At 45.8% G+C, this 212,331-nt stretch overlaps 4 protein-coding genes and 1 long non-coding RNA gene across 12 annotated transcripts; 4 read left to right on the forward strand and 1 right to left on the reverse strand.

Moving 5' to 3' along the window:
- Window positions 1–7,946: 7,946 nt before the first annotated feature.
- LOC139046705 (protein-cysteine N-palmitoyltransferase Rasp-like) lies at window positions 7,947–51,271 on the forward strand. Of its 5 annotated transcripts, none has more exons than XM_070522293.1 (11): window positions 7,947–8,071; window positions 8,218–8,309; window positions 16,623–16,690; window positions 20,106–20,216; window positions 24,097–24,291; window positions 26,109–26,339; window positions 30,897–31,012; window positions 36,021–36,227; window positions 39,558–39,593; window positions 44,780–44,924; window positions 51,005–51,143. In XM_070522293.1, the coding sequence occupies exons 1-10, from the start codon at window positions 8,001–8,003 to the stop codon at window positions 44,898–44,900; spliced, it is 1,248 nt and encodes a 415-aa protein (XP_070378394.1). In that variant the 5' UTR covers window positions 7,947–8,000; the 3' UTR covers window positions 44,901–44,924; window positions 51,005–51,143. The 5 variants fall into 5 exon arrangements, with proteins under 5 accessions (XP_070378394.1, XP_070378395.1, XP_070378397.1 ...); XM_070522294.1 differs by lacking the exon at window positions 51,005–51,143 and adding an exon at window positions 47,222–47,318; XM_070522296.1 differs by lacking the exon at window positions 51,005–51,143 and adding an exon at window positions 42,476–42,601 and having other exon boundaries at window positions 44,780–44,908.
- Window positions 47,925–174,411, reverse strand: LOC139048003 (uncharacterized). Its single transcript, XR_011507424.1, has 4 exons — window positions 174,364–174,411; window positions 132,028–132,067; window positions 55,500–55,573; window positions 47,925–48,813 (listed from the first exon to the last, which is right to left on the reverse strand). It is a non-coding gene; the product is annotated as an uncharacterized lncRNA (long non-coding RNA).
- On the forward strand, window positions 53,784–118,469 carry LOC135904777 (protein-cysteine N-palmitoyltransferase HHAT-like). The gene is made up of 12 exons (XM_070522291.1): window positions 53,784–54,135; window positions 54,255–54,346; window positions 63,135–63,202; window positions 67,502–67,612; window positions 69,621–69,815; window positions 79,522–79,749; window positions 85,462–85,577; window positions 90,332–90,538; window positions 92,134–92,169; window positions 95,663–95,864; window positions 113,450–113,594; window positions 118,275–118,469. Exons 1-12 carry the CDS (start codon window positions 54,062–54,064, stop codon window positions 118,394–118,396), a joined length of 1,596 nt encoding a protein of 531 aa, XP_070378392.1. The 5' UTR covers window positions 53,784–54,061; the 3' UTR covers window positions 118,397–118,469.
- On the forward strand, window positions 119,822–154,117 carry LOC135904778 (protein-cysteine N-palmitoyltransferase Rasp-like). Of its 4 annotated transcripts, none has more exons than XM_070522288.1 (13): window positions 119,822–119,878; window positions 122,192–122,251; window positions 130,613–130,740; window positions 136,212–136,279; window positions 140,466–140,576; window positions 141,322–141,516; window positions 142,798–143,028; window positions 144,427–144,542; window positions 146,151–146,357; window positions 147,146–147,181; window positions 148,144–148,345; window positions 150,597–150,741; window positions 153,455–154,117. In XM_070522288.1, exons 2-13 carry the CDS (start codon window positions 122,208–122,210, stop codon window positions 153,571–153,573), a joined length of 1,602 nt encoding a protein of 533 aa, XP_070378389.1. In that variant the 5' UTR covers window positions 119,822–119,878; window positions 122,192–122,207; the 3' UTR covers window positions 153,574–154,117. The 4 variants fall into 4 exon arrangements, with proteins under 4 accessions (XP_070378389.1, XP_070378391.1, XP_070378390.1 ...); XM_070522289.1 differs by lacking the exon at window positions 119,822–119,878 and adding an exon at window positions 121,972–122,062; XM_070522290.1 differs by lacking the exon at window positions 122,192–122,251 and having other exon boundaries at window positions 119,830–119,878.
- LOC135904779 (protein-cysteine N-palmitoyltransferase Rasp-like) lies at window positions 167,098–204,712 on the forward strand. The gene is made up of 12 exons (XM_065435759.2): window positions 167,098–167,363; window positions 169,660–169,751; window positions 175,184–175,251; window positions 177,111–177,221; window positions 181,313–181,507; window positions 185,965–186,198; window positions 188,069–188,184; window positions 191,121–191,327; window positions 192,489–192,524; window positions 198,372–198,573; window positions 200,332–200,476; window positions 204,009–204,712. Exons 1-12 carry the CDS (start codon window positions 167,284–167,286, stop codon window positions 204,149–204,151), a joined length of 1,629 nt encoding a protein of 542 aa, XP_065291831.2. The 5' UTR covers window positions 167,098–167,283; the 3' UTR covers window positions 204,152–204,712.
- Window positions 204,713–212,331: the final 7,619 nt, after the last annotated feature.

The following is a 212,331-nucleotide window of genomic DNA, read 5'->3' on the forward strand; positions in this document are numbered from 1 at the left end:
CTACAGAATTCGATTGTCCGCTTGACGAAATATTTGTGTGTACTCTGTATAACATTCATTCGGTGATAAGTCCCAAACATCAATCATTTCCTAAACTGTCAACAGGTTGTCGCAATCGCAATCGCCTGGTAACGAGCTTGGCAGTTTGTTTTCTCTTGCTAAAACGTAGAAGTGGGAGTGGGGGGCGGAGGGGGGGGGGGGGGTTATGGGCTGTTGAAAGCGAACATGCCGCTGGTCTAGGTAGACTGTAGAGAGGAGAAATGACGCGTTAGAGTTGTTTCACCCTTGAAAAACTGGGCGATGACTGCGATTACAAGCGGATGAAAATTCATTTTATATCGACAAAGTGCGCGAGAAAGACGTAGACGAGAAAGAGGGAAAGGCAAACGTGGGCGCTACACGCAACTAACAGTTACTTTCAATGAAACATGGTAAGCAAAAAACTCGGCTGAAAGGAGAACCACCCTTTCAAGTGTGCACGAGAAAACCAAGATAATATACATGTGGCAATAGCAAAGCTTGCTAATCAAGAATCGATTGGCACAAACTCCCGAAGGTAAAGACTTCTGCCTCAGACATAGCTATCGACTGTTGACTAATGCATGTGTCACCCACGAAAAACATGTAAAAGGATTCATTACTTCCCCTGTTTTTTTGCGCTCTCTGCCTGTACGAAATCTCAGTTTTATCAAAAACGGGTATACACATTCTTAAGCAGCTTTAAACTGCTTACTGACTGAATGTCCGAAACGACCGAATGCCGTTTCTCTGTTTTTCGTCTCCGTCTTCTTTTGCACACTTTTTCCGGTAACATGGAACCCCACCAACTCGCCCAGCTCTAATTTTTGATGCGGAAAAGAAATTTCTTGCTTCTTGCGCCTTGGGGAGGAAAGAAGACACGTTGGAAATGTGTCGTTTGACTAAGAGGAGTATTTGCGAATATGCAACCAATTCCTTGACTAATCACTCAAAGTTGGTAGGGTGAGCAAACGGAGAAGAAGGTGAGAGCAGGAGCCATTGTTTCGACAAGTGGACTTGTCTTTTTCATGGCGACATATGCTCTCCTCAACATAGGGATTTTCCTACGCGCATCGGCAACTCCACCAACCGGGACTCGACACCCGACTTCGCGTTTGTCAGGAACGTTGAGAACGTGGGCTGGGAGAACACCGCCATGGAGTTCCGCAGCGACCACTACATTCTCGAGACCAACTTCAACGTGTCTCGGAGTAGGATCAACGAATTCACGTTCATCGATTGGGACCACTTTCGCAAGAGTCGCGAACAACCCGGCAGAGCCAGGGCACCCGCCACTTTCGAAGAATGGTGCGAAGGCGTCCGGAACGACGCTTCCGTGACTACCAATAAAGTGGAAACCGATCTCCACGTCGAGCGGATGGACAGCAGACTTTCCCACCGGCTCGAGGCCAAAAACGCCTTGCTCCGCCGATGGAAGGGTCAAAGGCTCAATCGTAGGCTCCGAAAAAAGATCTCGGGGCTCAACAAGGTCATAGATGACCACTGCAAAACGCTGTGCCAGCAGCAGTGGGATGAGCTCTGCGAATCCATCGACGGACAGACACGCAACGGCAAATCCTGGGCTGCAACAGGATTTATATTGGACAAACGCGACGTGCTTCAACTATCGTGTGAGTGAGCAGCCGTTGGCTGTCAACAGCGACATGGACGTACACCTGGCAGACCACTGCATGCGATTTGGTTGTGTGCCACTCCTGGACCAAACGACCTTTCTGAGGAAAGCACGAAACCGCAGTGAAAAAGGCAGATACTCGAGGCCTTCTTAATAAAAAGTGCAGGCACTGAGTGCTTTAGCATGGCGACAGTACATAAAGTGACAAAGAAATGTCATTCGTAAAAGATAAGCCGTAATCGCCGCCAAGATTACAGCGTGCAGTTGCGCTATTTGGTTTGCTCCTCGGATTGCGCCTGTAATGCACTCGTGTTCGATAGTTCAGTTCAGTCACTGCAATTACACTATTATGCCGTTACACTCTGATAATCACTGGCTTACGAGAAGTTGCCAGATCCTATTATACTGGTTATGTTATCTTTCCTCTGATTACTTTGCACTTAGGTATTATGCATAAAATGACATGGTTTCCGGTGAAGAAACAGTTGGAAGTAGTTGTTGCCTCAGAACATGGAAGGTGGAGCCCGCATATGTAGTTTGCGTCTCGCTTCGTCCTCGTCTGCTCACCACCATCCCTTTTGTACTTAAGGATTCTAATTTTATCTGCCGCAATATATTCCAGTAAATATTCATTTACTTAGAAAAAAAAAAGAATAATATCACGCGTGTACAGGCAGACATGAGCAGATCTCATTCAGTGACCGCGAACACCCGCTGGCGTGGTGAAGAGCGACAGCAGCGAGGTGGAATAGGCGAACCAAAATACAGCACACACTACGGCATCAGCCATCCCAGGTCGCCTACACTTTGCAACCGCAGCAGCCTACCTACAAGCGAGAGCGCTTGCGGCAGCGCTGAGCCGCATCATGCGCAGCCGCGGCCTGAGTAGGAGGAGAGACGCGCGCTAACCTGCCCCCTTCCCCTCCTCCACTTGGCGCGCCCTCCTCTCCCCTCCCAACCTCGCGCGCGAGAGAAGACGCCGCGCATCGAGCCACCTTCCTTCTCGACTCGTCCTCGCACGAGTTTCCTCGCACCTAAAACACACTTTATAGGCGACCTGAAGATGACCGCGACGCCGATGGTGGTAATTCGACAGGAGTGCCCGTAAAGTCCCGAATGAATTAGGGTAGGAGTGACGACTAAGTCCGGTACTAGTGCTCATTTGCTAAGAACTGCTGACCGAAAGCAGGCCTGGGCGTTCTTTGATGGCCCAGACCATACATGGGGCTCAGCTTATAAAGTACCTGTGTGCCAAAAAAGCGGAGACCCAACAGATGGTATTTTAAGGTCATTATTGGTTCATATCTTACGAAACAACACACACATAAAACTGTAATTAGTTGTACAGAGGACGTCAGAAAGTTTCGCCGGTCTGCTCAAGACCGTTTAGGAGCTTTCAGTGAGCGTTGCGCAAGTGGTAAAAAACGGTTGCGACGCTCCTTCTGAAAACGTTTGTCGCACAGGGGGAACAAGCTCGAAAAATGCCCGAGATGAGAGAAAAGCAAAAAGCGAGAGCGAAAGAAAGATATAAGGTTTTAAAGAATGAGGCGGAAGAAGTGCCAATAGTACAAATGGTGATAAAGCGAAATGCGATTGATCGTAATGAAGAAATCCATAGTTTACGCAAGCAAATAAGATTTTCAGCTAAACGAACGACACCGAATACAGCAAGAAATTTTAAATATTATTCACCTCTAATTCAGGGAATCAGAATGGTAATATTTTTTCCGATGGTGGTAGTCATAAGTATTTATTTTAAACGTTCCTGTGACTGAAATGCAACGTGTAGGCCAGGAAGCAAACGAAGATTACAAGAAATCTTCAAGGAATACTTATTTATGTCACACTCTTGGATCGTGAAGCGGCAGCAGATCAAACAGAATTAATGAATTCCGGTTTATTTCAAAATAGCATAGACAGGAAGGCACCAGACCAGCGACCCTCTGACGTAAAACTATTCCAGCCTGTTTCTATTACAATATCCTGACGTCAAACTTACGCAACCGCCGATGGAAGCATTCGGCTTTCCCCCGCAGCGTTGTTTCCAGTCGAGCGCTATCCCCGTTTATAGGATACCACTTTTGTTTGCTTTCAAAGCGAATAGCATTGCCCATCTTGCAGGGTTTTTTTTATCTCATTGGCTGACAATAGGGGAGGAATACGCAAGAGTGGAGAGGGTTTCGGTGGGCACGAGCTAGCGCAGCGAAAGTATAGATAAGCGCATTGGGTGCATGATGCAGGCGTCTGATATTTGCCTGCTTCACCTTGCTTAGCTCGCGGTGGCTGATCGAAAATCGCGGCGGCGTGCAACGGAAAGTTCAAAATAGTGCTACAACAGATTCTCGGCGAAGACGTGTTTGCAGAGCGATGTCGTAAATTTGCCGAAAGGGCCCGACAACGTTATACTGCCGCGCACGAATGGTTATTATACGCAAATAAATTCATGCTCCTCGGCAGCTCCATGCAGCCAGTGTCTGCGTGATCGATGGGCAGACATGTATTCATTTAAGAAAGAGGTAGTCTCCGGCTATTACGAAAATAATATTCACCAGTGTTCGGAATATCAATCCATTTTTAATAAGCGGATAGCTTATGGCAAACACGATGTAGAATCGAAAATAATCATTTTTGTTTTGATTGGTTTAATGATGCATAATCAGTGTGTTTGTGACATATCAGATGGGGAGTTGTTGCGGTTTTCGTGACTTCGCATGACAGAAATGCGAAGTGAGGGCGAAGGGTGCACGAAAACTTTAAGCCAACCATGGCGGACTGATTGCAGAAATGTAATAGAAACAATTTAGAATAGCTTTAGACCTCTGACACACGCATAAAAGTAACGTACTTGGCTCTAAACCCCTTTTGCTATTCTGGGAGATCTTTTGCTGAAAGGAGTTGCGTCGATGACACACGGACCCGCACTAACCTCTATGGTGGATCCGCAGATGAACGCTGAGGCAAAAAAAGAAAGAAGAGTTAACGCTGCTTGCTAGGGCAGCAGGAGAAAAAACATTTAAAGAAAAGCTGGGTATGTATGTCACTTTAGCGATTCTAGAACCTAAAATCATTTTTTTCTATCGTTGATGGCTTTTAATGTACATATTCCCTTACTTTCATGACTTTGCGTTCTTAGCAGCAATTTAGGTTGGCCCAGGAACTATGGACGGTCGGGGTTTTACTGTGCATGCTGTTTATTATGGTATACTGCCCACGTTTCTGGCGCCCTTTTGCACTTTTTTGTTGGGATACGAACGGCGGGATGCCAGCGTCTGAGAATATGGCTAGAGTACATTTTCATCGTTGGACAAATCGCATTGCCGCTAAAAATTGAAACATTTTCGCAAGGTAAGAAACATACCTATGGGTCACCGTAGTTTTGTGGGACAAGTTTCTTTCTTCTGTCGACGAGCTGTGCACGCTGTGTGCCAGAGTACCACCCTTTCCGTTCGAAAAGTAGATGCACGATCTCCCTTCCGGCAAATCAACCTTGGCGTAAGGGAGGCACTCCTTGATCATGTGTCATTGAGCTTGAAGGCCTTTCCAGTAGATGTCCCCTTACCTAAAGCACTTTAGAGTGCCCGCATGTCCGAGGTAATGCGTTATGGCGCCCCAGGGCTTTAGTTCATGAAGCTTTTCGCTCCTAAATGCTGTTCGTCATTTGCCAGTCGTCTTTGCTGACGATATTTCTAGCATCACGATTGGCTAGAATCCACTAATTACGAACAACTGCAGCGTAAGATTGTTTTGTGAACATTATTCGAACATTTGGGTTTGCTGAATTTTACTGTCACAGGCCGAGGCCTGTGCGAGTAAAGATTCAATAAAAGAATAAAGGCAGCACAATTTAGTGAAATAACTTCAGAGTTTGCCTCGGACACAACATTGGTAATTACACTTATAAAACTAGCCGTGAAAGTGGTACGTTGATAGAGTGGCGCTTTAAAGAGTCTTGGGAGAGTGAAAATTTTTCTTAGCAGCGCTGACGCAGTACGGGGTTGAACGCGCGTGAAACCACTAAAAACCTCACGAGTCCTTCCTTTCTTTTTTCTTTCATGACTGATTGAGAATGGATTGGCGGAACGTAATATACTGCGTAAAGTGGATAGCCGCTGGCCTATTATTGAACGGATAAACTCGAATGGTGGCAGTTCCGTTAGAAGCTGAAATGGGGCTAGGAAATTTGTTATTAACGGAACACCTTCTGTAGCATGGACTTCTACAACGAGAATGCACCTTTACGCATTGTGAGCACTAAAGAACATGGGTGGAATCTTGATTAACATACGATCTGCTGCAAGTCACTAGCTAAATCTTAAAAGCTTAAGTAGTGCAGTGTTTTCACTTGGGTAATTGTGCGTTGAAAGGATTGGATGCGCATTTGGCAGGTAAAGATGTTGCGCTTCTACGTGCGTATTGCTCGAAGATGCGGACATTGCATCGCATGACAAGCGGTGACAAGCATTCAGGCATTAAACTGCTAAGTACTTTAAATTGCAAATATATTTTTAAAACAGGCAACGCAGTAATTATTTATGGTACGTGTTAGAATCCAGAATTCAAACCCCTCCCTCCCGGCTTTTCTGAAGGCGTGTCCATTGAGCAAGAATGCTAACACCATAGTACCGGTTTCAACATATCCGTTTCCCAAAATATTACGCGAGAGACATTCGCGTAAAGCCCCGGCCCCACTAGAGAAAGAACGCGCGCCGCGAAAACCCCCGCACCGCAGCGATTTGGTGCCCCGTGAGGGATCGGTCTTGTACTCATTCTACGAGGCCTGCTACGCGCTGCGGACAAAGGAAACCAATCAGAGCGAGCCCTTCGGTGACGTGCACGCGGCAGCCTGCTGTCACGTGACTGCTCGATTCGCATTCACCTTTGGTGTCAGCCCGAACGACTAGTTTCGCACTGTCGTCTGCTCGCGTCAGCTCTTGTTCGCGCTTCGTTTTAGTTGGTTTGGTTCGGTCTCATATTTTACGCGCTTCCTTTCGGTTGTGATGATTTGCGATTGTTTTTTGCAGTGACGAATCGACACCGATAGGCTAGGATGGAAAGGGTTCTTTTTGGACACAATGCACCATATCCGAGTCTGTACGACAAGACGGACCCCGAATACGAGGACGCGGAGGCGACACCTAGCAAGTCACTATCCTTGTCTCGTAAACCACGGTGACGCCGCAGCAGAAGGAAGCGCGCCGACATGATTGTGATCGCAGTGACAACGGCCTTGTCAACATCGTCTGGAATGACGCGCGTTAAGGAAGAAATTCGAAGAACATAAACACAGCGCCGATCCGTCAACAGACGAAAGAAACGGCGCGCGACATCTGGTATCTACCTACCTACCTCTCCTACAATAAAGGTTTTTTTTCTCTCTCTCTCTCACCCTAGCATAAAACTAAAAGATAGGAGGTGAAATTTTGACGCTGTCACGTGACTGCCGCGTCAGCGTTTTACCGTCGGTGACGCACCGCGTTCGTGTTTCCTCCGGTGTGACCTGGGTGTGACGTGGGTGTGACCTGGGTGTGACCTGGGTGTGACGTGCTTTACATTCAGTGTTGGCACGTAGTGTGCGATGTAAGCTTTATGGGAGAATGTCGAGCACATCCTGAAAACAGCTCACGTTTTCGACCTGCTGTACACGCAGTGACAAAGTAAGATCACTGAAGTTCGTTTCATCTCTGACATTTCTGGCTCCGCTCTCGAACGTCAGCTCGAAAGCGCTTTCAGCTTATAGCGGAACAGAGCGAGAAGCTGTTCAAGTGTAAACGAGCGCTCACTACAGCATGAGTTTAGATTTTAACAAAATAGCTTATTGAGACCGGAAAAGACACTTCCACTGACGATATGCATATTCTTGGAGTCTTCAATGTGCTTCTCGCGATGCGTGATAACCATTGTCTACTGCTACTACCATCAATCTTCACAACGAGTGCATCAGCACGCCATCCCCGACCATCTGACAATTCTTGTTCGTTACTTCCAATTATTTAATTTTTTTGCTTACATATTTTTGCACAGCACTACGAGAAGCACCGGTGTCGAAATCGCGTGATGTCTTCAAACATGGATTGATATGGCTTGACAGATGGCGAGCTAACGCAAAAATATTTCTTCCTTTCTTTCTTTCTTTCTTTCTTTCTTTCTTTCTTTCTTTCTTTCTTTCTTTCTTTCTTTCTTTTTTCACTATGCACTTTCTCTTCCCGATGAAAACAAGGGGCAATAGATTAAAGCCGTGACGTTTACTATAGTGAAATCTCGATCCGCCGAGTTCGAGAGCAACGAGATCCTCTACACCGTCGCAGTTAGAGCCAGGCGACGCGCATGCTGTGTTGGGAACAAAAGAAACATGTCACAAAATGGCGGGGCTGTTGCAGAAAGACCAGACTTAAAACCAGAAGGACAAACTGACGTTGAAAGGTAACGAGGCAAGATGCACATTTCATTCTTGTTAGTGCTGTGCGAATTGGTCAATGGAGCAACATTTTAAATTATTTATCTTCTCATCATCTTAGCTCGTTCGCTCATACTCGGTGTAAGTGAATCGTGAACTACTCCCATCCTAGGTGGAAATGGAACCGGATGAAGGTGTTCCACTGGGTGTTCGTTGCGTCGGCCGTGATCTACGCCATGTGGAGGTTTTCGACGAACGAAGAGAGTAAGTCAATACAGCGAGTATATATCACTTGTATGTTGGAAACTATTGATGGAAAGGCCTAAAGAAACGCTGCACGAAAGATGTGTGGCCAGACTTCCGTTTGCGCCTACCGGCAGCCAACGTAGTTAGCTGAATTTGGCAACCAAATTTCTCGGCACCGGCGTAGGTGGACCTGCAGGCAACGCCCACTGTGTCTGCTCGAACCCTACCCCTTCTCACAGACTCGAACATCTGCTCATCTACATATACAGTTGCCCATGAAATGCACTTATGCTTCTTTAATGCCAGACATATATTTCACGCAGGCATGAAGCTCCTTCGTGTCAGCTTTTTGAATGACGTCACTGCTGGCAGGCGATCCAATCATGTGAAGGGAAAGTGCATGCCTAAATAGTTCATCAGTACGGCCGGATTTGGCACTCTTCGAGCGACGCTTGGCGCCCGTGAATCACCTCGAGGTGTTTTGCAAGAGTTCACCAACCGCGTGCCGCAGTAGGCTTCTTCATGTTCCTGCATCAAACCACGTTATTAGTAGAGACAATCTCAAACACTTCATTGCTCCGTGACGATGGCGCCTGCATGGTGATAACTAAGGGCAAGTGTGGTGCATAGTGTACAGTGAATAGTGAAACTGCGGAAACCTTCAAACAGCGTCAAGTAGCAGCGACTCGACAACTGTCACGCCAGGTCAGTTTGCTCGCCGCAGTAATGACAGGGTATCTGAAACGGGTGCAGTTTTTCGATGGAGTACTACCTACTGCACCCTCGAACGGGTGCAGTATATGTAGGTAGTATATACATTTGTCCTAAGCTTGCTTTAGCATACATTTGCCTCCCTACGAAATCTCTTGTTAGGTATTGACAGTTTATGTACTGTTTGTAGAAACAAATAACTCAGGTGACATTATTTTTTTGCAGACACCCTACAGACGTCAGTTGATAAGCATGAGTGCACCAGTCTACACGTTCTCCACAGACTCGATCTGTATTATTCCACAGAAAAAAGCGTCTGTGGACTATTTATAAAACTTTGCTTAGGTTAGACAGCTCCTCTGAGCACTTCAGTTGTACCACAAGCCTGCCGAAGTCCTGTAAAGCTCATAAAGCTAGAATAAATATCAAAAACTAACAAACAATTGTGTTGAATGACATCAGAAACACATATTGCGACGGAAGTACATCCGCAAAGACTCATTGCCAGCCTCCACATAGGCTATATGTACACTTAATTCTTAAAATAGTAGTCATAACGATAAAAACTTTCAAGAACTAAAATTTGTACGACTTTGTACACAGACATGTTCGCCTTCCGTGAGTTATTAGGATAAAAACTGCTTGTAGCAAGGGGCACAACACTCCCATTCCAGGGCGTTTTTGTGGCCACGCTCCGGCGCTCGCTGAATGTGTGCCACGAGAAACCGTTTGAACCATCCAAGCCGGGCCATGTGGGATGTGGAGCTTTGACTGAGGTACTTGGTTGAGGTGCAGCCGGATAATGGGACATTCTCAAACAAACGCTGAGGTACAGCGACGTTATCGGTGTGCTAAAAATTATAAACCGCCTTATTTTCAAAGTTCCACCAAAATGCCTGTAAACGCATCAACCTTCCAGTTCAAGCCTGGAGTCTTTCAGAAGACACAGCCTTCCTAGACGACTTCAAGAGGATTAGACGTATTTGGGATCTGGGTATCTTGTAATCACTTCTAGAAATAAACGGTCAGTTTGGTGAATTGTAGATGTTATGTGAACATTTACAATGATATTAAATGATACCCCGGAATGCCGAGAATACATAGCAGTAGTCAGCGACTAAGGATATAATGAATAAAGAGGGTAGGTAGTCTAAGAGGGATGGAATGGAATTTCGATGAGGGCGAAATGCGAGAACGCTCGTGTACTTAGAATTAGGTGCCCGTTAAAGAAACCCAGGCGGTCCAAATCTCTGGAGTCCCCCACTACAGCATGCTTCATAATCAGATCGTGGTTTTTGCACGTAAAACCCCATAAAAAATCTTAGCCTCTGTGTCGCTGCCGCCCCCTGCCCTACCGCCACCAAGAGCCATCCAACTTGGCGGCCGTGCTCTCCACCAGATGCCGTGGAGCGTCCGCGTTTAATGGTCATCCATCAGGGAGCCAAATTCAAAACAGTAAATTCAAAATGTCAAGAGCTTCTTTGGTTATCAGGTACAATGAGTGGACAAAAAGTTGGCTTGGCGCAAAGTATTTCTAAACTGGAAATAATTGCATTGATAAGAATCAAGAGTTAGTGGAATGCATAAGTACTCACATTAATGGTTCCGGTAATGATGCCGAAATTACGCTAATACTGAAAAGAACGCCCACATACAGGATCTAGATGGCTATGCCGACAACAACGGGACGTCAATGCTAGATCTTAGTGAGCAACACGATCTCGTTATCGTGAATACCGGGCCTAGTTGTGAAAGGCAGATCACGTGGGAAGTGAGCAACCATCAATCGAGCAGTGATTACTGTCCGATGACGGAAAGAATTCACAATAAGTTGAGAGAAATGGTCATTGACGACGAAGGGTATAGCAGCATAGGGACTGACCATAAACACATCATTTTGAAAATGGGATAAGCAGTGGGGAAAGAGAGAAAAGAGTGCAACATGACCAGTCTTAATTTAAACACTGAACAAATAACAAATATAGTCACAAGAGTCGAGGTAGAGCTCGGCAAATTGTCAAGTAAAGAGCGGGGATATAGTGAGCTTCTAAGTGTAATAACGGCAGAAATACGGAATGAGAAAGAACATGTTCGTTGGCAAGGAAAAAAGAAACCGAAAAGCTGGTAGACCAGGGAGATACGAGAAGCGATCGCCGAACGACAGAAAGCGTCCTGAGAGCCCAGGCAGGCAAAGAAGGCGCAGTTGTCGCAAGATGAAGTAGCCAGAGAATGGGAACTATACCGGGAGGAAACGTATGGTTGAAATACTGGTGCAAGCAAAGGTAAAAGGTGAGACTTAACGTTGGTTTGATTGGTGAAAGTGAGAGTGAACGTTGGTTAGCAGAATGAATTTATGATTTATTGGGGGAGAAAGACAGATTCCACTCGAATAGACCGTTGACCAGTGATAGGCAGGCTACTTCAGTGATAGGCAGGTTATCAATACAGGCAATCAAATTAAACCTGCAAGCATAGCCAAAGAATAATGGCATTATGGGAGAACTTCAGAATGGCTTCAGAATAGGTAGGCGTTTGGATGATAACTCATTTGTTCTTACTCAGTGTATTCAAATATCAAGAGTAGAAAGCAGAACGTTATATGGGGCCTTTTTAGACATTACACGAGCGTATGACAACGTATACGGCAACATGTTGTGGGATATTCTGGAAGGGGGAGGCTTAGGCGACGATTGTCTATAGCTTTTGAGACAGATTTACCTAGAAAATACCATTTGCGTTGAATGGGAAGGGATGAAGAGCGAGGAATAAGTTGATATCAACAGTGGACTGAGGCAGGGGAGCAACTTATCCCTACTGCTCTTTATGATGAACATTAGGAGGATGGAGAGGGCACTAGAAGGAAGTAATGTCGGGTTTAATCTCTCATACAAACAAGCGAGCACAGTAGTGTAGCAGCAGCTTCCAGGTTTATTTTGGGCGGACGACATTGTGTTGCTAGCTAACAAGCAAAGTGATTTGCAACATCTGGCTAATATCTATGGGCGGGAAGGCGAGAGTTTCGGTTTGAAATTTAGCGTTAGAAAATCAGGTGCTATGGTATTCAATGAAAAGATCGAGCATCTAGTGCCAACACAGGGCCAGGAAATGTCTCGCGTAAAAGAATATAAATACCTTGGTATATGCATAAACAAAAGTAATGGCTATATGGAAACACAGGAAAAATACAATAACAGTAAAGGGATAGTTAAGTTCAGCCATAATGAAACACCGTGCGCTATCGGGGTACAATAGGTACGATGTGCTCCGGGGTATGTGGAAAGGTGTAATGGTTCCAGGACATTACATTCGGAAACGCGGTTGTTTGCTTGAGATCAGGAGTACAATCAGGACTCGATGGGAACCAAAGGTTAGTGGGACGCCTCGCATCGGGCGCTCACGGGAAGACTACAAATGAAGCTCTGCAGGGTGATATGGGCTGGACAAGTTTTGAAATGAGGGAAGCTCACAGCAAAATTAATTATGCCGAGTGACTCAAAAATGTGCTCAGACTAATTCGCATGTTGTGAAAGTAATGACGATGACTCTATTATTGTAACCTGCTATTTCCATTGGCATAAGCTGTGAGTGTCGCCCACCGAATGCTGAATGGTGTATCGTGAAAAACGCAAGCCTTTTGTTTTAGTTCTTGCCTTACCATAGATGGCAAGTGAAGGCAAATTAACTATTTTTTCCGAAGAGAAATAAAACTTTATTGTATCCTTGATGGGGTCCAGGGGTGGCGGGGGTTGGCAGACGAACTCCCATTCCCCCCCTTCCTCAGACGATGGCTAGTCCTTGCTTTCTGGCGGCGTCTTTAGCCATCCGGACGGCCCAGAGCTGCTCCTCTCAGTCCAAGCTGAGCAGCCAAGTCTCCCACTGCTCGGCCGTCTTTATGATGCGTGTAGTGTTAAGAGGCTTTGGGCAATTGCCAGATAATGTGATAGAGGTCACCGCGGGCCTCACACGCTTTGCAGTTACTTGTGTGCTTCAGTGCATGAAAGACTTTTGTTAACAAATTAATTGCAACGCCAATGCATTTCTCTGCGAAGTTCGGGAACTTATGGGCTGTATAAGGTAAAACTATACCATTATGTTTTTATTCCAATCTCGTGACATCAAACATGCGTAACCTCTGACGCCAGCATCGGGCGGTCACCCGCAGGGTTGTCTGAACAACCCAATGAAATGCTTCCCTCGTTCATAGGAGATCACTTTTCTTTGCTTGAAAGAGAACATTGCCTGCATTGAGCGGCTTGTCCTATCTAACTGGCTCACAAGAGGCGAGGAGCATGCTCAAGTTGAGAGCGATTCAATGGGGCTGAGTCACTGCACTGAATATAGACAACCGGATGAAGAAGGTGGTGCCGGCGTCTGCGATTAGTCCGCTTTCTCTTACATAGCTTGTGGTGGCTCGCCGACAATCGCGGCAGCGAGCAACGGAAGCTTAAGAATGATGCTAAAACGGGTCTTCAGCAAAGAAGAGTTGGCAGAACGAGGTCGTAAACATGCCGAAAGTTCTCGAAAACGTTACACGACCATGCGAAAAGTTTTATTACACGCAAGTAAACCCATGCTCTCCGGCAGGGGCGAGTAGCCAGTACCTGGGGGATCAGCGGCAGCCATCTTTTATTCATTTCGGGACGGGGCAGACTGCGCCTATTCAGAAGAAAATTCAGTTTTTTTCGGCATATTATAGCATCCTTAACACGTACGCGTCACTTTGACGCGCTAAGTTTTTGCGGTGTTGTGGCGTCTTGTGAGAGGCAGGTGAAGTAGGTGCAGCCCGAAAACTTTTGACCAATAGCCGAGGGATAATGGCAAAGAGGCGCCGAATCAGAAATAACTATTTTTTTGTTCGGTCAAATTATGCATAATCAGTGTGTACACGTCATATCAAGTGGGGAGCTATCATGGTTTTCGTAACGTCGCGTGACAGACAGGATAAGTGGGGGTGGTCCAAAAAAGTTCTTGACCAATCGCGGTGGGCTGATTACAGAATTGTAATAGAAAAGTTTGGAATAGTTTTACGGTATAGCGCCCTATTTCTCGAAAGTGATGTTATCTTTAAAATTTGTTCCAAGTGGATCCACCTTGCGAACTCCACGGATATAATTTGTAAATTGGAATATGGGCCATATTGTAATTAAATAAAAACTTAATCACTTACTGTTTAATAAATAGTCGATTTTGCCTCTCAATTTTTTGTGCAAGTATTGTCCTCCGCTTCGAGTAGACCAGCTCATGAACTAGAATTGTGATATCTGCCACAGGTAACTTTCAAAGATTTTTGGAAGTGTTCGCTGAAACACCCTGCGTTTATATATATGTATGTATGATTATTGTTAAAAAGATCAAAAAAGAGAGCCCGCTACTTATACACATCCTGAAACCACCTAAAGCCACGCACACTTTTTATTCCCCCATTGTTGTTTCTTTAAAGGGGTTGGGACACCAAATTTCGAGGCTATAAAAAGCATGTTGTAGGCTGCTTCCGTATGCAAGGACACCCAGAACGAGGTATTGGACGCTGCAAACATTTCAAAATAATTTTAATTCAGCTCCAAAAAGCCATTAAAAACTCCTTCTCGTAGTCGAGACCCATTGCTAGCGCGGCAGTTACTACGTCACAGAGGAGGAACGAAAATATTGACGTCATAGCACACTAGCACAAAAACGTGACGTATGATGAGTAGCGATGAAATGCCGATTACGGAGCCTGATGAGCCGAGCGACCGAGCATAGCCTCCACTATGACCGAGCTACAGGCATATAAAAATCCTTTCTTAATGCAAAGAAAGGGTAAGGCGTGCAGACACGGACACAAGAGGAAAGAAGTGGACAACACGAACGCCGCACGGCGGCCCGCGAACGGCAAACTGCGTGCGGCGAGTTGCCGTGCGAACGGGCCTTTACACGTTCCAGTGTAACACTAGCCGGCCGACTTCGAAAGGGACCAGGATATGCGGCGTTCGTGTTGTCCGCTTCTCTCCTCGCATAGTCGCATAGTTCGGCAGCTCGGAGCGGTCTCTCGTTCGCTTGGCCTTTCTCATTGTGAGGGCCCGTTCACGTTACCGGCACGGAAACTCGCCGCACGCCGTTTGCCGTTCGCGGGCCCCCGTGCGACGGCGGTTTTGCTCGCGAACGGCGAGGTTTCCTTGCCGTAGAGAGGACGGGCCTGGGACTCATTTGTGCGGCAGCCATACGGTGAAGCGGCCAATCAGTGACCGAGGAGTGGTCACTCTCGCACCGACGGCAGCTTCACCGCCTCTGATCGTTCGGCGCCGCCGATATCGTCGCTAGGCCTTTTCCGGTCCACTTCAAAGCTAAAGCTTACGGCGCTTCGGAATGAATCACCGACTCTCACAAGCCGCAATATTTTCTTACCGTTGTTGTCGCTCTTCGCAATAATGATAATAATCGCGACATGCACTTCGAATCGCCAGTTGTTGACCTTTGCTGGCAGAGCATGCGTATGCGCGAGCAGACGACGCAGCATAGTTTTACGTCACTATTTTTTGTGGCCCACGTGACCAAGCCATGTTGCGTTTCCTCCTCTGTGACGTCATAGCATCCCCGGAGCCCAGAAACCGAAACCGAAATCGCTCGGTATAATAATGCTATTATTAAATTGTTTATCGGATATATATGAATCCCGCTGTGTGTACCGTGCTCCCGAAGCATGACGCAACGTTTGAATCAACAAACGCATGAACAAAAATTTTGATGTCTCCACCCCTTTAATACACTTGGCATACAAGAGCCAATATTGAAGAACAACTTTTAGCAGCACGTTTCCGCCATCACTCCCCAAATTTAGCAGACCGCAGGTACTAACGCTACGCTTACTACAGACACACATGTACCCAAACCCAGCCAAATTACACGTTTTCTATCTCGACGCGCACCCCAGCGACACGTGGTCCTCGTGCGGAGACACAGCGACACTCGCTCACATGCTCTGTCAGTGTAGAAACGCTCACGCCGACTCTACCTCAGACAAGTAGGAGCAGTCCCTCATATGTTCACTACTCGCCGACCAGCAATGGGCTGTCCAGCACGCACGCGAAGCGGCCGCCAGGTACTCCCTGTCGGTCCTTATGCGTGGGAGACGCCCGTTACGCGCTAAGCGCGTCCCCAAGGTCCACAATAACGTTTTCCAGTCCAGTGTAGTAGCGCGACAGAATTTGGCAGCACTAAAGCTTTGGTTCCACGGATTGCAGCTACTGAATCAGCGTAGCTCGCAACCTCCGACGGTTTCGAATTAAACAAGACCCGAAAGATAAAAATACAGAATTATTTTCACGTTGCACACTGATGGGTAGGTTACTTCTGACCGATATCACTTCTGCGGTAAATAAGAAGCACCTCTTTCCTGTTCCCAAGATGAGACAAACGCCTACGGGACTGGAGGACCATTTTAAGAGCTGTGATCAAGAGCGCGTTTGGTCTACACACTTTTCGCTTCATTTCCAGTGATAATAGTGTGCGAGTTTATTTCCTGCAATTACGAGGTGTCATCCTGGCGAGTACACTTATGAACGCAGTGCCACAAAGGACTATGCAAATGAGAGGTCACAGCAGTTCTTTCACAACAGTCTTTCTTCGACATTTGTTTATTAGATGCTTTCCTCCAGCAAGAAAAACGAGGTGGGTTCAGACAGAGCCCGTATGGCCTTCAGCGAAAACAGGTAAGTATACATGCACAATACAATGAGGCACTTAAAACGTAGGTTTGGTCTAGTGGGTGCTCAGTGTAGAGCAGAAAATGAACAAATAGCAGGGGACGAGACACCATGATGAGCGCTAACTTCGAATTGACTTTATTTAATACATGTGCACATATATACATGAAGAAAGGAAAGCGTACACAGAAAAAAACTACACATGAACAGAAGAATACGAAGATTGTAAGAAAAAAACGATGTTTTCCCTGGCAGTTAATTGGGAAACAAGCTGCCACAGAGAACCATGATTTCGCGAGCATACGCGTTCAGGTATTATTATTTCGCTCAATACTCAGATATTGCAATTCCTTGTTTGAAGGTGATACTGTCGATGTCTGGCACATTATTCTTTTGTACATGTAATTTTTACGCTGTCTTCACAGATCTCTTGAGAGATAGAGAGAGGTAAATTTATCTTCAGAAAGGCAGAGAGGTCGGCAAATCTCTCGAGTGCCCTGAACAAAGTAGCTATAAAGGATTGCGCAGTTTTGCATTCTTCTATTGCAGCTACATTTACCACATTGCTCGGCCAAATTCCAGTCGAGCTCTGTAGGCATGCAAAGCATGAAAAATTAATTGTTATAAGCGGAATCTTTATTTTTATTCTCGAGGTGCATATGCAATAATATTGTGGTCAGCATCGCTGTTGGGGTGTTTGTTATATGACGCCGTTGTTCGCATTATCACTTTAAGTTGGTCTTTGCAATCTCGTCATGTTATTTTTACTTGCATATATATGACGACGCAACTTTGTTGTACCTATGTTGTATATTCTTGTATATTAAATGCTGCAGCTCTATTTTGCACCCACTACATGTTCGAGAGCCAAGGATTAGCCGGCACCGTATTTGTTCCCCAACATCTCCTTATGTCATGTCAATAACAAAAAAAAAGATATGTTTTTGCACATTGTGATCATGCTCACGTAGTCAGCCATTGAGGCACCGCTATGTTTCACCATCATATCTGTTTCCGCAGAAAATGAAATATTGCACAACACTCCTGTGCATTTGACAAACAGGTTTCTATATTTTCTCGAGCAAACTTTCCGTTGTGCTCTTACCGAACAAGTTATCGCGCACCGTTTTTGACAGTTTCTCCGGTGCGGGCATTGAAACATCAACGTTCACTTTCTGTCCCAGTTTCTTAAGGTTAGGCAATGACTTTTGAATGGGCAATAGCTTGTTCACATGAGCTCCTTAGCTTAGAGGAAGCTATAGCTTAAGAGCTCACGAATAAATTTTTTTTAATGGAGAAATCGTTTTTCTCAGCGACTACTGCACAGATTTTGTGAAGTTAGTTGTAGTTAAAAGCAAATTAAAAATCCGCTGACTGTAGCAAATAGTTTTTATCTAGGTCGTCAATATTTTATAAAAATTGTAGAAAGTCGTAAACTTTATACAAAGTAGTCTCAAGTACCAAGTTATCTGTGTAAAAAATAACGCCATTATATTTATGTAAACTGTACATATTAACATGTAGAATGGAGGAAATTGATGTATTATATACCACTCTAAAAAATACCACTAATTGGCGAACATGTATTTAGCAATACCCTGTATCCTCGTCATCTGAAGGCTGTCAACAAATTTTTGTGTGACAGCGGACTGGACAAGCGACTTTGAAGAGTCTCGGAGCGTACTAGATTTTCACAACCGTCTTCATCCTCACAATGAACGTATTCTATATTCTCTCTTTCTACAGCCATTCCCCTTCCCAACATTGAATAGCACGTCAGAACATTGATTCAGGCCGACCTCTCACCTTTTCTCTCATAATAAATGCATCTCTCTCTTTGTAAACCCTGTAACAATATCGCACAAGCTGTCAATTCATATGTAAAATATGTCCGCTTTAGGTGCCCTGACGCACCCAATTTACAGAACCACCCTGTCTCTTTTAGTTGCGGAGGTACAGAATTCTAAAGATCGTGCTTGAGCTTTTTAAACATACCAATATTCGGAAGTTCTTGTAAAAAAATAAAATCTAAATGAAAACAATACTTCCGTCAGTCACTACAGCTTTGTCTCAGAAATGAAACGCATTTCACTCAAATTGGTCTCGCAGTTTATTCACCGACTCATTTCTGCGTTTCACACGTATTTCGATGGGGAAATCTTGGTTTGGCCCTAGCGAAAGCTTCCCAGTGTGCCTAATGTATACATATAGTTGACAGGATTGGAAATCCACAGGTCTGAAACTCGGCTTGGATTGTTGTTCACGGGCGGCTTAAATGACCGGCTAAATTAACTGCCTCTGTACACCTTGTGGTCTGGCTCATAGTCCAGTATGACGCATAAATGTTCATTGCAAAGAGGCTGCTGCAACGCATAGCTTTATGTGAGAGAAGGTCCAGTCAGGTATTGTCCCATTTTGCCTTCCTTCCAACTATATAAACTGTCCGACACGAAAAAAAAAACTCCGATTTCACATCCCTTGATAGTCTTGATAGCCCAAACATTGTGATACTGAGCAGCGCATAATACGGGAGCATTCGTTTTCAAGATAACTTGTTCCCTGTCGTTTCCGCGTAAACTCTAGCCAGAAGCAAAACGCTTTCTCGGAAAATGCGGGCCCAAATATCAATTTTAAACAAGTTGGCATTTTAGCTTAAACAATACATTGGAGTGAAAAAAAAAGGAATTGCTTTAGTCACAAAAGGTGCCTTCGAGCAGCACTCAACTCGTTTCACAAGCTCTTAATGCGTAAGTATTTAATATCAGGGTTCATAATCACAAAACTCCCATTCGCAAATATTGTCCGCAGTTGGCCATCACACGTGTGCTCATCTCGTTATCACGGTGTTGATATCACGACTGCCTTGCACTCAAACGCAAACCAGCGAGTAGAAGCGCTTACACAGTGATGCGTTGGAATTACGGGCACAGGTAACTGCGTGGCTTAGCTGTGAAATGAAGAAATACTTTAGGTCGCAAGGAGCGTTTTACCATCGGCTAGTCGACGCTACTTACATTACACTGCGATGCCATGGCGATAAAATTTACTTTTCTGAATACGCGGTGATGGCTCATATTTCAAGCCACGGCAGCTGCAGTCATACGAGAAAGATATCAAAGATGCTATTTGTGTTTGCAGATTCCGAAACACACTATGAAGTCAAGGGGGCCAGAATAAGTTGAGAGTCTCGAGCGATGTCTATGCTACTCCTTGCAATTTTTTGGGGGGTGGGGGGAGTGGTAATTTCAATTATATTTGATAAATCAGCACAGTGGTCAGCGTTCATTCTTGCAAATTATTGCTACGCACTAAGTCCTTTTCAATTACGGTGTTGGAATCCACATATTGCGGCGTTCTTGTTAATTCGACAATGCGTGGATACCACCTACTGACAATCTTTGTCGTGGCTTTTATTGAGCAGGATGACACGAACTGGGATTGGACGACTGTGCGGTCTTTTGTTACGTCGAATTGGAAGTGGTTCATTCTGCACCCTTTGCTGGGCAGGGCAACCGCCGGCATCGCGCCGTCGGTAAGAGAAATACCGAGTTTCTACTTTGCGTACGTAGATGCTTTGTAAAATGCACACGGGCTACGTTGCCTAAGACCGAAAAGCTGTTTACGTCTGTTTAAAGGAATTTTTGTATTTCGTAAGCAGTGCCAATGTCCTTGAGAAAACGATAACTCTCTTATTGACCTTTGAGAGCGCCACGAGAACCGAAGCACATAGCCGAACGAAATGTATGGGCAAGGGAGTAGCCTGTATAGTTTTCACAAAGGCTGTACGCTTACACAAGCACACGTCTACAGACAGAACAGACAGACAGACAGACAGACAGACAGACAGACAGACAGACAGACAGACAGACAGACAGACAGACAAGTAGGTAGGTAGGTAGGTAGGTAGGTAGGTAGGTAGGTAGGTAGGTAGGTAGGTAGGTAGGTAGGTAGGTAGGTAGGTAGGTAGGTAGGTAGGTAGGTAGGTAGGTAGGTAGGTAGGTAGGTAGGTAGGTAGGTAGGTAGGTAGGCAGACAAACAGGCAGGCAGGCAGGCAGGCAAACAGACAGACAGACAGACAGACAGACAGACAGACAGACAGACAGACAGACAGACAGACAGACAGATAGATAGATAGATAGATAGATAGATAGATAGATAGATAGATAGATAGATAGATAGATAGATAGATAGATAGATAGATAGATAGATAGATAGATAGATAGATAGATAGATAGACAGACAGATAGATAGATAGATAGATAGATAGATAGATAGATAGATAGATAGATAGATAGATAGATAGATAGATAGATAGATAGATAGATAGATAGATAGATAGATAGATAGATAGATAGATAGACAGACAGATAGATAGATAGACAGATAGATAGATAGATAGATAGATAAATAGATAGATAGATAGATAGATAGATAGATAGATAGATAGATAGATAGATAGATAGATAGATAGATAGATAGATAGATAGATAGATAGATAGATAGATAGATAGATAGACAGATAGATAGATAGACAGATAGATAGATAGATAGATAGATAGATAGATAGATAGATAGATAGATAGATAAATAGATAGATAGATAGATAGATAGATAGATAGATAGATAGATAGATAGATAGATAGATAGATAGATAGATAGATAGATAGATAGATAGATAGATAGATAGATAGATAGATAGATAGATAGATAGATAGATAGATAGATAGATAGATAGATAGATAGATAGATAGATAGATAGATATCTGTATCGATGTGGAGAGAGCTGTCAATTTGTCTTGACGGTATAAAATGGCATAGCCGTCTCGCTCTAAATTCTTTTATTAGATTTCAATTGTATGGATGCTTCAGGCACACTTTTGCCGTCGTCGTCACCGTGATGTTTTGTATAAAATTCAAGGGCGATAACAACGTCCCCACGCGCCGTATGCTGTATGCGCGAGCGAAAGCGCGCGAGCGTGAGGCGACGATGGCGGCTCAATCTCGCGCACACAAGGGAGGAAAGCGGGTCTTTCGTTGCGCGCAAGCACAGGGAGGGAGGAAAAAATGGGATGAGGGCGTTCTAAATCGGTGGCTGCTGCGTATGACGCGGCCGTGCGGGCCCTATCTTGAAAGCGATCTGCGATGGGGACAGAGAGCCCCGAGTGCTGATAGCTTCGTGTGCACTAGCGTTTTCGCGTATTAGTTCGCGTTGAAGCGAGAGGCAGCACGAAAGTTGATTCCCTGGCTAACGCTACCACGCTTCCTAGCTCCAGTGTTCTGACAGCGAGTTTCCGTGGTTATCGAGTAACATGTGTTCATGTTCACTTCTGCGCGTGAAACGTTGTTTGTTAATTCACTTTGTAAGCAAATGTTTGCAAGCTTACATGGCTATTATCCTTACTTTGTATAGATTTCTACTAATTCGCTGCCGCAATCAGTGATTTGCCTTTGGGGCGAAACTGCGACTGCTTCGTTTATTTCGGCATTATCCTAGATGCGAAAGACGAGCCATTCTATTGGCTGCGGGGTGGAAAGAAGCACTCAAAGACGGTGTTTAGCAGTTTGCTAATACAGCAATAACATTGCGTGAGAAAAAAGATTCATACGCATAGCCTCATATCATGTCTGCTGGAGTATAGTGTTTCGCGGCCCAGGTTTTTCCCTTTTCTTTTACTGATAGATTCGTGTGCTCTACCGTTTTCGCCTATTAGTTCGCATTGAAGCGAGAGGCAGCACGAAAGTTAATTCCCTCGCTGCTGCTGCTGCCGCGCTTCCTCACTCCAGCGTTCTGACAGCGAGTTTCCGCGGTCATCGAGTAAGAGGTGTTCATGTTCACTTCTGCGCGCGTGACACCAGGTTTGTTACTTTACTTAGTAAGCGCATGTATGCGAGCTTACGTAGCCGATAACGCTATGATCCTAACTTTGCATACCTTTTTTACTAATTTGCTACCGCAATCGGTGATTTGCCTTTCGAGGGAAACTGCGACCGGATTTTTTGTGGGGGGGGGGGGGGGGAGGGCACTATCTTAGATACCAAAGACGAGCCATTCTACTGGCTGCGAGATGGAAAGAAGCAGTCCAACATGGTGTTTAGCGGTTTTATAATACAGTGATAACATTGGGTAAGAAACAGATTCATACGCATAGCCCAAGATCATGTACGTAAGAGTATAGCGTTTCGCGGCCCAGATTTTTCCTCTTCTTTTGGTGTGCGACGCTTGAACTATAGTCGGCTGTGGAATTTGTCAACGTTTGCGCAAGAACATCTATTGATAATCACACACTGCGTTAGCGAGTGTTCTGTATTTTTTCCAACATAACACCTATGGCAGATTTGCGTTTCTAAAATTTTAGGCATGTAAATACTGCTACATAATGTAGCGGAATTGAAAGTCAGACGCCCAAAAATACAGTGGAATTCTCGACACAACATCGATGTAAGGTGATCCGCGGTTCCGGCGCGGAATCGAAAATGAGTGTGGACTTTAATGGTCTCATTTATAAGCTTTACCACTATGCCGAGACATGATGTTGAGAAAGTTACAGAAATGTGATATGCCAGTTGGAGCACATGAAACTTAGCGCGAGTACACAAATAGCAAGACACGCCCCCGTCTGCGGAGCGCTGTGGCGACTGTGTGCGATCGTTCGGTTCTCGGTACTTTTCATGCGTTCTACCAATAAAAGTGACTGAGAGCAATGAGAGCAACTACTAGAATTTCTATGAAGCCATATTATGTACATGCCTAAACTAGTATGATGCTTGTCCTAAGTGTCTTTAGAGCGTGCAGTGGCCTAATTCACAAAGGTTTTTTGGTCGTAAGGCTTGTCCGTCTGACCAGCACTCCTCGCTAATGATATGCGCAGCATCAAGATTGGCAGGCATCTAACCTTACCATCCGTTTTAGCGTTAGTGATTTTCGGTGAATACAGGACAAGGGCCGTATTCACAAGGGAACGTATTCTGCTCTTGGCCATTGGCTGGTTGCCGTCACTAATAACATGCACAGCATCGGGATTGGCTAGAATTTCCACTTAAGATCAAGTCTAGCATAGGTTTCCGTAAATGCGAGATAAAACGCTCTTAGGCGAGAATCGTTAGGAAAAATGAATTTTAGTCGAACATGATGCCAGACATGCGATTACTGAAGGCTATCGGGCAGTGGTAATGGGAACCTACGAACCAAGAGCTTAGTGAATTCGGCCTAATGTCCTACATTCACAGAATACTACTACGTTGTAGAGTTGTTCGTAAGAGCAAGTTGCAGCCAACCATGAAGTCAGTCTTATAGGCAGGTAAGGTGGCTGGCCATCGGCAAAAGAGCAGTTACGAATGAAAAGATTGGCGAATTCTGCCCCAAGTATTTTCGTATTCACCCCTCAAAAACTGATTTCCATTTGTCTTTTCAGCTAGTGCCGGTGTTCTACGCTGTCTACACATCGGTCTTTGTGGCTCTCCGGATAGGCTGGGAAGTGGCACTCGCTTTTCTGGGACAGCACGCTGCATTCTTCGCCTTGTGCGCCTTGCGCGTGCCCGCGTTCTGCTACGTCCTCGCATTTCTCATGATCGTGCAGAAGAATTTCTTTGAGACAACCTTCTTCCACGTAAGCGATTATGCTGAAACTATATGCCGTCTGGCTTATTTCTTTCTATGTTTCAGGTCATCATGATTTTCTCATTGCTGTTCGTGGTGTTGTTGAGCCAAAACTTATTACTGCCACTGTATGAGGCACGAGGTCTTCTAGCTCTATAATTCGAAGGGTGAACGAGGGTGGCGAGCGAAGGAGGGCAAGACACAGAAAGAATGCATAGAGACATCTGAAGAGGGAGCACAGTACAGATAAAACCAAAGTTAACAGCTGCGCTACGGTGCTGTCCTTATTTTATGGTGTTTCTGTTGTTGTAAAGGCGAACTTCTAGGATGGTATGAAGTAATTGTAAATGTTGCGATAAATAACATGAGTGCGAGAGACAATGAAGCTAATTAAAGCAGGAGATAAGGTAACTAGTACTTTAGTTAAAAAGAGAATAATTATGGAAAGGCGAAAGAAAAGTTGACGAATAGAAAACTTGCTTGTCATCGGTAGGAGCGGGCGCGACTGTAGAAAATTATTTCAACCTTAGGCGCCAGGTCGCGCGTGAACGTAGGAGGCGGCAACTACTTCTTTTTATACTATCTATCCTCTCTCCCATCCTGACTTCTATTTCTATCTATCTATCTATCTATCTATCTATCTATCTATCTATCTATCTATCTATCTATCTATCTATCTATCTATCTATCTATCTATCTATCTGGCTGGCTGGCTGGCTGGCTGGCTGGCTGGCTGGCTGGCTGGCTGGCTGGCTGGCTGGCTGGCTGGCTGGCTGGCTGACTTGCTGGCTGGCTGGCTGGCTGGCTGGCTGGCTGGCTGGCTGGCTGGCTGGCTGGCTGGCTGGCTGGCTGGCTGGCTGGCTGGCATGTTTTTTGGCCGACTACATCTAGCAGTGGTTCATAGGTCCACGATAGCGTGCCCAAGTGCATGCGTGGCTACGAAGACATGAAAGGCGGAGCATGTTGCTTTCACTGGTGGTGACGCTTGATCAGCGCAACAACGGGCTGCGAATGCTTTAGGAGCTTTCCTAAGAAAAAATGAAAAAGTATATTTACAATAATATTGTCTCTCTATCACTAATTTTTCTATTGTAGTTTTCATCACTTTCGATAGTTATTCGAACGCGATTTTGTGTTTTTGCGTGTATTTGACTGTAATTATAGTTTTTTTAATTGCAGCACTCTGCAAACCTCTGCAAGTGAATTCTTTGCTTGTTTAAAGGGACTATTCGTGAAGTCGTCATCATCGTTATTTAATAAACCCTTAAAGTCTCAGAAGCCATCAGAAGGACGTAATTCCTGAAATGCCTATGAACGCTTCAAGACTGTTTTATACGTCTATAGCTAAAACTATGTGGCATACTATATATTCATTTACTCGTGCCTTTGTTTCAATTGCGCCTGCCTCGCATTTGCCGGTGAACTGCTAGATGGCTGAGAGGTTGCCTTTCAGTTGTATAATCATTCGGCAATCACTGTACAAAAGCCGGTGACAAGATCTACTTGAACTTGAAAAAGGGGGCACCAGCGAACACACAAAATGACGCGCACGCAAGGAAAAGGCGTTAGGTACGGTCGGACGTTGGCTATACGCCATACTTATTACGCCATACGTATACGCTATACTTGCTGCCAACATCTCGAATACATTACTAGTAAATAAATAAATATATAGATATAAAAATAAAATAGCAGTTTGCTTTTACTGCCTCGGACCTCTCGCCTCAGTTTACATAACAACCAATGGGTCCCTTTATTTGTTACTTGGATTTTAATGTCGCCTGTCTTCTGTGCAAACTAAGGGGCCGCTGTCCTTTTCCTTCGCAGCACATCTACGACAAGTACGGGTACGAGGCTCACATGGTGACCTACATCACCTTCCACTGGAACATACTGCGCTGCCTTAGTTTCAGCGTGGACGTAATCTGCGCTGAGCGAAGCAAGCCCGAGGAGAGTCGCACCAAGTGGCCACCGTACTGGAAGACGTTGGCCTACGTGATCTACATGCCAACGGTGTACCTGGGACCACTTCAAAACTACGATGACTACTCGGCACAGGTGCTGTGGGTTCGTAATAAGCGGCGAAAACATAGCGATGTCGTGTCAATGAGAACAAAAATTCAAGCGTACAGTCGAGCGCAATAGGCAAAAGTCCAGAGTTGCCGCTAAATTTCTTTTTTCTTCTCGGCCTAGACGTAAAGGCCGAAATCCAGTGTACTGCACACGTGCGCCTATTTGACCAGCGCCTTCCTTTTATACAATTTCACGTTGCACGGCAATGATAGTAGCAATTATTTTACTATTTTTGGGTATGCCGTGGTCTGTAGACTTTTGCACTCGACTGTACAAATGTTAATCAAACTTGCCTCGAGGGGCCCAGTGACCGGCTGCGGGCGCGCTGCGTAGCTTGCAGCCAAAACCAGGAACCCTATTAAACAACACGTTCTTGCGTGAAAGCAGTTCGTAAGACAGTTCGTGAGCCAATCGCAATGTTGGAGATATGATTAGTGAAGGCGGTAGGTCAATGGCACAGTGCGCTCACAAACAAACAAGCTTTGCGTCGGCGTCAGCTACTTAGCGGTTGTTTCTGTGTGAAAATGTCTGTGCCCATTCACAAATAGCTCTTAAGCTACAATTGTTCGTAAGAGCTAATCCCAGCCAATCTTGATGTTGCACATCTTATTAACGTAACACTTACGCATAAAAAACCTGAAGACACTTATAAGTGCCTTATATGTCTTGTGAATGCGAAAGCACAAATGTCTAGTTTAAATACCGCTGAGCGATCATTCGAGTTAGGAACTCCTCGCGGGCTGAGACGCTTCGCGCGTTATGATGTGGCCTTAACGAGGCTCAGTTAGAAAGCAGGCGAACGCTTGCACGCACAAGGAACGCGGGGACAACACTGGCTCCCGAGAACGAGAGCGAAGCTGACGTGGCGTCGTGGTGATGCGCTCTCCTCTCAAGCAACGCCTGCCGCGCTATCGAGGCAACACGCGTTTCCTCTCGCCCTCTATGCACCGTCGAGGCGCACTTGCCACGTGGCGTCACAACCAATAGGACTTTAGGTACCGTTTCGCAGGCACAGAACACAGACTTTTCATTAAATGGATCATTTTGCGCTTTAGAATGAAAAACTTTGGCGAGTTCAGCTCCTGCTTGGTATGTAAGGTCTTAGACGGAGCATGAGGTGTGACAATGCGTCATCTTATCGCGGTCCCGGCCCGTAGTATTTTTTCAATTATTTTATTATTATTTTCTTGCAAAAGATGCCGACCAAATCGGCCGGCTGACCACCTTATAGACAAGCGTGATTCACACCTACGTAACAGCATGGTATAGCGCATGGCATATCGTAACAGCATAATATATCGAAACATGGTGTCATCCTGGAGATTAATTTCCAGTGTATACATTTTTTCTAGCTCAGAGGCTACAATTCGTTAACTACACTATGTGCTGGAAAGTAATTAACAAGTTATTTAGTGAATTATTGCTAATAACTTCAATACGTGTTCCGATTTATCGTGCTACTTATGTACGCCTATTTCAGGACTAGTCCAGCTCAAGGAAAAGAATGAGTAGATATGCACAGGAGATATTTTTTTAATTTTCCGGAAAATCACCTCGCATAACGACTCTTTTAGGTTTTGATTCTCTTACTGTTTGTCATTTCATCGCAGAACGCCTCGGCACTGTTATCCCCGCTATTGACCACACGTTACGATGGTAGTTAATAAAAGATGACAATCAATGGAAATATTTTATTACATGATACCGCACCAGAACCAGATTAGGAAACGCTTCCTTTATAGCATAAAAGCAGACTGAATATAAAACAACAATCACCTAAACAGCTAAATGAACTTGGCTTTCGAAAGTGAAACAATGCAGGAAATTAAGGTCAGAGAATTTGGAAATAAGCGTGCTATTAAATATGGTATTTTACGGTAATTTCTGTTTAAAAAAACAAAATAGAAATAAGCCCGCTAGGGAGATGAGGTGGTTGAAAATGTCAGAACGAGTTACGTGTCAAGTCTTTCTTTCTTTGTGTTTACTTGTAGAGGGACTGACTGATTGTCTCATAGGTCTGGCATTCTCACTGTCGTAAGTACATTAGCGCGAAATTGCGAAGAGACATAAGGAAAGAAGAAAACCTACAAGCTCGTTGTACCTTTTTTTCTTTGTCCACCCCTCAGCCATAAAGCGGTTTATGCCAAAGGCAGGCTAACTCTACTACGTGCTGTATGGATGATAAAATTGCGTTGCCAATTCGAAGCCACATTTTATTCGACTTTGCTGTTAGTTACTTGCAATATTATAAATACACGACTGCATCATGGGTGCATTTTGTTGATAAGCGGTTGATATCTAACCAGGAGTGAAGCGTTTAATGTTGCTCTAGGAGAGATAGTCTGTTTGAAACTGCAATCATTTTTTAAGGCATTATAAGCGTTCCAATTATAACTGCTTCGTGCACCCATGAAGTGTCGATGAAGCAAGTGCTGATTTTTTGGCACTTGCCTATGGTGTGAATGAAAAACGATAACTTGCAAACATACTCGCTGTTCATTGTGACATATATGGTCTGGAATGACATCGTGATAGTTCGCTTACAGAAATCACATAAAATGTACTTCAACTATTCAGATGAGGTAGCCATAGTGAAGCGAGTCATCCTATTATAGTAATTGGACATTCTTAAATTAAATACATTGCTTACCGCACTATTATTGACCTAAAGTTTCTTAGGTGCTCTCTGCATATTTGAACGGAGGAAATTTTATTTACCTGGCAGGCATGAAGATTAAAAACCATGAAGGTTTCTCGAAAAGTTTCGCACTTGAAATATTAGTCCTGATCCTAGGACCGAATCTAGAACCAACGCCTTTTTGGGGCAGTCATTCTACCATTTCTGATTACCAAGCTACTAATGATTGCAGAGCGTGAATGAATTATACGACAGTTCGAATCGCAGAGGCACTGAATAGAAAAAAATCACATCTGCTAAAATGCATGGTGCTATTTGGGATTTCTTAGTAGCTTCGTGCTATTGCCGGGCGGACGGCAATTTTCAGTATGAAATACTTTTAGCTCCTGTTTTCGGCAACCTTCAAGGGACCTTCAACCAGTAGCCAGAGCTGCTATCCGGCACTCAAACGAGAACATCCGGGGAACGACTCAAAACTTAAGGAAATGCAGCCTATAACCCTTTGTACAGGACCGCATTAAACACTTTAGTTATAGGCCATACTAGTTACAATAAATATTGCTTCTGAGTTCTTCCTTTTATTTGTCAACAATACCACTGCAGCGGTCACTTCCAGTACGCTAAGGTTTTATTTCTCACTTCCTACATCGGCATTCAAAAAGATGATACAGGGCACCATGCACTTCATTTTCACCTCTTGGCGCTCAAACAGGGTGCCTTCCTGTGTTCTTTGGAACCCAAATGGTCCATGAGTTCCGAGCGGCGCGAGTTTTGCCTCACCTCGAGAGATGCCGCCACGCTGAGTGGCGCCTGCTTCAGGCACTTCCGGTGGATTAGCGGTTATTGTGTTCCGCGGCTAAACACCAGGTCGCGGGATCAAATCGCGGCTGCGACAGCCACATTTCGATGGAGGCGAAAGGCAAAAACACCCATGTCCCGTGCATTGGGGGCGCGTTAGAGATACCGTGGTGGTCAAAATGATCCCGGAGTCCTCCTCTACGGCGTGCCTCACAATAAAATTGTGGTTTTGGCTCGTAAAAGCACAGAATTCAAATAGTTCTTTAATCTGGGCAGTGCGCTCTGTCGCCCTGGCATCTTTCGCTCCCTGTCATGCCACCTTCAGCCGGTTTTAGCTGGGCAGCGTAGATATTAACCAGGGCGCAGTAAGGCGTGGGGTCGTCTGGTGTGGTGTAGTGTGGTGGGGTGTGGTGCAGTGTGATGGGATTTGACGTTGCGAAAGTTGACTACGTCCGTTTTAAGACTGTGGCCACTATTATCTCCAAGCAATCTACTTTGCCTGTTGCTATTTCATGCTTACATCTGCTCCCGATTACGGGAGCGGCAGCAACTATTCTTTTATGCATCCACCACGGTGATTTTCATGTGATTGATAGGCCATATCCTTGCATAATTCAGTCCAGCTTTCTACATGTGGGCGAAGCGAAAAGGGACGGGTTACCACATCTGAGAAGCCATGACAGACGGGCAGACACACACACAGACAGAGAGACAGGCAGACAAATAACTTTAATTAGGTCGTGAGAAGCGCCGCACTTAGAACAGCACCACGGGCCACTCCCACGTGGGGACGGGGAGGCCTAGCCTCCCCGCCACATCATGGCCTCTCTAGACAGCCCGGAGTTGTTGAAGAAACTCGGAACTCTTGATGGCAGAGCTCCAATACTGCTCGATGACTTGATTGGGTCCCCATAATGAGGGGCACCGCCGGAGCATGTGGTCTAAGCTGCTAACCAACCCGCAGTCTGGGCAGGTAGACTAGAAGGTGCGAAATGCCATGTAAAATTAACCGCGTTAGCCTTTCGATGCTTATGCCTTAGATGCGATGGACGCCTAACAGTTCGATGGACCTTTATATTTTTACAAAGCTTTCAAACCTCCAACAGGTAGACAAGCCGAGGCCACCATGCACTCCACGCGAAGTAGGCACCGCCATCTTCGGTGTGCTGCGGAGCGCTGCTCACTTTCTTCTGATGGAATTCATGACCCACTACCTCTACAGGTGCGTTCCATTTTGTGCATTTTTCTTCTGTCTGGGGAATTTACCGATACCTGCACGAGGGAGGGTAAGCAACACATTTACGCCCAAGTGCACATGCCCCGTCATTGAAATTGGCGATTATGTTTGTCGCTGTGCGGGAAACCAGCGCTGAAGCGCAAATGCGCCTGAAGATGAATAGAATATCCGCGTTCGCGTCCTTTCCGTTTGGGTTTCCACCCTGCAATGCTCACTGTGCATGTTCAAGGCATCTCTTATTTGCACGTGAAGCAATATGGGATTTCCCTGTGGCACACTAGGCGTCACCCCATCGAGATCAATATAGCGAACGCGTTCGCGCTCTATCCATTTGTGCTTCGACGCCACGGTGCTCGCTCTGCATGTTCGCGACCTTTCTAATTTGCACGTGATGTCCTTATACAGAGCGTTCAAGCTGGCATAGTTTATGTATATGCATTGTTATATCAAAACCTTTTTGTTGCTTCAGTTTGCAGCAGCGGACATAACCATCTGAACTTCTGAAAACTTCTATGAGGCTTCGGAGCTTCTTCATTTGTTAGGGTGAGGTTTTAGAATGGGCAATCACGATGTCACTTTCCTTTAACTCGAAGCTGGTCTTGTGCCTACGAAATGAGAATATCGTATTTGCAACAGATATCATTTCGCCATCGCTTTCAGAAGTTGTCTGTGCACGAGGAGCTTCAAATAGGCATGTCGATAAAGGGCACCTGCTCGCATCGAGTTGACGATGACTTCAGCAGAATCGTATGGTATGGTAGTGAACGTCGTCCAACAACTATATCGGTAGGCGTCAAAGGGCACGGTCCTGCTTCGTCGGTCTCAATGAAAGTTATAGGAGGCCTTGAGTTGATGACCACTTCGATCTTTGTGAGCATGTCATAATTTTTCAATGTTGACGGAGGCACTGTGAGCATCATACACAGTGGAGCCTTCACTTATCCAACCAGCCAATCCCACGATATATCCCATAATGAAGTATTCTGCACTATAATGTTCCGTTATAACCCGCTGTCGAGAGGTGTCCAGCGCAATGTTCTTTTCCCCTGACATGTGAAAGATCATTTTGAGGTTTGCCGACGTTTTTTGAAAGGTCCGAATATATTTGATAGTCCGAATATATAGCCCCGTAGACGTCACGCTGGAAACGAGCTCCAGGTCAACTGCTCGCGATGCAGCAGGCGTAAAAAGTTCTTGGTTCACCAGATTTTGACTGGAAATTTGGAAATCAAAAAAGGTTTGCGTCAACATGGTGCCAAAACTGCTGACTCCTGAGCAAATGTTGCGGCGAAAACAATATTGCATTAATTCGGAAAAATCGGACGACAGCGATGAACCTTTGCAAAGGATCGTCACGCGGGGTGAAACTTTGCGACATCGAGCTGAAATCGCAGAGCAAACAGGTGAAACAGAAAGTGGAGCCAAAGCAGTAATAAAGTTCAGCAGCATGTTATACTGCTGTTACACGTGAAGGTGAAGGCCTGCTTGACACGTGGTAGTCCATTAGATCATACGATTGGAGGGGTCAGACTTCTTTCAAGACATAACGAGCCACAGTGCAAAACAACCGTATGGCGCTGCAGGTCCACCTCCTCAACTACACATGCGAGCACCTAACGCACAACGCAAAGGTTCTTTCGTTCTCTTTCATTCTTTCTTTCTTTTCTTCTTTCTTTCTTTCCTTTTTTCTTTCTTTCTTTCTTTCTTTCTTTCTTTCTTTCTCTGTACTAGCTATTCTCTTTCGTTCTTTGTGTCTTTCCTTCGTTCCTTTGTTTCTTCATTCACATTTAGCCATTGCATCTTTGCTTGATTACGGGAGCATGAGCCATTCTGATATTTTTTTGTCTCATTGGACTAGTCACCGCTTTCTTGCGGCTGTGAGCCATTCAACAAGGGACTTAAGGCTTTCGCCTTAAAAGGGCAACGTATCATATCGCACTAAAAGCGGGGCGTCCAAGTCCAGACGAACGACTTCGAAAGGGTTTGTCGTTGTTATCCGGTGATTTGACAAACGCGCGGTTGGACCACTTCCTACACTGGCCATGAAATCTTTGCACACATAGCGACGTGGCAGCGGCCCACACGTGTGACGCGCGCTCGAAGTACCTGAATGAAGTTTTACCATACCGTACCATATCGGCTATGTATTACCTTTTTGACTAGAATACGTGCTCGACAAATCCAGTAGTAATCTCTGAGCTTCCAAACACATCACGCATGCCACCATGAAACACGTGGTCGTGAGCTTTCAGGACAAATAGAGTTAAGTAAGGATGATTTGCTGGGAATATTATTCGATGCCCCACTCCTTGCGGTGAATTCGTAAGTGAATTTATTTATTTAATTTATGAGTGCCTAAAATCAGCGATATACGTGACGTGGATTTCGCTGGTCGCGCTCGTGCCATGCTACTGAATTCTGTATAAACTACTGAACTCTACAGAAAGGTCAAGCTTTCGTACGTACTTAATAGAGTATTAAGCACGCAGGATTTCTGTCGCCGTCAGATCGCCTGCTTTTCCGGTGTTGTGCCTGCAACAGTCCGTAGATCTTGACAACCAAGATGCATTTACCCTCGCATATTAGAAAAAAAAAGCTATGATCCTCATCAAGCGCTTAAGCATGCTGAAACGCTCAATGTCTGCGAGTGAACTAGAAATTCTTGCGGCCGTTGCTGCATGAAGTTCTACTGCTTCGTTTCTCACAGCGTCGTGAACGTCCAACAAGTGAACTGCTCTAAATGACACTCGCTGACTGGTCCATGTAGCAGGTTAGGACCACGCCACCGTTTGGCTCTTCAAGCCACTTTGTCAAGTTCTATATTACACGTCATAAAATGAGATATATTCTGGGATCCGAGGCAATATCCCCACTGGCATGGTTCTGTTCTGTGCGAAAACTGCGTAATCCGATTTGCCATAAACTGCTTCCATTTTCTTTCTGCGTCTCCTCTAATCCCCGGTAATCCAATCATAGTCGGTCTACATGGGGTACTCAATATCAATGCTACTAAGTGCACTGGTGCCGCAAGTCCGCAGTCTTGCGTCAACCAAGACGCCTAAAAGCTCCAAACGGGGCAGAGCCATACGTGACTAGGCGATTAGCAAAATTGGTGGTCCAGCCACGTCTGTCACTGCGTAAAATTGCAGCTTCCTACTCGGCTGTTACATACCATTGTTATTTTTGTGTAAGCGCTGCTGGCTGATGAAATATTACAGCGTCATTTTTGTATGTTGGTAATTGAGATTGGAAATAATTGTTTGAGCAGATTACGGCATTGTTTTCAACATGAGGCCTTTGCGCCTCTGACAATAGTTCTCTGGTAGCTTAACGTAGTTGCTCGGTGATTCATAGCATCAAAAGTTAAGGTACGGGCTTGCAGACAAACTTAATTTTTATGCCTTTTTAGATGAGGGGCTTAAACAAGAGGATAACCCTGTCGAAAAAATTGCTAGTAAGCTGCCGGCCTTTTAGACGGTAGCCCCTACCAAACAAAACAAGTCACCTGAATAATATATTTGCTAAAGACAAGGCGCGTTTTAATAAGACATAGTCTTTGCACATAAAATTATTCATATATTAGAGGGCATCCAAATTAGTCACAATATATTGAACAAGAACGGTACTGCTCATTACAACTTAGCCCACATGTCTTGAACGCTAAGAGGTAGCTTTGATAACTTTTCGATAGTTTTATGCGAAGCATATTACGAGGGCTCAACCCAGCTCCTCAGGCGCGGCGGTGACCATGAAATCACGTGACACCGTGACGTCACGACAGAGGAGAAGTGGCTTTGGCTCAACTCTTGCAAGACGGGCTGGGTGGGAATCGAACCAGGGTCTCCGGAGTGTGGGACGGAGACGCTACCACTGAGCCACGAGTACAACGCTTCAAAGCGGTACAAAAGCGCCTCTAGTGAATGCGGTGTTGCCTTAGAAACGCGCTGTTTCTAAGGCGTGCGTCTCTTGCTCAGGCGCACATTTCGTTGCCGCGCCGAACGCTGCTTTGCTCGACGCTCACCGCGTCCAATGCGGGGCGCGTAGTCGCTGCCCTGTAGCCCATTGTCTTACACCCCTTGGCGGGTCGACGGGAACGCTGTCGCGTTCCACTCTTGAAGGCGAAGAAGTAATGCATGAGTTGTTTCTTCGTCTAGCCGAACCAAATATAGCCAAGCAACAGCAGTTCACCAGGCTAAACAGTGGTTCAACAACTAAAATAAAGGCTAGTATGCTTCGCATCCTGGGCTTAACCTTACCTAAGCCACAGCCATTTTTTATCGTACTCATAGAATATGCTGGTTTGAGTGGACACTGTACTTAAGAAATTACAAAGGATCCTTGCGTAAGAGGCATTTCTCACTCGTTGCCTGCTTTCTATAATGTGTTTCTTCTCACCATATGCTGGCGTTTGTTCTTACAAACTTATCCAACTAAAGAAATAATAACTATGCTAAGAATGTTCTTGAGTGGAGAGGTCTTCCAAATGTGATGTCAAACACCTCCTTTAGACCCAACGTGCAGCACAAGATGTAAGAAAGACATTTGCTGCAGCATATGTTGCATCTACTTACGAGTAACAGATCTCCACACCGTATAATCCCCATATGGAAACACAGGAGCACCGCAGGGGAATTCACCGCAGTAACTGCCCTCATTCGACTGACTTGAATGCGCTTAAGAAACGATAAGCTCAACGTAATTTTATAACACAGACAAACAACGCGCATACCTTATTAAGGCCGAAATTCCATTCTGTATATTAATAGAGATTTTGTTTATTGATTCACACATTAGAAAAAGAAGTTACCTCTCTTTGACTCGTCGTTTCGAAGCACACTTCAATTTGCCTTTTTTTTGTTTGTGTGAGGCGATCGGGCGCACTTGGACAGTAAAACGAAGGTTGCATAAGGAGCGTGAAAGCCTTCAAGCAATACAACCTACCACAGGTCGACATACAACAGTAACACCCTGACTTGGTCACTTTAACACGCAGTTCGGCCATGTCCGAGTGGCCCTGGATGGTCGGGAAGCTTGATCCCACCAGCCTCGTCGGCTTCGGCCTTGCCCTGCTGTTCTTCTTCTACGTTCACTACACGTTCGCCTACGGCTTCGCCGGTGCCCTGGCCCGTGCCGAAGGAATCGAGATCCCGCCGCACGCCAAGTGCATAGCGAGGCTGAGCCGATGCTCTCAGTTCTGGAGGTGAGTCTTTGCTAGGCCAGTAAAGAAAAGGCACTAGAGCGTAAAAAAAGTTCATTTGTTCTACTTTGAGCACTTTTCCGAAAGTCTATTTTCACGTATCAAGGGAGCTGGACTTAGTGATTAACAAAGAGAGCGAACGGCAATGATCGCTTGTAACGCAGCGCTACTACATTTGTATAACACCAGAGATTTCAATGGTGTCTCGAATATTTGAGCAGTTGAGGTCAAAAAAACAAAAATGCACTTTTAATTTTTGATTTCTCAAGAAGGCAGTGTATTCACGCTTAACGACAAACTGTTAACTAGTCCCGAGTGGTCATGGTTTAAATCTCGTAACAACACCACGAGCTGGCATTACAACTCCAAACCCGTTTATCGCTTTCGCCTCTTTTCTGGCCTACCAAGACGCCTGTCACAATTCAGCAGTGATTGTTCTGGACTTGTATATCGACTTGTGACTTGGGATCAGACTTGTATATCGCCAGTACAGCTTCACATTTCCCTGATTTCTCTATCAAGGTGTGCTTGTGATCCACATTTGCATGAGAGAAGCAGTGTTGCATCAGTGCGCGTAACCACAAAAAACGTTTTAATCTGTTTCACATGATGCGCATTGCTTGCGGTTTCACACTAGTGAATTCGCAGGCGCGGCGAATGGCGGCCCCTCCGGGGGTAGGATTTTTTGAAGTTCGAAGGCGCGGAACGTCTCGGCAAATTCACACTCAGGGCGTCAATTGGCTCGGAAGTAGAAGGAATGCGCATCGCCAGCTGCGTCACTGTCGTATGCTTGCTTTCTTTTTGATAGAGTGAGGAATGTAAACAGAAAAGAAGCTTCATTAGAGCAGTTTATAATTTTTTTCTTGCGTTGTTTTTTTAATATTACAAACGCGCACTGAATAAACATACGCCAAAAATTACCTGGCATTCTACAAGGCGCTTCGCAGATGCGAAAATTGCAGCTACGATGATTTTGACGTCACCGTTTTCGTCATGCTGGGCTTGACAGTCGAAATTCGGATCGAAGTAGCATGGCGTCATAATCAGAGCTCGCAGGCCTGCAATCTATGAGGCGCTGGTATGGGACGCGTGTGATAGCTTCAGAAGGCAACGAAAAGCGCTGCGGTGATCTCTGAAAGGCAACCGGACTGAGCATACCAGCTGTGGCACAACGCTCAGATTTCTTGTTTGCTCGGTTATGCCAATGCAAAGTACAAAACTCCCGGTTGTCAAAAGTGATCCCCAATCCTGCACAACAGCATCGCTCATAATTCACTGTGCAGTTTAGGGAATATATATACATACATATATATATATATATATATATATATATATATATATATATATATATATATATATATAAACAGCTGTTCACGTCGCGCCAGACGCTATCGGAGCACCGCGTAACTGGCGGACCGCTGGCGTTGTCGTGGTCACGCAAGAAAGCCCAGTTGCTCCCAGAGCACAGAAGCTGCGGGAAAGGGCGCTTTGATGAGTTGACAGCTGCGCCTGTGCCTAGGCGTGCGTCATTAGCAAGCATTTCAGCTGCATAGGCGCGCGCTGACGCCATGCGCGCAACCAATCAGAGCCGGTTCGCTTACGCCGGGGAGGGAAAGGGCAGGAAAAGGTTTCACGCGCGCTGCGCCAGCTTCGTTTCCATTCAGCTCAGTCTCAGAAAACTGATGGGATGGCCACGCGTTATGCGTTCCCCTAGGAATGGGTGGCGTTCAACGAGCGGTCGCGAGAACTCGCCCGTGAAAGGGCTCGCCGTCGGCACACTGATCCAGCCGTCAGAGCCGCCCGAGACCAGGCGATCTGACAGCAACTAGAAGAAGATCCCAAGCTGAGGGAGCGGCAGGCCGAAGCAATCCGGCATCGTTACCGGTGGGTTACGCAACCGTGACAAAGGTCATGGTCAGGCAGGAAAAGATTCGCTTAACCCCATTTCTTGCTGGGGGAAGGGTTGGTCTTTCTTTTGTAACTTGTTCGGCATGTAACTAGAGTAAGTAGTGCTCTCTTGTGAGGTTGCCCAGATATCCTTTCGTTCTCACTACTTGTCCGAATGTTCTCGTTTGAGTGCCTGGATAACGTCTCTGGCTTTTGGCTCAACGTCATTTGAAGGTTGCGGCAACGGGAGCTAAAATCATTTCATGCTCAGAAATTCATCTGTATTAGTAGATTGCCTGCCTACGATACAAAAAGCATCACTCTTATCTGCGGTTAGAGCTTTGCTGAAAACCACAACATCTGCGAAAGTGAATGACTGGAGGCGCGGCCACCTTGATCATGGCACACCAGCCTGCCAACGAGTCATTGATTTTCACAGCATCTGCTTGGGTAAAGTTATTTTTAAACTGGTAAGATAGGTCATAATATAGCCACAGACTGCACTTGACAAGTTGAAAGAATGTTGACTGTGCCACAAGGTTCTAGGTACTAAAAAAATACGTTGAAATGCGCGACGTCGGAGGGATGTATCTGAACAAAATTTGAAAAATATTTCGTTGACTAATTTTTCCTCTTTAATAATCGACTTTCTACCACAATGTTAGCTAAATACTTGGCGAAAGAACATTTTATTAGGGTAAAGAAATTTAATGTCTGCCTTTAGCTTCTTTTTACCGATAGAGTGTTGAACAAAGGAGACCTCCACCTGCGAGCCGCTGTGCTTGCTGAATGTCTCCAGCGCCATGTGAGGTTTTTTGTGTGTGCGTGTGCGTGTGCGTGTGTGCGTGTGTGCGTGTGCGTGTGTGCGTGTGCGTGTGTGCGTGTGCGCGTGTGTGCGTGTGCGCGCGTGCGCGTGTGCGTGTGTGCGCGTGTGTGCGCGTGTGTGCGCGTGCGCGCCGTGTGCGTGTGCGCGTGTGTGTGCGTGTGCGCGTGTGTGCGTGTGTGCGCGTGTGCGCGTGTGCGCGTGTGTGCGCGTGTGTGCGCGCGTGTGCGCGTGTGTGCGCGTGTGTGCACGTGTGTGCGCGTGTGCGCGTGTGTGCGCGTGTGTGCGCGTGTGCGTGCGTGTGCGCGTGTGTGCGCGTGTGCGTGCGTGTGCGCGTGCGTGCGCGTGCGTGCGTGCGTGTGCGTGCGTGTGCGTGCGCGCGCGTGTGCGCGCGTGTGCGCGCGTGCGCGTGCGTGCGCGTGTGTGTGTGCGCGCGTGCGCGTGCGTGCGCGTGTGTGTGTGTGTGTGTGTGTGTGTGTGTGCGTGTGTGTGTGTGTGTGTGTGTGTGTGTGTGTGTGTGTGTGTGTGTGTGTGTGTGTGTGTGTGTGTGTGTGTGTGTGTGTGTGTGTGTCTAATGTCAGAACGTTTTTTGCTAATATTCCCGTGGCCTACATTCATTTTAGGTACTTTGACAGAGGAATGCACCTATTCATTCGAAGGTACGTAAAACTCACTTAAATATTATAGTCAGCTGTTTGTCATTTTAAAACAAAATACCAAGAAAGAATGAAGCTCTATATTGTGACAAGATCTTCCGTGACATGCTAATTTTTGTATCTCTCCAACCTTCTGTTCAAGAATATTCTGAAGTTGACATGAAGAGTTCTTCACTTCACTGTAGGGAGTGAAATAAACGTTCTACACATTTGCGCATAGATTGCCGCGCTATTATGGCAGAGACACCTTCGTTTCATGGCAAAATTCACTCTGTGATATGCGTATGTTTTCTGAACGTCAGAACCCCGCTACCAATCCCAGAGATAATTTACCTTTCGTTCAGATTCAGTTGTGAACACAAATACACACAAGGAGGTTATTCCCTTCTCAACAGTTTGGACCACCTCGAGTTCTCAAAGATCACGTAAAATACTAGAATATGACATTTGTTTCCAGAATGGTTCACGGGACATTGGAAGCACCCTTATATGCACGGCTCCTTGAATTCACTTTAGCATCGTATAATATCTATTTCTAAATGTATGCAAGATCAGCATGGCATTGAAGGAGGAAAAGAAATATGAATAATTTTTCAGATTGCTTTTGAGGGTGAAAAAAAAATGTACAGGAGAAGAAACATATTTAGGTTCTTTCACGAAATTATTGAGTCTAAAGAAAAGCATTGGCAATGTGAGAGGCTGGTGTAGAGGTCTCTCATGTGTCTCATTCATCATGTAGAGGTCTCTCATGAGAGGCTGTGGTAGAGGCCTCTCTCCCATTGCTTACTCATGTTTTTATTGTTGACCCGAATCGAAGAACATCAACATCTTTGCACTTCCTTGCTCGGTAGAATTTTGGGAATCGTGCTCAATGGGGAAAGTCTGGAAACAGAGGAGGAAAGTTGGGTAGATTATGTCGTACAGCTTGAAGGGCGACAAGAAAATTGGATACAAAGCATCAAATCGAAATAACGACAGGCAGTATGCAGGCTTATCTGTACATATTCCGGCTCGTGCCTCTACGCACTGCATCTCGAGCAGGCTTTCTCCTGTACAAAGCGACAAAGGATCCTGAGCTTCCACTGCAGTCACGGTGGCTGAACCACTTTAGGCAGTTTCACGGGCGACACTGCCTACTGACTATACTTGGGCGTTACGGAGCACAATGTTTGCTCCAGCGCCGTTTTCATAGTCGTACCATAGTTTCACGTCTAGCCGAAACTTCCCACCTAGTGTGAGATTGGCCATGGACGGAAAACCAACCAGAAGCTTCTCGCATCGCTGTGCCCGGCAATTTTGCAACAGTGGATAAAGCCAAGCGGACATATCCTCATGAGCATAATTGTAACCATAATCATCATCGTCATCTTCATCAGTCTATCCTATGTCCGCTGCCAAGACGAAGTGCTCTCCCTGCGATCTCCACTAGAACTGCCTTTCGGCGCCAACCGGTTCCAACTAGTGCCCGCGAATTTCCTAATTTCATCGCCCCACCTAGTCTTCTGCCGTCCTCGACTGCGCTTCCCTCCTCTTGGAACTAGAATACGGAAAACGCATCTTAGGCTCATGCATGTACCATCTTCCAGAAGCACAGATGCTCGTGTACTTCGTGTATTTCTTCTTAGTTTGCTTTATTTGTAGATACTGCAGCACTGAAGAAGCGCTAAGGCAGGAGGGGGTACACGATGCACCCTTTTCTTATAAAGCAGCCCCTTTTCCCTTCCACGTAGCTCCTGACATGGTAACCACCAAGAGACGATGTCGTAACCACGTAGAGTAAATAAAAAAATTATAATTGCCACTGATTCGTGTCCTGGCAGGTATTTCTACGAGCCCATGGTAGGCAGCCGCAGAGGCGCTGGGTGGTTACTGCTGGGAGCTGTGGCATCGTTCGCCTTCACCTGGGGCCCTATAACGTAAAACTATTCCAATATGTTTCTATTCCAATTTCCTGACGTCAAATTTGCGTAACCACCGACGCAAGCACCGGGTGGTCACCCATAGGGTTGTCTGAACAGACCAATCAAACGCTCTCCTCGTTCATAGGAGGTCCCTTTTGTTTGCTTTAAAAACGAATAACATTGCCTACACTGAGCGGCTTGTTGTATCTAATTGGCTGACAAGAGGCGAGGAGAACGCTCAAGTGGAGAGGGATTCACTAGGGCAGAGCCAGTTCACTGAAAACCGATAACCGGATGAAGAGGGTGGTGCCGGCGTCTGCGATTGGTCGGCTTTCCCTTACTTAGCTTGTGGTGGCTGGTCGAAAATCGCGGCGGCATGCAACGGAAGCTTAAGAACGACGCTAAAATTGACCCTCAGCAAAGAAGGGTTGGCAGAATGAGGTAGTAAACGTGCTGAAAGTGCTTACAAACGTTACAAGGTCACGCAAGAAGTTTTATTATACGCAAATACACCCATGCTCCCCGGCAGGTGCGAGTAGCCAGCGTCTCAGCGATCCGCGGTAGCTATCTTTTATTCCTTTCAGAACGGGGCAGCCTGCGGCTATTCCGAAAAAAATTCAGTTTTGTTCGGCATATTAATGCATCTTTATCGCGTACACGTCACTTTGACGCGGTGAGTTCGTGCGGTTTTGTGACGTCGCCTGACAGGCAGGTGAAGTGGGTGCAGCCCGAAAACTTTTTACCAATAGCCGAGGGCTAGTGGCGAAAAGGGGTCGAATCAGAAATAACTGTTTTTCTTTTTTTCTGTCAAATCATGCATAATCAGTGTGCACACATCATATCAGATGGGGAGGTATTGCGGTTTTTGTAACGTCGCGTGACAGACAGGTGAAATGGGGGGTGGTCGAAAAAAGTTTTTGACCAATCGCGGAGGGCTGATAGCAGAATTGGAATAGAAAAGTTTGGAATAGTTTTACGTTATAGCGCCCCTGGTTCTGGCACGACATGGAGAAAGCGGACGGAATATTTTGTGCGGTCAGCTTGCTCGGCATCGCCCTGGAGGTCCTAGTAGCCGAGGCCAGGAAATCGGCGTTCGCCAAAGCACTCGAGGTATGTTCTAGACCTTCTCGACTATTCATGGTGCCGAGCCTCGTCTTCTTGTAGCGATTGGCGTGGTTGCACTAACGGTGTACATTAAATCTAACTAACTAACGATGTACACTAACGGTGTAAAAACTAACTAACGGTGTACACTAACATTGCCATGTACGCTAACAGGGCGGTAGTACCCTAAATGATTAAATGTTTGGTGAAAGTCTAGACAGTTGAAACAGGGGAGAAAAACGAAGGATCACCGGATTCACTGGCAGCAATTTTGTTTTTAAGTTCGAAGGTCTCTTTCTTAAGGAAAGCTTTTGGGAGGACCTATACTCGGGGACAACTTTACCTGCTGGTGCAGTGAAAGCTGTGGGACTGAAAATAGGTGCCTGCCTACGTGACACCAATGATGACTCTAAATTTATCTATAGTTTTCACATTTCTCCAGTTTAAATAAGTTCCGCTTGATTTAGTATTACGTTAACATTGACATGCGAAGTAGCACATATTAAAAAAAAACTTGTTTACTTTGGAATAAAATATTTTCAGTTTTTTTTCGTTTCCGTGCTTTTTATTTCGTTTCTCGGACAGCGCACTATGCTTCCTACCGACTTTTTTCTGCAGCCAATATGGCTCATGCTCTCGTGCGATGGAGTTGAGGGGGCACGTTCGTAACCGAACGTCAGCACTAAGTATGTCAGAACAAAAACAAAACCATTTCACAAGAACGTAGTTCTCAGAAACTTGTGATGTTTCAATATTGCACTTGCAACGGTAAAATAAATACTTCAGCGTATTCTACTGAACATTCAGACCTATTCTCGAGGTTGTCAATATAAGCAATGAGTGTGCGCCGCATGTAAGGAAAACCGAAACTCGAACCTAAATCAGCTGCAAGCGGCTGCGCTACTTGGCGGAGTAACGCGGTTTTGCTAAAGCTTTGCCATCCCCCCCTATAACTTCCCTAGCCTTCACCCCACTGGAAAGATAAGTTGTCTCCATGTATAGAAAATCTGTCAATGTTTATCTACGATGTCTTAATATATAGACTGTCTAGTCAACGCAGTCAGCGCAGTGAAACCTTAAAATACAATGTCGTAGGGCGCATAACTGCACTGACGATCTATAAGTTTTGTAGACTACATAAATCTGTCTCATAGGAAACGTTTTCTTCAAGAAAGAAGAAACAGCGCCCAAATGCGGCATCAAAGAAAGCGAAAAGGAAAATGTTTCTTTTTTCTTTCGCTTTCTCGCGATTTCTTTTGTGCTTCCATTTTTGTCACACGACAAAAACCAGTAATTCGTAAGCACACCGCCACACTAAGTGGTCCCTGACAACCACCGGCAGCAGGCTGACGCCCGCTACTTCCCTGATCCATTACCAACGATTCATTTGCAACTAAACTTATCAACCTAGAAGAGAATCATCGCTATTCATTTTTCCCAGCAAGTGCCCTCGCAATGACTTGGCTGTGGTGAATCAAGTGTTGTGGGGAATGAATGGACACCAAACCTAAGCTGATTATAGCGTGTGTGGGAAAACACTTGCGCCGGTGTCAACGAGCACGTCCTTACGCTAAAATTGTTCGTACAAGCCTGTGCCCACCAATCGAGTTGAGAGACGCATTATTAAAGCGAAGCTTTCTTTGCGAAGCCTGCCAGGTCAGGGAAGTCCGGAGTAGGTTAGCAAAGAAATGTGGGCTTTGATAAAGCCTGCCTAACGCCGTAGTTCCAAGCATGCTCAGATTGCGGACAGTGGGCTCACTGTCAAACCACCTAAGACTAGCCGAGTTCCACTTGTCACCTCATGATTCGTTGACAGACACGTTCTGCGTAGCACGGTGACTCAGTGAAGATAGACATTGCATACGCGCCGCCCTCTCTGCGAAACGACATTTTGTTTTGTAAGTGAAACAAGGGGACTACTACGATAATTTTATCAGTGTTTGCTTTTCTCACCATCAATAGAAACACGCAAGCTTCAACGCTCGTATAATCTAGCCTTGCAATTTATACTGACGATGAGCATCACTCATCATCTAATACTGAATTTACAAAATCCCACTTGAGTTTTCTTCCTTTTTTTTTACCAAATGCCGCCCGATTCATGGTCGATCGCCCGTAATGGGTCAAGCCACAGGTATCGGCACCAAACAAAACAAAACCGAACCATTTTGTTTTGGGCGGCAGGGTCGGTACCTGGCGAAGCCTGGACGAATGCGAGAGGCCAGAGCATTGCTGGGCTCCCCGCACTACCTGCTCACCATCTGCGCTTGCATGTTCCACCTGGCTGAAATGGACGTCGTGCTGATCCTCTGCAGAGGAGTTCTTCTTGGTGAGGCAGCAAAGTTTAATACTGCCTTGGGGAGTGGCTTACCGTGGTTGGTAGTCACAGACTTGCCTATTTAACAGGGAAATATACTACCATCTAAGCCAAACAAAAGATGCCGACGAATATGTTGTGGAAAATAATAAACTTTAAATTATTTCTCAATATGCTACCCGTTAATTTAGAATATCGCATTTGACATCCAGGGACGATGTGAATAGAGCTCTGTTCTCTTCTCCCAGCTACAATGATGGTCGCTATAGGGAAAAAAAACTATTCACAAAACATTCTCGTAACAGCGGCCAAGATTTGGTTTGCCTTTATACGGAGTCTATATGGAGTGTGTGGACGTGCTCTTTCTAGCTTCAAATAACGCGGCGAGCATGAGATATCCGTTTCCGAAAAAGAAAGTTTGGCGACTGTGTGCGTCTTTTTCAGGAATCAGATTTTGCACAAATTTACCGCAAATGAATGGCAGGAAAGCATTGGTCACACATCTACAACCATAGACAAGCTTTTTAAAAATTTAGCATTTGACGTTTAATTCTTCAAATATGGCAGGTTTTGCAAGTCGGACTCTAGGGTTGCACGCAGCGTTTTGCAAAACATATAAGACTCAAGTAATACCAAACTCTCAGCACATCGAGCAATACTTCTATCTGAATGAGAAAGGTGGCGCAGTTGTTTTCGTTTCCTCCTTCAGATTTGTTTTCCTAATGCATGTACTCTGTACCGCTGGGAACAACAAGGAACAAGTTGTGGCAAGAATGTCACCAATTAAAGACTCAAACTCATAACAAATCACTAGCGACGCAGCGCAAACAATTGGCCTACACCAGCTTCGGTGTACCTCTCTAAAGATAATCGCTCCACACGGAGTGCATGAACAAAATGAGCACAACAAATGTACCCCACTGTTGATGAAGGGTAGGTGGAACAATCACAGGCACACCCGTGAGCCTGCCCAACATGCATGACTGGCATATGATTGGGCAGTTGTTACTCAAATGCATAAAAATATGGAACAACGGGATGTGCGGGAGAAGTGCATAGCTTTCTTCGACATAGCGTTTTGAGATATTGTGTGACTTATGCTGTTGTTTATATACTACGCACATACATATTGTGTGCTCAAAGGGATCTTTACTCTGGACAAATAACAGTGCACAACACCGACAACAGGTGCACGCGCACCGTCGGATGCGCTCACTGATAATCTATGTGCCTGGACTCAATGATCGACTGGAGCCTGCGACAGCGATATGTAGGTTATCCGGTATCGGACTTAAAATATAATAACTATACTAGCACTAAAGAGTTAACTCTGAAGGCCGCCCAACACCACAATAGCGGCACAAATTGTATGTGGATGCCTGGGATTAAATTGCTTCCTGGAAAACTTGTGAAGTTCTTGTACCTGTTCCAGGAACGCATCATGTAAACTTGCTTCAATAATAATGATAAGAAGAAAAAGAAGAAGTATGTATTCAAGTGCCCAGGAACAATTTCAGCGGTCTTGAAGTTGTTCCTGGGCACTTTGTTGCGCAATGTGCATTGTTTTACCGTGTGCTGGCGCACTCGGCAAAACAATGCACATGAAGAACAGCGCAAGCTCACACACACATACACACGCACAGACACGTAAAAAAAGAATAATAATGTCACGAATAGAGATTTTAGCGGAACATAGAATGTGTACACGAAGAGAATACGAAGCGGAAGTGGAGAAACAGAAAACGGAGATTACAGAATGACCTGACAAACAGCAGATATGAGAGTTTTTTTGCCGTTATTGAAATATCTCTGCAACTCCTTTCAGGAATATATTAAAATTAGGCATAAAGATATTCAGAAACTCTGAATGAGTATTATGTGTAGTCTGTACTCTAGATAGATGGTCACAGAAATCTGGAGGCTGAAAGGCGCGCTGTTTCCTTGTGCCTTTCCGCGGAATGTAAGTGCGCACGGTAAAAAAGCAAGTGCGAGCAGCAGATTTTTTCATTTAATAATTTGTGGAGAGAAAGAAGATCCGGTTGGTTGCGCCTACAGGTGAGGCTAGGTAACCTGAGTGTCTGTGTTAGCTCTATGAAGACTGAAGGCCTATAATAATAATAATAATAATAATAATAATAATAATAATAATAATAATGATGATGATGATGATGATGATGATGATGATGATGATGATGATGATGATAATAATAATAATAATAATAATAATAATAATAATAATAATAATAATAATAATAATAATAATAATAATATATTTCGCACGTTTCGAACATGTACATGTATGAATCAAGCCTGACGAAGATGCTTGTAGGGCACCGTGCGACAGACCGCCCAAGCTGCGCGAGGGACGCAAATGCATGTTGCTGTAAACAAGCAGCAGCAAAAGGTAAGGACCATAGCCGTGTAATAATTACGAATTACTGCGCAGAAATGTAAAGAAAACAATGCAGTTGCAACAGAGAAGGGTCTGTGTAAATTATGTTGAGCTCTCGATGAATAAATCCGAAACAAGGCAAAAGCGACATTATCTTATGGGCCCACCTGGTGAATATAATAAGGGCGATTTAATTGCACCCACGTTACTGTCTAAAGCAAGATAACTCAGCAATATTTCTAAACATAGAATGTCACAATAATGCTGAACATAAACACACGTTACACTAGCAGCATTGTTTCTGCAAACGTCATGCATGCAATTTAATTGATGAAATAGAAGCGTTATAACTGTATTGGATGAATAACCCGCATCAGGTATTCCATCTTATGCTTTGTGTTGGCAAAAGAAAGACACATTGCGTTAGTTTATTCAAGTATGTTCTGACATATTATCAATGAGTTCCCCCGCTTTACCTTGTAGAATAGCGTGCTATGCATTGATCTTGTTTCGGTCGGATTGATCATGATGAGGCATATAGAACTTCGTGTTTATTGGACGAATAATGTACTAACACGATTGCGTTGGCGCAGAGTGAATTAAAGTTAGGCGCCCTAAAACCTTAACAACATCTAAATGAGACGGCAGACCCAAATTATAAGCAATGTTTCTAAACAGTGAACCCAACATGCAGTTATTTGTTTTGTCATCGAACGTAGACTATCAACCCATAACGGTGCGTGCTGTAACCTAATGCATGTGTGATAATTCCGACAGAAAATGGCATATAGTATGTAATTGTGTATCAATTACATGGAACAGAACGAAGTGTTTGGCTATCATTACCTAAATGTGAGTTGCAAAAATTTTAAGCCCAGCATTTACAGACTCAGTCTATTGGAGAGGTTTGAATGTGCATGTCCCACAACTAGATCTATAGAAGTATCAGGGATTGAGAATGACCTTTTTCAGTGGGTTATGTAAACAGATAGTGTTTGTTTTATTCACTTTATTATTGAGTAGATTAACACGAACCAATGCATGTCTTTGTGGGATGCTTCCTCTAGTGCAGACATAGCATTTGAGTAGCGTTTCGATTGAGATAAAAAAACATTGATATCGGCACACTCGAACAACGGGACAGAAACAGCCATACACAGGTTGTTGACAAAATCATTATTTAATAATGGACTTCACCACATACAGAACCGCACCCTACCCAATTCACTCCAACAAGAGGTTGAACGAGCGGTCTCCGCACTGCAACCTTCCACCGTTCTACTCCGATGGGTCCCTGGGCATTCGGGGATTAACGGCAATGAGCTGGCCCATCAGCTCGCCCGTGACGTTTTTAACCGGGCACCATTGATCCCGTGTTCGAGGTCCTCGGAGGATTCTGGGGGACACTCCCTGCGCCGCACTCTCAAGGAAGTTTACATCCAGCTCCGTCTTGACAAGCGCCTCTACCCTCCCTCTGATCCATCACTCACGGTGCCGGAGGCTCGCCATCTGCGGCACATCCAAATGAATGCACTTGGTTACACCTTCCCGCCTCTTTCTCTATCGCTATCGCTCCGACCCCTCCTGTCCTAACTGTGCCTCTACTTATGAAGACCTATCCCATTGGCTATTCTACTGCCCGGCTGCTCAGCAATCAATTTCCTATCCTCCCCCTTAGCTTTCCATCACCACCTGGCTTGGCTGGCTTGGCGCTGAAAGTGACGAACAGCGTCGACTGGCCACCCTGGCGGTCGATATGCTTGGACTGTAATTTTGGGCTGAATAAAAGTCATACTACTACAATAAAGGACTTAACATGGAACCTTGAGGTACGCCTGTCTTTATGCCTAATTGTTTACTGCAATCTTGCACTATAGCAGAAAACTGCGGTCCGTCTGACAGAAAGTTACTCCACAATGACAAAAATGCATAAAATGCACGAATGTTCGAGGTTATTCTATTCTGAATTGTTTTTTTACAGCGAAGCTCACTATGGCTAGAATCTGGCGGATCGCGTCCGCAGTACACCAACAGATTTTCATACGTGGGCCGATCCGAAAAATAGCGTAGTGCCGGGCCCACCAGTGGCGATGGTGAAGCAGGCGTTAAGCACTCCTCAAACGTGGGTCCATTTCGAAGATAGTGCAATACAGGCCCGACACGCTACAGAAGTGCAGTTCGCCACTATGGGGCCCACATACACAGCTTCTTTGGCCATTCTTCTTCAAAGAGTGGAAGGGCACTGAGTTTTTATAGTTTTTTTATTTTACTGTTCCTCTGCAACATTGGCGGTGCAGCGTTGTGTTGGCTGTATACACGGACGGATGGACGGACGGACGGACGGACGGACGGATGGACGGACGGACGGATGGATGGATAGATGGAAGGATGGACGGATGGATGGACGGACGACGGACAGACGGACGGACGGACGGACGGACGGACGGACGGACGGACGGACGGATGGATGGACGGACGGACGGATGGATGGATGAATGGATGAACGGACGGACGGACGGACGGACGGACGGACGGATGGACGGATGGACGGATGGACGGACGGATGGATGGATGGATGGATGGATGGATGGATGGATACCCAAGCAACGTTGCAGAGGAACAGTAAAATAGAAAAGCTTTAAAACTCAGCGCCCTTCCCCTCTTCCATGAATGGATATCTGCCTACTAAATTTCCCACGTCTAGTGAGTTAACTACCAACAACGCTGTTTCCTGAACGATGGTACTAGTACCTAGCAAACAGCCAGCATGTGCCCAGTCCTTTGGTTCAAATATAGCTTTGGTTGGAATGCTGACTCCTGGAAAAATAAGTGACCGAACCTTCCTAAAGCTAGAACGATGAACCAACGACAAGGGGACATAGATATGTACTAACGGGGAATGTGCCTATTATTTTCCAATATGCCGGAATGAATGTGACAATGTAACACAAGGGGTTTGAAGCCCTAAATGTATATGACTATGTGTCGTAATTAACAGTGCCCCAGCACCTCTGTTCCACATTCTTCCCTCCCCAAGCATTATGCACTGCCTTCACATCGACAGCTGTGAGCTACAGGCGACGAGACTGCAGTGCTCGTGTCATCTCATACTGCTTCTACCTCGCTAACTGAAACATACATCGCGTCCTTTAGATTCTAACATTGTGTTGTCTCGGTGCGTTTCCATTACGCTTAGAATTCTTTCGGAACTAGCCACGGTTTCCTTCGACTGTATAATCCGCTTGCGGGCGCAGATCTCGGGAGTAGTGATCTTTAACGCAGCGGTAAAAACCTAACGGTGGTATGGTATCACCGTTGCGTTTTTTTTTCACCTTTGTGACAGCTAGCGCTTTGAGACACTGTCGTTGACATGATTCGCCACTGGTCGATAACTCAGGTGGTGTCACGCTGCTCCTCTGGTCGCATCGGCAAGAGGCTATCGCGTGACGCTGCAGTGGTTCCCTAAAAGGTCCTCGAGTAAATGGCACTTGAAATACTGATTGCCTCCTGCATCCGACTAAGGCACAGTGGCAAGGAACCGTGATACAACATCGACCGTAATGTCCCAAATAACCAGCTCCCAAAGAATGCTAAACGCATGGTTGAGTAGCCGCCAGGGTTGGAGTTTCCTAATTTATTTTCTCTCTCTATCACCAAGCGTACGAAACTTTTGTCAACTCTACTCTTTCCCCTTCTTCAGGTTTTCCCTTCCCACTCGTACCTGTGCTGGTGGTCCTGTACAGCGCCTGCCACATCTCCTTCGACGTTGCAGAGTGGGAAGCAACGGCGAAGGGAAAACAAGCTTAGCCACTACGAGACACTGTGTTCTTCCACGAAATCATGCGCCCGATCACGCCGCTGGAGGGGAAAGCCAGTCTCTTCTTAACCTTTCGTTGCTCATCCCGGATATTGTGGAATTTCTCTCCGTAGCTAGTTTCTTGTTGATTTGCCAATAAAGACAACGTTTATTTGAAACTTAGTATACAGCAAACAAACTAGTTTCTTTGCTGCCTCGTTTACGCTCTGCAGCATCTTTATTTTATTTCATTTTTTTTTGTTGGCAGCCCTACTCTCACTGCAGATCCCGTTTAACCGGCTCGACACCAGAATACTTTGCGATGCGGGAGCTGTGACCACAACCATCGATGGCGCCAAAGGCTGTGCAAGTACTAATGCACTTCCTGCAGCGCCCCTTAATAACCTTTTACACTCCTTCTCGACGTCTTTCTGCAAGGCATGTACTGGTTACTAACTTCTTATTTTCCTCTTTTTGTTTCCTTACGCCTCGCGTAGGTGACGAGCCGGGCACTCGCCTGACTGATTTCATCGCCTTTCCTTCAATAAGGCTTCGACTGGGGCTATTTGTTTCGATGTCTTTCTGCTTACTACACTATACTATTCAGACAAAGGAGAAAAAATCAAACGGACGCACACGTGCACAACACATTGAGCACATGTGTGTAAAACATTTGTATTACACGTGCCTCAGAGCAATTAGACCATGTGCACAAAATGGCTTCACTGGCTGCCCATTGTTCCTGCAGATTTATGCTAACATAAATCTGCAGGAACAATGGGCAGCCAGTGAAGCCATTTTGTGCACATGGTCTAATTGCTCTGAGGCACGTGTAATACAAATGTTTTACACACATGTGCTCAATGTGTTGTGCACGTGTGCGTCCGTTTGATTTTTTCTCCTTTGTCTGAATAGTATAGTGTAGTAAGCAGAAAGACATCGAAACAAGAGATCAGAGACAGAGACAAACAAGAGACATCGAGACCGCTGGGTACACTCCCAATGGGTTCTCTGCAACGGATGCTTTCTGACAGCCATTTTGCTCTACCAGTTCATGCCGTCTGTTCAGAGGAAGAGCCGCAGGTGTCGACATCTCGCTAAGCTTTCCTTAAGCAACGTGCGCAGGAAGTATATTTCAAATATCAAATACGTTAAACTCATCGGCTGGCGTTTCCGTATAAACGTGAGCTGCAAACAAAATATGGCTTATTACATCACCAAGGAAAATCGTGAGAAAAATTAAAGTTCAGAAACTTTGTAGTTGAAAACATTGCTCCGACATGCCGCTACTGTATAATATACCTGTTCATTGCGCCTGCCTGCTCTAGCAGCGTCACCACAAACAGGCAGTTCTCGAGCTTCTCAGGTTTTGTGTCAACTTTTATGAGACATATTTCTGGCTTATGTGAAACTATTCTAGCGTTTTTGTTCGACCTTGTAAAGTAGCCACTTCACTGGTACGACAAAAAAGATATTCAGTAGAGTGTACCTTATCTTGTATTACTCGACGCGACTGCAAGCTCGGTGTTCGCTGCAGTCGCATACGACCGCAGAAACGTTCAAGAACGCAAATCTTAAACAAGGCAGTAATGCCGCAAGTCAAGCTTGACACGACGCCGGCTCACTAAAGGTCGCGCAGAGAAGCAGCTGTGTTCTGCATGCTTGTCGCCAGAGAGATCTCGAGTCTGAAGCGCTTCCACAATGCGGTATTTGACACGTACTTCTGCAGATGTCTAGCGCGTGCCGCCCTGTGACTTTATAACTTGCGCTCTTCGCCCAGCCGAGGTCCTCGAGAACACCCGGCAAAAGTCGATAGTTTTGAGACGCTTGTCTTGCCTCGGCAGCCGACGAGAGAAATAAACATGATGATCTTTAGGTTCTCTACTTTTCTTACATACCGCTTCGCGTGCGTGTAGCTGCCCTCCCCCCCTTTCTTTCCCCGATCACTCACGGAAACGAAAGTCCGCTTTATTAGCTGACGATGAACAACTTTTTTCAATTGCATGTTTACTTTTATTTTAATTTTTTAGGTTTTTATAGGTAAATAATTGTGCAAAAGTCATTTTGCTATCTTCCCATCTCAAATCAACTTGTTAATTAATATACGGCCACGTAAGCGAATGAACAAAACATCGTATGGAATATACTAAGCGATTGCTACCCGTCCTCATCAGCGAAATGAGTCTGCACAAGTTCAACTTCAGGAATCCCTTGCCCGTCTTGAAGTCCGTGCTCATGTTATGTAGCATCGGTTTCTTGGTACAGCACTTCACGGTCGGCGCCTACTGACTGCATTGTGAGGTTTGAGACTATCGATTTAAAGTCTCAATAAGCTACGAATTTTTCTCCTCTACGGTGGCTCTGTAACGGGATCCTGTGGGATATCCTTGTGATGACGTGTCGACGTGAAGTAGTTTTACCAAGAACACGATGGGCTAAAGTTTAGAAATGTACCATTAGTTCCGCACAGCGAACAGCTGCCTTCGCAGCGCTCAACCGACGAACGAAAAATGACGATTAGAATGTAAGACATCGTTGTACTGTCGGCGCGATGCTGACCTTTAACTCAACGCCTAAGCACTCTTTCTTGGCGTTTTTCTTTTCTTTACTACACCTTTCAAAAGGTTATCACATATGGCTCCTATTTGGCCCAGCGACTTCGCCTCGGCAGATTAAACGATATTCTTGACAGCGTTCCATGAAGGCAGCATAGTTTCTATCTGGAATACAAAGCAGTGGATATTTTGGTTTTCCACGCAAGCGATTGAGCGAGTGAATGTTGTGGAGTGGCCGACCAATACGTGTAGATCACTGTGACGCTCGCATTGAGGCAGCAATACATTTCTCATGCAATCGACGTGGACAGCAGAGAGAGAGACAGAGATATAGCTGATTCTCGACAAGAAACGGGCAACGAAAGATGCAGAGCATTTCCGTCGGCTTCGCAGGTGATAACTAAGCATGTCGACTCGTGGCATGACAGAACGACGGAAACAAAAAACCGATACTGACGGCCGATGCGGTGACCCCGAAAGGTAGGAAGTGCAAAAAAATACGCAGCTCAGTCCATTTTTTATGTTCGTCATTTGCGCGGCCATTCAGAGGATTCTATGCGCTCTCAGTAAATTTGAAAAACGTGGTCTCTGCTCTCCAGCTTGAAATGGAACATCGTCAGCCTGCTTCACTGGTTCGTTGCAGTGTCAAGCTTTGCCTACGCCGTTTGGAGTTTCGCCGTCGACGATACACGTAAGTTGAAGATGGCAAACATCCCGAAGTAAGGATATCGGAGACGCCATTGCGGCGAGTTTCACCCAAGAGGGACGTCGTTTCGTGGCCACCTAACTCTAAGTACGCGGACGTTTTTGTATGCCGCCTGTACAGAGGGGTGGCCATAGTGGCCATGGGAGTCAACACTTTAAAAATAGTTTACACACTTTGGGCTATATTTTGTCCCTAAAAAGTAATCGGCATCTGTCTTGTCCGCATTTCCTTTCTTTGACGCTGCGAGCCCGGTACTTTCTAATCACGAACGGCTTGCGCGTTATCAGCTTGACACAGCATTCTCGACAGGAAAGTAGCGAGCGCCAAGTTTTTAACAGAGGAAACGCAAACAAGGCAGATGACAATTATTGTTTGGGGACAAGTCCAAAAGGGTGTAAACTTTTTTGAGTGTGAAGTCCGCAACCAGGAGCCTAGCGGCGGCGTGGTGGCAGGAAAGAAAGTTAGTCATACGAGCTTACTAACGACACAACTTGGATGTGCCTATAAGTGTAACATAATGCAAACGGGGCCGAATACATAAATATTTTCGTTCGTAAGTGTTGTTCCCCATTGACCGACCTCCTATTTTAATTTGTTCAACTTCATGATTGGTTGGCTTCTTCTCTCACAAACAGTTCTATCCTAAGAACATTTTTGCGAATGCAGCCCACATTAACACTTGCTCTACTGCGTTGAAAAACATATTACCTATAGAAACCAGAGGTCATTCCTGTATTACTTGATTGCGGTCAATTCTAGGCGAACGTCATGTTCTATGCCACCATTGATTTGGTCGACGACGCAATAGCTTGCACTCGTCCGCACTCACTCGTCATACTACTGACGCCCAATCACATTCTGAACACTGACTATCATTCATATTCACACTTTCAAGTACCCGCTCCCACAGATATTCCCGTCCACTCACACTCGCAGTCACTCACGTGTATATATATGCTGACGTCCACTCATCTCTTCGCCACTAACTCTTTCTCTATAATGCTAAACGATTGTGGTGTGAAAATTAACCACTGTACTTGTTACTGAGTTTACCGACCTATGACAGCGTATGCCATGGATAAGAGGCATTACATCGGCGATTGAAACATATAATAAAAGGCTGAAACAGCCTGCTTACGAATCTTGAATGAGGAGTCGTGGTGGGTCTCCATTGGCGCGCATGGCTTCCAAGAAAGCCCACACTGCGGCACCCTAGGATGGAAAAGTAAGAAGAGGTTGCGATGAGAAAAATATTATCAATGTTCGGCTTATTAAGAAACACCCCGGAAGTATACCAAGGAGAAGTAGTTTTCTGCATAAGGCGCCGCATCAAAGATAGCAAGATAATTGGTGACGTGTGACTTGCAAATGCAATCGAAAGTATCACGAACTTGTGCTTGCAATTGGCCATCCCGTGCTTACGTTTGCGTTGCGTTCCAAAAAGCCGAACGTGGCACCTAAAATATCTACACGAAAGTCAGCGATTGTATTTTCCTTGCTACTCGTCAGTAGTAGACGCTCAATTATCCGCGAAAGCATCCGAACGAGCACTAAAACAAGTGAAACCATGTTTAATAATGGTGCTAAAAACCTAAAACTAAACTAAAACTGAAAACCAGGCTGGTTGAAGTGACCAGACGTCAGCACTGGTAATGCCAAAAAGGAAAAAAGCCCGCTTTATTTTCTTGGGGCGTTGTTTTTATGCACTCGGTGGGCCGCCGCACGCTGTGTGTATGCTGACGTCACAACACTGATGATTCTTTAAAACCAAATCACAAAGGGGTTTGCCGAATGAAATCAACAAACGCTCATCTAGGCAGGGCTAACTCTTCCAGATACAGTGTAGGCAATTTTCTCTTGAAACCAGCAAAACTGAATTTATAACCAGAAAAAAAAAGAAAGCAATCCAATTGTAAAATGTTGCAACTTTACGCATTTGTCGATTTCTTGCATACGTCCTGTGATTTGCCTGAGTCGTTAGCCTTTTCTGCTAAATTCAGCTCTTCCAATCTTGTGATACCAAATGTATCTGAACTGACCTTCTGCTGATGCGCGATACATGACAAGCTGTCTTGTTTTGTTCTGCTGCCTATAGTAGGCTCACCAGATCATTAAGCTCCCAGCGCAGCTCGTTAGAATCATTTAGCACTTATAAACGGCACGTCGATATGAAGAATTCACAGAACATTGCAGTGACACGTTTCAAATAGCCTGCGCTTTCAAAACACGCGCTTGCATTTTGGTTGGCTTGCTTGGTTTGGCTTGCTACTTGCCCTCAGGAGCCGCGCCTAAGCTCAGAGAGGTGCTCTGAGACTAACCACCGTATGCAGAAATGCCTCTTAGCCCATGCTTGACTTCGTATAAATGTGTATGCGCCGAAGGAAACGTAGTGATCGTACCTGGGTACGTTAATGACAGGCGTCATTTTAATCAAGTCAAGCATGGGCTTCAACTTAAGTTTCATTTCGGAATAGTGGGGGGGGGGGAGGGGGGCAGTTCCTGAGTATGCAAGCGACGTAATAGCGAAAATGAATGCATCTATAAAGGCTACTCAACCAATGCGGCGATACGAAGAGACAATGTTTCAAATTCACCTGATTTCTAAACAAAGCTATAGACTGAGGTGATCTTTTTCCAGAGCCACTTGGGGACCCTCCGCCAAGCACAAGTGCGTTATGCAAGTACGTTAAGTTCTAAACGCAAAATTCCTCATAAAATCCATAAATACGGCTTACACATGACCTACAGACATGATAGCATAAGGTTGTAATTTGGATGTACGAGAAAACACAATTCTCTTACGCGGAAACTCAAACACAAAGCCTCCCGGCGGCCGTTTGTTTTTTGACGATCCGCCTAGCGCAAGTGCGCTAATGAACTAATTGGATTTCTCATAGTAAGATGTGTCTGCAAAAATTGTAAAGTATGACTTAAACTCAACCTTCAGACATAATCCGGACACGGCAGCTTCCAGAACATGCTGCTGCTTCACAATCAAGATCTCTTTACGCAGGTGACAAGGCAGCATGATAATTGTTTTCCATCTAGAAGAAGCCAATGTTTGCTGATGGTTCCATGCCCATTGATGATTCTTGTATCGCATGTGGTACTTGATTCACTCCGATTGCTGTGGTTATTTGAAAGTGATATTGAATCAAATCCTGACCCTGACCTGCCAGAAATGCGAATCAGCTGAAATAAATGGCGTCCGACATCAAATAACTCAAATACATCAGATTATCCGCTATTCATATCATATTGGACGCTCTGGCTATCCTAGAAGAGACAATTTCTTCATGCCAGGACCAGATTGAACGCATGAGAAACACAATCCAGTCACTTGAGGCACGAATTGATGATTTAGAGAACCATAACAGGCAATCCCATTTAATCATTTATGGTCTGCCGGAATCTGAGAAGATACCGAATCACTCAAAAAAGCAGTCAATGAGGGTATTTTCCGGAAATTCCTGAAATTATGACATTGGTATCGAGCGCATTCACAGGTTGGGTGGACCAAACACTAGAAAGTTAAGGCCCGTGACTCTGAAGTAACCGCACTCACGTAATAAAATAAAAATTCTAAAGAAAGGTTATAAACTAAAAAATACTGAATATTGTTTTGGCAAAGATTTCCCGCTTAGAGACCATGAGGTCCGAAGAAAGTTATGGGAAAGCGCAAGAACAAACCGTGAAAAGCATGATAAGGTTTATTTATCTTTTGACAAACTGTATATCAATAACGTGGCCTATGTGTGGAATGAGAACAAAAATGATAAAGTGCTTCTGCAAAAAAAAAACGAGAATGACAATCCAAGCTGCCTTTCGGCGCGAAGTTGCATGCATATGTGCAAAAAACATGAGCCGTAGAATCCAAACCAGCCCTTCATCACGTTTCTACAATGAAACCGTTAGTCATTTAACTCATCCTAAGCGAAAGAAAAAGTACCTTAGATTTTAAATAATAATGCCTGGAGGATTTTAACAAAGATAGTCTAGAATTGATGTTAAGTGAACATGACCGGCACATTTCAGACCTTGCTGAAACTTGGCTGCACAGCGACATCGCAGACGACTGAGTCTGTCTTTCCTTCTTCTTATAAAGCTTTTCGCAGCGACAGAAAAACCAGGGGTGGGAGCGTAGCGATCCTTGTTAAATCTTCAATTAAGGAGCTAGTACAGGACTGCTTCCGCGATCTAGAGTGCGTATGCTTAAGAATATCTTGCTGGGTTCATAGCTTTATCCTTATAGCATGCTACAGGCCACCTGATTCTGCTCCTGATTTCTTAATTAAATTACGAGTGCATGTAATTCTGTCTAAAAGAGAAAGTTTTGCTGCTCGGTGATCTTAATTTACCCAGCGTCGATTGGGACCGCCTGCAAGGAACTAGCAAATTCACCAAAAATATTAATATCCCCTTTGGTATTATGCTCAGTCAGGACCTGGTTCAAATTGTCATACAGCCCACTGGCATCCAAGGTTCAGCTTGCTTGATATTAAATTTGGCGTCGATAAGACGGGATTTCAGAGAACACACTGTTACAGTTGAATTTGTTCCTCATAAAACTAGTAGCATGGGCTATTTGGAGACTAGGAAAAAGCTGATGATGCTTCTGTGATTGCGCATATGGAAAATTGCCTGAGTGACCTTGCTGAAAAGCATGATAATGTATCTTTGTTATAAAAAAATGTTCCTGATACGCGTAATTATTGTTTGACTACGTTCATACCAAGTGCACAAACGTACACCCTGGATAACGCGAAAGATTATTTATTTAAAACGGAAACTAAAATAAGCTAGAAGGTCTGCTCCCAATCCTATCATCATTAATGATATTAAAAACGCTCTCACACGCGCAATTCACAAGTCTCAGGACTTCTTTCCCACAACTTTGCCTAAGTTTATGGAAAATGAACCAAGAAAATTTTGGGATTACTTGAGCGATGCTGACAGGCACGTGACGCAGGTTTCGGTTGATGGTATCTCTGCTACAGATCGACAAGTTATCGCTGCGTATATTAATGATTATTTTACTGGAGTGTTTTCAAAAGCAAGTACAGGTGCGAATCTGCGTCATGGGGCATTTTTAGCATCCCAGGTTGTTTTTATTTCATATCACGGTGCAGTCGCAATGCTGTTTAATCTGAAAACAAAATCGACATGGATCTTGATGGCTTGCTTAATATTTTTCTTCGTCATTGTGCCGAAACTATTGCGAACTTCCTTCTGATTTTGTTTCGATGTTCGCTATTGAGTGCGTGGCTACTGGATGTATGGAAAACAGCTAAAGTTATACCCGTCTATAAAAAAGTTGATCGTTTGTTAATAGAAAATTGTCTCCGAATATCCTTAACATATTTGTCGTAACGTCTTCTTGTTCGGAAGACGTTAAAGCAAAACGCATCATTCAATTTCTCCGGCAAAAATCTATACTATGAAGCTCTCAACGTCAATTTAGAAGAAATTGTTCTACTGCAACACATTTCGTCACGCTAGTACATTCATTTGCAGCATGCATAGATAATAATGGATAAATTGACGCAGTCTTCTTAAATATTATAAAGGCGTTTGACAGAGTTATTTATGAAAATATGTTCGATAAACTCATAAATATTCACCTTTCCGACTTTTTGGTGTCTCAGGTTTCCAATTACCTACATGATCGAACGCAGTTTGTTTCAGTTTATGGTTTTGATTCCTGCAGTCTTCCTGCAACATGACGTGTGCCTAGAGGAAGTGCTCTGGGACCCTTGCTGTTTTTATATATATATATTACATTGTCTCTGTAATTACTCCTGGAACTCAAATTAGCTTATTTGCAGATATTTTTTTATTTCGTGAAATCAGAGGTGTACATGATCACGTTGAGTTGAATTCGAATCTTACTAAAGTATCTAAGTGGTGCACAGATTTTGGCATGACTGTTAATACCAATAAAACTATTTATGCTTGTGTAAGGCTTACGAAAACTCCTCTTAAATATCCTTATAACTTTACATCTCTTCCTTTGAAATAGGTTACCAGTTACAAGTACCTAGCAGTGACAACTACTCATGACCTCCCTTGGAATCTGCACATTGATAGCATTTGCTCGTCAGCTTTTCGCAATTTTTGTTACATAAACTTCATAACATAAACTTCTAAATTCTCCTCCTAAGGTCAAACTTCTTAGTTATTTTACATTCATATGGCGTAAGCTTGAATATTGCTCTATAGTTTGAGATTCTCACACTAAACTTAACATTGAAGAGTTAGAAAGGATTAAGCGAGAAGATGTCAGGTTTATCTATTCTAAATTTAGTTACACTGATTCTCCTTCTGAGCTCAGGCTACAAGATGCATTACGCAGCACGGACCTGGCGGAGCAGCTATGGGCCGTCCAGCGAGCCCACGATGCGGCCAGGGAGTTACACATCCCGGTCCCAACGTGGGAGTAACCCGCTCTATGGGACCTTGCGTCCCGTAGCTCGCAGGACCTCTCATTAAAGTTATTCCATCCATCCATCCATGAAAGCTAACAATATTCAACTGCTTCAATCGAGAAGGAAAAAAGTCTTCTGAATTTTCAAAACTTACTTCTTAACGTCAAAATGACTATTGATGAGACACAGTTTCTTTCGCCTGTGTCTGCAAGGCCTACGCGACATTACCAAACACACTTTCTAACCCCTACTTTGCGAGAATAAATATTTATAAGTCTTCCTTTTCTTCCGCGTTCGGTTGTGTCCGACTGAAATAGCCTAACAAAACCTTATGACGCACTACATTACTAGATGATCGTGCTTTCTTTCTGTGTTCTTTTCTCAGATGCTATCATGTTTCTTTTCTTCTTGTTGTAGTTCTCTTTTTGTGAAATAGAGATATATACTGAATTGTATTGCCCATCCTGCTTGGACGAGATTGGTCTGGAGTATGAAATAAATAAATAAATAAATAAATAAGTAATAGCATGAGAGCGCAGTTCAAATATGCGAGAAAGCACAATTCTGTTACATGGAAACATGCACCTTTTCCAGCGGCTGTTTTTTGGGGGAGCGCCACGAAAAATCACGACCAACTGGAGGCTAGAAGCTTCGCTGTAAAATGATCATGCTTCAGACAATTGTTAGGGCAAATGAAACACCTACTAGTCTTGCTCGCCATCTAGAGCTGTTTCGGCGCTTGAAAAGAGGTTCTATCATCTCCATTTCGCACTATATTGTCAGAATTCCTCCATGAATTGGCGTTTTATAGCAGCCACGTCAACCCTCTCAGCAAAATTGCGCAACACATGCATCACAATCTCGGTGCATCACCAGAACACCGCTTCACCCCTGTATCGTACCTGAGCGCTCGCAAATTACACAGTTTCGGTGTCCTGTAATACTCGATAACTGCAATTATCTGTTTACTTATTACGGGGAACATCACCAAGAGCAAAAGTTTCCGGCATGCTTGGGTTAGTTTAGTTTTCCTTTCCTAATGGTACGCAATGCGATCTCGGGGATTGATCGAACTGCGGTTGGAATTAGAAAAGACATTCTGTTATTACCGAAAGCAACTGACTTTCTTGGGAAGACAAGAGCAAGAGATTACGTAATGAACGAAGAACTTATCAAGGAAATCACCTTGCAACGATTAAAAATTCCTCCACAACTGAGCAAGTCATGAGAGTGTGCAAGACAGCAGGCTACTTGAGGAAGAATGTCCGCAACAGAATAATGTGTACCAAGTGTTCAAAACCGTACCAGAATAAGAAAAACTGATCGATTGTCTCATGATCTCCTACAATTGGGCTCAAGGGGAGCGTGCCACCGCAGCCCAGTAACGATAACTGGTTAAGGCAAGTATGTGACAATGCAATCGTTAGAAATTTACTTGAATTTCGCGGGTGTGAAATAAATGTTTCTGCCAAGGGAATAGGAGATGTCGACGATCCACGAAATTGGCTTTAGCTGGGTTTGAAAAGTACTGAATAAGTGCACGCCTTCTAAGTCCGGCATTGCTTACGTAAGTTCCCATTCCTTGTGGTATAAATTCTTTTTCAAGGCTAGTAGCATTCGTGGCAATGGGAGACCAGTTTGCTTTGCAGCGGTCTATACAACTAGTTAACCAAAAACATAAGCCGATCCCTATGGTAGATCATTCCGTAAATGTCGATCGTTATGCGGGTATATGTGCCACTGGGTGTTTGGTGCTCTTTCATGGATCTATTTGACACCAACTTGGGTTACTGTAGCACGGGCCACTGTGTATGCGTGGACTTTGCGTTGGTGCCGCTAGTTAGCGATGCGTTACCAGAGGGACGCGCTAGAAAGGAGTCCCGCTGCAGTACATGCAGCGTGCATGACGCGCTTCAACAATTTACATACTTGGATAGCCATGGTAAATAAGCTCTACTCGAATTTTGTTATTTTTCTTTATCTGCACTGACTTATCACACACGAGAACACGTCGCGCACATTTCGAGATGTTGATAGACAACAACAAGTGTTACCGGTGGGCAAACTTGCGTAACGCTAAAACTCCATAGTTATCTACGCTTTGACGAAGAGCGCAAAGGTGCCGAAGCAGCTTCTGCTGTGCGTCGTCAGTGTCATTCCTGTCATTTCTCTCTTCATTTTCACGGAGTTATAAACCTACCAACCCAAACGAACACTCTATTATTAACACAACTCTTTTTGGTGTTACCTCTTTGACATACAAACGCGGTCACAAAGAAAAATTGGCGCTAAAACACTTGAAGCCACACACTTTAAAACAACTGTGATTTATTTACTTTGTCCACTAGACCGCCTCCTTCCTCAACAGATGCGGGGTGCCTTCAGACCTAGTGCGTATGGATTGCGGAGGAAGCAGGTGTGTTTCACAAGGCTTTCTTTTTATTCATAATGCTCATCATCATAATCATCATCGTCGTCATTTATTTTCCCTTAAGGACCCCTGTCGAGCACTACATAAACTACATCATGGGGGTTACGGAGGATAAGAATGGAAACAAGGATATGGTTACAGCTTCCTGCAAAACTCACCCTGTAGATTTGCATGAGAAGACAAAATAAATGCTAAGAGGCACACTGAATACAATGCACAAGCAAATCAGCAGAACAGTAACAATGTAAAACGGCAATAGCAAAAGAACGAAAGCACAGTAACCTCATTATAAAGTTAGGGTTTGAGGTGATCAATAAGCAGCTGTTTGAAGATAATGGGGTTACGTTCGTTGACAAATCTATCTGGTAAATTGTTGCAGTCTACGATGGCGCTAGGCAGAAACGATTTATTAGAAGAAAATTTTAAACCATGCAAGCACTCGATGCTGCAAGAGTTAAAAAGGCAACAAGATGTACGAGTTGGAAGGATTAGAAGCTTTCCATATAGTTATACAGTTATAATATAGTCGGTGCAAAAGGCACACCTTTGTAATTTTACGGCGGGACACCAGTGGTTCAAGTCGTAGGGATTATTTAATCACACTGCCAGTTTTTTCCACGGCTGTACCTAAAAGCGGTGAATCAGTGTATTCAAGTTTACTTCGAATGAAAGTTTCATAAGCGAGTTTTTTTGTGAATAAGGCGCACAGGGCACGGGTACGTATGACATAACCAAGTGATTTAGTGGTGTCGGATAGCCAATTTTGGGATATGGCCGGACCAGGTCAACTTGCTGTTAATAGTGACACCGAGATAACAATATCACTCAGTGCTGGATAGGTCGGTCGAGTTTGAAGAGTGCACGTGACTTTTGTTGCAGTGTTTACGAGATACCTGCATAACTTTACATTTCGAGATGTTAAGTTTTAAATGAAGAATTCGAACACCAGGTTTCTATTAGGTGTAAGACTTACTGAAGCATTGCATGGTCGGTTTGGCCTGTAATGCGACGGTAAATTATGCAGGCGTCTGCAAAAAGTCGGATAGAGGATGAAATGCCGTTAGGAAGGCCGTTTATGAAGATGGGAAAGAGAAGGAGGCTGAGAACGGAGTCATGTAATACTCCGGAGAAGACAATAGCATTGGTTGAGTAATGATTTCCGACAGCTGTGTACTGGAAGCGATTAGTAAGAAAGCAACGGATCCATGACAACGCGAGATATTCTAGTTCACAGTAGGCGCTAATTTTTGGCATGGCTCAATCGCGATCGAGTTTCCTTTTGAAATGTTTAAATGTTTTAGACTTTGTTACAGCAGTATTACCTCTGTGTTTGGATGGTTGAGTTCTGCGCTACGAGGTGGCTGGCACAGTTGGAGTGTACGCCTCCGCCCACCTGGCGATTAGCCCAGTCCGCTTGCGTTTCGCGGAGTACTGGACACACTGAAACTATGTAACAAGCCTCCTCCGCCACCATTGTCTTCTTTTGCTTCTCACTTTCACCTCTTCACAAAGCAATTCAACACAGCCCTTCTTAGGCGCAAGAAAAATGTGTTCCAACAAGCTCCTAACGACAACTCTTGCCGGAGCTGCTTAGGGACTGGGGGACTATAAGGATACTGAAGATATTGACGCACAAAAAATAAAGATGGCAATATAGGCTACCGGGAGGTGAAAAAGATACGCGCTTGCTTTGGAGTTTGTTACAGCTTGACTGTTACAAGGGCCAAGGAAAAATTAAGGCAACAACCGCGCTGTTACGCTAAGCAACGATGGAGGCATGTGAGTTTTGGCTATAGGTGTAGCACTCGTAAACGGATGGTCAGCTTAAGAGAACTGTATATCTTCTTGGCATATAGGTGTTAAGGCAGCATAGAAGACTAACGGGAGAAAAGTGTGCCAGCTGGATTTCTCGCTGAATCGATCAGCGGGAGGCGGCACACATATAACGAATCGTCTAGAACATCTATTGGTGACCCGCTTTGTTCTCTACGCAATCAAAACTGGGCTGATCCCGAAGGAAGTGTAATTCGCAGTCGCGTTGGTGACGTGATTCGCCTGCTGGGAATATCTGCATTTTGCCAAGCAGACACGTACTCGCTTTGCCGCACAACGGGGGGCCTAAACACGAACGGTTACATGACTGTTACAGCGAAACCAGATTGCACCGATTTCTAGGATGGGAGAAGAACGTGAACAGCTGCATACGCGTATTTGCAAATGAAATAAAAGTACACCCATCATGCGCCTCACATAGGCGAAAAGTTTTAAGAGTTTGTCAGCACAACACAAAGTGGGTGTGGAATTTTACGACACTGCAGCAGCCAGATTTAAACGTGAAGGCTATTACGGGTAGTCATACTACTGAGAATGTATGTTTCCCTGAGTGGAGCACCATGCAACGCTTTCAACGTCAACCAGAAAAGTGACAGTTAAGTACGAAGTCGTATAGCGTGTGAGCTAATGGCACACTTTATTGACATAAGAGGAGCGGAGGCAAAGATCAGTGAGAAACAGAGCAGGAGTAGCGCAGCGAGAGTGTGGCGGCTTGCTCCCCCATTGAAACGTTCCATGTGCTTTGAAAGCAGGTGCGAGGGTGAAAGTGTGTAACTTGACGCCAAATCCGCGGTGATTAGCAAAAGGACTTCGCTTCTCAGCCGCCATTGCTGCTGCACAATGAAACAAAACGACGGAATCACAACCAAAATAAAGAGGTATACATCGTTTGCACCACGTTACTTTCTTTACACTCCGCTTTTCGAGCAGGAGTAGCTCGAAGTGCTACTGACTGTTCGTGGGATCATCAGAGGTTGCGCCTGCATCATGTTGCAGAGGTTGCTCCTGCTATGCAGCTGGATCAAATCTTCCCTGCTCCTGTTCGCCCGTTCGAACGCCGCTACACTTGCGAGACCACTTTGAGGACGCTTTTCAATGCTCCCAGTTGCCATATGGAATACGTCATGAGTCACATTGTGGGGCAGCAGAGCTTGCAACTGGTACCAGCTAGAGATGGTCAGCGAGACAGAGGACTAGCAAGAAAGACCATCAAAACAGCATTGTGCCTTCTTTGCACCTCTCCTAATGGTCCGCTACTGGAAACAGAACGGCAGACTCTCTGTGAATACATAGCTGCAGTTACACTTCAAAAGTACACTTATCTATCGCATGTTATGTGTGTGTCTAGATGCCCACCGAGGAATGAAGTGTTCATTGTTTGAAATGTTTGTGCTTGAAGCCGCACTGTTTGCTTTGTGTTAGCGCCATTCCCTCGCTGTAACATCAGTAAGCCACAACGAGCAGTATCTGCCATGCTCAACTGTATTAGAATTAAGGTCTAGAGTTAACTACAGGATCAATTAATTGTTTACGACAGCGATTGCTGATCAGTGGAATTGTTGATTGTATACGGCGCAGAGATACGTTTAGCGCATCTTCCTTACTAAAATGTTGGTTAAAGGGACACTAAAGTGAAAAATGGTTTCTTCTACATCAGTAAATTACCTTTCCACAACACCAAAAACACCACTCTTACAACGATAAGATGTTTGGTAGGCCAGAAAAAGCGCAAGAACGAAATACGGGTGGCGACGCCTACTTAAGGTCCCGCACCTGGTGGCTGTGACGTCATGGATTTTTATGGCATCTTCTAGGGCCTACTAATTATATATAGTGGTACAGATTGACTACATTGTGTTCTAAAGGAACCAAATATTCAACGTGGCAAGTTTCGAGAACCTTCACTCAGCCAACGCTGCCCAAATGCGAAAACATTCTTTGGGATCCCTGACGTCACGCTGACGTACCGGCGCTGGGGTTTCGGCGCGAAATTCAAATACTGATACTTGAACCTTTATTTTCTCATCTAATAATCAAACTATCTTTTTGAAATGACTGCCAGCAGGGTTCTGAAACAATGCTTCATTTGTCTAAACTGATTTATTGTTTCACTTTAGTGTCCCTTTAAGCAGTTATTTCTTATACAAATAACTAATATGTGCATGTGAGTTTTTGTCAGTGTTATTGCCTACGTTTCGAAAATTCGAAGAATTTTATTTCGTGTCTTAGGCGATACAATCTTAGTGCATACAATGATGATAACACTTTATTCAATTGCGGCTGCCTCATCGCGAAATTCTAAGAAATGTGCAGCCATTATCAACAGTAGTTCAACACCATACAATGCCAGAATGCCAAATGGCACCTTGTTTTTTTTTTTTCAGCGAGTACACGCAATGTTCGTTAGCACACAATGATAAACTTGAACATTGCTCTGGCGGGTGCACGCAGGACGTGACAAACTTCGGATGGCAAGTCGAGCTCTCATTCGTCGTAGCGTCCTGGAAGTGGCTTCTGCTGCACCCTATCCTAGCTAGGGCGACTGCTTACGCTGCTCCATCGGTAAGCTCCACACTTTGTGAGACAATCACGTCCCATGTGGCATTCTTATTACGTGATCTGAATAGTGCATTCCATCTGACGATCCCCGCACAGTACATGGAAAGATAGTAGTCGCGTACGCTACGTTCCAAAACCAGTTCCACGACCCAAGAAATAGAGAGTAGCTAATCCTTGTGTGATCCTGCCGTTCAGTCGGTTCGTGCACGACGGGATTAAAACCAGATGTTCGATGGAGGGAAGGAAGGAAGGAAGGAAGGAAGGAAGGAAGGAAGGAAGGAAGGAAGGAAGGAAGGAAGGAAGGAAGGAAGGAAGGAAGGAAGGAAGGAAGGAAGGAAGGAAGGAAGGAAGGAGACAGACAGACAGACAGACAGACAGACAGACAGACAGACAGACAGACAGACAGACAGACAGACAGACAGACAGACAGACAGACAGACAGACAGACAGACAGACAGACAGACAGACAGACAGACAGACAGACAGACAGACAGACAGACAGACAGACAGACAGACAGACAGACAGACAGACAGACAGACAGACAGACAGACAGACAGACAGACAGACAGACAGACAGACAGACAGACGGACGGACGGACGGACGGACGGACGGACGGACAGACAGACGGATGGGCGGGCGGACGGACAGACAGACAGACAGACAAACAGACAGACAGACACAGACAGATAGACAGATACAGACAGACAGACAAACAGACAGACAGACAGACAGATAAACAGACCTACAGACACACAGGCGGACGGACGGAGAGACATACGGACGGATGGACGGGCGGACGGACGAACGGACGGACAGGCAGACAGACAGACAAACAAATAAACACTGCTTCGATGTGTGGAAAGACATCTCACCTTACCTGAGGAGGACAAAGAACCATTTCTTGTCGCTTGAATTTTCTTGATATCCTGAGGTGACTATTCTGTCACCTTTGTCATTGAATCCTCCATCGTTATCCTGCATTGCAGTATTTTGATCCCTCAATACCTGGAGCCTGGAATGACACCTATATTTCGTTGTGTTGCACGGTGGTCGGGAAATGGTTTCGTAGAACCCGCAGAGTAGCACTGATGCCATTTTCAGGTTCACTTTTGCTTGCTCAGTGAAAATCCTCAGCACTGATTGACACGTTCTTTGGCAAACATTGATTGGTTCAATATAGAATCAGGCACACGGTGAAGGGTGAAAGAAACGCGAACGGCGAAAAGGGAAACCGAGGGATTTTCATGCGTAATCACTTCAAATGAAGCTTTACCATTTTGAAGCAAAACCGGAAGCTGAACGTGTTTTATAGCCCTCAGAACTATAAGGTCTGGGAACGAATCACAGCACACCGATGAGAATCGGAAACGAAAGATGCGATGCAGTTAGTTTTTATGCAGCTCGTGTTTTGTTTCCGCCTACCTGGGCATACCAGTGGGATAAGCAATCTCAAGTGGAATGATTGCGCTAGCTCCATGTTATCTTCCACTTCTGGGATAGCCAGGTCACAAGCAATCAATATAGTATGGCAGTAACGTTTCAGGAGACTCATGAGTCAGCATATAGGGAAACTTTCTCAACTATTTGAAAACCTCGCAGGAAGGTTCATGTTCCGGCCAACATACCCAAAATTTGTCTACAAAATTCATATTATTCTATCTAGGCTATTCATCGCAAAAACCGACGCATTGTTTCAGAGGAGTTAATTGGCCAAATAGCATGGCACATACGTGCCATTCCTAGTGCTTTCTATATTTGCTCTATGTTTTCTATGATAAAATAGTTGCGTTTATTTAAACAGTCTAGACGAAATTTGTTTCGTAACTTCTTTAACGCGGGAGCGCTGAAGGTGTGACAGGAACTCAATGTCATGCTCGACCAGACGCGGCTACCTTCACGCGTCACCGGCACAAGGACGATGACTCTTCGTTCCTTCATCTGAAATTTGATTCAATCCTACTTTTGTTTTCTCTGTGTCACTGTGCTCTTTCCCGTCCACAAATTTGCAGCTACTGCCAGTATTTTACGCTGGCTACTCGGTGCTATTTGTGGCCTCGCTGCTAGGGGCTGAGGTGGCGATGGTCTTCCTGGGCCAACATGCGCTGTTCTTTGCCGTAGCGAGGCTACGTTCACCAGCACTCTGCTATGGAGCTGGACTGCTGCTCTTACTGCTGAATTTTGCCATCCCCCGAAATTTCTCGCAGGTGAGCAAAGAAATAATAACGACAATTGCATAATAAACACGGCGTTATACATTATGGTCGATGTTCAGAACGAAAGCTACCTAAAGGACAGCTTGAGAAAGCAATCCACTCCTTTTGGTCACTGAGGAGAGAATATTGAGAGAGAAAGTGAGGACCTTAATCAGGAAACTAGTAGTAGTAGTTGTTGTAACGTAGCAGTAATAGTAGAAGTGGTATTAGAAGTAAGGCATAATAGCAGTACTATCCGTAGAAATTGTCCTTAGTACTACTAACATCTAGTCGGCTACACTGGACAGGGACAGGAGAGGACAAAATATAAAGATGAGGGAGAGAGATAGAAAAATACAGTTCCTTGTATACATGTACGCAAATACAAACTGTCACATAGTCAAAACTAATACTAAGAGCCAGTCGAACTTTAAAAAAAATTTGCTAGTGTCCCAAATTTTCAAAGAGCGGACGCGGGAAACAAGGTATAAATATAAGCAGCAATATAAAGCACATTGTCACTAGCATACAGGAGTATTTCCTCGACAAATAAGCTGAAAAGAACTTAGATGTTCTGGACGTCAATTTGGAACTACACACATTAAAAAACACATCTAGGCAAGAAGCAATTCTACAAAGCCGATACCGAATTTTATATCGCCGAAATAGGACATAAATACCAAATCGGCAAGGAATTATAATTTAGGCACCGGAAAATTTTTAACGAGGAAGCTAGAAACGGACCTCAAAGTTATAATATTGATAAGTTTATTGGAAAGAGCATGACGGAAATGCAAATGCTGCTTGTGCAGCTAATTTATTCATTTTAGTGCAGACAGTTTTGAGAAACGAGTAAAGTGAACAAGTATAAATAAAAAGTTATCTTCTTTAGAAATTTCGGGAAAATGGTGTATGCGTGTATTAAAAACCCGAAATAGATCTTATTTCATGACAACTCCACTTGATTTGACACTTTCAGAACCTGTTCTTGAAGTACATTCGTCATGGCTTTGTACCATTATTATGATCCTTTCAAATTTACAGGGGGAAATCTTAGTACAACGACGAACCCTCAACGCGACGCAGCCGATCGCTCATTTAAATCTAGTTAGCCCAAAGTAATATTTCGCCGAAGTTTATCAACAACGTGTCTCTTAAAAAAAAATTCCGATCTGACACAGGGAAATTTATGTAGTGCAGCAAAAACACGTTATTTTACTTAGCTCATTTTCCCCCTCTTTGTCAAGAAACAACGAAAGACCTTTACCGGTTTCAAGAAGGCAAATCTTCGAGGTAAACCTTCGAGGTAAAGAAACGACGCTAGTGCATATTCGCGTCGTCTTTGCTAAATGGACCGTCGTGCACATTTTATTGCGAAAGAATTATATTTCCCATAAGGTTGAAAAGCAACGAGTGATAGCCAAAATAATCATCGCCAGTGACGTTACCAGCGTCTTGTATGACATCAGAAGTAATACAGAAATAAAGTAAGAACAAGTTATTGCAAGGTGACTTAAGGTGGAGTCAAGTAAATTAAGGTCAAGTGAATGAAAGTGAATCAAAATTGATTCAGGCCGATTAAGGTTGGTACAAATCCGTTCAAAGTGGATTGAGGTATAGTTGTGAAGGACGCGTGGAAAATGTGTGACTTCACGTATCCTTAACGTAACCATATAATTAGTGACGTCACTATTCTTTTCCATTCAAATCAGATAAGGATATTAAATGACCGTGAAGCTTTATAGGAGTGCTTTACTCGAAGCTTTGATCAAGTGATTAGTGCGAGACAGCGAGACATCAAGGCGTAAGGGATGTCAGTGATGGATATTTCGGCATTTTTGGCTCGCAGACAAAAGGCACGCTAGTGATAATCACTCGCTGCGATACACGGCCACCATCACCGCTGCCATCGTGCTGCCCCACTATCAAAGGTGCATGCGCCCCCCCCCCCCCGTGGAAGGTTTGAACGCCTTCACAGGTGCCCAATACGTTTGACTGCAAAAAAAAAAGTGTGGAGCGAAGTGGATGGCATCGCCAACACTAGGCGTAGTCTGCTCAGTCGGTCAGGCCAGCATTCTGCATTCAACTGCCGCTTAAATCGTTGTGCGCGTGCGCATTGTAAGCACACTATGCCATTCCTGCTGAGCTGCTGCGTGTATGTACTGGTCGGAATGGAGAGAACAGTATGCGCCACGCTAACCTTACTTAGCATTGCAGCGCCGCCGAATGACGGCGACTCTTTAGCATCAGTCTCACTTAGCGCACGAAAAAGGCGCGATGTCTCCAACGCCAGTGGCGGGGCTCCTCTGCGTGCGCCGGTATTGTGAGACGACAGCTAAAGGTGTCAGGCCGCTGTTCCTCCTCCCCTGCAACACAGTCGCCTCGCTTCGTGTATTGTGTCAACGTGTCGCACACCCGCGCGCACACTTGGAAAAACCGTCCGAGTAGTTCGCGCGCGACGTCAGACCCTCCTGTGGTCACAAAGTGAGCCTTGCAGTCGAAACTGCGCTGCGACTATAAAATGTATTAGAAATGCGTTTGCATGAATCGAGATCTTGGTTTCTGCCAGCTGAGAAGGCGTCTCGAACGTAGAGCGGGCTGATAGGCAGAGGATTGACTGCTCGGAATGGAGAGCGAAAGTTTCTGCGAGCCGCCGACAAACCACGGCCATAACGCTTGTCGGTGGTCAAAATTGATGCGGAGTCCCCCACTATGGCCTGCCTCATAATTGAAGAGTGGTTTTAGTACAAACAACTTCAGAATGTTTCTTCTTTTTGACGTTTGTCGGTGTTATGTTTCATGTCTCAAGTATTCTAGAGGAAATAACTCGTTGATGGAGATTATTCCCATGGCATTCAATTTCTACCGGGCCATTTGTTTCCATATTGAAATAATAATAATAATAATAATAATAATCTTTTTGCCACTTATAGAATTAGTACGTTCTTTCAGGCGTGCCAACGCTATTGAAGGCTTCGGCGGCAGAGCCTGGCAGGCAGTAAAACCATACACGGTACAATGACAGAATAATATTAGGCAGCGAGCTCGTGTAAAGCGTACAAGAAAAAAATGATTAAAATTTGTGCAGCGTTTACGAAATTATTTTCATCGGGCATACTGAAACACACAATCACAGCAATGGCTGTGAACAAAACAACCATGCGATTCTAGATAAGCAAACGCTAACCAAGCTCTCATGGTACGAAGGGCTTGTACATGCGGAAACACAAGCAATAACGGTGTTAAAAACGAAAAAAATTCGCCTTTTCGAATAGATACGCCTTAGCAGTCTCTTTATTTTTTTGTTGTGTTTTTGTACAGAAGGCGCTGGAGTGTAATTTATTGAAGTAAGTTGGAAAATAATGACCGCGCACTTTAGTGTCGTACCTTGTGGAACAACGTGGACTCTAAAAGCGGTCATTGGGCCTTAAACAGGGGGAAGAAACGTATAGAACTAACAGTTCGCTAGACCAGAAGTGTTTTAAAACAGCCATTTGCATCCAAAGATCCTTAAAATTCGGCACCGAAAGTATTCTGAAACTGTCTGCGTGAGCATTCATACTCATATCATAAGAAACTTTCTTCGAGAGGGAGTGCGGTATAACATTTATTCTGTTGTGCCAGTGAACAGCAAAGTGCCCGTCAATTGTCATTCCATATTGCAGGAGACTGCAGACTAAAGCGTTATTTTCCATGCCGATAAGGCCATGTAATATCTTATATTGTACAGACATGATACATCGTGAAGTTTTTCGCGAACGTTAGCAAGGAGGGTGTTCCAAGAAAAGTTGCTGTCAAGATATAAACCCCGATACTTTACGACAGATGAGTACAGTAATGGTCTACCAGAATAAGATGAACAATCTGAACCGTACAAAACAAAAGGGTGCTCAAGGGCTACCTTCGTCAAAAGATTACCGAAACAGAATATTTGTGTCTTAGATATATTTTTATTAATTAGGATATTTCGTGACCAAACCACAGCTTTTGTGGCAGTAGGCTGTAAAGAAGTAATCGCATCACAGTAGCATTCGACAAATGTTAATATCGCCGTGTCATCTGCGCATTGATAAAGAGAAACGGGCATCATGCTATGAAAGTCATTTACAAAAATATTAAATATTAACGGACTGAGTATAGATCCCTGCAGAGCTCGAGCATTAATAGTCGAGAATTTGATACAAGGTGTTAGATATGGAGCTGGTTCCTGCGATTACTTCGAGTTCCCCAGACCACATCGGATTGCAGCACAGCTAATTGAGGAATGCAGAAGCAGGAAAGCGCATTCCAGAGAAGCGGCCGAGCAGACAAGTTTAAGGCAACGAGTTTACATGCCAACAAGTTCGTGCGCCGCCGGGATTAGCAGGTGGGCGTCGGACAATGGAGCAGGTGCAGCCCTCCCCTTCTCCTTGTTCGAAGTGTATTGCCAGTCTGCGATGCAAGACCGCAGCAAGCCGCCAGGTGCGACACCGCGACACGGGCGCCTACCATTGGCTGAAAGTGGCGTCATCGGAGTGGACTCTCCCATTGGTCAAACATGACGTGACTTACAGTGCTCGAAGGGTTTATAAGAAGCCTTCCAGAGAGACCTGAGCATTCTGGGACATGCCCTGATTCCCTGTTTCAACTCTCTCGAACTTCTTGCCGCGGGCCGCAGCGTCCGAGTTGCTGTCGGCCCGTAATGTCTGTACGACTGTTACTGGACGCTCTCGTCCCCTGTATATAATGTAAAATAAATCCCTCCCAAGTTTTGTATTTTCATCCCGAAGCCCGTCCCCCATCCCCTACATCTGGTGGCAGCGGTGGGATCGCCTCCGAATGCATCAGCTGGTGGCAGCGCTACGGATAAACCTTCGTCGAGAGAGATCCTAAGGAACCGGGAAGAGCGAAGAAGAGAGAGCCTTCGTCGGAAGAGGTCCGAAGAAACTGGGAGTAGCGAAGAAGGAGCGAGCCTTCGACCCAGAAAGTCCGGAAGGAACCGGGAACAGCGGACAAATGAACCGGATGGCAGAGTGCTGCAACCGTAAGTGAGCGCGTGGTTTTTTTCCTTATGATTCGCCAGACTCAAAGGTTGTGTGTTCAATTTTGATAGTTCTGGGAATCGGGAGTTTGTTGCATTGTGTGTTTGCACAAATTAATTAAGGAAAACAGTTTTAACCACCTGTCGGGGCAGCTGCCATGGATCTTAGAAGGTTGACGAGGTTAGATTTGTTGTTGGTGTGTGACGATTTGGGAGTTGAGGCGGACGAACGGATGGAAACGCCAGCTATCATAAAGGCGATTAACGATAGTGGCAATGATGAGAAAAGCATTGAGCTTGCTTGGGAAGTGATACAGGAGCCACGGGAGCGTGTGCGTCGTGTACGTTTGCGAGAGCGTCGTGAGCTTAGGAGTGAGCGTCAGCGTGAAGAACGCGAGAATGAACGGAAGCAGGAGCTTCAAGAACTTACTCTTAGGTGTGAGCGTCACAGACGTGAGAATGAACGCGAACGTGAGCGAGAGGAAAAGTATGAGAGAGAGAAGGCAGCACTGATCAAAGAGATACAGTATTGTGATCAGTTATTGGCACAGAGACAACGGCTGTCTGTGAATTCTGTAGGTAGTACAGAGCGAAAGAATGAGGAAGCATTTAGCAGATTTTCGCCAAAAGCCGAGGAAAAGAGTAGTGCCTGTGAGATTGACTGCCGATTAATAAGTGAAGGGAAAAGGCTAGCTGCTAACGATGCCTTAGTGGCAACAGAGGCCGTTAAAGGCCGTAGTGAGAGCGACGAGGTGCTGTGCCAACAGATGACTGTGGAGACAGCTAGGCCAGCTGCGAACAAATTGGCACAGTTACCGAGCGTGTGCGTCGCTGGTAAGGTTAGCGAGGTTGCTAGCGAGGAAAAGGGTACTGTTGACGCGACAGAAGCGAGCACCCATGTAGAGCCAGATGAGCGTGCAGAAGTGAAGTGCGAGCTGAGCGGTGCAGTTGAGGGTAATTCTCAGGATTGCGAGCTGCGTAGCTCAAGAGAATACAACTGCATTGTTCAGGGATCGGTGCGGCTCTCCGCCAGTCTAGGTAGCCTAGAGATGGATGATTTAATTAGGAATCATTCGGACTGTGCGCGTGAGACAGCGATCGATACCGACGGGCTGTGTGCCGATGCACAGCGTGAGCTGGACAATGTAGTAGAGGGCAGTTCGCAAGAGTGCGAGTTGTCTTACTCGAGTAAAGCCTGCTGCATTGTGCCAGAGTCGGTTGAGCTGTCCGCCAGTCGAGGCAGAGCGAGTGTTGATTTAAGTGAGAATCACTCAGACTGTGCGGGTAAGAGACCGATCCGGGCCGACGAAATGTGTACCGGCCAGCACGAGGCACGAGAAGGCGACATGAAAGCGAGTGCAAAGAGAAAGCGCCTTAAAAAGAAGCGCGGTAAAAACCGAAAGTCGGTAATTAATGTAGCGCCGCCAAAGATGGCGAGAAACCCAAAAGGGCAGGGCGCGAGGAAGAAGGTGCGGTCGTCTAGGACGATGTTGACGCATCCAAAATGGTCGAGCCACCGGTCAAAGGGGGACCGCGAAGAATGTTCTGCGCGGACGCGGACAAAGGGCACGGGGCAGTTAAGCTCCTCGTCGTTCCGTAGTTCTTTTTATAGCTCAGCGTGCAGTTCGAAGAAACGCAAGGTGGCAGGACGAGACCAGGTGGGGAGTAGCGACGTGGTCAATCGAGTTCGTGTTGAAAGCGGGGCGCGAGGACGCAAATTGGCAGGAGACCGTAACGTCTTGGGGGAGCTGATAGTTAGTCAGTCCTTTTGTTGTTCCCCGGCAGCCAGAGTAGCTTTCAGACCACGCCCACCCCGGGTACGACTCAAAGTATGAGTCAGACGTAAGCGTTTGGAAAGGGAGGCCAGGAGCCCTTCCGTAGAAATGAAGTGTTTTGTTTTATTTTTGGGCATCGGAAAGTTTTTCGCGAATTGAGACTAGGATTTCTTTCAATATGTAAACGTATGAGCTTTGTTTGTGTTTTCGTTCGAAAGCTCCGAGATTTGAAAGATGAGGTTTATGTAATCATGTAGTCTCGCGAGATGTTCATTAATAAGTAGATAGGCTTTTTGTTGTGTGTGTGAGTAACCTGAGGGTCAAGGTTATCGTTCAGAGGCCTATGGTAAAGCGCGTGTTTTATTTAACCTTCTTTCTTTTTAAGTGTTTTTGAATTTTCTAAGGTTAAGCGCGTAGATTTTCAGTGAGTGCATGAGTTGCACTGAGAGGCGTTCTTAGTTCCATTAGCGCGTGTCCTGTGTGGACGGAAGGAAGCAGACTTTATGACTGGGTTGCTAGTGTGTGTGGAGGGCAGCCGTATTCTGACTTCTTTAGTGAGCGTGCGTGGAAAGAGTTAGTAGAAGACGCATCATTTTAAGAGTTCTGCGGAGTGTGTAAGTCCCGCGAGTTTAATTGTTCGTTTATGTCACGTGTCCTGTAGGGCTTTCAGGGAAGAAACGTGAGTAAGCGTGAATGCAAAGTTTGCCTACAACGCAAGTACGCGTTTTGTTTAGTGACCACAAGGCCAGTGCGCTTGTGATTACGTACTTGTGAGGTTGACCAGATTGTTCAGTGGCACCAATACGTGCGATAAGTACGCCACTGCGATAGATTGGAAACATGCTGTTCGTGTAGTTAGGCCACTTAAGTTATGTTCGGCTGTTTTCATTTGTTGTTTGCATCGTCAACGACCCTTTTGTTTTGCAACAACAATAGTGCTCTGGTCTTGTCGGCATTCGAGGAGAAATGGATGGCTGTTTGGAAGGGTGGTTACAGCTGTTTTGTCAAAATTGGGGAACTAAATGATCAGGGTTGATTTTGACTCAGTAATAGCCTGGCGAGTCAGGGGTGAAGAGCCTGCGCTTACACGTGGGGCAGCGCTGTGTTGTTTTGTTTGTTTGACGTCTGTTCTCCAGGGCCAAGGATCCCGAAGTTCGTCAAACGTGGCTCGACCCCAGTACCCTGCAGCTTCTATCAGCGTTCCTCATGGCCAGCGAATTGAGTTCACCGGCCATTCAGAACTACCGGGGCGAGGACGAGCTGTTAGATATGGAGCTGGTTCCTGCGATTACTTCGAGTTCCCCAGACCACATCGGATTGCAGCACAGCTAATTGAGGAATGCAGAAGCAGGAAAGCGCATTCCAGAGAAGCGGCCGAGCAGACAAGTTTAAGGCAACGAGTTTACATGCCAACAAGTTCGTGCGCCGCCGGGATTAGCAGGTGGGCGTCGGACAATGGAGCAGGTGCAGCCCTCCCCTTCTCCTTGTTCGAAGTGTATTGCCAGTCTGCGATGCAAGACCGCAGCAAGCCGCCAGGTGCGACACCGCGACACGGGCGCCTACCATTGGCTGAAAGTGGCGTCATCGGAGTGGACTCTCCCATTGGTCAAACATGACGTGACTTACAGTGCTCGAAGGGTTTATAAGAAGCCTTCCAGAGAGACCTGAGCATTCTGGGACATGCCCTGATTCCCTGTTTCAACTCTCTCGAACTTCTTGCCGCGGGCCGCAGCGTCCGAGTTGCTGCCGGCCCGTAATGTCTGTACGACTGTTACTGGACGCTCTCGTCCCCTGTATATAATGTAAAATAAATCCCTCCCAAGTTTTGTATTTTCATCCCGAAGCCCGTCCCCCATCCCCTACAAAGGTTACCCAACTCAGGCGAGCTGGCGCCTGTCTGGAAGAGAATTTGCCAGCAACGACCAGAAAGCACCCCAAAATCCTAACAAGAAAAGCTTATTTAACAACAGACCATGATGAACAATGTCGATAGCGTAGCTACAGACTTCATTATTATCGGAAACTACATTTCACTGATAAGCGAAATCTTCCAGAAGGGTTTGAGTGCCTTTCCGCGGCCGGAAACCATGCTGACTAGGATAAAAAAAATGCTGTGGGTTTCCAAAAAACATGTCATCGTTAACGATAAGTGTTTTGCTAGCATTTGAGCAATAGAAGGCATAACTGAAACCGGAAGATAATTTTTATTCTTGTTACGCGCGCAGCTTTTGGGAAGAGGAATAACTATTACTGCCTTCAGTTTTACAGGAATTTCACCACTTGAAATTATGCGATTGAGTAGTGCTATCAGAACCTGTCGGATGTACTCGTATGTTATGCGCAAGTCATTAATGGAAACACCGTGAAATCCCGGAGATATACTTTATTTTAAACTGAAAATGATAGATCCTAGCTCTTCGTCAGAAATTGAAAGCAGATATGCTGATTCACTAATGCTGTAACGCAAACTTCACAAACCTACCAGTAAGTTTATGTTTCTAATTACGCGAGAAAAGTGGCTGTTCCACTCATCAGCAATATTCGGTTTGCCGCTGCATAAACTGGAAGGACAATAATTCATTATATTAGCGCGTGTATTAGTGCCTTCAATACTGTTAATGACTGACCATGTTTTCTTACTACTATAACTAGCAGGTCTAAGCTTGTCTCGAAAATGTGTTGTCTTTGCAGAGAGGAACGGGTCAAAAGCGAGAAACGGCCTCATTGTCCACTTGCGTCGACATACGTGAACTCATATTATCTTCTTGAGCACGAACACACGTACTAGTTTATACTCCATGTTTTTCGACCTTTTTTTCCCAAATCTGAGTAATTCGTTGCACAAACACATTGTAGCTACGCGTTACGCCAGTTACAAAAGATTTTTATCTTAGGGCTCATTTTTTTTTCTTTTAACCATCAGCAACTTTACTTCCGATACGGTGCCATGGGTTACGTGGTCACAATGGCTTGCTTCCAATGGAACCTACTGCGGGGCCTCAGCTTCAGCCTGGACTACGTGCGAGCGCATAGGCTGGCCCCGAAGCAAAGCGACGCCGGGCCGCCGTACTGGAGGACGCTGGCCTACTCGTTCTACCTTCCTCCGCTCTGTCTAGGACCAATGCAGAACTACTGTGACTTCGATACGCAGGTACGAAATAGAACATCGATGGGCCTCTTGCTTTGGGCACGCGCTGCGCACATGGCATACAAATATGCGCTTTGGCTTTTATAGGACGCACGCACCACAGAACGCTTAAGCAAACACTCCCTGATGGCTCTAAGGGGATGCATTCCCTTTGGTGTGCAGTCCTCACGTAAACATTTCCCGTTCAACAGTATATGCCGTATAAGATGCAACTAGCGTTTCTCAGGTAAAAACCACTAATAGTACAGGCGTGAATTTCTATTTATTGAATGCATCCCGGCAGGCACTCCCCGTGACTCTCTTCGCATCCGAGCGGGTTAAGAGCTCATAACATCTGTTACAATAAAATTATTCATGCTCAGGGAACTGAACGCAGTTGGCAGGACAGTTCCCTAACAAGCCTGTCTAGGAATGGCGGGAGCTTTAGGAAGTGACGTTGCAATGAGGCTAGCCAGTAGCAATTTAACCCAGTTGAAAAACACAACAGGAAATTTTCACAGTCTGTCGTATTTTGGGACGTTGTTTCTGTAGTTCTGTTGCCTGTAGTTCTGTTGTCTGTAGTTCTGTTGTCTGTAGTGTGACGTCCTGTAGTAGAAAGTTCTGTAGTTCTTGATCAATATTTAATTAAAAATTGGCAAAGACGTCCGTAAGTTTATGTAAGCTTGTTAGTACAAAAAAGAAAAACGTAAAAGTAAAGAAAATTTAAAAAAAAACGTCGTCGCCTAGGATTCGAACGTGCGACCTCACGATTCCCAGCCCGGCATCTTACCACTGCACCACCCCTGACTTTTTTTTTTCTTTCATGGTATTTATTGCAGCAGCAACAACCCGATATTCACCATTTGTGCATAGTCAGAGAATGGAGAGCACACTGACAGTCACTCAGAGAAAAGGCATCGTTCATACTGTGGGTAGAAATGTGGTTTCACTTTAGAAGGGTGGTAAGTTTAGGCACCTCACCAAAATGGGGTACCAGTCTGGCTGGGTATCAAGTTATCACCACCCCTGACTTTTTTTTCTTTATTCACAAAATGACATACATAAAAACACGTGGACTACTTGGACCAACGTGACAAGCTAAAATTTCTTGAAATTCACTAATTCATCAAGATTACCCAACCAGTCAGGCGGATCTGCCTCTACACGATATATCTCACGTATGAAAATAATGCTTTCAACAAAATTTTCTCGCGCTGGGCGCGCATTCACATCGGCGTGCGTTACCGCCATCCGTGTCTTCCAAAGACTATGGAGGCCCAGGAGCACCACCCCTGACATGCTATCCAAGTGTACGTTTTGGCCATGTGAATAGTACGACGTGCTGATACGCTGGTGTTTACATTTGCATTTTGAGAGGCAAGATCCGCTATCACTCCACCGCGTCAAGTGCCGCATCTCTAGAAGAGCACGAGTGTTCGTACCATTGACAGGTACATCGTGCAGTGCTACAACATCGATTTTGATGTACGATATCCATATTAAATAAGGAATTCAGAAATAGACAACGTTGACTTTTAGGGTTATTACTGCTAGTTTCGACAGTTGTCTCTCGTTCTTTACACTTTTGAGCGCGCATATATTTCGTGTGTTCAATGCAAAATAGCTAGATAAACATTCGTGGATGAGAGTTCTTTCTGACAGCATACTGGCTTCTCACGGCAGCACTGTACCAGATTAATGAGACCCGAGCGAGACAGCTTTTCACGCAACTTTGTGGAACAACCCAAATCTTCTTTTCCGCTTCGCATAAGCTTGTGAAATATTCCTGGGAAATTAACTAATGTGTCAGTGTAACAGCACATGTACGTCCACAGGCCTGTGTGCCACATCTTACAAAAAAAAAACGGGGAAGCAGCCATTCCCGCAGATGGTATGATTTTGTTCAGCGGCCGATTTTGAGGAGGCCGGTAGGGCGTTGCTGGTGCCGCGTCGTCACGGCACAATTATAAGTATTCGCCACGTCGACTTTAATACCGGTGTCGGTGCCATCAACATTGCCGGCTTCAGAGAAGCGCTATTGAATACCGCGCAAGAGAAAAGTACAGTGTACACCACCGATGCGAAAACATACAATTTTAAAGGACCGCGACGGAAAGCGCTTCTGTTGCGACTTCGGAACTCTTGGCCGTCGCGACCGAATGTTTCTGCTGCGACTTCAGAATTGGTGTCGTAACGTCGGAGTCGCTGTCAGGATATAAAGCTGTTGTTCCGACTTCAGAACTCTTGTTGTCGCGACAGAATGCTTCTGTTGCGAAATCAGAATTTCTGTCGTCAGGTCAGAAATGTCTCCCAATTAAGAAATGTCAACAACTTCTTTCGTACAACAGAATTTCTGTAGTTGCGACAGGAATTCCTTTTGTCTTTTTCAACCGGGCACTACAGAAGCTTGTCGCATCACACAATTTCAGTGCACTTCTGTTGTCATCATTGGGTACATGCTGCGGCGATAGGTTTCCGTTGTGGAACAGTTCTCTGTAGTACAACAGAAGTTTGTCCATTACTTCAGGAACACTTCTGTTATGACAACTGGGGGCCTGTTGAAATGATACGTTTCTGTCGTACAACATTTTTATGTAGTACAACAGAAGTTGGTCGCATTACTTCAGGAACACTTCTGTTGTGACAATTGGGGGCCTGTTGCCACAATAGGTTTCTGTAGTATTTCAACAGCTCTCTGTAGCACTACAGAAGTTTTTCGGGTTACTTCAGGAACATTTCTGTTGGGACAACAGGGTGCCTGTAGTGATGACAAATTTTTCTGTAGTACTACAAAAATCTGTTGTAGAGCTTCAGCTTTCTGTTGTAACAACAGACATACAACAGACTGTACTTCTGTAGTAGCACCAACAAATGTCTGTTGTACATCAGAAAAGTCTGTCGCTCCATCAGGAATCTGTAGTTACTACAGAAAAATCCTGTTGTACAACAGAAATTTCTGTAGTACTGAACACAACCTCTGTTGTCATTTTCAACTGGGAAGAGCGAATCAGTAGACAACTTGGAGCACTGGAAGTAATCTCTTCCATCTTTCAGTGATTCAGGATGATCGTAAATCTACTAAAAGTAATAACCGTACCGCTTACAAGACGAACGCTACTAGTGCTCGTAGCGTTGTAGCAGTTTAGCAGTCACGTTCATCTCGCCACCTTTCCTGTGTGCTCCTCACAAGCGCTACGGTTATTACTTTACGAATGAGCCGCTCTAGCACAAGTCCTGCTAAACACACGCCTTTGATCTCGCGCTGTCAGATATAGGAAGTGATGCGAATGCAATGCGCGTACGCAGTGCAGCAATACCTGCATCACCCAGGGCTGCGTGCATTCGTTTGATGTCCTTTTGTTCATATTTATTAACTATGCCTTGAGTTATATCCACTGGAATATATAAACAAAAGTTGCTGAGCTGCAGGTAAGTGTAGTTGCTAGAGCAACTGAATTACGCTCACGTGGCTAAACGCTTCAAGATACAATCTCCGCATTACGGGTTTCATAGGAACTGATGGTTGTTGCACTGCAGAACGCACCGCGCGTGCACGCAGCTACGATTTCAGACGTTGTCGTTCCTTTCGCTAGTTTGGGCACTGTCCTGCAGGCACGCCTATTTAGTGCTCAGCACTGGTAGGCTCAGAACTGGATTACCTCCGCCTACTCTAGATCGTTGCTTTGCCACATTGGCTGGTTGCTACTAAGTCTACTCGTGCTCCCGCCACTCTCATGCAAACAGCTTTCACTGATGTTTTTTTTTAGTCAATGCTAACGCTTTACGCAAGGTGAGTTCAACAGTTACCAACATTCAAAGCAAATAAAGACGTGTGCCTCACTACAGAGTCTTAGCACGTCTCTTATCACGGTGTATACGCAATGCCGTTAGTGTAATACCCGGTGAGCGGATGCGGATAGCGACGTTTCGTCATGCATGACGTATAACCGCAATGCTTTGTAGACACGTTTACGTGTTCACTGTGTTCAAGTCGAAAAAAAGACGTTTCACAAGCCTAGGTGTTCCCGATTGCACTACTGCAGAAAACTTACGCTAGCAGCAAAACAGAATACACATGGGGCCCTATAACGTAAAACTATTCCAATCTGCTCTTATTCCAAACTCCGGACGTCACATTTACGCAATCGCCGACGCAAGTATCGGAAAGTGACCCGCAGCGTGGTCCGAACAGACTTATCAAATGCTTCTCTCGTTTAGAGAAGTTCTCTTTTGTTTGCTTTCAAATCTAATAAAACTGCCTACATTGAACGGTTTTTCTTATCTCATTGCTGACAAGAGGCGAGAAGCACCATCAAGTAGAGCGGGTTGCGATGAGGCCGGGGCAGCGCAGTGAAAATAGATAACCGGATATGGAGGCTTCCCCTTACTTAGCTTGCAGTGGCTGGTCTATAATCGTGGCGTCTTGCAACGTAGGATTAAGAATGCCGCAAGAATGGATCGTCAGCAAAGACGAGTTGGAAGAGCGATGGCGTATACGTGCCGAAGAGGCTCGATAACGTTATACCGCCACGCAAAATTGTTATTATGCGCAAATAAATCCAGGCTCCCTGGTAGGTGCCAAAAGGCAGTGCCTGAGTGATCGGCGGGCAGCCATGTTCTATTCCTTTCGTAACGGGGCAATATCCGGCTATTCCTAAAGAAATACAGTTTTGCTCGGCATATTAATACCTCTTTAACGCGTACAGGTCACTTTGACGAGGTGAGTTTTCGTGCTTTTGGGACGACGCATGACGGACATTCGAAGTGGGCGCAGCCGGAAAGCCTTGAACCAATAGCAGAGGGTTAGTGGCAATAAGGCACCGAATCAAAGTCATTATTTTTTTTTACGTGGTTTATTCAGGCATAATCAGTGTTCACACGTCATATTAGATGGGAAGGTATCGGGGTATTCGTGACGTCGCGTGACAAACAGGTGAAGGTTGGCCAGAACAATTCTGGACCAATCGTGGAGAGAGAGAGAGTAAACTCTATGGAAAAGAGCATGCGAGCGCAGGTGACTCTTCAGCTGTGCATTGGGTGGGGCCCTCAGTCCAGGAGTCCAGAAATATTACCTGCCCTTCTCTATCGGTTGACCGGGTTGATCTGATTCGTCGAGCCGGAGCTGGAGAGTGCTGTCTCCCAACTCCGTGTGATGGGGTGTGTGTGGATGTGAGCTGTGTTGGGCTTGCGCAAGGCCGCACCTTGTGGTACGGCATTACGCACTGATGGCAGTATGGGATTTGTGGGAATGCAGCACAGGATGTATGGCGTGGTAAAAACACGGATGGGTATGTGCGTTTGTTTGGAGTTTTCACGATATTACGGCTTCCTGCCGCGTCAGGCGTTGGTATTGTTCTTCGTGAGTGACGATAGTGTTGTAGGATGTGCGTGCGATGGTTAGCGGAAGAGATTGCTGCAGAATTAAGAACGTATAGTTTTACATTTCATCAGTGGCTTCCGTGTAGCAACCACTCTTAGTAGCGCATTTAACTAAAACAAGCATATAATTTTAAACTCAGATCGTCTGCATGAGCCTTCGATGCCATTTCAAGCAGAAGTGAATGACAAGCAGCATGCGACTTTACCATTCTGGCTGCAATCATCGTTCAGTCTTGAATTAGTGTGAATAACAGTGGTTTCTCTCCTTGAATTCATTTGCATGTCAATCATTGCAGAATCGTACCCGTAATACTGCGCATGTCCAGGTTGGATTAAAAACATTCAAGAGTTTCGCAGGTGGACAAACCGAGAACGAAGTGCACGCCGGCGGAGGTAATGGCAATCCTGGGAACGTTGGCTCGGAGTGGAGTCCATTTCGTACTTGTGGAGTCCTTCACCCACTACTTCTACAGGTCATGTCCGTCTACTCTACAGATGCTATGTATCGCAAAAGGTGTTTCGGCAAAAGAATTAGTTGTTGCAGTGTAGTATCTCATCTGCGTTTGTTAGCGCTGAGCCAGACATTTCTGGCATAAACACTGACGACAACAAAGGGTCGTGACCGTAGCTTTAGCGAATTCTAGCTGCCGCGCTCAGTTTCACGCTGCTTAGATGCGTGAAGCAGAATTATGCATAGTAAATGCAAGCGTCCACTTTTCTAAGTGCATGAACAAGTTCAAGACTGCATTTTCCAATACACTAGTAAAGCGTTAAATGCTTTCTTCGTGTACTACAAAATACAGTCTCTCTGCCTTTGTCATGAAATGCGAGGCCGATTTGCTGTCTGTCGTTTCCTGGGACTGTGCTGCGTAGTTAAGCTCCTGTACGATTCGCTGGTGCGACGACGCTCTGAAGGCTATCAATGAAGCTAGCATCACGGGAAGCGTAATGATTAGACGCCTTACAGGTATTGGGAGAGTGTAGCTGATCTTTCAGAGCTGTCAAAATGAAGAGGTCTTAGACTATCTACACGGGGAATGTGGAAGTAATAGCTTGGTGGCTTTGTCACGCTGCAAAGCAAAATTTATTTCTAACAGTGTTGAAATTTTCCCCAATTGATTCAATTTAGTTTCAAGCTTACGCAGCGCGGAACTGGATGAACTGGCAACTTTTTTCTGGTTTGTTCATTTCTGTGCGTTTTAATGCGAATGCCATTGTTTGCCTACAAGGCCACTTTGAGCCTGTCTGCAGACCTATCTATCTATCTATCTATCTATCTATCTATCTATCTATCTATCTATCTATCTATCTATCTATCTATCTATCTATCTATCTATCTATCTATCTATCTGTCTATCTGTCTGTCTGTCTGTCTGTCTGTCTCTCTATCTATCTGTCTATCTATCTCTCCACCTATCCGTCCATCTATCCGTCCGCCCCTCTATCCGTCCGTCTATCCATCCATCTGCCTATCTATCTATCTATCTATCTATCTATCTATCTATCTATCTATCTATCTATCTATCTATCTATCTATCTATCTATCTATCTATCTATCTATCTATCTATCTATCTATCTATCTGTCTGTCTGTCTGTCTGTCTGTCTGTCTGTCTATCTATCTATCTATCTATCTATCTATCTATCTATCTATCTATCTATCTATCTGTCTGTCTGTCTGTCTATCTATCTATCTATCTGTCTGTCTGTCTATCTATCTATCTATCTATCTATCTATCTATCTATCTATCTATCTGTCTGTCTGTCTGTCTGTCTGTCTGTCTGTCTGTCTGTCTGTCTGTCTGTCTGTCTGTCTGTCTGTCTGTCTGTCTGTCTGTCTGTCTGTCTGTCTGTCGTCCCTCCGTCCGTCCGTCCGCCCAGCCAGCCTCTTACGTTTACTTAGTGGTACAAGCTGTTCGCTAGCTCGGGCCATTAGGTATGTGCTCGTGGTCGTTATGTCAAGGTGGTTTCATCCTCGTCAATCAAGCTTCATCACCGGTGCTCACCATGCCGTTGTCAAGCATTTTTCACTAATTCAGTGGCTCAAGTTGTCTAATGGCAGGGGCCACTTGGTATGCGCTACTGTTTGTGGTGCGATAGTCATCGTTGCTTTGTCGTCATTCCAGCTTTGTCACCCGAGGCTCATCATGGCATCGTTTTCACACCATCGTCGTCACACATTCGTAATGTAATCGTTATCGTGCCGTCATGCCAAAGGTCGCCGGGGTCATTCCATTGTCGTCACTCCATCTACCTCATCCAGTTTTCCTCATTCCTTCGTTGTGATGCCATCATCACCATAAGCTGTCGTTATACTGTCATTGTCACGGCATCGTCGTAATAATCTTATCTTCATTCCAATGTCCTCAAACCATTGTCACGCCATCGTCATCATTGTGTCCTCGTCACGCAGTGGTCGAACATTCATTGCCCTACCGTCGTTCAGAGGCCATCGTGGTCATTCCAATGTAGTCTTTCTAACTTCGTCTTCCTACTCTAGTCAGGCCTTCGTCCTCCAGCCATCGTTTTCACATAGTCGCGATCTCACCAGTGCGGTCATGCCATCGCCGTCAAACTGTAGCTCTTGTCATTGTAATCCCTCTAGAAGCGTCATCTCATGGTCGTCATTCCTTCATCCTTCCATCCACGGCATTCCTGCTTCGCAATTTACAGTAATTGTACTGTCATTCAATGGTCATTCGATGGTCATTATGTCACCACTGTATTCTTGTCAGAAAGTCACCGTATGTATTCGTTGTCATGTCTTCGTCATCATGCCATCGCGATCGTTCCACTGTCGTCATTCCAGCTTCAATTCGGTTGGCGTCATACCTTCGTGTTAACGCCATAGTCATCATACAGTGTTCGTGATACCGTCGTCCTCACCACATCGTCATCATACACTCATCGTCATGCCGTTGCCCTAATCCTGTCGTCTCCTTGCTGTCTTCATCATACCGTCGTTCTAAGTTCACAATCTTGTTTGATTGCGATAGCAGCTAAATGGACACTCCATGCGCATTTATGCGGTCGATGTCGCTATCGCCGTCGGCGATTCTATTTTCTTGGCTTAAAAGAACGAGTGATGCATGCCATTTTGAGTGTTTTCTTGGTTGTTTCATCCCTTGTTAAAAAATATTTGAAGTACGAACTCGTGAAGGCATCACAATATTTTTGCTATTTCTGAAAAGTAACTATAGGTCTATCATCATCCTCATCATCAGTATCAGCAGCAGCCGCCGCGCACGCCGCCCGGGCCGCTGTGTCTTTAAAGACTTCTGCGACGGGGGCACAGTTGGCCGCGCGCTGTGTTTTCGTGGCTTGAATCCTGGTGATGCAAGACGCAACACGAAGGGCGATTCGCTCGCTGCTGCATCCGCGCTTCCTCACTCCAGCGTTCTGACGGCGAGTTTGCGGGATCATAGAGTGACATGTGTTCATGTTTGATGGTGCGCGTCTTTCGGGCGAAACTGCAACGTTTTATTGTGTCATGCCATCGCCATCACACCGCCTTCGTCGATGCATCCATGATATTTTTTGTTCATGATTCCATCATCGCCTCTGTCTCGACGTCAAAAAAAAAAACGCCATCTTACGTCATGTTGATAAGCGATCTTCGCAAGCGATTGGCTTAGAAAACTTGGACGGTATCGGAGACAGTGTATGTCGCATATAGCCGAAACAACAGAAGTCTGGCGGTAATGAAATGTTCAAAAATTGCTTAAATGGTGACCACATTACCGTCGTCATCGTGAGACGAGTTCCATCGAATGTTTTTCATCGCTGTTTACGGCTCAAGTGAATGAGTTAGCTATGACGAAGAGCCACTATGCGTAAGTTTTTCGTTGCATTCATACGACCAACTTCGCGCTTTTGTAAACCTAACCTAAAAAAGAGAAGCTGTAACCAGTCCAAGGTGATTAGGTTCGTTAGCTTAAAAAGAAAAAGCGATGCATATCAATTTCAGTATTTTGCTGATTGTTTCTCCCCTTGCTAAACAAAATATCTGAACAACGAACTTGCAAAACCATCAGAATCCTTTTGCTATTTCTTAAATTTAACTATAGTTATATCATCATCATTATCATCATCAGCAGCAGCAGCCTATTTTTATGGTCACGGCAGGACGAAGTCCTCTCAATGCAATCTCGCATTGAGAGCTGATTTCTTGCGCTGGGTTATTCCAATTTGCGCCCGCAAATTTCATAATTTCAACGCCCCGCTTTATTTCCTGCCGCCTTCGACTGCGCTCATTCTATAATCGTTCTGAACACCCATTTTGCAACGCTAATAGACGACCCGTTGTCTGCGCTTCGCATTACATGGCCTGCCCAGCTCCATGTTTTTTTCTCCGAATGTCAACTAGAAAATAGGTTATGCCCGTTTGCTCCATAAACCACGCAGCTACCTTCCTGTCTTCCAACTTTAGGCCTGATATTTTTCTTTCCGTCGCTATTTGCGCAATCCTTGACTTTTTCTTGTGCTTCTTTATTAACCTCAAAGTGTCTCCCCCATATACTAGCACCGGTAGAGGGCAATGATTGTATACTTTTCTCTTCGACAGAGGGGTAAACGCCCAGTCAGTATTTGGTGATACCTGCCATGTGCACTCCAACCTATTTTTATTCTTCTGTAAGATGTGCTTCTCATAATCAGCCTCTGTTCTAAGTAACTTATACTGATAAGCGCAATGCTGCACAGGCTCTATAAAGGCAAACTGGCGAACAAAAATTCTTGTTTTCTTGCCAGGCTATCAAACATTACTTTTGTTTTCAGCATATCAATCTTCAACCCTAATTTTAGACTTTCTCGGTTAAGGTCCTCACTCATATGTTGTAATTTATGTCCAGTGTTACTGAACAAGGCAATATCATCTGCAAACCAAAGGCTGCTGAGATGTTCACCGCTGGTCCTCAGGTATAAGCCTTCCCAGTCTGATTGCTTGAAAACTCCTAAGCATTCAGTGCATAACATTGGAGAAGTTGTCTCTTTGCCTGACCCCTTTCTTCATAGGTATATTTCTACTTTTCTTATGAAGAATTAAAGTGGCAATGAGGTCTTTGTAGTTATTTATTAAGATATTCCCGTATGCTTCCTGTGCTCCCTCTATCACAAGCGCATTATCCGTGCGTTTAACTTATTCCTGTAAGCGATGTTGTCGCTAGACGCCAACTTCCCTTTGTTTTGGTGCGATCTGTCCAATTCTCCTTATTGGATTGTGCATGCAGTTCGGCGATGTCGAAACTTCTCTGGACCGTCGCGGATCTGGACACAACCAGCCTTCTGGGATACGGCTTGGCTCTCAACTTCTTCTTCTACCTGCGCTACGTGTTCTGCTACGGCTTCGCTGGTGCCCTGGCGCGCGCCGAGGGAATTGTGCTCCCGCCGCACTCCAAGTGCATCGCTAGGCTAACTCGGTGCTCGCAGTTTTGGAGGTAAGTGTGTCGACCAGCTTTATCAGAAATAGCCACTCTTTCGAAGAGACTACAGAGAAAAAGGGAAAGGCAGGGAGCGGAGACCATGAGTTTTCTCAGATTAAAGCCGAGTGATAAAAGCCTTTCTTATTCTTAACTGTCCTATGCACTCAGATCTGGCTTGTTACTCGGCATCGAAGAAAGGGAAGGGGAAAGAGAAAACGGTGGAGAAGGAAGATGAGGAGGAAAATATGCACCAGCGTCGACGATCAGGCGAGATATGCGCGCTACTAAACAAAGCTCCTCCTCCATCATTCAGGTCAAATTTATTCTCGCGTAGAAAAAGCCCGCCCTAATTTTAATTGCCAGATGAGTACATCATCAAGCATGAGTTGTACCCCAAGTTTGACTTTCTTATACATTTTCTTTTTCAGGCCGACAGTTTGTTTTGCTCTATGAAACAGGTGCTGCCTTTCATATACCATACACAATATGTAGCTAGCGCTGACGGATTAACTCGTAACAAAGATATATGATTTGTACTTTTAATCCACTGGTTGTATTCTTGGGGTAGCTTATCCTAGCCTAATTCATGCAGGTAGTAGCCACTTTATGAGCGCAATGCGAGGCCAACATCATAAGAAATAAGTCTGCAGTGTATTGGCGAGGCCAAGAGGGACAGTCCCACTGAAGGGCGGCCGATGGTCCCGACGCTGTACTTGCGCTTGGCCAAGGACGCTGGGACAGTTGGTTTGCTACTCTGCTTTGGTGGAGGGGAATAGCAACAGAAAGAAAAAAAGAGAATACAGTAAATGTACGCTGCATTCACCCACCTGAATGTTAGCTACAGAGTTTGTTACAGGCTTCTTGAAACCCATCAGACATCTGCTTCTGTGTACAGTTGCCCGATTGGTTACTACAACTAATAAACTGTGCGCGCGCTCCATGTCCAGTGTTTTTATTTCAATGGGCTAGAATTTCACATGTCAGCGAGTATCGTGGAGGGAAGTTGTTTTGACATCGTTTAGAGGATACTTGTAGAATAAGCATTACCACTGCTTTCACCACCCCAAGAGCAGCAGATTGCACCAAGTCATTGCGACAAGAATTGGTTTCTTCAAACCGTCATAAAGGCGCCGCAGAGTAGTGTAACTCTGTAGGCATAAAGTGTATTGACCATTAGTACCGGGTTCAGTGTAGATGTGAGCTGCAAGATAAATTCTTTATCATACACTTTTGTGAAAGAACGCTGATGGATGTCTGCCTATGGCACAATTTTCATCAAATATCAGCAGATAGGCTAGATGGACTAAAGAATGATGCAAGCCTGATAGCATAGGCAGATGTTTACGAGTTTTGTGTGGAAGCCACACGGTGTTTCCTGCCAGCTAAATTGAGAAGAAAGAAGCAGAATCGCTGGCAGAATTGTTCAGCCTGCAGGATAAAGCAACCATAAGGTCAATGAAGGCGAGTTCGACAAAGAGGCTGGGGACTCCGGTGCATTCGTAATTGCATATATATATTGGTTAACTTTAAAGCAAGTTGTCCAAATATATTCTCACGTCATTGCATATATAAAATTATATTTATCTTTCCTTGCATTCTTTTACGCTCAGATACTTCGACCGTGGCATGCACCTCTGGATCAAAAGGTAAGTCAAAACAGCAAACAAAGAATCGTAAAACAGCGAAGTCACTGAACCCTAGACTTATGCCACCGGGGCGAAAAGCCTGCGAAACGTATTTGGCGCCCTTGTAGTTGAGATCATCCTAAGTAACATTCGGCAAGCTGAATGATGTTTTACGTGCTTGCAACAGCTTTCTGTGGGCCTTTGAAAGTTGCTTGAATAATCTAAATACCGATCACTTCGTTATTGAATGAGCATTAAATGCAGACAACGAAGGTGTATCAATATCGCCACAGACCGTCATTTTGCACTCTTTGGCGGACGGCCTACTTAAATTATGCTCCAGTCCTGGCTTAAAGATAGCAAAAAGAACACTTTCGAGGAGAGAGCATCGAATTCTATAACGACGCAATCTAATTTGCTCTCCAGCAAGCAGGCGACGTAGGCGACTAGGAGAAAAAATATTTTAAGCTTTAGCTTGGGCTACAGATTGAAGTAAACGAGTGATACAAGTAGGAGCTGCGGGGTGGAGTGGAATCCAGAGAGCGTCATTATTGAAACTTATCATCGAGTTAAAGGAACGTTTACGAGGCGTGCAGTGTTAAAGCAGCGCTAAATAACAACATTAAGCCGAGTCTGATCGGCGCATTATTCGCTCATCGTTTTCTGTGTGCCAATGAATCCCTTTGCTGCGTACAAAATTGGTGCCAAAGTTCCCGTTGCTGCTTTTCAATTTGAACCACCCACACCGTAAGAAAACAGTTAACGTAATCTCCACTTAACCTCCCTTTATGCCACTTTCTGGGAATCAGCCAGTGCTGGCGTAACATGAGGACCACTATAGTCTACTGCAGGTAGCGCCGCTCCAATATTCTTGGTTTCATCATATTTCTCGCTGAATAGAAGCTCTGTTCTCAATATGAATGAGGGATTCGTTATAACAGAAGCCTAATATTTCAGTTTAGCTCAAGTTCATATTTTTCTTTAGCTTCATTTTAAGTGCGCGCGATCTCTATGCAAGAGGCACGTAATGCATAGGGAAACGCAAGTGTCGAAAAAGGATACGTGCTGGTCGTCAAAGTGCAGGAGTATGTAGTTGGTTTGTCACAAATATGAGATATGTTGAGTACCACTGCAGCCTGAAATAAAATGGCAGCGAAGGGTTGCCTATCTCTACGAGCTTCTAAGCAAACAAATATGCAATACACTTTCCCATTGCAGTAAAATCAAAAATACAAGGCCAGGGTGAACTTTGTAAAGGCGCGTGTGCATTCCACAACACTGAAGTAGCCGATAAAGACGCCTAGTTGCACAGCTTGGCTTTCTGGACCGTATGATAACACAGCCCCTAAGAGAGAGACAAGCGCAGAGAAAAGATCAAGCAGAGGAAGATGAATCAAATGCGCGCCCAATATGCTACGCTACCCAGGGGTGAGCATGAAGGCAAGAAATTGTGGCCTTGCAGACATTGCACCTCGATGGGGCCCGACGTGTGACCGAAGAACAGCTGTCGTCGTTTGTCGCCACCCGATGGATAAGAAATATTTAGCTTGATTTTTTCTTATACCAGTGCAAGCACCACGGTGTGGTAAGCATGCAGCTAGTCAGCAGGAGCGATGCAGCGTGTGTGCGCAAAGCTCCCGCCAGCAGCATAAAGCAGAACGCTGCTCTAGCTCCCTCGCAGTGTAGACCAAGCAGAGTGACGGTGCATACCATTGAGTTCGTCACTTTTGCAGCCAAACGCGGAGACTTTCTAATCCTCCAGGCGCAGTTCACGCATACACGACGATAGCGTGACAGCACGACGGCAGTGTTGGCAACGGTTACCCCACGAGTACCCCTCGAGCGTCCGTACGATTGCTATTGTATTGAAGGTAATAAAGGATAGGAAGGTGGGCGGCAGCATTGCTCATACCCCTGTCTGCCCATCACGTTCGCAGTCAGCCACTGACCTAAGTCAATTTCAAACATCTTACAACACCGAGGAGCTACATGGTGAATTGCCCTTTCGGCATTAGAAGGCTGTACGCATTGCGACAACCGTGCAAGATTACCGCGTGGTCCTTCCATGGGCTCGCATGTACCTCCTGGCGCTACAGCACGGGAAAACCATCCAGATTATTCTTGGGCTTGCCGGAGGCCTCGTGCATCGCTGGCATCCTCGTCGCGACAGTGACTTCGCCGCTGTCCTTGCTGCTCCTACATCGTGACCTCCATCACGTTGACAGGCAACATCACACCGCGGATAGCGCGGCTCTGCTCTCAAGGTTGCGGAGGCGACTTTACTTGCACATGGAAATACTGTGTCAGTTGTGCCACGCGGTCTCCGGCCATCCTCCCACGCTAGCCTTCCCGCCACCTCCTCCGCACCATCAGGCACCGGAGGTGCCTACTACGCTGTATGGCCTCACGAAGAAGGCAGCCCCATCCTGTTCCCTGTACCAGGTGTTGACGTTCCAGGGCCAGCTGGATGGATATCTCTACATCTATACGGATGGCGCCGTCCATCCCGACTCCAGATCTGCCACCGCAGCTTGTGTTACCCTTGTCTTGGAGCACTCCAGAGTGTGCCAGCCGCCTTTACCGGCAAGCTCCGCCGCTGCTGAGGGGGTTGGCCTGCATCTGGCAGTGGACCTGCTGGCGGAGCACCCCTGATTCGCCGGTCGTCATCGTTACCGACTCACGACCGCCGTTCATAGCTTTTCAACGACAGGGAACTGCTGGCCTTGCCGTCGCCCTGCTGGCAGAAACTTGTTTCGCGACCTTGTTTAGAGGGGCTTCAGACTGTCGCTACAGTGGCTCTCCTCGCACGTCTGCACCTAGGATAACGGCAAGGCTTAATCCCTGGTAAAGACAGCACACCATGCCACTGCACCTGTGAGCACCGCTGTAACCTTCTTCGACTATGCAAGGCACACGTTGCAGTGGCACCTTACGGCGCTCCAGTTCGATCGGCGCGTAGGCAGTGGAAAACCCTCCCCCGCTCCCCCGTTCCCCCGTCCCCTTCCTGATCGCCTCCTCACAAGGCGAGAGAAGTCTGTTGTGTGGCGCCTCCGGACCAGCTGCTCCCAGAGGTGCAGCAAAGGCTCCATACGAGGCCGCTCAGCGCGTGGGGAGATTGAAACTAAAGGGATTTTAGCTGAAACAATCCAGCATCTTTGTTTTTCGCCGCACTTTCTACAAAGAGAGGGCTTCTCTCTACGCGTCATTTAATCACCTGGAACTCACTGTGGTCTCGGCATTGCAACTGCTGTTCCCCGACCGGCACCACGGCTCCACCTTCAAGCGCATTCTCGCGTTCCTGCAGCACACGGGACTGTTGAGTAACTTGTTAATGTGCCGCCTGGTCGCCACTGAAAGCCAAGGGCTCTTATTTTTCCCTGTATTACCCTCCCCTTCTCGAAAGCACTGTGTCGTCCTCCCCAAAGAATTGCAGAAAATATTGACTTTTCATCATCACGTTCTCTCTCTCTCTCTCTATCTGTACTGTCTTACTATGAAGACACCTTTTTTGCAGATATATCTACGATCCCCTGGTTGGTGATAGAAGAGGGGCAACCTGGATATTACTGGGCGCGGCGTTTGGGTTCAGCTTCAGCTGGCTTTGGCATGGCATGGACAGGCTGTCAACTGTGTGGTCCGTTCTCAGTGTGCTCGGCATCGCAACGGAAGTGCTTGCTGCTGAAGCCCGGAAACTGCGGCCCATCAGGGACTTTGAGGTATGGAAACCGCGCTAGAAGTGACGAGACATTAAGCTGAGGGTCAGTGTAAAATCGAGGCATAAACACTCAGAATTGACCGTGATCCCCTTTACGCCTTATTACACGTACTAAAGTTAGTTGCTGGGCATGTTATTATTTTTAACCTGGGGTGCTATGCAGGATGCGTCGAGTTTGGCGAAACTCGGGATCTTCACGAGCTCTGGCGACACCCCAAGATGAAAGCACGAATGGTACCGAGACACAGTTTATCGTTCGACAAGCCTCCAGTTTCATTGGTTTATCTAGATTCACTCTGGCTGGCTATCATTCCTTGGGCGTTGCCTTCTGGGCGGTCGACAAACTGGGGCTCACGTGATCATACCGGCGGTGCATGGTCGTGCCATCTTTCACTTGTTTGTCGTTCCACCGAGTGCATTACATGCAGAAGCAAGTTGTAAAACAAATGCATTTAGTACAATATTATTAGTTACTTTAACGTGGTTTAGAAGCATTTTGAAGCTTACGAGATGTGCACTGAATGCGTCTTAGACTAATTTGTAATTTAGTACGCTTCGCATTATACCACGAGGGAGCGCTGTAGTGGCGTCATCACATCATGTCACATCCATTCACCGGGCAAGCATGGCGGCTAAGCATCAGAGAGGCCCAGTGTAAACAAACCCGTACAACGAGCTTGCAGTGCGCGACGTAGTGATCAGGCTCGACGAAGGCCACTATTTCTTGGATAGTTCTGTTCCTCCGTGGGCAATCTTCCCGTGCACCCGGTAAGACTGCCAATAGCTTCGGCGATTTTACAGATCGCAACGCGCACCTACTGTTCACGGCGAAGTGCTGAAGAAACAACTTGTTCGGTGCTGCTTCTGCGAGTGCGCTGAGTTCCTCCACTCTGCGTGACTGCGAGCGTCACGAACATTACATAGTGTGGGCAAAAGGTAGACATCCTATATAGCTACGATGCGACGAGGTGGTACCGACGATGGATCTCGCTACCAACACAGTGAAGGAGACTTCGACAAACTGCAGATAAGTATATTTCTACTGTTTCATATTTAGCATAATAATAGTGCACGGATTAAGTCACTTTCGTAGTAACGAACTGAATGTCCAGCAGTTTAAAGAAGGCAGTGAGAACCAATGAGTGTTCGTGCTTTTACGTGCAAGTGGGCCCGCGAAAATATGGAATAGATGAAGGTAACCTTCACTAACTTGGTGAGGCAACAGAAATTCATGAGTGACATTAAGCTAGAAAATTTATGGAAGAGTATCTTTATCCAAGTGAAATATCAATAGCAAGTACTGATATAAAGCAGGAAACTTATACAAAAATTTCATGGGTTAAACAGCACATGGAAGGCATTACCGAATCGTGATCGCCACGTTACCGATATCCTTGAAAACAGTCTAGAATCATTGCATTCCACCGGTTATGCAATATGGGACATAAACCTGGAGGTTAACAAAGAAACTTGAGATGTCAAGGACTGTGTAGAAAGCGAAGTAACAAAAATTGTTGCAGATAGCATTAAGGCAGGAAGACAGTGGCGTAGTAAACCGTGGCAACTGATATGCTAGTTGAGATTAAAAAAGAAAGGAATCGGCAGGCAGGCCATGCACGTATTCGATCACTTGTTGCCAATTCATATCAGGTGATTACATAAGCATTACAGAATGAATGTCAAGGAGAGAGAACTACAGCCAAGGATGGTAGAAAATTGCGTAATGGGACAAGAATATGATGTTTGTAGGCATAGGATGCAATCAGCTCGTATAAGACGGGATCGTAGGGTGAGGCATTTGTTTTGGAGCGAACAAAAATAGGTTTGTGGTGCTGACAGTAGAGACTCGTGAAGGTGCAGGGCCACCTCAGCTGCTGGCACACTAATCAACATGACAATTGGCTCTGAAAAAGAAAACCCCAGTTTTGAAAAATAAAGCAATGTTGTCCCAACGCATTGTTTTACTAAGCATACTACACTAGAGGCTTCCACATTTAAGGGCACTTAGTACTAATAGTGCAACGAGCATTTTTCTTTGAAAATAATGGTTTGTACGTGGCCGATTCATTCCAATACACTTTTTTGCAGCAAAACATTCTGCTGCTGGAGCCACTCAACCGCCTGGTGGCAGTAGGCGAGCGCCAGGCACGTGCTCTTGAGAGTGCGGCAAAGGTCCAGAGGGCTGCTCCGCAACAGTAGTATCGGTGCTTTCACTGCTCTCCTGTCGAGCCCACAGAAGGCACCTTATAAAGGAGCTTTCAGTTTAATATTTTGTTTATTATTCAAGAACATGAATAAAATTATTGCAGTAAACATTGTGCTGTGCATATTAGGAGACTTATTACATGCACTTTGTGTCCCTTCAAAATAGGCAAAAACGTAAGACAACCTGTGCCACTCTTGGACCATGTAAATAAAAAATACACTAATGCAGCTAACACGTCATCATGCTGTTTGTTCTTTCTAGGTGCAAGAATACAGTGCGTGTTCATTAGCCACAATATTGAAACGTGTATTTATATTTATCGGGTGACCAGGTTTCACCGCCTAACAAATCTTATCGCACAGCGCGGGACGCGCTTGCATGTATCCGAAGTTTCTGGAAAGTTATCGATGCTTCTATCCGCAGTCTGTTGTTGCCGAACCTTGTGTTATCTGATTTATTCGCCTGACGCGAAAGATGTAGAACTTTATGGAAGGCACGCGGGTCCCAACGATTAGTCTGGAACATTCGACGATTGTGTATAAAAGCCGACGCGCTTGAACCGCTGATCAGATTTTTCGACGAATCGCCGACCGTGTTCGCCGCTATCGTTGTGCTATAAGTGTAGCCTGTTTTGTGGGCACAGGTTCGCCCAATAAAAGCTAGTTTTGTCTATCACAGTATTGCTACTGTGTTCTTCACGTCACCACCACGTGACATCTGGTGGAGGTGCTTTTGGTCCATGTACCGGACGCCCCCGACAAGCCGTGATCCAAGCCCGGAACGCAAAGACAACACCAACGCAGTCCCGGACCATCGAGCAAGCCGCCGTCTTCAACAACTGCCCCCGGAGCACGGACTTTTGCCCGAGACGACCAGAAAGATTCCCACCAAGTCCACCCCAATGGCAGCACCAGCATCCCCCGTCGTGCTGCAGCAGCCCAGGGAGCCCCCCACGTTCCGCGGTTCAACATTCGAGGACCCGGAAACCTGCCTCGAGACGTACGAGAGGGTCGCTGCATTTAACAGCTGGAACAGCGACGACAAACTGCGACATGTCTTCTTCGCATTGGAAGACGCTGCCAGGACGTGGTTCGAGAACAGAGAAGCCACGTTAACGACCTGGGACCTTTTCCGGAGCGGCTTCCTGCAGACATTCACAAGCGTCGTACGACGAGAACGAGCCCAAGCACTACTGGAAACCCGAGTGCGGCTGCCCAACGAGACCACCACGATTTTTACAGAAGAAATGCGCCGCCTATTCCACCACGCCGACCCGGAAATGTCCGAGGAAAAGAAAGTCCGGCTACTAATGCATGGTGTTAAGGAGGAACTTTTCGCCGGTATGGTACGAAACCCACCGAAGACTGTCGACGAGTTTCTTCGCGAGGCCACTAGCACCGAGAAGACACTCGAGATGCGAAACCGGCAATTCGACCGCCGCACCAACGCTACAAACTATGCCGGAGTTCAATCACTGGCCTCCGAAGACCTGCGCGAGGCTATCAGGGCAGTCGTACGAGAGGAGCTTCAGAAGATCTTCCCTTCGTCGCAGCCTCAAGTGGCCTCGATCGCTGACATCGTCAAAGATGAGGTTCAGCGGTCGCTTGGAGTTCCGAAGGTGCAACCTCAATTACCGCAACCCCAACCCGAAGCGATGACCTACGCCGCCGTCGTACGCCGTCAAGGCCCTCCTCAGCGACCGCGCCAGGGCCCTGTAACGCCGCAATTCCGCCGACCACCGCCGCCGCCGCCGACAGCGCGCCCACCCGTCGCCCAGCGGAGCTACCCGAGGAAGACCGACGTTTGGCGCGCTCCTGACCACCGCCCGCTCTGCTACCACTGCGGGGAAGCGGGTCACGTCTACCGACGATGTCCATACCGGGAAATGGGACTGCGAGGTTTCGCCGTCAACGCTCCGCGCCTGCAGCAAGGTGAACGCCCTCGCGATATCGCTGACTACCTCGCGGCTACTCAGTGGAGCTGTCGACGACCGTCGCGTTCACCATCACCAGGCCGCTACCTGTCGCCGCAGCGCCGACCATACACTGGCCCAGCTCGGGGCCGGTCAGCGAGCCCATATCCGGAAAACTAAAAGCAGCAACCGATGGAGGTGCGGTTGCTGTCCGTCGAACTGTCGAAGATCCTCCGCCGCCGACGAAGACGCCGAAGAAACTACCTCGACGACATAACGACACGCCGCCGTCCCGACGAAGTCTGGAAGGAAAGAATGCGACGACGAAAGACGACTTGACGACGTCACATACCAGCCACAAGTCAACGCGACGCAGTCGTGATCCGACGCCAAAACCTAACTGTAATGCAAGACAAAGAGCCACCGAGCTCGACGTGCTTCTCGACGGCCACGCAGTCACTGCCTTAGTCGACACAGGGGCTGATTACTCCGTCATGAGTGGACACATCGCCGCCCAGTTGAAGAAAGTTAAGACTACGTGGGAAGGCCCTCAAATTCGTACCGCCGGAGGACACCTCATAACGCCGACTGGACTGTGCACGGCAAGAATTACCATTCACGACCGGACTTACCCTGTCACCTTCGTTATCCTCCAACAGTGTTCACGAGACGTCATTCTCGGCATGGACTTCCTCAACCAACACGGCGCAGTCATCGACCTGAAGTCGAAGTCAATATCTCTGTCGGAAGACCATGCGATACCGTCGGAGAACCCTCGTACTCACCACGCCTTGAGTGTGCTCGAAGATCAAGTGAGCATCCCGCCTCGCTCCAGCATTGTTATTTCGGTCGGCACCGTAACACCCGCTGACGTAGAAGGTGTCATCGAAGGCGACCAACGTCTACTGCTAGACCGTGAAATTTGCGTCGCAAGAGGGATCGCTCGACTGCACGGAGGAAACACGAAAGTGTTGCTGACAAACTTCAGCCAGGAGTTCAAGCACATCAACAAGGGCACGACGATCGCATACATCGAGGAAATTCTGGAAAACAGCAATGCGTTTGTCCTCTCGGAATCCGCCGCATCTACCCCGACGACCATGGTTGCCGAACCAGACTACGACATTAATCCAAGTCTCCCCGTGATTAAGCAAAAGCAGCTCAGAAGTCTGCTCCGGCTTTGTCATCGAGGATTCGACAAACACCAGTCGCCAAGCATCGCATAATCACCGAGCAGTACGCTCGACCACTTCGCCAGAGCCCTTACCGAGTTTCCCCGCGAGAACGTGAAGCTATAAGATAACAAGTCGATGAAATGCTGCGCGACGACATCATCCAGCCGTCGAAAAGCCCGTGGGCATCTCCTGTTGTGCTGGTGAAGAAAAAGGACGGAACCCTTCGTTTCTGCGTCGATTATCGTCGTCTGAACAAGATCACGAAGAAGGACGTATACCCTCTCCCACGGATAGACGACGCATTGGATCGGCTCTGCAACGCTAAATACTTCTCCTCGACGGACCTCAAGTCTGGCTATTGGCAAATAGAAGTCGACGAAAGAGATCGTGAAAAGACCGCCTTCATCACCCCAGACGGCCTCTACGAGTTCAAGGTTATGCCATTTGGACTGTGCTCGGCGCCTGCAACGTTCCAGCGCGTGATGGACACGGTTTTAGCAGGATTGAAGTGGCAGACCTGTCTCGTTTACTTGGATGACGTCGTTGTATTCGCCGAAAGTTTTGACGATCACCTTAGGCGGCTTGCCACAGTACTAGAGGCCATCAAGTCATCAGGGCTCACTTTGAAGCCAGAAAAATGCCGCTTCGCTTACGATGAGCTTCTATTCCTAGGCCACGTCATCAGCAAATCCGGAGTGCGCCCCGACCCGCAGAAAACAGCTGCCATTGCAAAGTTCCCGCAGCCCACCGACAAGAAGGCAGTAGGTAGATTTCTTGGCATGTGTGCCTACTACAGGCGAATTGTCAAGGATTTTTCACGCATCGCTGAGCCGCTGACACAGCTAACTAAATATGACGTCGAGTTCAAGTGGGAAACGCCACAGGTCGACGCATTTAAAGAACTCAAACGACGCATGCAGTCGCCGCCCGTACTTGCGCACTTCGACGAGCACGCCGATACCGAAATACACACTGACGCCAGTAGCCTAGGCCTCGGTGCCGTCCTAGTCCAGAGAAAAGATGGACATGAACACGTGATAGCTTACGCTAGCCGATCATTGTCGAAAGCAGAAGGCAATTATTCTACAACCGAAAAGGAATGCCTCGCCATCGTTTGGGCCACAGCGAAATTTCGCCCTTACCTATATGGCAGGCCATTCAAGGTAGTCAGCGATCATCACGCGTTGTGTTGGCTAGCCAACCTAAAAGACCCTTCAGGACGGCTGGCACGGTGGAGCCTCAGGCTACAAGAATACGACATCACTGTAACCTACAAGTCCGGAAGAAAACGCTCAGATGCCGATTGCCTAGCCCGCGCCCCCATTGACCCGCCGCCGCAAGATGACGAGGATGACGACGCCTTCCTTGGAATAATAAGCGCGGAAGACTTCGCCGAACAGCAACGAGGTGACTCGGAGCTAAAAGCCCTAATCGAGCACTTGGAAGGGCACACCGACGTTGTCCCAAGGGCATTTAAGCGTGGATTATCATCGTTCACGCTTCAAAACAACCTACTCGTGAAGAAGAACTTCTCACCAGTCCGCGCCAACTACCTTCTTGTTCCGTCGGCGCTACGTCCAGAAGTACTGCACGCCCTACATGACGATCCGACCACTGGGCACCTCGGTTTCTCCCGGACGCTATCGAGGATACAAGAAAGGTATTACTGGCCGCGCCTAACCGCCGATGTCGCCCGTTACGTCAAGACATGCCGCGACTGTCAGCGACGCAAGACGCCGCCGACAAGGCCAGCCGGATTACTACAGCCAATCAAGCCTCCTAGCCGACCATTCCAGCAGATCGGGATGGACTTGCTGGGACCCTTTCCGACGTCAACAACCGGAAATAAGTGGATCGTCGTGGCGACGGACTACCTCACCCGCTTCGCTGAAACTAAAGCACTGCCGAAAGGTAGCGCAGCCGAAGTGGCGAAATTCTTTGTCGAAAACATCCTGCTGCGACATGGCGCCCCAGAAGTCCTCATCACCGACAGAGGAACGGCCTTTACAGCGGAGCTCACTCAAGCCATTCTGAACTACAGTCAGACAAGGCACAGGAGGACAACGGCCTACCACCCGCAGACGAATGGTCTTACATAGCGGCTGAATAAGACCCTCGCCGACATGCTAGCGATGTACGTCGACGTCGAACACAAGACGTGGGATGCCATCCTGCCATACGTAACATTCGCTTACAACACGGCGGTGCAAGAAACAACACAGATCACGCCGTTTAAGCTGGTTTACGGCAGGAATCCGACGACGACGCTCGACGCCATGCTGCCCCACGTCACTGACGAGGAAAATCTCGACGTCGCTAGCTATCTCCAGCGCGCCGAAGAAGCCCGACAGCTCGCCCGCCTGCGGATCAAGAACCAGCAGAGGACCGACAGCCGACACTACAACCTCCGACGACGCTTTGTCGAGTACCAGCCCGGTGACCGTGTTTGGGTTTGGACCCCTATACGCCGACGAGGACTGAGCGAGAAGCTTTTGCGTCGATATTTTGGACCGTACAAGATCATCCGACGTATTGGTGCACTGGACTACGAGGTCGTGCCCGACGGCATTTCGCTGTCACAGCGGCGCCGCTCACGACCTGAAATTGTCCACGTTGTGCGGCTCAAGCCGTACCACCAGCGTTGACGAACTTTGGGACTTCGCGTAACTGACCTTTGGACTTTATTTCTTTTCGTTGTTTTGTTACTTATGTTTAATAAGTGTCCCTTTGTGTTTCGCTCTCTTTGTAGCATCGGGACGATGCTTTTTAAGAGGGGGGTATTGACACGTGTATTTATATTTATCGAGCGACCAGGTTTCACCGCCTAACAAATCTTATCGCACAGCGCGGGACGCGCTTGCATGTATCCGAAGTTTCTGGAAAGTTATCGATGCTTCTATCCGCAGTCTGTTGTTGCCGAACCTTGTGTTATCTGATTTATTCGCCTGACGCGAAAGATGTAGAACTTTATGGAAGGCACGCGGGTCCCAACGATTAGTCTGGAACATTCGACGATTGTGTATAAAAGCCGACACGCTTGAACCGCTGATCAGATTTTTCGACGAATCGCCGACCGTGTTCGCCGCTATCGTTGTGCTATAAGTGTAGCCTGTTTTGTGGGCACAGGTTCGCCCAATAAAAGCTAGTTTTGTCTATCACAGTATTGCTACTGTGTTCTTCACGTCACCACCACGTGACAATATGAACGGTGTGTGCAATTCACAATGAAGAAAGGAAACAGCAGGAGCTTAATAATGCTATCACCTATAGACTGTGCATATGACTGCAACACTCCCCGATTCAAATGTGCCATTACATGCATGTTCGATACCACATATTCTTTAACATTGTCTTATAATTGCATGTACCATATTTCACACATCTTAAGCCCTTGCATAGCACACTTCTGATGTATCCATTTCATAGGCCAAATAATTGTACACTTTGTCCTTTTGTGTTGTATGAAAAGCAGCATCCTTTACAGTCGGATAAAACTTCAGAAGACAGGAGAGGCCCCACCCAGATGACCAAAGCGCAGCAGCCGATTGCCTACACGTCTAAAGAAATAGTCCCTCTCCAACGAGCAATATTAGTCTGTCTGGCGGCACGATATCAGTCTCGAGTGCGTGCCCATTGGTGCAGGCTTGTGTTCACCTGCCTTAAAGTGCAGATTCCGCAGCCTCCTAAAGTTGTATCCGACTATAGAAACACGTAATGCCTTGCACCAGTTGCATAGACTTCTGCAATTTGATAGCACACAATGATCAGGAGCAGAAATCTATAAAGGCATCCAAGCAAAGCTGGCTGACAACACTTCCATTATGAGGGGCTGAAAAAGGTCTCGCCAAATATTCCCATGACGTCCTTGAAAAAGAGGTGGTGTTTGGCACTTCTTTAGAATCAAAAACAGATTACACTGAATGTTGTGTAGCACGTCAAAACAAACTGAGCTTGGTTATTTGCACAGCATGTAATGGGAGGTCGAGCTTCACATAGGAAACAAACTGCTCTGTCCAGTACAATTTTGAGGCCGGTATGGCACCTATTATGGCACCGGTATGGCACCTATTATGTCAACAGTGTCTATATACAAATTACACTTTTCACAGGCCATTGATTTCACCATTATTTTTGTGTGATGGTTCTTTCAATCAGCGCTTGTATTACATGAGCAGGTGGATTTGAAAGCAAAGCTTTGTTTGCAAACCTTCCGACTTCCATATGTGTGTGGCAAGGCACTGGCATGTTGTCGAATAGCTCACACTTCCTCGGTCCTGCACCAAAGAAGCCCAATGCTCTATTTTAAGTTGGATCGCACAACAATTCAACGGCACACAAAGAAGTGTAATACACACAGCAAAGCATTCTGCTGTGTGTATTTCTCTTTGTGTCCCGTCGAATTGTTGTGCAATTAAACTTCAAGCTTCTATACCAATACACCGTCTTCAACCTCACCAATGCTCTAGTTATTAGGCCACAATGGTGCACATCTTTGAAATTTCCCAACACAAATTAGTTCTCAGAAAAATCACAAATGTTAAATTTTGCAGCACAGCTGTATGTATGAACGTGCCATATTCTTTACCACTAAACTCACAGGAATCAAAGAGGCAAGCATTAACCAGCCTTGCTGCTGCCGTTACCATTATCATCATGACACCAATGGAAAGGCAGTGCCACGTTTCAGTAAAGGGAGTGCTGGAGGGAAAGATGTGACAGCGAGGGCTTACAATAAAAATAACAGTTACGAGACATGTTCAATGCCAATATATGCTGCATGTCGCTCAGCCTACTTTGGCAATGCGGCAAGTGTTTACTCGTTTGGGCATATCACGTTTTGTGTAATCGTTGCTCTAAAGCTGTACAAATGGTCTATTTGCTCTGCAAGTTTTATTTTTATCATGGTAGGTTAAAGACCCACTTTTCATTGGCATCTGCACCACATTTCTCCCGATATGTAATAATGCCTTGGTGGTTCATGACATCTTCACGTACAGAGAGTTCTGCAGAGTATCGGATGTGCATTGTTCTAATGCTTAAGAATTAGAGCCCCATTATGAGACGAAAATATACAATTTATCCATCCAGAATAACGCCGCCCCCCCCCCCAAAAAAAAAGAAGATGCACTGAACCTCTGGCACATGCATCGACAGTGAACAGAGCGAACAATCTGAAGTATTTTCTTCATGCAAGCCAACACACTAAGATTCTCAATGCATTTTCATTTCGCCACAAATGCATAGGCACAACCGGCTTGGCGCAACATCCACATCTCGCGCTGCAACAAATTGTGCAATGCCTCGCTGTTTCATAGTGCGGCCGATAGATTACGCATGACCAAAATTCAGCATTGTGCATAATTAGTAACTTCACCAATGAAGAACCCCAAGTTGTTTATGAGATTAGGATTCATAGGTTACTTCACACAATTAGTGATATCCATTTATCTATTTATACTTAACCCCTTTCCCAAGAAAGTGAGCCATTTGGAAGGCACCCTGACAGATATGTAGAACAATCAACAAAAAGTGATCAACCAGCGAAAAAGTCTGTTAATCACAGTAACGCTGACATTGAAGGCGCCTTAATTCCTACGTACGTTCCGTCGACACACCCGACTACGTTCGTAATGTTCCCACGAAGTGGGAAGCATTCTTTTATATATGCCCGCTCCGCCGCAGTATTCTGGAAAGCTAGCCGCCGCTTACGCACTGCATCGATAAGCGCGTCAGACACATCTCTGACACAGCGGCTAACAGTAGTTTGATGGCGTCCGATGTAACGCTCGGCGACGACGCTTCCCTCAAAAATCCCAGTCCCGTAGAAACGGAGGGCACAGATGACTTGCTCTACGACGGTGAGCGAATGAAGCCCGCCACACTGTCTCCGCAGACGAGAGTCTTCGCCTAGCTCGTCACACAGCCAGCACACTGATGTCTTCGACAGGCGAAAATGACGCTGAAACTCCCCGTCGGTCATGCAGGTGAACGGGTCCGGACGGTCATACTGACGCTTGCTGCCGCTGGATGCAATGAAACAGGCTGCTGCTGCCGCCGCCATGTTCCCGAGTTGAACTCGGAGGGGGTTTCGCGATGTACGAGTTTAGCACGAGTTCGCCTGTCAATCAAAACCAGAGGTCACGCCCCGCGCGAGGCATGTAACTATTGCGCGCGCACCCACTACAGTTGGGCCACGCCCAACTTATCTTCCGGCAACAGCGACGCGGTGTCGAGCTGAGAGGCATCAACAATCTTGACCGCCGACATAAAACACGCACAACGCACTGTCATCGGTGATGTACTGAGCACCACTATCGAAAACAAAGCGTTGACTGTCGCTGGCATACATCTTCTCGGGCTGAGATGGCCGCACAACACGGTTTCATTGCCTGCATTGTGGCGCGTAGCGCACAGTAAATAATTATCGGCACGTCACTGTAGGTGCTTGCAAGGCGTCGAGGCGTCGAGGGGGACGACGGTGCTGAGGAGTGCTTATTGCAGCAGTCGTTTCAGATGGCTGCTCTGTCATCGGTGATGAAACGGAGCCACAACGTCGTAAACACGATCAGCGTCCGAGAATCGCTCGCTCTTCTAGGCCCAGTGCAATGGCATTTCTTCATCACAAGCACTGCGCACCCAACAGTTCCAACACCTCTCTCCGTTCGAAATCTGATTTCATAACTGCACACAAGAGCCTTCACCTGACAAAATGCGAGTGCTGCGGTGTCGTTACGATATCCACCTGCGATCGCTGCTGGCTCCAGCAGAGGTAATCCGCAAGCACCTTCGACTGCACAACACACTCATATACTGCGTACATGCGCTCAGAGGCGCCTTCACTGGGCAAGCGATGACAAGCGATGAATTCTGTCGCTGGGGAAGCACGCACGTTTCGCAATGTATCGCAGAGGCTTCGCGCACAAAGATAAACTGGTACATTTTCACTGAACTGCGTCACTACGCACTCTAAAATAACATACCGCCATTTTACAGCGACAGCTGTTGTGTCGTTTTTAGTTGGTAAAGCGGGGGCCTTAATTGCCTAGTGAAGCGCCTGCGATAAACAGCCGTACCACGGCGCTGCGTTTCTATTCCCCTAATAGAGAAAGAGTGGCCATGACTCTTCATGGATCATGACCGACTTTATTGAGAATAGCACTGCAGCGCCCCTAGGCGACTTATCACCGTATGAACGCCCTCGTGCGTGCGACCCGCTTCAATGTACCGCTTCTAAGCCTTCGCCTCCCTGTCGCCACTCACGGCAAGAAGTGCAAAAATTAATAATTTGCTGGATCTCCATTTGTCATCACAAATTTCTAGCATTGAAAACGAAAAACTGATACCTAAAGAAATAAAAATGTGCGTTATTTTATTTGTCGTATTTTAACGTATTCGTTTGAGTGAAAGTCTAGGTGCAAGAATGCGCCGCATGTACCCCGTTCGCATTCGATGGAGGATAGATAGATAGCGCCCGAAAGATGGGGCACGCCCTTGACGCGCCCGGGAAGGCGTGGCAAACGGCTCACAGCAAGTGTGCTGACAGACAGCGAGGTAGTCACGGTATCGCTAAGTTGCGATAATCCGTTGATAACAATACGCGGCGCTGGCGCGTTTCGTTGTGCAGCCTTCTGCGCTTGAAACGTGGAAGCAACGTGCCGCGCAGGGTGCGCTCATGTTGTCATACGCGACTTTTTGTCTACATATTTTTTTGCCTGCACCTTCGGCCCGTTCCGCGCTATCTCCGTTCACTGACTGCCGTCGAGCAAACTCGGGCAAAACTCGGGTGAACGAGAAACTCGGCGCATCCTGCATAGCACCCCTGGTATATAAAAAGCAGCACGCATAGAACAGGACAGGTTAAGCGCTAACCACCAACGACGCACATAAAGCACAGTGTGATATAAAGTCTGTTTCATTTGTCTGAGAAGTAAGCTAAGAAAGAAATTTGAACGGATCCAATATACTTGTAGGAATTAACGTCGGGTGAAGCTTTCTTCAGCCGTTCTAATTAACTTCTACACAAGGAAGCACATGATGTCTGCTTACTTCAAAGTTGTGTATTTCTTTATCCGCACACTAGCTGTACGGGAGACCTCCTGCTACGACGACTCGGTGCGACAGCGAAGCCGAAACGAAATACACAATGAAACTCAGTCTGATTGCTACACCTGAGAGGCTGTATTGCGATATTACTAAGATAGCAAAGCATCCAGGACCGTCTCGTATTAAAAATTGCGTTAAAGCCCTTTTAAATACACGCGGTATGCGTTAGTAGGAGTATCAGCCCCACAAAACCCACATTTTATTACGCAGTCTCTGGGTTCGATAGACCTGGATTTAATTACTGTATATGAAGGTTCAATCCAGTTTATAATTACACGGTCGCACTAAAAATGTGTACACAATCAGAAACCTAATAGCATCCACACCAAACATCGAGGTGGGAGACAAAGTTTCGCTCTTAAATGGCCGTTTTTTTTTTTTCACATCCAGCTGTGGCCAGCCCCATCACATATCGTGCTGCCAGTGCGTCCTTAAAGGAGAGCTTTCATGCCTGCTACCTTGTTAGCACGCTAGTATCAGGCTTACGACCGGTAATTTGCGTACATATTTCTATGTATTTGACTTTCGACCCCAGCATCTTTCAGTGACTAATCTAGGGATCAACGTCGAAGCAACATCGAACCAACACCGTTCCTGCCTCGTGACTAATGACAACCTTTGGACACTTGTGTTTGTTTTGAGAACCACTCACAACACAAAAGTTCTCGCACACAACAGCGAGAAAATGCTAACATTGGATAGATAAGATATGGGGCACAGGTACCATGTCGTCATTTGCATCAACCGAAACTACAATAAGTGACTCAATGGGGATCACTAGGCATATGTAGGGTTTGGTCACTAGTGAATATTAATCACTTTTTCTACTACCGCTTTGAGTAGCCTTCAATCGGACATGTCGTCATTGACAGCATTCACATTCTCATAGAATTAGCAATTAACTGTATGGCAAACCTGATAGGGGGCGTACTGACAAGTGAGCAAGAGTTACTTATTGTACTCACTGTAGCGTTAGCACTCTTTCAAACCCTAGAACGTCATGAATATCAAATGAAATGTCATAAAACACATGATTTTACTACATCTATTAAAACTGTTGCCCTTTAGTCACTAGTCGTTATGAATGACCTCTTTTCTCTAAGAGTTGCAGTTTTCATTCCTCCATGTCGTCAATGCTATCAAGTAAACGTCATAAAATGAGCTTTTCATTATTATTGCCAAATGGTAACACCACGTGATGAGTGATCACTAGTGATCCGCTCTGTTTGGCGCTCTCCCACTTTCACTCAGCATAGGGTCATGGTGGTCGAAGGCAGTATTTTAGAAAATTAAATCATGATCGTTCATTGATGCTTAGATTGAGTCACTAGTGATCATGTACCACTATCTTCAGATTGGCATTGGTAGCCTTCATTCATAGATGCCCACCACCATTAGTATCAAGCTGTCGTAAAATGAGCACTTTTGATATCATTACTAAATAATAACGCCGAGTCATTAGGAATCACTAGTGATGCACTCAGTCCGCTGTTCTTGTACTTTATTGCAACATAGCATCATGGATGTCAAATAAAAACTAGTTTAAGTAACGATTCAACTGCGATAACTAGGAGGCGCTAGGGTGTAGTCACTAGTGATCACGGATAGCTTTACAGTTGTAGCCATCCTTTGGGTAAGTCATCACTGGTATCTGTCAAAACGTCATTAAATTAGCTTTTTTCTGCTACCAACAATAAGTGAAAAGCATAACTTTAGTGTACACTAAATGTGATGAAGGCGAAGGCTTGCGCATTCATCAGACATTAATTATGTTCTTGACATTATCATTCTAATGCCCTTTTGCTTCTTGTTGTTTTATCACACCAAAGGTAGTGGGTTCGAGTGACTTAATAAACTCCACTTCAATTACCTCCACCTTAATTAACTCAACCATAATTCACACCAAACGTCCTGGGTTCAACTCCCGCCAAAGGCCGAGGGTTCAACTGCCAATTTCGGTGCCATAGTAACTTTGGTCTCATTACGCCGTACTGTAAAATTTTAGTTCTATGAGCAACTGAGGCTTACGCCTTAATAATTCAAAGTCATTGTTTATGACTATAGTAATGAGCTCCGCTTGGTGTTATTGTACTTTCATACAGCACAGGTTCATAGTAATGAAATAAAATGGTATTCAAACAGCAATTCAAATTTAATAGTTCGGAGATGCTAGGATTAAGTCATTGTTGATCATGAATTTCTCTGTATTGTGAGTTAGCAGTGGTAGCAGAAAAAATGCTAATTCACTGCCATTTTGAAAGATATCAATGACGATGTGTACCAATGGTGGCTACCACTGCCATAGAGATCAAGTCATCCGTGGTCACTAGTGACTAATCCCTATCCACTCCTAGTTACAATAATTTGATCACTGTTTAAAAGAATTTTCGTTTGACCTCCTTGATACTATGCTGCATAAAAATACAAGAACACAGGAGTGAGCACATTACTGGTGGTCCCTAACAACTCGACTTTATCAATTAACAATGATGCGAAAAATCCTCATTAAGCGACAACCTAATTCATACCTATGACGAGATGCCGGCATGAAAGCTACCACTCTCATGCTGAATGACCATGACCACTAGTGACCACTAGTGACTCAATCCGAGCGTCTTTGAATTATCTTAATTGAATAGTCGTTTGAATAAACTTTAATTTGATATACATGATGATATGCTGCATGAAAGTAGGAGAGAACCGAACCGAGCGCCGACGCTATCATTTGGCGCTGACACAAAAAATGTTTAGTTAATGACCATTTGATTGATGCCATTGACGACATGTCCGAATCAAAGCTACCACTGTCATAGAACATAAATTATTCATCATCACTAGTTACTTAAGCAGAGCAGTTCATAATAGGTATTGTTGAGTATCTTGTTTTATGATATTCAATTTATATCCTTGACGCTATAGTGCTTACCAGCGATAACACTGAACTGAGCCTGGTAACTTGTGCGCACTGGTGAGTTTACCCTGTCAGTTAGGTGCATCATGTACTTAATTGCTAATGTCAGGAGCATGGTGTCGGTGACGAAATATTCAATTGCAAGCTACCAGTAGTGGCAGCACAAAACGTTATTCGTATTCAGTATAGTGACCATGGCCTACCAGTGCCTAGTGATTATCGCTGAGTCACTCTATGGTGTTTTACTTGATACCCAAGACGACATCGCACCTGCATCACTAACTTTGTTAGTGATCCAATGCTGACATTTCCGCGCACTTGTCTGCGAGAATTTGTCTTCTGAGTCGCTCTCAAAACACGAAGTTGTTGTCGTTAGTCCCACGGATGGAACGATATTTATTCGCCACCTTACCCTTTCATTTTTAAACAAATATAACAACCCCTAAGCTGTGAAAATTGAATGTTCTTGTAAGACGCAATGCTCGGATTAACTTCGCTGGCGTTTGGAATAATTAGGCTTCCGTTTGGATTAAATTAATGGATATAGGGCTAAATTGATTGGCGCTTAGATTAAGATGACTGGCAGTTGGAATAATTTGACTTCCGCCAGGATTAAATTGACTGGCACTTGAAATAAATTGAGAGGGAAAACCTGTAGTCAGTATATTCGACGCACTGTAGGTGAGCGACCATCCGAGGAGCTTCAGCGTTGCGCTAAACCCTGTTCTTTTTTTTTTGGTGTCCTTGGTGCAAATACACGCTGTCACAGCTCTTCATGATTTTCTGACAGATCGCGAGTTCATGTAGTCTTTTGAAAGACAATGGATGCTGGACGCCCTCGCTAGCTGATTTTGTGCATGTTGATGTGAACTTGTACTACTTGTATGAGCTTTATTTTTCTCTGTGTAGCTTTTTATGCCGTGACTGTTCTGATCGAGGCTGTTTTTATAACGCTCACTGTCGCTGGACGCTCGCATGTCGCCACTACTGCGTGCTCTCCATTGTTTAGCAGGCTACACATGAGTGAAGTCATACCCTACTCTCCGCCACATTTCCTTCCTTACTTTGCTTCTCCCTTTTTTCGCTTGCATTTCCCTTGTATCTCATACATTCCTGAATTTGTGGAGTTTACTTCGGATGACTTGGATATCTGGTCCTCAGGTGGACTATTTTGCTATTGACTATCATTTATTCACTGAAAACAACAATTGCAGCTTTCAGAGCGTCTCTCTTCCTGCTAAACTGCAGAATTGTTTTTACGTCATTTACACCGTAACAGGCGCGACACCTAACCACACCTGAGCGGCTTCGGGTGGCACGGGCTGTGCTAGGCTCCCCAAACTACCTGCTGACCATATGTGCCTGCATCTTCCACCTTGCCGACTTCGACATCTGCCTAATCCTTTGTAAGAGGATACTTCTCGGTATGTAATTCCTTCCCAGTTTCGCGTGTTGAATGTAAAAGCATTCGTTCCTGTGTCATGAAAGATTCCATATAGATAAAATGGTTTCCAGACGAGATCGCCACGTCATGAAATCACAAGCCAGCAACGCTTGCTGGAAGCACCTGGGTAGATTGACGATATAACGTAAAATTAGGCCCAATAATGTTTCCAGATGCACAAATGTTGCCGCAGTGCATTGTGCCGCAGTGTCGCAAACGGTGGTTGTGAACGCGACAGCATACAGTCATCTACGCATAGTAACCCTTGTAAGTTTTTTTTAAAACGCTGCGTTCTGCATGTCATTGTTTTCATAGAGTACATAGCGAAAAAACGAACGATGCAGGTCAGGTTTTTATTGACTAGGTGAGCACTGTAATTCATGTAGAGTTTAATTGAAAGCAAGTGGATTATGTATACAAGGCATGCGGTCTAATATGAACGAAGATTTCTTTAAAAAGTGGCTTATTCCTTACAAATACGGCCAAGCGAATATTATTTAGAGTCTCGTTAAGAACACACCAGTAAATATATAGTTCCTTGCATCCAATTATTTGAGTAAAAGCAATTATATAAATGTTCACTTGTTTTCATTGTCAAGGTATTCATTCTAGGGTAGTAGAGAATCATAAGATACGACAAAATCAGGTGTTTCCACCAATGTACACGTCATGTGTATAATCCTTTTGTGAAGAAAAAAAATACAACACCCGCGAAATTTGAAAAAATATCATGTGAATATGCACTTGCGCGCGGTACAGTTCAGTGACTATAGCACACATAATTTCGCAGCAGCATCAAACACTACCAGTGGCAAAGCAAGCCGTTCATTGTTAACTTCCAGGATCCCCTAGGCCCTTTAGTATATCCCTTAGTATTCCAGGATACTAAGGATAGCTCGGCTGTTCGCGGTAATGCATTTCTAAGGATTTGCCTACACCTGTGAACCTGTTGCTAATGTCCATTCGTTTCCTCAGTCAAGTACTCCTTCGTACGCGACTGAGCGTCGAAAAAGTTGCATTCTATCAGTGAAGAAAAAAAAACTTTTTTTGTAAGACTATTCTTGTGCTAATGTTCCGCAGTAATGTTACTGAGTTACTCAAAATAAGTCATACTACTAAATGGCGCAAACAACGAATCTTAGAGCGGGCTGTATGGCATAAAGATCCGTGAAGATGCAATGCGTGATAAATTTAACTGTACTTTCTTTTTTCTCAACGAGCGGGTGTCATGTAGATAAGGAGCTGCGATTCCCACCCACATCATCCATGCTTTGTTTAGACTTATACGGATGCATAAACGCGTTGCCTTGTTCAATTACGTATTTCGCGACGCTCCGGCGTTTACTGTGACTTGTATGACTAGGCGAAAACCATCAGCCGGCATTACCGCTGCTGCCAAATTCACCAGCGCAGTATGTTTTATTCGAAAGGGTATCTTGGAATTGTGGTAAGTCATTTAGTTGGCTCAGCAAGTGGCATGATTGCACAGCGAACGATCCTGCAAGTGCGCACACATTTCGGTTAATTTTGCCTTCTTTAATCCTTATTTCTCCTCTAGTACAGGGCAGCAGCCTAGTTAACCTCCCTCCGTATATCTCACTCTCTCGCTCTAGCCTGAAAGGCATATATATATATATATATATATATATATATATATATATATATATATATATATATATATATATATATATATATATATATATATATATTTATATAAAGGGGGAGAGAGAGAGAGAGTTGTCGGAAATTAAACTGAGTGTTGGCTAACGCACTCCACTCTATTTACACTGCAGAAGGTAGAACGACAAAACACACGTCCAAGCTAACACACACTCATTAAGCCCTCTGTCGCCCACTTTATCGCCCAAATATCACGAACAAGTGAGTGGAATCAACGCGCAGAGGCGTGGATGACGACAACACCAAGAACCCATGAATATTCGAAACAGAACGTTTCGTGATGGTCCAAAGAGTACGCGAGTGACCAGCGATAATGCTTTGCTACAAGCTATCACAATGTACAGAGCATACATGGTTTCCCACGGAACTTGAGCCAAACAATTGAAATATGCAAATGCAACCTAGCTGAACAGAACCAAGGTAATGCTGTCTGCTGTCGCTTGGGTATGCTCAGATTATGCTTTTCAGTCCACCTAATTAGATAAGTAATCCAAAATAATTAATCAGCTTCTCAAACTTAATAATTAGGTAAGATGTGTCAATGATAAAATTGCAGAGCAACATGAAAACTCCCGATACATCTTTCTGTTGCTCGATACGTGCCACATAAGTGTGTTTTTCCGAGTGTGAAAGATTTAATTTCCAGAGATACAAGAGTTCCGGTGGATATCATATGCTAAAAGCTGTCAGAAAAACAGCATGGCTATGCCGATGGTTCGTTACAAGGCATACAAGGTGGCTGCATCAAAAAATGGGAACATTGTTTGGCACGCCGAATCAATTAATTAGCTCAATAATGCACAATAACAAGACCAGAAATAGTAAAGAGATTAAGATAAAACATATTTGGTACACCAGAAAAAAGAAATGCATGTGTGTAAGGGTCACAAAATAGTAAAGAAATTGGCTCTAACGAACGATAAAACAGTCAGTGATCACACGTTTACAATATGCATTCGAAGTTCCTTGGATTAGGAAATATATGTACCTTGATTTATTTGAAATATATGGTAGCTTATGTTGTAATGACTGCAGGCTCTATTTATTATGAAACCACGGATCATACCACGTATCACTATTTCTCGTACTGGCACAATGAATTTTAGGATCAAAGATGAAGTAGGCACTAGGAAATTTTTGCAGGCAGTATTTGAGCAGTAAAAAGAATTTAGAAGGCGAAAAGCGTAGAAACATTCTATTTTGAAAATGTTATGCTTTAAGGAAGCTAGCCGCGTTGTCTCACGGAAACCTATGTTATCTATGTGCCGAATTATCTTATTTTGCAAAGAAAGGATTTTCTTAATATTCCTATTTCCTGTAGTCGTCCACACTAAGCTACAGTAACTTAAATTGGAAGAAAATAAGGCGTACTAAATGTTAAGTTTTCCTTTGGGTGGAAGAAGACACCGACATCGAGTGAGAACACATGTGATATCAGACAGTTCTTTGCAGATACTTTCAATATGTTTATCCCAAGTAAGGTGCGAAGAAAAAATTACGTCTAATATTCAATGTTATTCAACAATTTCCAGTTCTTTACCTGCGCACACTAAGGTTTGGTTACTAATAAGAGCTTTATTTTTTGCGCAAAGTAATGTTAGTTTTCGTAGGGTTTATTTTTAGGCAATTAGCTATTGAACATTCAGATAGCTTTGTGCGTGGATCATGATATTTTCCATTATTACTTGCGAATTTGCTCAAGAAATAGGAAGAGTTGTGTCATCGGCGTACGCAATAAATTTTACCGTTGTATCGATATTAGTCATGTCGTTATAGCAGAGGTCAAAAAGCATAGGACCTAATGCGTTCCCGTGTTGCACGTAATTTAGTAAAGGAAGAAAACATGACTTCTCGCATTTGATGCATACTGATTGTTTCCGATCAGTAAGGTAAGTCCAACAATCTTAATGGAGTGCCTCTAACGCCATTCTGTGATAATTTCCACTGCAATATTGCATAACTTATACAATCGAACGCCTTGTTGAAATCAATGAATAGTGCCAATGTGAAGAGATTTCTTTCTGTGTTCTTTAGTACATGCTGCTTGAGTGTGAGCAGTGCAGTTTTCGTTGACCTGCCTTTACGAAAGCCGAACTGAGCGCTAGATAGAATGTTTTCTCTGTCGATAAAAATTTTACACGCGAGAAAAAAAATAATCTTTTCTAATGCTTTGTAAAATACTGCAATTATTGAGATTGGTCTGTAATTTCACACTTCGTTTCTGTTGCCTCCTTTGAAAAGTACGCTTGCCCTACTCAGAAGCCCGCGAATACACACAAAGTGCCTCCAGCGGCCAGTCTCGCTCCAATGTAGCATGCGGCCAATCACCCGCATGCGCAGGCCGGCTTCCCCCCTTAACTCCCAACTCTTGCGGGACGGCGGTGCCATCAGGGAGTGATGGCTCACACCTACTACGCGCGCAGCAGCAGAAGGTAGAGGGGGGAAGCCGGCTTGCGCATGAGGGTCGTTGGCCGCTTGTGGAGAGGGTGACGGAGCCGCAACCGAGAGAGCCGACATGAGATGGCAGAGAGGGAACCTGAGCAGTAGCCTCACGTTGCGCATGCGCTGCAGCGCCGGCAACCGAGTGGACGGTCGCACTTGCGCCTCCTAGGGTAGGTAGGGTACCCTAAAGAAATGGCGCAGAAAGGTACGTCTGCTCCTACTTGAGCGCCAGAGTACCGGAGTGGCTACCATGAACACATGTGATTAATCGTTATGTTGCACATATGTGTTTTGCTCACAAAGCATTGCATTCCCTCTGTAATAGGCCCTGAGTAAAGCGTTCTATTTCACTTCGAACTCGCATTGAATAGACACAAACACGTATTCCAGCACTCCTTATGCCTTTACCGAAACATTCGCTCTGTACAGATTTCAACAGGGCACACTGAATTTGGTGCATTTCTTACGTTGAGGTTTCTCTCTCTCTCTCTCTCTCTCTCTCTCTCTCTCTCTCAGTCCTTGTTTTTTTTTTCTACAGGTTTCCCGTTCCCTCTTGTTCCTGTGCTGGTCGTGCTCTACACAGCGTGCTACATGCAGCACGATGTTGTCAAGTGGGAGACGTCTGCAAGATTAGGGCGAAAAAAAGAAACTTCTTCTTGACAACTGATAGCACGACAATATTGTGTCAAAAATAACGCAATCATATTGGAATAATAAACTGAACTTCTCTATATTTAAGTTGTTTCTGCTACACAACATCGATGTGGTCCTTGTAATTAACCATTGATGGAAATACACTTATTAAGAAGGTTTTCTGAATGCCTGACACCTGTAGAGAAGGAGAGGGAGCCCCACCGACCCCCACCCCTCCCTAAGGAAACGGAAGTCTCTGACAACCAGCAAATACACAGGCTCGGGTTGCCAATTGCCGAGAACTTCTGGACTGGCGTCGCGGAAAAATTCAACGCATACTTCAACATAAAAAAGGGTCACGATTCCCATTGCAACTTTTCTCTAAATAAGAAAACTGTGGCATGGCGCAACTGTACACCTCCTATATAGGCAAATGATTTGTGCGTAAATCCAAAAGCTAACGAAAGTTTTACCAAGGGTATAACGTCAATCAATCGTAACTAGCACAAAATTACAACATTGGTACATGCATATTGCGTATTTCTTGCGGTCGATGCACGTGGGCACCCCGACGAAGACGACGAACGCTCTCTGGCTCTCGAGCCAGAAAGCGTTAGCCAGAGAGCATTCGTTGTCGCCGGTTTTCTTTTACGCGACGTGATTCTGCATGGCACTCCACACCAACTGCTCACTGACCATGGTTGCAGATTTCTTTCTAAAGTCATCGCGGATATCCTGCAGTCCTGCTCAACCAAGCACGAGCTGACTACGTCTTATCATCCACAGACTGATGGTCTCACGGACCCTCGGAGTCCTTACACACATGCTTGCAAAGTATGTCTCATCCGACCATACTGATTGCGACCTTGCCCCACCCTGTGTCACTTTTGCATATATGTCTTCGCATTATGACACTGCCGGTTATTCCCCGTTCTTTCTGCTTTTCGGCCGAGAACTCGCATTGCCACTGGAGGCATCCCTTCCATCCGCCGCATCAGCGACCAGCGAGTACGCACTTGACGCCATCACCAGGGCAGCCCGAGCACGCGATATTACCCGCGCTCGCCTCCTGTCCTTGCAAGAGAAGCAACGGCGTTTGCACGATCGCCACCACAAAGACGGCCACTTTTCGCCTGGATCTCTGGTACTCGTGTGGTCGCCGACTCATCACGTTGGCCTGTCAGTAACTCCTGTCTCGGTACACAGGCTCATATCGAGTGCTGCGTGCCGTGACTCCAGTTACGTACGAAATCGCCCCAGTCAGTACCAATGCCTCATCTGCCCCGAGTTCCACTGACGATGTGCATGTCGCAAGCCTCAAGCCATATTACTCTCCTGTTATCAGCGATATTTAGACGCATCGGGATGGTGCTTGCACTGCCGGGGATAATGGTCCATGCATATTGCGTGTTTCTTGAGGACGATGCACGCGGTAGCAGCAACGAAGACGACGAACGCTCTCTGGCTCTAGAGTTGTCGGCTGAACTGGCCGGCGCTGCATTATCCTTTGTAAGTACACTTTGTATGTAGTCTCTAGTCCTTAATCCTTCGTTCGCGCAACAATATAAAAGAAAGCAGCGACCTGGGTTAGAGAATTGGATACGCGGATGCAAAATTCGTCCTTATCAGGGACATTCCTGTCGCAAATAGAAAAATAAGGCACGTTTCTGGCATATCATCATCATGCAGAAGAAAGAAAGAAAGTTCGGGAAAACCATGCGGCCGGTCTCTGTTGTTTATTATTGGTGCCGACAGCCAACACTGTGACTGCGGCGTCTACTGTGACCGAAGCTGGTATATGTAAGATTGACGAGGTTGGACGCGTTGTCTGGAGGATAGCTATAGGGGCTTGTCGGTGCGGCATATTTTGTTTTGTTGTAGCGCTGTGTGTGTAAGATCTGACTTTGTGTTGTCCTTGTCGTTCAGCGCTGTGTTTGTCAGATGTGCTTTTCTGTTGTCCTTGTCGTTCAGCTTGGGCTACAACAAAATATGTTGTCGGGAGATTAGCGAGGCAGGAACACCTTCTGTTTGCTTCCGCTGTTGTCTGCAGTCACCCTTCAGCACAACAGCTCGAGGTTGGAAAGGGTATGATGCCGATGGAGATAAGCGAAGTACGTCCTGTCAGCCAAGCCCTCAGATCAGCCAGTGCCATGCCAGTACTTTTGTAGAGGGTAGGAACTAGGTGGATTTCTTCTGTTGACGACCAGGTATCATGGCAGCGTCCATGGGTCTGGTCTCTCGCGCCCCCTGGTGACTGAAAGGACTGAAGGCTAGGACACAAAGCACCTGAGTGAACCAGAGAGCTCCCTTAGTGCGGACGTTAAAGGACTAAAAAAGGGAATAAATATCATTTCTTTGCCTCACCGACAACTGGCAAGATCAAGAAACATCTGCGCATCCATGCAGTCGCTATCAGTCATATACCCATCTACAGCTTCGCTGTAGGTGCATGATAGTGGCAGCCTAATTTTGTTAGAAATTGCAAGTTGGCTAGTTTCGTGCGCTAGCTTGATTTGATACGTTCAACCATTTCGTCGCTCCTTGCCAAGGCCGTGTCTCAATTGCAAATACAGAATCCCCATACCACATTTCGACACGTATTGTGATCGGCACACACACATACACACACACACACACACACGCACATACCTACACGCACACCTACACGCGCGCACACACGCACAGACACACGCACACACACGCGCACACATGCACACACACACACACGCACACACAAAGACACACTCGTGCATGCATTGTGTAGCGATACCTCCTCTGGGTACATGCAATGGTGAGAATTGTAAATGTTCTTCCATTTCCACCTTTCATAACGGTCCCCCTTTAGAAGGCCTTTAAATCTAAACAGCTATGGACGATGGTGATGATAACTTCCAGGATGCTTCGGTTTTCTGGCGCACTATCAACATGACTTTGTTTTCTTTTACCCGAAGAAGTCAATCGCGAACAAAGTTTCGGGCGAAAACTCACAGTGATATTGTAATGAGTGACACGCACTGTTTAAATAAGTATGCTTTTTTTAACTTTTATTTAGAACATACTGCAAATCCCATGACGGATTAATGCAGGAGCGTCACAAGGTCGAACAATAAACTTAATGAAGTCATCGTTTTGTCAGCAATTAGTATCACGCTGCTGTTTCATTGTTAGTGTTCTTTTTTGTATTGGAGTTACTTTCACGTAATAAATGTCACAGCTGCACACAAAAAAGAAGTCCACGCGAGAAATGTCATTATTGAGGAATAAATTATGAAACGTACTCACTACGAAAGCAGCGTCAATGTTTAAAGGTGACATGTTACAATTTCCACTGGTACATATACCATTTCGGGAAGGCCAACGGAAGTGGTATAAATTGTTTTATGTGAGCTACAAGCGTGAGGACATGATTATGCTGTAGTTGATTCCTGCGGTTCAGAACGCAGCACCGTGTTATTAAACCGCGGTAAGCTTCATCCCTGACGCATCATCTCACATTCAAAATGCCGTTGCAACATAATGCACGCTGACCTTCCGTCCAAAAAAAAAAGAAAACGACACGAACGATCCGAGCTTAGCCACATGCATCTACATTTATGTGGAAGCGGATGTGCGTTTTCAATGCTTCGCTTAGTTTTCTTTTTTTTCAGTTCCAGTTCCGCATACACTTGTTTGTCTAAGCAATTAGACTTCCAGGTGCCTGCCACGTTGACTCGGTGCTGGGTGAGACATATGGGGACAGCATGTGGTCTCGTTAATTATTTGACGCCAGGCTTTAGGGAACGTTGAGATGTTTTAATCAAAGTGTATTGACGACCACGGCAGCGGCGGCGGACCAGCCATGAAAGAGAAGCAGGCGAAGATCGCAAACTCGAAAATCAACAGGTAAGAAATAATATTTAAAAAGAAAGCAACTTGCAGTAGTTGATATGCAAAATGGTGCAAATACAAATAATAATTACAACGAAGGTGCCAAATAAAACAACGTACGAGGGGAGCCGACACGGTCCAAGAGAAAAATAAAGACTGAATTGAATTGATTTGAACCGCGTAGGCGCTATAACCACGTAGGCACAATAATAAGTTGCCCAAAACAAGATGGTTGCCCCCTCCTTCGCTACACCATTGAGCATTGAGCCGGGGGTCGGCTTGCTAAAAGCGAAGATGTAGATAAGGAAGAGATGCCGACTCAAATAGTGACACCAGCTAATGCGATCTTTAGTCATTTCTTCGTAGCGTTATTTTAGTGTTCCAATGAAAGCGAAGTTTAACGCCATGAATACTTGGGCATTTATTTTTTTTATAACCTTACCTGCACTATACAGATACAACATGTTAAAGTTCATCAGGCGTATGTATGATAAAGTTCATCAGGCGTAGCTTTCAGTGTCGCTCGGACTGGGACCTGTTCGGAAGCGCGCAGCCTATTTCATCAGTAATGTCTACGACTAGTAGTGTAGGCAGGATAAAGCTTAGTCAGTGCAAGGAAGTGTAGAAAAGTTCCTCTACGGTAAAGCGCCTCTATCTCTCTCTAACAAACCCATTCCGCATCTGTTCGTCGAGATCATATGCTATGAAGGTTCTCGAGTACTTTCGTCGCACTCATGTGTCAATTTCCTTTTAGAGCGCAGCTCTTGAGCGCCTGTTCCTACGTTGAGCGTCGGTGTGGCTCGTCGAAGGCGATGTCGTCGGCGTAACCGAGCGAATGAGCAGAACGAAAGATGAAAGAGGGAACGCGGAGAGCAGCGGGGGATGAAAAGCGATGAGATCGCGAGGAGGAAAGCGGGTGAGGAGGATACAGTGAACGCATTAGGCGGAAAGTGGAGGAGCAGGAGGAGGAGGAGGAGGAGGATATGGCGAAAGCTGGAGAAGAGAAGCGCAGTGCCGCTCTGCGCCGACGATGGCTACGAGATGGCGCCAGAGTAGCGCGCATGGCATGTTCACCGATCGCGTCGGAAAGCGCGTTCAACGATACTATAAGTGGAAACAAAGCATTGGATAAGCGGAGGTCTCTTTGAGGCGGCTACTGCGAATCACGTCCATGCGTCACCCACGCGCTGCCTCTAGTGATCTTCCGATTAGCGAGGCAGTCGCGCCAGGCTTCGCTTCGTTTGCAAAGTTTACTCCGCCCCAGCCAATATATCGCGAACAAATTAGGTTATTTGCGCCGCACTTTAGCTAAGACCCCCCGCGATACTAAATTTATATAAAACGTCAATTTGCCCTGTTCTAGAATATGCCTCTGTCGATTGGTTCCCCTACAAATTATGTGAAATAAGTTCGCTCAATAACGCTCAAAAATATCCATCCGTTTCATTTGCCAAAATTACAGCCGCAGTTTTTCCCGAACACAGGCTCAACAACCTTTGAACATTGAGCCACTGCTTTCACATTATGGCATTGAAGCCTTAAAACTTTGATGTGCAATTATTATCTCCACCTCTGGTCTTTCTTATTGTAACTATATCACTTTTACTAACTCAAGTTGTGCCCATAGCCTCCACGCCTTGAAATATTACCTACTTATGCTCGTACTAACGCATTCAAATGGTTTTTTTTTTTTTCACGTATGATAGAGCTCTGGAATTCTATATCTTATAACGTTCGTTCACTGGCATGGCATGGCAAGAACTTTATTTTAGTCCAGAGAAACTAGGGTCCGAGGGCACAAGCCCCCGGGCTATGTTGGTGGCTCCGCCCACGTAGGCACCGGTAGGCCAAAGGCTTTCCCGATGTCGTGAGCTCTCCGGACGGCCAGGAGTTGATCTTGGAGGACATCGCTGGATATGCGCCGACTCCAGTCCTCCTCGCTGTTGAGATCCGAAGCCCTTTGGTTGGGGCACAGCCAGAACATATGATCAAATAGACACGGAGTGTGTCCGCAACTTTTACATTCCGCGGGAAAGTCCCGGTCAATTTTGTTAAGCACATAAGGTGTGGGATAAGATTTAGTTTGAATCATTCTTAATGTGACTGCCTGAGCTCGGTTGAGCTTCTGATGGGGGGGAGGAAAAAATCTCCTGCCGTCCCTATAATGTGAGGTGATCTCGTGAAAAGTAGTAAGTGGGTCTTTGTAGGAGCCGCAGTCATCCTGGAGCAGTTCCTGATCTGATGCGCGGCATGTGAGATCTCGCACAGCAGAGTGAGCTTGCTCGTTAGGATTGCAGCCACTGGGGCTGACCGAGTGGCCCTGATGAGCCGGAAACCAGACTAGGTGTGAGCTATCCAGTTGGTCGTAATTATCAGTATTAATACTGTGTTTAAGTAACTTGTGTGCTTCCGCTGAGATGAAGCCGGCTGAGTAATTCCTAATAGCTGTACGGGAATCGGAGAAAATTGTGGAGCCTCTCCTCATTGTAATTGCAAGTGCTATGCTTGCTTCTTCGGCGGCATGAATGGAGCTCGTTCTTAGTGACGCCGCACTTATTAATTTACCGCTCTCATCGACCACGGCAATAGCGTAGCGGTTGCCCGATCCATAACGAGTCGCATCGACAAAAAGAGCTGAGCTGTGTTGTTGGTGCAGTTTACCCAGAATGCATTTGGCCCTGGCGTCTCTTCTGCCTTTGTTGTACACAGGATGAATATTTCTAGGTATGGGGTCCACAACTAATTGTGTCTCCACCTCCTTGGGTATTTTGAGCTTAGAGACGTCTCCTCCTCGAGGCAGTATTCCGACTTCATCTAGAATTTTACACCCTGATTTAGTGTTGGAGAGTCTTGCAATTTGTGACATCGAATGCGCCTCAATGAGCTCATCTATAGTGTTATGTAGTCCTAACTTGTTGAGGAGTTCGGTACTCGTTCCGTGCGGGAGTCCCAGAGCCCTTTTGAGTCCGGAGCGTATAAGTGCGTTTAGCTTAGCCTTCTCTCCTTTTCCCCAGTTCAGGTATGATGCAATGTACGTCACATGACTGATGAAAAATGCATGATATGCTCTGATGAGATTGTCCTCCTTGAGGCCTGCATTTCGGTTTGAAACCCTGCCCAGGAGCTTTAAAGTACTGTTGGCCTGACCTGTGAGACGGTTCAGGGCTGTAGCGTTACAGCTCCTTGCGTCAATGAGAAGACCCAGAATTTTTATTTGCTCTACTCTGGGTATGACCCGTCCTGTGTTGTCTGTGATTTTTATTGGCAGAGTTTCTAAAGGCACAAGGTTTCTAACACCTTGTCTCCCCTGTCTAAAAAGCAGCAGCTCAGATTTACTAGGTGATAGCCTGAGTCCGGTGCCCTTAAGGAAGGATTCTGTGGTGTCTACCGCTGCCTGTAGTGTCTGCTCTACTGCTGCGAGTGACCCCCTTGGGACCCACACTGTGATATCGTCAGCGTATATGACGTGCCCCAAGCTCGGAATTTTGGACAATTCCTCCGAGAGCCTGTGCATGGCAATGTTAAAGAGGAGTGGGGACAATACTGAACCTTGTGGTGTGCCGTTGTTGCCTAAATTGTATGGACCGCCTGTGACTATCCCGAGTTTGACCCGAGCTGTCCGATTAGCTAGAAAGGACCTCACATAATTGTAAAATTGCTTCCCAGGTTCAAGGTTGAGATTTCATGTAGGATATGTTTATGTGCAACCGTATCAAATGCTTTGTTAAGATCCAGACCCAGGATGCCCTTTACGTCCCTGCTAGGGTCGTCAATAATAGCCCGTTTGATCATGAGCATGGCGTCCTGTGTGGATAATGCCTTCCGAAAGCCTATGAGATTGTGCCTGAAAAGCTCCTGGTTTTCTATGTGTTCTATTATCCTGTTATGAATAGCATGTTCGGCTACTTTGCCAATACAGGATGTAAGTGATATGGGCCTGAGGTTCTCCTTTGTTAGTGGTTTCCCGGGTTTCGGTATAAACGTCACCTTGGCCTCCCTCCATTCCGGTGGGACAGTGCCGGATCTCCAGTGACTATTAATTTTGACCGTGATTATGTCTATGGCATCATCATCCAGGTTTCGCAAGAGTTTATTTGTGATGCCATCCAGACCCGGGGCAGATCTCCCATTTAAATTAAAAAGTACATGCCTTACCTCAGCTGCAGTGAAGTCACTGTCCAAGTCCGGTTGCGATATTCCGGAGTAAGGTTCGCTTACTTCTTCTTCGTTTTCATATTCATCTTTAAGTGGCAGGTACATGTGTGCGAGGTCGTTTGCGACCTCTCTTGCTGTCCGCCCTATAGCTATCTGTTTATTGACGAGTCTGTTTATGGCGAGGTTTGTAGTACCTCTGGAGAGCTTGTCATTAAGTAGGCTCTTCAATAGATTCCATTTGCCTCCTCTGCGCAATCTGCCGTCTGTTTCTGAGCAAGTTTCGTCCCATTGTTGACGTGAAAGCTGAGCCGCGTATGTCTCGATATCACGATTAACTTGGGCAACCTTGGCTCTAAGTCTTCTATTGAGTCTGTGACTCTTCCATCTGGTTAGGAGAGAATTTTTCGCTTCCAGCATGTGAGCTAGCTTGGAGTCCATTTTTGGGACTTCGATTTCTGTTGAGACTGCTTTAGTAGCTTTCTTAATCGTTGCCTTTAGTTGATCTAAGAGCTCCTCATAAGATTCGTCATCTATGCTGGTTTCCTTACGCAACTTACGGAAGAGATCCCAGTCCACATACTCATATTTCCTTAGTGGTGGTGGTTGCGTCTGTAAGATGACTTCAATTATGTAATGATCACTTCCTAAATTCTCCTGCAGATTGTCCCATGAGCCTTCAATTCCCCGAAGGAATGTAAGATCGGGGGTTGTATCTCTGGTAGTAGAGGTACCAGTTCTCGTGGGGAAGTTAGCATCTGTAATAAGAGCAAATTTTAATTCACTTGCCGTGGTTGCTAAATTAGTACCCTTGACGCTCTGATGACCATAGCCCCATTCTTTGTTAGGAGCGTTGAAGTCCCCAGCCACTACAAGTGGGGCTGTATCTGCCTTACTGGAAATGCGGCCCAAGAGGGTCTTAAAATCCCTTTTCCTATCTTGCGGAGAGCTATAAACGTTAGCTATATACACGTTAGCTGCTTTTTTGTTCTTCAGAATGAGTTCAATCATTTGTGCTTCTAGACCAACCTTGTACTTGGGAAGCTCGTGAGTTTCATAGGAGGTACCCTTTCGAACCAAAGTCGCTATTCCCCGACCCCCTGGAATGGTCAAGGTTTCGGAGTTGTAACCCGGTAGAGAGATATCCTCCTTAGCTAGTGTTTCCTGTAAGAGAATAACGTGCGGCTTAACTTTGGCCGATCTAATAAGCTGCTGCAGGGGAGCCTTGCGCCTTCGGAAACTCGCACAATTCCACTGCCATATTTTAATGTTATTGTTGTCGTTTGAAGCCATTATGATACCACTGGTTGATTGCCCGAACCCCTAGAGTCCGCGCTCGGGCTGCCGTTTGTGCCTCCGTGGACTGCCGATGCAGCCGCTGCGCTTGCCTTTGCCTTAACTTTGGGCCTTTCTAGTTGACCCACTCGAGCATCTAGATTAGTGATGAGCTCCATGATTTTCGCCAGAGTCCTGTCTATTGTGGCTAACCTTGCGGCTATTCTGACTTTTTTGTTCTTGGGGGGTGCCTCACTCTCTCCCATCTCCTCTGCCTCAGAGGTTTCTAAATCTTCTTCCTCTGTTTCGCTAATGGGAACGGGGTGGGGGGCTTTACGTTTAGGTTTGCCGGCCAAGGGTTTTGGAGCCGTTGTGTCCATCTGACTACGGGGTGTTTCGGACCTTTCTTTAAAGGATTTGAAAGCCTCCCTGAGCTCAGACAGTTCTTGCCTTAATTTCTGGTTTTCTGATTCTAATGCCAATATTCGGGGATTTGACTCACGTTCCGGCTGTGCCCTACCATTAGTACTCCTGGACCTTGCCCTTGTCGGTTGTGCTGGTTTCCCAAGGCCTCCGTTCTTGACTCGATCGGCCCAGGTTGCTCTTGGGGTCGACTGTGAACGGGACCTCGATCTTGACCCAGGTCCTCGGGGTTGCGGGTCAACACCAGAAGATTCTCCAGAGCTGGGTTGTCCTCTGGATCGAGAACGCCCCCTGGAGCGGGAGCGCCCTCGTGAGCTGGAGCGTCCTCTCGTGCGAGAGCGCAAGTTGGCGTCGTTTTCTAGCATGACCCCTTTGCGCTGGGAATTGTTGCTGTCTTCAATGTCTTCGGCCACCTGTGTACAGCGTGCTTGCTGTCGTTGGCGCCTACGACGCCTTTGCCTCACAATGTAAGGCATCTGGAATCTTCGGCTGCATTTTCGGTCCCCAGTTGGGTGTGCGCCACCGCAAATAGCGCACTTGGGATCGCAATGATGATCTTCAGGTGGGGAAGTGATTCCACAGCCCCTACACTTTCTAACACTTGCCGGATTGGGACACACGTCGGATCTATGTCCGATTTCACCACAGCCGTAGCACACATCTATCTGTCGTCGGTAGAGATAACAGGGCATGAGTACGTTACCACAAATAACGTGGTTTGGCACTCTTTGTCCTTCAAAAAGTACCACCACCGTTGTAGTCTGCTTGATCCGACGTACCTCGACGAGGCCCGGATTTCGGTGATTGACGAAAAGGGTTTTCAGTTCCGCGTCGCTAATGTCCAGGTCGATACCGCGAACAACACCCTTACATGTATCTTCTCCTGCTGCGGTGTAGGCCGCCACTTCGAAGGGTCCATCCCTCGTATGGATCTTGCGTACCTTGGCGTAAGCTCTTGCGTTTTCTTCCCGCGGAGTTGATACCACCAAGATGTTCTGACAGCCGTTCGGACAGTACGTGTCCTCCGTCGTGTCTTCCGGCGCTAAGGCTGCTGCCATGGCCAGCGCTCTGGAGAGATGCACCAGGCTGAACTTTTTAACGTCGAGGCCGCCACGGGGGCGGACAATTATCTTGATGTGATCCCTCGGTAGCATCGGGATCCTAGAGGCGGTAGCGACGCGCTTAAGCACGTTCTGCGAGGTGGCCGTGCGGCGACTACCTTTCCCGCCATGGTTGGTATCCTTTATAGCCACGGATTTCCCGCCAGCGGCTAATGCGCGTCTCCTTCGGCGAGTGATGGCTGTCATCCATCCAATATCTTCCTCCGGGGTGATCTCCATGCCTTCAACAGCTGAGCCGGAGGCCATGCCTACACTCCGTCGTGCGCGTGAGGCCTAGGCCTGCAGCGCGAGCCAGGGGCTGGCACCTTTTCTACGTGGCACGCAGAAAACAGTTTCCAACGAAGCGAAAAATGGACCCACCGGTAAAAAATGGGCATCCACGTAATCCTTGTGATACGACGCGTCGATCGCCACCAGGTTCTCAGGGGTGGCACAACAATTCGGCGCAAGAACATTGATCGAAGCGGGAGCCGATGTTTGCACGACCGCACTAGTCGGCTTCTTCTTCTTCTCCGTTCGTTCACTATCAGTAAAAGATTTCATAGCTATGACCGGTAACGAATTGGCTAACATGCAAAGCACTTCTTTTTGACCATTCATCTTTTTGTGCATGTGTGTGTTTTAATGTGTATTGTATAGTAATGTATAATGTTGCCACTCCTGCTACAGCCTTATATTGGGTTGCGGTATATGTAATTGAATAAAATAAAACAATAGACTGAAAACACGCATACAGCTGCCAGCAAATTTCGCATTAAGCAGTATCCTAATGGTGGGTTAATTTTTCGGTAATGCAATAACAATGTTGAACAACTTGCCGCAAGCCGTTCAAGCCTGCTGTACAGCTGACCCATTTTTAGGATTAATTGGTGCGACAGGCGTTGTGCGTTTCCTAGCCTATACATAGCGTATTTACTAGGTATGGAATTCTTGCATGCACTGGTTTCATTGTTAGCTACCCTGTGTTTGGGTATCCCTTTGAAATCTTATACTGACTGCATAGAGTCATTTTATTACATTGTGACGCAAATGTCACGGTCGTCACGGTCGACTTGCATGTCGATCTACCCTGCAATAATGCGGGTTGGCCACCCGCATAACGTTCAGTAAAAAATGAATAATTGAATAGGTAAACAAAAAATGTTTAAAATATATATATATATATATATATATATATATATATATATATATATATATATATATATATATATATATATATATATATATATATATATATATTATGGAGCTGTCTTGGGCAAACCGTATCTGTGGAGAAGCACGCTTGTGTTGGGTCCCTTGTACCTATGGTCATATACCAACGTAATTTTCCAATTTATAAGTCCAATTCCAATTCCAATTTTCCAATTTATATACACCAATTTTCGTAACAACATTCCCCGCGAAGAGACGGTGCGACAGCTGGAACAGATGGACCTCCAGGATGGACGTGGGGACTGGAAAACGTGTACCACTGGACGGTGACTTTCGTAGCCTTCTCGTACATCATGTGGCGGTTCGCGACCAACGAAGAGAGTAAGTGAAACATGGTGAAAATACAATTCCCTCTAATGTAAGGGCGAACGTTCACACAAAGCTCTGGCGCAAGGCGTACTCAGATCTCCCTATGCAAATACGTGTAAAACGCAATAAAAAAAACTGCGATGACACAACCGCTGGGCTGACTTGAATGAAGTTTGTTGCGCTTGAAATATTAAGTGAAATTCTGCTTACTCCACGAACCAAAAGATTTTAACTTAGGGCTTGAAAGCTAATGAAAAGAAACAGTTTTGGAAATTAGCCAATTAAAGAAAATTCTGCCCGAAGTTTAAACATGCGTGACTCTGCAACAAAGTCTCATACCGCAGTTCTGTATGCAGCATCCATTAGAGCTTCTAAGGCGAACAAATTAGAGTTACAAATTCACAGCTTACAATTGCGATCGACAGCTGTATTAAAGGTTTTAGTTGTGATATGTTTTGTTTAGTCCTTTTACAAGTCTGTAACTGATACTTTGGTTTGTTTGTTTGTTTGTTTTTCGATTTTGAATGTTTATCCACCTTTTTAATAGCATTCACCTCGTTCATCCGAAATCGGCTTCTTACCGCCGCTGCAATTTTACCTTTTCCTCTTTAAACGCAACAAACTTCATCAAATTTGGAGCAGTGATCGGTAAAAAGAGAAAGAAGCTATTTCTCCCTACCCGTGCATTTCAATAGGAGCCCCTGAGCCATAGCTTTCTCTCAAGCAAGGCTTAGTTGCAGGCAAACTGGTATGCCGCAATGTGTAGGACGGAAGCGCGAGGGGGGTGGCGGCGATGACAGTGCAGGATTTAGAGCGTGTCCGTGTCTGCCCTGTCGTGTTCCGCTTCGTGCTTTAATCTACTGGTTATTTAAATATATAAGCAACAATTCAGCTGGTATGTTCTAGTTTTAATAAGTCAACGCTTTACTGGCCCCTGTGTCTCAGTGGCTGTGGAGTTGTGCTGCTGAGGAGCACGAAGTGAAAGGTTCGAGTCACGACCACGGAGGCCGCAGTGGGTGCAAAATGCAGCGAACACTCGTGCACCGTTATTTGGTTGCGCGGTAAAGAACTCCAGGTGGTCAAACATTATTTCGGAGCCCTACAACATGGCCTGTGTCATCGCGAGCCTAGAAATTGAGATTCGAGACGTTGAACCTCGTACTTTTGTTAGTCATCATTATAAGTTGTTATATCCGTGGAGATGTGCGTCACTAATGTACCGCACAAACTGCCGTAATACCGCGCTTGTGCATGGGTTTATTATTATTGTGCTACTACTGATTCTGTTACTACTCTCACCTCTATGAAACACCTCCAGAGAGCGTCCTTTGGAGGTAACCTGAAATAAAAATAAATAAAAAATGAATAAATAAATAAATAAATAAATAAATAAATAAATAAATAAATAAATAAATAAATAAATAAATAAATAAATAATGCTTGCAAGAGAAATGCAGCCGTTGCTTCTTCTATACCATGAAGCTTGCAGAAATCGGGGGCACCTGTGTGTTAAATGTTTAGTAGGTACCAACTAATCAAAGTTAAATAAGCTGAGCATCGCAGACATCATGTGGAGGTTGTGCGTTGTACACACTAGCCGATACCTGAACGCTAACTGCTTGATGTGTTTACTTTCAGAGAATCGGTTTTTTTTTTATTCTTTTATTACCATATCGCCACTTCCCGTGCGCAAAATCACTTTTTGAGGAAATATAACTGTTTGCCTAAAAACAAAGTACCCCAGCTCTCCTCACTCGATCAGACCCCAAAGGCGATAGCACTCCTGCTTTAATTATCTCAAGCCTACGCTCCTCCCTCCCCAACAGAGTCCCGTGGTCCCCGTGGATATGGCATTGTATTGCGCACAGTGTGAGGTTGTATATTAGATGTCGGGCCGTTGCCGCCGCATACGGATGAGGCCTGTGGGCGGTCACGCTTTGCGTACGAAGATTCGTACGAAGCGCCGATTAAGTTTCTCACATTCCACGTACGATATGTGGGTCCTCTAAGTTAAACTATCAGTAATTTAAAGAAAAGGCTGTCAAATGCTTCTTGAACAGCTAGATTATGTGCTATGGCAAGCACAATTTTCCCAGACACGTAAAACCTGCAAATATATGCTCGTATGCACAGTTTTCCCATTCGTCTTCTTGTTCGTTTCCATGGAGAAGCGTGCACCACTTAGCTGTTCAGCAACCAGGCAAGAAACGTATTCAGAAACCTTTCAGCGATAACATCACCTGCGACAAGGTTTGGTGAATGCATGCCGCCGACCCTGGGCTAAAATACGTTGTATAAGGGAAGATGCCGAGAAGGGTGTAAATATTAGCCGTGTTCGCCTTGGTGTGACATACAGACACAAAGCGCCTTCTTCAAAAAAAAACAGAACAATAAGCAATCTTGAAAGCTCGGCGTCGTGTTCGTGTGAAGTGGCGTGCGAGGACATAGCCCTCTTGTAGCCACGCTGACCGTTAAACTCACAGCAGCAGTAGCAGCTGCGCTTCAATGTTAACGTTCTGGGTGATCACACATCGTCCCTCGAAATAATATGTGTACCAAGGCCAGTTAGTGGTGATTAAGGAACAGCTTTCGAAACAGTGAAATACTTTTTTTCTAAGTGCGGACATGTGCTTGAAATAGCAAGGACGATTTTGGGTAACGAGCTGCCTTTGTTATGTTTCGCTTGCTTTGTGTTTCACTCTTGTGTGGACGAGTGTGCGCGCGCTAAATGCTATTTTATTATCATTTATTTATTTAATTCATTCATTCATTCATCCATTCATTTTCACGCCATCTTATCATATTTCTTTCCATAAATTTTATATTTTCAACTTGAAGAAATGCCTATTGCAAGGCAAATCCTTTTTGCCTGAAACTTTTAAAGCTTTTCTGTTCGGAGGTGTACATAATCAAATTTGTAACAAAGTAAATTAATTTTACATTCTTAGGCTTGAGTCTCTACGCAAAGGCGAACGCTTCAGGTGTCGAAGACCATTGCGCACAGCACCCTCGTAGAAGCCAGGCGCACTTTGTAAGAGCTCCTACTTTGGGCTGATAAAAATTACGACTGGCTTCTCCGTTTTTTGCTGAAATCACCTGCCTCAACTGTGTCGAGGCCCCTTTGTGGCGAGTCGTCCTCCTCTGAACGTGAAACCAGCGTATTGAGCAAAAAAATTCATGAAAAATATCTCGCAACTCAAATCCTTCAGAAGCTTCCGACCAAATGTTGTTGTCTTCGAATGCGTTTCTCTTGTAGTGGCTCACATAGATGCACGCTGCAATTGCGAAATAAACAAGAAATATGAGCAATAGTTAGGGTGTCTTGACTTCATGTGAACATTGTGTCCACCAAAGCGCATAAACAACGCGTGCGAGCATCATTTCCTTGCACAGCTGGCTTATGCAGAATAGAATAATTGGCATAGCCGAAAGAACGGTCGCAAGTGCCCATAATATAATCTTGTTAAACACTCATAAACAGAACGACCCTCGTTGGCCCTTGTAGAAGAGACTTCCGGCAGGTCACTACAAAACCAGGCATAAGAGGCCACACAGACATTAGCAAGCGGGCTTCGGATGGTCGTACCTACACAAGCAAGTCCAGAGTCGTTCTGTGCACTTATCTACGTCCACGCTGCTCCACAATTGGAATCGTTGTTTGGTCGAGGCCCCCCCACAACATATCTATTTCATGGTCAGTTACGTATGACGATAAATATAGAAGATACTCCACAGCCTCAGTCTGTACGAGATCACCCTTGGAGTCTCCAGGATGTCCCTAAAATGCTATTAAATATAATTTAATGGTATCGTTTCATCGGTCAATGTTTGTGTCAAAAGTTCTTCTATATCGCAAAAAGTATAACCGATTTCTATGCTTGGTATAGAGATCTACCAAGTCAAAAGGAAGCCTTTAATATAGGCTAGTAAATAGACCTTAGCGTTTGTTAAAATTGACCTGGAACGTTGTCCGTACGATTGCGACGACCAGTTTAATCACTTTTGCAGTTTTTTTTTTTCATTTCGCATTTACATTTTATAGAAAACCTCAACAACAAAACTATTGTCTCGTTCCTTTGCTTCTTTGTTATATTATGTGCAAATACGAAAAAATATAATGGCACAATTCCACTTCTGTAGCACCACAATAATTTTATCGCTGTAACTAATATATGGACACTCCAAGCAAATTTTTGTTGTCACCATCAGCGTCGCCGTAAGGCTCCTTATATAATTAGCTATATGACGTAGTAATTGTAGCAATTGCTACAAACGGGTGGATGTCCGATTTTCCCTTTATTCATAATTAGGTATATGTATAATACATGACATGCCATGCTATATGACATGCCGTTGTATTGCCACCCCAGTCTATTAGGAAAGTTGTTCATATAAGGTCTTACATTCTTGACAAAATTATTCCTCAGAGTTTTCCCAGAGTTTTGAGAATGGCAGCCCACAAAGTGACGTTATAAAGCAAAACAACGACAGCGCCCGCCTTTAATCTTAAATTTTGTCAGAGCTAAACATTAAAAGTGCGAAACAATAACAGCGCTCAAGCTTGAAAATGTTGTCATTTTATTAGCGTGGTTGTGGGCTACCTCCAGGATGAGCCCAGGAAAGAGGTATGAAACATACCCGATACGCAAACGCGGTGGTAAAGTCGCTAAGAAAGACATTGCCTTTAACTAATCAACATAAATGACATTGTCTGATGACGTAATTCAAACAAAGGACCTCTAGCACAGCAGCTCCTGTTTACTTTGCCTACTTCAGTTCATACTGCTACGGTAGCTACGAGTCTTACACTTCGTGTAATATTCTAAATGTTGCCATCGCATTCATTGCTTCACCCTCACGACGAAATTGGAATATTTTTTTTCTGGCATTTCCTTCAATTTTTGCTTCTGCTTTAGCTCACAAATTATGTAAGAAGAATAAATTTTTTTCGCCACTTTTATTTCCTTCATGCATAATGTTGAAGCACACTGCCGATGTATGTTTTCCTTGTTCCTCTGTTTTCCGCTGTACCCCGGATTATTAATGCGAAAGCATTATATGCCCCACGAAGCCGAAAATTTCGCGTCCGTTGTTATCATCGGATGCTACCGAAAAACTACGTGATCAAGTGATTATGTCACGTTCCCGGCGCTGGACCAGCTGCCGCTAGTACTGCGAAATCCCACGGTGGACCGTCACGGCATCGGACAGACGCCGTGGCCCACTCAAAAAATTGTATTAAGCTGGATTAAGCTAGATGAAGGTGTAATAAGTTTGGTACAAATCAGAACAAGGTGAATTAAGATGCAGTTTTATAGAAGATGATAACCTGGACAAGTCCTAATGCTTTCGCATTTAAACGATGCACGGGTACTTGAGTGACTGTCATGTTGACAGCTGGGAATAGACTCGAGATCTTGGATTACTGCATAATTTCTTCGGTACTTCAGAATGTTAATGCTTACATTTCGCTTACTCTCTAGAGGCCTTCCTCCTGGTCCAAATGAAACGCGCCTTCATCAAGAGCCCGTATGGTCTTGAACAGAAGCAGGTAAGCCATTGGGTGCTTTAAAACGATAAGCATTTTGAATAGCGAAGCGCGAAGGGTTCCAATGGAATTGAAAAACAACTACGTGCACCTTAGTCAACTGCACCTTACACAATGGGGCAGTTCTTTTCTGACTGGCCAACGCTAGTAAACGTATTAATAAAGGTGTTTGAACGTCAATACCTTTTACATACGAGCATTTATAAATGTATGCTTGGATGTTTTCTAAGCTATTCAGATTACCGCTGTATCCGACAGGACTATAAGAGGAAAGATATTTAATTTTAGAGGAAAGGTGGTTAAAAATTACACCTGAATCGAATTCCATTTCTCGCTGATTTTCTTTGGCAACACATTTTTTTCCATATGTGTAAGGGTATTGCCTTACCGCACTGTTTGATCTTTGACGCCAGCAAACAAGAACCTCCCCATTTTTCATTGGCTTTCGCTGTAATTAACGACTAAGCAGCGGCTACATTAAAACCTACCGTGGGCATGCAGCCTTGGGCGTCACGATATGGGGCAACAGCGACAGCGCGGATTCAGACAAAGTTGAGTGGTTTGGTGAGCGAATATGATATGGTCACATGTCGCCGTCATCACCATCCTTGACCGCCACATACAGCCTGCCAGGGCCATGGCTGCCCATCACGCAAGGATTTGAAAGACGGGTCCTGGGCGGTATAAGGAAAGTGCCGCATCCAGTCTTGACCTTGTCGTGATGACCATTTGGCATAATGGAAACCTGATGACACGCTAACTCGGACGCCTTTTCAAATTTCATTTCCACACATGCCTATCTAAAAATGCGCAGCTTGCAGCTGACCACGCCTGCTAAAGCTTAATGTAGTTGTTCATTCCGGGTACGATACCGGTATTTTAAGCACATAAAGCCGAGTTCTTTATGCATACGGCTACTAAATATACTAACTGAATATTGCGGCACTGGCTTGAGCTGAATAACTTGTAGGAGGGAATGCTTTGCTTCTCTTCGCTATGTGTGCTGCTTAAGATCGGGATGAGCAGGTGATCTCGTAAAAAGTGCGCAGTAAAATAGACCGGCGGACGGACGTAGTAGGCCTGGTTTTCGAGCTCAAAACTGCTGTGGCAGCAAAAGGAAGAATGTAGAGAGGCCAATCAGTAGTGTATATCCTGTTGAGAAAGCGCCAGGGAGAAAAAGAGGGCACGGAAACACGAAAAAAATAAAAGTAACCCCAAACGCTAATCAAATGATGATTTTAACGTCCACAAGCTACACATGGCCAATGAGAAATTTCATTCACCATGAGGTGCCGGGTACCGGCCGTTTAAGGTCAGACTTCGGGCTAAAGCGCGCTGTATGAGCGTGCTTTCCACATCCAACGAAGCGCGCCTGCCGCTGCCGCACTTGGCACTCACAAGTCGCGGCCCATCATGCTCAGAAATAAAAAGCTACATAGCCATCGAGACCCTACCCATGTTCCTGAATACCCATTTGTGGTAGGAAAACACCACTCGATCAAGATAATTCGCAGAAGTGAAATTATTGCAAAGAACACAAGAGTACTTTCATAGCCTTGTAAGCTGCCACACAGTACACGGTGCATTGTCTCTACCACAAAAACTTTGGGTGGGGATGCCTAAATATATAGGAGACAGGTCATGATGCTGCTCATACCTATATTTCGACATTTTTTATGATTCTCGATTCATGAAGCAAGGTCGTGGTGTTGCAGGCACCAAGATACTAAGGGTCAGCAATGTAGTCAAGCAATGTAGTCACACAACATGTTGCGGAAGACACCTTTATTTGAAATTTCCCGTAGTTATCCTTGCATTGCTATTGCTTCCGCTATATGCAACATCATTTCTCTGCAATATCGGACCACTTTGCCAGGCACTCGCTTGTCGTCGTTGGCCGTGAGCATGATGGCATGGCGACGGCGCAGTGACTACGACGGAATGACGAAATAAAAATTCTGTCGATGGAATGACAAAGTCGGCATGTCGTTGATGGCATGACGACACTGAGTTGACGGTTCTGAAATTACAGCGATGGCAGGACCGCGAAGTTAGAATGATGACAGTATGACAAGAAATGACAGCGGCGGCCTGACAATGACAAAATGCCATGACAACGTCGGCATAAGCACTATTCAATAACCACAGCAGGCCGACTTCTCCTCGTTTCTCTTTATTAACATCTACTCCTATAGCAGTATTCAACAGACGAAGAAAAAATTACGAGACGGAATGACGAAGGTGTTATGACGACGAAGACTTCATGACAATGGGGTGACGTTTATGAGGTTGTGATCATGATATCCCGATCCCGATGGCCTGACAACGACGGCGCGACAAGAACCGTATGACAAAGCTTCAATAACGACGATGAAGCGGTTACTTCACGACGAGAGTCGGATGAGAAAGCTGGAGTAATAACGATGGAACGTCCACGGTATCACGACGACGCTATGACAATGAATGAGGAATGTGTGACGACAACGGCCTGAAGACGATGGCATGACGGGAGTCGGATGAAAAAGCTGGAGTAACGACGACAAAACGACCCCAATGGCATCACGATGATGGTACGATAGAGAATGCATGACAACTGTATAACGGCGATGACGTGGGGAAGGACGGAAGGAAGGAACGATGGATGGATGGATGGATGGATGGATGGATGGATGGATGGATGGATGGATGGATGGATGGATGGATGGATGGATGGATGGATGGATGGATGGATGGATGGATGGATGGATGGATGGATGGATGGATGGATGGATGGATGGATGGATGGATGGGTAGATGGATGGATGGGTAGATGGATGGATGGATGGATGGATGGATGGATGGATGGATGGATGGATGGATGGATGGATGGATGGATGGATGGATGGATGGATGGATGGATGGATGGATGGATGGATGGATGGATGGATGGATGGATTGATTAATGGATGGATGGATGGATGGATGGATGGATGGATGGATGGATGGATGGATGGATGGATGGATGGATGGATGGATGGATGGATGGATGGATGGATGGATGGATGGACGGACGGATGGATGGACGGACGGACGGACGGACGGACGGATATATAGATGGATGGATGGATATATGGACGGACGGACGGATATATGGATGGATGGATGGATATATGGACGGACGGACGGACGGACGGACGGACGGACGGACGGACGGACGGACGGACGGACGGACGGACGGACGGACGGACGGACGGACGGACGGACGGACGGACGGACGGACCGACGGACGGGCGGAGAGTTGGTCAAACTTAATCTGGAGTGCCCCACTACAGAGTGCCTCACATTCCTATCGCGGTGCTGGCAGGCAAAACCCCAGCATTTAATTCTAAACGTTCAAGTGTAAGGGGTTGCTGCTTAGTATGCATGCCTTGACAAGGAGGCGGAAATACTGTTCATAAGCTGCATTGGAACTAAGCCAGCCGACTAAAAGTCTTCGCGTGGGCTTATACCTCGTTGTCCAGCACATTCTCCACCAGAAGTGGCAACCGCATTCTTTCTAAGCAACTTTCGCCAAGGAGTATTCCACCCCTCCTGGCCGCAGAGATATTTGCTGGATGATAACTTTGAGAGTAAAGCATCTTTACAAGTGGAAGCAGTAAAGCACTCTCAAGAAGAGTGTTTATTTGAGCGGTAGGTAGTGCGGTGTCCATAGGTGGCTTAGCCAGGGTTCATGTTTAATATAATGACTATTAAGTGGTGTGTGCTGCGTTTGTGCCTCGAAAATTGACTGGAAATGTACCGCAGTAATCGAATTGGGACGACTGGACGATCGGCAGTTGCCTGGGCAGATGCTACTTGAAGACATCGCTCGTCGGCACACAAAGCTAGGAAGGCACTTTTGTTTGTCTTTTTGGAGGGCGACTAGCCTATGTGAACGCCTTTGACTCGCCAGGCTTTCCACGTGCGTGTGCAAGGTCACGACGGCTTTGCTCCCCTCCCCTACCTATCCCTATTTTACCTTTCCATTCTCTCTTCCCGTTCTCCCACAGTAGGGTAGCCAACCAATCGCATTTCGGGTGAACACCCCTGCCTTCTCTCTTTATTTAATCCGCCTCCTTCTCCTCCTACTCCTCCTTCTCCTGCTCCTAATATCCCGCCCCTTCGAATAATCATTCATATTCCGGACATGGTCCTCGTGCCCTGCATGCAGGACACGTCAAACTGGGGCTGGCTGACGACTAGGTACGTCGTGATCAACATGTGGAAGTGGCACCTCTTGCATCCCGTACTGGGTAGGGTGATGGCCCACGTGGCACCGTCGGTAAGCAAGACATTTCTTTCATTTTTATGCTATTCTAACAGCTCAAATAATTTTTTTTTTATCTTTGACACGCAAGCCCAGAAAGGCCAACAAATGAACAAACGAACCAGCAAACGTCCAACAAGGCAAAAAGTAGGCATGGCGCTACCAGAAACTTAAACCAATATTTAAGAACTTATAAAATCTTTACTAAATATACCGGGTGTTATTGCGAACCCTGCAAAAACTTTATATATATATATATATATATATATATATATATATATATATATATATATATATATATATATATATATATTGCCTATGGCAGATAACCCAATATCAGTTCCACATCTGCTGATGTCTCTGCCTGGCTCCAGCCTGAGATATATTTTGTTTGTCCGCTGTTAATCCCTTGCAGCATTAGACAGGTACCAACGATGCTGCATAGAAAAGGCCTTGCCGCATGCATGCTTAGTATAATAATGCATTGAGGCATCACCGTGTATAGAGGTGGTGAAGCAACATTATTCGTGCACCTCTTGCCAAAATAATTGTTTCAATATTGATTGCGGCGATTCCAGAATGCGCTTTCACCAAAAAAAAAAATCACGTCACCAAGCAATAACACCTAATGCGGTAAAAAATATTTCCGGCAGCTTTTCTTTTTGTCTTCTTTTACCTTTTATTGTAAGAGCAGGAGACTGCCGGCTAATTCTTTTGTCCTTCTCCCCCCCCCCCTCACATCTCCGAATTTTTTTTTCAGCTAGTTCCCGTCTTCTGCAGCGCCTACTCGTGCTTATTCATGGCCTTTCATCTGGGCTGGGAGGCGGTTCTTCTGTACCTCGGACAGCACGCCGCCTTCTATGTTGCGGCCGCACTGCGGTTCCCTGCACTGTGCTACGCGGTCGCTGCCGTGATCCACTGCCAAAAGTTCGTGATCCCTTTCGAGCCAGCGCGGGTGAGTCAAGGAGCTCGGAACATCGGAAAGCCGTTATGGCGTCATTGCGTTGCATTGCTGAACGCCGGCTCACGCTCTCAATTCCAGACGATGGCAGCTGCATTTCGATGAAGACATTCTGCAAAAAATAAAGCTGATGTACTTAAATTAGCGCGCACTTTAAAGAATTCCGTGGGGTGAAATTAACGATATTTAGACTCACGTGTATCCACGTTGTAGTTAGACAATATTTTTTGGGCACTGCTGCTATCGCGCATGGGACATTTTTCTAATACGTGCTTGTCAAAGGTAGCATGCTGAAAAGCAAACAAACAGGCCTTTTCTTTAGCTGCGTGAGTATGGATGTAGTTCTGTAGTATTATCGTGTATTGTTTGACCAGGTAATTTAGGGCATTTAGTCGCTAAGGTTTACATTTACACATCGCACCCCTTTTTGCAAGGTCATCGTTATATCCCCTTCTGATTTCACACGCAAACATATTACATTGCAAAGCATGCCCTTTTAGGATAGTTGTAAGGCTACTATGTAGCAAAATCGAACATTGCCGACGTGTACAGACACGCTGCTCGCATCAGTGGCCAAGAAACTCCTTTGCTGTTTACACAGGCTTATTGTTGGTGTGCTGATTTCTCTTGAATTCAAGCCAGTGAAACGCATACCACTCGCATTGTATTTTTTTTTTCCGATGACCGGAATAAGATAAACAAGTACTCATGTCAATATAATACCGTGAGCGGCATTCTTTGTGAGAACTTTGTACCTGAAAACACGATTTACCACAGGTTACTTTTCAATCATTGTAAAGAACGCTCTGGCATGGCAACAGCTGCTGTGCGACATAAAGGGTACTCAGGAACGTAGAAAACATCAACAGTGCAAAGAAGAGTTTCACAAATTTAATTTAGACTGCGCAATATACTTTATACTGCGAAACATATACCGTAACCTGTTTCCCGAGATACCGAAGAACCTGGATGAGGAATAGCACTGTTTGAAGGACAGTGTTTTCACTGTCTCTTGCAATCGGTAGTCATGCCATTGTTGATGCTGTTGAACTAAGCTGCTGAAGCTTAGCTGAGTACAATGTGTCGTACGAAAAGTGTAAGGACGAGTACTACGCTGATTTTTATAAGCGCTGGTCCTTTTTTGCCGTCCTGCATCCCTTCAACTAGATGCTGTCGTATTACCGGGGTTTTTTTCAGTGGACGTGCCACAGGCGATTTGTGCAGCTCGTGGTGCAGTTTGTAACATGGTGCCTGCTTTTCTCTTTTACATCCCAGTACATGTATGAACGATATGGACTCATGCCGTATAGGGTGGCCTACGTCGCCTTCCACTGGAACATCATGCGTGGCCTTAGCTTCAGCCTAGACTTTGTTCGAGCACAGCGCCGGACCCCAGCGAAAAGCCGGTGCCAGTGGCCGCCGTATTGGAAGACGCTCGCCTTCTTCGTCTACCTTCCCACGCTCTATCTTGGACCTCCGCAGATTTACGACGACTTCGAAATCCAGGTATGTTATAGCTATGTAGATATGCACGTCACCAAAGGCATCCGCTCTTCGAAGTGTGGCAGTCGCCTACGGGTACCTTTTTCATGCATCCTCTTCATAATATTCCAGCGTTTCCAAAAGGTGATAGCCATAGTGCAGCCTTGAAAACTGTGGTTTCCGTCGAGTGTATACTACTTGAAAATGTGTGTAAGCACAAAGCAATGTTTTACGCAGATGCTAATATAACGTTCTCGCTCTTTTGTTAATAAGCGCATTCGTGGAGTCGTCCAGAATGTATCATCACGCTGGATTCCCCAACTACCACTAAATTATCTGTAAAAGAATGTTTTGCAAGCACTACCAGAAGGCACAAAAGCTGTACGACTTTGCCATCTAATAATAGTACGTCATCACCGGCAAGCCTTCCACGAGCAGCTCGTCAACTTATGGCAGGCAGCTCTCTTCGGACGGATAAATCAAAGCCTTAGATGCAAATCAGGACTGTAGAATCCGATATCATCACTTGTGAAGAGCAGAGTAATGCCATTGTTTCAAGCAGCGCAAAAAGCACAGAAGTTTTTGGCAATTGAAAGTAAAGTTTCCCTTTACCTAGTCAATGTATCCCAGTGCAAATGTAAGCATTTTCACCCCTTTCAGATAAGAACTGACAATTTGACATGATCTATACCTTTACAGCATGCGTACTTTGACGAGACCAGATCAGTTTATAGTCATGATACGATGTCTCTTGTCATGAGCAGACGCGCTGCTTAATGGCGTAACAATGGGCGTTACCGAAATGAACACCAACAAGGTGATGGGTGGCAATTTGCCTCTGTCCTGCTGCCGTTAACCGGCGCCTTTATGTGCGGTTATGCAGTGCGTTCAGCAGTAATGTTTTCCTAACATGTCCCATCGCAGCAGTACTTGCGTTCCTAACGAACAAGTGTGTACACAGTGCATTAAATAAAGTGCTTTTATTTCGTACTATTGCTTTATTGTCGCCAGAACGTGTCACCTACACAACCTCAGTCTGATAACGGGCCAAATCATCAGCCGAATCAATTCGATGGTTGTACAGGATCGTGGCTGTTTCCTATAAGCATACATAGCGCGTACCTTGCAAGAAAAATGTCTTCTACGACGCTAGCAAGTATATCTATCATTATCAGGATGATCAGCAAGCGTTTCCCTCGAAGTCAGTTTGCTGTGTATGCATGTGTACCATCAAGGTACACATGCATACACAGCTATTGGAAGTACATGTTATGTACTTCCAATCATTCACGTAGTTGTAAACCGCCGCTGAGAAAACATGCATCTACAGTGTACACCAGCGCCACATCTCCCTCTGCGGTTGGTTTTTGAAACTCTGCACTCGTGCAGTTCCTACAGAAGGCATGTTGGCAACCCACGCAGTTGGACAAACCGAGACCCAGTTGCACGCTGCGCGAGATCGCCACCGCCGTGGCGAGGATCCTGCGGAGTGGCGCCCACTTCTTCCTGATGGAACTCATGGCCCACTTCTTCTACAGGTTGGTCTGCGCATTGCATGTGTCCGACGTGTGAAGCCTGCTACTGGCACGTGACTCTATTCACGTCTAGTGAGTTAGGTTTGGCTGTCTGCCCTCGACATAAGAAATGCAGACATACCAAATTATCTGTCAGAACGAAGTAAATCCGATCTGTTTCTTGTCCAACGCAGCGCGTAACAAATACATGCTTATAAAGAATGCGAGACGTAACGGATGTATTTTCGAATCAGATGTGACTTCGGTATAGCGAAGTTTGGCTATACTTCTAACAAGATGGGTCCCTTTTGTGATATCTAAACACGAAGAACATGGGCTTTTCTTGTAGCTGATCACGTTTTGTCCATTTTTACGTGCTAAATATTCAAACGTTTAGGGTTGGCTGTTCGACTAGTGAAATTTCTGAATCGAATAGAACAAGAAAACATTAAAAAAGTGGCCTCAGAATCTAGAATGAAATATCGGCTATTTTATTGCTTTTTAAGAAATTAAAAAAATATATATGTGCAGAGTTCATCCGGTGTGCAAAGAGAGACAGTTATTTAGGTTATTTAGCTATTTTACACTTGCAGGTAAGGCTGAATGTCCTCAAACGAATGTCTTCTTTACTGAGGAACTTGTAAATGAGAAATAGCTGCTTTCATTTATCCAGTACACCTTGACGATGACTCTAACGAAACCAGAAGGCAGCCCGTTAGTACATTCACATGAGTATTGTGTTGGTTAAGAAGATGAGCTTGATAGACAACCACTCATTATTTCAAGGTTACCAAATTGCCCAAGTTAACAGCCTGTTAGGCATTACTTTAAAGGCTGCCAACGCGGCTTTGCTGTTCCAAATAATATATTGCTTTACCTCAATTGAGACATCAGTTTCGCACAATAAGCTTCCTAAAAAGAATGTATTCTTATTTAAAAACTCGAAATTATGTAACTCACTATGTCTATCCCGTGCGCACGCCCAATAACCGATACCGACCGGGACTCATTCAGCAAAATTCCGTAAGGTCGTACCATACATTATTTCTTTCCTCTACACACTCCAATGAATGTTATTATTGCGTCGGCGATGACGGTGGCGATGTTCCGCATAAAGTCCAAGTGTGATAGCATCCCTGCGAGTGTGGGTGCGAGTGTAAGCCTGCAAGGGAGAGCCGAAGAGGTTGCTCAAGTGCGCGCGCGTGGTGGAAGCAAGCCGGGAGGAAGCGTGCCGTCTTCCGTCCCGCGCTAGGCTCCGGGGGAAGCGGAGGGAGCGAAGCGTTCCTCTCTGTCTGTGCACGCGTGACAACGTGCATATTGACTGAGTTAGTAAGCGAATGTTTGCAAATTTACACGGTCAATTGAACTACTGTCGTTACTTCGCATAGCTGCATAATAATTTTCTACAGCAATTGGTGCTTCGCCTTTCAAGCAAAACTGAGGCTTTTTTTTTTGTTATCGTAGGAACGAATATGCCAAAATGTTTCAGAGTGATTTCTCGAATAGAGCATGCATTGAGTAGCAAAGACTGTTCAATCGGTGTTCAGGCTGTTGAGTATTCGAACACTCGAAATAATATTGCGAACTCCACGTCCCACATCGCGCTATAGCGCAATACCTTACCCCTGGCAGCTCGGCCATGTCCAAATGGCCCTGGATGGCCGAGCGACTGGATCTGTACAGCCTGGTGGGCTTCGCCTTTTCCCTGCTGTTCTTCTTCTACGTGCGCTACCTGTTCACCTACGGTGCCGCTGGCGCCCTGGCCCGTGCCGAAGGAATCGAGATTCCGCCGCCCTCCATGTGCATTGCCACAATGTACCGCTGCTCCCACTTCTGGAGGTGAGTAAACGACGTCCGAGTTTCACTCGGCGGGACAGAATCGCCGCATTCGGCTAGCCTACACAACGGCGTTTCGGAATTGCATTGTACATGCTAACTCCTCACGAAAGGTTCTGACTTCTAATCTTGGGTCATGGTATCCGACATCAGTTTAATTAGGTGCACCACACGTCACAGACGACTTCTGCAGTTTTCTGGTTGGCCGCGCTTCACTTCGAGCTAACACACTCCACGCTGGCGCGCTATTCTACCAGGCTTGTCGCTATATGTGCGTGCTCTGAGTGCACCCTATAGGTACAGCGCGGTGCCCACCCAAATTCTGTAATGCTGTTCTCGGTGTCTAGAACACACACGGCCTTTTTGAGCTATATGTAAATTGCGAGGGAAATTCTAGTGACCCGAGCTGCACGAAAAAAAAAGACATATAACTTTTTTTTTTTTTCGCAAACTTGGCTTCAACGCGGAAATGAAGCTATAAAGCTCACAACCACGGAGTTCGACAAATACAAGTGCTCAACCCGCATTCCACGTTTCGCGCCTGTGCCATCGGAAATGTAAGCTTTCTGCTCAGGCACAGAAAGATACTTGACCGGTGCAAATTCCATTAAAAATCTGGAGTTCCTCTGGCATACGCGCGTGTCTGAGGTTAGCTGTTTCTGCTTGTCGGTGATCGCGCGCCTGCTTGCTCACCTTCGCGCGTGGAAGCGCGTGTTTGTGCATGCGGATAGCTGTGGAATGATCGTGACTATAAATAGCGCCTTCTTTTACGTTACTTTTCTTTTTTCTAGGTACTTCGACCGTGGCATGCACCTGTGGATTCGAAGGTACGCAAGTGCGCAATTTGCAGCAACTCCGCATACCAGTGCAGCGTAAACTCAAACTAGGAAGTTTTTGCTGATTAGAACTTATAATTACCTGAAGGCCTTTACGAAGTGTTAATCATACTTCCCGCTATGCGAATGATTGAACGCATGACAAAGCGTCCGTCAAGCCGCAGATGTAGTGTTTTCTTCAATAAACTCTATGGACTGGCCCTAAATAAGAAATAAGCTTCATTAGATAACTTGTACCTAGAATATTTGCAGTGAGTTTTTTTTAGAGCCACTAATTACCTTAGAAATGCATCCACCACTAATGGCACTTTATGCTTGAGTATATTATGTAATACCTACAGGTATCTAAATAAAGAAACACATTTTTCAATGAGACTCGCCTCTAAAATCTGTATACGTTGCACGAATAAACATATAGTAATGCATTGGGTGTCTGAGAAACGTGGAGGAAGTCCATACACTGACTAAATTCTATTTTTATAGGGGCGGTACCTGTGGTTCCCAATAAGCAGACGAATGACACCAAGACACTACTTTTGGAACAGTTCTGTGCGCGCTTGTGTGCCAAATTTGAAATTATTTATCAGTTCTCTATGGCCACTTGAACCTTCGCGGATCCAATCCACAGAGGCAGGCGGTAGCCCTCACCAGAGCATTTTTCGGAATGTTCCAGGTCCTTCGATTGCCCGGATGACTATTTTCATAACCGCATCAGCATTGTCTACAACTGATTTTCTCATTTCTTTTCGCGTACTTATTCAATCGCAAGGTAGCCGTATCACCTTCGTCACAATTGTACGCGCACCGGTCCGTCACAAAGCAAGAACCGCGGACGCCATAGAGCGCGATAGTTAGCCTATGACACGGAGTCTCCAGGTGCGTAGCGCTGGACAATACTGCGGAGACCAATCTTCATTGGAAAGCCGCAATCGTGGCGTTGTCTGCATTCGCAGGTACTTTTACGAGCCAGCGGTGGGTCACAGCAGGAGTGCCTGTCGTCTGCTGTTTGGCACCATCGTGGCGTTCTGTTTTACCTGGATATGGCACAGTATGCACAAAAAGGACGCCATCTGGTGCGTGCTCAGTGTGCTCGGCATCGCCCTCGAGGTGATAATCAACGAACTGCGAAAGCGACCTCCTCTCAAGAACTATGAGGTATGCACAGGCGATCCTCAAAACATTATCGAGCATGGAATAACCCAACAAAGGTTTTTTTTTTGTATTTCACCCCTCAGCAGACGTGGTACATGAGCTTTGTGTCAGTCGGTCTGGGATGGGCCCTCCGCACCATTACAATACACTGGGCGGACACAATGACCGCGAACTAGTTTTCTTCTCAGAACGCAACTTTGGGTTTCAGGGTAGTTCTTTCTGTTTTTCCGCATTGTGGGAGTGTTTGGCTTTTCCAGCATGTGTCGTGGGACCAAATCACATTCACAAAGCCAAGAAAAGAGTCTTACGGGTAAGCAGACATTTGCTATGCTGCAAAAACGTGGTGCTGACTAGGAACAGTTGCATGCTCCTTACCGCAAAGTCAGAGAGCGTCAAGCTTCTGTGATGGGAAAAGAAGGCCAAGAGTATTGTGCGTAAAGTTAAAATTAAACTTAAGGGGCACGCATCACGCGGATTTTCGCATTGCACCTTATTGAAACTCTTGAATAAACTTTTTCTTAGATTCTAACAAGTACGTTGGATTTGTCATCTTTCTTTTCCCCCGGACATAGTGCTGCCTCAATATTTGCGGGCGAGGGGGGGGGGATGTTATTTGAGTTTGCATATTATTATGTGCGTTCGAACCACTGGGCAGTTTAGGAAACAGTGTTCCAAAAAGCAGTAGTGGGTAGGAGGTGCAGAAGTGAAAGTAAGTAGCGTTTTGCCAATCTTGTGCCAGTGTGCTGTTTTCTATTTTGAATTTCTATTCTTTGCTCCGTCATTTGCTAACATTTTCTAACATTTGCCCCGTAGGACAAATGTTAGAAATTCGAGTTTAATTGACCATACGTTCAAACACGAACTTCTAAACGTAGCACAGAAGGACCTGCCACCGATAAACTACTGAGAGGGTCTGGTCGTAAGGAATACCTGTAAACGAACACTCAAAAAGGCTGGTCAAAACAAAATAACACAGTGAAAGATTTGCGCTAAGATGGCGACAGCTAAGACTGCGAAGTTATAGGATTCCCAAGAGAAATAGCACAACTGTGGATTGCTTGCCCATAGTCGATCATTTCTGCATTAATTTAGGTGTGTTTTAATGCTCCGCTATATTTCCGAATGGTCCTGCATCATTCAGTATGTTCCATAGTTTTTCCCCAATGTTTTGTCCTTTTTTGAATCTACATGCATAAGCGAATGGTACCAAGTGTGTTGTACACACTTGGTATTTAAACACTGAATTTGTTCGCGCCATTTCTCTGTGGTCGTTTGACAATGCCATGATACACGAAAGCAAGTGGCAAAATTTTACATTTATAGTTTCATCAAACGTATAGTTTGATAACCAGAATACTGCAGAATTATGATTAATGAGAAATGAACGTTAGAAATGTCACACAGACAACGATTAAATTGAGTAAATTATGGGGTTTTATGCGCTAAAAGCACGATTTGATTATGAGGCATGCCGTAGTGTAGGGGCTCCGGAATAATTTCGCCCACTTGCGATTCTTCAACGTGCACTTAAATCTAAGTGCACGGGTGTTCTCGCGTTTCGCTTCCATCGACACGCGGCCCGCGTGACCGGGATTCGATCCCACGACCTCGTGCTCAGGAGCCCAACACCATAGCAGCCACGGCGGGTCGAGAAAGACTGAGAGGGACAATTACAAAAAAAAAAGGCAGATAGGTCAAGCAGAAAATGTCTGGTTTGCAACCCAGTGAGGGCTAAAAGAGATAAAGAACTTAAGGACATAGGAAGGCGCAAAATTCAAGTGGCACACGTCAATCTCACAGCTGATCTCGAAGGCTCGTACACTACAGGAAGGGTTGACCTAACGGCCATGGCTATCGGATACTCACACTGGCACTGTAACTATATATGGCCAAAAATCGCAGCTTGTTCACGTCAATTAGTGAATAGGAGGCCACGCCAGGTTCATTATTGCACGTGCCCAATTTTGCACTTCACTTGTACGTCACCGTGGGACACAACGCTGCTTGTAAGAGAACGGTAATGGGACTTTCATCGGTAAGTGCAAAAAAATTGCTTGCTTCCATAATTTGCTGGCATTTTCTTTATTCGTGGAAGTACAGTCTGTCCAAATAAGGGAATATGTTTAGGCTTTCCCGCAAGGGCATACGAATACATGACGTTGCTTTTAAACGTCAGTGCAACCAATGTGTATCGCAGATTGGTTTGAAAGTGCAAACTGCGCGTGACCAGCTGTTACATGCTATCCCTTGTCAGAAGCACTACTTGGCGTCAGCTCAGCGGATGCGGGTAGCCAAGGCCTTGCTTGGTTCTCCACACTTCGTGCTTACCATGTGCGCCTGCATCTTCCACCTGGCGGAAGCGGAAGTGTGCCTCATCATGTGCAGAAGGATCTTGACTGGTAAGCACGCGGCTATGAGTGCTGAAGCCTCAACCGCGTTTGTAATCATAATTGCGAAGGCGTCATCAAAGTATTCTGGAGTAACCACAGCGCCCTGACTATGCTAGTTGTTGCACACTGTGTTGCGCCGCTCATGCCTTCTCATGCCTCCTGAGTCTATTCGTGTAATCATCCAGTGTTGACAAAAAGAATACGGATAGGAAGGAAATGCAGGGAAATTAACCACTGCAATTCTAAGTTGGCACTTAGGTAAGAACCAAAAGGAAAATATAATAGAAAGAAAGTCTCAGTTCTGCCAGAAAGCCGAAGCGCTGATTAAGACAGCAAATTAGCAGGCAGCCATATGAAGTAAGGATAGCACTTTTATCTGCCGAATCAACTTGTAAAGCATTCGCTTGCAAACTAAATTCAGAAGCATGCTGTCAGCGTGCACAGCAAACAAGCACACATCACACTCGATGACCGCAGACACTCGCTGCAGAACCACTGGTGTGAGGCAAGCGCTGCAGTAGCACCGAGAGAAGTTACCTTCGTGCTGTTTATCCCTTCAACGCAAACTGAGCACCCGGAACACATAGTACGCACAAAGCACAATGCTACGACCCGTCGACTAACCTAGATTCGGCCCCCTGCACAGATCGCTCTCAAGATACGGCCGCGGGACCGCGTGCAGCCACCGCATACGCAGTTCCAGTCGAAGTAGAATGCTGCCCCCTCCCCTCTCTCCGGTGCCTCGCTATGTCGAGCAATCGCGCGCGACGGAAATTGGCGCCCTTCCTTCCTGCTATCCTCACTTTGTACGGAACATCACGCCGACGCCGACTCTTGCTTTTACGGCGAAGATAGTCTTGTTGCGAAGATGCGCTGTAAAAACAAGACACACTTGTTTTTACAGCGAGGTTGTCTTTGGCTAGGATCCGGAAAAAGAATGAGTCCGAGATGTTGACCAAAACGAATCATCATGTGGGCGGATCCTGGTGATGGTGCAGAAAGGGACCAAGCTCAATGGAACATACCCCTGTCCGCTTGGGGACCTCTAACGCGTCCTTGAAATACCCTTGTCAGACATGGGACCCAAAGACGTCCCAGGCACAAGGGTAAGAACAAATGTTTCAAAAAAAGTATTTTGAACAACTTTTTGAGAAAGAACTTTAGTGGCCTTGCACTCTGTAAAGAAGGACGACAAGCGAAGCTGTGTATTCGGGCTGTTTAATGGCGGACTGCACCTCCGCCATGGGTAGGCCAAGCATTGCACAATCTTCGAGATCGTCCCACGTATGGCGAGTGTTCGCGCCTCTTTCACCTCCACCGGGGGTCGGCCCGGCAATGCACTATCTTCGCGACCAGCCCTCGTATCAGGAGTGCTTAACGCCTGCTTCACCTCCGCCGCGGGTCGTCCCGGAATCGCACTATCTTCGGGATCGGCCCACCTATGGGGAGTTTTTTGCCTAGACACGAACTCGATCCAAGGGGAACTAGCGTGTAACAGCTTCGCTGTATAATTCTCGGCGCCAACCACGCACATGCGCTACTGCCACTGCTCGTGCGTTCGTCATCGTCGTGTTCTTCCACAGTTGGTCTCGTTGCGCAAAAGACTGTCATCATCAGCAATGGCACGATCGTCATCTTCCAGAGCTGGCTAGATTGCCGCTCATCATTCCCGCTTATATTAGATTGTACGCTCCAAGATACTCCTGTGTAGCGCTTCTCGTCCTTCAGTCGCTCCATCGTATGCGATCCTGCCGTTGTCTTGAAAATGTTACCAGGACATCCTGACAAGGGACCATAACTCCGTTGTATGTACTAGAAGTTCACGCCATAGCCAGTGTTGTTAACTTTCTTTATTCCTCTGTTTCTATATACCCATCAGACACAGATATCTACTTCCTATAATTTGCCACAGCTCTACCCGTACCACAATACACGTGCATGCCGCACGTCGGGCGCGGAAACCAGTTTTTAAGCAGCGAACGTTGCTAAACAAAGTAGTGGCAGTAGGTGCATTTTGTTAAGTGTAATAAAACAATAAATTCGTGCATATATTAGCACTGACTCATATAACCAACTCTAAAACATAGAGCTCCTTATGGCATAGTGAATGATATTCCATAATTGTATTCCATAATTCCATATCTAGGATAACTAACGCTAGGGTAACGATGTATGTGCCCATACCTTTCCTATCTTGCATACTGAGTGTGTGCCACTGTGGCTCAAGGAGTACAGCATCCCTAACAGTAACGATTTATGTGCTGTATTTCTATGTCCATACACCCCCATATACATTTTCTTTGCACAAGCGTCTTCCTTCTATTCCAACTCCTATTATGACAGTGTATTGGGACGAAGTCAGTCAGTCGGTCGGTCTGTCGTCCTCGTGACACCACTGCGTCGACGCCTCACAGAATGCAACTGCGTGATACTGTATTTCAGTTTCGGCATACCTTGATAACTGATGAGAGAGCACTGCATGAGATGGCAAGTTGCATTAGATGAAAACGCAACAGTTAAGAAAAGCATAGCTAATCTTCCATGTGGTTTACAATGGTTCCTTGTATGTTGGCTTCATAGCCCATTGTTAAAAAAGTTTTTCCCAATTTTTCGCGTCGAATATCTAGGGCGCGAGCTTTACGCGAGGGGACACTGTGAGAGATCAAATGAGATTTTCCTTCCTCTGAGTGTACCTCTTATCATGTTCATCCCCTGCTTCCAGGTTTTCCCTTTCCACTGGTCTTCGTCTTCTTGGGCATGTACAGCGGCCTGAATGTTGCTCTCGACGTGGAGGAATGGAAAGCAGCGGCGGCGCTGAAGCGGAAGCAAGCATCCTCGTAGACTACTTAATCGCGGCGCTTGGCAGACTCTTCTTAAAGCCGACGCACTTGCGGTAGTTTATTCTTTCGCATTGTTTTATCAGTGGTGTCGGTGTTAATTGAGACACCCGTATATCTTGTACAACAAATAAAAGTTGTCTGTAAAAAAAAGAGAGAAATGTTAGAACTGACTCACGACACGCGAACCACCATATCTAATACTACTGCTGAGTTTTCTCAGCATCTGTTCGAAAGGAATACCGAAAATTATGCCAAAATGACATTGCTGCAAATGACTGATATCGCAACGAAGGAGCCTGTTTAAGTATCCTTACACTCTAGCCACCGAGGCGTCTATACAATGCTTCTGGTATGCGCTTTAATGAAAACCGGATGGTCCGAATTAATCTGAATGCCTTACATGCAGCCTCCCTTGTAAGTAGTGTAGGCACATTAAAGCCCATTATTTACCTTTTTAAAATCACCGATGTGGGTAAATCATCTCGGGATGTCGCTGACACTGTAGCCTTCCCGTTACTTTGATGTCTTTTCTAAATAAAAAGTAAATGAAATGCCTCTGGTTGAGTTTTCTTATTTTGAGACGGCAGTGTAGTTTTGTTCTCGAGTGTTACCAATTTACTATCACCGGCCAACCCTTACTGGGATAGTGGCCAGAAGAAGGTCTTCCAGATGATCGGCTTGGCATTGCAAGCTTTCTTGCCAGTTCACTGCCACTTCTGGCATATGACGCGCTTCTCTCTTTCTTTCTTTCTTTCTCTCTTTCTTTCTTTCTTTCTTTCGTTCTTTTTTAGTGACACATTCTACATTTAAGAAATCTCTGGAGCAGCAGAAATGTGCGTAGCTTGTCTCGATCTTTTTTTCCTCAATATTCGAGCCCAAACAGGTTCCACGGCGATGACACGTTGGAGGGCTTTTGCGGGAGCTAGAAATATACACCTCGCCATCTTTTCACAAAGGATTCCGCAAGACAGTTCTCAGGTATGCGGCCATACGATGAACTCAAGCTAGCTGGCATGCCGGCCCGCGTACGTCCCTCGATGTAAACATGTCAAAAGGGCCAAAAATATTACCTACCACGACATAACCAACACGCAGTCGAAAGCGTTGACCTGCGATCAGATAGACTCTTCGGGCGAACGCCACCATCGCCGCAAGTGTCCTGAGTGCGGCAAGAAAGACGAGCCAATGTGAATGAAGAATAGCTGCAGCCGTCATTCCTTGCACTCCAGTTCGTCTGCTCGTAGCGGCAGGCAAGTTGTGTATTGACAAGAACGGAAAATTATAATAACTGCCTAGTTAGGTGCCTCGTATGATTTCTTCAAATGGTGGCCTCATCTACACATTGTGGCTTACAAATTGTGGCCTCATCTACAATCAGTGAAACTGTATTTGAAGCCAGCGCGAGAAATAAGAAAGTTAAAATGATATGATAGGTAGTGTTCTTGAGGTGAAGTCGGTAAAATGTGGTTAAATTTAGCATTAAGGAAATCAGGCCTCATAGTTCAACAAAAACAACAAACAGACATTGCCAATACAGGGCCAGTAACTACCTCGCCAGGCAAGCAAAAATCAAAGGGGTAGAGGAGTGCGGCCATAATGAAACACAGAGAGCTATGGTGCTACAACAGGCATGAGGTGCACCGGCGTATTCGGAAAGGCGTAATAGTTCCAGGACTTACATTTGGAAATGCGTTTGTTTGCTTGAAGTCAAGGGCACAATCAGAACTCGATGGCAACCAAAGATCAGTAGGACGCCTCGCATTGGGCGCCCACGGGAAGACTACAAATAAGACCTTAAAGGGTTGTATGGGCTGGAAAAGTGTTTAAGTAAGGGAAGCTCGGAGTAAAATTAATGGTATTGTAAAATTGAAGGACTGGAACAATGTATACGTGCATTAGCCATTTGGAGGGTATTTTTGATATTAATAAACAATTGTTAAAACCAAAAACTCCTACTTATATCTATAGTTCATTTCGTAGGTACTAAAATGATTTTACACTTTCTGACCACGCTGGTGGTTGCCTCACCAACACGCGCCAGCCTGCTTTTTTTTTATTCCATGCAGTGAAAACCAGCCAACATTCTGCGTCATGCTGACTGCCGCTTTCTTTTTAAGAAAAGCTCTTTCATGCATTGAAGCACAAAATAACGAGAACACCAATGCATTTGGTTTCGCATGTCGGGAAATAATATTTCGAAACTATTGTCATTCGGGAAATTCATTTCAAGTGCATACGTTGATTCACTAATTCACACAGCAATCTTGCAACCTCACAGGCCAGAGGCCTATGAGATCGCAAGACCGCTGTGTGAATGAGGCCTAACACCTATGAATGAGGCCTGCGTGAATGAGGCCTAACACCTATGAATGAGGCCTGTGTGAATGAGGCCTAAGCACTGTACATTCCAAGAAAAATTTGCATGCTATCTCATCTAGTCTGAATTGTGTATTGCCTGCTTTAGAGAAATGAGTGTTGGTCTAGATGGCTCGCGATTCAAATAAACCACCGCTACCAGATAGTATGAAACCTTTGTGCTGTCTCGTCGTGTCTGGTAGCGCTGTTTCAATCGAATTTTCTGCTTTCGCGTGCACATGTTTGGGCTCCGCCCTCTCCAAGCTGAGTATATGATGTAGCTGTGGGCCCCTGTCTTCGCACTATTTCGGTATGTGTGAGCTACTCAATTGGGGAGTGCTGCTTTAATTCCCTTAATGCGCGGCGAAGGAAGGCAATGCTTTTCGCACAAAACAAGGAAAAGGCAGGTAGGCTTCAGCTTCAGCCCGGCAGAAAACGTTTGTTATCTAACGCAAGAGCGCTGTTGGACTACAATAGTCAGAACCATAACACCTGCTTACTGCGAGTACGTTTTCGCCCTGCTGAAACCAAGGTTTCAAAATGCAACAGTACAGCACCGTCTTCCATATAGGCTGTTCGCATAGACATAGTTATCACGGGAGCGATCAGATATCTTCGTTCGAAACGCGCTTTGTTCAGTTGTTGCAACGTCACAAAGTGGGCACTACGCAAACTTTGTGAGAATGGGAGGGAGAGAGCAACCAATCGGAAGGAAAGTGGTAAACTGCCCGAAAATTTGCGTGCGTCATTTTCCGTCTCTTTTCAGACACTGTGCTACAAAACGAAATGGTTCTCGCCTTCCAATGAATAAAACCTTTAGATAAAAAGGAAATTTTTGTTCATGCCTAAACACGTTCTCAAGCAATAGTATGTTTGACTACTACAATTTATAGCTATTAGTTTCTCTGCGTAGTCGGTAGGTGGGGTCGCGCACAGCGGGAAAGAGGAAAGAAAAGAAACGTCGGCAACAGTGGCGCGCTTTTCAAAAATCAGCGACAACATACCACTGGCTCGCTGGCGCCCAGTGATGAGGCCGGGTTCACCGCACAACCAACGCACTGTTTTTTTTTTCTAGAAATGAAAGAGACGTCGCAATTTACTTTCTCCCATCTCTTCAAACTCATTTCGTACATCTAAGCACTCTGCTTCCTCCTCGAGCAACACCAACCTAGCAACCGGATCTTCCATTGCAAGCGCCACTTGCTCAGACTAGACTATGGATTCGATCCGAACGTGCCATTCCGTAGCCGCAGCTACCGTTTGCATCCAATCCAGCAGACGTGCCATGCGAAGCCGGTGTCGTAACGAGCGCATGACCGCTCGAACTTCACGGCCGCTATTTTGTAGCGATGCCTTATGCCTTATTCTATGCTATTCTTATCATCCACCACACACGGCCGCCTGATCCCGTTGATAATGTGGGCAGACCATCGCTCTGACCACTGGCCAAGAGCGAAAAGCCTGAAAAAGCATAGAATCGGAAAAGGCATCGCTACAAAATACCGGCCCACAGCTCTCGTAGCGTTCTGTTGGGCCGGTATTTTGTAGCGATGCCTTTTCCGATTATATACTTTTTCAGGGTTTTCGCGCTTGGCCAGTGGTCAGAGCGACCGTCTGCTCACATTATCAACGGGATCAGGCGGCCGTGTGTGGTGGATGATAAGAATAGCATAGAATAAGGCATAAGGCATCGCTACAAAATAGCGGCCCTGCTAGTATTCGACGTGCTCGGATTCACAATGTTTGACAGGAGCGTGTCGTGATTTTGACGTCACCACGAGCGAGGCCGCGCCCCACGGCTGATGACGTTGGAGTGGCCTAGGCTGATCGCACGCGGCGTAACCAAATGCGCGCTCCGAACAGCAATATCCGATCGCTCTCCAGGTGCTGCTCCTTGTAAGACCGTCCAAGCAACGTCTGTTTCCGTACTAGAGACCTTTGATGTATGCCGCTGCCGACCGACAGTGCAAACTTTTTAGTAAGCTCTTTCTAGTAAGATCAGCACAACAAATTACGGCAGAACCCAACTCGGGATGAATGTCGACGGTAATGCTATTTGCATTCGAGAAATGCAGTGACATACTGCATTGCTGAAGTCAGGTTCGCTCAACATCTCAGCCTTCAGTTGCATTGGCTACATCCGACGTACACTCTCTCCAGTATCAGCCAACTTTGCTGTTGCACTCACTTGCCAAGGTCGCCCATAATACCATGCGACGATCACTGTATGATGTCGCAGTGACGGCAATGGGATGACGATAAAGCAACGATGTCGATGGAATGACAAAACACGGTATGGCAACGACGATGACATGACGATAATGAGAAGAAGATCCTGAAATGAAAAAAGTGGTATAGAAATGAGAGCATGACTATGCTGGTACAAGGACAATGACAAGACGACGAGTATATATATATAACAATAGCGGGACGATGATCGTACGCTGACAACCGAATGAACAAGCTCGACGGATGATGATGGCATGACCATGACGGCATGTAGACGATAGTGTGAAAACCGATGCATGACAGCGACTGTTTGACAACGATGAAGGCGGTATTGCGACTACGGCTCGAGGGGAATGGGATGACGTTTCTGACGTAATGAAAATTATAAAGCGACAGCTTGACGACAAAGGTGTGACTACGACTGTTAGACGACGATGGTGTGACGATGGTGGCTTGGAAATAGTTGGATGAGAAAGATAGTACGACGTCAATAGAACGACTATGACGCCATCATGACGATAGCATGACCATATGATGACGAGGCAACGACTGTGATAGCATGACAACGGCCATAAGGCCATACGATCACGTCAAGTGTATTACGGCGGCGGCGTGGCGAGGACTGAATCACGAAGACTGTATGACGCCGATGGTGCGAGAAGGACAACATGGCGAAAGTAAAATGAGTAAGCTGAAGTGATGAAAATAGAATCGCCCAGAGAGCCTCATGACGATGGTATGATAGGTAATGTACGGTGGCTGTGTGACGACACTGGGGTGATGACAATGGCGTGATGACATCACATGATGAAGCGGGGATGACAATAACATAACGACGACAACGTCACGACCATGATCCTTTGGCCCAACCTACTGAACAACTTGGGCTTCAGAGTTTTTGAAGAAGTGTTGTGTAGAAAGCTGTGCGTGAGCGCGTGTGGTGTCTGTTGCTTTTTCTACGTCCTTTGTGTTTTTAGCGCTCTAAGTCTTTATTTTATTGTAGACAAGCTAACATCCGGCTGCAGGCGCAATCAAGCTCTCTGTTGCGGTGTTCCTGATAGCCCACAGGTGGCCTCGGGACGTAAAGCACCACAAGCTAATATAACGGCGTACCTGCACATGACTTCACCTAGTACAGCACGAGATGCACTGCAGTTTGTTCGTGAAGGGCAATAGACTTGAGGAGGCATTGAGACGGCTGTCCAACCATGACTTCATGAGCCAGAAGGCTGTTTTAAGCTGGTATGATTCAGTTTCTGACCCTGTTTAGCTGACTGTAATGGCTCCATGCAAGAGAGCTCCGATTCAGACGGGCTGTTATCACTCGTCTGGTTGTGATGATTGGCTTCATCTTGTCACTAAACCCACGCATCTCCCATAAGTGTGTTTCGACGCGCTTCACATGCTGCACAGGCTTGGCCCAGTTGACTTGTGTGACTTTCTCCCCTTCATCAAGGAGAAGGTTGTGCCCATACTTGGTCTTGAATGTGTTGTTCATCGCTGACTGCATTCCTAATCTGTGTCCAAATTAGTTTTATGGGGTTAAACTCATTGTGATTCTCAGGGAACCTGAGAGCAACACAGCCAGCACTTTCAGCAGCCGTATCAATCAAGTACTTCATAAATGAGGCTTGACAGTGGCCAAAGTGTCAAGTAGCTGCTACTTTGCCATGGCGGCATGGCACAGCATCGCTTTCGAGGCCACCCAGTCTTCTATATCCGTCTTCCGCCGTGACAGCGATGGGATTCCCACCACGTGCCTGGAGGGGCAGGACGCATTGTCCATAACAATGATGCTTCGCGGGGGCAGGCTATCGACGACCGAACTGAACCACATATCGAATCGGTTGCCGTCCATTTCCTCGTGGTAGTCCCCTGATTTCTTTCCAGGAAACACATCCAGCCAACCATCAACAAGCCAGTCCTCACTTCCAAATATGAGTCACGATGAGCCGCTGTTTCCCGACGGCTGCTTAGCCCCGTTGTCAAGCCGCATGAGTAGGCGTCACGTGACGACTTGACTGCCTTATCAGTCCAGACCTTACTCATTGTGTGACCAGCAGTTACCCAAGTTTCTTCAAAACAGAATATCTTGCGCCCTTCTTCCTTGTACCGAGCAATCTCGTGAAGGTAATTGTGCTCCCGCCGCAGCAGGTCTTCGCGCTCGATGAGCCAGGAGTTGCTCCCACGTTTCTCCCTCTTGAAGCTGATGTGTACGATGAGGCGGCACGTGGTCCACGGCTGAATGTTCGGCAGATCTTCTGTGTTCGCGGATACTAATTGGGCAGCAATCTTCTGCACTGTTGGGATCTCGTTGCAGCGGAAAAAGCCGAAGACGGCGTTTCTTAGTGTGGTCAGTGTGAAGCTATCATAGGTATGTATGCGGCTCTTACAGCCTTCACTTCTAGACCGCTTCCGTGGAGGCATCCGTTATTCATCGATCACGTTTTTTTTTTTTTTTGCCGTGCGCCTGACATGGAAATCTTTGCGTAAGCTCACACTGGTTAATCCACTCACCCTCTTGCAGATATGAGGGATCGCTGCATTCAGTTGCTCTTTTCGCAGCTTCATGTACACATTCTGCAAGATTCGTTGGGCGCCACTGCAGAGGGAACCCCCACTGCTTTTTCTTCTGAACAACTGGATCGGTGTCGTCGGAGTATTCTGGCACGCCTGAGGATCACCTCATGACGGCGCATTGGATGACGGCGAGCTCGACAAAGCAGAAACGGCAGATGCATAATCGAGCTCAGGTAGAAACGCTTCGGCAGGAGAGACGTCCATGTTGGAAACTGGAGCATGTCTAAACCACGATTCGCTGGGTTCAGACAAAATTTCTATAACACAGTAAACGATAATAATAATTATTATTGGATAGGAACGCTCATTCTAAAACGTTGCAGTATTTGAAATCTTGTACGAAACTGTGGCAAATTGTGCCTTATTGCTTCTTGTGAAGTTGTGTGGTGCACGCCGGGTTATTACGTTGGAAGCGTTTTATTTCATTTCAATAAATAATTAGGTTTTCATCATTTGAATATATTAGACAACCGAAAACATCTAAAATTACGCGCCAACAAATTTGTTTTTGTGTTTACCGCCTTATTTAAGTAACAGGGAAAAGTTAGAAGTACGAATTATTTGCAGCCTCTACCATAGACATGACAGCGGTTGCAGACTAGCTGGAATACTTATGTTGAAGATACCGTACGTTTCTGCTATTTCTGAAAAAAATAAACACCACGTACCGTAGTCAAGCGGACAACTGACCCAAGGCGTGCAGACTCAAATCAGCATTAAACCACATCTGACCGACACGTTGCATCTGGCCGACATCGTAGCAACGTATAGCCTAGGCGTCGCACTAAAATTCAACATTTATGTGCCAGTCGTGGCAGCTTTGCTGCTATGGCATAGCTCGCGTTCGCGGGTTCGACTACGACCCCGGCAGCCGCATTTCGAAAGGGGCGAAATACAAAAACGCTCGTATACTTGGGTTTAATTGCTCGTTAAAAAACCCCACGGGGTCAAAATAGATCCGTAGTCTGCCACAAAGGCATCCCTCATAATCCCCTTGGGGTTTGGCACGTGCAGTCTCATAATTTAAGTGAAGTTTAACCTAATGAAAGCAAGCTAATGGGTATATAATTACTCAATTATTTAACGTCTACGTCCTTATGGATCAGTACAGTGTAGGCATTCTTCAAGTGCTCAGGTCCATTTTAAGTCGAGAGGCATTGCATATAAAGGATCACAAGCTTTTCGAGCACAATATCTCATTGATCATTGATTAAATCAACTGTTATTCCATCTTCTCCTGCCGCTTTTCCCTGTGACATATACCCAGTGTCGAATACCCAGCGATCCAGGTTTGGCTAGCGGTTGGTTTCGAACCCCGTTACCCCAGCACAGCTGGCCTAAGCATCAAACCATGGACTGCCCAGTGGCCCCAAGCTGGCGTGTAAGACGTTAGGCGAGGACAAATGAACATACCTAATGAAAACTGGATGAAGTTCCCCAAGAATCCTAATCAGATTATCATAGAACCCAACTCACAGTGACTGTCCACGGTAATGCGTTAAGCACTCAATCAAAAATATGTGAGGACGCTTCAGCTTGCCCTTCAAACGTGGAACGCGATAGCATTAAAAGATCCTTTACTGCATCTCGTGCTTCCCGGTGACTGCAGCTTATGTAAACGTAGTGTTTTCTTGGGAACACTGGTAGCGAACGCTGAGCAAGAAGGAGCTTTCTGGTTATTTTTTGTCTGGAGTTGCAAGAAACCGAGCGGCTCATGCCACTCCTACTAAAAGAGATCTCAAATGGCAGCTGGGAAAGGGATGTTAGCCTCCAGGTAACAAAAATATGTTTTCTCGTATATTAAAATTGCAATCCGATGCCGTCATGTCTATAGGTTGTGTGTAAGCATTACTTTACGGATTTTCTGACGCATTTTACTTTGATAAATTCAATTAGTTCAGTAACGCGTATTCGCCAGCCGGAGGGCAAGCGTGGTTGTGTATGCGTGGTTGGGGAGGATTTTCTCGGACGCCGACGTCGGATCGCCTTAATAGACACACAACGAATTGCTACCGTCTAATGAGCTGTGTATGAGGCGTGTACTCCAGCGGGACTCCTTTAGTCCTACCCGAAGAACACTTGGCGCCATCTAGCTGGGCCGCCACGAAGTATGGCACTCCGGTGCGTGTGAACGCAGAACGCGTCGTCCGGTAACCGGGCTTCTGTCTCGCGCTTTTTTCTGGGCACGCTGCGCAATCTCTTCCTAGAGAGAGAGGGGGGGGCGAAACACCGATGAAAGAAAAGCAGGGAGGTTAACCAATATTGAGCACGGCTGCCTACCCTATACTGGGGGAAGGGAAAAGGGGACCGAAAGGTTAAGAGAAGAAGAGAAAGTCCACTGTGGATATCGTCGACATGGTAACAGTTTTCTGCTCCATATCACTGACGGTCATCCAGTCCTGATCACAGACGGTTACTCATTCCGGTAGCTTTAAAAAAACCGTAGGAGCGCTTCTGTGGCTTTTTATAGCTGCGATACGCGAGGTCATGGTCCCACGCGATGCCTAGACGTCTGCGCGTGGCCTACGAGACGGGAAGCGCGGGGTGCCGGTGCATACAAAAGTGCTAATCTTTCCGTCGCTTACCGAACACCTAGTGACACGTGCTCAGTGACCCAAGTTGATGAGGTGTTCATTGAATGGCAGCACATGCCTAGTGAATTCATGGCGCAGTTCACTAAAGCGTTGGCGTGAAAGAGGTTCATTGAAAAGCGGCAAATACCCAATGCATTGGAGATCGCAGGGAGAGGACTTCGTACTGCACTGAACATACACAATGATAGACTGATGATGATGATGAACCCAGTGCATTTTTCGCGCAGCATTGCTAAAGCGTCGAGTTGTACTGAGGAACCCTTGGGGCGTGGGTTCGGCACAAGGGTTCTTCAAGGCATTCCCAGTGGCAATTACCCAGTTACCCAAGTTGACGTCAAATGCTTATTAAGGAGCGGAGAACACCAAATGGCACAAACCAAGTGGCCAAAGCTGGCATCAGGTAGGTTCATTGAAGATCAGCACAGACCCTTTGGCTGACACCTAGTATGCCAAGTGGCGTCAAATTGTTTCCAAGGTCAATTCACGTCGTCATGGAGGCGAGGCTGAAATGCCGTTCCAAAACAATGGGCAGCGACGTCAATTACGGTCGTGCCATTGAAGCGCGATTGCATCTCGCGCGACAAAACGCTAGTTGATCAAAATTAGGCCTCCAATACAATACCAGTGGGAGCATTTTAAAACCTACACATAATGTCATTAGAATAAAAAAATGCGAAGCTGTTCATAATAAATAAATAAATAAGTAATGTCACAGGCTGTTGTCTTCCATCCCTGAATAATTATGAGTACTAATCTCTGCAGGCTTTCCTAAGTTTCCATAATTACTTTGTTTGACACAAGAAAGACGACCCCCCCCACCCCCAGGACCAGGTGCTACTCTCAACTGACATCATTTTATTGCGTCACTCCTTTATAGACAGAGAATCCAGAGGAACATGCGCAGTGAGCACCATGTGCAGGAACCTCAACATCCGATCACAAGAGCGCACTGATGCGACAGAATCCAAAAAACCATATTCAGCACTGTACAAGGTTAAAGAAGGCACACTAATGCACTGTGACCCCAATGACTGTACGAAGAAAGCTTCCGATAACTCTCGGGCGATGGTGTCACGGCTCTTTTTCGGAAGAGTTATCGGAAGCTTTCTTCATACAGTCATTGGGGTCACGGTGCATTAGTGTGCCTTCTTTCACCACAAAAAGCCTCGCAAACATCTCCCAATACGAGTTTTTAACTCAAATTAACTGCGCCAGGACCACAGCTATTTTTCGATAACTGCGTCGCAAGTTCAGGTTCCGTGCCGCAAGACTAATTGCTCGAAAGGCGTCGCATATACTGTCAAAGAAAATTTATCACTTTGCCGCAGTCCAATAGTGCAGTGGTGGCGTGTCGAAGCTCAGGAGAAACGAAAGAATACGCCGCGAGCCCAACAAAGCCGGCTAAATATAAAAAAAGAAAAGAAAGACAGGCGGACGGGCAGCCGAACAGGTGGTGGTGGTAACAATTTGATTGAGATTCTGCTCAGCTATCTGGCAGTCCCGAGTCCTAGGATGGCCCCTCACGAGCAGCGACCCTTTCGGCCCAGGCAACGAGGGCTTTTTGTAGTTTTTCATCCGGCGTTCTGACCAGCTCCTCCCCCGTCTGTTGTGAGGAAGCTGGCAGGAGCGACCTGGGGTGGCGTGTCTGACACAAGACGCATGCATCTGGCGCGTCATTAGCCTGTCGCTAGGTAACGCGAGAAAAGTACTTCACAAAGTATAACTTAATTAATATGCGGATACTTTTCATTTTGCCGGGAAATAACAAAAAAAAACTAAAACAATATGTCTGTTAAGTTCACTTTTTTTCTTTTTCGATGCTCGCAGCAGCAAACTGTCTATATTAATACTAGCGTGCTGCATTTCCTGTTGCCACTTTTCGCCGAGTGTCCCCTCTTGTTGAGTTGCTTTCTCTGCGCGTGACGTACGTGGCTTGTGGTGGTGGAGCCTGTGCAACGTTGGCAACAGCTTCGCTGTAAAGCAACATTCTCAGGGTAAAATGGCGGAGGTAGGTTTTTTTTATGTGGGATTCTGTCGGCGTTGTCACGATATGAGGGAACGCGGTGGTTAGCTGCGGCAACTCCGCACTGGCAGGTACTATTATAGCAACCATAGCATTGCCTACCACATGCAGGCAAGCGATGGCGCAAGCCGGCAGGGTCTGCATCGTCGGCCTATAGGCTGTGTTACAATTCGCTCCAGCAAGCAAAGCTGTCTAACCTGAGGTCTTACAACGGAGCCCCTTTTGTGCACCAGTCTGTGCGATTTGAACACGTGCGCGCCTAAACAGATTTTACCACCTGGAGCTCTACTTGTGACGAAAAGGAATAGCATGCAGGTAATCTGAGTAATGTTTTCCGAAAATTTATCGAAAGTCAAGAAATCAGTATTTCTATGTGCAGTTATTAACGACGGCGCAAAATGGCACGGTGTGTTCAAATACCATAGTGGAATGAAACGCGTTGGCATGCACGCGGGAAATTCTTATAGATGTTCTACTTCACCTACTAAGGAATGCGCCCGTGGTGTAATGGTTAAAGCATCGGAGTGATATGCTTAGGGGTCCTCTGTTCGAATCCTACGTTCGGACATCTTTGTCCGTTGTGATGTATATAAATCGGGAACACAGCGGCGACCAGTGGTTTCTTTGGGCACATACTGGCGCCTCCTTGAGGCTGTACTATCTGCAGGCATGGATCCCCGAAGAGACTATAAAAACATACTAGGATACGGGAAACCGGGGGAAACTCACTAAGAAAGGCCTTGTCTCTAAGAATATTTTGTCTTTAAACATAACAATAAATGAGTCGCTAGATTCAGCAACGTGCATTGCTCGTGCCGAGAAACGAAAAGTCGTTTCGCATTTGTCTTCACTCGCCAGCCTCATGGCCAGACGGCGTTGGCCGATCGACGTCATTTTAAACGTTATTCTCGATGCCCTTTCTGGTTGCCGCCGCATGAGCGATGAAAGTTCAGCGCGTGACAATGGCAATTCCTCTGAGCAAGTGCGCGCGCGACGACGTCACTGCATGTTTTCCTCGTCGCCTCCTTCTACAACAGTCGTATCAAATCGTGGCGTGGGCACGCAAAACCACGTCATGGATATATGAAGGTCGTGCGAAAGGCGCTGCAAGCCCTTCGCTTTTCTTTAGCTGCTTCGGTGCTCCCCAACAAGACAAATTTTACTGATCACCGTTACGAGTAAAAAAAAAACGAAAATTCCATAACCGATCTTTTTGTACACAACACTAACAGCTTTGAGGATGAGAGCGACTTACTTGAAAGTTCTCTAAATGCAGTCCGAGGATCTGTAGTAAAAATTACCCTTGTGCTCACGTACCTATCATAGGTTTCGTGACACGTTGCAGAATACCTTGTACGCGGCGGCATGCTCGATAATTTCTCCACCTGTCGCGGTGGCTTAGCGGATATGGTGTTGCGCTTCTAAGCACGACGTCACGGGATCGAATCCCCGCCGCAGCTGCCGCAGTTCGATGGGGGCGAAATGCAAAATAAAAGAAAAGCGCCCGTGTCCCGTTGGTCGCCAGCACGTTAAAGATGCTCTGGTGGTCGTAATTAATCTGGAGTCACTCCCCAGACTACGGCGTTCCTCATAATGAAATCGTGGGTTTTGCTACATGAAACCTCTAAATTCGTCAATTCGTTTCATATTTCTCCGTCTCAAATATCATACGTCATGGGCCGATCGCGGTCGCAGAGCTTCAAGTGTTTCTAGCATTTCACAAGTCGCGACCTTTTCTGTTTTATACGCTCTCCTTAGAGTTCCGCTTGTATGTAAAACATACAATGCGCTGCCGTGTTCGAGCGAAACGGAATGCCTCGCATATGACACGTCGGCTCGGTTGTGTTTTTATGCGCGCCTTGGAAAAAAGAGTGCAGCCGTGGAAAGCAAACCGAAAATAACGGAGCCGTTGTAGTGTCGCAACTTCAAAATGGGCACGCCGGTTCCGCCCTGTGCGAAGATTGATGACCAGAAGGATGCGTCTAGCAAACAAGAAGCAGAAGTGTACAGGTAAGAAACCGAGGAAACGTAATCACTTTTTTATAAGTTGTGAATCCGACAGCATTAATGTCCTGTTGAACTCCGCTGAGCATTCCTTCGGGTTATGGACTCCTCGCAGGAAAGCGAGCGCGTTGAGACACTTATCCACCGCCTCCTAGGTAGCACGAGGCCGGTGACCTTCGATCGTGACGTCATGCTACTTTGCCCGACTGCTACAGAATCTAAAGGGGACGCTTCCGAGTAAGCTGCGGTGATTTTTGACGTCAACGTCTTCGTCCCACCGGACTTGCTATGCAAATTTCGCTCCAAGTAGCATGATGTCACAAAGCAGAATGCACAGGCCTGCTCACTTCGACGTAAGAGTGGACAGTCCAGCAGGCCCGAGAGGGGGCAACGAGGCAAGGCCGTGAAGTCACCTCATGGGAGACCTGAGCGCGGGTTGCTAATCTTTGCCGGATGTAAAATAAAGCTCTTTCCATTCATCCATCCGGGCGTGCTATCTAGGAGGCGTTGGTTTAGCCCAGTGGGTAAGACACCCTTGTTTTGAGCGTGGGGACCTAGACTCGCAACATACTACCACCAGCGCTTTTCATTTCGAGTGTATTTTGTTTCTTATACATTCATTTCGTTATAGCGATTATCAAGGAGAAGTTAGAACACTGGCGAGAGCTTGCGGGGATAAGGTACGTGCGAATAACACAGCCTTCCGAGAGCGAGGACGAGAGTGGCGTAGCGTGGCGGCGGTGCCCTTTCCCCTCCTGCAACACCTGGAGCGCCATGACAACAGCATGTGGTGCCTTTCTCCCCCTCTGCTTCGTCGAGGCGCGCACGTGACGTGGCATCGCAGCCAATCGCAATTCAGATGCTATTTTGCTGCTACAGACGCTGGCTTTTTCGCTCAATGAGCCATTTGATTCTTTTGCATCAATACAGAGACACTAGTCAGGTGTGCCTCGTTTGCCGTGTGTGTGTGCCTATGCTTGTCGGTATGGCTGTGCTCATAGTGCCTGTCATGCATACGCGTACATGTGCTTTTAAATGATTGTGCGGACATGTGTGCAATTGTTAGCATGCTTAGTGGAGATCTATGAAACTATCTATGATCTATGAAACTATGAAACAAGAAAAAGCAATATTATATATATATATATATATAGTATGCCGTCGAGAACACAAAATTAGTTAATGTGCGCCACACGTAAGCATTGTAGCATAAAGCAACGTTTAGACTACGTGTGCAATCAGCATATATTTAGCGAGAGACGCAAGCGAGTACGAAAAGGGCGAACATACTTTGTTCAGACGGCCGTCATCTCCAGCGTGAAATGCGCAGCAGCTTCAAAAGACGTCAATGTATTTGCTGGGAGAGCCGCTACATTTAAGTGTGATCCAGACACGTTTGTTAAGACGGGGCCGAGCAGCGCAGGAGTTTCGGTTTTCATCTTACGTTTACGGGCCCATTCCGGTGCCCATGTTTACGGTAACGCCAGGCTGGCTGAAGGTTTGTGGACTTTCAAAAGCAGTGGCAGTGCTTCTGTTTGTGTTGTCATTTATCTTTATGGGCTGCGGTTTACATTCTATGGCACATGCCCACAACATGGTATCAGCGAAGAAGCGTGTCTACGTGTTGCCTATGATGATGTCCATACCCACAATGAGCGATTGGCCAAGGAGAAGGTGGTACCCATCGTGCCACCAAATAGCTCTTTGAGATGACCGCAGCACGTTTATGATGATCATGCTTTTCTACTATGGCGCATATCCAAGACGAGGGACAGGCCAATAAAAAACGCGTCCGTCTGTTGATAACGATAACGATGATTTCCATACAGTGGCGCATGCAATGACACGTGCCCTTAATAGGAGACTCGCCAAGAAGTGGGTGATACATATTGCGACAACGCCAGCAGCCTACGTGGGATTAGGATTCCCATGCTACGACAAAATCAGAATTGGTTTTTATTGAGATGATTAGAAAGGTTACAAGATGTTAATATACAGAAGGAGGTCCCGAAGTCAAAGAGTGCAATGGGACCTCCTTTATAAAGTAAACGTAATAAAACAAAAATTACAGCAGTTTCAACACATCGTTAAGTGGAAGAAGTACAGGTTTTAGTATGAACAGCATGACTGAAGATTACATTTGCATAAATGGCAATACAATACAGACATATACCCGCAATGAAGTGCGTGCGTGTGTTTGTTCCGGCGTGTTTTTACGTGTGTGCATGTGCATTTTTACAACAGTTAAGCTCGCAAAGAAACGACGTAACTATGAGCATCAAGGCAATTTTCAACTTTCAAGGTGGACATGGACTCCAGGAAAGGTCTACCACTGGGCGATTTCCTTCACACTCGGCCTTTATGCCCTGTGGCGGTACACGACCAACGAAGAGAGTAAGTGGGCCACTTTCGTGTATATTTATGCATTTCCTCGCGCTCTTTTCGAGCCGCGCGTGAACATCGTTTCGTGAATTTGTGGCGTGAAACAGCCGTTCATTAGGACCGGCGTTGGGGGGTCACTTTCCAAAAACCGCACGCAACGAAAACATCCGAGACCGCTACCGCCTATAATCTTTGCAACCGTACTAACCATGCGGTTTACCTTAAGTATCGTTGCCTAGAAGAAGGAAGCCATTACTCGATCATGTGCCACCTTCATGGACAGCGGCATTGTCGCGCCACTCACGACGCAATCGAAGCCGAATGACACTGTCGCGCACGGTGTCGAGTTAGGCGCAGTTTGGCAGTACGCTTGACGATTACAGTGGGAGGGGCCGCATTTGAGAGAGCTCACTCTGCCGTAGTAGGTACAGTCCGTGTAACTGAGGCCCGTGCTCACGACTGGTTACAACAGCTACGAGTGTGCAATCTGTTGTAGAAATTTTACGCGGGCTCGGCTATCGCGCCCACTTCCTTCGAGACTTGCTGTGCATAAGTGGCGTGACTGTACACTCCGGCAGCAAGGCAGAGCGACACTCAAACCCTTTTTTTTAATCTGGGGCGATAAGTGTCCGTCTCCGTCGCCAGTGCAAGCGCAGAAACCCCAACCATCTCGGAGAACCTGGGGCTCGAGTGGCATAGGACAGTCCCGGGCGCCAGCACCAGGGTGACGATTTCCGCACCCTGTTGCCCAAAACACCCTTTGCAAAACGAACGGGCCCCCTTCGAGCAGGGAGGGAGCATGGTTGCAAACTTAAACCGCAAGACCCTCTCTAGCCGTAACGTAAGTTAGGCGTGTAGGGTGTCCAATGCTGTAAACGAACGTAAGTTGTGTATTTGGTTACGTCGTTTCTGTACCCTACGACCCTACACCCTCTCCAGAACGCGCAAAGCATCTATCAGGTCCGCTGTTGCAGCGTCCCTGATAGAGCCTGGCCAATTTATTTCTTAAGGTAAACAAAAAAAATCGGAAGGACAATTAAAACAACTTAACAAGACGGAAAAGTTTATTGTATAGGCAAAAATTTCCAGCGCCTGCTGCTGGTCGCCGCGTTTCATTTAAATGTTGCTATTATTACGATCACGATATTGAAAGTGTGAGCGATGCTTGGGGGATGCGGGAAAGACGCTGGCGCGAACGGCTAACGGCGCGTTGGCGGTCGTCAGTTGCCTGCAATTGCGGATTTTGAAAGTGCTGCAGCCACCTTGTAGCCTCTGGTGGCTCGCAAATGCGTTCTTCGCCACTGTCACTTTTTCGATGGCGTGATTATATACCAGAGATAAGCGAAAGCACCCTGCAGCGTCTCGCATTTTACTGCATTTGCAACGTCGCGAAAATGGGCCAGCTTTTCTTTCTTCCTGCGAAATATGCGAATTTATACCGAATTTTTTGGGGGGGAGCGGGGGGGGGGGGGGGATGGCGAAGGGGTAGTGTCTGAAATAGAATAGACGACATCTTGCGCGCTCTACTTTGTTATTTAAAAGGCGAGAAACATGCTTGTGTCGCAAGCTAACGGTACGCATTGTGCACTGAAAGCGGTGAAGTCGGCGACGTTGAACATTTAGTCTATTCTTGCATATTAGTCCCGCTCGTTCTTAAAGGAGGAGTCATCTGGGTCGCGTGGGTAAACGAAGCTTTACTCACGAAATTGTAGCACACTATAATGGGCGAGGAAGTGTCGCGCATTCTTCTCACGTTTCTGCGAGAGCAGGAACTGGCTGACAGCTGGTGGCAAATTTTCCAAACTTTAGTTTCCCTGTGACTGGCTTCTGGGCCACTTTAGCTAAAGCGATGAAGCTGATAATTTTTCTCGGAAGCTTTAGAAAGTGTTCTCGCAAATTAGAAAGAAAACAGAAGTATGCTGCTGCTCTACGTATTCATTTCATTATAGAATTCCCAAAATGCCAAAATTGCAAAAATAGTGAGAATTACTACAATTTACAGACATTTGAAGAAAAAAAATATACGTCATCGATTCCCATTAAAACTTTATAGAATACCGATCCAGGACTGGCATATCTAGTACTGCAAAAACATGTTCAAATATTTTATTCTAAGTGAGAAAATTAAACTTATGACCCATGTATGGTCATCCCAACGATGCGTCTCGTTCTTATCATAACTCACGCTCACACTGAATTCTGAACTCATTGCTTTTGTTGCAGCAAAGAAGAGTGACTCATGTTGTGTCTTCGTGCCTGTGTTTAGTGACGAAATAAGTTTTGCTTGAGTTTTCAAGGCTTCTGGGTCCGTATTCCTACTACGTACTGGTAGGTTGAGGTAGCAAGCACGCAAGAGCGCGTACAGCGAGTTTTTAAAGACCAGTCGAGGGAACCTATTTCTGGCATTGATCTCGATATATATATTCAATCTAAAACGCTTCTCGCGTGCACAACGACGCACCAACCTAGTCGGAAAGCGCTATGACGCCACTACAGTGGACCAATGGGCTGTGTATGTTCAGATGAGGACAGTTGCAAAACGTCAACCTAAATTTTTTCTTTTATTTTCACCTAATTTTTATATTAGGCATCACAGTCCTTCTACACCGCGGAACTGTGACTGTTTTTCCGACAAACTTTGTTTGTCACACACAAGAAATGTTAACTATATATATATATATATATATATATATATATATATATATATATATATATATATATATATATATATATATATATATATATATATATATATATATATATATATAGAAGACAAGGGGCAAGCATCTCGTTATCCTCTCGCAAAATGTTGGAAGTTTTAAGAGCATGTGGCATAGAGAACGCAGTTGTCTACACGTCAACCCTTTCACCCCATCTCTACACCAGCTTTCAGATGGAGTTAAGGCAAAAGGTTAACGTAAAAGAGGTTGAAGTAAGAACGTTTACGTATAAGAGTAGAAAGCTGCGCTCACTATACCAGGCGTTTTTAAAGTTTGCAACGTTTTGCTAGTTGATAACTAGATTTTTGCCCTGTGTCTCAGTTGAGATTTCTCGTGCGTGAAAGGAATGTATTGTAAGAAAGAATGTAAGAAAGTAGCCGCATTTTTCGTGTGTGTGTTACTGTTAATATTGATCGCATAGAGTGTTGGCGACTTCGTATATATTGCAATGTTTGCTTGTCGCTTTCTTTCAATTTTGCAAGCAATGTACACGTTCCCACAATAATTCCTTCTTGGAGCTGTAGGTAATCCTAATAACTGTTAAGCCAATCTTGTAACCCCCTAACAAGCGAGGAATATTTGTTACATTTTAGTGTCGTATGAACTTCAAGAACGTATTTTTGAAGTTCCCGATTTCAAACCTAGAACCAGATTTCAAAACCTAGAATTAGTCACGGAGTGGGTAATCTTTTCATTGTGCAGGCATAATTATCTCTAATGTAGTCGAAAGTTAACCACATCATCATCAATGCAGTATCTCCTGGAATGGCCCACCTGACCACTGGCTAAATAAAAAAAAAGCTTTGACGTACGCGTGCGTAGAAAAAAAAGTGAATGAAAAAGCTTGACCTTATTCAAATAAATAGATGCTCTGGAAAAAAAGATGTATTACTACTAAAGCCATCTGTCGACTATACATTCACTTACAAGAACGCGCAGAGTATTCTGGATGTACCCGCATGCCGCCGCGCGCATCGAGTTAGCGTGCTTTAGAAGACGTCGTCTTCTCTGCGGTCTTCAAACAGGTTCGGCATGTCGGGCACATGTTTAACTTATAGCCGCTCCCAGGGGAAAAAATAGATCAACCAAGTGTCCACGCTAAACAAGACATGGTCAACGTAATCCCGTGTTAAATATGATACGAGTAAAAAAAAATATAGGGTGCAACGGGCCAAAACCCCTTTGTGATATTGAGGCACGCCGAAGTGGGGGACTCCGGAAATTTGGACCACCCGGGGTTCTTTAACGTGCACCTAAATCTAAGTACACGGGTGTTTTCGCATTTCGCCCCCATCGAAAGGCGGCCGCCGTGGCCGGTATTCGATCGCGCAACCTTGCGCTAAGCAGCCTAACACCATGGCCACTAAGCAACCGCGGTGGGTATGATACGAATAAGATACGGAATCAGTGAATAATGAACCAGTAAAACAAGACAAAAAGGCCATAGACAGTTATATTCAACATATAATCACTTGGTCATTTGAACGGTCATGTACGTCGACTTTGGCTTTCTTTTTATAGCGCGGACATTTGATTACCATTTATTTTTTCATAGGATTTATACTTCCTTGCTCGTAGTCAGTGGTGACAACCGAAAATTCCGTTAGCCCATATGTTTTGCTACTGCTAAGTTCTCTTACACTAGATTACCCAAACACGGTGCTGCATGTCTTATTCGCTCTACCATTCGTTTTGCAGAAATATAAGCACAAACTCTAAAACGCCCCGTGCAAAAGAAAAAAATACGGCCAAAACTCGGAGCTAACGTGGTGCGAAGTATTATATAGTGGCTCCTCATTTGCACGCTTGCGATCTAAACATTCTTGCTTCTCTTGTTCCGTTACATTAGGGCAGCGCTACCTATCCGTGGCTCTCCTGGCGCATGACGTAGAAGCACCACTCACCTTCTTTGTTTCAGGCCTGTTTGCAGCGCTCTTGAGAGCAGGGTAGGTACTCCGTAAGAGCCCACCTAGCGGAATGTCCATTTCCGCCGCTCCTGATTGGCTAGGGCCGCTCGTCTCCTCCTGGCTCGTACAGCTGTAACCAATCAACAGCGGCGCGAAATGGACAGTCCACTAGGTAGACTCTAACATAATACCTCCCCAGGAGTAGCTGCGGATAGGGAGGAGCCTACATGCTAGCTCTGTAACAGTGCTCGCATGTAGGCTCCCTAGCTGCGGAAGGTGGCGAGCGGCACCTGGCGTCTAAACATTGCAAAAATGAGCGCGCGCCTCCGCACCAATTGTGCGGTGGCGGCGCCTCTAGCGCGTGAAGGGGGCGAAGCTTAGAACTGCTGCGGGTCATGTGGTCTTCGTTCCCAAAGGACACATGACCCCTAAATTATCGGGTGGTCACGTGACTCTCCCTAAACGAACGCTTATTATAATACAGATTCGCTATTTTCAAGCCCCTACGTTTGTTTATCACTTCACACTGCTCAAAAAGCAAAGAAATTGAGTTCCGTTTTAAATTTAATTAACTATCTAGTGCATATAACCTCATGATTTTTCGGTAATGTAAACGTTATTAGGTCTAGTTTAAGACTGTTGTATTATTTTGCCGGACGTGTAAGCGAAGAAAACCAATTTGCTAAGGTGAACCAAAAATTTAAAAAAGACTTGCGTGACCTTCCTGAGAGTCTTCTAGATAATTATTCGGATTATTAAAGTATATCTCAATTCTTCGTAACCTTGCGGTGACATGTACATTCTTTTTGATTCTTAGACACATTTCTCTTGGAGGAAATGCGGCATTCTTTCGGAGACAGTCCATATGGTCTTCGGCAAAAGCAAGTACGTTATTAGTTGTTTTATGCAATAAGCATTATGACAACTTTTTCGCGTTTGACAACTATCTACTATGGATGAATTGGGGATGGCGGACCACAGTGTACGTCGTAACCAGCGCGTGGAAGTGGTACCTTTTGCATCCCACCCAACTTTGGCCTGCGAGACGGATACTGCAGTAAAGCAATCCCCTCACAACTTCGCTGACGCATGAAACGATGAGTGTTCTCTGCGTGACCCCCGCACGGGAATTCGTATAAAATTTAAGGCAGAAAGGTAAAAAGACATGTTCCAGCATGTAAGGGAAAACGCGGGAGAAGCACAGGGAAAGAACGCCTGCCCAGCTATCTTTTTTCTCTGTGCTCTGTGATTTTTACGTTTCCTTTCTATTTTTCTTATGCACTGGAACATGCATTTGAGCATACACATCAACTTGCGCAGAACTTGTGATTTCGGAAGATAGTCGCAGAAATGCCGAATATAGGTTTCACGCCTTCAAGCGGCGTGCATGAAGTAGAAGGATCAGGAGACGCCTCACGACTATTCCTCATTTCTTTTTCTTTGGGCGTCCTACGTTTGTCCTTTTCGCCAATGCTGACCTTACGCAATCCCTCCCCGCCAATGAATAACCATGCAAATAGCGAATTAAAGACGAGTCGATCCTTATACGTTATTGTAACAACTGCAATTAACTTTTTTTTCTTGATACAAGGCCGATCAGCTTGTGCAAGGCCTTTCAATCCAGGCATATGCTGGGGGCCCTCACATGCCGAGGGAATCTGGCAAAATACAGTGAACGCGCACGGAATCAATAAAAACAAAGCGCCCTTGAAAAAACCGGCATGACATATCCTACCATGATCGAGCAGCTAATAACTTGGAGCATTAGCCTTCACCATTCTTCGCAAGCTCACTTGCTAAAGATGATGGTACCTGACTGTATGCCGTTAGGGCTGCAACATCTATGTTCAGTATCAGTCGCCTGAACTCGTGTTGCAGTCTTTACGCAAGAGAACAGCGCGACTTCATGCCCTCCTGACAAATCTTGATTCCACTACCACTGCACTTTGTCGATAAAGTTAATTCAATACGATTGTGCTAGTTGCTCAGCGTCTTATGCACTGGTTGGGTTAACCACGTCGTTTAAACTTTGTCGTCACCGATCAAATTTACCTGTAAGTTTATGATCCATTTTTCCAAAGGAATATCGTTGGTGTAGTAAGGCTAAAGCTGCTGTGAGCTTTACGTTGTTCCGGAAAACACATTTGTTATCTACAGCGTATCAGGGCATATCATTTTAACGGCTCTGATGCTGTTGCCAGCTTGCCGGGCGGAAAGTTTCGGAGGGATATGGTTGCTTTAATCTCTAGATTGCGAACATGCCATATGAAGTACGCGAAGCGATACATGTTTCCAATGATGCAAAAGACCTTAAAATGCCTTGCCTTCTTCCACTGCAGTTCTAGCGGTGATGACATATTTATCTTAAGGTATTTCTGTGTGGTTGTTTTCGAGGAAACGTTATATTGATAAAATTTAGCTTAGGGTTATACAAGTCAAAAAAGATATCGCACATATCAAACTAAATCAACTATTACCAGGCGCAGTTCCATGGGCTACCCAGCCAGAATTAAATAGGATGTTTTATTTTGTTTCCTGTAAAGCAAATCACGCACGATGTCATAAGTCTTTCAGAATGTGTTCAATTGCTCACTTTTTATTATTTATGAACATGTCAACACCCATTCAGCAACATATCATTATGAGTATGCGTTATGTGTTTACGCCTTCACCGTGGGATGGCCCGTTTTAACATTAACCGAAATCCATACTCGGCAACAACACTGCTTCCTTCGACCACGCAGGACATGACCAATTGGGGATGGCGGACCACAAAGTACGTCGTGACCACGATGTGGAAGTGGTACCTTTTGCATCCCGTGCTAGGCAGAGCAGCAGCCTACATAGCGCCGTCGGTAAGCACTGTCTTCTTCACCAATGCATTACTGCTTAGCACACCTTATGAAATTCTCGAAATTTTCTCTGTCGAATTTCGTATATTCCTAAAGCCAACAAAGCTACCTGGAGGCTAACACAACCTCCCGCCATAACATATCGCTAAATCTAGTGGGAGAGTAGCAAAACCGCCGATTCAAGGTGCTCAGTATAAAACCCGTTTCAGCTGCAGCCGATTGCAAGCTTTCATTAAGCCGCTCACGCTGTACTATAGCAACATGAGTACACCTAGTGACGTACTGTTGCCCTACCCGAGGCAGAGGGTGCTCGCAAATGGGAGGGCTATGGACACTGCGTCGATGAACGCTCGAAGACGGGACATGAGAAACAAACATTTCCGAGGGGCAGCACGACGTATAGCTCGTGCGGCCCTGTCACATCCCAGCACATGAAACAGGCTTAAGGAGCTGTCGCCGTCAGCGACAAGGTGACACAGCATTATTTGTAAATAATTTGACAGCTTTAGAAACACCCAATCAACTGTAGCTTCATAAAGTGCACAACGATAGCATTCGCACTAGAAATTCTTATGGTTTGTCACGGGACCTCCGGCGCAACATAGTAAAGTGCGTACAGTGCGGGTCACAAACCATGACAGAATATCACATCGGCCTAGGGCGATGCCTCGCTTGCCTACAATTTTGAGTGCTTGAGTGGCACCTAATTGAAGCGTTTCGAAAGCATTCTTCGCTATATGGGACATTAAAGACAATAACTCCGAATACCAAGTGTGTTTTATATGGTTGAATGCCTTAAAACACATTTTTAATGAGTCAAAACATTCAGCGTGATACAAGGTCATGTCGGTAAGAATGTTGCCATTTCAACGTTTGAATTCTTGCTTCGCTTATTTGTGAGCTATAGTATATACTGTTGTATATTGAAGTAAGCAGTAGCTTACTTGCCGAGACACAGCCAATACAATGAAAAGAACCACAAGGCATTTACGTGGCCTTCTTATACAGCTAAACAGAGCAACTATTCTTTGACATCAGGGAGCCGTACAAATGCATATGTTTTTTATCTTAGATACAACAATCCAAGAACTCAGTTACATCACAGCACCATTAACACACGTTCTATCTAAAGGGTGACGACACAACAAATACATCTGAACAACCCTTAACTCATAATACACATTCATCCCCACCTATAAAGGAGAGAGAGAGAGCGCAAACTTTTTTTTCAAATCAACAAGATTTGAATCCGGCGCCTTTTTAGTGGGTCTGGGCACCCGCCGCAGACGCGGTTCTGAGACCTTGTCTCGAAGCTGCTTCCTCGGCCCGCTGGACGGCCCAGAGTTGTGTTGTCAGGTCAGAGCTGAACAGTGTGGTCACCCAGCGTGGCCGAAGGCTGGCGGTGGAAGAGGGGTCGGCACTGCCCGACTTGTTTGTTAGGTCCCGACACTCCCATAACATGTGATTTAGTGTGGCAACCTCGCCACACGATGTGATCTATAAAGGAGGCCTTTTTTTTTTAGCTGCACCAAACTTTTTAAAGATTGCCTACGGCAATTGCTTTTCAAAGTGTCCGACGAAATGCATTGGTGTTCAAGTTACTTTATTGCTTAAATGCATAAAACAACGGTCCTTTTTTTTAAGAAATAACTGGAACGCCGATGCATTTCACCGGCCACATTGAAAACAAATATTTGGGAACTAGTGCTGTATGCTGGAAATTGTTCCTTACGCCTACCGCACACTCACTGGCATGCACACGGTGACCCCAGTTGGCAAGAGGCTCACTGAAGAATGACACGTGCCCAGCATATTCATGGCACCGCTTATGCATAGCTAGTTTCGATTGTGGCTATACGTTGTGCGGGTATAATGATTCAATGCTAACGCATTACCGTCGACAAACATCGTGAGATGTGTTCTGCCGCATTTTAGAAAACTAATTTCGGCTTGAACGTTATTGTGGAGACATTGATTATGGGTCAAAAAGCAGAGAAGTGCCAACACGGTTGAATGAAAACACTAGGTGTCTTTTGAAAAAAAAACTCTAGGCTTTGTGATTTCCGCGAACTCAAGCAATCCCACTGCCTAAATGAGAGGATGAGAGACAGCATATGCGCATCAAGGTGCGGAGGACACCCAGAAGTAAGTTAGCTACCCGGCCAGGGTAGCCAACTAACTGAGGTTAAGGGCATAGCAAGCAAAAAAGAAGGGACTCGCACAGAGAAACGTAAAGTGCGTACAGAATCCCAAAGATAGCCCACGGAGTTCTCAAAATCTGTTATGTATGCACACAGACATCAGAAACAGGAGCACCGCATGTGTGACCTTCTGCGCCGAATTCCTTTAGAAACACTGTACCTATAGGCACTTCCGTTCGGAGGAGGAGGAGGAATAAACTTTTATTGTAGAACCAGCACTTTATGATGGCCGGGCCTACGCCTCCCACGAAGGGACGTCGAGGGCTTGCCTCGCCGCCGCCTCGCGGGCGTGCTGGGTCGCCCAGGTTTGGTCGTCGAGGGTGGAACTCCGCAGAGCCTCATGCAACCTCGACGAGAGAGTCGTGGTGTTAGTCTGTGCGTACTGTGCTGGGCACTCCCATAGCATATGCGAAAGCGTAGCCAGGTGAATTCCACAGCACCGGCAGTAGGGGGTAGTGTAGACGTCCGGAAATATAAGGTGGAGGCGGGCAGGTGAAGGGTACGTGTTTGTTTGTAGTAGACGCAGGGTGGTAGCCTGCGCCCGGCTGAACTTTGGGTGAGGCGGGGGGAAGATTCGGCGACTCAGGTAAAAGGCCTTAACAAGATCGTTATAAGTTGTCAGACTGTCCCTGGTGTCCAACTCATCTCCAGTGACTCCGGCGCGGTTGACTAGGCCTCGCGCAATGGAGTGGGTGACCTCGTTGAGATTGGGGAGGTGTGGGTGGACAGGGCCCGCATGGGCCGGGATCCATGTTAGGGAGATTATGCTGTCTTTAGAGTGTGGTGCCTGGCAGAGGATGCGAAGAGCTTGGGGACAAATACGCCCTTTGCTGAAGTTAGTAACGGCTGAGCGAGAGTCACACACTATGGTGTGACAGGTGGGATCTAAAGTGGCCAGGGCGATGGCCACTTCTTCAGCCGTCTCTGCAGTGGGGGTAGTGACGCTGCAGGCATGGTGTAGGGCTCCATCGCGTGTGGCAACGGCCACAAATCGTGTGCCATGGGAGTATCGGGCTGCATCAACAAATGCGACGCCAGGTACGTTGGCAAGGGCTTTTATGATAGCTCCGGCCCGAGCTTGGCGCCTGGCCCTGTTCGTCCACTATCCGTTCGGATAGTGGACGAATTTTATGCCCATCGAGTACGTTTGCACGTTACTCGCCTATAAAGACTGGGTGGCAAGCAGAAGGTAATAATGATCACGACAATTTCCTGCCTGGTTCCGCAAAGCAGCTAGCTCCAAAAATGAAGCGCTATACTGCAGTATTGTTCCTACTTGTTGGTTACCCATTCGAGAAGACGTGGATTGTTGTTTACAGCGAGAAACAAACGAGTACCTACATGAATTTGAAGACACGTGTGCTTTATGCGTACGCACAGCGGTAATTGCGTCCGTTTTATTCTTGCATTTTCATTTCGCGCAAGGGGCTACATTTTCTGATCAACATTGCAACCGCTGCATGTTCGTGCTGCTCGGAAATGAAAACCCAAATACGCACAATTGTGCACCGCAACAAACACACTTTACACAGTAAATATTGCCATAGCTTGTAAACAAATTGCGCTAAAAATGAAACTGAAGCTCAGTGACTGGCACTCCGCGTTTTTTAGAGCAGGAACCACTGTTGCACTGCAAAATGCGCTAAAAATAGTTTATGGAGAAGACAAAACATCGCTCTAGTAATTTTCAGCAATTTCTGACACTTCCAAAGACACTTTAAGTCGTGAAATCTACATCGTTTATCGCTTTAACAGTACCCTTCTTCATCTACTACTTCGTTACGTGTCAATTCCATCTTCTTCTCCGCTTATGTTGCATACGCATAAAACATTTCACGTAACGCTACTGCCTGTTCCCCTTTTTCACTAGATCGTCCCCCAACTTTCTCGCAGCTCGTTCCCGTCTTCTATGCTACCTACTCCTGCCTGTTCGTGACCTTTGCCTTTGGCTGGGAAGTGACGATCCTGTTCCTTGGACAGCACGTGGCGTTCTACGCCGCGGCCACATTGCGCTTTCCTGCCCTTTGCTACGTGGTCGCCGCTGTGATTCACATGCAGAAGTTTGTGCTTCCTGTCGATCCAATCGAAGTGAGTCAACAAACGACCCTGTTCCAGAGCTAACAAGTCATTCATTTCTTCGGCGTTTTTGTGTGTGCGTGTGTGTGTGTCGCGCAGCGCAACTACCACGCGAGTCGGTTCTACCGAGTGTTCCTAAAATAATAGCGATAGGCGTGCATAACTCTAGCTGCTATACCGCTGCCTAAATTGAGCTGAAATTTCGCACGAACGTGTGATTCCACTCCGTGATTCGTCTAATACAGCATTGTTTTTTGCGCATTACTTGTCCGTTCCGATGACAGCGCCTCAAAAGTGTCCGACGCCTCCAGTGGCACCAATCAAGAAATGTAGATTACGCTGCAACGAAAACGTGACGACATCAGTCCCCACTACGGTGTGCCGCTACGGCGTTCTCCGTGTTGGTGAAAGTTGGCTTCCCGGTTGCGTTGCAGCGAGAATGAACTCCTTCTGAATAGCGTTACCAAGCACGAAGTCCACTTCACATTTATTGTGCACGAAACGGTTAGCAGGGAGGGGGGGGGGCGCTCAAATAATGCCGAGAGATGTGCACCAAATTAAATCCACTGGGAAGTGTGACACCTATGCGAAGTTTCAGCTCAAACGAGCCCATAGTTCAGCTTACAAGGTGATAATTCTTAAGTTTTTTGGAATTTTTCAAAACTTGCCTGTGGTGGACAGAATAAATCTTGCCATTCAGCTTGATTAATCGAAGAAGCGGACATCACTAGCCAGAAAAATAGAAAAACGTAATCACCTAATTACCAAAAATTCACTAATTCACTTCTTAACTATTTAGCTGAAAGGAAATATTCCAATTTATTAATTTGCAGCCAGTAAACTTGGAAGACGTAAGCACTTGAAATGAATTTCCAGGATGACACCAGTTTTTAGACATTGTTTGCCAAAGTGTGGAACTATATACATGGGTGTTCGGGATACTTTTCTGCTTCGATGCATCAAAGAACGTTTTGTTTAAAGAAAGTAAGTGGAACAACAGTGCTTTATCATGGCAAGTTTTAGTGGCGCATATCTTCAAACTAGTGTCATTGTGGACACTTATTCCAAGTGAATACGCCTTGAAAACTCACTGGCTGCAATTTGTAAATTGTAATATGTGTCGTAAAATAATTAATTCGAATGATAATTAGTGGATGTTGATCAATAATTGAAAATGTGTTATGATTTCTCCTCTAAGTGATGTCCGCTGTTCTGAATAATTCAGCTCGAGTACTAGAACTATGTTATGTGCAACATGCTATTTTTAAGAATTGCATAGAAGTTAAAAATTATCACCCAGCATACTTATCCCTCATATTCAAAGACCACCTGTTGCACACTCTATGCACAGTGACATATTAAAATGCGTGAATTTTTCTAATCTCATGTAATCGCCACTTTTTCTCCTTACACAAAGGTGAACGCCTCGCGGGCTTGGATGCTTTGGCTATCTCTTGTTACGTATGTGCAGTGCGGGCAGGCATCTTTCTACACACTGCTGCAGTGCATTGACATAGCTTCAGCATGTCCATGCAGCTGTCGCACCAACAGAATGAGAGCCGCACATTGGAGCGTTCCCGTTAACAGTGGACCACACTGTACATCACAGCAATGTTAATAAACTATGAAGGGCCAATATACAAAAGTTCATCACCATGAAGGCGTCAAGTTATACACACTTGCATGCATTCTCCCGACTTACACATGATGTACCATATTACCTGGCGTAGCAGTTAGCTATGGTTTGTGCCTCTACCGTCCACTACGAATGATGTGAACTTAAGGCCTGAAGAAAAGTCTTCAATACATACAAACTCAGTGCGCAGCTCATTTATTTACCGTAAGTATCACCGGTCTCTTATAAAATTTGATATAGTCCACCCTGGTAAATGTTACCACGCTCATAATCAATCGATGTGTTGATTGTTTAGTACAGTGTACAGTGTACTTGTGTGCCTTGTTTTGATATAGCTTTTAAAGACCCTCGACCTAGCCCTAACCGCATGCTTTGTTATGAAGTAGGACAAGCCATCGTGGTTCTTGTATGTCATTCCTGTGCAGGAAGTGCGAAGCACGTTAGGAAAAAAAAGCTTCGCCATGATCATGCATTCAGTGTCTTTCTGAGCCGTCCGGTTACGTAGATTTCCCCACCCGTATAGAAATTACGGGACTTCTGTCACACATACTTGTCATACAAAAACCTAACTACAACCGCACAGAACATGGCTAGATGAATTAAGGTGGACGTATTTCCGAGAAACAAAACAGCTCAAAACAAGCTCACGCTACAGTGGACAGGAGGCGACGAAAGATTGCCAAAATTAGGAGTGATGACGTCATGACGTAGAACACGTCTCGAAGTTCGGACGGTGAGGAAAGAAAGATGGCGCCTGACGGACCGGGGACGACCGCTTCGCAATCGACCTGCCTAGCAGACAGCTTGCGCTCCAGCCGCAGTGCTCGGCGGATATGGGGCCATGATCAGGGCACCGCTGAACAGCTTAAGGAAGAGATAACTGGCCCGCAATCCGCAACGATGGCGGCAAGGTGTTTCACAGTAGTCAGTTTCACAGTAGTGACAGTAGGCAAGGTGTTTCACAGTAGTGTTTCACAGTAAGACGCGTGTCTCGCCACAAAGCATTTCAGCACGTGTTCGTCATGCACGCGGCCCAATCGGGGCCCGACGCATGCTCGGAGTAACACAGGAGTGTCATCGCTGATTTGATTAGGTCACGCACACACGTGGTCTAATGGCGAATGAAACCGTGGCGAACTTTGTCGTCGTCGGCTTCGTTTTAACAGCGAAGCTGTTAAGGGCTAGTTTCCACAGGACCGTATCCGTGAGTAGAAACAAAACCCCACATACGTGGGCCGATACCAAAGGTAGTGCAATGCCGGGCTGACCCGCGGCGGAGGTAAAGCAGGCGTTAAGCACTTCCCATACGTGGGCCAATACCAAAGGTAGTGAAATGCCGGGCCGACCCGCGGCGAAGGTGCAGTTCTCCATTAAGGGACCCGTACACACAGCTTCGCTGGTCATCCGTCTTCACAGAATGGAAAGGCACTGAGCTCATTTTTTTTTTTACTCTTCACAGTGACCTTTAAAGACGTAGAACTGGTCAAAAGTATTTAAGAGCTCCTCCACGACGGCGTCCCTGATAAGTCACTGCTAAACTCGACAATTTAACTTCTGTGAATTATTTACATCTGTCTCTCATCATATACCGTGAATACCCGAGTTGAAATAATGAAACGCTGCTGATTTTGCCTGAAATTTCATCCTTGTCCCTTCGATCTCCCCGTTGGTTTGGACGTTAAGCTTTTTCTATGTACAAGTTCAGCCGAAGGCTATGTTTATTGTCACGTCGCGCCTAGCTGATGCCATCATACCGCTTTCGAATCTATACACACATAACAATATTTTGCTAAGGATGGTAGAAGAATTTTACGTTTAGTGCACTCATGGTGAGTGTCATGGTACACACGTCCCCCCCCCCCCCCATAGGAATAGAACACTAAATGTATTGCAAGTAGCCCTGAAATATTCGCCCGAAAAAAATTACATGACAGAATGAATTACCATCAACATAAGTCCCGCAGAAACATTGCAAGTAATAACAACACAATACTTATACGCAGAAAAAATCGAAACCAAATTTTGCTTTCTCAACGAATGCCCAACAAGGTGCAAAAAAAGCAATATTCCCATATTACCTATACGGTTGCTTTTGTGGTTGAACCATTGGGTCTGCTTTCACGAAACCCTTTATGCTGCGATAAATTTACCCTCGAGTAGGAAGCTTTGCGGAAGTGACGGTAACTTCACGATGCACGTCATTCACGTCAGTGGCTCAGCGGCTATGGCTTTGTGCTGCGGCTCATGACTTGAGAGGTTCATTGACTTGAGAGGTTCATGATCCATTCCCAGCAATGGCAGCTGCATTCAGTTTGGGGCGCAATACCTAAATGTCCGCGTACTTATATTTTTATGCTCACAGTGGTCGAAATTAGGAGGCCTCCGTTACGGTGTCTCCGATGACGCACTGTTCAGTTTTGTGGCGCTAAACCCCACAGTTTGACTTGCATGAATAATTTTACATCTGCCCGTTTATATATGATCTGTGCAAGAAGATACCGTTACGTCCGCAAAGCTTTTAAGCTAGAGTAAGTTCATCATAGGCACACAAAAAACAAGCAAGTTGCTCAGATTTGCCGCCAGAGTTCTGCTGCTGGCAAATCTGTTGTACTGAGGACGGCATCCATTGCCATTCTATGGCACTGCGTAGGCCGGCATTGATATCGCAGGTAGGTCAGTTGCTGAAAATGGGGTAAATGAGGTTAACTCTTGTTTAGGAACCAGGACTCTGAGCACTAACCGATTGAAAGGTCTGGCTATATATTTTTTTTTCATCTGTGGTGTTGTGGCAACCTGTGTGTTCGGTAACTGTAGATCTTCTTTCGTTCTTCAGTACATGTATCCCAGGTACGGCCTGATGCCTTACAGGGCAGCCTTCGTCGCCTTTCACTGGAACCTCATGCGCGGACTCAGCTTTAGCCTGGACTTCATTCGAGCGAAACGCGAGAAGCGCAGCGATGGCAACCAAAGCGGGTGGCCGCCGTATTGGCAGTCCCTGGCGTACTTCCTCTACCTGCCCACAATCTACCTGGGACCACCGCAGAACTACGACGACTTCGTAGCCCAGGTATGTCAAAGCTTTTGCTACTTTCGTTCGTAGTTTCAGATTCTCAGAAGTCACGCAAAGCTCCATGAAGTTAAGCATTTCGGGACCATGGGTAATGAGCTCTCGAATGCACAAGGTCACAATTACGTTACATCACTTTTAATGCGATTAGCATTCTTCAGATATTTGACGCACTTATCGGGGGATGACATTCTATGTATATATCTTTATTTGAATGTATCTGTGTATCTGCCAATATATCTATGTCTATAACCATTTCCCTCCAACCTGAGTCTCTGGACGGCCCATGGTTGAATGGGTAGCGCATCGGGCTGCCTTGTTAAGGAAACAGTGAAATTAGTGTAAGCGCAATAGTTGCCTTTCAGCTATCTAATGTGCATACATCAATATCACTATATACAAGACACGTCTTTTTTCTCACCGTGGTTCCAGATTGTCGAAAATGAGGAAGTTCCTTTCAATATTTTTTTTACTATATGTCCATTACCGCTTAGTGCGACACTTTTTGTAGTTGCCCTCCGGATTTTCCGCCTCGTCGTCAGTTGCCATGGTAGCCAGCCTCCGCACCGTCGCCGGTGGTGTTAGGAGGGGCTTAGTCGTGACGCCATACGTTTCTCCACCATAGCATACAAAAGACAGCGTGTCTAGCTTAGCGTGGCGAGTTTTACGACAAGCGATGTAAGGTTGCCTCCCCTCTTGCTTCATAAACCTTGTCATAGTAAGGTCCCCCGTCAGTCAGCTTCTGATAGGTCTCAAGGAAGCACACCCTGCCTACAATTAGAAAACCCGTAAGCATCATCGAGCAGCTGCTAAGCGTTGTCGCTATGCGTCGCCCGAACCGAGGGAAGGGTCGACGTGCTCAGATGCAAGACAAGAGGACTGTGCATTGGCTGCGCAGTGCGAGGTCTAGAGTAGCGTCAACGCGCGCACACTTTTGAAGCGTGGCATCACTAAAGCGGGTCTGATTCTTAGTCGCGATCCTATAAACGGTTCCAGTGCCGCAAATTCACACGTCGACACATCTGGGTATACGCAGATTGTAGGACACAGTAAGGGTAACGTTTAACCATGCAAATAATTATTGCAAGTTTGTTTTGGTAATAGCAATGGTCGTTTTGGTCACGGTAAGGCCAAATGAAAACGCGCCAAGCGTCTGAACAGGCTCGCGTGCCCGCCAGGAGTTCATAACTCGAAGGACAGCTCAGCGGGAATAAATCAGACATTAATATTTTTTTTTATTCCAAACACTCATTTTATATACTCGTGACGTGGCGCCACCTCCTACGCATTGGCTGCGCCGTCACGTGCCCAACGACACACGCTCTAGGCCACACGTTTTGTCACCCAGATGGCTGCGACGTGACGTGCACATTTAAGCACGCACTGGGCACCACATCCAAAACCGCGGAGCCACCACGGCGTCGGAAAAGCACGCTTGCTTCGTGCCCCGGAAGCTCGGGTTCGATTCCCACCCAGATCAAAAGTTACCTGATATTGTTTTTGAAAGCAATGATTTACTTGTGTTACAGGAACCTCCCTTGGAAATTTGACATCAATTCGAGTACTTCTTTATGTGGTTTTACTCTTTGATGTCGGCCCTTTTCGGTACCATCATTCGGTCCTGCCGCCGACTACCAAGCCGGATTTTCACGTAATGCGGCATGTAATGTCTTTGCATTAAAAATGTGTCTTTATCATCTTATTATCCTCCCCCATTGCGTGCAGAGCACGCGAATGTTCAATTCTGCACATTATCCAAGTTCCACGCAGCCCGCGCTTTTCTAAACATCTCACCAAATTATTTGCCGCGCGTTGTTCAGCACAGAGCTGCCCGGCTGTTCTTAAGAAGTAAGTGTGTTCCTCCACGCAGCTGAACAAGACGAGAACCCCATGCACGGTGCGGGTGACTGCTGGCGCTATCGGGAGATTACTTCGTTCCGGCGCCCACTTCTTCCTCATGGAACTAGCTACTCACTTCTGGTACAGGTACGTGCACTAGTTACAGTGAAGTTGGTATGTTTTGGTCGTTTTAACGTTTTTCGGAAGTGCTTCAGCCATGATGACCTCCCACTGTTGAAGCTCTATGGTCGTAGTTTGTAATGAATGCCTTCGTATTTTCCTTCCCCTTGACCTTAGTGATCGTATCGCACGGACCTACGCTATCGCAAGCATTGGACACTCTGTGTGTGGCAGGATAAAAAATAAATCATATCTAGTATAAATAATCCGTGCCCGAATTTGACGTTTAACGATACGTTTCTCTGGTATGTCTTGCGCCGTAAGTTACCGAGTGACGAAGGAGTGGCTCTCCTGCAAGCGAAACCTATAACTCTGTCATGATGCAATTCAGTTTCAGCAACTTAACGTCACTAGCGCAAAGCATTTTGCCCACGGACGACTCTACCAATGGTTGAAATGCGTCTTTTGTCCTGACATTAAGCACATACCATTCTTAAAGTGCACCTGAAGCTTTGCACAGCCTTTGCCAACGCTCTGGCACATGGCAAGAAGGGGTACGTTGTAGCTGAAAAAAAAAAGATAAGCGGCGCCTAACAAGCTCAGCGACTGACGATCTAAGAGCAGCACGACAACGAGTCCAGTCTTTTTCTTATTGAATAACTGATTAATTAAACTGTTATTTATTGAGTCATTCGGTATACTTAACGTTCCAAAGCAACAATGTGGATTATGAGCGATTCCATAGTGCAGTGCTCTCGGTTAACTTGGAGAGGGTTATTTGAGCGTACGCTCAAATCTAAAGAGTCTAGCGCTTTTTCATTCCACCTCCGTCTCAATGCGGCCGGTTTGATCCCGAATCAAGCCCAAGATTTCTGTACTACGCAGCGGAACGTCACAGTCTGTTAGTTACCCCACTAAGGGTCCGGAACTTTGCTGAGAAGCACAAGACTTTTGGGTTTCGCCTCGGCTCGTAGAAAGCACGCGTTGCGTGGTGTTCAACATTTTCTTTTAAAGCCCTAGCATTGAGGAGCGAGGACCATATGCACGAATAGGGAACAATGCCCAACTTTGCTGATCGTCGCTGCGGCTGGTGCTTCGATTAGGCCACAGATTCGGGAATGAAACTGGCCTCATAGAATAGAAGCTTACAGCGGTACTTGTTGACCGGAAGTGAACCTCCCTTCCGTGGCTGGTTTGGTGAGAACCTGACCGATCTCCACGTCTTTGTGGAGCATCGAGAAACATAGGCTGAACGAAAAAAGCGCTTTCCTCTAGCATATCGATGCCACATTCACCTTCACTCCGTATTGTTTCTTGGAGCCAAACCAATTTTTTATCATAAATCAGTCTTAATTTTTTTTTACAAGATGATGTATTTCGCCTTATAAGCTCACGATATTCGTAGCACATTCTTTCTCGAGAGCCTCATGCTGCGATAGTAGCCACCGGTATGGCACATGCTTGAGGGCCCTTGTGCTTAAGTTCCTGGGTGAGACTGTCGTCGTACTTGTAGCGACATATTTTAATACATCACTTCTTCGCTTTACATCGCTTCTCTATAGCATATGTTGTGTATAATTGTCTAGTGAGTGAGTGAGTGAGTGAGTGAGTGAGTGAGTGAGTGAGTGAGTGAGTGAGTGAGTGAGTGAGTGAGTGAGTGAGTGAGTGAGTGAGTGAGTGAGTGAGTGAGTGAGTGAGTGAGTGAGTGAGTGAGTGAGTGAGTGAGTGAGTGAATGAGTGAGTGAGTTAGTGAGTGAGTGAGTGAGTGAGTGAGTGAGTGAGTGAGTGAGTGAGTGAGTGAGTGAGTGAGTGAGTGAGTGAGTGAGTGAGTGAGTGAGTGAGTGAGTGAGTGAGTGAGTGAGTGAGTGAGTGAGTGAGTGAGTGAGTGAGTGAGTGAGTGAGTGAGTGAGTGAGTGAGTGAGTGAGTGAGTGAGTGAGTGAGTGAGTGAGTGAGTGAGTGAGTGAGTGAGTGAGTGAGTGAGTGAGTGAAACAACTTTATTCGGTCCCCAATAGAAGCTACTATACTCAATGCCACCTGGCTAGGGCCCTCTCGGAAACCATCAGGTGAAACCTGACGGCCCTCTCGCGGGCCCTGTGGACTGCCAGTTGCGAATTCATTTACGTACTTTGCAAAAAAACATTCTTAGGCCTCTACACAGCCGTTTTTCACCCACTTCTCGCTGATCATTAATAATGTACCAATTGTAGTCTATTATCATAGCCTTGGCGCTCTTTGACCACTTCTGGCCCTTGCGGCAATAAACTCCAATCATCATCATCAACAACCTTACAACAGCCTTTCGCGTCGTATTTCTCTCTCATAAGCCTCTCCTAACCAGTCATTCTTCGACAAATATTATACATTGCCTTGGTCCTCATGGCATCACTGGGTCGACCTTCTCACGGTGCGCATTCGCATGAACTGCTTTTTGAACTTCGGCATAGCTTGTGAGGGTTTGTTGCATATCGCCAAACATTGCCTGAAATTAAAGACCTGACCTGTGAGGTTCATAAGCATAAACACTAGATTAGTGCACACGTTGCACAGAATGACAGGAAAGACAATGGTACGCATAGCATTTAGCTTTATATATTGAATTTAAATACCCGCTTTAGGAAAGCTTCGCTTCTCATAGACATCAACATTTTCTTTGCATTTCGATATCTTTTTTTGTTTTCTTACAAGGCATTTTCTGCATTTATGACCTTGCTTTGCAACTTAGAATTGGATCTTCGTTGCTGGACACGTCTATGAAGAGAATTTCGATCAAGTAGTACTTCTCGCCATCATGTTTTCCTTAGTAATTTCATGCGGCGAAACAATCGCCATGATTGAAAACCAGTCTACCGCCCACTGCGGCTTCCAATTTACGTGATCGCCTCTCAATCTCTCTCTCCCTCTACGAGGAAACTTTACCTGCAATCGTATCTTTTTTTGTGCGTGTGTTCTCTGGGCTCGCAGTTCAGCGATGGCCGAATGGCCGTGGATGGCCGAGAGACTGGACCAGTTCAGTTTGATGGGCTACGCCTTATCCCTGCTATTTATGTTCTACATGCGCTACCGGTTCACCTACGGCTTTGCCGGCGCGGTGGCCAACGCGGAAGGCATCGAGATCCCGCCGCACTCTCCGTGCATTGCCATAATGCACAGGTGCTCACACTTCTGGAGGTGAGTGGAATTTCTGCCGGTTGGCTCTTTGAAGAAATGACGTAAATGACCAAGGCTCTCTATGCAATGCGATTCCTTGAAGGGAGAAAACTTGGGAATGGGGATGGGGAGGGGGGGGGGGGCTCTTCTTGCACTACTTTTCTGCAAGATATATGCGGGAGAGTATGTGACCTCCCTTAATTGTCATGTATTTCATGTAATGTATATGTGTACACCGCAACATTACTGGAAATTAAAGTGCCAAAAAAGTTGCCCGTGTGGCAAATGGTGAATGTTAAAGCACCACGATGCCTTTGTCGAGAAGGGACGCAGCGCGGCACCTCAACTGCCTTGCCCATATTATGGGAAATGAAACACACCTGAGTTAACCAACCGGCGCCTATATGTCATGGGCCCGCATATGAGGTTACAGCTTTTACCTGGTTATGACCAACGGGAAGAAACGTTACAGTGCCGCCTGCTAGTAGGAGTTTCTTTCACAAACACCGGCGCATTCCGAATTGCAATGGCGAACAGTCCCAATTGCAGCACGTGTGGTGTCGAAGAAATGATCAAACATCTCCTATGTGACTGCCCCGCTTACGAGGATGAGAGTAGTGCCCTTGATGCAGTTTTGGGGTGCTAAGACGACAGGCCTTTCACAGAGGAGACCTTGAACCCATGACACCATGCACCTGCAATGTGCAAGGCCACAAAGGCGTTGGTACGTTTCTTGAAATGCGCTACCCTGTATGACTGCCTGTGAGTGACTCAGCAATAAACACTTGTTTGTGTAACAGTGCAAAATGTGAATTTCTCTCTTAATTCTCATTTTCCATGCCCTTTGCGCCTTCCCCAGTTCAGGCTAACCTATCGGGCTCAGCTTGGCTAACCTCCCTGCCATTTCCTTATGACTTCTCTCTCTCTCTCTGAGCTAAGAGCAAACAGTTTCGATGCTGAGGTGGCCAATCCTTCGTAAGCGAACTCACGCGTGGTGTGCTTAGGCCAACGAGCTGCTACGTCACAGAATGGATTTTTGATGTATTCCTCTCTAGACAGCGTTGGCTTATGCCTCCTCTTTGCTCTTCCTGTGGGGGAATATCAGAGAAAAGGTACCCTTGCTGTTTGATTATTTCACATTAAAATGGCGGCCCAATTATTTTTATGCATTCCTCTTTTCAGGTATTTCGACCGCGGCATGCACAAGTGGATCCGAAGGTATGCAATAGAAAATCAAAATGCTTTTCCCATTGTAGTTTAAACGCACAGTCTGGCGTAGCCACACAAACGTTATTAGAAGTGTGTCTCAATGAATTACTCTCACTTCTGGGTTAAACAATTAAACCAGGCGTATCTTCTATCACCTCTCGATGTACCGTTTCAGGTTCTATTTAGGGTGCATCTAAAGTTCTAGTGGCAACTAAAACAGTCATATTTGAAAGAGGCCTCTAACTGCACATAAGCAAGGCAAACCAAAAAAAAAATGCAGATCCCGCGCACTGTGGGAACCGCTGTAAGCGAAGCTTTGTATGCTGTTTGCGTTCATTTACGTTATTTCGCGGCGATATATTGACGGCATACGACAGTCGTGCCATAATGTGAACTGCTACCTTGCCTGCTCCGCTTGTGCTTGTTGTTCTTGCTCCGCTCGACGCTTTATGTGATCATTCGTCTCCTCGGCACTAAGCGCACGCTACAGCGCCATTCTGGGTTGTAGCTCACAAACCTCCCTCCTCTCTCTCTCTATTCCCTCACTAACATTCACCCCACCTAGCTTATGTTGCGGGTGAGCACGGAGACAAGCGCGACAGCTCCTGCACTGCATTTGTGGGGACTCACGCCTAGTTACGGCGTCCACATGGCATTGTGCGCATGCGATGCGGTGTAAATGTTGACACGAACTTCTCGGATCGTCGTTGATTTGTGCCACACTTCTGTCACGTACTAGCGCGATAGTGTTAGGGGCCCCGTCTCACTGAAAATGCAGTGTCGACGCCGCGGGCATTGCTTGGCGATTAATCATCCTGAACCACAGCCACGCAGGCCCTCCACATAGCGCATTCCTTGCCATACATTCTTTGCAACGTTATTCCTCAGAATTTTGAAAATGACAGCTCAGAAACAAACATCATGAAGCAAAACACTGACAGCGCAGGCATGTTATGTTTTTGTGACATAGCCACGTCTCAACCACGTCCCAACGCGGCTGGCGTTAGTGCCGTGTGCCTCAAGTACGTCTCCACGTGGAAGGGCGTTAGAGGCGTGCAAGACCACAGCAGCAGCAACAGCGGAAAGTTGAGGAAAGAGGCAAAGAAAGCTTAACCTTTAAAAAATAGCCAACCCTTCCCCTACCGGAAAATGCGGGTAAAGGTGCATTCACACGACCGGACGGAGAAGGAATTTTCGCAGCGGATGGCGCATCACGTGACGCGCGCGTCATCAAAACTTGCCGCCCTCGCCTTGTCCGGCCTCCTCCGCTCGCGGTCCGGATTGAAAATGCTCGCCGGTATTTCCATCCGTCCGTTTGGCGGTCATCTGGCCTCAATGTAACTTAGTCAGCGTCAAATCTGCCAACATTGGACGGGTTGGCGTGGCTACGATGGCGTGTCGTCGGCTTGATGCATCCGTGGCTTGATGCCACGTGTGTTTTTCTTGTGCAGGAGTGTGCAGGAGTGACCGCATGTGCTTTTGTTGTGGTAAGGGCGAGTCGTGGTTGCGCGCGCATTTCTATTTAGACCGCGCAGCCTGCGTGGCCTCAACATGAGTGAGGTGCACAAGAAAATGCTAAGTGACGAAGCAACCGGTACTTTTTTTGCTCTTGTTGATGGATTCGCAGCGCTATTGAATATAGAGCTCGCCGATTATGCAAGCACGCAGCTGCGTAACAGGCTATGGCAAGAGATCATCTCGAAATGGCTCAGAGGAATGCAGAATCAGCGCCTTACTCTGTCAGTGTGTATTATTAGCTATAACTTCATTTTTGGGATAATGACGTGCTGCGTAACCAAAAAACAAAGAAAGAGAGAGGGCAGGGTGCTCTGTCATTTCGGCGCTCAGCCCTGTCCCTCTTTTTTCTTCTTTTGTGGTCAGCAGCATGTTACCAGTTCAATATGAACCATGTAGCCGAAACATATTTACTTCATTTTTGGGAATGCTCTTCTAGATTTGAACCATTTCGTTTTCTTCATCTGATTGAACCTCTGCAGAGTTTCTAAAAACGGTTTTCGCGAACAAACGCCGCACGTTCAGGAATTTTCACCCAGAGGAAAAGCATCATCTCCTACAATAACCGGGGGCATTTGAAGATCCGGCGAGCTAGCCACTTTTACGGTTTTGGGCAGTCCCGCATTTTATTTCATCAATTGCTTTTCCCAGAGGTGTTGACTGCCAAATTCCGCCATGGCCTTGTGAACCAGGGCCGCCAATGTCCAAATAGCGAAAAATATAGTTCGCATCAACAAGCGCAAATAGCACTATGCTGAAGGTTTTATTGTAGTATAAATACAAAGAGCCTGAATATTTGGCTTGATGATGCACACATGCTTTCCATCTATCACACCAATACAATTGGGGAACTGCCAGTTTTCTTTGATGTCTTGCATGGCTCTAGACCACTATCCGTCAATCTTGGGGGTCTTCAAGAATTCGTCTTTCAGCTCCAGGTAGATTGCCACACATGTCTCTTTTATGAGCTGGTTCACAGTTCAGTGTCCTCCCTGAACTGTCTGCTTAAGGAGTAGTGCGTTTCTCCTAATAAAAAAAGAAAAACAAGAAATTGTTGGTTACGCTAAAAAATAACAAAGAAAGACAGAACTCCGCATTCGAATAAAATATGCACATCTGATATTCACACTGGAATCTGTGTAAAGCGGATTTCTTATAAAGCTGCTATTTTCATGCTATGAAACTAAATTCCATACACACAGTTGTCTTTGTTTCACCATACTTCCAACATTCTTATGCAACATGCTTATACGATGTTCATGCGCCGTGCCGGTCAAAACAATTTAGTACTATTGATTCGCCGTAGCATTTGCTATATCTGCGCCGCAATACACGAACTGTTCATTGCGAGAGGTAAGGGCATTCACGTCACAACGAAGATGTGTTTGTCATTGTACACACTACACAGAAATCTAGGACGCTAAAGAGTGGTTTGGTTCTTTTTTTTCGTTTTATTCCTGCGTCCACGGGCTAACGGAAATAAGTGCACGCGCACATTACACGCGACGTGAAGCGCGCGCTTCCCAAGAGAGCGGCAGCAGTCACAGTCGAGAAAGCTGGGGGATGCCTTTGCTTTAAAAGTCAGCGCGCCTCATGAAAAGTGACACTTGGTACTTCAAATTGAAGCAAACGCTAGTGCTTACCTGCAGCGAGAAAGCGAAGAGTGATTTGAAGCCGTGTCTTCGCTGGCACAGATGATCTCACGATGGTTTCTTGCCGCTCGATTGTATGTTGAACGCCGGCCAGAAGTTCGAAAAACTGGGTGCTGCTGACGCGCAGTAGGCGCTTGTATTCGTCCGGATCACACTCGAAGATCTTCACAAAGCAAGCTCTGAACACAAAGCGTATTCTTCGACATCCGTGGTTTCCTCCAGCATAATCGTTCTCTTTTTAAAGCCTTCACCTAGCCGTCTTCACTCACTTCGAGTAGAACAGCCAACGCGGACAGACGCCGCCTCCGATAGCTCTCTATCTTGGAATGCGCACTCGTACCAAGCAATTTGGCAACGTGCGTGGCGTTGGCGCCGAGAGTAAGCACGCGGATTCCGCAAACGGCGCTCCGGCTGTGGGAATGCGACCTAACTCGGCTGCACGGATTCAAGTGATGACGTCACTATGTTGTCCGCGGAGCAGGCGGGATTTTGCCCTCGCGTGTGCATCCACCTTAAACGAAGCTTGTCCGGCGTGCAACTGACCTTCGTCACGCTTATGTAACCCACAGGCAACAGTACGGGATCAATTCGGCCTTCCGCTCTGTCAGCTCGGATTCTTCTTCTTGGGCTCTATTCTGGACACGCATGGCGGCTGCACGGCCGCCATTAACCGCCATGTTTACTCTCTGATTGGCTGTCGAAAGATCACGTGTTTTGAAATTTGTGCCGGGAAGCGGAAGTATTGCAAAATGCAATTTTGCGTTTTCATCAAGATGACGAAACGTGACGTGGAGCTGCAAATGTTATGGACTAATACATTTTTTTGGTCCTTGGCAGATATATTGTGATGTTAGCGCTTCAAAAAGAATGTGAGCGGTAGCGTGCAGAAGCCAGTGCAATGCATCTGCAATTGCGCGAATATGTGGTGGCGATTCAAGATATGCGCCATGCCAGCTTGCTGATTGGCTAAAGGAATATCTCATGAGGAGCGTCACAGGAAGGGCTGTTTCGTAAACGTCATTTTGACGATGCGTGACGTTGCGCAGGGCCGCCATTGCTGAGATTTTCCGCCATAATTTTTGCTGTGACGAGCCGCGCGAATTATGCTAATGGGCAGCCATATGCAATGGCAGCCGAGAGGAATGCGTATCGCCACATTTTCCCCGTCGTTTGGCGCCGCGAAAATCTTTTGTTCATAACGCATGCTCATAGTATTTGCATCGCTCTCGGGTGGTGTTGGCATTTGTGTTTTGGGCCATCGTTTTTTAAAAGAACGCCTAAATACGAAATAATATTGGTTGAATATAGCAAACTTTCAGCAATGTTGTCCACTTTTCACTGCTGCATTTGTATTGTAATCGAGATTAATGCCTTTTCGCACAATCAAAAGTTATGACAACGGCCTTTTTCTAACTTACAAAAAGAAATGTACGCAAGGCGGCGCCTTGAAGTTTCCTCCCGCGGTGCGAGTAACCAGCGAAATGAACAAGAGATGGCAGCGCCGGCGCTTGCGTCGCTCTAGTGGATATCTCTGGCGCGCGCAACGCTATCGGTGATATTCGGCCGTTTCTAAGCCAGCCGAGTCGGGCTGAGTCACTTGCGTTTCACGAAATAGCGATAACGTGGCCTAGAACGTGCGCGCATCACCACTGGTAGTTCGCGTATGTTGTCTCAAGAAAGAAAACAAGCGCGTTGGCACGAACATGCGATGACTCATTCCATTTTCCAGGGACACGCATCCGAGCTACTGAAGCAGACGACGGCTTGTACGCAGCAGACGACGGAAGCGAGAAGCGTTTTCGACAGAATAATCATACGCTTTGAGATAGCTGCTTTATTTTTACTGCGGAGGAAAACTCTTTTGCTTTACCGATAACGCTACATTCAGTGCCTTCATTTCAGTTTCTTAGGCGAAACGTCAAGTTGGCGTCACGTTACGTAAGCAAAACCGGGCCACCAGCGCCATTTTGTTTGCGTCGCGCCTACGTCACGCTCCGAAGAAAATGGCGGAATGTCCAGAATAGCGCCCCTTGTTGCTGTCGGATTGTCTTGGCTCGGCCGGCCGTACCGATGGTGAGCCCTTTCACGGGCGAGTTCTCACCGCCACTCCTCGAAGGTTGCCCGTTCCTCAGGGCAACGCAAAACGTGTGGCTGTCCCATCCGTTTTTCGATACTGAATTGAACGGAAACGAATCCGGCGTAGCACGCGCGACACCGTTTTCTGCCCTTTCCCTCCTTTGCGGGAGCGAAACGACTGTGATTGGTTGCGCGCGTGGCCTAAGGGTGCCTACGCGTCTGGAATCCTTGCTAACGACTCAAGCTATGGCGCCGGCGCTGCTGTTAACTCATCAAACCAACCTTTCCCGTAGCTGCTCTGCTCCAGGAGCAACTGGGTTTTTCTTCGCACGACCATGACAACGCCACTTGTGAGCCAATAGAGGCTTCGCTTGAAAAGAATAGTGTAAGATGTAGTAGACTGAAGCTGGAAACACATGGCGCGATTATGGAACGGAAAGCCGTAGATAGTGGAAAATGCCGGAATGATGGCCACCCCTGCTCCTGCATGCAACGGTGTATTCGGTGTACGCGGTGTAGTCTACTTCAGATATCTCACGTAGCTTCGCAGTGCTAGATGCCGCATAATCTCTTATCCCGCTCGTTGCTATAACTGTGTCGTCTGTGCCCGCAGCTACATCTACGAGCCGATCGTAGGTGGCCGTCGCAGAGCTCTCCGGTTGCTGCTGGGCACGGCGGTGGCCTTCACCTTCACCTGGGTCTGGCACAGCATGTTCACGAGTGACGGTGTATGGTGCGCGCTCAGCGTGCTCGGCATAGCACTCGAGGTGATCACCATAGAGGCGAGGAAGTGGACGCCCATCAAGAACTTCGAGGTATGGCGCGTATACACGCGTCGTTGTGACAACGCAACGCAAGAGGTCGTGCTGGGCTTCGTGAATGGCGTAGGTTTCGCTGTGTTGGTATTCCGCGTTAGCTACGCGTACAACGCACGACAATGATTGGACGGCGGAAACAATACAGACGAATCGCGGAAAATTCTACAAGTGTTTGTTTCAAAAGCGGTGTATGTATGTAGAAGGAAGAATCACAGCTCGCGCAAAGGCTTCACGGACCCTTCAGTTAACAGAGACATCATAGTTCCTAAGAGGCATATAACAAAAGCGGAAATCACGCCCCGAAGAAATGTAAGAATCAAGTGGAAAAAAATGTACCAACAACAATAAAATAATAGACGATACTGCAATGCGTCGATTGGTGCACATGGTTAAAATAACTGAACTGATATTGTATTATGCTTTTTTTTTGCGAGATATCAACATATAGTTCACTAGCTTACACTTGGTGCCGAAAGTTTCTAGAACGAAGGATGCAAAATAAGCTTTATATTTTCCCAGCCTTTGCAGGCATTCTGGTATTCGCATTTGTAGCTTGTACTGGGCTATATTAGAACAACATGGTGAATATGTTTTCACTTGCTACGGTAACAACTTTCGCGGAAATTCGGCGTTTTCTTAGATACCCCAGTCCGTAAGCTTCTAATGCCGACTGTACGTGTGCCCCACAGTAGTCTCCTGGCAGCTTCGCTAATTTCTCGCGTTGTCTGCACAGATCTCAGCACTACACTGTTCTGTTCGTGCTGGGCGCTAATTACTGATTTTTGTGGCGCTTTACCAGCGCTTACTTGATTGTTTGTAGAGAAAAATTTGTAGCTTTTATTGGAAAGTAATGAGAAGCGCGTGTTTACTACTCATATTTTCCCGAAAAACACCTACATTGAAGCCATTACGCTATAAATTTTGTGACGCCACACGAATGTCGTCGGCGTCGCTACAGTAATAAAGGAAATTGCGAACCTTGTTTTGTTCGACAAGAATGAAACGATTTCTTAAGAAAGAGGTGAAATGGTAGGATATGCGTAGTTTTAAACACTACCAGTCCGGGTTTTCATACAACGCTTCTCTTTAAGGAGTCCACGTGAAGAAAATGTGATTGCGTATATCGTCCAACCACTGTGCGAACGAGGTGCGATTGTTGTAGCACTTACCATCGAAAAAAAGTTTAGCTTTAAAGTGGAAATGAGTTCTCTGAAAATATGGAATGTGCATGAAGTTTCGTGAAGTCGCAAGAATTACCTGTTTCCTCCACAGACTTAATAATGCAGCACCAGCTGCCCCAGCGGATAATTTTCAACCGAACATCTTCGACGAATGGCATTATTGCCGCAGATTTTATTTTGCGCAGGGCGTGCAACGTGTTCCTTTGCAGGACACGACAATCTTGGGGTGCTTTCTTGCTATGCTGGAATTACGTTAGAAGTGGGGCACAAGAATTTGAAAGCTAATGGACTTAAGGAGGGTTGAGGATTTCTTAAGGAGGGTTGACGAGTTGCGAAGGGGGAGAATTAAGGTCAGCTTCGTAGTGCACGTTGGTGGTAAAGGAGGATTAGATGAGGTTTCGCTTTAAAATCTATACGCGCATTTTGGGAATACCTACTGGCCAGGTGTCTATAAATACCCACAATACTGTCAGCGTCACTTCGTCCATTTGTCGCAGAATCAGTAAATGTAGGGTTCTATATGAAATGAACCTCAAGCGCATGCATTTGGCGTTTACATTCACTGCTGGCTCAGAGCCGCTACCTGGCGTCACCTGAGCGAATGCGAGTGGCCAGGGCCTTGCTGGGATCCCCGCACTTCCTGCTCACCATCTGCGCCTGTCTCTTCCACTTGGCAGAGCTGGACACATGCCTCGTCATCTTGAGAAGAGTCCTAACCGGTAAGCCCCTTGAAATCAGAGGTTTGACGAAAACTCGTGTGGTCAGGGGATGATCGTTTCGCCGCATGCGAGGAGTGGCAGCTCGGGACATGATAACAGGCTTACCACAGTTTAGTAATAAAGGACATCGACCACAAAAATAAGCGTACAAAATGAAGAGGAGACGTTCCAGCTCCAATACACGAACGTAGTTCACAAACTCGTGAATTAACACGGCTTCCGTATGGGAGTCCGAACGTCTCTTGCTTTTTTTTAATGCCTTATTTTGTTGCCAGTTTTCAGGATTATTAAACTGTGGCACACCTGTTACAAATGTGCCGAGCTGCCTTTCCTCGCTTGATGAGCATCGTTCTCGCCACCAGACGCCATTGTGGTTCACGCAGTGCCCGTAAAGTTCCGCTACTAAGCACGAGGTCGCGGATTGGATTGGCTGCTGCAGCGGGTGCACTGCGATGGTGACAAAAAAGCAAAAGACGCACGTCTGCTTCAATTTAGATTCATGTTAAAGAACGCATGATAATTAAAATTAATCCACATCCTTGCCTTCTGTGTAGCTGATATCCCCAGTATTGCTTTGGGGACGTTAAAATTATCGAGTAACGAGAGGACGTACCAGACTTTATCCGCAATTGCAAACTTCTGGCTCATAAATACGGTGTCCATCACGGTAGATTTTCCCTAACAAATGCTTCACCACAAGGTTCACCACAATAGAACGAATGTGCGTGTTAGTTTCAGACAGTGCCAAACCACGCCACGATATCGATTTCGGCCATGCTTGCTGTTCGAAGTAACGACAATAACTGTAGCCACCCTTCTAGACTACACAGGGCGACGTATTTGAGGACTAAGTGCTACAGAGAAATTTATGTCAAGGTAGAATATACTTGTCGTTGCTAAATAAAAGTGAGAAAAAGGACGGAACATTCATTTAGAAAACTACAATTCGGATCAGGCCCAAAGCAGTCAACACAAGCACAGAAATCCAAGAAACAATGTGATTTGAAAGATACCTCTGGAATACTGGGCTAACGGTAGAGACACACGAGGAGCATAGCGTTTCGCACAATGTTAATTAGATGGAAGTCTGGCGCCACCGCGTATGGGAGTTGTCCAACGGGCGCGGTGCCGTTATGGGAATGACAGTATATCGGTATGCGAGGTCTGTGTTGGCTAGTGTTGGGAAAGACTTCATCCAAAACCTGTATATGGCTGCACAGATAATGCGTAATTAAACTGAAATTTTCATGAAAAGGTTCTCCTGCACCCATTTTACATCTTTCAATTATGTTGACTGAAGTGCTGTCCATAATCAAGCAAAGAAAAGCAATAATAGACTACAAACTGTTCCAAAGCGAGCGCGAACCTTGTCGTCTGGCCGCCAATTTTAGCTGCCCGTTAATACTTTTTGGGTTCCGTTTAATTCCACAACCAATGACAAGGGGTCATGATTTAAAAAAAACATCGTTTTTGTCTAATAACAAAGCCAAAACAGCTTTTTGCATGCTGTTTCAGCAGGAAATGAAGCATTGTGACAGACGGAAGATCGCTAGCCACACACGTCTTCAATGTGTGCTGGCTCTCCTAGAATGGTGCCATATCGAAGCCACGATATACCGGCATTCCCATGCATACCACAGCGCCGCAGCGCCAGATTTCCCTCTAGGTAATATTGTGAGAAACTTCATGACGATGAGTAACACATGGTGCATAAGCGTAATACAGTAGATCTGTCGGCGCATAAAAAAAATTCAGGGGACGTTATGTTTCCCTTAGTGGAAAACTTGCGCCAACGGGATACAAATGGGCAATATCGGTACTAGGTGATCATTACTGAGTTCCAAATAATTTTAAGATGTCACCTCTCCCAGACAGCCTTATTACAGGTAGATTACAGGCACAATTATTGTAATCTAATTGGCTAGATATCGTAAATCTCAATACGTGCCGAGGAGTAATTGATGAAGGAGCTAATTAGTCCATTTTCATCAATTAGCAGTTTATTGTGTGCTTCCATTTCTCGTCCAAGTAATGTGCGCATATTTGACTGTTCTGCCCGAGGTGTGGAATTATGCTATCTGTGCCACGTGGTCTTCAATAATTTCGTAAAATTTTAATATGTTCACCCGGCATGGGCACTACCCATGGTCAAAGCAAACAGAATTAACAAAGCGGCCACGTTAGTCTCGTCGGCCATGGTGGAATTAAAGGAGCGGCATTGAGAAAAAATGACGCTAACAACGCCATGGATATCTTAGCCATGCTGCGATTCCCAGTCAGTGAACTATGGGTTCGTTGCGAAGGGTTCTCGCGTGTTCCCGTACACAACGAAGTATTTTGTACCTGCTAACCACAGCGTTTTTTCGAACACCTCTCAGAAACCTTCGGCCAGCAATTATTGGTTATCCGCTGTCAAATACTGATATGCAAGCAGTTCCTTCACCGTTTTAATGGCAAGATAAGAAAGACCTGGTTTCATTGGTTTAATTGTTCTTGTTATTGTTCAAATACATAGCAAACGAATTATGAAAGGGTTTCTCTGAAAACTAAGCGAGATATAGCGGGTCGACAATATTGTTGACCAGCTGGTTAAAGGCAAATATATGGTCCAAACTGGTGTTTGCTACTGACAAGGTAAATGTGTGTTCTTGAGATGCATCTTAATGGGGGTGGGGTGGGGGGGGGGGGGAATTTTCGCATTAGCAATAATATGACTTCCACGTTCGCTAAGACGATACCGACGAGGTCTTCAGGTTTAGTCACCAGGATATCTGCTGCTGCGCAATGTCGACACGTTTGTGAGTACCCCTATGGCAAAAGCCACACGCCATTGAGGCACATATCTATTGCCGCTACCCAATGGTATGTACCCAGTGACCCCAGTGGCACGAACGCGAATCCGCCAGGGGCACATACCCACTGCACATACCCAATGCCTCGTACCCAGTCGCCCCATTTGCACAAACTCAGAAGCCCATGGACCCCTGCGCGTACCCACTGACACGTGGACCGTCGTCCTAGCGACACAAACACAGAAGCCACAGGGTCGCTCACCCCCGACTGACCCGACTGACCCGACTGACCCGTTGCAGGTTTTTTTTTTTTTTTTTTGCCGAGGAACCTGTGGCTTGCATACCCTTCTTTTTATTTTTATTTTTTGCGGGACATCTGCCTCTAGTGCCGCAAAGTAATTTCTCTACTATACGTGCCCCACCGGCATCTGAAAGGCTTGGCGTTATGGCTGATGGTCCCACACGCTTGGCGTACTCTCTGTTGATAAAAAACGCGAGGCCCCTCGATCGCAGTACTGTGGCGGTTGGTATCAGAACTTTGATCGGATTTTAAAATACTTACGTCCACCAGAAACACCGGGCGTAAGGCTAAAGCAACCGAGTATGCCCTGCAGCCGAGCCGCTGTTGAAATTCATGCGCCGCTGCGCAAGACTTGGTCTCTTCTTATTTTCGTTTACTTCGTTTAAAAGCTACCCAAACTGTCGTTGTTTTAACAAGGTTCCTTTTTTGTCTCTTCCAGGTTTTCCTCTCCCCATGGTTCCCATCTTGGTGGTCCTCTACAGCGCCTGCAACGTGGCCATGGACGTGGCCGAGTGGCAAGCGTCGTCCGTAGCCAAGCAAAAACAAACTTGGTCGTCAACTGTACTTGACCGCACCGCGTGACAGAACTGTTTCGAACTGCATCGATCGCATGTTGTGCCTTTTGTATATTAACAATTGATTATTATTATTAGTAGTGCACATACTTTACAGCTAAGGCGTGTATGAGAGTTTCCTGGTGGTTTTTGAGTGGCACTGGTGGCAGCGGCAACGCGTTTCCGTGTATTCGGCATTCTGGTTCCACAGGCGGGCATTGCGTGCAGTGGCACACGTGCTTTGTACAGAACAGAGCCGGTGCCGTGTAGCCTGCGTGTTACATAGAAACACGCCTCTGATAAAGCGGGCGCTATAGTAGCAGTGAGCTAGGATCTAGTGGGTGTTCGGAAACACTCACCTATTGTGAAATAATTCCAATGAATAGAGTGAAAGACTTTCGCGCAGTCTTGGGTAGATATCGGCTACGGGCCAGCCAGGCACCAAGGACTTCGAAAAAAAAATTATCAGGACTCTATTATACAGCTTCGCTCTCTGTGATTTATGAGTTGTTCGCGTATACACACATCTGCAAAAACATTTGTGCACGGCTGATGTTTTCTTTTTTAATAAAATATTTTCGAAAACAAATCTACGCTTGTTTCGGCTATTTTCGAGATAGTCGTTCACGCTACCTTTTCCCGGCACTAGTTTGTAGCAGGATAACCATTTGTTTCTGTCTGCACCCAGATTAATGGAGCCGCGCTGCTGGCATCCTCTGGATGCATAACACCGATGCGGTTCAAAAAGGGAGTGTAAGCGCTTGGCTGTGACGAAAGCTTCGCTGTTGGCGAAACTAACTCAAGGTAACGGTATACCAGTATTGAATAGTCGCACGCCGGTGTTGCGTAAGAAAATTTCGGCGCACTACCATTTCCGTACGTTCTTGCTTGCAGCATCCCAACATAAGCAGCCCATGAACCGCAATGATGAAATATTTGGCGCCCATTCGCCTCTGCCATGATTGTAGCAATAGCAACGCTCGATGAAGAAGGCAGGTATCATTGTCGCCACAGCTACTAAACCCAAGAGGCGTAAAAGGGCGCCGGAAACATCCGTTGCGATGCGTCAGCGGCAAAGAATCCGTAATAATATAACCTTTAAGAGAGAGCTTTAGCTCGGGTCTAACACCATTGAGGCCTATTCAAATATATGTAAAACGCAGAAACGCTTTTCTGAGAGAACGCTTTGACCAATTTAATGAAATTCGTTACATTTGAGAGAAAATGTTAAATTGTAGTGACTGTTGGAAGCGGAATTTCGACTTAGGGTCTCAATTTTGTTAAACGAATTTTGAAAAAATCGATAGTTCAAAGAAATAGAAGCACGAAGTTTGCAAATTAACAACTCTGCATCAAGAACAGATATCGTGGTTCCCTAAACGGCACCCTTAGATCATTCAAAGCGGATAAGTTAGATATGTCAATTTATATCCTATGTAAATTCCTTAAGTTTTGTACTATGGTTGTATGTGTACGTTGTGTGTATTATTAAATTTCTTTAGATTGATGTGTAACATATCAATTTTATCCAATCTAGATGTGCCATTACATGCAATTCACATAATTGTGATATCATTTTTCGTTGTTGAGTGGCAGAGTCGTGAACTCGATGGTATCGTTTACTACAACTTTTTTTTTATTTTGCGAATTTTTAATTGAGAATGACTACTTAAATTAAGAATTCGAAACCAACAATCACTATATCGATGTTTTTTTTTTCTTTTAAATGGAACAAACCTCGTCAAATTCGGTATGCTGGTTACCGAGAAAACCTAATTCTCCTTTTACATGTAATTAGACAGGATCATCCGAGCTAAACCTTCCTCTTAACATAGTCGTGAAGTCTTCAAATATGAAAAAAATTGTATTTTCCTGTCTTTTACAGCGACAGTTACAATACAATTCATTACAATACAATTCTTATTCGTTTCGATATACACGTACTGCTACGGCCCAATAAACCAATGATGACGAAGAGGCCAGTTGCATAAAAAAAGGAAGGCAACGATTTGAACCTAGAACGCGCTGTCGCCTCGTGTCAAACATCCGCGTGTGCGTTTTGTAAATGCACTGCCACATCACCTCTACTGTGCTTCTTTCCGTTTGACATTTTGACGCAGCTGCGCATTCGTTGTCTTCGTCAGCGAGCTTCGCAGCGGGCACACGAGCCTTCATCGATGGCTTTATAACGTTGAATACGGCTCGCCAACGCCGGCTCCAAGACCTACAGCCATCGTGACATACAACGTGTCCCTTTGCTCAGCCGCGCCAAGGCGTGCCGGCGTGAAATGCGGAACCCTAGACGAGACAACTGGAGCGGTTGGAGCGGCGCAGAGCAATGCTAATGTTCGCAAATGACTTCTGCGAACTACTCGATGACGACAATGTGCAGCTGGCGTGAGGAATGCAGCAATCAAAGTGCGATTTCCGAGACAGCCGTATTCGCAGCAAGCTGCCGACCATGTGAGCTTAGAAATGAGCATTCCACTGGCTGCTATGAAATACCATCGGTACGCTCTTTGATATATTACCGTCGTCAGGAGGCAAATCCCTCGTTCTTGAAAGCTAAGAGTTGAGAGGAAGTTTTAACCCGGGAGCTCCTTTCAAAATATATAGGAACGCAGAAATAGTTTTTCTAAGCAAACGCTATTCACATCGAATCAAATTTCGTTCTGTTTGCTGCATTTAAAAGAAAAGTTACAAGCTAGACAATCCCATTAGCAAATCTTTATCAACGCCTTGCGAATGTCTCAATCCTTTTACAGCGAACCTCTATGTGACTAGGGTTCTGTGTATTTTTCGTGTGCGTCAGCAAAAACTATCGTCACTGATGACTCATACCTACGTTAGCAAGCGAAAAAGACAATCGCTCATAGACCCGTAAGGCAGAGGCTACAAGCATTCAGCAAAGTGAAGCGAACAGCTTACATTATTTCTAACCACGCATACAACATAGAGAACAGCATGTAAAAAACTGTCATCATCAATGGCCCAAAACTCCGGAAGCAATGCCTCACACGGCCGTCAGCAATAAAAAAAATTCACTGGCTTATCATGCTGAAGGTCCATGGCAACAACATGCACGTACATTTGTCCTGCTCACTCGCAAGAAGACAATGCCAACGCCTGTGGGGATGGATATCTGTGCCGTGCAAACGAAAGAAGGAAATGTTATACCTACTGTGCATATATATCCAGGCACACCCAAGTGTGATGTCGAGTTCATAACCACGCATGGGTTAGCCGTGATAACACAACCACTGTGATCATCGTTGAGGACTTCAATGGGGACACTTCAAAACCAGAGAAGAGATGGTTCACTCAGTTTGTGCTAGCAAAGCTTGCTTTGAAGTGCCACACCAATACAAGTCACTCAAGTACTCAACTGCGGTCGTCTGCCGTCACCAAATGATGAAAATGAAAAAAATTACTGGATCTTCCGTTATCGAGAGAAGATGTAAGCATAAAATGGCAACCCGCAAACGAGATTGGTAGGAGATGATACTAGCCACAGTGATAAAACTGATGTAGTGCCAATTCGCAATCCCCCCCCCCTACATCGCACCACGCTATGTTGTGCACAAGTCCCTGTGGGCGCTGCCCAGCTAGAATAAAATTGGCTGAAGGCCACGTGACCGGCAGCGAAAGACGCCAAGGAGAAGAGCGCACTGCCCAGCTAGAAGAAGAGAAACGCCAGAAGGAGGCGCCATGCATCGTGGCGCCAATCAATATTTTTTGTCACTTGTTTGGACAGACGCTAGCGTATGTAATAGGGTCCTGTAGAAAGCGTTGGGGGCGAGAGACCGCATTTCCTTTAATCTTTGATTGGTTGCCTGGATGACCTCGTTTTGTTCTCGCAACTTGCCCAGATGTTCTAGTTTGAGTGTCCGGATAACGGCTCTGGCTTTTGGCTCAAGGTCACTTAAAGCTCACCGACAACGGGAGCTCAAAGCATTTCATGCTTAGCACATTTCATCATCATCATCATCAGCCTAGTTACAACCACTGCAGGGCTAAGGCCTCTCCCATACTTCTCCAACTACCCCGGTCTTGTACTAATTGTGGCCATGTTGTCCCTGCAAACGTCTTAATGTCATCCGCCCACCTAACTTTCTGCCGCCCCCTGCAACGCTTCCCTTCCCTTGGAATCCAGTCCGTAACCCTTAATGGCCATCGGTTATCTTCCCTCCTCATTACATGTCCGGCCCATGCCCATTTCTTTTTCTTGATTTCAACTAAGATGTCATTTACCCGCGTTTGTTGCCTCACCCAATCTGCTCTTTTCTTATCCCTTAACGTCACACCCATCATTCTTTCCATAGCTCGTTGCGTCGTCCTCAATTTCAGCAGAACCCTTTTCATAAGCCTTCAGTTTTCTGCCCCATATGTGAGTACTGGTAACACACAGCTGTTATACACTTTCCTTTTGAGGGATAGTGGCAACCTGCTCTTCATGATTTGAGAATGCGTGCCAAACGCCCCCCAACCCATTCTTATTCTTCTGGTTATTTCAGTCTCATGATCCGGATCCGTGGTCACTACCTGCCCTAAGTAGATGTATTCCCTTACCACTTCCAGTGCCTCGCTACCTATCGTAAACTGCTGTTCTCTTCTGAGACTGTTGAACATTACTTTAGTTTTCTGCAGATTAATTTTCAGACCCACCCTTCTGCTTTGCCTCTCCAGGTCAGTGAGCATGCATTGCAATTGGTCTCCTGAGTTACTAAGCAAGGCAATATCATCAGCGAATCGCAAGTTGCTAAGGTATTCTCCATCAACTTTTATCCCCAATTCTTCCCACTCAAGGTCTCTGAATACCTCCTGTAAACATGCTGTGAATAGCATTGGAGAGATCGTATCTCCCTGTCTGACGCCTTTCTTTATTGGGATTTTGTGGCTTTCTTTGTGGAGGACTACGGTGGCTGTGGAGCCGCTATAGATATCTTCCAGCATTCTTACATATGGCTCATCTACACCCTGATTCCGCAATGCCTCCATGACTGCTGAGGTTTCGACTGAATCAAACGCTTTCTCGTAGTCAATGAAAGCTATATATAAGGGTTGGTTATATTCTGCACATTTCTCTATCACTTGATTGACAGTGTGAATATGGTCTATTGTTGAGTAACCTTTACGGAATCCTGCCTGGTCCTTTGGTTGACAGAAGTCTAAGGGGTTCCTGATTCTATTTGCGATTACCTTAGTAAATACTTTGCAGGCAACGGACAGTAAGCTGATCGGTCTATAATTTTTCAAGTCTTTGGCGTCCCTTTTCTTATCGATTAGGATTATGTTAGCGTTCTTCCAAGATTCCAGCACGCTCGGGGTTATTTACTCTTGTCTAAACCTGTGTGATGTGCTACAGCTTCACTCGTCATGCACCTGCATAGAGTGGAATGGCTCAGTATTTAAATCGGACAATTTCAGAAACCTCACCAATGAAATTCACAACTTTGTAACTCGGTAATGATAAACAATACTGCAATCCTGTAAACTGCAAGTAATAATACGTCGAAAAAGAAGAAACTTTATATGCTATTCACTGGTGTGAAATATACCATTTAACTGTCAGTAGGTCCTCTGTAAAACCCTCGTAAACATTATAATAACTTCACGTAAGCTGTAACTTATTACGATGATGATATTGTCATGATTCACAAGCAGAAGGAACTGATAAAAAAGGGGGAGGACACTTCAATTGTAGGCCAACTGAAAAACGATCGGGCAGGGTTGTTGTTGTTGTTGTCCTGAGTAGCCGTGGCACATGCCACAGTGGGGGAATGGCTAAGAATCGGGTGGTTCAATTAGGTGCATAAAAATAATAATAATAACAAGGGAGTTAAGAATTTGAGCGTTGGAGTTTAAAAGTAAACGTTTTGTGTTTAGTGAAAAAAGGAAATATTCAGATCAAAACTGGGTATAAAATAATAATAATAATAATAATAATAATAATAATAACTCATAGATAAGAAATAAAAGAAAGCTATGGTTGGGAGGGAGAACGATCAGTCTAAGATGGAAATCGATGGGTTTCAATGAGGTAATTTTGGGTGGCCAAGCAAACATTTATGTGCCTGAACTCAATAATGGAGGCTCCAAAAGATAGGATCACAGGCACTGATAAAGTTAGACCATTAGAGCGAAGCGGGATTCCGAGTAGTTGTTTTCTTTTAATGCAAAAACGTCTGCAAGACAACAACAAATGGTCTATTGTGTCCGCTTCACCACAGGATGAGCATAATGGTGAGGGTACCAGATCAGACCTCCGGAGGTAGAAGTTCAATGCAGGTATAGCTGCACGCTGATGCAGCTATAATGCTGATCCCTGTATTCTCGAACCGTCCTACACTGAAACTCCACCTCGACTCAGGTAAGTTGATGTCAGCGCCTCCACTCGACAAAAGCGGTCACTACGCTATGTGTGCACTCCACAACAATCCTAGAGAAGCGTAGTGTGCTTTCCAGTCAAGGGACGGCGCTGTACTAAACCCAATGAACCTACTGGGCGCTCCCGGGAAGACTACTAATGAAGATGTGCAAGGTGATATGGGCTGGACTAGTTTTGAAGTGAGGGAAGCTTACAGTAAAATTTATTATGAAGAAGGGCTGAAGAATATGGACGAAAGTAAATGGGCTGGGAGAGTGTTCAGGTATCTGTACATGAAAAACATTGATTCACAGTGGACGAAAAGAATTATGAAGCGCACCAGCAAGTATGCAGCCTGTATGGTGAGCAACATAGCAACAATGAGCGTCAAGTATGCAGCCTGTATGGCGAGCAACACAGCAACAATGCACGTCAAGCGGAAAGTCAGAGTGGTCGAAATAATCTCATGGGTGGCGGCAGTGGAAATGAAACCTTCCATGAGTAACTATAAAGAGGAAAAAATGAAATCAGGGAAGAAACAATATATGATAACTCAAAGGGAAGTTCATTACTTTTCGAAGCGAGATCAGGATGCCTTAGAACACGGACCTATAAAGCGAGATATAAGAACGAAGAAGAAGCATGTGCTTGCTGCGATAAAACTAAGGAAATGATGGAGCATGTTTTATTAGAATGTGAAGACATCTGCCCAGCGCTCGATTTAGGCACCACTGGCCTCCTTGAAGCCCTTGGGTCTAGCGAGAGCACTGGAAAAGTAAACATGTGCGCAATAGAGATTAGCAAGAGGCGATTGAAATATTGGTGGAAGAAAATTTGTGAAATGACAAAAAACGGAAACGTACAAATGTAAAGTTCACAATAGGGGGTCAGGAAATTTGGTTGTGGGAGTTCTTTGCGTTTTTTCTTTCTTTTTCTTTTTGTTTACCTACGTAACAACCGACAGACGTAATAGACGTTTACCTACCCATTTTGAAAGCGAATATCCTTTTTTGCCTTTCGGCCGTTGTCGTAGTGCGTGCGATGGTAGCAGATGGACGGGGGATAGACTTTGGCGAGGGAAGGCGAGGAAATAGGCCGAGGGAATAGGGTGGGTGCTCTCTGACAAGCGAGTTGCCGGGAGGGGCCGTATTAAAGCAGATGCGTATGCTCTTCCAGGCTCGTTCGCTCACTCATTTGTTGCGGGAATGCTGCGAAGGAACAGGCGCCTGCTCTCAGGCGACCCAATGGCATGCACGCGCCGGGAGGAGAATGGGGACTGTGATGTGCTCGTTCGTTTGCTCGCTCGCTGTTTCGCTCGTTCGTTCGTTCGTTCGTTCGTTCGTTCGTTCGTTCGTTCGTTCGTTCGTTCGTTCGTTCGTTCGTTCGTTCGTTCGTTCGTTCGTTCGTTCTATTCACTTACATTGACAATCATGATACGTGATTCCTGCACAGGTTTTTTTTGTTTTTTTTTGTTTTTTTTTTTTACCGTACACCCACAGGGACGGCGCCAAAGAATCTAGCGATTCTTCCTTTTTTTTCGACGGGTTGATAGAGTAAAAATGACCATATGTCATCCCTGCAGTGAAACTGCGGCTACACAGCTGACTTGACAAGCCACAGTTCCGGCCACGCGGCATTACTTGCCTACGGTATTATAGCGATGTCGAACAAAATGTAGACACAAAATGCGCACGAAAGGTTATTATCATAATTTTCGCCATCATTTCCTTATCCTTCAGCTACAAGAAATACATTACAAAAGTATGGATGTTAAATGTTTCAGAATAAAATTATTATTATCATCGTCATCATTCGGTTTGAAAGCATAAAATGTACTTGAA

This window comes from Dermacentor albipictus, chromosome 7 (genome assembly GCF_038994185.2).
Source record: "Dermacentor albipictus isolate Rhodes 1998 colony chromosome 7, USDA_Dalb.pri_finalv2, whole genome shotgun sequence".
Lineage (NCBI taxonomy): Eukaryota > Metazoa > Arthropoda > Arachnida > Ixodida > Ixodidae > Dermacentor > Dermacentor albipictus.

What these genes read in the sequence shown, in the direction of transcription:
- LOC135904778 (XM_070522288.1), top strand. Translation starts at nt 122,208, where the DNA reads ATGAAAGAGAAGCAGGCGAAGATCGCAAACTCGAAAATCAACAG. An exon ending in ATGGTCTTGAACAGAAGCAG is followed by an intron (nt 136,280 to 140,465) that starts GTAAGCCATTGG and finishes CCCTGCATGCAG; the next exon opens with GACACGTCAAACTGGGGCTG. An exon ending in GTGCAGAAGGATCTTGACTG is followed by an intron (nt 150,742 to 153,454) that starts GTAAGCACGCGG and finishes CCCTGCTTCCAG; the next exon opens with GTTTTCCCTTTCCACTGGTC.
- LOC135904777 (XM_070522291.1), top strand. Translation starts at nt 54,062, where the DNA reads ATGTCGACTCGTGGCATGACAGAACGACGGAAACAAAAAACCGATACT. An exon ending in ATGGATTGCGGAGGAAGCAG is followed by an intron (nt 63,203 to 67,501) that starts GTGTGTTTCACA and finishes GGGTGCACGCAG; the next exon opens with GACGTGACAAACTTCGGATG. An exon ending in CTGCTTACGCTGCTCCATCG is followed by an intron (nt 67,613 to 69,620) that starts GTAAGCTCCACA and finishes ACAAATTTGCAG; the next exon opens with CTACTGCCAGTATTTTACGC.
- LOC139046705 (XM_070522292.1), top strand. Translation starts at nt 8,001, where the DNA reads ATGTCACAAAATGGCGGGGCTGTTGCAGAAAGACCAGACTTAAAACCA. An exon ending in GTTTTCGACGAACGAAGAGA is followed by an intron (nt 8,310 to 16,622) that starts GTAAGTCAATAC and finishes TTTGTTTATTAG; the next exon opens with ATGCTTTCCTCCAGCAAGAA. An exon ending in ATGGCCTTCAGCGAAAACAG is followed by an intron (nt 16,691 to 20,105) that starts GTAAGTATACAT and finishes TTTATTGAGCAG; the next exon opens with GATGACACGAACTGGGATTG.
- LOC135904779 (XM_065435759.2), top strand. Translation starts at nt 167,284, where the DNA reads ATGGGCACGCCGGTTCCGCCCTGTGCGAAGATTGATGACCAGAAGGAT. An exon ending in ATGGTCTTCGGCAAAAGCAA is followed by an intron (nt 175,252 to 177,110) that starts GTACGTTATTAG and finishes TCGACCACGCAG; the next exon opens with GACATGACCAATTGGGGATG. An exon ending in CGCCCATCAAGAACTTCGAG is followed by an intron (nt 198,574 to 200,331) that starts GTATGGCGCGTA and finishes CTGCTGGCTCAG; the next exon opens with AGCCGCTACCTGGCGTCACC.